We start from the raw sequence: 256250 nt of genomic DNA on the forward strand, positions 1-256250 counted from the left end.
AAGTCTAGTCCTGCCAAGAATGTAATAAGGGTTAACGGAGAGGCAGTTTCTGCAAACAACACCAGAATGTTTCCTTCCTGCCTTCCTTACAGGATTAGGTCAGTAATTTCTTCTAACAACCAGTTCTGGGAACTGCTTAGAATGTTAGCAACCTTAGAATGTTAGCAACCTTAGAATGTTAGCAACCTTAGAATGTTAGCAACCTTAGAATGTTAACAACCTTAGAATGTTAACAACCGGTTCTTGCAAATAGGTGCCAACCAGTAGAATCCCACCCCTGGATTTAGATTTATTAAAATGCTATAAGTAAACCAACATTAAACCAGGGGTGGGATCCTACCAGCATAACAACCAGTTCAGTGAGTGCACATGCACAGTACTTGTAAATCAACTTCTCCTGCAAGCAATCACTATCTCTTGTTGACACACAGCATTCAGCTGTGCCACGCAAAGCAACTAAAGTAAGAATAAAGGACAGCCTACAGCCCCGGTGGGGCCAACCAAAGCAAAGAAGATCTTCGGAGAGAACTGGTTTGATGTCAGCTGCTCTTCGGAGCTACTGGTTCTATAGAACCAGGCTGAACTGGTAGAATCCCACCCCTGCATTAAACTATGGTTGTATAAAGGTTACTGTACATATTTGGTTTACTAGTCAAGTTGTTTTAATTAATTTGCTATTATAACATATTAAATATTTGCTGACCTAAACTGGAGTTGCTTCCTTGTAAGGATAGATAGATGGGGGGGTGGGGGGGTGGGGGGGAAGGGCCATGAAGTCAGTGTCAACTCTTTGCAAACACTAATCTGGCCTTTGTGGACTTCCAATTTTGCACCATTGCCAGTATAATTCCCTCCACCCACATTGCTACTGGTTTTTCTTTTCCCTTTCCTTCCACCTTTACCAGCATTACAGACACCTCCAGAGAGCTAGATTTCTGCATAATATTCCAAAATAGGATAATTTAAGCTTGGTCATTTGTGAGTGAAAATTCTGTGTTGATTTGTTCAAAGATCCATATTTCTTTTCTTGGCTGTCTACAGTATTCTCAGGAGTTTTCTCCAACACCAAAGTTCAAAAGCATCAATGCTCTTTCTACCCTGCTTCTTCAAAGTCCAACTTTTGTTTCAATAGAGTATCAAAGGGAATATCCTGTCATGCACTATTCTGATCTTTGTAGACACATCATGGCATCCTAATATTATTTCCAAAGCTTTCGTATCTGCTCTACCAAATGTTAGTCTATGGAATATTTCTTGAGTGCTTGTTCTGTTACTGTTGAAGGTTGATTCTAAAAGGCACAAACTATATCTTTTCTGTCACTTCTAAGGCTATTTATTGTTATTAGTTTGTTCTTCTTTATATTTGATTTTAGTCCCATTTTTTTTTCACAGTGCTCCTTGAGTTTTGCATTTTTGGCTTTCAAGATGAGATGGACGGATGGATGAATGGATGGATGGATAGATAGATGAGAGAAAGGAGGGAGGGAGGGAGAGAGTGAATGAGAGAGAGATATATTTGCTTTTTCAAGCTTTCATTTGAGTTATGCTTTAGTAATTTTCTTGCTACACTTTCTTCTGGATGTTGTTTCTTTCCCGCCCCGCCCCCCCACTTTTAATTCCAAGTGCAATCTACATCTGTTGGATTTCCTGCTGCTTTCCTGTTCCAATAGTAAGGAGATCAGACCTTGCTCTTTTGGAAATCAGCCAAAATCAACTAGAATCTACCAGCCGTTGAAAGGAGGTTGAATGTTATTGGCAGAGGAAGTCTAATATCAAAGTATTGTAGCAACAAATGTATCCCCCATGACTGAATAACTGCATAAAAGGTATAGTTATTCACTGGAGATTTCATTTTTGGGAAAGATCAGACTGGATTCTAGGACAGCAAGAATTCTGGAGAAATTCCAGCTACTATTGCAAATACTCTATGCATTACATGCAAAATTCTTACAATGTGAAGCAATCAATAAAAAGTATGAATATATGAAATGATTGATTAATAATGATACTAAGGTATTTAATTTTTGATTGAAAATATGAGATTATATGCAATGTAATTGTAATTGAAGGCTACGAAATGGAAGCACAAAACAATTTGTAAACCAACCGGCACACTGTATGTACACCTATGGAAGATAGCTTGATGTTTTTATGTTTTGTTTGTTTATGTTTGTTTTTAAAAACCAATAAAATTTTTAAAAAAGTATGAATATATGAGAACTCTCCCTTTGCACACATTGATTAAATTATTGGGCATTCTTTGGAGGGAAGTAAAATTGCATTTTTTTCAAGATCAGTAAAAGAACCATACTATATCAACACCACATGTTATGCATAAAGGTAGGCTGATAAATACAGGATCAATATCATGTGTACCTTTTGCATTAGTGGTTGCCTAGTGGTGTAGTGAATGCAATGAAATCTTCAATGATGGTACCTTTAAAAAAAGTGTTACTAATGAGAAATATTAATCAAATCCAGGTTGAGTTCTGAGTAAAGCCTGCATAGAATTGCCTTGTAGAGCATGGCTTGAGACAGTAGCACTTCCTTCTAGCCCAGAAGTAGACTAGATAGAATTATATCATTCCATTCCCCAAAGCAAAGAGAAGAGGTAACCATTTTATGGGGGGCATCAGGAGCTGCAAGAGAGGAAACAATATTTCCACAATCTTTGTGATTAAGAAAGCAAGGAGCAAAATTGTGGCTCATCTCCATCTAAAAAGAGTTGACTAGTCCATCTTCCTCCCCAATGCCACATTTAAATATCATGAATATTCACTGCCTGGCACCAAGCTGGCAGCTGAGCTGTTTTGATTCAGAAACCTTCACACTCAAAAGAGTTTTTAATCAGCAGCAAGAAAAAGAAGAAAGTCAAAGAAAAAAATGGGAGGGGAAGGGAGAAAACCCAATCAATGAATTCAAGAGAAAAGATGGGAAAAATCCAATTAACCCTTCCAGGGTCTCCCAAAGTTGGTGTGCATCACACTTTTGCTGTTGTGCTGCCATTTTGCTGCATTGGATAAAGAGCTGAAGGGGTGGATCCTGCCATTATATTTGCACTGATGTAGCAAATCCCAGCTTTGCTGCCAGAGTTCAATTTTTTTGTGCAATTTTTTTCTCACTGGCTGCCTGAGTCACAAGGAAATACTGATAACTGCATCATTGCCTAGCAAAATCTGAGAGAAGGACTGGGTACTTTTTAGGATTCCCAGACCTGTGCAATAGGAGTGGTGCATCCTGGCACAGAATATTAATGCCTAAAATGTTCCACTTTAATTTTAAAAACTTGGCTCTTGTTGTTACCTGTACAGCAGCCTTCCCTATTTTAATGTTAAGATGTATTGAATGTAAATCATGAGAAGAATAATCCATCACATCTGGAAGGAATCTCATCTGGAAAGAACCAGGTTGAGAAAATCCTATCAAAATGAACATTCTGTTGGCAAGCTTGTTTCAAATTCTATCCAGTAAAGGGGATCCGTTGCTCCGCTGTGTGTTGTTCTTTCAAAGAGAGTGACAGGGATACAGAAATGGAAGATGAAGATTTATGCATCTCTGAGCAAAATTTTGTGTATGAAGCAGAGTGACTGCATAACAAAAGCTTTCTATCTCGACCTATCTCTGTTTCAATAATCCTGCTACAATCTCAGCTCATATAACCTATTTGCAAGCATTTGTCTGCCACCTTCTCACGCCACCCTAAATGGCTCAGGGTTATGAAAGCATAAAGCATCATTCCAAAAATTGATACATTTATTAAAATTCTATTATCACTGTTGCCTTTTAAGTTTCTCAAAAAACCCTGAAGAGTGCCCTCCTCTAGCTTTGCTTGAGGTCAATAAGATGGGGAGGACATTCTTATCTGGATATGCAGCATCAATGTAATTTACTATTTTACATATGCATCACACTATTCCCTTTCAGGATAAGCAGTATTAGCCAGAGCACAGAAAAAGAGTAAGAAATAGTAATGAAAGCAAACTACAAAGCAAAAGCATAACTATGTCTAGTTAACATCCTCCCTTGTACTCTTATATGTCATTTGGAAAGGAGAAGGGAGAAGGGGGGAGGAGAAAGGAGGAGGAGGAGGAGGAGGAGGAGGAAAGAAAGAAGAAAATAATTCTTATTTCCACTTTATCCACACATTGTCTCATGTGCAGCCTTTTGTTCCTTATGCCTTTATTCCCAGGGGTGGGCTGCTGGGGGTTCACAGGGATTTGGGAGAGCCCCTAGCTAAGATTCTGTGCAGTTCGAAGAATCCCCAAATCCCACTCCTGAGTGGCCTGGCCCTGCCCACTCCGCTCCTTGGTGTCCACCAAGTTGTGTTTGACTAGCAAGTAGGAACTGAGTGACTTTTCCTGCTCCCTCTGGTCTACACCTACCGTGTTTCTAACAAAATAAGGCCGGGCCTTATTTTTTTTTGACCCCTGAAAAAATGGCTAGGCCATCTTTTCGGGGGTGACTTAATTTTTTCCCCAACCTAGAGTAGCCCATAGGCACGTACCTCGCCGCGAGGCCGCTTCTATTGGCCAATGAAAGCTCCCGGAAGGCAGATGTTATGTCTTTGGGACTGGTTGGTGTTCCCAACCAGGTCCGTTCTTTAAGCGGGAGCACCAGCAGCTCCCATTGGTTGGCTCCGTTTGACAGTCGGCTATAAAAGCCGGCTGTCGGGCTGAGCCAGCCGTTGTTCGCTGGCAAGTCTGCCTGTTAGCTGGCAGACGCGACAACCATTTATTCTTTGAATAAAACCAGTTACGAGTATGCTCTGGTCTAGCCTCTCATTTCCCTCGATCTACAACACTGGCGACGAGGATGCGATTGGCAGGCTAGCCAGAAGCACTCATTCAAAGAGCTGAGAATCACGCTACCAGAATCACCGCGCTGAACCGCAGCCGTATCGCTCGCAGAGAGCTCGGGCTCAGATCGCTGCTGTCTGAGAGTGAAAGTCACGAGCGTTGTAGCCGCTCGAGTTAGAACGCTACAGTTAGTGAAAGTCGGGCGCTGAAGCTGCAGCCGCCCGCGCTCACAAAGGAGCGCGAAATTCAAACCGCTGCCGTTTGAATTCAACCACTTGAGTGAAGTTCGGCACTGTAGTCACAGTCGCCAACACTCTCTAGGGAGCGCGAAAATTCAAATTGCTGTCAGTTACGGCACTATAGCCATAGTCGCCAACGCTCTCCAGGGAGCGCGAAATTCGAATTGCTGTCAGTTACGGCGCTGTAGCCACAGCTGCCAAACGCTCGCAGAGAGCGCGAAAATACAAACTGCCTTCACGAAGGCTGGAGTCACTGAGCGAGTTTAGGGCGCTGTAGCCACAGCCGCCAACGCTCACGGTTAGCGTTAAACCAGGGCCACGAACACCCAGAGAGACAGACCAGTCTGCTAAGAGACTGAGGGATCCAGAATGAATGTCAATCCGGCATTCCCACCATTCAAGCCCGATGAGGAAAAATGGGATTCGTATAAGAATCGCTTCAACCATTTTATCGATGCCATCTGTTTGGCTGATGCTGCGGAGCATAGGAAGAAATCCTACTTCCTCAGCTACTGTGGGGCTGCAGTCTTCGATACCGCCACAGCACTTTTCGCACCACGAGAGATCAGGAACGTCCCGTGGACTGAGCTGCTGGAAACACTTTCCAACCATTACTCACCGAAACCGTCCCAGATCGCTAGACGTTTCGCGTTTAGAATGAGGAAGCAAGCCGAGGGGGAATCCATCAACCAATACATGGCCGCCCTGAGGACAGCAGCTCTACATTGTGAGTTTAAGAACTATTTGGACGATATGCTGCTCGACCAACTCGTCTGTGGGGTAAGAGATCTAAGGCTCCAAAGACGTTTGCTGGCCAGAAAAGATTTAAATCTCTCCCAGGCCGTTGAGGAAGCCTTAGCTGCTGAACTCTCAGCCCAATCAGCAGCCGAGATCCAGGGCACCGCACCCAAGCCCAGCACTTCCTCCATCCACTCTGAAGAAGTGGTGGGCGAAGATGACCCTGCAGAATACTCTGACATTCATCGTCTCAAGCCGATGAGACAGCCGCAGGTAGGAGCGAGGCAAAGAAACAACAGTGGCCCAAAACAAACCCTTTTGTGCCTAACCTGTGGAGGTTCCCATTCCCGGGCATCTTGCAGGTTCAGAAACGCCAGCTGCCACAACTGTCACAAGAAAGGTCACCTCGCAAGAGTCTGCCAGGCAGCACGCGTTTTTCCACAAAAATCTCCTTCTTCTCCTGGTTCCCAAAGGCAAGTAGAGAACTGCTATACTTGCTACCACGCTAACCACACATTTCATACCCCCAATAAAATTACACTTTCTGTCTTCTTAGAAGGTAAACCCTGCCGCATGGAGGTAGACACGGGGTCAGCGCTCTCAATCATCTCCTGGGACACGCTTAAGAAGATCCAGCCCAGACTGACAAGGAACCAGCTTCAAAAGTGCCATCTCACCTTGAGGGACTACCAAGGAAAGAACATCCCAGTCCTCGGGAAAGGCAAGTTCCTTGTTAAATTCCAAGCCTTCAAAGGCCATTTGCCTTTAGTGGTTGTTAATGGTGCCCTCCCTAGTCTTTTGGGATTGGATTGGTTTCCCTCTCTTGGCCTTAGTGTAACAGGGATCCATGCTGTCTCAACTTCGGATGTTGACTCCTTATTCTCAGACTATTCTGACGTTTTTAGTAGCGAGTTAGGCTGTTATAATGGCACTCCCATCTCCTTCTCAGTAGACCCCCAGGCAGTTCCCGTCCGCTTAAAACCACGTAGAGTACCTTTCGCCATCCGCCCCAAATTGGACGCGGAACTAGACAAGCTCCTCAAGCAAGGGGTGATAGAACCCACTGATTTCGCTAAGTGGGAGACCCCCATAGTCACCCCACTTAAAAAAGACGGTAATTTAAGAATTTGTGCTGATTACAAGACATCAATTAACCGTTATCTACAGGTTAGCGCATACCCTGTTCCAGTCATTCAGCACCTGTTACACACATTCGAACCTGGCACCATTTTTGCCAAACTGGACATGTCACAGGCATACCAACAGTTCCCTGTTGATAATCAAATGGCTGACTTACAGACCATAGTAACACACAGAGGGGCGTTCAGGTGTAAACGTCTCCAGTTTGGCGTAAGTGTAGCCCCAGGTATTTTCCAATCACTGATGGAACGAATTCTCCAAGGCCTCCCTGGCGTAGTTCCATATTTCGACGACATTTTGGTCTCAGCCAGGGACAGACCCCAACTCATCCAGAGAGTCAGGGCAGTATTAGAGAAGTTCAGGCAGCATGGCCTCAAACTAAAACGGGAGAAGTGTGCCATCGCCACTAGACAGGTGGACTTTCTAGGATACAGGCTAGACGCCTCAGGCATCCACCCAGTGGAATCTAAAGTCAAGGCCATCCACGAGGCACCCACGCCTACCAACAAAACCGAGTTACAAGCCTTCCTGGGGTTATTGAATTTCTACACTTCGTTCCTCCCACACAAAGCCTCAGTCGCTGAACCGCTGCACAGACTCTTAGATAAAAACTCACCATGGCACTGGGGACCCAAAGAAAACCATGCATTTAAGGCAGTCAAATCTCTACTCACCTCTGAGGCTGTCTTAATCCAATTTGACCAACGCCTTCCCTTGGTCCTAGCCGCAGACGCATCCCCTTTTGGGATAGGAGCTGTCTTAAGCCACAGACTCCCCAATGGCTCCGAGGCACCAATTGCCTTCTTTTCAAGAACTTTCTCAGTGACTGAACGTAATTACAGCCAAATAGATAAAGAGGCCCTGGCTGCAGTAGCAGCAGTCAAAAAATTCCACGAATTCCTATTCGGGCACCATTTCGAACTCATTACCGATCACAAGCCGCTTCTAGGACTGTTATCAGGGGACAAGCAAACTCCACAGGTATTGTCACCCAGGATGACTAGATGGACCTTGTTCCTGGCGGCTTACTCATACAAACTGGTCTATCGTCCCGGAAAGAATCTGAGCCACGCAGATGCCCTCAGCCGCTGTCCCTTGCCGGCCCCAGTCGAGGACCCAGCTCCTGTGCATGCTATTTTCGAGGTCAACGAACTCAAGCTGCCAGTGACTGCAGACGACATCGCGGCACATTCAAAAAAGGACAAAACAATCGTCCAGGTTCTGGACTGGGTAGGGAGGGGGTGGCCGGAAACTAACTATTCAGTTGATTTCACCCCATTTAAAACTCGCCAGCAGGAGCTTTCTAAGTTGCAAGGATGCCTGTTGTGGGGTACCAGAGTCGTCATCCCAACCACCCTTCGCATACCCATCCTGAAGGTACTGCACGAGGGCCATCCGGGCATCGTACGGATGAAGGCGTTGGCTCGCAGTTACGTCTGGTGGCCCGGGATGGACGATCAGATCGCCAAGTGGGTAAGCTCTTGTCGACCCTGTCAGGAATCTAGGGCAGCCCCGCCAGCCGCCACACCCACCAAGTGGGAAAGTGCCAATGCCCCATGGTCACGGCTTCACATCGACCTGGCCGGGCCAATGCATGGCAAGACTTTCTTGGTGGTCGTGGACTCGTATTCTAAGTGGATAGATGTGGCCTTACTTCCCACGACCACCACCCAGGCAGTTGCTAAAGCCCTGACTCGTTTTTTCGTGACTCACGGACTTCCTGACACACTGGTCTCCGACAATGGCCCCCAGTTCACTTCGAGTGAATTTAGCAGGTATGTCACCAATCTGGGCATCAGACACGTCCTCACGGCCCCCTTTCACCCTGCTAGCAACGGGTTGGCAGAGAGAGCAGTTAGATCGGCTAAGGAGGCACTGGCCAGGTTCGGCCAAGAAGACTGGCATTCTAAACTGTCTCGTTTCCTCCTAAGCCAGCATACTACACCTTGCACAACGACGAACAAGTCCCCAGCCGAACTGTTAATGGGGAGACGCCTGAGGACTACCTTAGACAGGCTACACCCCCACTACTGCCCAGACACCCCTTTGGGGTCTGACAGTCTGGTCAGAGATTTTGCATTACAGGACCTAGTCTTTGCTAGGAACTACGCGGGGGATCCTCTGTGGGTGCCGGGGAAGGTCGTGGCTGTCACAGGTCCGAGATCCTCTCGGGTCCAGCTGGAAGACGGTCGCGTGTGGCAGAGGCACCTGGACCAACTGAGGAGGCGACGGAGCGGTCTGACCAGCTCAGAGCCATTTCCACCGGACAGTTTTCAAGTTCCGCACCAGAGTCCAGTCGAGAGTTTCCAAAGGGACCAGCCATTCCCAACAGAGCAGAGGGAGCCGGCAGTAGACCGGGACTGCCAGCCTGAGACTCCACCACTACCACCCAGCGAGGTCACCGGCCATTCGGGCAGAGACTGTTCTCCAAGCCAGCCCGAAGGCAGGGACTTTCCCCGGGTCCAAGATCCAGCGCCGAGTCAAGCTCGCTTCCCAACGCCCTCTGACCAGGGCCCCACGGACTCATTGCCACCCAGTGGCTCTCCTGAGCTACGACGCTCCGGTCGCCAACACAGACCACCGGCGTATCTCAGGGACTATGCATGTTCCCATCTAGGGGGAAGGGGTGTTATGTCTTTGGGACTGGTTGGTGTTCCCAACCAGGTCTGTTCTTTAAGCGGGAGCACCAGCAGCTCCCATTGGTTGGCTCCGTTTGACAGTCGGCTATAAAAGCCGGCTGTCGGGCTGAGCCAGCCGTTGTTCGCTGGCAAGTCTGCCTGTTAGCTGGCAGACGCGACAACCATTTATTCTTTGAATAAAACCAGTTACGAGTATGCTCTGGTCTAGCCTCTCATTTCCCTCGATCTACAACAGCAGAGTCCCCAGCCGCTTCGGGGTGAGGCATGGCTGCCCGTGTCCCCTCGCCATTAGGCAGTCTCGGGTGATGGAAGCTCCCCAAATGCAGTCACCAGCCACTTTGATCGGCTGGTAGAAGCGGCCTCGGGGTGAGCGCACACACACACACACTCCCCTCACTGCAAGGCCGCTTTGATCAGCAGACGAAAGCTCCCTTGAAGGCAGAGTCACCAGCCCCTTCAGGGTGAGGCGTGGCTGCCCGTGTCCCCTCGCCTTTAGGCAGTCTCTTTCAGGTGATGGAAGCTCCCCAAATGCAGTCACCAGCCATTTCGGCTGGCCAGTAGAAGAGGCCTCGTGGTGAGGGGAGTGTGTGTGTGTGCGCTTGCCCTGAGGCTGCTTCTACCGGGCGATCGAAGTGGCTGGTGACTGCTCTTGGGGAGCTTCCATCACCCAAAAGAGACTGCTTAAAGGCGAGGGGACACGGGTAGCCCCGCCACGCCCTGAAGCGGCTGGGGACTCTGCCTTCCAGGGAGCTTTCATCTGCCGATAGAAGAGGCCTCGTGGTGAGGGGAGTGTGTGTGTGTGCGCTTGCCCCGAGGCCGCTTCTACCGGCCGATTGAAGTGGCTGGTGACTGCATTTGGGGAGCTTCCATCACCCGAAAGAGACTGCCCTAAAGGCGAGGGGACATGGGTAGCCACACCACGTCCTGAAGCGGCTGGGGACTCTGCCTTCAGAGAGCTTCTATTGGCTATCGGGGTATTCTAGCCTAGGCTACCTGCAGGGCACTCCTAAAGGCAAGTTTTCTTCCCATCCCCCCGCCCTTCCCCCCCATTTCTCTTCACCTCGTCTAGTTCTAATGAACGATGTGAGAAATGGCGGGGAAACGCATGGTTTAAATAGGCCTAAATTTTGGGGGCGAGGCTTAATTTCACCTCATGCCTAGAAATCATGCTGGGCCTTCCTATTGATGGAAGCCGTATTGTTGGAGAAACACGGTAAATGCATATTCCTTTGTCTTCCTTACAAGTTGCATGATATTGCTTTTCCTGCAATGTGATCAACAAGAATTTGTAATTGCACAGTAATGAATTCCAGCTTTGCTATCTTTGGAACATTATGCTTGCTATATCAATAATATCTACTTTGCTCTTTTGGATTACTTTGTTCTCCCTCTTTCTCCCTTCTTTGTGTATATTTTATCAGCTTGTCATCTGCTTGTGAGGCTCCAGCTTCACAAAAACTGTCTAGAATGCTTGGGCCATGTGGATAGTGGTGAATTAGCTTTGAAATCTGTTCTTAGCAATAGCCATAGTTGCGCTTTTCTCCACTGCCATAAATTAGTACTTAGATGGTTCAAGAGAATAATTACTTTGAACAGATATTCCCTGTGAAGCCTTCCTGGAACAGAATCAAACTCCACATGCCATGCTGTCAAAATGCATATTGGAGGAAGCTCACAGCTGGATTCCTCATCATGCCTCCATACTACAAAACTAAAAAGGTACACATCTCACCTCTTCCTTACTTTTGCTTAACTTTGTCTGTCATTCCACTACATTTTCCATGTCATTTTGGAAAGAATAATTTCTCCTAACTAGGTATCAAATCTCAGCTTCAGTATCAGTATCAGTATCTATTGGACTTACACAGACATCACTCCTCCTATGAGACTACTCTAAACACAGAAGACAGCCTTGGAGGGGATCTGTTAGAGGGAAGTCTGAAGGGAGTCTGTTTCATTAAGATGTCATGAGTTCATCTACTTCAAAGTGCATTATTCCCCCCCCAATACTTTTATTAAAGTTTACAAATACAACGAGAAAAAGCTAATGCAAATTAAGAAACATATAAAAAATAAAGGCCAAATAAATCAATCCAAATAATGCCCATTTTAATCTGAAAATCTTGTGTTGCTTTCTGAATTGAAGTTGCCACTGTTTTCACCAATGCTAGGCATTTGATCTTTTGTACATGTCAGCTTCTAACTTAAAAATAAATTTTGTAACAACCTTACTCATACTATTTGTACCTTACTCATACTGTTTGTGTCATGCACAAATGTTTTAACAAGAGAATGCAAAATATTAAGTGTGCTGTTCTACTTTGGTATCTACATTACTGATCCAATGAAGCATGAATTGACAGAAGAATGAAATGTGGAAAAAAAGATGAGAAGAATGTGTTGACTCCTATTCCAGCATCCAAATTAAGCATTTATAATTAGTATGAGATTATCAGATTGTCTTTGATCAAAAGATACTGATAATCTCTCTCTCTCTTCCTCTCCCTCTCCCTCTCTCTCACATACACACACAGAGAGAGAGAGAGAGAGAGAGAGAGAGAGATATCAGTTTGCCTGTTTATTTCCACATCAGCCTGCGCAGGATCTGCACTTGGCTCTTTCTCTTCATGATCAATATCAAAGGAAAGATCTCTCAGTATTCATCAGTAGGCACAAATAATACCTGGATCTTTTTGGGAAATTAATAGCTTTTTGGGGAATTGAAATCAGGAAGTTTTCATTTTTAGTCTCTTGCTATATTTTTCGGCCATCTAAAACTCACTCATAATTTTCTTCTGCATTATTTATGCCCTTGCAGGAACTTCTTTCATTAAAAAGGGAAATAGAGACACATACCATAATAAAAGACATTACTCAGATTTATCTGGTCTGCACTAAATATGCCTTTTCATCTTTGCTGATTTCCCATATAAGCACCTAGACCTAAGAACCCATCTGCAATGAGATCAACCAAGATTAATTTGTCTTAGACTCACATGCCTCTCATTTTCTTACCTGGAAGATGCCAGAAGACAAAACTAAAAGCAAATCAGGGCTTCACTCTCTGTAGAGGACAAAGTCAGATATATTGCTATTGGTGACTTTTTTATGAAGTAAATGAAACAAGTGCAAAATCTTCTGTTCTTTTTCTTTCTTTTTTACTGAGATTGGTTTTAAGTATCAGTAGGATCTACTTGACGCTATGATAACATTTAGTGGCAAAGATGTGCAGAATTTCAGCAAAACAGAAAGAGAGCAGAAACTTTCTGCCAAAATTGTGTGTGTGAAATCGGAAGGTTAGAAATGAGTGTCAATTACATTTCCTCTGGGGTTGCATTACAGGAATGGCATTGCTCCCAGGCCCTTTGTTGGGCTTATGTTGCCAACATCCAATTTCAGGCATCCACCCACCACCCACCCCTGCCAAGCAAGCACTCTCCATGAATAAGAGGAATAGAACCTTTAGAACTGAACTGAAGTTACTACTCTGCGGGGGGTGGGGGTGGGGGGTGGATGTGCCACATTAGCCTATCCCAAATGCAATATTTGGGGTGAACCCATAGGGCAAGAGACAGCGAGAAATAAGGTAGAGTCCTAGCTCATTTTCTTTCCTGAAGTACTTCCACCTATCTAATTACTCATAGAGAAAAAGGCAGGTTATTTGTCAGGTGTTCCTAATTCAGGAGTTTTTACATACAATATTCTTCCCATTATTTTTGTTTTTGTTTTCTTCCCTATTCAAAAGCTCAGCAGAGGGATGTACTGATAGAAGGACTTGATTCATGATGCAGTGTCAGACATCACATCCACTTTCTACCAGAGGCCTTTACTTCCAGCCCAATTATTATTCCCACGCCCAAATCAATCAACTACTTGGACATGTCTCTGTCACTCCCAGCACCAAACAAACAGAAAATTATTTCCACTAGCAAATATGCCACATACTTTCCTGAAGGGAGGGAGGGAACAAATCACTTTTTAGGCTGACAGCTGATCAAGGTTGCCCCTGCTGCTGTCAGCAGGAAGAAGTGTTTAAACACTGGGATGGGAATTTAAAAATTTCTCATTATCAGCGCATACTAAGCAAGCAAATAAATAAATAAGGCAAGCTGGCATGGAGAGCCACAGCCCACCCATTGTGAGAGTAATGAAATTGTGTCTCCTGAATCCAGGAAGAGGACCTTTATCTGGGTCCCTGGAAACATTATCAAAGTGACACCTCCACAAAATTCAAGCCAAGCCTTTTTATCTTGGGTTCCAATGTGCAGACCCAAATGGGATGGGGGGAGTGGATGTGTGAACTGAAAGAAACTTGTTCATCTCATAACACTCTAGTTAAAGCTGTCTCAACATTTGGATTCTTAATCCCCAGCCAGCTTGGTCTAATTTAATTTTAGCCAAATGTCTCTGGAGGGTACAAGGTTAGTGAGGTCAGAGATATGCTATTGAATTAACCATACAAAATTTGTCTACTTTTAGGACAGAAATGGGTAGCTTTGGGGGGCGGGGGGAGAGACTTGAGACTTTGCTTGATATATTATGGATTAAGCCAGGGTTCACTTTAGGAAGGAGTTTTAGGAATTTAAAAGGGTAAAATGAGGGTCTTAAGTATCTGCAAAGCCAAAAGCACCTAGTTTGTTCCTTCAGAACAAACTCTCAATCTCAAAACATGCAAAAAAATATGTATTTCTTCATATCTATTCTGGGGGCTGTTGAGGCACAAAAGAGGTCTGGAGAAGTTGAGGTAGCCTGGGGCTTGTTTTTTATATCCTGCCTTTGGACAGGAAGGGCATATGTATGTGGTGGTAGTTGACCAAATGACCCTTGTTGTTTATTACAATAATAATAATTACTGACTTCATTGTGAGTTCTTTATTTATTTCCCTTTTCTATAGTCTCATTATTTGAAGAGAAGAAGTCTGCTTTGACTGAATGAATGATGCAGGTTGAGCCAGGCAGTCTGAGTGGGATTTTTCCAGTTCACAGTAGATATATTCTTAAATTCTTAAAGAACTTTAAGAATGCGGTGTCTAGGATAGAACACAGATTCATGCACCAGTCCTCACCATAACCTAGAGATCACTGAAGAGCTGCTTATTTCTAAGAAAGCCCACTTCTGACACACTGCTGACTCACAGTGGAAATTTCTGCCACTCAAGAGCCTACCAGGTGGAAGAGGAAAAAGTCATCAGAATGTTGCTAAATCACCTATCTGCTTTCCACATTTCTAATGCTCCACTGGGGTGGAACCAGTGTACTGATAATCTTGTTAGTAATGGCAGAAGGTCCTTTTAAGAAAGTATAACAAATATTAAACAAATCCTTTTGTTGACTTTACCCAAGGAAACTATCTTCCCTGGGGCTTTGCTCAACTTTTGATTAATCCCCTCTGAGCCTTTTTGTTGGGAAAGATTGAAAACAAACCCTTGAAATGATGAGTCTGTCTAAACTGTGACTTGGTTATTTCAGTCTCAAAATTATGAGCCTTTCATCCCCATTCTATTTGTCCATCCATGTCCTGTTCCAAGAATCCCTCTACAAAGAAGAGTTTGGATTATCCTGAAGGTTCAGTAATCAGACTGTTAACTTCTGGATTATCAAGTCAATCTTTCTTACACTGCTTTCTAAACAGAAAAACAATACAATGCATTCTTTTTGTATCATTGCTGTGATGTGCTACTGAGGAAGAATAACATGTCTCTTCACCAGGTACTCTGTTGCTAGTTTCTCTGCTGAAATATATTTCATCAGTTCATTTAATCATTCTAACGTAGCCAGATTCGATTACGGTACTTTTGTAATAATCAAAAATATATTTCCTTTAGTTTTCTGAATTAATTTAAAGCTTGATACCTTCTGCTGTAGTTATTGCTGTGCAGGTAGGTAGTCCACAGCTTTTGCTGCAGCTTATATCAATAACTCCATTTGCTGTGTAAAAAAAAATCTACTGAACATTGTTAAATAATGTGAAGTCCAGCAAATTTTAGAATATATGGAAGGAAAGTGCCGGTTTACTTTTATTTCATTAGCAAAGTCTCAGCACCACCATTGTCAAAAATACTGTATATACAAGTAAACACAGAATGGCATGGCAAGTCACAAGAAGTACTTAAAGGCAATGACAGGAGTGACTTCTAAAACTAAGGTAAATTGTGAAGGGGAAATTTCAAACCTTCCTTGTAATGAGATGTGCAAGATTAATAGTGAGTGAGCCTAGAGTGAGAAGATGGCTAGACTAGATAATTTGTTGCCTGGAAAAATCAAAGGCAATTGAAAACAAAGGAACCAATAGGCAGCTTGACACTATCAGTGTTGACCCAAACAGGAGTTTACAAGAACTTAGTATCTAACAGAATATCCTGGAAAATGATGTCCATCAGGTCAGGAAGAATCGGAAGTGACTGACTCACTGAACAACAAGATGTGGTTGAATCATTATCCTTAACTCCTATAGCCAAATGTTTGTCAGACTGTGATGATGGATTTGTTTTTCTTAAGACTTCACCCTGTTCTAACTTCTTTTCAGGCTGTTTCTGATGGGACAGTAACAACAATTCTAGGTCTAAAAAGAACACTGAGCAGCCACCGCCTTGACTTGACACTCAACTCAGCTTATATTTCCATCTAATTGTCTCCACCTTAAACTGCTTTTAGCTCCTACCCAATCATTTTTTTCCCTGGATGATTGCCAGGAGATGAGTCTGACTGCAATTTGCCTTGATGCATGCCATTTTAACTAGCATATCTGGTTCCGAACTAGCCTTTTTATTGTTATAATTGGCTAGGCTAGAAAGTGGGGGAGGGGAATCTTAGAAAATGGATGCAACATAGTACTTCCACATAATAATAAATAATACTGCCAAGAAAATGCCAAGGATGCAGTGCCAAAGTAATCTAACAAAAAAAGGCCATAGCAAGCATATCAAATAAGTTGCCATAGAAGCAAATTGTGCCCCTAATGATAAGGGTGTGATTGGTTTTGTGGAGAGGGCAACAGCCCCATCCCAAACATATCCAACTTTGTTTTCCTTTTATCTGAACTGACCCTCAGTTGGTTGGCCTTTTTTTCCATTATCATAGCAGGCACACTAGTTCAGCAACTTTACTGCCTCTCCAAGGTAAAAAAAAAAAAAAAAAAAAGCAAACACAGAGCATACTGACAGCATTTAATTCTAAAACTTCAAATAAATTTGTTATTTATTTATATTTCATATTTCTTAACCACCTATATACTCAGAGAGGAATTCTGGGCAGTGTACAATATAGTCAATAAAATTAAACATTAAAATCAGAATAATTTAAGATTAAAAAATTTTAAATGATAAAACATTATAAAAATTTCAAAATATGAAGAATTCCAAGATGGGGGGTTAGCAGTTGTTAATAAAGATGTGGGTGTGGGTTCTTATGAGGCCAATCAGCCCAATAGTTGTGTGGGCCCCTGTGTCCCCCACGCAAGACTATACAGCCAAGTTTTGCCCTCTTGGCAGAAAACCAAGAGATTGGGGGAGTTCCTCACTTCTGAGGGCAAGATGTTCCATGATGCAGGGGCAGTAACGGAAAAGGCTATCTTAAACCAAATGAGTTCATTCAGTGATTACATCTAGATGTTGATCCACATTGTAGGTAAAACATAAACTTGTGGAATCTTTCAGGTGTCTTATGTTTGCACCTAGCTGGGACAAAGCCCCCTGAAGAATCCTGTAATTCGTGGTAAGATCACCTCTCCTGGTAAAATTCACTCAAGGCAGTTTATGTGCCAAAACAGATGCTGCAAATCTGTTTCAATTAATGGATGTGTTAGATCTGGGAGGACGGTTCAAGAACTGACACAAGACTCAGATAGCAACAACAGCTCTTTATTTGTGACTTCAGATCTGAGCAACTAACCCCAGCCGCAGCAGCCCCTTATATAGGGCTGGCTGCGGCTAGGCAGCCAATGAAGGCGATTTGAGTTTGCCGCTCTTGGCAGGGCCAATCGCGGCAGCCCGTTTACTGGCCAATCGCATCAGTCTATGGCGACCAATCACGATTGGCTTTCAGCGGGCCAATCAGATTTGCAGGCTATGGGCCTGCTAGTCCGGAACAGGATGCAGTTTGTAAATACTTGTGATGCAGCAGCATGATTTTCTGAATAAAAAAAACAATTGGAATCTTTTTACTCTGTGACAAAAATAGGGAAGAAGAGGACTGTTTTTTAAAAAACAACTGGATGACATATTTCAGCATGATTTTTGCTGCAAAGTGATTTCAAACTGGAGACTGCAGATTGCTGGTGTCAGGTTTCACTGGTCCCAGGTCACCCTCATATTCAGAGACAAAAGCGAAAGGTTAACCCCACCCCCAACATTCAGCTTTTAAAACATAAAGGCAATTAGGTACCATTCCATCTTTTAGGCATAAAGTCTAGAAATTTACTTTCAAATCTTGGTGCACCTCAAATCCAGATCAATTTTCAGCCTTGGAAGTTCAGGTTTGGTTCAGCTTCTGTCTCATTCCACTCTTCCTTACAGTAGTGAAAAATTGGAAAGAGACTGCTATGTTGTACATTGCCTTTAGCTCCTGGAGAAAAATGCAAGATAAGATTCAAGATTTTTATATATATTTGAGTTTTGTATGTGTGAGGTGATGGATTCTATATAGGGCTGGAGTTGTTTGGCGAGTTGTTTGGCAAGAAAACCTCCCCCATCAGTGAAGAGATCCAGCAAAGAATCATCCCCAGAGAAAAATAATCCAGATGCCCTAAACTCTATGGCCTCCCCAAGATGCACAAAGAAGGAACACCACTCAGACCCATAGTCAGCTCCATAGGCTCACCTCTACAGAATCTTGCCCTATTTCTCGCCAAACAACTCCAACCCTACACAGAATCCATCACCTCACATGTACAAAACTCTTTCCACTTCATAGAAACAATAAAGAAACAAAACCTACAACCTGGCGGCCTACTCGTGAGCTTGATGTCATATCCCTCTTCACCCAAGTACCTATTAAAGAAGCCTTGACAGCCATCCAAAACAAATACAACCCCATAAGCACATCCTAGATCTGACCAACCACTGCCTAACCAACACATACTTCATCCACAATGGATAAAGATACAAATAGATAGAAGGAGCACCTATGGAATCACCCCTCTCACCCGCAATCACTAACCTATACATGGAACACTTTGAAACCAATGCTCTAGACAAATCCGAACACAAACCCAAAATGTGGCTTAGATATGTAGATGATACTTTCGTAATTTGGCCACACGGGAAAGAAAAACTGGACAACTTCCTCACACACGTCAACAGCCTACACCCCAAAATACAATTCACCATGGAAACAGAAGCCAACAACCAACTTCCCTTCCTGGACGTCCTAATTTACAAAAAACCCAATGGCTCCCTAGGATACACCATCCACCAGGAGAAAACACATACCAACCGCTACTTAAACGCACAATCCCATCACCACCCTGCACAGATCAACTCCGTAGCCAAGACCCTCATCTCCAGAACCAAACGCCTAGCTGACAAAGACCACCTGAGAACAGAATTACACACCCTCACGTATTAATTTCCAATGGATTCCAAAGAAACACAATTACCAACCTAATCCTAAAGGAGACACCCCCCAGAAACCAAGACACAGAACAGGACAACGGTATCACCCTCCTCCCCTACATCAATGGCACCACAGATAAAATCAGTAAAATTCTCCACAAACACAATATCAGGACAGCCTTTGGCACTGACCAGAAAATAGCCAACATCCTAAGAAACCCCAAAGACAAGATCCAGCTAGAAAACCACGGAGTTTATGAAATACCATGCAACAATTGCCCAGCCACATACATTGGACAAACCAACAGGAGAATAAATGCACGCATCTCAGAACATAAGAACTCAGTCAGAAAAGAAGAAAATACTTCCTCCCTTTTCCAGCACCTTAAAACCACAGGACATGAAATTAATTTTGAGGGAACCAAATTAATCTCCAATACTGAACACTTCAACAAGAGAATAATCAGGGAAGCCATTGAAATAGAGAAACACACCCATAACATGAATAAACGGGACAATACCTCCCGCCTACCAGACATCTGGAAACTAGCCCTTATCAACAAATGAGTCCCAGCCACGAAAACCAACACCAGACCCAAAACAGCACATGATGCCACCACCAATCTCCCTCACCAGACTCAAACCCAAACCCACCCCATAGACAAAAGGCAACCACCATCCAGAAACCAGACCACAGCTGCATCACCAGCTGCCACACACCCGGACCCCCAAACCAAGCAAACTAACACACACCATGAACACATAGCCAGGCCTCAAACAGGAGCCAAACCAAAACCCAGAACATCACATCACAGCCACCCACTCAGGATATCACATCACGGAACTCAGGAGGTTACACCACAAAACCTCAGGATGTTACAACACAGCCAACAACCCAGGAGATTACAGCACAAGACCCAGGATGTCAAAACAATAGAACTCAGACGGTCATCACACAGCCCATTACCCAGGTCGTTACAACACGGGAGGCTGATAGCCACACAGCCAATACCTCAGCCACACATGTTCTTATGAAAAAGCCAAGCAATCTGCAAACATCAACTCCATCAACCAATCAAGAAATGACAACACAGCCAACCTCCCCACCAGTATTTATAGAGAGACGGCAGCTCCGATCACGATTTGCTCACACAAGCACAAAGCCGAAAGCACCAGCCTGAAGATGGAGAGTGGGACCTCGTTGAAATGTCACCAAGATACTCTCAATCTTACACGGGAAAAGACCCGAACATGCCAGGACCTGCATATATATATATATATATATGGTATTCAGCTTTGTTCAGGTATTTTCCCACGTCATTATAGTTGTGCTTTTAAAGTTGTTAGCAACGTTTTGGCAGAATCTCATCTGCCATCATCAGGCTTCTGTATGGTGTTCAAACACTATACAGACAAACACTATACAGAAGCCTGATGATGGCAGATGAGATTCTGCCGAAACGTTGCTACAACTTTAAAAGCACAACTATAATGACGCGGGAAAATACCTGAACAAAGCTGAATACCATACATATAAATACCTGCGAAAACTTAAGAAAACATATATAAATACACAAAAAAAGGTATGCCTCTCAGACCCATAATCAGCTCCAGAGGAGCACCACTACAGAACCTAGCTAAACAGTTAGCAAAGCAGCTACAGCCCCATGCTGAAGCAGCAGCTTCACATGTACAAAACTCATACCACCTCTTGGAAATGATCAAAGATCTACACGTGGAACAAGAAGATCTGCTTGTAAGTTTCGACGTGGTTTCACTATTCACTCAAGTCCCAATAAAAGAAACTCTTGAAATCATCAAAAATAAATACCAACCAGCTAAACACCTCATGGAACAAGCAGAACACTGCTTAACCAACACATATTTCATATACAAAGGACAAAGATACAAGCAAATTGAAGGAGCCCCTATGGGATGACCACTGTCACCCGTCATTGCAAACCTGTTCATGGAAGAATTCAAATCCAGAACCCTAGCTAATGCCACCCACAAACCCAAACTATGGTTAAGATACATCGATGACACATTTGTGATTTGGCCCCATGGAAAAGAAAACCTAAACAATTTCCTAATACACCTAAACAGCACACACCCCAAAATCAAATTCACCATGGAAACAGAAACAAACAAACAACTACCATTCCTAGATGTACTAATCTACAAAAAAACAGATGGCATACTAGGACACACCATATACCAGAAGAAAACACCCACCAATCGCTACCTCAACGCCCAATCCCACCACCACCCAGCACAGATAAACTCCGTGGTCAAAACGCTAATCTCCAGAACCAAACGCCTGGCAGACAAGACACACATAAAGACTGAACTATGCATCCTGACTAAAGTACTGACAGTTAATGGCTTCCACAAAAGCAAAATCACAGGCCTGATCCACAAAAATACACTGAGACATAATAGAGACCTAGAAGATGAACAGGCCGATGGAACAGCTCTCCTGCCCTACATAAGAGGTACAACAGACAAAATCAGTAAGATACTACACAGGCATCACATCAAGACTGCCTTCAAAACAGACAGAAAAATAGCAGCCATCCTAAGAAACCCCAAAGATAAAATTGACCTGGAAAACCAAGGCATATATGAAGTCCCCTGTGCATCATGTCCTGCCACATACATCGGACAGACCTATAGAAGAATAAGTACCTGCCTGGATGAACACAAAAATGCAGTAAAAAAGCTGGAACACACTTTCTCACTAGTCCAACACATGAAAGCCACAGGTCATAGCATCGACTTCAATGGCACCAAAACCCTAGCCACTATAGAAAACCCCAGCTACAGAATTATCAGAGAAGCCATAGAGATTGAAAAAAGACCTGAAAGCATGAATAGAAGAGATGATTCCACCAGACTGTCAATTATTTGGAAGCCTGCACTCACAAACAAAAAAATCTTCACACCACAAGCCAGGCAAACACCTGGGCACAAACAGATCCCCCCGATACCTCCAGCTCAAACACACCCCAAACAGGTACCCAGATGAAACCTAGCTTCCTAATAAATGATAGCCATCCATTTACTCGGAGCCAAGCTGCACAAAAAGCCTCCAATACAGGAAACACAATGTTGCCAGCCAATCAAGACAAAAAAAGCTACAAAACAGACAGAAGATATTAGAAACACCAATCAAGCAGAACACAGCAAACTCCAAGACCAATAAACACAGACCAAGACTCCCAACCAATCAGAATGAAGAAAAAACAATTCTGGCACAGCAGTAGGCTAGCCCCAAATTTAAAACAGAAAGGGCTGTGAAAGTCTGACTCACAGACGAACACAATACAGAAGCCTGATGATGGCAGATGAGATTCTGCCGAAATGTTGCTACAACTTTAAAAGCACAACTATAATGATGTGGGAAAATACCCGAACAAAGCTGAATATGTGTGTGTGTGTGTGTGTGTGTTTTCTTAAGTTTTGTCATCATCAGGCTTCTGTATTGTGTTCATTTGACGAACACAATACAGAAGCCTGATGATGGCAGATAAGATTCTGCCAAACGTTGCTACAATTTGAAAAGCACAACTATAATGATGTGGGAAAATACCCGAACAAAGCTGAATATCATACATACATGCATACATACATACATACATACTCACACACACACACATGTGTGTGTGTGTGTGTGTGTGTGTGTGTGTGGAACATGGCTATAAGGAGAAGGGAGGATTTTCTTTTTACTATTTTTTATTTTTTTGAAAATAAATTGTCCAGAGTTATTCTAGTGTTATGCCTCCAAATCTAATTATCTCAATATCAATACTATTTATATATAACATTCCAACATTATGTAATTAAAAGGTACTATTATTTTTCAAATATTCATGACATGAAAGTATTGGAAAATGTTTCCCATTTCCCTTTCCCATAAGTAGAAGATCATCATTTGGAAAGTCTAACCTAGCTTTTTTCTGTAGTCCTGATAGAATTCTTATCTGAAAATTCTGTCTAAAAACCAGGAGCTCTAGGAAAAGAAAGGAAAGGAAAAAAAATAAAAGCAAAAAACCCCACTTCCTGATATTGCAGTAGTGGGACTGCAGTCCTCTGATCAAAAGAATTCAAATCTTTCTATGCGTTGCCAAGGTTTTTTCTTCCCACTCATTGGAGGGGGGAGTGTTGCGGTGGGCTGTGGGAGAGAGAGAGAAAAAGAGAGAGAGAGAGATAAGACAGGCTGAAAGCACCAAGCTTCTCTCCTTCACAAAATGCAAACGTTTCCACTCCACTGACTCCTCATTAAGTTCCCAAATCTGACAATCTAATTATTGCAGTTGCTTTGCCCTTGGAATAAATAAATGCAAAAGAAATGGTTGTTTAAAGAAAATGAGAAGGGAAATGCTGTCATCCAGGCAGTCTACACAGATAGTGGGTTTTAAGTATCTGCAGCATCAGTTTAGACTGTTCGGGGGACAAGATAATAAGATGATTGTCTGCAGGCTGAGTTCCTCATTTTGTGGGGTTTTTACTCATCTCCATCTCCATCTTCACCTTTTAAACTTTTGCTCCTCAGGAAACCTCTTTATAAAGCTCATTTTACTCTTCCCATCTGATGCAGAGGACAAGAGGAGGGAGGGAGAGAGAAAGAGAAAGGAGTGATGATAAATTGAGAAAGAGAGAGAGAGTTAATGTTAAATCAATATAAACTTGACAGACACAGACACACACAGACAGACATATAATTGTTAGATGGATAGACTGATAGATAAACTGGTGGTAGAGAGACCTAGCAACAATAACATGGCTAAAGCCTAATTTGTAGGCACCCTGAGATGGAGCCCCATAATCTCAACACTTCAGTTACTGTTTTCAAGAAGTTCTTTTGGGGGAGGCGTTCCGGTTTGCAGCGCTTCGGGGCAGGCAGGAATCCGCGATCGTGTGCGGTTTCTGCCTGTGCTCGCTGCTGGAGTGCCCCGAGCCAGCCGGCTTCGGGGCTAAGCCACCCTATAGAGGTGGTGAAGATAGGGGAGACCTGGCAGGGTCAAGGGGAGACACCTCTCCTCCTCAGCCGGCTAAACTCCCTTTTCCGAAGGCGGTAAGAGCGGCAGTCAGAAATGGCCTCCTCAAAGAAGCACTCAGCCGGAAAAGAAAGTGCAGGAGGAAGTTAAGAAGTGAAAGTTTTTGGCTGACCGGGACAAAAAGCAACAACTAAGGACCCTGGAATTTAAATTTTGCAAAAGATACATTGCTCCCAAAGAAGACTCAGAAGCGGTGAATGAAAGTGAAAAGGGAAAGTTTTTTTTTTTCACTCTCCTTCCCAATGTTGACAGCGAACAGAAATGAATGAGAAATCAGAAAAACCCGCTTTGGCATCAATAGGTAATTAAACTGGATAATTAAATGTAAAGGGGATAATAAGGATTTCTGAACACTAAAAAAAAATTTTTTTTGCTGTAAGTGGGAAGGGAGAGGAAAAGAATAAGAGAAGGATTCGGAAGGAGGAGACTGCCTAGAACTTAAAAGAATCTGATTAAATACTAACAAGACTTCTAAAAGATACATTTTAACTGGAATTTTGTAACTAAACAGTAACCCCGGGAAGAGAAAGTGAAAAAAGAAGAAAGTGTCAAAAGAAACAGCTTGTGTGTATTTGGATTTTTGGTGGCTTTGGGACTTTTGGAAATTATATTTGAATGACTAAAAACACTTGGGTGGTTGTTTGAAAAAAATTTTTTTTACAATGGCATCACTTGTGGGTGAACTGAAAATGGAATTTAAAAAATACAAAGAAGAGGAACAAGAAGGGAAGGGCTCTCTTGGCTCTCTTTTTCAATTCTTAGAAATGGCGATCTGTACCTATGAGAAACTACAAGAAAGGACTGCGCAACAAGAGGATTGGGACAAAGAAGAAGCCATCTTTAACAAACAAGTAATTTTACTTGGGGAAGAAAGGAGAAAGGAGGAAAAGAAAATGGAGACTTTAAGATCTAAAAAAACAACCAAAAAAGGGAAAAATAAGGTGAAAAGTGGATATAATGTTAGAAAGCAACAAAAAGGGGGAATACAGAAGAGGGAAATGGAGGTGGAGAGACAAGGGGGTAAAAAGGGCAGAGAGAAGAAACGAGGGAGGAAGGAAGGGATGAGAAGCTTCAAAGGTGTGGAGCAAGATGTAAAGAAACAGGACTTATTTAGAGATAATGGGTAAAACTTAACTGAAAAAGTGATTCTGCAAAGGTACATAAGATTGTATTGTTATATTTGTATTAGAAATAATGTTAGAAAATTGGATACAACATGTGATTAAAAAGTGGGATAAAATACTCAGTGTAATTCAGTGAAACTTTTGTGAACAAAAGGAAGGAAAAGGAATAAGTGAGAGAATTGAATTAGGAAGGAATGGGAACATTTTAATGACACAATGTTTTAAAATATAAGTGAAGTGGGGGGGAAATAATTATGGAAAGTTTATAAGTGTTCCCATAGAAGTATGATACTTAATTGAAAAGTAATGTGTAAAATGTTTAAGATTTAAATGAATATTAATATTAATGATAGATTTGAATTGGTATGGATTGTTGTTTTAATTATATTATATATTTATAATTTTTTCTCTTTTTAAAATATAGTGTATAACTTTAGAATGTACTAAGCAGAATCCAAATGGAAGTTATGTACTATACTAAATGTTATAAATTTAGGGGAAAGAGATAAAGGTGTCATACTCCAATCAGTGATTACAGGAGAAATTTTGTTTAAAGAGAAAAGATAATAGACAGCTGGAAACAGGACAGACAAAGAATATAAGCATAATGATCTGAACTGAGATGAGATAAATAAAATAAAACTAAGAAAGTTAAAAGAGGGGAGAAGCTATATAGAAAATGGAGAATGGCAATAAGATATGGAATGGTATATAAACTGAGCATGAATTTGAATTTGTGTCTGTACGAAGAGATGTAACCCGGGATCAAGCTGCTTTCAAAAAATATGTTTTATGTTTTTATGTTTTGTTTGTTTGTGTTTGTTTTTGAAAATCAGTAAAATTTGTTTTTTTTTTAAAAGTTCTTTTTGGGGGGTGACTTACTCTTGTTCCAGGGCTGCCTTTGAAAGAAGATGGGCAAAGGGGTAAGGGGGTTCTAAACAGCCTCTCTTTCTGCTTGGCATCACCAGCACTGATTTTCCCCTTCAAACTGTGCCTACTTTAAGCAACTACCTTTTGAAAAATAGCCCTCCCATCTTTAACAAAGTGAAACTAAAACAAAGGCGCTCTCTCTTGACTTCTATGTGCTGTATAATATTGCATATTTTGTTTGTCAGGTAGACCTGAACTTATGATCACAATTGAGTCCAACATTTCTATTATTAAGTGAGACATTTGTTAAGTGAATTTTGCCCCATTTTATGACCTTTCTCGCCACAGTTGTTAAGTGAATCACTGCAGTTGATAAGTTGGTAACATGGTTGATAAGTGACTCTGGCTTCCCTGTTGATTTTGCTTGTCAGAAGTTTGGAAAAGGGGATTACATGATTTTGGGGCACAGCAATGGTCATAAGTATGAACCACTTGCCAAGTGTCTGGATTTTTATCACATCATCATGGGGATGCTACAAAGGTTGTAAGTGTGAAAAATGGTCATGCCCCTTTTTCTTGTAATTTTGAACGGTCACCAAATGAACTGTAGTAAGTCTAGGACTACTTGTACAGGGGTATTAACTGGGAGGAGGGAGAATGATTATGGCAGCTGCAGCCACACAGTCAGGACTCCATCACTTTTTACAGTTAGCAACAAAAGGCTTCAATGAATTTCTATAACCTATCTGTTATGAATTGAGTATATATAGTTAAGACCTGCTAAAATGAAACTAACCTTTAGATGACCTAACTGTTAACTCCAACTGTTTTAGAGGGAAACTTAGAACATTCATATTTAGGTGGGCTTTTTCAAGTATTATGATTGGTTAAGGCCCTGTGGGCCCATAATATAAATTACAGGGATTTGCCTGCTGTACATACCAGCCCCCCAGTGATCCACCAAGAGATCGCAGAAGACTCAAGGGAGGTCAGGGGGAGAGTGAAGAAATCGATTGCTTGCAGAGAAAGCCACCCAGACAGCTATGCTCCGTAGAGCAAGCAAATCCCTCACAGAGCTGTGCAAGCTGTGGGGGACATCATGAAAGAGCAGAGTGCAGATTCTGCACAGCAGTATGCCATGCCTGTAGAAAGCAAGGGCACATTGCCAGAGTTTGCAGAGGTCATCAGGGGAAAAGTCTCCCAGGACAGAACAGAGTTGAATACTGCTTAGGAAGGCATGGCATCCAACACACAGATGGAACCCAATGTTCCATCAAAGAAAAGATAAGACTCCAACTAAAGCTTCAAGGAGTCACATGCTCCATGGAGCTAGAGAATGGATTGGCTCTGTCCATTATCTCCTCCATGACTTTCGACCTCATTTGCAAACGTAGCTGATGGCGGGTCCTGCTCAAATCACCGAAGTAGTGCTAACGGACTTCCAGCATTGCTGTGTTCCCATGAGGGGTGAAGCTACCATTAGAGTACAATTCAAAGGGTTTGAGGGTATGCTCAGTGTAATGGTCGTAGAGGGGCCATGCACCAGCCTCATAGGACTGGACTGGTTTAAGTCTCTGGGCATCAGGGTAATGGGCATCCATCAAATCCAAATAGCTGATCTAGGAGCGGTATGCCAAGAATACACTGATGTATTCAGCACTGAGCTGGGACAATACAAAGGGGCACCCATTTCACTCAACCTTGATCCAGCAGTAACTCCAATCCGATTAAAATTGTGCAGGGTTCACTTTGCATTGAAGACTAAAATTGATGCAGAATTAGACACCTGATACAGTGCTCCAACCCATGGACTGTATCCATTGGGAGACTCCCATAGTGACCCCAGTTAAACCTAATTAAGACATTCGTATCTGTGCAGACTACAAGGGCACCATAAACAAGGCACTACAGCAGCATGCTTACCCTTTACCAGTGGTAAACCACATCCTCGCCTCACTCCAGAGAGGCCAAATTTTTCCTAAGCTAGACCTCACCCAAGCCTACCAGCAGCTACCAGTAGATGATGCAGAAGCACAAACAATAGTCACACACAGAGGTGCATTCTGAGTGCACCGCTTGCAATTTGGGGTAAGCGTAGCACCAGGGTTGTTCTAAAGTATTATGGAACGAACACTGAAGAACATTCCTGGCATATGCCCATACTTTGATTATGTCCTGATTGTGGGGGACTCAGCGGTAGTCCTGGCAGAATGTCTCTGTGCAGTGCTCCAATGTTTCCATGAGACAGGCATAAAACTTAAGAGGGAAAAATGCCAGATCGGTATGGAATCCACAGAATTCCTGGGTTTCTGCATTGACACTGCCAGAATCAACCCATTTGAAGCAAAAAGGCAATTCAGCAAGCCCCCACACCAAAATCCAAGGGGGAGCTTCAAACATTCCTGGGCTTGCTCTATTTTTATCGCCCCTTCTTACCACATAAGGCTGCCCTGGCAGAACTGCTACACCACCCATTGGACAAACAAGCACCCTGGGACTGGTTGAGCACTCAAGACAAAGCATTCAAGGCGGTAAAATCATTGCTATCTTCAGACTCCGTCTTAGCTCATTTCAACAAAACCCTACTAGTAATAACAGCCTGTGATGCTTCTCCATGTGGTATTGGGGCAGTACTAGGCCACAGGATGCCAGATGGTAGAGAGGCCCCCATCACATACTATTCTAAAACATTATCATCAGCTATGCCCAGATAGGCAAGGAAGCCCTCGTCATAGTGGCTGGCATTGAGAAGTTCCCATTACTTCTTATATTGACAAATCTTCACCATCTGTACAGACCAGAAACCTATGCTTGGTCTCTTCACATTTGACAAACAGACACCGCAGATCCTGTCACTGTGAATACTACGATGGTCCATTTTCATAGCTGCATACTCATACCAGCTAGTCCACAAGCCAGGCAAGGAAATGGACCACGCTGATGCTCTCAGCCGACTGCTTCTACCACAAATTGAACCAGATCCAGCCCAGCTTGTCATATTCTGGTGATCCAGGACCTGCCTGAAGCACCCTTACATGCAGGGGACGTTGCATCTGAAACCACCACAGACAGAATGCTTATCTGCATTCTTAACTAGGTATTAAGGGGATGGCCAGAGGCCCAGCCAAGTCCTGAGTTCCAACACTACACTTCTCAAAAAAATGAACTGTTGGCCCACAAGAGATGTGTGTTGTGGGGTAGCAGGGTCATCATTAGACCCAATCTTTGCTCCAAGGTGTTGGATTCCCTACACAAGGAGCACCCAGGAATTGTTCAGATGAAGCTCTACTTGTGGTGGCCAGGCCTGGTCAAAGACATTGAGAATCAAGTAAGGAGTTGCCAGGCCTGCCAAGAAACCTGATCGGAGATGCTACAAGCACCAGTGCACCGTTGGGAGACTACGCATGTCCCATGGTCTCGCATGCACATTTACTTTGTGGGCCCTTTCCAGGGGCAAGTGTTCCTGATAGTAGTGGACAGTTATTCCAAGTGGTTGGAAGTGGCACCGGTCTCATTGATGACAACAACCAAGGTCATCCAGGAGTTGCACCAGCTGTTTGCCACACATGGTCTGCTGGATGTAATCATGTCCAACAACAGGGCACAATTCACGGCAGAAGAGTTTTAGTTATTCCTCAATGCCAACAAGATTTGGTCCATTCCACCTCACAACCAACTGTCAGGCTGAACAAATGATCAAGACCACAAAGGAGCTGCTCAAGTAGATGATGAATGGGGACTGGAATCACTGCCTAGAGAACTTCCTCCTGAGTCAACATACAACTCCCAGTACAGCAACATGTCGCAACCCAGCAGAGCTGAGGTGGGGCTGCTGGCTCACAACGAAGCTCGACCAACTTCACCCAGACAGAGTAGTGGCGGATATAGCTCACACAACTCCCCCCCACAGGAACTTACAGCTGGGTGAATTGGTCTGGGCCAGAAACTATGGGAGTGGGGCACCTTGGGTGGCAGCTACAGAAACTAAGGTAACGGGCCCCTTGCCATATGAGGTTACTCTGGGGAATGATCGTACAATCTGATGCCACATTGATCAGTTATGCTGGCATTGGCAGGCTGGGCCAGTCTTTGATGGAGATCCCAAGGCTTTATTTGCCTACACCACCCATGGCCGCCTCCAGAGAAACAGAGGTACCAAGGGCCGTAGAGCTACCACCACTCACGAGTGACCAAAACGGCCATCAAGACTGTACAATTGGAGATGGACAATACTCCACTTGAACAGGACTTTACAGTAACATTGTGGCAGTCCACCAGGATCCATGTGCCCCCAGCCTATCTCAAAGACTATGAATGTTGAACAGACTTAGCGGTAACAACTATCCTAGAGGCGAGGGTGTTATGCATTGAATATATATAGTTTTATTAAGTTCTGCTAAAGTGAAACTAACCTTTAGATGACCCTAACTGATAACTCCAACTGTTTTGGAGAGAAACTTAGAACATTCATATTTGGGTGAGCTTTTTCAAGTATTATGATTGGTTAAGGTCCTGTGGGCCCAGAGTATAACTTATTGTGATTTGCCTGCTGTTCCTCAGTTCTAGTTTTAAATGAATGAATGCTGTTGTAGCTATGCTGGTCTGTTTCTTGCCTACTGAAGCCCACTACGCAATACTATCCACCTAACATATACAGGTAATCCTTGCTTAATAGCCACCGTTTAGACTGGGAATGTCATCACACAATAATCCAGTTGTTAAATAAGACATCACCTACCCATGACTTGCAATTTTACTGCCAGCTCCGTCATTGACTCTGCCAGATGTGAAGTGTGCAAAAGTCAATCAGGTGACCATGGGAATGCTGTGATGGTCATAAATGTCCAATGACTGCAAATCATCCAGATCTCTCAGTGACTATGGGGATGCTACAATGGTCATTATTGCAAGGACTGGTTATAAAGTTACTTTTTCAGCACCATTATAACTTTGAACGATTGCTAAACAGAGCAGTCCTTAAGCAAGATCTACCTGCATCTGTTGATATTGGAGGGGTGGGGGAATCATACTGCAGCCAAGATAAGTTACATGCTTTCACTTTAGGCACCTAAAATATGAAAGTGATTTAAGTTTTAAAGTTCAATAGTAGCACTTGATCCACTTGTGGCCCTTCTAAATGATTGTCCACCTTTGAGATAACCAGAAAATAGATACCACCAGTATACAAGAACGTTATTTTATTGATATAAGCTATGATAAAAGAGAGTTGCAAACCAGAAGGAGTTATTTTATACACAAGAGTCAGAGTGGGCTAATCTTGAAATTCTCCTCATCCCCTCTTGACTTTTAGGGTTAAGCTGACATTATTGTATAGGCTGCTATATATGTTCTTCAAACTAATTTCTGTATTCCTCTGAAGAACCTACATAGCAAGCAGAGATAAAATTGCACAGCCTTTGTGGGATCTTACACAGCATTGGGGAAGCCTCATGAATGTGTGCAGCCTCATTGAAGGGCCATCAGCTGCCTCAGCTGGAGGTGCCTCACCAGCAGCCGAAGGAAGAAGAGGGCGAAGGAATAGTGGGAACAGTAGGGATAGGCAGCGGGAGCAGAGTCAGAGTCATGGTCAGAGTTTCACAAGCAAGTTTCACTTCTACATCATTGACCAACGAAGTAAACATAGATCAGGGCTTCCTCTTAAATCAGGTTGAAGCCAGTTGCCTTTAATCAAGAGACTTGCCTGGCAAGAAGTCTCATTGAGTCTCTTTGCTCTGCTCTTTGCTCTACACTCCAAGTATGAGGACTTAAAGACTGTATATCCGTGATGGTGAGCCTATGGCACACCCCAGCCAAACTTACCTGCACTGAGCATGTATGCACGCCTCCCAGCTGATTTTTGCCCCATTTGAGGCCATTTTTGCCCTCCTGGAGTCTCAAGGGAAGCCTCTGCAGCCTAGGGAGGCCAAAAAACGGGCTTTCCGGAAATACTGGAAGTGCCAAAAGGGGCCCGTTTTTAGCCTCCTGAGGCTCCAGAGGCTTCCCTCGAACCTCTGGGAGGGCGAAAATGGCCTTAAACAGACCAAAAATCATCTGGGAGGCGTGTGCATGTGCAGTGCAGGTAAGGGAGTGGGGCGTTGCACGTGCATGCCCAGGAGGGGTGAAGCGCATTGCATTGTGGGTGCATGCATGCATGTTTTCAGCACACCACAGCAAAAAGGTTCGCCATCCTCTGACCACTTCAGCTATTCTGATGGTGCCTGTGTTTGCTCAATCTCAGGTAAGCTTGGAGTCTCATGAGACTCACATTCCACCAATTCACCTGGAGCAGCTTCTTCAGAGTCAGAATCTGAGTCCTGGGCCGTAGCAGTGGTGTTGTAGGAAGGGACTCTAAGGCATTCAGGTATACCAGAGATGTCAAACTCACAGCCTGCAGACCGGATGTGTCACGTGCTGGCTCTGCCCCCACCTGTTAAGTAGAAGGGGGAAAAGTTCCAATACGTCATGTGATGCTGTGATGACGCAAGCTTGACCCTCCTGATGTATACAAATGATGAGGGAACAATGCCTAAATAGTAAAGGTAGGCACTGATAGATCTGTCCAATGAGATTTTTCTTCCCTGCATAAATAGGAAGGACAAAATGTGTGGGACTGACCAATCAGGTCCCATTGCCAACCTACAGACCCAGACAGAAATTTCTATGGTTGCTTAAGAAACAGTCAGCTGCCTCAGCTGGAAACAAGCAGCTAAAAGGGCAGTATCCTCACTATGCTCTCTTCAGCTCTATAGTTATTTTCTTCCATGTTAAAATGGCTGTATTGTAACTTTTTTTATTAAAAAAAAAGTTGACTTTCTGCTTAGAAAGTTAACAAGGGGTTCTATAGAACAGGATAGAACCAGTAGAATCCCACCCCTGGTATTAGCTGCTGGAAGGGAAAAAACATCAACATACATTCTCTCTAAAGCAGGCTTGTCCAACCTTTCACCTTCCCTGGGCCACATTAGAAGATGAAAATTTGGTTTGGGCCGCACATAAAATAAAATAACAGTAACGATCCCTGATCATCCAAAAATCCTTTGTGTGAATCCAGCCTTAGTCTCCTGACTACCAGAAAGTGGCACAGGCCGCAAGATGGTGGAGCTAATATAAGATGGTGGAGCTAACATAATGGATGGGGTGCAGGGTTGCCAGATTGCAGTTTGGCTCTGCGGCCAAACTCAAGCCAAAATACGGCCAAATTCGGCCAAATTATTTTTTATCACGGCCAAATTTTCCGGCCAAATTTTTTTCATAAGATATCATAAAAAATAGTCAACCAGAGAGAAAGGAACATGGGGGAGGGGGTGGGAAGAAAGCTCACCCGCCTCGCACCTACCTCTCCTCCTGCAAATGGCCCGGCTGGATGGGGCAGGACTGGAAGGCGAGAACTGGGAAGCTCGGTGCAGCAGCAGCAGCAGCGGCGGCAGCAGGGGCAGAAGCCACTTCAACAGCTCCGGCGGCAGCAGTGGCAGCGGCAGCAGCAGGAGGTGGCGGAGCGGGACTCTTGGGCTGCGGCTGCCTTGGCACGAAGAGCGTTCTGACAGCGCCCATCTTTTCTGTTGCTGCTTGGCATGGTGCTCGCCTCGCCCCGCCTCGCACCTGCCTCTCCTCCTCCTCCTCACTGGCTCATCCTCTTGCACGAAGGTTGGGGTGGGCACTGGGCCGCATTACGAGCCGACCTGGGCCGCATGCGGCCCACGGGCCGCGGGTTGGACAAGCCTGCTCTAAAGTATGGTCCAAATGGCTATTTCTGAACACAAAGATCAACCATTCTTCTGGAAGTTCAAGTGACAGGGAAAACACAAAGCTGTTCAAAAATCCAACCTAGGTGACAGATTGGTATGACAGAGAGGAGGTGGGGAACAAAATTCTCTGACTTACAACCTACCAATTTGTCACCTGGGCTATTTTTAAACAGAGGTTTACCAGTCTTCCAAAGGTCTGGTGGATTCTAAACTTTTACTTTTCTGTCTGTCACCTGGGCTGGAAGGGCAGCATACTTGCCAATTGGACCCAGGTCCTAAATTTCCCCAAGTGCTGCAAGGGAATGCAGAGTGGTCAAAGAGTGGTTGTAATTCAGAGCTCTTTTCCCCAAAGGGAGGGTGCAAAACGGGTATAAAGTGTAATCCCTATAACACCGCCTACTTCCAAAGTCATAAACACAGCCATGCAAAGCGTATTATCAGCAGAAGCAGGATAAAGTCTTTCATGCACTCACTTGGAGTAGAACCAGCAACAGATCCCTTTATCATATTAACTGAGGTTTTTTTTTTCAAAGGCAACCGAATGCACATTGAATAGTATGTCTAATGGTCTTCCAGAAAACCAGCATCACCAGGGAGGGTATAATAGATGGACTGCCCACGTCATGTCTGAGTGGCCCTTTGCAAAGAGCACACCAGGCATTGCTTTGGCAGGTGACTCCATAGAACCCAGTCTATGGCTTGAATTGGGGGAGGAGAGCTACACAGAAATGCTTTTTAACATATTTTTTTCCACTTCACAATCCAATTATTCTCTTTAGATGAAGATAATAGGATAATTCTGTCACCCTGTCCCCTTTCCTCCTTCTAAAATGTTTTTTTTTTAATATGCAGAAGTTTATTGGCAGGACCCCATTAGATGTAGCAAAGGCTTTTTTGGTTTGAGTGTCAGTACTTTATATTTGCTCCAGGAATTCTGGAATGACTTTCATAACTTTAAAAATAATCTAGAAATGTTACTATTGTTGCTGTTGCTGCTGTTATTACTACTGCTCACTTACCAATTGTTAGAAGACACGATGGGCCTCAAAAAAGCTACTTACAATGCAGATCCGAAGCTCTGACATCTGCCTCTTCCCCTGCAGTCACGTGCCTTCATTTTAGGCACTTGGCAATGAACACATTTGCAGAATCTCACCGTCACGTGACTGTAATTTATGACCTTTTTACTGGAAACAGGCATTTACTTCTGGTTTCTCATCCTATAGTGAACAATGGCTTAGCTTAATGACTGTAGTATTCACTTAATGACTATGGCATTTTCTTCCTTCACTTTACGACTGTGACATTCACTTAATGACTGACTGCCACATTTGCTTAATAACTACTGTAAAAAGGTCATAAAATCACAAAATCATGACTTGCTTTATGACTAACTCAACATACAAGCCAAACTGTAGGCTCAATTACAGTCATAAGTCGAGGACCATCTGTACTGTTGCAACCCTGCTGAATCATCCATGAATGTAAGTTCATTGAATTGGAACAACGTTTCTGTCTCGGTGATTTTGATTTACTCCTCTGTAGATTGGTTGCCATCTTCCTATCCTAGGGGGCCCCACTGACAGCCACCGGAAAGGCCCGCTAACAGACTGACGTGGGCAGGACCGGGAATACTTTCCTCCTATGGAAATGATCAGCCTCATCCAGGAGAGCCAACGTGTGGTGGGCCATTCTGTCACCTCCGTCCCTTCCCCACCTTTCCGCTTCTGCCTTTCTGTCTCCCTACCTCTTTTTTTCCCCCACCTTCTCTGGTTCCTTCCTTTCCTGCCTTTTGGCAGGAGCACTTTCATCTCCTCCTTCGGGGATTTCAGATGTCACTGCAGGAAATGCTTGTCTGCCTCTCAGGCAGCAGCAGAGCCCTATGGCTTTGACAAACCTCATTTAATTGGGAGGAAGCCAGGAGGTTTGGAAAGAACTGAAACAGCCACAAAACTCCTTTTATCAGCCATAATTTGAACTCTGCATGGAAAAAAACCTGTATGTATAAAGAAAAGTCAACTTCCGCCCCCCCCTGCTGCAAGTCCTCCCCTCCACCTCCTCCTTAGCAGCCCCATCCGCTGGCAAAGGCAGCACCGGTAGATTCCCTTGCTTCCGTTTTCTGAAAGTGGGAAAGTACATTTGTATTCTATAAGAGGCAGGGTAGAAAAGAAGGCAAGTGTCTCTTCTCCTACATGCCTATATACTCCCCCCTATACCACACACACACACACACACACACACAATGTGTAAACCTGGAAGACTGCATCAGAAAGTGGGTACTAGCATATCCATGGGTTTAAAAACCCACAGTTATGTCCTCTGAGAGGGTCTTGGGAGTCTCTTAAATAGAAAATGGGACTTTGGGGAGAGAAAATGTGCTGAACCGTCTTCTGCTATTTCTGATGTGCCTCTTGCCCACTGCAGGGAAGCCCACTTCCCTGCAGTGGGCTAGGTGGATAGATGTACCTGGGCAACAAATGGTGAAGAACAGTAACTATATGTAATATAGCTATATGCAATATGCAATAGACGCAATCTACAAAGCCTTTGATTCAGTGGTAAACGACAAACTACTCCTAAAACTAAAATCTTACGGTATTTCTGGACACCTGCATAACTGGATAGAAGCATTCCTGTCAAAGAGACAACAAATGGTCAAAATTGGGAGTGTCCTATCAAATACTGTACCTGTCAACAGTGGTGTCCCCCAAGGCAGTGTTTTAGGACCAACTCTCTTCATACTCTACATAAATGACTTCTGTGATCATATTAAGAGCAACTGCATTCTCTTCGCTGATGATGTAAAGCTATTCAACACCACAGACAATACTGCTACCCTTCAATGTATCAGAATGGTCAAACAAATGGCAACTTCAAATCTCAACAAATAAATGCTCTGTCTTACATATTGGCAAAAAAAATCAGAAAATAAAATACAAGCTAAATAGTCAAGACCTTGTTGATGATCCAAACTCTGTCAAGGATCTTGGAGTCTCATCTCTAATGATCCAAGTGCTAGAACCCACTGTAGCTACATAGCCAAAAAGGCATTAAGAGTTGTTAGCCTAATCTTACGTAGCTTTTTCTCTGATAATATTACACTACTAACTAGAACATACAAAACATTTGCTAGACCAATACTCGAATACAGCTCATCAGTCTGGAACCCATGTATTGATATTAACACAGTTGAGAAAGTCCAGAAATATTTCACAAGAAGAGTTTTCCATTCCTCTACTCGTTGCAGAATATCTAATGCCACCAGACTTGAAATTCTAGATCTAGAAAACCTAGAACTATGCCGCCTTCGGTCCGATCTAAGTATATTATATAAAATCATACATTGCAATGTCCTACCTGTCAATGAATACTTCAGCTTCAACCATAACAATACAAGAGCAAACAATAGATACAAATTCAAGGTTAATTGCACCAAACTTGATTGCAGGAAATACAACTTCAGCAACAGAGTGGTCAATGTCTGGAATACTCTACCTGACTCTGTGGTTTCTTCCCCAAACCCCAAAAACTTTAACCTTAAGACTATCTACTATTGACCTCACCCCTTTCCTAAGAGTGCATAAGTGCACCAACGCGCCTACCGTCCCTGTTCTATTGTTTCTTTTATTTTTCTTATATGTATCCATGTATTGATAACTATGTTTTTACTTATACCTATTATCTTGTAAGCAATTGACAAACCAAATAAATAAATAAAATAAAATAAATGAAAATGTAGGGACTAGGGCATCACTTTGTCCCCATCTGCCTATCTGCCTGGACCATTTGCTTCCTTTTCATATGTTTGCTCTGCAGTTAATATACAGAGAAATCCAGCTATCATCTATAATTTGACAGGGAACTAATTTTTCCAGGTAAGAGGCATGGAACAGTTGCAAGGCTGTCTTTCCTCTTAACAGAGGTGTGGAGACATGCTCATGACCAGTCTCTTTTTCAGACTTCTTTTTTGCCTCCCCTTTTAACATATTCTTGAGGTTGTGCCTGATATGGGTTGTGATGTGGGACAGGAGGAGAGAAACAGGGAACCAAGGGAACATCTGTTTTGATATTTATAAATCTAATGCCTGCAGAAGACAAACAAACCAACAACTTTTCTCGACCCTATCAGTCAGGATTTGGACCTGGATTTGGAACAGAAACGGCATTGATCACACCTTTGGATGATCTCTGGCGGGGGTTGGATGGGGGTAGTGCATCCATCCTTGATCTACTTGACCTCTCAGCGACTTTTGATACCACTGACCATGGGATTCTCCTGGGGCGGCTTCGGGGGATGGGAGTGGGAGGCCTTGTGCTGTCCTGGTTCACTTCTTCCCACTCTCAATCAGTGTTGATAGGAGGGGAGAGATCAAGGCCTCGCCCACTGCTTTACGGTGTTCCACAGGGCTCGGTACTGTCTCCACTCCTGTTCAACATTTGTATGAAGCCGCTGGGTGAGATCATCCATCACCGTGGACTGAGGTATCACCAATATGCTGATGATACTCAGCTGTATGTCTTGGCATGTGGTGAGTTAAGTGACACCATGTCCTCCCTTTCGCAATGCCTGGAGGCTGTTAGGGCCTGAATGGGGAGCAACGGGTTGAAACTAAACCAGGCTTGTCCAACCCACGGCCCGTGGGCCGCATGCGGCCCAGGTCGGCTCGTAATGCAGCCCAGTGCCCACCCCAACCTTTGTGCAAGAGGACGAGCCAGTGAGGAGGAGGAGGAGAGGCAGGCGCAAGGCGGGGCGAGGCGAGCGCCACGCCAAGCAGCAACAGAAAAGGTGGGTGCTGTCAGAATGCTCCTCGTGCCAAGGCAGCCGCAGCCCAAGAGTCCCGCTCCGCCACCTCCTGCTGCTGCCGCTGCCACTGCTGCCGCCGGAGCTGTTGTAGTGGCTTCTGCCCCCGCCGCCGCCGCTGCTGCTGCCGGAGCTGTTGAAGTGGCTTCTGCCCCCGCTGCCGCCGCTGCTGCTGCTGCTGCACCAAGCTTCCCGGTTCTCGCCTTCCAGTCCTGCCGCATCCAGCCGGGCCATTTGCAGGAGGAGAGGTAGGTGCGAGGCGGGTGAGCTTTCTTCCCACCCCCTCCCCCATGTTCCTTTCTCTCTGGTTGACTATTTTTTATGATATCTTATGAAAAAAATTTGGCCGGAAAATTTGGCCGTGATAAAAAATAATTTGGCCGAATTTGGCCGTATTTTGGCTTGAGTTTGGCCGCAGAGCCAAACTGCAATCTGGCAACCCTTCACCCCATCCATTATGTTAGCTCCACCATCTTATATTAGCTCCACCATCTTGTGGCCTGTGCCACTTTCTGGTAGTCAGGAGACTAAGGCTGGGTTCACACAAAGGATTTTTGGATGATCAGGTATCGTTACTGTTATTTTATTTTATGTGCGGCCCAAACCAAATTTTCATCTTCTAATGTGGCCCAGGGAAGGTGAAAGGTTGGACAAGCCTGAACTAAACCTTTGCAAGACTGAGTGGCTCTGGGCTTGGGGTTCGTTGGCTCAGGGAGAATTCTCCGTGGTGGCTCCCTCTGTCTGGACTATTATTTCCCCAGAGATTAGAATAGCCCCCTCACTAATACTCTTCCAGAAGGCACTGAAGACTTGGTTCTGCCAGAGGGCCTGGGGAACCCAGAGTAGGATGGAGCCCATCAAATGGCTTGTGTGACCTGCTGTCATTGGGGTGGTGGGGTGAGAGTTGGCAGGTGATTTTTTTTTTAATTTATTTTTTTCCAGATTTTGTTCTATTGTACTTTATTAATTTATTTGCTAGTTTTATTGTTTTTTATTTTAAATATGTTTTTACATTCCGTAAGCCCCCTCGAGTCGCCATGGGCGAATAGGCAGCAATATAAATTCAATAAACAAACAAACAAACTTTTGCTGCTATTTTTGACCCTTAAATGGTCCCAGTCAATTAATTTGATGTTATTGTCCAGTAATTGAGCATACTGTCCTGTCCTCTGGCTTAAGTTGAAACATAGTTCCCTTCCATTCTTCACAAAAGAAAAAAGAATATGTAGACAATGTTTTCCCATGCTTCTCTGTTTGATATTGCTCCAAACATCTCATCTCTTTAACTCATCATGCTTATGAGTGAAGAACCCACTCCTGTTAAAGCACAAGTGCTTCTTTCACCGTAAGAGTTGTTTTTCTCCCAAACATCATCATTTACCATCTTGAAATTCCATATCCCATCCACCACTGCCACAGTGACACCAAAATTCCTTGCAGTGGCAAAGCCCCTGTTACAAAATATAGATTACATTTATTTTGCCTTACTACTGGAACTGGACTTTCACCTGGACAGCTAAAAAGACTGAAGACCTGATGGGCATAGTTTGTAAGTTAAAGGCAATATTGCATGAATTTGCCTCTTGGATAAAATTCTATGTGGCAGTCAGAGCAATTGCAATTGTTTGCTAGCATGCTTAATTAAAAAAAATCTCAATTAAGATTCACATGCCAGGTGGCAAGGAGATCTGGTAGAAAAAAACTTCCAAAGTTCCAAAAGAATCTGGTTTCCTATGTAAGAATATCATATCTTTGTTTGAAGTACTGGGCTTCAATTTATCTTAAAAATGTCTCATTTATTTTTTAGACCTGTATCTCACCTTTCATTCTGGAGTTCAGGGTAACACCTGCATTGTTCCTTCCATGTAATTTTCTTCAGAACAAAGTCATCCAATGAACTTCTATTGTTGAGAGGAGACTTGAACCTGATGTCCTTATCTTACGCTGAGTGGTTCTAATACTTATAATTGAGGATGGTTTTAAAATAGAGGGGTGTCTGATCTAGCCTTAGAAGCTTGTCACTGTTTTCCTTATAAATTTCTGTATAAAAAGATTTAAAATCTGGACACTTCCTAAACTAGCCCCTATCGATGTTATACCAGGTGATACAGTGTGTTCCTTCTTACCTATACATCTAAATGGGATCCTATTTTTATAATTATTCCAAAACCGTAATTGGAAAAACTTCATTATAACAAAAATGCTACAAGGGTTAAAGAAATGGATGGAAATTATCTGCATGTCAACATTTAATGGCTGAACTGTGCAACTTTTTGAAGCTTGTGTAGATGCTTCCTACCAAGAATTATTTTGCTAATATAGTTAGAAGCCTGTGTTATTGTGTCTTAATGACAAATAACTTGAAATGAATTCATTTGCTCATTCTGATATGCTTTAGGTGGATAATTGAAGAAAAGAGATGGTACAATTAGGAGAGTAATGGGGGAGAAAAAGATGAACATTTTCAAGTCTTTCAACTTTCTTCTCAAATTGTTCTAAAGTGAAATGTTGAAAGAAATGATGTTGTGACATTGCTTTGAGAAGGAACATAGCAATAGCTCCCCTAACTTATATCTCTTTGTCAAGATGACTGTTTGGACAACTGAAATTTCCCTTTAGTGAGGTCCTGAAAAACAAATCTTAAGAGTTATGAGGTTTGGGAACCCAGACAATGCATCAAAACAGAGCCCTGACCTGGGTCCTGACTTGCCAGATCAGGATAGTGTTTAATGAGATATGCACTCTTTGGGATGACTGAGCTGATGTTGTCTTAGTGGTTACAGATTTTGGCCCACATTCTTAGAAATCATTTTGGGCATCTCTCAGTATTCTACTGACATCATTCTACTACATATCAGAAGATATGTAGATATCACTACACTGTGGGAAAGCCTGGATTTTTCAGTTTCCTGTTAAAATAGCCAGCTAATGAAGAGCTTTAACAGAGATAAAGAGAATGCAATTTTTCTCAGGAGAACATCAACTTGGAACAAAAACCAAATCTCTCAGGCTAGGCTTGAATGAAATATTTTAGATATCAGTACTTAAATAGCAATCAGTAGAATACCAAAATTCATTTCTGCCGTAACAGCAGAAGGTACCAAGTCCGTTCCTTGGAGACATTTTGCTACAGTTTATAACTCTATCAAACTATTAAGCAATATTTAAATGATAATTATATCGCATACATGAGAACTCTTTTGTGGGAAGCACAGAGAAACAGTCTGTATTTCCAACAATCTACATTTCCACTAAGTGGAAAATTGTCCAATGATAAAACATTCAATAGTGGAACCCAGCAATCAAGGATGGTGGTAAACCTCCCCTATTGGATGTAGATGAATAGCCACCCATCATGAATTCTTTTAACTATAAGGTCCTCCCAAAGGAAAAGGGTCCAATTTGATGGACTAAATGACCATTCACCCTAATGGTTAAATATGGGAGAGTATGACATATGGCTGTGAACTTGAATGGCTAAGCAGGAAGCTGATATTATGGTTGATTAAAAAGGCCAATCAACAAAGTTTGAAAAAATAGAGGGTGACCAGTTTCCTTGATAATCTCCACAACTTCTGCTTATTGCCATCTAAATTGTAATATAGTGGATGTTATTTATTTTTAATGTGGCATGTCAGGACTTCTGCTATGAAACATATGTTTAAGTAAGCTAGACAAGCTTAGCAAACAAGCTGGATGATGAACCTTCATTATAAAAACAGCAAGCTGCGGGACATCTTGCCTAGTATTGATCACTTGTGAAATGATTAATCTGTAGTAATTCAAGCTACTGATACAAATTGTCCCAAGGCTAATGATAAACTTGTAAGTGCAAAATGCCTTTCTTAGAATCTGCTGCTTCCATTTTTGTGTTGATCCATTTAAAAACTGCTAGCGCTTCTGTTCTAATTCCACCATTGTGGAACTGTCTTACTGAGACTAAGTAAAAGAAACTTGAAAAATCTGTGCCTAAAAATAAACAAAGTTTTATGAGTATTTGATAATGATCTCATAAATAGTTTACCTGACACAAATCATTTGGAATTTCCAAAGTTGGATAGCAAAGGATCCCACCAGAAAATTCAACTGCAAACACCTCATCAAACATAAACCATGAAGTCATATCCTAAGCAACACATTTGGAATTTCCATTCCTTTGATTGGATCTGATAGACACATGTAAGACTGCTGTAAATATTAAGACTAGTCCATAATGATTTTGCAAAACCTTTTAGCCCTTTTCAGCATAACAGCAGCAATCAAAATTCAGCAGTGGGGGATATTTCCAGGAAATATGGCTTCTAGCATTATCAGTCAAAAGAGATTATGTGGAGATTTTATGCCAAAAGAATTTTTTTTGTGAAAAGAAGAAAAGGAAGAAATCAAAAAAGCAATCAGTTTGATGGTTAGAATTCCATGAACGAAGGAGATTAGTCACATAATAAACTAATCCCACCCCCATCTCCCACTCCCCAATTCTATATCTGAAGTAAATTACTCCATCTTTATGCTTTTGGGGCACATGTGTGTGCATGTGTGTGGGAGTGCAAAGCCATGTATGAGTATATCTCAGTTGATCACTAAAAAAGCAAATGTTGCAGCTTATAAAATAGTGCATAAAATATAATTATAAAATAGTCAGACAGGAAGACCTACTAGGAGTCATAAGACTAGCTTATTCCACACAGAGCCACAAATACACACGATCTACTGCCCTGGGTTTTCTCATAACATGGAAATCTATCCATTTTTTAGGATGTCTTCAAGAGCTGATGAAAGATGTACAACTTTTACCATTGGTCTGCATGGAGGACCTAAAACGTTTCTCAGCCTTTGGTCTTTCTCCCTTGCCAAAATCTGCATCCTCTTCTTCATCCTTCTTTTGGCATTTTAGCTATAAGCCTCTGATTCCATTATTCTAATGCTTGAGGGAGACCAGATGGCATCTGGTCTAAGGGCATGCCAGGGGGAAAATGAACTAGATTTACACACTTGAATGTTTCAACTTTGTAGATAGTAGTTGGAGGGCAGATTATGTGCTGCAGCTTAGGAACAGAGTTTGCTCTGGCTTCCAATACTTCCTACAAATATAAGCACCCACATAGAGTACATCCGTCCAAATTAGGTAATAATCTACTCAATGGTATAATTGGCCCAACATTTTTCCTACTCTGGCAAAGAGGCCTGCAGAATCCAATGCTTTGGTCAAATGCTAAAGCAGCAGCATCTTGTTGCATTGCAAGCCCCTTTGCCTCTTATGTCAATGTGGGCCAGAGCTTGCATTTATTATTGCACTTTTGTTATTTTCCCACTTCCTGTGGATGTCCCCAAACTTTAATTTTTCACTGGTAATTATATTCATAATGATTTTCAGCCTGTCAGTTTTTGTTTTTCATTGTAATTTCAGTTTACATCAAATTTTTGATATTGAATGTAAGTATCCATAATACAAACCTATGGAATGAAAAGTCTCCTTCAAGTCAAGCTTGAAGTGACTTCACAACCATATTGTCTTCTTGGCAACAGCATGGGAGCAGTTGCCAATGTTTCCTTCTGGGAATTATTCTCTCACAGACTAACCTGCCTTAGAGGTTTCCATCCAAATGCACCAGGCCCCACTCTGCTTCTGAGGCCAGATGAGGTTGGCTGGGGCTGACACACACGGATCTACTAGCAGAAACACATATGTTCCCATACAGGAGAAGATGAGGTAACAGCTGCTCCTCCTGCTGTTTTTATTCTAATGACTGCAACATTTCCTGGGAGATCTCTCCAGTAACTGGAGTCACTCTTTCCCAACTGCCAGAGTGCAAGACAATCTGGCTGCTGATTTGAGATAAGGCTAGAGAAAGGAGTGCCCAGACTGGGTGGATGAGCTGAATTAATTGTACACATTTTAAATTCTTTGTGTGTGAAAAGTACATTATACCTCTGGCATTTGTAAATAATAACTGAAGTAAGGTGGAGTCTGTAGTCTGTGTATGTGTGCATTTGCATGTGAGCGTGGGAGGGATAGAGAGAAAGGGTATATTGGGGCAGACCTACAGGCAGACATCTGTAGGATGCAGATCCAGTCATTATTATCCATGATCTGGGTTGGTTTCTATCTTTTATAAGCAATAAATAAACTTTAAAAGAGAGAGATAAGACAAGAGGAGTTTAAGCATTTCACTGCATTTTTAAATACACATTTTCCATCTATTAAAATGCTTTTAATTTGGATTTTAACAAGCTAATGGAGCCGTCCTGTTCTATTCTAAAAATAAATTGGTAAGGGAAAAAACCTGTTCATAGTATTAATAATCCCATTAGCATTGTGTCTGAGGTTAATCACATGTATACTCCAATATAGTGTCTTTAAATATCAGTGTATTTATAGATATCGTCAATGGTACCTTGCCAGTCTCGTTGGCTCATCTCTATTTTTGTTAGATTAGTTTAAAAATAATTACAATAATTGCAGAAGATGCTAGTACATTGCAAAGCAAAAGATTAGCTTCTAGAGCATCATCTTTATTTATAAGAATAAATATATATTGAGACTGCTATAGATCGAATGGAATCTTCAAAATAAAATTGATTAGAATTAGTAGCTCAGACTTTTGCTTAGAAAAGTGCTCACTTTCCTAGCAAGCAAAGATAACAGGACAGTATGGAACACCTTTAGTAGGTGGGGTTTTTTAATTATTGGCCCTATCCATCATAGAAGCTGTTTGGTGAATAAACAAGATTACTCTCCGTTGGCTGCCACTTTGTGAGAGCATCCACAACAGCCTTAAAAGGCATGCTGATTAACCCCCAACCCAAAGCTTGTGTGCTCTTTGCATAATTAGTACTACTAGAGCCTGGAGTCCAGCATGGTTGAACTCCTCAAGTTTCAAAGAATTGGGCAGCTGTCTCTATGCTATAGAGCAGCCCAGGTCCAAATGTTCATAGTAAGAAGTAACCAGGCCCAGAAGAAGACAGGTCCTTCCTGTAGTAACTTACAGTGGCTAAAAGGAGCTGGGATCACTGATCTCATCTTTTGCTAGATTGGATCCATGGGGGAAAATTGTGTACCCCTTTAAAACTGGAACAGCTAAAGACAGCTTTAATTCTTTTCCCGCTATAAGCTGGGGAGATGCTGTGAAGGCAATGTCAGGAAGGCACAAGACAAAAAAGCAACTAGTGGAGTATGCTTATGCTTATGCTAGGGTTACAAGGAATATGAAGAAAAGTTCAAGGACTCTCTTTAACTTGAAGCATCAACACTGGAAGGGATAACAAAACAGCAAAAATTTACTAAATTTCTTTAGTATATAATATAAACTCTTACTTATTGCTTCTTGCTTCCATCTGCTGGAAAAAAGTGAAACAAGGGATTCTTTAAAAAGAGGTTTAGTACTGACAGAAAGGAAGTTTATCAAAACTAGGGATGCAAAATAAAAAAATAACTTTCTTTGAGTTGAGGAAAAGTTTGGGGAATAAAAAAAAAACCTGTGTCAGAATGGTGCCACCTGCTGGCCAATATTCTCTGCTCAGAACTCTCCTAGGAAAATGTTCCATTTCTAGGGGGCATTTGAGGAGAGGGGAAGAAGCTTCTCCTAATCAGGCTATTATTTCCTTTTAGTAGAACATCTAGAAAAATTTTCCTGAGATATTTGTCTTTCTTGGCTTTGGGTTCTCTTCTTGGCAATTTCCACTATTTGTTCTGACATCCTTTTTGCCTTGTTTCTTTATTCTTAGAGTCTTGTTTCACATTCACCCTTAACAACTTATTTAAGTTCATTCCACAATTCCTCTGGTTCTCTATTGACTCTGAGCACTTCAGAGTGATTCCTGAGGTTCTCCTTAAAAATAATGGATATATGTTCAAGTTTGTTTTGTGGGGACTGATCGGTTGTCTTCTTTAGCTTGCACATGAACAGTTCATGAGCAGTTCCAGTCATCATTTACCTGGTCATATTTTGATGGTATAGCAGACCTTCCTTTTAACAACAACAACAACAACAACAACAATAATAATAATGTCACTTTGATTTTTGTATAGTCTATAGTCATATCCATGTATTGAGGTATCAATTTAGTTATTCAAAGACAGTGTTAGCAATGAAGAAACAATTGGATTGGCAGAAATGCATAAGCCATTTCAATTTCCTAAACTGTATAATCCAAATACATTTAGGTCAGAAGCTTCTTGGATAAGAAGTGAAATGTCTTCAAAGAAAATCTAGAAAGTCCAGTTGCCTCTTGAAAAAGCAGCTTTGGGACAACCATGACCTGGACGATGGAGAATCTCCAAAGACCAAACACATTTACTATCTTAATGTTTTCAGCTTTGGCATCCCAGTCTCCAGTCACAAGCAGCACATCTTGTTTGCACAATCTGTTGACTTCAAATTGAATTTGATTATAAAACCTCTTTTTCTATTGTTCATCAGTGGCTGGAGCATAACCATCATATTAAAGGGCTTATCCATGAAGTCTAATTGATACTATTCAGTCATTGCTTGAACTGTATCCCAAAACTGTTCTTGCTTTTCATTATTATTTGACACAAAAATGACAGTGTACACAGCAAACAAGATAACTATGCTGGATTTTGATTTTCATTATTATTGTTATTTTTACATTTATTTGCTGTCCATCTTGCTTCAAAGCGACTCTGGGAAGCTTACAGCACAAAATGTTAAAATCATCAGAAATAAATAAACCCAATAAAAGGACAATACAATCAAAATAAAATCACGGTCACAAGGAGGAAAAGGAGGGAGCAGAGAAAGAGGGAGGTGGGATTGTCTCTTAATTAGTCAACCACCTCCAGTGTGATATTTCCCCATTGGAGTCCTTTGGCCATTTGGCAGAACCAAGTTTTAACATTCTTGTGGAAAATCAGAAGGGTGGGAGTCGGTCTCACCTCAGGGGGTAAGATATTCCAAGGGGCAGGTGCTGTAATAGAGAAGGCTCATCTTCTGGATCCCACCAGCCAAAATTCCTTGATTGATGGGATCCCCAGTATGCCCCCTCTGCTAGTTTGGGTGGGGTGTGCTGGGCCAGTCCCATCAGGGTAAGACGATTCCTCTACTAATCTGGATCCATGCCTTGCAGAGTTTTAAAAGTAATAACCAATACCTTGAATTGCACCTGGAAGTAAATAGCTAGTGGAGCAATGGTATGGCTTTACCCTTCCTAAACTATAAAAATGCCATTCTTTCATTATTTTTCATGACCAGCAATAAACATTATGATGTTCTAATCTGAGTAATAAACACTGTGATTGTCCATTTCAATTTGCTGATGCCTAGCATATCATTTCATTTAATCTTTCACTAATAAAGATTAATAACAAAGATGTCAAATTTTAAAATTATTGGAGATAGGCACTGAGTGTTATTATAGGTATCTTTTCCTAAGCATAATAAAGCCAAAGTGATGACATGTGCACTATTTTCACCTTTTCACACTTCCATCACTGCACTGTGTACAAGTTCAAAAGAAACCAGATGTGTGCTGCAGTGTACGTTGTAATTTGCTGTTCACACACAACACTGAAACTCATAGATGCTATATTCTTGATTGCCATGTAATATGCCCAGTCTTACTTTCTTGGTTATTATTCCTTGTTTCTTGTTATGTGCTAGTGGCAGTGAGATGATGAAATTCCTCCAGAGCTGTATATAAAACGTATTTACTGCATTTTTAGACCATGAGTCCAGAAATAGTCACAGACTTAAATCTTCGGTTGCTTGCTGTCTGTGGGTAAATTGACTGAAAATAAATCACCTTTAAATATCTAGCCCATCTGTGTATTGGCACAAACAAGACATCCAGATTAGTCTTAATTTTTGAACACCAGAAGCTGACCAGATGAAACCCAGATAATAAAATGCTAATGCCTGAAAAGCCTCGCCTTTTGTAGTATGCTTATCCAGATATTTCAAGAGAATTAAGATAGAAAAGATTTATTGAAAGCAGAAAACCACATATAGAACTAAATATCATGATAAAAAACATCCCACAGTGGCTGTGGGACTCCATTTCCCATCTGTTGTTTTCTGTTTTGTTACCATGACATTTTATGAATGTGAAAGTTCTCCCTCATGGCCATTATGATGCCTAGAAATTCCAGATGTTGTCATGACCAAAAATGTCAGGATGCTTGTATAAAATACCAATAATTCTGACTGTCACAGGAAACAACAGTAAAATATATCTGCTGTATTATCCAAAAGTAAAATGGTATGTTTTCATGAAAGCTTTATCGGTAGATGAGCCTATACCTATTCATAGGATTTGAGACAAGAAATATACACAGATTAACACTAATAGATTGAATAAAGCAGAAATTGAATGTAAAGATCAAATATTGGCATATTCCAGGTCTGTCTGATATGGGCTGCAGAAACCTGGTTGACCACCAGTTGCTACATCAGAACAGGTTGGATGGGAAACAAATTATAGTCTGAAGAGGAAGCTGACACATTCTCACATTAATCACACCACTGTGATTAATGAGCCTGGGCTAATTTGAGCTTCCCCACCTTTACAAAACAAGCCTGAATTCCTGTTTAGCCATCACAACCAGCACATGAAAAGGAGGGATTTTTTTTTTCATGCAGGGGAGGGAAGCAGAGTTCCTTCGAGCGGCACCCTCCTCTTCAAAGAGACATTACTATGCTCTGCCAGGCCTGAAAATCTTGGGCTAAAAATGTTCCCTCACTTGACTTCCTATGAACAGACCTTGCTCCTTCTCCTAGTTTGACAAGATGCAGAGGAGGGGCTTGTGTCTTCACTTTTTTTTCATTTGCCCATGCATTGGTTTTGAGCATTGCTTCCCCACACCACAACACTTGGGTAATGCTGTTCTGAAAGACATCTGATGAGAAAACAAAATAAAAAGAAGGGAAAGGAAAGTTCATTTAAAAAAAAAACATATCCCACTGAGAGACAGGTGGCCCCTTGAAGTACAAGAACAAAGTTCTCACCAGAATGGATAGGAAGGAAAGGCCTGTCCCTCTCTACTCCCTTTCTTCCCACTGCTTCTGGGCAGAATTGTAGGAAGGGAATGGGGAGGCAAAAAGACTCCAAGACAGTTGTCAGAATGGCCAAAGTTCTCTTTCATAAATTAAGATTGCATCTCTACAAGAGAAGGCATTCAGATGCTACAGACTGTCAAGATGAGAGAGATCCCACTGCTCTGAGGTGAAAGGGAAAAGGCAGTAAGCAGATCTTCTGACAGGTGTTCAGAAACCTCATTTCACAACATTATTTGAGGCCTCATTGGAAGATGAGATACCCCAAACCAAACATTTGGACTGAATTCAGAAAGCAAACTATGTTCTCCCTTGTACTGGTGACTTTTAAAATTGCAGCTGGTATAGATTGGTGGGTTTTTTAAAGAAAATATTCACAAAGCTGAATAAATTAATTTAATTATGATGTATTCAAACATCTTATTTTGAGTCAGGCATGTTTTTAAACTGAAAACATATAAATAAGTACAGAGATTCTTCTGTTGAATTTATTATGTGTAACTCTTAGTAAATTGAGAAGCCCAGAGATCTGCCCAATTCAAATGGGTTCAAAAATCAAGATTCAAACCAGTTGTGAAATACTACTACTCAGTATAAGCAAATTCCAGTTGATAATCAGTATGGATCAAGTCCTTCTCTGAAATGATTACTGATTTCAGAAAACATACCGTTATATGCCCATTTACCGGCTTTTATCAATTTGCAGGTCATGTTACATAAAGGATATTGATATATCTTATTATGGGGGCCATGGGGGCTCACATGGTAAGATGCTGGGCCTGAGCACTGCTGCGGTCAACAGCTCAGTGGCTCAATTCCCGTGAGCAAATAAACCATGGAGGGACAAGAAAGGAGTCTCCCCAATTGCCTACTGGCATTCAGGTTTCCTGTGGATAAAGATAACACCTCCCCCGCCCCCAAAAAAAATCCTTTCACAGAGGCAGCCAGCCACTTTGGTGATCCATGGCTAAGAAGTGCTAAATGCTAAATAAATAAATATCTTATTATACATAATTTTCCAGTTTTTAGCTACAACAAATTCACAGCAGATGCCAATCTAGCAGAAGCTGATGGAATATCATATTTTTCAATATGAATAGACTGTAGTAAAATTGTTTTAGTTAAATTTTTAGTCCCTACAATCAAACAGCAGCAGAAAATGCTCAATTAAGATATGAATATATCAGGGTACCTTCTACCTGAATAATTTTTAAAGTGAAGCATACTATTTGTTTATCCCAGGCAGACATGTTTCTTAAACTACTTTCTAAAAGGAATCTCCCTTTGAATGTTTTATTGATGTTGGATGCAGCCTGATCATTTTCAATGCATTCATTTTGTCAAATAATTGTGTATTGATTATTGACATTGTGCTGCAAGCTGCTTTGGACAATCTTTGTCAGAACAGCAGTACCTGTATGAAGAGAACAATTGCAACAGGAAGGTCAAAATATGACAGAAGAGAATGGAGGAGAAAACATTTTTATCTTCATTGTATGCATTTTTTTCTTTTGATGATTCTTCCACCTCTACTTCTTCATTGGAACTCAGTCATTTCAGAACTACGAGGAGTTTGAATCCTGTGGATTCAAAACCTGCATAATCCTTTTTTCTGAGTATGTATACTTGGTATCTGTAATGACTCTGGACCTCTGACTTTGGAGGCCTGATATTAGCAGTATCACCTGGAGTTGGGAAAGGACCACAAATATCAGATTTTGTCAGCCTTCCTTTGCTTCTTTCTGGCTGCCATGAGTAAGGGGGGTGGGGGGTGGAAAGTGTTGAAAGTGTTAATAACTAATATTGATAAACTGGGGAGGGTTTCTCACTCCTGCTTAGCTTTCTCTTCTCTGCGCAACTGCAACCCTTTATCTGAGTAAGCCAAGGTCAACTGATCATCACCACCTGGAGATGTCCACATGATGTAGTTCACAATGTTTAATTGGAAGAGCCGTTTGAACTGTTGGGGGTGGGAACATTTCACTCCCTTGATATATGTGATGTGCGTGCCTAATTACCCAGATTCAGAATTTTCTCGTTGCTACCACTAACTTCCAGTAAAATACATCTTTTCTCTAATTACAAGAGTCTAAGTATTTCTTTCCTGGATGTAGAACGGAGCAGCAGCTGACCGATTTCATCCTTCATGTGTTTTTTCCCCATTTGCACCAAACCATGGCACAAGCACGTGCCTGGCCATTTCTATTATGTTCCATGATCTTGCCTTCTTCATCTTTTCACTGTTCCATAGTTGAGACAGTCTAAAATTGTCCTTAGTTGATATTAACTGAACTAGACAACAAGTAACCTGTTGGGTGAATGTTTCCTTACCTAAACAGAGAAAAGAATGGGCAAGAATGGGCAAAAAAGCAATGGAAGCAGGAACTATTTCTGATCTTCTGCCAACGTAACATGGCTGACTGCCCTCCAGCAACTAATAGTGGGACTAATCTATTTGGCCTCTGGAAGTCTAGGGCAGGATGAGTTTTAATTTTCTATCCACTTAGTAGTGGAGAGTAGAGCTCTCAATCTTTAGAATTCCATTCATTAGAATGAAAGAATGGATTTCTTTGTGCTCTTTTGATAGTTCACTGGACTGGAACTTAATTAAAAATAAAGAATTGAACAAGATAGTAAAGTGAAATCAAAGATTTTTTTTTAAAAAAAGAAAGTAACTTTTGTGGATTTCTTTCTACCTGTTATCAGCTTAATTGGCTTAAAAGTTTTGATGAAATAAGCCAAGCATCAAAGGGAATTCCTGATGATTTTACTTTAGTATTTGTGGGATAATTATCAGATATATATTAATGTGCAGAATATAATTTTAAATTCAATACACTGGAATTCAAAGTATTTCTTTTAAGCAGAAATGCTCTATTTTGCTACACTCAGGAGAAAGTGAGAGAAAGAGACATGCAAAGCTAATTGTTTTTTCTACATATTTTCTCAGATGAAGCTTTATATCCATCACCCAAAACTCAGTCATCCAAATGATTGTTTCAAAGGTGCTTTTTTCCAATGGCAACTGGACTATGTTTTTTCCTTGAGAAGCAAAATGGAAAATTTCCTCAAGGAAAATGCAGTCCAATTGCCTTTTGAAAAAGCATCTTTGATACTTTCAGAGAATGAGAGATTTTTACAAAATTCTGTTTACTTATAAACCTTAATACTCTTATGTAGCGTTACATGAAAGCATATACAGTACTGATACTGCTACAGTATTAAGTTGTTAATTCATAGTGTTCCTACGGTCAAAAAGAATATCTTAATCCAGCATCATGTATAAATTATAGCATGTCATCCTAGAATCTGACCACTTTAATAAGGAAATATTTAAAATTTCTGCTAAAAATAGGTATTGTATTCACATGGAACAACATTCACAGGGAATCCAAACTTTCTATAGAAGAATACTAGCACCATGTATATTTTATATGCCATGCTACTCTCTGGTTCCTCAGCATTGGAACAGATGATCTCCTCTCCATCCTCCTCCTCCCTCCCTCCCTCCCTCCCTCCCCATCAAGGAACTTTATGGCTGTATTTTCCAGCTTTGATTCAAAAGTGTTGTCTTGATCTTCAGCATCTCATTCCATCCTAGCAGATGCTTGCAGAGTAGTGCTTTTCATGCCCCTTTCCTTCCTGGCTGGTTGTTACCCAGGCATTTCATCTTGGGCCCGCTAGTTTGGTATGTATTCTATTGGTTAACAGTTATTTTTTAAAGTGTAATGTTGCAGTTTATCCAACAATGGCCCACTAACTCAATCCTAGAAACTCATACTCGGTTTAGCCCTTACATCTCCAGTGAGCAACTTTTCAAATTCTGCCCAGGCTGAATGAAGCATTCTTTTCCAATCTTTTCAAACTTCTCTTCTTTCATCATCATCATTTTGTTTTTATGAAGCTGAACCATTAGTTCTTCCTTGTTACAAGTTTCCATGAATCTACAAAGGAATGCAGGAATGAAAGAACAGCCTGTTTGCTGTTGCTTGAACTAAAGTAGTGTCAGAGCAACAATGATACTATAAGTAGAAAAAGAAATGGTCTGCTTTAGGGTCAAAGGAGATCTGTGGGAAAGTGGTGGGGGAGTGAAGGCATCTATGTATGCATACATCCAGGAAAGCAATAGAATGACATAGAGACTAATAAGAAGGGAACAATTCTCGAGTCAGTTAAACTCTTGGTGACTGCCTGGACAAGTGCCTACAGTTTTCTTGGCAAGGTTATTTGGAAGTGATCTTCTTCCAAGGGCAAAGACAGAGCAAGCCTGGCCCAAAGTCACCCAGCTGGCTTTATGCATAAGGTGGAACTAGAACTCATAGACTTCTAGTTTCTGGCCTGATGCCTTAACCACTGTGGCAAACTGGCTTTATTAAAAGATAAAACAACTTCAAACTGATAAGCATATCACTTATGATATAAACAGAACATCTCCCAAAACATTCGCCATGTTGCTTGAAAGCTTTCTTCATCCAGATTTGTACATTCATTCTTTTAGCAAAGCCCATGCTCCAAAAACCAGAAATGCTTGATAACATTCCAAATACTAGGATATTGCCAATAAGAAAAGTTATGCCTTTAACATGTTATGGATGACTCAGAAATCTTCTCATAGTCCTGCTACTGTTAGTCCCAAATTCCAGCATTTTAATACACTGGATGTCCACTGTATAAAACAGTACTTAATTATTCTATAATCTAAAGGCTAGCCCCAAAGCTCATCATTGGTGATGTTTCTATGATTACATTGCTTTTGGTCAAGTTTTTTATTTTATATTGCTTATACATATCAATGTGTGAACAGTGTGATACATGGGTATCATACATTTTAGTACAAATGAACATAATATTATTACTCATAGTTATTACATTTCACTTTCATTGTTTCATATTGTTTAAACATATCTCATACTACCACCATTCAATTTCTAAACCTCCCTCTTTTTATTACATATATCGTTATATTAAAATATGTATATTGTTGTTCCCCTCTTATTTCTATTCTAACTTTTATTCATGTCACCGTACTATTCAAAGACGTTTCTTTTCTGTCTTCCATCTTTCACCTGCTTTATTATTCATATTTCCCTTATTTAACTCTTCACATCTGTATATATTAAAGTTTCATCCTTCATTCTTTCATTGTTCAGTGTTTCAATTTACAGTTCTTATAACAATTACAATATCATTTAAACATAAGATAGATCTATCCATATTTCTTCCATTCATGCAATCCATTATATTATTTTGGTATGTTAATAATAACCATCATTCATTGTCTAATTTTCCAATTAATGCTTAGTTCTTATTCATAATTCCCATATTTCACTCTTCATATCTATTTGTATTAAAATATTATCCTAGTGCCTATCACAGTATATACAAAATAATTATGCAGTCTATATAATTCTATATAATATATAGGTCTATATAATATATAATGTTTTTGCTTAAGTATGTTCTTAAATAATCTCCCCCCTCCCTCTTTTTTCTATCCATCGTCTCTTGGCCTCATCTATACTTAAAATCTTATCCTTTTTTTAACTTGCCTTCCAAATTCTTCTTTTGGATCTTTAACTCTATCTACATCTGCATCCTGACTATTCAATCCAACCTTTTCTCCCCTCCCTACTCTTTTCCACTAATTTTAAAGCTATCTGTTCTAACCCGTCTCCTTTCCCAAAATATCTTCCTGTTTCTCCCACTCTCTTTTTAAGTCTTTTAAATTATTTTCCTCCTGTTTAAATTCCTTAATCATTATTAGTTTTTATATTTAATATTTCTGATGGTTCATAGTTCTCAATCTGCACAATAAAAATATAATATCAATGATGTGCCTCAAATGATTCAGATTTCCAAAGATATAACTCCCCTCCATCGCTGCATTGCATACAAAGGTTGGTGCTGTCAGCCTCAAGATATCTTCTACATCTTTTCTGCATCTTCTCTGCTGCTATGCTCACTGCTTTCTTTCGGCTGTCATTAGCAACGGTGGGAGGGGGGACTTGGAGGGGAAGAGAGCTGGAGGTGTTACATTCTTCTGCTGTGGGTAAGACGACGGGGTGTATAAATTATTGTCTTTAACTTTCTATTTCCTTGCTAGCTTTCTTTCCCTTTGCGCAGCTGCGAAGTTTTTTTTTTTTAAACAAATTTTATTGATTTTACAAAACAATACACAAACAAACAAAACATAAAATATAATGACATAAGAAATCTTTTTCTAAAAAAACCAATACAACATCTTATTTAAAGACAGAATTATTCCAAGTTATCACATTTCCAAACAAACACAATTTAATATATATTTACCTTATCTATTCATCTTCATATCTTATCCCGAACTTCTCTTTATTACTTCCTTTCCTTCTATTTATTCAAATTATATCTCTTTAACTTTAGATTGTATACATTTTTTATATCCATCTGTCTTATACATTTTCATTATTCTCTTCCAATACAAACAAGACATAAAACATAAAAACATAAAAACATAAAACATCTTTTCTGAAAGTTGCTTGATCCCGGGTTAAAACTCATCGTACAGACACCACTTCAAAAATCATGTTCCTTTTATATATCATTCCATATCTTATTACCGTTTTCCATTTTCTATATAGCTTCTTCCTTTTTTTAACTCTCTTAGTTTTATTCTACTTATCTCAGTTCAAGTCATAATACTTATCATTCTTTGTCTGTTCTCAACTATCCATTCATTTTTTCTCTTTAAACAAAACCTCTCCTGTACACTAATTGGAGTATGACGCCTTTAACTCTTTCCCCTAACCTAATAATACTTAATATCACACATAACTTGTATTGGGATTCTGTTTAGCACATCCTAAAGTCACACAATGTATTATATAGAGAGAAAAAGAAAAAAGAAAGAACAACAATAACAAAGAAACAAATTTATAAATATATAATATAGCTAGTACCCCTGTCAAAACCATTTTAATCATACCTATTAATACTCATTTATATCTTAAACATTTTATTCTAAAAATGCCTATAATAACACAATCTTATGTACCTTACAGAATCCCTTTTTCAATTAGATTTACCCATTGTCTCTAAATAAATTTTGTTTCTTTAAATCTTGCTTCCCATCGTTGAGACTTCTCACCCCTTCCTTTCTCCCTTGCTTATTCTTTTCCTTACCCTTTTTACCCTTTGTCTCTCCACCTCCCTTTTCTTCTTCTGCTTTCCCCTTCCTGTTGTTTTCTAACCTTATATCCACCTTTCAACTCATTTTTATCTTTTTGGTTGTTTTTTTAGGTTTTAAAATCCCTTTTCCTTTTCCTCTTTCTTCTTCTCCCCCAATAGGATCACATGTTCATCAAAAATAGTTTCTTCTTTGTCCCAATTATCCTGCTGCGCAATCAATTCTCCATAGGAACGCACCACCATTTCTAGAGATTGAAAAAGAATGTCCAAAGTATCTTTCCAGTCTTGTTCTTCCTTTTTATATTTTGGATATTCAGTTTTAGATTCATCCAAGGGTGATGCCATTATAAAGAGGAAAAAATTTTCCCAAAACAACCACCCGAGTGTTTTTAAACAAAGAAAAAAAAAATTCCCAAAAGATCCAAAGTCCAAACAATCCAGATAGACTATTTCTTTTAGCGCTTTTTCCCTTCTTCCATTTCTTTTTCTGGGATTGCTATTAAATCACAAAATTCCAATTAAAATATGTCTTTTTGAAGTCTTATTAATGTTCAAATGGCTCTTTAAAATTCTAGGCAGTCTGCTCCTTATTTTCAACTTCTTCAATTTTTTTCCTCTCCCTTCCCACTCACAGCAAAAGAAAAAATGTTCTTTAAATATTTAGAAATCCATATCCCTTTGGCATTAGCATAGTCTTTAGCATTTAGCATACCTTCAATGCGGGTTTTCCGATTTCTCTCAGAGCTGTTCCGTTTGGAAGGAGAGTGAAAAGAAAAAAAGTTTTTCCTTTAATATCCATTCGCTGCTTACTCAGTCTGGGAACAATGTGTCTTTAGTAGGTGTTAAATACCAGGATACTTTCACTGTTCCTTTGTCCCGGTCAGCAAAATCACTTTCACTTCTTCACAAGCTCCTCCAGCACTTTCTTTTTCCGGCTGAGCTCTTCTATGTGGCGGCCATTACAGACCGCCGCTCAGCTGCCATCGGAGAGGGAGATTTAGCCAGCTAGGGAAGAGAGATGCGATGTCTCTCGTACCTGCCAGAACCCCCCAGTCTTCACCACCTTCTACAAAGGTGGCTAAGGCCCGAAGCCAAATGGCTCGGGGCACTGAGGCAGTGAACACAGGCAGAGACCACGCACAGTCGGAAGTCCCGCAGCTGCGAAGTTTTATCAAAATATGTCAAGGTCAACGGACAGAGGCCTCATCACCACCTGAAGATGCCCACATGATCCTATTCAGAACTTTTAATTGGAAGAGTCATTTGGACTTTGGGGGGTGGGAACAATTCCATTCTTTTGTATGTGTGATTTGCGCGCCAAATCCTTTAGATTCAGAATTCAATCTTTGATTTCCAGTAAAAGGAGAACTTTGTTCTAATTCATGGAGTCTGAGTATTTCTTTCTTGGATCTTGAAGGGAGCACACACTGACAGGTGCCTTATAACATCCATTTCTGGATGAGAGATGTATATTGGAATACCAAGAGAGAGTCGGGAACAGGTTCCACACAATGAACAGTGGAGAACCAGATAGAAAGTGAGATATTGTACAACAAAGCTACAGTTCTAAGAAACCCATGTCGTTCATCTCATCTATCTTTCTGAATATCTGTTATCTTTGAATAGGTAAGGTTTCTTTTGGGCTTGAAATTCTGTCCCAAACAATTAAATCAACCCCAAATATGCTATTACTCTTCAACAAATGCCATCTTATGAAAGCGACAGAAATTTTTTGGAGGATTTTTGCCACATAGGAAAAGTCATTCAATTGTACGAATTAGCTATGGGTAGAACCAGAGTTTAAAATTAATACATCTGCAATAAAACATGGGCTGAGACAGAGACAAAAGTGGGAAAATATTAGGTATCAGAGGATTGTACATCTTTAACAGTATCCCATTCTATTTCTCTAGCATCCAAAGCACTATAAACAATACATTTTAAAGATTAACAGCAATTTATGACAGCTGATACTAAGTCCATGAAATAGAATGTGTAACTACAATTATGAGTAAAACCTTATCTTCTGTGCTTTTTCTCTTTAATTTATATAAAATATTAAATGTTGGCACAAAAATCCAGAAGGGACTACAACTCTTTATGTTCATTTCTTCTATTTGTGGGCTGTCAAAATATAAACATATGTTAAGGATGAATTGCAAGCTCCTGGGGAAAAGTTTCTGCAAATTAAAACTGTTGCAGATTTTAGAACAGGGTGGAAAATCTCTCGCCAGAAGATTTAGATGATGTTAATCTTCTTATTCTTGTATCAACAAATCTGTGGCCAAAAGAGGTAAATGCATCAACTAGTTTTATTTGAGCTAGGAAATGGTTGGGAAGAAAAGCCATGGAAGCTGATGCTATTGTCATAATCACTGTCATGGCTTTATCATCATAGAGACCACCAAAAAAAAGGAAATCAATACTGTAATATATAATTTTTTAAAGGCTGCCCCTCAGAAAGGAGGTTCATAAAACAAACAGAATGCCAAATTCAAATAAGTATTTTTTGAAAAATATTGCAACTGAAAAGAATGTTGACTACTTTCAAAGTGATGTTCCTTAAACATCTATGACCTCATGCCTTCCATTATGACAGCTATTCCAGCAACTGAACACTTCCAACACTTGTTTTAGAAAGAAAGAGGGAAACATGTAAGTAAATCTTCTCAGTGTTTTTAGCATTTATTTAACAATACTCACTTTTATCTCTCCCAAACTACTGCTTTCCATTAACAGAAATACTTCAGCAGGAATCTTTGGAACTCCTGATATAGCTTTGTAATAGCAAAGGAAGAATATATAATTATCTTTATATTCTCTGGTTCATTGTGAAATTTAATGTTCAGAAATTTTCCCAGTAATTGTTGCACTAAGTATTTTACATAAACAATATTGTAAAAAATATCTTCAGGTCTTCAACATATAGATTAAAAAACTGACAATTGTATTTTAATCTTAATCTTTTAATCACATATTTCTATAGGCTGTCAAACCTGCGGAAATTGTTGTTGAAAAGGCATTTCAAAGTGGGACCATGGGAAGAAAGAAGCAGCAAGGAAAATAAAGATTCTACATCTTATCCAAAGATTTGCCAGTTAGCAATCCTTGGCAAGAAGACTAACACCTTCCCAGGAGAAGAAAACAGCGCTCTGTGTCTTCCTATTTGCATTGGGAAGAATGCTATCTTAGTATTGGATGGGTCTGTCCCTCCAGAGAGCAAATATCGCAAATAATTGGGTAGGTGTTAGATTTTAGTTGAGAGAAATACATAGAGCTTCTGAAGGAATGACTTAGAGGTGGGAGAGAGATCTCTCTTCATACTAGTTTTTGAGAGAGAAATGCATTACCTCTGTAGCCAAACCTAGATGATAATTCAGTTGTGAGGTAAGCAACAGACTTAGAGACACCTGAAATTTTATTAATGCTAAGATCCTTCAGAGGACTATACTCTAAAACAGGAGTCCCAAATCATTACAGTGTTGAAGAACAATGGAAACCTGGATGGAGAACAAGAATGGAACAGAATAGCTGGACTTGTAAATGTCTTGGGTCAATGCATTGTGAAAGATCTATGTATCACCTTTGAATGCAAATTTTGGAGACGAATGTCTACATGTTTAAGCAAAAAAAGTCAGTATTAATTTCTGCTAATCTCAGAGACAGAGTGTACTTTTGGAAATGAAATAAGGTATCCCACAAATTAGGTAACTGTTTTCATTTGCTAGAAAATTCTTTACAAATGTACAACTTTCAAAATTAATGATTTTTTTTTAAAGATACAGGCCAGCTCAAACTGAGTAAGTTCTATATCCACAGATGGGAAGCAGTGTTGAATATTAGTTTCAGTTAGAAAATAAAGGGAATTAAAATTATTAAAGAGTAGGTATAGCCAGTTCCACTTGCATTTAATATTACTTAAATTTTGCATGTTCAGACCAAGTCACAACAAAACTCAAGTATTGTTTTTTTTAAAAAATATTCCATTTCTCCAATTAAATATGCACAAACATTTATAATAGAGAATGGTGTATACAATTGCTTATACTAATGAAAATAATATATAAAAATGTACACTTTGTGAAAAACATATTGAAAAAATGTATGCATGACAAAGTTGTAAACAATATGGTTATGGTTATATTAAAGAGAAATATGTATGATTTTTGAATGATTTTTTAAACTTATCAAATTAATATGAAAACGTGGTGAATTAAACTTAACACTGGACAAAGTGGAAACTGAAATGTTTGAACTCCTCAATTTGTGTCCGAAAGGATTAAATGTATTGCTGCAATAGGTGTGAATTAATATAATATCTTCTTTCTGGCCCACAAAAATGAAAAAAGTTTATGCCTCAGTTTTTTTAAAAAAAAAAAAACACCATGCACTTATGGAACATACCTAGTGAATCTAGGAGTCAAGAGATTTAGTTGCATGGCTTTCACAAACATCTCCTATGAAATTGGATAACATCACTTGAACTTTAAATATTACAATAATCTTCAGCCTTCAAATACTACTGAATCAAATTACCCCAGAAACTCCCTCTTTGCTTTCCAAGAATTGGTGAGCACAGTCTTGGAAATATAAAGTGTGAGAGTCATGTTTGGGTGCCTGGAAAAATATTTCCCTCTACAAAGATAAAACAGTTACTATTGAATCTTCTGCTATTGATGTTATGGGGTGGTAAGGTAGGAATTATTCATGAATGAGGCAATTTGGAAGCAGAGAATTCAGCCAAATGTTAAATCAGTTACCCACAATGCACATTTTAAAAGGTTCCATTAACGCAGAACCTGTAAACTAGAATAATTCCATTAACAATGGCAGAAGGTCAGCGTAGGATAGTAGTTCTGGACAATTTAGAGTCAAACTGATGAAAATAAAACATGCTGTAGTACACTGTGTTCCATTCCCCACATTTGGAAAGTTTGGTAATGTTAAGAGTTGCATTTCCTCCTAGAACTGCAGAAATAAAAGTTCTGGGTTTGTATTATATCCACATCTCTTCCACTGCCACCCATTGCTAATCCAATTACTGGGCATAAAACTTGAAATCCAGGATTCGTAAAATATGTATATAGTTTATCCCCCATTTGTCTTAGCTAGTGATAATAAACAATATGGTTTTATTTCTTTGCCTCTTTTCTCTCTTGAAAAAAAAAGTCCCTTCATTTCCTTCACCAAAACTGGCTTGAACTATTTTCCTGATGGCCCTTCTGAGAGGAAAGAAAGAGGTCACACATTTCTTGTTTGAGCATCACTCCAGGTACTGAGAAGATGGACTGTGCTAGGAAGAAAGAAAAACAAAAACAAAGGTAAAGTATACACTGCTGCCTTGGAAGACAAGTGTTCCTGTCCAATACTCTGCCTTTTGGTAAGGAAGAATTTCTTAGTGAGTGCCTTGCCCATTGTTTGAACAACCTCCAGTAAATGCCACTATCATTTTCTCAAGACTTATTGGATCAATAGTTTCTCAGGTAATATCACAAGAGGTGATTATGGTCTTACCCATTTGCCTTACAAGATAATAGGTAGAAGTAAAAACATAGTTATGAATATATGGATACATATAAGAAAAATAAAAAAATATAAAAGAAACAATAGGACAGGGATGGTAGGCATGTTGGTGCGCTTATGCACACCCCTAAGGCCTCTTAGGAGAGGGGTGAGGTCAATAGTAGACAGTCTTAAGGTTAAAGCTTTTGGGGTTTTGGGAAAAAAATAGAGTCAGGTAGAATATTCCAGACATTGACCAGTCTGTTGCTGAAGTCGTATTTCTTGCAATCAAGTTTGGTGTGATTAACCTTGAGTTTGTATCATTTGCTCTTGTGTTGTTTTGGTTGAAGCTGAAGTATTCATTGACAGGTAGGACATTGCAATGTATGAAGTGAATGCTTTATACCTGATTGCAAAATGGTCTAAACATTCCAGAACTACCCAGGCCCTCAAAATATTGTCTATTCTTGATTTAATGGCTGAATGTGGTTTTTATAGCCTTTCCTGGTTCCTTTCACTGGAGTTTTCTGGCGTATGTTCTTAGTAAACAAGGCATGCCCAAACTGTATGTCCTTGTTTGTGTTTTTGATGCTTTTTTTCTTTTTAAGATCTGTTTTATTTGCTGGCTACAGGCTGTAATAAAGTTAACCACATTTATGCATGACTGTGTTTTATGTTCCACCAAAAAGTATTGAAATAAATACAATCATTCTGATATCCTGAGAGTGGATAGGGAACAGGGATTGACATACCATCAGAAAGTTGGCTCAGTTGAGAGGACAGGGGATTGAAGAACTGATGAAAAAGTGCCTGTTGGGCAGAAATCCTACTTTGTGGATGTACTTTTAGCATTCTTCCTGCCAAGTCTTCAGCCTCAGGCACCTTGATCAGCCTAGAAGACAAAAACAGAGGAAAACCAAATTCTAGGAATTCAAACTCTGTTAGCTTTCAAAAATATTAATTTAATATATAAGCCAGTATCAGAAGAATCCAAAGAAAAAAATAAGACAGAAAAGAGAGAAAGAAAAAGAAAGTTTATCCTTACATTTAGTATTCAATTAAATATATACAGATAAATCAAATAATTTCTACATTGTTTTAAATTGAGAAGTAATTATATTTAAAGGTTGGAGACATATGTATATGTTCTTTCAGTGGAATTTATTTTCAATATCATCAGTCTGGAAAAGAAATCATTATTTGTAAAACAAGACCAAAAGCAAAGTAATATAATCCTTATTGTTGTTTCATTTAAAATTTGTATAGTTGAATGAAATTAGTTTGACATATCTGGTTTTTTTTAAATGAGTTAATAAAATGTTCAGTTTTATGCAAAGAAATGTATACAGGTGATTAAATAGCTTGGATAAAACTGAATTGATGCTTTGGGGATTTATTGATTTTAAAAGGTATGCTTATGAGACGTAGAAACCATGATATACTATTTTGGAGGGTGCATATTGTAATTACTATGTTTGTAACTGCTGCAAAGAAAATTGGAAATCTCTTCCTTAATTTTTTCCTCTTTCTCTTTTTCTCAACTTCCATTTTTTTGTTCATTTTCTTTAATATCTCCTTACTTCTACTTTTTATTTTATGTTTTTATTATATTTTCTGTAGTTTTTTTATTCTTATGTAAAATTTCATTTTAATAAAAATTGTATATAAGAATGGCACAGTTGGCCAATCCCTCAAATTCATCACAAAAGGTAAGACCAGAATCTTCATTGCATCATTAGAATAAAAAGTCAAGTTTTAAGTCACTATGCCAAACATTGTTAATTAATTATGAAGAATGTTCTCCAGAAGTTCACTCAACCAGTAATTACAATGTCTCATCTTGTAAGCAACCCTGCACAGAATCTCTTGTCCTTTAGTAGCCACAAGGAAAGGTTGTAGTTATTTATTGATTCAAACAGTTCCCAGATTCCTTTAAGATTCAAGGTTTTTAAGGATACAAATAGATAAACAAATAGGTATATGTATCTATCTGTGGCAAAGCCTACAAAGTAAACCAGAAGGAAGGGAGGAAGCAAGGAAACAAAACATTTGTATTTTATAATTTTTAATGAGTTTATTTCTTTCTTCAAAGAATCAAGTGGCTCATGGGAACTCAGCCAGAAGGATTTCTCCTCAACCCATCCCAGCAGGCATTTCACTTCGAAACAGCATCACCCCACCTGTACCGGCTCCCTCCTCTTCTTTCATTACCCTCCCAACAAAAACATACATATGGCCCTAACTGCATTTGAAGTCTGTGATTTTTTTTTCACAAGAGAGGAAATAATCAAAAGAGTAGCATATTCAAAACTGAGAGCAGAATTCAAACTGTAGCTCAGTTGCAATGGAAGAGTTAAGAATATACATGACACTCATATACTTTTAATATTACCTCAACCCAAAGGAAAGTGAGACAACTTCAGTGACTGAGAAATAAAACAGGACAGAATTGGGATAGGAATAGCACATCTCATGCCAGTATATTTTTCTGCTGACCAAGAATAAATGGAGAACTTGATGACTCTTTCTCCAGTCCAGACCTTGAGATAGTCATTTGTAGTGTCAGAATAATGGGGAAAATATTTACTCTTTTACTTGATAAAATCAGGGACAACTTAAACTGATATGCAAAAGGAAGGAAACACCATGTGATTACATTGGCAAGAAAGCTATTGCCAGGACATGCTTAATTATGTGGTTAGGTACAAGCTGGGACATAGCCTACACTTCAGCTATGAAAAAAAGGCCTCAAAACAATATGGAATATTTTGAATGACATGTATCTGGGATCTGTGCCTTATGTAGTTCCAAATCCACAATATTTATCTTTATTCATCGAGTGCTGAGTTTGTTTGTCAAGGTCAAAACCAATGGTGATCTGAATCCTAGAACCATATGTGGGGAATTTGTGTATGGGTATTTGTTTTAGTGGCAATGCTCTGATCTGACAGAAGGAAGTGTATAGTCAAAGCATTAAAGCACCAACAGTCTAACTAGCAGGTTTTTCATTTTTAGCTGCCTTCTGACTAGCAGAAGTCTCTTAGTGACTCTAAACAGACTTCTCAAAGGAAAGGTAGGCAGGTGGGATCTAGGAAGAGAAGTAGTTCTGTTTAGCTTAGGAAGTCTTGCCTAGAAGGTCCTAGAGGAAGCAAGGACTCAAAAGAGAAAGAAAGAAAGAGGGAGGGAGGGAGAATTCCCAAGAAGTTGTACAAAGCCTAAAAAGTCTTACAAGAACTAGAATCAGGAAGTAAATCTAGCAGGGAACATTTGTTTAGTGAGGAGGGGGTCATATTTGTTTTCAAGTGCCACATTTGATTGAATACACTCCTTGTTTGATCATTGTTTACATATTATTATGCTAGCTTTGGTCTGCAATTCTCACTCTCAGGTAACATGAAATTAGTCTCTCATATCCTCACTTTATTGCTTTGTTATTGATTACTATTATTATTTTGGATTTATCTTAGACTAAGCACAAAGAATAGACTGACTTTAAGGGCTCATTTGATGATTGTAGATAGCTTACCTGTCACAGATGATCTGGAGCCCCTGAGGCCGACTGCCAAGGAATCTGTCTGGAAAATTAATATGCAATCACAGGGTTAAACACAAACAATTCAAGTCATATATACTTGTTCCTATTCTTGTCCTTATATTTATCACAGCTGTACTATAGATCTGTTAACCTGCTTGGTAGAAAATGCTGGCACAAATGTTTGAATCTGATTTTAACAGATCAAACATAGTGCAATCAGATAGATGAGTGCCTCCAGACAGAAGGCTCCTAGCAAAGTTAATCACCAGACATTATGCAGTCTGTTTCTTTGTAACAAAAGTGTCTGCCTAAAGAAAAAGGAAGAAATGGTGGGAAAACATTGGAGGGTAACAAGTGAAGAATGAGGATGTTCGGAAACCAATCGCCTCTTCCCATAAATTTTCATGAAGGAGTCAGGGCAGTCGCCTAATAAACAAAGTCTAGTTTGAAAGACTTCCAAATTCTACAAGGCAAATAAAGTCTTTGCCCAAGGGTCCCCTCCCACCTTCCCAGGGTCTTCAGGGCAAGAATTTCCAAGATCAGCAATTCCAGATATTGGAACACTCCCCAAAGGGTGCAGGCAGCAGAGGCTGGGGGTCAGGGGGGGCATGTGAAAAGTGATGCTCCGTGATATACCTGCAACTAGCCTAGTAAATAGGACATTTTTAAAAATGCAAAAAATTATCCTCTGTACTCCTCCCAAGGATCTTTGAAAAGGCAGAAATAATACTACTCCGGTTCAATTTACCCTGATGGTCTGTGGCTAGCAGGAAGTTTGAGATTTGGGTGTACTGACCAACATTTGAGTCATTTGAGTAAATGAAAGTGAACCTACGGTTGCCCATGGTGACTCAAGGTGGCTTACAGAATATAAAACCACATTTAAAACAATAAAAAATAACAACAAGAATCAAATAAATCAATATAGTACAATATAAGAAAATCACCCCTCAACTCCCACCCCCTGCCCCAGCAACAGTAGATCACACAAGCCATTTAATGGGCTCCATCCCGTTCTGGGTCCCCAGGCCCACTGGCAGAACCAGGTCTTCAGTGCCTTCTGGAAGAGTACTAGAGAGTGGGACATTCTAATCTCTGGGAAAATGATGTTCCAAAGAGGGGGGTCACCACAGAGAAGGCCCTTTTTCTGGATCCCACCAGATGTATCTCCTTCAGGGATGGGACCTGCAACATCCCCCGCCTCCCCACTCTGATGGGTTGGGTAGATGTGACTGGCAAGGGATGTTCCCTCAGATAACCTGGTCCCAAGCCATGAAGGGCTTTAAAGGTGACAACCAGCACCTTGAATTGCACCTGGAAGCAAATCGGCAATGAATGCGGCTCCCGCAGGAGAGGTGATACATGTGCACACCGGGGTCTGCACAAAACCATGTGGGCTGCTGCATTTTGCACCAACTGGAGCTTCCAGATGCTCTTCAAGGGCAGCCCCATGTAGAGGGCATTGCAATAGTCAAGACAGGAAGTGACTAGGGCATGAGTGACTGAGTAGGGACTGTTGGTCCAGGAAAGGGCATAACTGGTGCACAACCTGCAGCTGTGCAAAGGCTCTCCTGGCCACAACCGCTACCTGCTCTTTGAGCAGGAGTCGTGAGTCCAGGAAAACCCCTAGTTATGCATAGAATCTGTTTGGGGTAGTGCCACCCCATCCAAGACCAAAGGTGGCAATTCTCCCTAAGCCAACGAACCCCAAACCCAGAGCCGCTCGGTCTTGCAAGGGTTTAGTTTCAACCCGTTGCTCCCCATCCAGTCCCTAACAGCCTCCAGGCACTGCAGGAGGGAGGACATGGCATCACTTAACTCATCATGGGCTAAGACATACAGTTGAGTATCATCACCATATTGGTGATACTTCAGTCCATGGTGATAGATGATCTCACCCAGTGGCTTCATATAAATGTTGAACAGGAGCAGAGAGAATACCGAGCCCTGCAGAGCCCCAGATAGTGGGTAAGGGATGGGTCTCTCCCCTCCTATCAACACTGACTGAGAGTGGCCCCAGAGGAAGGAAGTGAACCAGGACAGCACAAGGCCTCCCACTCCTATCCCCCAAAGCCTCCCCAGGAGAATACCTTGGTTGATGGTATCAAAAGCCGCCGAGATGTCAAGTACAACAAGGATGGATGCACTACCCTATCCCGCTCCTGCCAGAGATCATCTGACCAATGCAGTTTCTCTCCCAAATCCAGGCCTGAATCCTGACTGGTAGGGGTTGAGACAATCCGTTTCATCCAGAAACCTCTGCAGCTGCTGCACAACCACCTTCTCAACAACCTTCCCCAAAAAAGGGAAGATTGGAGACAGGTTGTAAATTATCCAACTGGGTGGAGTCCAGCAATGTCTTCTTAAGAAGAGGGCAGATCACAGCCTCCATTAAGTGCTGGGGCACTGCCCCTTCCTGTAGGGAAGCATTAATCACTGCCAAAGTCCACCTGCCTATCACCTCCTGGGAAGCTTTCACAAGCCAGGAGGGACATGGGTCTAAAACACAGGTGCTTGTGTGCATACTCCCTAGGATCCTGTCCTAGGGAGCAACAGGGTGAAACTGTTCCCAGATAACAGGGCAAGAACTTGCTTTCAGGGCTTCCATCTGATCAACAACTACCCAGCATCTAACTGGGAACGAAGTCAAGCAATTTTGTCTTCCAGAAAATCTGCATATTCCTCAGCGTGCCCCTTTATTTTTTATTTATTTATTTTGATTTGTCAATCACTTACAAGATAATAGGTATAAGTATATACATAGTTATGAATACATGAAATGGGTACATTTAAGAAAAATAAAAGAAACAACAGGACAGGGGCGGTAGGCACGTTGGTGCGCTTATGCATGCCCCCTACAGATCTCTTAGGAAAGGGGTGAAGTCAATAGTAGACAGTCTTAAGGTTAAAGTTTTGGGGGTTTGGGGAAGAAACCACAGAGACAGGTAGAGTATTCCAGACATTTATCACTCTGTTGCTGAAGTCGTATTTCTTGCAATCAAGTTTGGTGCGGTTAATCTTGAGTTTGTATCTATTGTGGGCTCTTGTGTTGTTATGGTTGAAGCTGCATTGACAGGTAAGTCATTGCAATGTATGATTTTATATACCATACTTAGATCAGACCAAAGATGGCATAATTCAAGGTTTTCTAGGTCTAGAATTTCAAGTCTGGTGGCAAAGTATTCTACAACGAGTAGAGGAGTGGAGAACTCTTCTTGTGAAATATTTCTGGACTTTCTCAACTGTGCCTTCAGGTGGACCTCATTCTCTTCCTTCCCCAGGAGGAGGAGGCTCTTAAAGAGGGTCACTGGACAATTATTACTATAATCCTGATTGTGGTGAATCCAAGCAAATGGATACTTACACCAATTTAGTATTTATTACATCAAATCCTCCTCCAATTGGAAGAGCTGCTAAAACCTTTGCATGTCCTAAAATGCAACAAGATTTCTTGAAAAAGTGTGATGAATTTTATATAGCTTGACCAACTCCTGGAATAAAGGAGGAAGTGCTATTTTAATAGCAATAAAGCTAAAAAAGATTTAACTTTGTTTCATTCAGGGACTGGGGATTTTATTTATTGATTTGATTTGTATGGCCACCAATCCAGTGGTGGGATTCAAATATTTAACAACCAGTTCTCTGTGCTAATGACTGGTTGGGTAGGTATGGCTGGGTGGGCATGTAACTGGGTGGGCATGGCTGGGATGGGTGTGGTCAGGGTGGCCGTGACACAGGACTCGTGTGGTGCTAAGGCAAGACTTCTCTGAGAACCTCACTCACTCTCATTATTTAGGTAATCTTCCAGTTATAAATGTAATAGAGCCTGCCAATTACATTTGTAACTTGGGGATTTGTTTAAATGAATGTGATCACTCCGTGCTTTCCTCAATGCATTTGTTAATCGAATGCACAGGTCATTCAGTGCACATGAGGTATTTCAGGCTGGGGAACAGCATGTGAGGCCTAGTGCTGGAGCAGGCCATCCAAAGCCTCCCCCAATCCACTGAGATATCTCATGCTCCCCAGGGATCTCCACAATTGCTTTCCCCCTATCCTGCCCCACTGGGTCTCCACAGACTGGGCCTGCTTTGCTGGCATCCCAGATTCCACTTCCTCCTCCCCACCCCATTTCCCATGGATTACTCATTTTTTGAAAATCTCCAGATGTCCAGAAAAGGCTGACCCATGGCAGAGAAGTGTTTTATTCAGCTGATGGAAAAGCTGTAAGTACATGAAATCTAAGGAAAACATTTTCACCAGCTTCTGAGTAAAAGGCTTTTTTGCTTAGGGCCATGTGGCCAGCAGGCCTAGTGCTTTAAGGCAGCTTCAGGGATTGAGGTAGCAACAGCAGCCAATCAATGAGGAGCTTGCTTGCTTTGTCTCATTGGGCTGAACTGCAAGCCCTTGTTGATTGGCTGCCACATCCCAATCCCTGAAGCTGCTCATTTGAAGTAGCCAGTCAGAAGCAAGCAGAAGGCTGCTCCATGACGGCCAACTGGACTCAAACTAAACCTGCAGGTCCTCATGGCAGAGAAGCTGGTCTTTTATTCAGATGGGGAAAGCAGTTTTCCTTACATCTCACATTCTTACAGTTTCACCGGCTTCTGAATAAAAGACTTTGGCTTATCTGCCATGTGGGTCAGCCTCTTCTGCAGCTCTTTGAAAACTAAGTACTGTAAAGCCATGGGAAACGGGGTGGGGAGGAATAAGTGGGTCCATGGAGGCTCCATTTCAGACTGTAACAGGCCAGGGGAGGCCTCCAGAGGCTCAAACGGGGTCTAGGAGGGCCAGATCGAGTCCACAGAGGCTCCATTTCGGCCTGTAACAGGTCGGGGGAGGCCTCCAGAGGCCCGAACAGGGTGAGGTTTCAGCCAGTTCGGCGAACTGAGCAAATAGTTAACTAGTTCTAGTGAACCAGTGAGAACCAGCTGAATCCCACCACTGCACCAATCTCACCCAAGTGACACTGGGCTGATGACAAAAACAACAATCCAATAAAACAAGTTAAAAACCAAGATATAAACACAGTAAAGCATCAATGACAACTTAAAAAAACCCCATCGCAAAACCAGTCTTGTGTCAAACAACACAATCATGTAGAGACAAGATAAAGATCAGGTCATGGGGTCATAGAGGACAATACAGAAATACATGCTTGTACCCCAATCAGATGCAAATGCCTTAGCCAAGTCTTCTCTTAGTTTGCTTTGTTACTTCAGAAGACTTAAAATAACTGTTCTGTTTTGTGAAAAGTGACATCTGAAGTTGTTTACCTATAGAGACTAAGTTCTGGGTCTCTGGAGGTTTTTCATAAGAGGCTGGAGGGTCATCATCTCACCAATATTTAATTGGTTTTCCTGTGTATTTCAGAGAGTTGATGATCCTTGGGTTCTCTTTTAATTCTACTATTCTATGATTGTTTCAGTGTTTTATTCCTCCAAAGATTACATGCTTAACATTACAATAGTTTAGTTTAGTTTACTTTATTGTCATTGCGCCTTGTACAACGAAATCAAACACCTTCTTCAGTGCACATCATGACCATGATCATGAAAATAAACACAAATACACATCCTTCTCCCTTCACACATTGAACTGGAAACCCCTGACACCACATCAATACTGCACTATACAGCAGAATTCAAAAGAGCTACTGCCCTGGGATAGCTGTTTTACAGCCTATTTGTCCTTGCTTTTATTATTCTGTACAGTCTGCCAGATGGTAATAGTTCAAAAAAAGGGTGCCCAGGATGAGATGGATCTTTGAGAATGTTTTCAACTTTGTTAATGCAGCAGGAGCTATAAAGCTTTTCCAAAGAGGGGAGTGGGCAACCAATGATCTTCTGGGCAATGACATTAACCCTCTGGAGTGCTTTCCTATCTGCCACTGTGCAATTGGCAAACCATACAGAGGTGCAGTATATTAAAATGCTCTCTATGGTGCAGCAGTAGAAGGTCACCAGCAAGTTTTTTATTCAGTTGTTGTTTTCTAGAAGTCTCAGGTAGTATAATCTCTGCTGAGATTAAAATAATCAATCAAGATATTAATATGCTGATATTTTAAAGAGGAATTTGTTATATTTGCTTGCAATATTTGTCATAAAGGTAGTTCTAATTAGGCAGTCTTTCTACAAAGCTCTGTTTATATACAGGTGAAACTTGAAAAAATAGAATATCCTTTATTTCAGTAATGCAACTTAAAAGGTGAACCTAATGTATGAGATAGACTCATTACATGCAAAGCAAGATAGTTCAAGCCTTGATGTGTCATAATTGAGATGATTATGGCCTACAGCTCATGAAAACCCCAAATCCACAATCTCATAAAATTAGAATATTGTGAAAAGGTTCTAGGCTCAAAGTGTCCCACTCTAATCAGCTAATGAAGCTATAATACCTGCAAAGGGTTCCTGAGCCTTTAAATGGACTCTCAGTCTGGTTCAGTAGGAATCACAATCATGGGAAAGACTGCTGACCTGACAGTTGTGCAGAAAACCATCATTGACATCCTCCATAAGGAGGGAAAGCCTCAAAAGGTAATTGCAAAAGAAGTTGGATGTTCAAAGCTCATTAATAGAAAGTATGTGGAAGGAAAAGGGTGGAAGAAAAAGGTGCACAAGCAGCAGGGATGACCGCAGCCTGGAGAGGATTGTCAGGAAAAGGCCATTCAAAAGTGTTGAGGACTTTCAGAAGGAGTGGACTGAGGCTGGAGTCAGTGCATCAAGAGCCACCACACACAAACGGATCCTGGGCATGGGCTTCAAATGTTGTATTCCTCTTGTCAAGCCGCTCCTGAACAACAAGCAACATCATAAGCGTCTTACCTGGGCTAAAGAAAAACAGAACTGGTCTGTTGCTCAGTGGTCCAAAGTCCTCTTTTCTGATGAGAGCAACTTTTGCATCTCATTTGGAAACCAAGGGCCCAGAGTCTGGAGGAAGAATGGAGAGGCACACACTGCAAGATGCTTGAAGTCCAGTGTGAAGTTTCCACAGTCTGTGTTGATTTGGGGAGCTATGTCATCTGCTGGTGTTGGTCCACTGTGCTTCATTAAGTCCAGGGTCAACACAGCCATCTACCACAAGATTTTGGAGCACTTCATGCTTCCTTTCGCAGATGAGCTTTATGGGGATGCTGACTTCATTTTCCAGCAGGACTTGGCACCTGCCCACACTGCCAAAAGCACCAAAACCTGGTTCAATGACCATGAGATTACTGTGCTTGATTGGCCAACAAACACGCCTGACCTGAACCCGATGGAGAATCTATGGGGCATTGCCAAGAGAAAGATGAGAGATATGAGACCGAACAATGCAGAAGAGCTGAAGGCCACTATTGAAGCATCCTGGTCTTCCATAACACCTCAGCAGTGCCACAGGCTGATAGCTCCCATGCCACGCCGCATTGAGGAAGTAATTGCTGCAAAAGGGGCCCAAACCAAGTACTGAGTACATATGCGTGCTTCTACTTTTCAGAGGTCCAATATTGTTCTATGTACAATCCTTGTTTTATTGATTGCATGTAATATTCTAATTTTCTAAGATTGTGGATTTGGGGTTTTCATGAGCTGTAAGCCATAATCATCGCAATTATGACACATCATGGCTTGAATTATCTTGCTTTGCATGTAATGAGTCTATCTCATATATTAGTTTCACCTTTTAAGTTGCATTACTGAAATAAATGAACTTTTGCATGATATTCTAATTTTTCGAGTTTCATCTGTACAGTACATATGTTAACATGAGATTTCTTGTTACAATTCATCTCATTGAAGTTAAAGCTGAATCTGCTGTCATATCCAATCAAATAAAAGAAATAATTCTTACAGTTGAGGAGGTCATGCAGCTATAATGCATTATTGGCTGTAGCATTAACGTATTGCAAATTTTAAAGCAAAGAAACTGAAAAATCTAATCATAGCAAGAATGTATTTTAATTTGTTTGGCGCAACAAAATAGGCTGTTATCCCTAATGTCTTCCTGTCTGTGACATCAGATATCTGGATTCCAACTTATCAAATGTTAACACGTCTAGTAAAAGATCAAGTCATTTCCTTCTTTGAGAATAAAGGAATTTGTCTGGAGATGAGCTGCTTTGCACATTGCAAAACTAAGATTGCCACAAATTAATGAAATAATGGAAATAGTTTTAATTAAAGATGCTTTAAAACAGAGGTCCACAATCAGTGGGCTGTGATCCACTAGTGGGTCATGAGGGGATTGCAACTGGGCCGCAGAAACAGCTGGCAAGTGCATGTGCATTCTCATAATTGCATGAGCAGTGGGTGAGAGCATGTGGGCACACTCCATTTGCATGTGTGGCAGGCACACATGCACACGCCTTGTGGAAATGGGGCTGCATGTATGCGCATGGCTTTGATGGCCGCTTACCTGAAACCATCCCCTTTCCCCCTCACCTGCTGTACACAAAGCCAGAAATATTGGGGAACTCTGCTTTAGAAGACAATTGTCTAAAAAAACTACAATAAGTAAATATCTTCCTGTGACTGCAGCAATTCCTAGCATGATAATCTATTATTTATTCCTTTGTTGTATATTTAATCTCTTTTTAAACAGGTTAGATACTAATCATCACCCTGAACTTCAGTTTCTTTTCTCCTCCTTCCCATGATTGACTGAATAATAAATTATAAACCCTTTATTTTTAGTAGATGCACACTGTGAATATGTAACAGGAGGCAGACACAGAAGATAAGCAAACTTTCAAAGGAGCAGCAACAAGACCAAAAGAGAAAAACAATGGCCTTGGCAATGCCAAGGGAAAAAATCACAAAGCAAGACAACATCCCTTGACAAAATACAATCCACGATTCATAATGCAAACAGTAAATGTTATGCTGGCATTGTTTTGTAGTGACTCAAGGATATGCAGACAGCACTTTAACTGAGTAATGGAGAAAAGACCTTGCTATCAGTATTTTCCTGTATCAATTTGACCATAATCATAAGACAGCAAGAGGACCTTCTAGAAATACAGAATGACAGAGTTGGAAGGGACCTTAGAGATTTTCTAGTCCAACCCTCTATTCGAGCATGAGATCCTATACAATTCTGAACAAATGGCTGTCCTATCTCTTCTTAAAAAACCTCCAGCACTGAAGCACCCACAACTTCTCAAGGCAAGCCATTCCACTGTTTATTTGTTTTTATTGTCAGGAAATTTCTCCTTAAGTCTAGGTTGGATTTTTTTGATGTTTCCATCCGTTACTTCTTGTACTGCTCTCAAGTGATCTGGAGAATAGGTTGTCCCTCTCTTCTTTGTGACAGTATTGGAAGACTGCTATCGTGTTACCCCTACTCCTTTTTGTTGGATTGAATATATCCAGCTGCTGCAACCATTCTTCCATGAGTTTCAGCATCCAGCCCCACAAAGCAGATTGTCTTTAAAAATGGATTGTCAATTTGTGCTATGTAAGATCCAGAGATTTTCCATCAGAATTATGTTATTGCCTTTCCATAATGATCCAAATCATATTTTTAATCTGGCATTATAATATTTTAAATTGATTTGTTTTATTGTTGCTTCAGTGCTAAGTTACAATTTAACAGTACAAATTTACTCCCAACACTGTGAAAAATACATTTCAAACTATGGGTATCTATTGACTAGCACAAGTGATTATAATCAATTCCAGATGAAGCACTTTCTCAGTCAGAATTCACAAAATGTTCTGTGGGCTTTGGGAGTCTAACCAATGTCTTTCATTGATAATGCTACTTTGATTTTCTTCATTGTTTAACTAGAAGCAACATTAAGAAGGAAAGGACAGAAGTTAATAAATGCCTTGAACTGATAGCTTTCAGAGTACCATTTAAAAATATCAAAAATTAACAAATTAGCAACTGAATTGCATTACAAAACTACAATATTTTGTTAAGTTATAAAAACAGTTGTTAATTAACTAGTATTTCCTCTACTTAAAAAAAAGCATAAGAGGAGACTTTTTATTAGCGTGTCACTGCTTCACTACTGACCTTCCCACAGCAAGGATTTCTCTGGGGTTGTGATATTTTTCCTTTCAAAAGCAGCAGGGAATTGAGTGGTTTGAGGCTTTGCCCTCCCCCTGCCCTTCTCCCACTCCCCAGGAAATCTCATTCAAAGCAGTCAACCTAATTCCCTAACCCCCAATTACTATGTTAGGGAAGGCAGGATGGGGCACAAACTCTAGTCTGCTGAGGAAGCCAGCACATTCCCATTTCATGCCACTATGATTAATGAATCTTGGCTAATGGTGTGAAAGTTTCCACCATTACAAAACCAGCCAGCATGTCAAAATGAGGGATGTTTAGTTTTCAAGCAGGGGAGGGAAACCAGGGCCTCTGAAGCTCATCTGAACAACATCCTCCTCTTTCAAGAGACATTACTATGCTTTGCTAGGCCTGAAAGACTGAAAGTGTTTCTCCCAGTTGCCCTCCTGGCTTTCACACAGACTCTGTCCTTTCTCCCTCAATGCATAGGAGAGAGTTCATGTTTCAGGGTTTTTATATTTCACTTTTCTTTGCATTGGTGTTGATCACTGCTGCTCTATATCACAACACTTGTGTTATGCTGTTCTGAAAGATGTCTTAAGAGAAAACATTAAATAGAAGGGAAAGGAAGGCTCCTTTTTTAAAAAAAATGCCCATATCCAACTAAGAGAAACTGGTCCATTGAAGTTCTGGAGATAAAGTTTCCCACATGATGGATGGGAAGGAAAGGTTTATCACTCTCTGATTCCTTTCTTTTCACTGATTCTGGGTAGAACTACAGGAAGGGAATGGGGAAGCAAGAAGACTCTCACAACTGAAGGCAAATATACGTATCCCAGGATAATGTTGCAGGACCCAATCTGGGTGGTTTATCCATTCTGGTGGAGAGAAGTTCCCTGAGGATGGGCTCCAAAATGAGCCCCAAAACTCGGGAGACTAAACTTCTGGTCCTGGTGACCGACCCAGATTAGATCTTGCAAGAAGAGAGTCTCCCCACTCTCCCCAGCAACTATTTTGCAGACTATTGCATTCCTCATGAAGACAGCCATTGTAAGCATGTTGATTGCACATGGAAATGGAGAAAGTGGTCAAATGATAATGAACTTTCACAGCAGCAGTACATCCATGCATCAGCAAATAGGCTGAAGATATATAACATTCTTATATACAGGTATGAAATCATACCTGGTTTATAGTAGCAAAGTTTGGAAACTTCTGGCCACGTTTCTTCAGTTGGGATCCCCAATACCTTTCAAATGAGAAACAAAACTGAATGTATTTTCTAAAAACTTATCTGTAGTCTTGATTCTGATTTTCAGTGTCTCTACAAGAGAAAGCATTCAGAAGCTGCAGATTATCAGGATGAGAAAGATCCCACTGCTTTGAGATAAAAGGGAAAAGGCAGTAAGCAGATCTTCTGACAGGTGTTCAAAACTTCATTTCACAGCATTGTTTGAGGACATTGTGGGCCTTAGAACCACAGAAACTTAATTTGAAAGCTCAAGTCCTAGGACTCATTCCTCAAGCAAATAAATCCATGCCAATTAAGATAAAATACCTCAAAGCAAGCATTTAGCTATGGATTGAATTAAGAACCCAAACTGAGTTCTCCTGCGTAATGGTGGGGTTTAAAATTTCAGTATGTCTGTTTTTTTACATGCTTGGAAAACTGAATACACTGAATTTATTTATTATGTATCAAGGCATCTCCTTTTAGCTTTTGTTTTTGAAGAACAAACACACAAAAACTGAAACTCCTTTTTTTCCTCCTTTGTTGAATCTCTTATATTCATTTTACAACAAATTCACAAGGCAAAGGGAGAGACAGAAAGATACTTCTGAGCTTCTAACAATGCTACACATTCATATCTGTATTGATAAGGTAACACTTTGAAGTGCTGATGATTTTACTATGAATTTCTCAGATATATTATTATACTCACGATCCAGATTTTCTCTAATTGGTCAAAGATATTGCTAACATCTGGAAACAGCGGTTGACCATGAAGCATCTCCACAAATATGCAGCCTGCACTCCTGGAGAAAAATAATATTAAGTCATTTATGTTAGAGTTTGCAGCAGAAATCCAAGTCCAGAAAACACACAGATGAACTGATTCAGCAGGATCATTAACTTCTTTATAAACATAATAATATGATTAAAGTTTACAATACCATTTGTAGATTCTTTCAAGGTAACATAAGCAAAAACACAAGCAGCAGCAGCTCAGAGCAGACATCAGCAAAGCACACAGAGCCAAACCATACCCAGGCTGTCAGCTCCCGTTGGCTGGTCTGTTACCATGCTTACTCACTTGCTGACTTTGTTAAACCTTGTGTCTACCAGTTATTGAATATACTCTGACAATTTAGCCATCCAGTGCTGTTTTTATACATGTTACAAATAAGTGTAATCTAAATCAAAATATAATATAAAGTATAATTTTCATCATGCTTTCTACAAGCAACATATTTTTAAAATACTTTAATTTTTCATGACAAAATTTAAATAAGGTAGTAGATACTTGAAATATTGATTCAAAAAAGAAAAATATTTGGGAATTTTTGTAAGAGACAATGTAAACTAGAATCAAACATTTTAAAGCATAAATTAAGGCAGTTGCATTAAAGCATATAATAGAGAAAACTAGATACAAAATTCTGCATATTAAAGTAAATTATATACAATTTAATATGGACTTTCCAGAGGTTCATCTTTCTCTACTAAAAGAAAGAAAGAATGCATGAGAAACTACCACTGTGAAACTGGTTTGGATTTACACTGAATCCAACATTACTAACTAAATGAGCAACATTTAATCTAAATATGTATGCTCATACACTTGAAAATGTATATGGCTAATCTAGCATGTTTGAGGCTATATATATGATAAATAGCTAATATCTAGATCAGGAATTAAATGGAGCAGTTTATCAGATTGTTTCCTTAATTCCTTCAATTATGTGGTGGCTCTTAAGCTCAGCTTGCAGCTTATCTCCTAGGCTCCATTCTTGATATAACACACAAAAGCTCTGGTAGCACAGTATTGTCACAACAGATTTCTTTACTACTACAATATGAGAAACACTAGATCTGAACTGCTTTTCATACTCTCTAAATATCAAAATCTCTGATAAAAGAAGAGAAACCAAGTTGAGGAGGAAGAAGGAAGTAAACCTTGCAGTTTTAGCTTTTATTAGGAATAGGCAAAATTATATCTTTCAAACAGGGGTGGGATTTTACCAATTCATACTGGTTCTATAGAACTGGTTGTTACGATTCTGTGCATTTTGGAGAACTGGTAAATCATGCTCCTCCTTATATTGTCCACATACCATCGCTGCCTGCAGTCTGCCTTCACCCGCCCACCAGCCATCACTGCCTGCCTTCCGCCACGGCCCTGCCTGATCTGATCTGTGATCCCTGGGTAAGCGAGGCTCTGCAAGCCCCAGTACCTACCTGCCACTGCTGCCACCAGCCCCAGTTGAATCCCAACTCCTGGGCCAGTCTAGGCTACCATTGCCATGCCACCACCACCACCCTCGCCCTCCCCACCACCGCTGCCACAAGCCCCGTTTGACTCATGAGTCACAGGCCGGCCTAGGCTGCCACCACCATGCCACCACTGCCACCCTCGTCCTTGCCACCGACACAAGACCCAGTTGAGTCTTGACTCCTGGGCCAGCCTAGGCCACCACTGCCATGCTACCGCCCTCAGTACTCGCAGCCTAGTTACCTGCCCCCCTCCATGGTTCCTGCCTGGCTTGCTTTGCCACCAGCACCATGGCTCCATCCCATGTGACATTTGTGCCCTAGCTAGCTCCCCAACCCCCAATGTCCCTGGCCTCCAGCTTGCCTGGCTTGTTAGCTGCAGAGAGGAAGGCAAGCCAGGGCTGACCCATTGCTGTTTGGGTTCCCACCAGCCTGCATCTCACTCCACCCCTGGATTCTCCACAGATGCTGGGTCTTGCCAGCTGGGGGCAGGGTGTGTAGGGGGGTGAACAGGGAGCACAACACTATGCTGCCTGCATTGCCCCTTTGCCTGCTGCCCCTTCCCTCTCCTGCCAGCCGGCCCACACTTTTTAACAGAGTGCGGGCTGCCACTGTGAGAATGGTGCAAGTCAAGCCTCGCCAAAGCAGATCTTCCTTCCCTGCTGTCAGTTTTAACTTCCAGCCCATGGAGGTCACACCATTCTCATGCTTCCTGGTTGCCTCCCGCACCCCCTGGCAGCCACAAGCCCCAGCAGCTGCTTAGAATTTGGGCAGGGAACGAGATGCGGGTTGGCAAGAATTTGGGCAGGGGACGAGATGCGGGTTGGCAGGGAGCCGAGTGGTGATATCTCTGCCCTGGCTGGCTTGCCTTTTCCTCTGCCATCAGATGTGAAAGGTAAGGTTGCAGGTAGTTGGAAAAGCCAAACCACTGCCTAGCCCAGATCTCCCAGTGGGGTGGGCGAGGCTGCTTGCTTGAAGTTCCCAGCCCTTTCCCCAAAAGAAGGAGGGGAGGAAGTCCCACCTGCGGCCCCTTTGTTGGACCCGAATGCCTTGCCTGCTGGCCTTTCCAGGTAACACAGGACCAGGAGCAATCGTCCATCTGTGCCCAGTCCCTGGGACTCTGGGAAACTGGCCGGGAAGAACCCTCGTCATGAATTACATTGCTGGGCGCTTGGATAGTACTTCATTGGAAGTGTGTGTAGGTGTGTATGTTTGTTTCAGGTGAGTCTCCTAGCTTTAGAAGGAGAGAGGGAAGGAGGAAGAGATAGAGAGAGAGAGAGAGAGAAAGACAGAGAGAAAGAGAGAGAAGGAAAGAGAGAGAGAGAGAAGGAAGAGACAAGAAAGAAAAGAAAGAAAAAGGAAAAAAGAAAAAGGGAGAGAGCAAGGAAGAGAAAGGAAGAAAGGGGATAGACAAAGAGAGAGGGATGGAAGGAAGGGACAGAAAGAGAGAGGGAGGAGAAAGTGAATGAGATATATGGATGGATGGATACACGGAGGAAGAAAAGGAGAGGAAGGAAATATACAAACCCTTGCTTCAGAGGACTCTTTGAAACAGCACAGCAATCTAGGGCTAAAAGAGATCTCAGAGGTCATCTTCTAGTCCAACTCCCTGCAGGGGATCCTTTCAGAATCATAGAATAGCAGGATTAGAAGAATGTGTGTGTGTGTGTGTGTGTGTGTGTGTGTGTGTGTGTGCATGGCTGTCAAAACTCAAAAAACAGGTCAAGTATCTCTGGGGAGATCAGTCGTAAATTAGAACATTTGCTAAGCAACCGGCCATTAAGCAAGGATCACTTGTATTTGGTTTGCCAGTGACGTGGCCACCTGGACACCCCCAGCCAGTCATGTGACCAAAAAGCCACACCCACAAATTAAGCCACGCCCACAGAACCAATTGTTAAAAAATTTGAATCCCATCGCTGAAGTGGTCCTGCGATTGCAAGGCGATCAAACCAGTCAGTCCTAGAGGAGATCAACCCTGACTGCTCTTTAGAAGGCCAGATCCCAAAGATGAAACTCAAATACTTTGACCACCTAGTGAGAAGGAAGGTCTCACTGGAGAAGAGCCTAATGCTAGGAAAGATTGAGGGCAATAAAAGAAGGGGACGACAAAGAATGAGGGGGCTGGATGGAGTCACTGAAGCAGTAGGCATGAGCTTAAATGGACTCCAGAAGATGATAGAGGACAGGAAGGCTTGGAGGAATCTTGTTCATGGAGTCGCGATGGATCGGACACAACTTCACAACTAACATGGAAAAGGTTGGGTGACTAGAATAAAATCTTTGGATTTAGTTTCATTTTTCTCCTAAAATGCTCTAGTTACCACTTTGCAAGCAGTCTATTATGGACTACTCAAATTAAAATATGTCATTTCATTTGGGGACACAATTGTTATTAAATATTTAAATCTTTAAGCAATTGAGGGTTCAGAGGAAAAAATAAAATAGATTTAACTTCCAACTCAAGCCCATGTATTTTTGATAATCAGACCATTATTTCATATTTTAAAATTCTCTTGTTGTGTCTTCCATCTTTCCCTAAGAAGGGAAAGGATGAATGTGTTGAGCTTCATTTCCTTCCTCTTAATGGTCCAAACCTCTTCTCACCAAATATCCACCTCTGATGAATAATCAGTGGCTCCAAGCAGAACATCAGGAGGGCGATAGCCAAGTGTCACCACCTCAGCAGAGTATGTTTGATTGGGGAGAGATTTAGCACGAGCAAGACCTGTCAAGACAGAGGGGGAAAAAGTCAGGATTTTTAAATCTGTCAGAATGATCATTTTGGTGGTGAATTTATAGGCCCAAGAAACTCATCTATTGAATAACTGTCTGATGGAGACCAGGTGATGATGACTCACCAAAATCAGCTAATTTAAGCTCTCCGTAGCAATTTAGGAGCAAATTCTGAGGTTTCAGATCTCGATGAAGGATATGGCACTTATGGATGTGAACCAACCCTCTCAGAAGCTGGAACATGAAAAGCTGGAAACAAAAGGCAAAAACAGAGCCATGGTAATGTAAGATAGTGTCTTAAACTTCCAGGGGAAAGGAGGGGAGTGAAAGAATGAATGAAATGACTCTTCCTTATAAGTTGGTTACGTGTTTAAAACCCACAACACACGTTTCTAGTAACTCTTCTGTTAGATAACTATTCTCTTGCTGATAGAAGTTGTGCTGGATGAATTGATTTATTTGCTTCTCGTTTTATTTTCCTCCATAGTCAAACAGAAGCCAGGATTCCCCAAGAGAAGAGTCATAAAAGCAACTTAGGGGTGGAGGGGAAGAACAGAATATTGAGAAAAAACAATCTGGAATAGGATGGGGAGCATGGATACATTTCAGAATGTTGGGATAAAGCTTTTTGAAAAATGTGAACAGTTAAAATGCAAAAAGAAATTGTAATATTAATTAGCTCAACCTTAGGGGGGGACTATTATGGACTGTTTTATTTCATTTATTAGATTTATATCCCATCTTTCACTTAAGAGCTAAACAAAGGTGATATAAGTTACAATAAATCAACCGAATAGCTTAACTTCCGGGTGTTTGGTGGAGTGATATTAGAAGTGGAAGCAGTTTGTCTAGCAGAGGTCTCTCATTTCTATTTTCACTCTTATACCCCAAAGGCCTCAACTGGGGAAAAACAATTCGGAGACATCTTTCTCAATGATGGCAAACATCAGTAGATGCCCCAGATGCTACATCGAATAACGTGAGGCTTGCTAAAATCATAGAAAGAATTTAGAAGGCTAGATAAGATAGCTGGGAACCATTTCATCAGTTTCCCTCCTGGTAAAGGGATTAGATTATGGTTGGTTATTTATGGCTGCTTTGGAAGTTGTTTCAAGATGTAGGACTCCTATATGAAAAATGGCAAAATGCACCCATTTGTAAGCATTCTTTTCATGGTTTAAAAATCCCACACTTTCAAAAGATTTGGCTCTATTCTTTTGTCTGTTTGGTAACTGAATGATGTATTCGTTTCTTCTATTTCTATATTCAACTTCAAGATAATTTGGGTTCCTAATTACTTGACTGCCATAGAATAAAACAAACACTACTCTCCTGATATTAATTCAAGCTACTGAAAGCAAAATTCTGCAGGACTTAAATATGTAGATTTTTGTAAAAAAAATAATAGGTGAGGGATAGAAGAGAAATGTAAAAAGGGGGATTCTAATGAATGTTAGATGCTAAAGCATTCGTGCCAGACTACAGGACATATTACATGAATAAAATATTTCACAAATATTGTAACTGTTATAAAATAGGAATTGTGAAGATCTGATAATGAGAAGAGAGTTAAAAAAACCTTTCTCTTTATGAATTGAATTTTCATCCCAATTAAATCTCATGTGGGTTCTGTTTAAGAACAATTAAAGAAGCATATTAAAAGTGATGTGAAGGGCTTATAACAGCGGTCACCAATCAGTGGGCTGCGTCCCACTGGTGGGCCGTGAGAAAATTTTGGTGGGCCGCAGCATGCTGAGGCAGGGAGGCAGGGCAATCCTGCAGTCTCCCGTGTTGTAGCTTCTGCCTCCTGCCTCAGCACATCGAGGAGGCCGAGCAGTAGCGGGAAGAGCATGGACCTCCTGAGCCGCAGGAAACAGCTGCCCTCAGGTTGCAAGGGGGAGGCTCAACCCCCTCTTCCTCCTCGCCAGAAGCGCTCACACGCTCAGTGGGAAGGAGGCAGCTTGTCGGGGGCCAGAGGGGCAGTGAGAGCTTTGGGCTTGAGTGCTTCTGTCGAGGAGGAAGAGAAGCTTCTGTGGGGGTCAAGCCTCCCCCTTGCAACATCTTCCCTTGAGGGCATTGCTGGCAGCTGCTCAACCTCCTCGATGTGCGGATCCTTTCCCCTCACCCCCCCGCTTTTGCTAATGCTGTGCAAATGCAAGTAGCATTTGTTTTCCAATCTCCAAGTTAGAGGAGCGACATTCAAACGTGGCTGGCAGCAGCCCCCTGCAGCTTCCTCACTGCCTTTGGAACCAATTTCGAAGGCTAGGAAAGGACTTCTCCAAGGCAAGAGGGGTCAGGGCACACTGGCCTCCAAATTGATTCGCAGCCAGCCTGGGTCAGCATTCAAATGAGGGGAGTGGGGAGGCTTATAATCAAAACTATGATGATAAGCCTTCCCCTCCTTCACTCCTCTCATTTGAAGCCTCTGAAGCAGTGGTGAAATTTGACTACCACGCACCAGGTGGTAGGGATGTTCAGTTTGTGGAACTGAACAATCACCCCTGGTTGGCCCCGCCCATGCCCACCCAGTCGCACCCGTGTTGGCAACAGAGGTGATACCAGCAGCAGGAGAGAGAACAAAGCAAAAATCTCTGCAACATTGACACCCCGACGTGCCAAAGGTCGCAGTCCAGGAGAGAAAAACCTCTTGTCACCCTTTTCCCTGGCAGCCCTTCTCTAACCTGGTGATCTTCAGGATTTGGGGAGGCGGGTGAGGGGTGCATGTGAAGGACTGCAATTTTTGACGAACTTTCCACTAAGAGTTTCTCCCTTCCGCAACTTTGTGGCACGAGTTGGCAGCTTCTGCAAGTGCGGCGGAATTAATGAAGGTTGTCCCACGGGGCCAGTTCCTTAGGAATTTCCCCCTCTCCTCTTCACTCCCCAGACAGCTGAGGCGCTCAAAACAACCTGGAGCTTTTCCCGCCTTATTTTGCTCTTTCGGCTTGCTTTCTGCAGCAAAATCAAGACGACCAACCATGTCAGATTCCCACCAACTCCACCCCCCGAAGGGACTGAGAAACAGAAAGAGGAGAGAGAAATGAGAGAGAACAAGGGCAAAGAAGTGATGTTGGCTTGGTCACGCCCACCTACCCATATGACACCAGGCCATTTACATATACATATATATATATATATATATGTGTGTGTGTGTGTGTGTGTGTGTGTGTGTATGTATGTATGTATGTGTGTGTATATATATATATATATATATATACACACACACACACCCGAAGAAAGCTGAATACCATGCATGTAAGTACCTGTGAAAACTTTATATATACATATACATACACACACACACACACACACACACACACACACACGTTTTCTTAAGTTTTCGCGGGTACTTACATGTATGGTATTCAGCTTTGGGTATTTTCCTACGTCATTATAGTTGTGCTTTTAAAGTTGTAGCAACGTTTCGGCAGAATCTCATCTGCCATCATCAGGCTTCTGTATTGTGTTCGTCTGACGAATTAAAGTGGAAAAAAAACACTACAGGCTGATCCAACTTTGATGTAATGTCCTTAAAACAAGTCAAAATGAGGCTCAGTAGTGTATGTGGCATCCACGTGCCTGTATGACCTCCCTACAACACCTGGGCATGCTTCCGATGAAGTGGCGGATGGTCTCCTAAGGGATCTCCTCCCACACCTGGACTAAAGCATCCCCCAACTCCTGGACAGTCTTTGGTGCAACGTGGCGTTGGTGGATGGAGCGAGACATGATGTATCAGATGTGCTCAATTGGATTCAGGTCTGGGGAATGGGCGGGCCAATCCATAGCATCAATGCCTTCATCTTGCAGGAACTGCTGACACACTCCAGCCACATGAGGTCTAGCATTGTCGTGCATTAGGAGGAACCCACGGCCAACTGCACCAGCATATGGTCTCACAAGGGGTCTGAGGATCTCATCTCGGTACCTAATGGTAGTCAGGCTACCTCTGGCGAGCACATGGAGGGCTGTGCGGCCCCCTAAAGAAATGCCACCCCACACCATTACTGACCCACTGCCAAACCGGTCATGCTGGAGGATATTGCAGGAAGCAGAACGTTCTCCACGGTGTCTCCAGACCCTGTCACGTGAGCTCAGCGTGAACCTGCTTTCATCTGTGAAGAGCACAGGGCGCCAGTGGCAAATTTGCCAATCTTGGTGTTCTCTGGCAAATGCCAAACATCCTGCACGGTGTTGGGCTGTAAGCACAACCCCCACCTGTGGACGTTGGGCCCTCATACCACCCTCATGGAGTCTGTTTCTGACCATTTGAGCAGCCACATGCACATTTGTGGCCCGCTGGAGGTCATTTTGCAGGGGCCTGGCAGTGTTCCTCCTGTCCCTGCTTGCACAAAGGCAGAGGTGGTGGTCCTGATCCTGGGTTGTTGCCCTCCTACAGCCTCCGCCACATCTCCTGATGTGCTGGCCTGTCTCCTGGTTGCACTTCCATGCTCTGGACACTACGCTGACAGACACAGCAAACCTTCTTGCCACAGCTCGCACTGATGTGCCATCCTGGAGTGAAAGCACCACCAGCATTCAAAAGTGACCAAACCATCAGCCAGAAAGCATAGGAACTGAGAAGTGGTCCTTGGTCACCACCTGCAGAACCATTCTTTTACTGGGGATGTCTTGCTAACTGCCTATGCTTTCCACCTGTTGTCTATTCCATTTGCACAACAGCATGTGAAATTGATTGTCAATCAGTGTTGCTACCTAAGGGGACAGTTTGATTTCACAGAAGTGTGATTGACTTGGAGTTACATTGTGTTGTTTAAGTGTTCCCTTTATTTTTTTGAGCAATATATATATATATATATATATATATATATATATATATATATATATATATATATAACATACACATTCACATACATACATACATACATACACACACACACAAACACACACACATATACATTTATATATTAAAATTAATTTATAACATTAAATTTATATTTAATATAAAATTAAAATGTTTATATTAAATATATTATCTTTTTTTGAAATTTATATTAGTGGTCCTCGGGATTTAAAATTATGAGTTTGGTGGTCCCTGAGGTCTAAAAGGTTGGTGACCCCTGCTCTAATATACAAAGTCAATGGGAAAGCCAGATTCACTCAAGAACCTTGTTAACTTAACAACTGCAGTGATTCACTTAACAACTGTGCCAAGAAAGGTCTTAAAAACTCATTTCAGAAATGTCTTGGTTAGCAACAGAAATTTTGGGCTCATCATGGTCATAAGTCGAGGATCTGTATCTTGGTGGAAATTTATTTTGTAGATTTCCATGGTGAAGGATCTTTATACTAAGAAGAATACACTTTTTTTCCTTGATTTTGGATTCTGGAATCATAAATGAATGGCCAGCAATATGTGTAACTTTGTTTGGTGAGGACTTAAGGAAGGTTAAAAGTGTAATATAGGAGCATGACACTTCACAAACATTTAATGCAATCATTTGACATCCTTGGGGGCAGGAAGGAGAGAATATAGTCTAGCTAGAGAATCAGTGGCTAAGGCTATAACATGGAGGGTGAAAGGCTGTATGCATATGACAGGTTATCCATCTTCCATATTATGAAGGCATTTTGGAGATTAATACAGTCTTTCCTGCTTGCATATAACTGCAGAAGCATGTTTTGGCAACAGGTTTGTTCTGCCATGTCCTCATCACATTTCCTTAATCTTGTCTGAAACCATAAAGAAAGCAGATTCCCACACCATCCAAAAGCAGCCTCAAGGTTTTTAAATCTGTGAGGCTTTGTCATCCATTCTTTGGAGTGAAATCAGATGATGCAGAATAGGGATCAACAATGGGGACAGTTGCAGTTTTCTGCTGACTGACTGAAGAAAGAGCACTTCAACTCAGCAACAGGAATATATAATAAATCTTGGTTTCTGTTTCATACTTGTTAATACAACAATCACACAGTTAGACCTAGATGCAAGAAAGATAAAATATATATTTAAAATAAATAGGTGAACCCCAATATGTTAAACCTATTAATAATGCTTGCTCATAATACATGCTTTTAATATACATATTTCCTCAAAAACATACCATAACATTATGAGGATGAAGGCCCCCAGGATGCTGAGACATGTACTGGGCCAAGTCTGTGTGCTAAATAGATGCAGAAGAAATAAGAGTTATTTATCAAGACCAGAGATTTTCTGCAGGTTCTTTATCAAAGTATAACTCAACTACATTTGAAAAAAAAAAACACTGAATAGAAAGTGACCTCTTCTTAATCAACCCCATGAAACCCTCTGCTGGGAAACCAGGTGAAGAAAACCTCAATCTGCTTCCTTTATTGTCCATTTCTGGATTAAATCTTTGTATAATATTCTCCCAAGAGACCATATGATTTACATGTAATGGGTAGGGACTGAGAAATATTTTTTAAAAAGTTTTTTTTTTTAAATTAAGATAGTGGTACATAAAAAGATATGGGTGAATGGTAAAATCCTGAGAAGAGAGGGAAAGGCAGTAAACTGAATTTAGGAAACAAATTGTTGAAAACAGCACCTTGCATATGCATTGATTGTAACTGCAAAAACAATCAGCTCCTACTGCTTCAGGTCACATAAAGCAGACCTTAAAAATTAAACGGGACCTGGCCAATCTCAAGGAGAAGAGTCAGAAGCATGCAGAAAGCAACACTCACTGTGATGGATCCATTCCATACTGCTGTAAAATCCTGTGAAGCACTGAAAAATGAGGGGGTTTGCTTTCTTCAATAAGCAAATGAATAAATCTGATGAAAAGCCACTCACCATGTACTCAAAGACTAAAGTCAGGCTCTCTTTGGTCTGGAAGATGTCATGAAGGAGCACAATATTGGCATGTTTCAGGCTCTTGAGGAGAGAAACTAGGACCACAGATACAACAATCAGACTGATGCAGGGACAAAGAAAACAGTTGAAAAACTTAGATGACACCAAGGCAGTTTTGAGTGGCTGGAACATTTCCTTTTTTCCCACTAGGTTTTAAAAAATTTACATCTTTAAAAAATGTGCATTCCAATAATTAAAATTGCTTAAACAAAAGATGGCACTTGATTGAAATGCATTTTATATGTCAACGGACCCTGGTACAGTTTTGTGTACTTATTCATCTTGTTATTAGACTATTCCCTCAAAGAATCTTCTTTGAAGGCTCACTTTCAGTTTGAGCTTCTTCGGCGACGGACTGAATCCATGATCATGCACGGTTTCGATCCGTGCTCACCGCCGGAGTGCCCCGAGCCAGATGGATTCAGAGCTAAGCCATCCCTTAGAGGTGGTGAAGAGGGGGGAGACCGCCAGCAGGGTTGAGGAGAGCTGCATCTCTCCTCCTCAGCTGGCCATTACTCCCTTTCCCGAAGGCGGTTGCAGTGGTGGTCAAAAATGGCCACCTCAAAGAAGAACTCGACTGGAAAAGAATGTGCAGGAGGAAGATAAGAAGAGAAAGTTTTGGTTGACCGGTTTGAACTGAAAAAGCAACAACATAAGATACCCTGGAATTTGAACTATAAAAAATAACATTGTTCCCAAAGAAGACTTTGAAGCAATGAAGGAGAGAGGGAAGGGAAAGGATTTGGCTTTTTTTTCTTTCCTTCCTTATACTGACAGCTAAGAGATTTAAGTAAGAAATTGACAAAAATCCACTTTGACATCAATAGGCATTTAAGCTGAAAATAAAATGTCAAAGGGATAATAAAGATTTTTGGATACTCAAAAACTTTTAAAAGCAGGAAAAGAGAGAAAAGTAAAGAATAAAAGGGCAGGATCTGGAAAAATAGAGGAGACTGCCCGGTACTAAAGGGAACTTATAGTGAAACCTTAACAAGATTCCTAAAAGATACATTCTAACTGAAACTTTGTAACAAAATAATAGAACCCCAGGAAGAGAAAGTGGAAAAAAGAAGCAAGAAGAAACAGTTTTAGATTATTGGATTACTTGGTGATTTTTGGATTTTTGGCTACCGGATTTAAATGACTAAAATCAATCAGGTGGTTGTTTAGAAGTGTTTAAAATGGCATCACTTTTAGAAGAACTGAAAATGGAACTTAAAAAACAGAAAGAAGATGCACAAGAAGGAAGAGGTTCTTTTGGCTTCGTATTTCAATTTTTAGAAATGGAGATCTGGAACTATGAGAAACAATAAGAAATGCTTGTAGAACAAGAAGGTTGGGACAAAGAAGCCATCTTTAATGATCAAGTAACTTTATGTGGGGGGAAAAAGGAAAAGGGGGAAAAGAGAGTGAAAAGTTTAAGATTTCAAAAAACAACAAAAAAAAGAATAGTTTGAAAAATAATTACAATATTAGGAAGCGACAGAAGAGAGGATTACAGAAGAGAGAATTAGAAGTAGAGAGACAAGGGGGCAAAAAGGGGAAGGAGAAGAAGAGAGGGAAGAAGGAAAGGAAAAGAAGTTATAAAAGACAGAAACAAGATCTACAGAAACAGGGAAAATGTATAAGGATTGAAAGTATAAGCCTATTTAGAGATAATGGGTGAAAATTTATTGAAAAAGGGATTCTGCAAAGGTACATAAGATAGTATTGTTATATTAGAAATAGAAATAATTCTAGAAAATATGAAACAATGTATGATTAAAGATGGATAAAATACTTATGGTAATGCAGTGGAATGTTTGTTAATAAATAAATGAAATAAAGAGAATGAGAGAAGGAAATTAGGAAAGGATGGGAACATTTTAATTATTATTAATGATTTATAAAAATATAAGTGAAGGGAAATATGAAAAAAAAAGAATTATGGAAACTTTATAAGTGTTCCCAAGGAAGGATGATATTCAATTGAAAAGAATTGTTAAAGACATTAAGATTCTAACTAATATTAATGGTAGAATTGACTTGGAATGGAATGAGTGTTTTATTGTATATATGTATGTATGTATGTTCGGGTATTTTCCCACGTCATTATAGTTGTGCTTTTAAAGTTGTAGCAACGTTTCAGGAGAATCTCATCTGCCATCATCAGGCTTCTTTCTTTCTCTCTCTCTCTCTCTCTCTCTCTCTCTCTCACACACACACACACACACACACACACAAACACACACACATTTAAGAACATAGTGTGTATTTTAAGAATGTACCAAGCAGAATTCAACTGGAAGTTATGTACTATATTGAATGTTATAATTTTAAAGGCATAAATTGAAGTTTAAATAAGAGTTGAATGGATAAAATTAAAAGATATAAAGGTGTCATACTCCAAGTAGTAACTACAGGGGAAAATTTGTTTAATGAGAAAAGATAATATGAAATTGAAACAGGACAGACAAAAGTATAAATTTAATGATTAGAAAGACATTGAAATTTAGAAAAAGATATATAATTGAATTTAGATATGAGATAATTAAAGTTGAGAAAACCAAGGGAGGGGAAAAATTATGGAGAAAATGTTAAAATAGTAATAAGATATGGAATAGAACACAAAGTTGAATATGAAATTGAGTTTGTGTCTGTATGGAGAAGTGATAACCTGGGATCATGCTATTCTCAAAAAAAGATGTTTTATTTGTATTATGTTTTTGTGAAAACCCAAATAAAATTTATATTAAAAAAAAGTATCTTCTTTGAAGAAACGTGCAAGCTTTTGTGCTACCAAACCAGAAGGTGGACAGGCAGATGGAAAGGAAAGTGCTTTTGTTCAGTGTTAATAGTTTGCTCTGGGTTTTTTGGGTGGGTGGGGGGGTATATGTGAAAGGGTCAGTACAATCATTTAAACTATCCAATTCTTTGCATTCTACAAAGTTAAAGCAGCTAAAAGAAGTAAAATAAGAAGACAATGCTTGGGGAATGTACAGTGCATAATTTAGAAGGGACCATTTCATTACAATTCATTTGCTTGCTTCGACTGCTTGCTTCTGAACACAGTGGGCTTTTCTCTTGCATTCCTATCTTCTTCAACTTGTCAAATTTCTCAATCTCACAATATCTGATTTGTCAGACATAGTTCTGATTGATCAGTGAGACTGTCCCAACCTTCCAGCAGTCACTCTGAACTGTATATCTGTGGGATGTTTCCACCCATAGAATTTGGAACAAGAGATTATCAAATTGGGTCATTCTAATTATAGAATGAATGCTCCAGAATCGTTTAAATGATCATTTCAACCCATAGCCTTGCTGGCTTTTCTCAGTGGTAGAATAAAGAGCAAGGTAGAGGTTTTTAACACATTATATCAATTTAGCCATCTGATAAAGTGAGCTATATCTTATGAAAGTTTAAGCCTTTTCATAAAGTTGGTTAGCTAGAAATGGTGCTACCAGACTCTCACAATTTTTTTGCCATGACAAACTAACATGGTTTTCTTCCTACAGCAAACACACTCTTGGAAAAGTGTTGCTATTCTATTGCTGAAATACATTCTTGTTAAATTAAAATTGCTTAAAATGGGGGGTGGGTGGGTGTTAAATGAAATTTAAGTTTCTTAAAACCTTATCTGGGTTAAATAAACTCTCAACAGGCAGTTATGCCACGACAGAGGTCATGATCAGTGGACTTTCAGAAGCTCCTTCCCTTTTGCACTGACAAAGGGTTTGTTGGATGTCTAAAGCTATGTTTCAGCAAAGGAAGAACACAAGTTTACTTATTTGAACTTGCTTCCCCTTTGCCTGTGGATGCTTACAGATGGTTAAAACCTCAACTGCCACCCCTTTGCAGATCTGTAGAGCCTTTTTTCGGTGGGGGAGGGAGGGATGCTTGTAAATTATTTGGATTGCTTAGGCTGCAGCACAGGAATAATCAGAAAGAATCATACTGGAATAATCACAATGAAATTACTATGTATGGTTGGCTTACTTCTCAGGTTTTCCTTCAGATCAGATGTCTCTAGCTTTTATCCTACACAATCCCTCACAACAGTAACAAACTTCTTCCCGTCTCAACCTCCTTCCCTGCTTTTGCCATTCAGAATTAAACAGTGGTTTCAGAACCTATTTGCTAAAGATTGTCTAGATAAACTTTTGATTAAGCATTGTGGTCTTTGTTTGAAACAGGAAGTACCAGAATTCATTGTAGAATGTCTCCTGCCACTTTTTAGCCATCAGCTAAGGTCTTCAGGACCAAGAAGCCAGAATTATGTTGTAGTTATCTCATCCTTCTGGCATTTGGAAACAGAGAAGGAAAGAAAGAGTGATTGCAAAATAGGGGTTATGTAGACACATACACTCCATAAGTAACTCTATTCATGTAAGATATGTACTGACTGGGCTATTCCATTGTTTGTTTCTTTGTTTGCTTTTAATTTCATTGCTTTTAATTTGCTTTTAAAATTTTAAAAAGGAAATATTTAAGCTGTGCCATCCCTGTGTAGGTGGGTGGGACACCGGCCAAGGTTTTGTTTATTCCTTAGCAGGAGTTTGCCTCAGTTTGTAATAATGACTGGCATTAGATCAAATGAGTTCAGCTACAGTTGGCACAAAGCTTGGCTGAATATATCATATAAACATGCCTTCAGAAGCCTTCCTTTCAACACAGCAAAAGTAAGTCTGTCTCTACCATTGAGTTACAGGGCTCTTTACCAATTCTTGAATCAGCCACAAACAAAACAAAAAAAACTAGAAGTAGCATTTTCATTAACTGCAATCATTTCACTGACTTCCTTCCAATGCTAGAGATTACAAAACCTAGCAGATTTTGCACATCGTGGGACTGTCCTTAGTGTCAAAATTAATTAGTGTGTGTATGACAGGGGCACAGGGAATATTTTGAACTTAACACAACTAAGGACAACACCAAGCTGTTTCCTTGATGGGCTGGAATGCGATGAAAGTAACATCATCAGAACATGCAAGAAAAAAAGAAGTTGCCTAGGCAGATTTGTTAGGTGCAAGTAGGGACATATAGCCTGGAGCATCTGCAGGTACTTTACAGCAGTAGCATAAACTTCTATCAGAAGAATAAAATATCATATAAATATTTCTCATTCAGGTATACACACAGCCCTATTAGCATTTGATTGTAAGTCTGGGATGGGAAGAGCTAAATATTCAGAAATGTAGACAACTGATTCTGTTTGAATCCCAATACAGCCTCCTATTGCTTCTAATAAATTCAGCCAAATACAAAAGAGACCCAGTTTGGTGTAGTGGTTAAGATAGCAGGTTAGAAACTAGGGGACCATGAGTACCTTGGACCAATCATTGTCTCATAGCCGCAGGAAAAAGGCAATGGCAAACCATTTCTGAAATCATGAGACCTGCAGGGATTCATCCAGGCTACCAGGAGTCACCACTGAGTCAAAGGCTCAAAACAACAATTCAATACTGTAATAATAATACCTAGTTCAACCTAACTGGTCACAATATTCAGGTCATGATTCATCACACAGACTGAATGCTATATTAATATTTCTTACCTTCTCTTATGGCTGTAAAAGGGATTCCCTCCTCAGTATTTAGGCTGATGACTTTCAAAGCTACCAGCTGATTGTATATTCTATTGGGACAGAATATAATATTTGTCTCTTCACTATACCTAATAATTGAATTCACAAACCAAATCTATAAATCTACCACAATTGAAGTAATTCAGTACATGTAAAAATGCACAAGCTAGAATGGCTTATTCATATATATAATAATAGCGTAGTTTATGCAGTCAATCTACCAAATATGTGAAAACAGGAGGCATGTCTCCAAATGGTGCCATCAAGGATAAAACATGCTAATATTTGCTTTCTTCAAATAACAAAAACAAAGTCTTCCTTCCCAGGGTGGGATTCAAAATTTTTAACAACGGGTTCTGTGGGCGTGGCTTAGGTGGTGGGCATAGCTTGGTGGTCATGTGACTGGGTAGACATGGCTTGGTGGTCATGTTATTGGCTGGATGTGGCCAACTCAATATTACATCGAGGCACACATCTCCTCACCTGGCCTCTCATGACTGTGGGGATGCTGCAACAGTCGTAAGTGTGAAAAATGGTCATAAGTCACTTTTTTCAGTGTCATTGTAACTTTAAATGGTCCCTCCACACAAGCAAAGTACCAGCAAAGGAAGGGAAAAAAACTCCAGAGAAGTTCCTGAGACAGGAAGTCTAGTCCTGCCCAAGAATGTAATAAGGGTTAACAGAGAGGCAGTTTCTGTAAGCAACACCAGAATGTTTCCTTCCTACCTTTCTTACAGGATTAGGCCAGTAATTTCTTCTAACAACCGATTCTCTGAGCTGCTTCGAATGTTAACCGGTTCTAGCGAATAGGTGCGAATTGGTAGAATCCCACCCGTTCCTTCCCTTTTCTGCGGTGAAACATGGCATGGCATATAATCTAGAAACCTACTTTGATTGAAGATTAAATTTTTATTTCTGCAATCATGTGGATACAGAGTCAAAACTTTTGAGAGGCATTTATAGTTGTTAGATACATTGTGCATCACCTGTGAAACTGTATTTTTTTCACATAGTAGTATAACAACTTTCCAGGTAATATTTTTGGATTTGCAATAAGTGCAAAGAATGCTATAATTTTAACAAAGTTACTTTTTATAGCTAGGATGATCATATTGTACCTTAGTAATTAGCTTTTCAAATGTTGTCATTCCAGAATGCTTCCTATAAAGCTTTTTTATTCGTTGTAGAACACTCACCTGCTGATTCCTTGGCACACCATGGAGTGAGGGCCTTCACTCAGTGTTTCAAGAGTCAAGTAGGATGAGGCGTACCCAAACGGGAGACTTTTTCTTGGCTTAAATATCAATGGGAGAGAGATAGAGAACACATGCATTCAGTTCTAAGATTTCTTAAATGTTTTTGACCCAACAGTTCACTATCTGTGAATCAATTAATGTAGGAATATTATACTTTATGATGATTGCAAGATCCCCTTTACATATTTTCCAAGTCTGAGTCCAAGCTCAAAACCAGGTCTCAGATGACATTTCCTGTCTCACTTGAACCAGTGATTGCAGGTTACAATTGCTCATTTATGAGATCTGTCATTGTCACTTCTGAAACATGTCTGCACTGATCATGCTTTTCTAATAGTGGAATAGTGGAATGTTCAATGTGCCAGAAGAAATATCCTCCCTGGTAGGCCCAGCAAGAGTATTCAGCAGAAAAAATAAAATTAATAGGTCTTAATAGGAGGTTAAAATAGGTTAAAATAGAATAGGTTAAGCTGCATATTCAAACACAGATTTGATGAACATCTTCTATACTTCCTTTCATGAAAAGCATGACATTCTTTCCCACCAGAATTCATCACTAAAATTTATGTTCTGGATGAAAAAGAATTGATAGGCTCTTCCAGATTTGGTTTCTGAAAAGTATGGAACGATGATGGATGCAACACGTTCCTTGACTATTAAATCCTTCTTAGCGTTCTTGGTGAATTAGTAACATTTCAATAACAGAAATGTGCTTATTGATCAGATCTTCACATGTTGTGTTTTTTTAGCTGATTCATGATAGAATTATATTACAGTATGAGAATACAGTAGTTTATACTTTGATGTGGTAAAAATCCAGATGAATTAATTTTGTTATAACCTTATTTTCTCTAATGTTTTTTATTTTGCGAAGCTAACATGCAGCCCAATCAAGAAATTTCCTTTACTTCATGAGATTTAGCCCATGCCTCTCCCTATCATAGGTAAGAAACTGCTTACTTTCAGTTCTCCTTTTGGTGGTATGTTGTCTTGCTGTGATGAATCTTTCTCTTCACAAAGGCAGCATAGGCACCTAGGGCTGGAAAAATTTCCACATAAAATGTCACCCATTTTCTTCAGCCCTCAAAATGCTTGATTTTCTATCTCTCATATCCTTTTTTGTTTACCAAAGATTGGAAATGTATGAATGTTCATATGACTTGCACGAGGTCTCTTGTGACTCATAAGAATTCTTTCTTCTACAGTTTTAGGCCAACATTTCAAATTTATTTTTTGTGTAACTTTTTTAGTTTACCAAATATTACTCCAGATAATGTGCATATTTCCAAATGAACAACTTAACCATCAACCTGAACACAAAATAAAACATCTAGACTCAAGTCTATATTATCTTAACTCCCAGCACAAATTATCAATAGGAAAAGTATGAAAATATAGGAGAATGTATGTTTTGCAGTTTGTGGGCTTCCTTTTCACAGCTGATACTTATGGAACAAACTAACTTTGCTGCTCCAGAACTTAGCCTGTATCCAGGCAGGGGCAACCCTTCTTTTGCATTATTCGAACCTTTAAATGAGAGCTGCACACACCATTTACCTAGTGACCAATGGGGACAAGGCAATAATGAAAAGTCAGGATATTGGGGACTGACTGTTTTGAGGGAGTTAGTTGGTGGGAAGTGTTTAAAATGTATGTTTGGGGGCTTATAGTAAAATAACAAGATCTGAAACGATGGCATAATTTTTTTGCCTATTGGTGTAGAGATTGAGATACCATTAGGTTGAGATACTGGGCTAAAACTGGGACACTGAGTTCTAGTTCTATTTAGGCATGAAGTAAACTTGGTCACCTTGGGTCAGTCACACTTTCTCAGTCTTGGGAAGCTTGCCAAATAAATTTCAGGGACTTAGTGAGGTAATCACAGGAATCAACACTGACTTGAAGGCACATATACACATATTACAGTATTATTTTCCCATGTTTTTTGTTCTTGCTTGAAGTGTTACAGCATGCAACTTCTGTGGTTTATTTTAAAAAAACCTGAGATATCCTATCCCATCCCTCCAGCTGGTAAATCTTGATTAAATGCAGACTGGTTTGTGCATGCTGGTCTCATTTTACTGCTTACTTCCCCTAACACAGCAAGTTATAATTATGTGTGCTTATGATTTACACATCTGGCAGCACAGCTTGAGGGAGTGTAGACAATTAAGGATTTATTCTGTATCCCCTCTTTGTCTATCACAGTTCCTGCTTTGTTTTATATTACAAGATGATTAATCCCAGGTCAGTTCCTTCTGCTTTTATTCCCAGCTTCACCTGCTTTGACTCTGATTCTCCTTCTGATAGATGTAGTTATCTAGGTGGTAAGCTCTGTTCATCCTATAATGTATTTCCTGTAACTACAGTAAATCTTTTTTCTGTTAGTTACTGTTTCTCCAGTAATTACTCATATCAAATTCCTGCTCACAGGAAGGCTCACAGAATCTACAAAATGCTTCCACTTCCAACATTATGAAAGCAAAGAAATCTAAAACTGTAAATTCACTGGGCTTCTGAATGTACTGGATTGAACTGGCATTCCTGAACAGTGCAAAGCTGAATTTACATTTTTTTTAAAAAAACAAGCCTTTTATATTTTAAGTAACATTGTCTGTGCTACACACAGCTTGTAACATATCCTCAGGTTTTAAGCACAAATTAGCACCCTGGCACCTTTCCAACTTCCTGCCAATTTGTTGCAATTATAATTTCAGCATTGATAACTGTACTAAAGCATGCACAATGGAGTGTATTCATTAACTCCTGCCCACACTGATGGTATTTTGAAAACACAAGCTTCGGGCTGATCTTAGTACATAAAATTATCTACTGCAATGTCCTGTCAATGAATACTTCAGCTTCAACCACAATAATACAAGAGCACACAATAGATACAAACTCAAGGTAAACCGCACCAAACTTGATTGCAGGAAATACGACTTTACAACAGAGTGGTCAATGTCTGGAATACTCTACCTGACTGGTTTCTTCCCCAAACCCCAAAAACTTTAACCGAGGTCTGTGTGCATAAGTGCACCAACGTGCCTACCGTTCCTGTCCTATTTCTTTTTCATTCGTATCCATTTCATATATTCATAACCACGCTTACACGTGTTATCTAATACTTGCTTGACAAATAAAATAAATAAAAAAGAGGCACCAACGCTGAGCAGAATCTACTAAAAAGCGACATTATGGCCAGAGGGCAGCAACGAAGTAGAATTGTCTGTATTCTCTTTGATGCCCACTAGTGGTCGCAGTTTCCCAAGCCAGGCTTGGTCGCTTTACTCGTGTATCTCTGAAATAGAAAGGGCAAAAAAGGAGTGTATGCTATTCTGAGATGCAGTCATTTCTTTAGATCATACGAAAATTGCTCTTTTGTTCGCTTCTTTTCTTTCCAACCTCTAGCGTCTAGCCACTTTCAGCCATATTAATACCCCTTTCTAGTCATGGTTTAGCTTACGCTTCTGCGTTAGTTTGTCCCATTCAAGATCCCGTCCCCATCTTCTGTTCCTGCAGCTTTCCCACCTAATTCTCCAGGTCAGCTCCGCCCCTTCGGCCCAGCAAAGCCCGCCTCTTTCTCTTTACGTGAATCAGCTGTTTCCAGCGTGCCTGGGAAGCCGCCGGTGATTTGGGCAATTAAAGCGCGGCCGCGAGACTTCAGGTGAGAGGCGGGGGTGGGGGTGTGTGCTGCTCGGTATAGGAGAAGGCGGGGGTGGAGCGCGCGGGTTGTTAGCGCGTGGGAATCCCTTCGCTCCCCCCTTCCTGAAACCTTCGGAACAGAGAGAGGCGGCGCGCTAGGTTTTCGTCCGGCTGGACTGTAAAAACTTCAGTCGCGTGTTAGGAAGCGGGAGGGAGGAGCATCCCGAGACCCTTCTCAGTTGTGAGGCCTCGCCTGCCTGTTGCTCACACGAAGCCCCGGCTTTCTACCCCTTTAGCTTGGCACCAGAGCCAGGTTCCTCGCTCCCGATAAAGGATATTTTTTGTAGTTCAGGGTTGACATGCTTGGTGCTCTCTGAGCTTGCTTGTTTTCTTGCAGACGTTTCATTACCCAAACTAGGTAATGTCGTCAATGCTATCTAGTTTGGGTAGTGAAACGTCTGCAAGAAAGCCACTAAGCTTAGAGCGCGCCAAATCTCTTGTTTCCTAACTGAACTTGTATTGGGAACAGCAGGAGGGTTTAATCTCCTAGCGTATGATTCAGCCCTTTCCCAATCCTAAGGAAAATATTCCCATGAGATTGTTTGGGAAAATACCATACCTATTTGATACTGCTCTCTATTCTCTCCCATACATGTTAAAAATCTATAAGCTGCTCTTGACCATTGTCTGGAAAATGTCAGGCCATAGGTTTAAGAGGGGGAAATGGATGGTAAATGCCACAGGTAAATTGGAGGAAGGTGTTGTAAATGTGATGCCATGAGCCCTTATAAAAAATAAAGGTGGGATGTAAAATCCTGCCTCCTGTCTTCTCAACAACCCACCTTGGGAAGTGGGTTGGGTTGAAGAGAGAGGGAGTGGCCCAAAATCACCCAGCTGGCTTATTTTCTCCTGAGTATGGCTTCTTACATAGCCATCAACCCACATGAGAGTTACTGCCTGAGTTGAGGAATTTCAGGATCTCTCTTTGGGGAGAAGAACCCTAAGAAGTCCTAAACTCTTTGAAATAGTCCAGATTTGGCTTTTGATTGAATACCTATGGAAAATTGGGCTAAGTTTTCCAAGGTGCTTGAATGAAGTATTTGGAACAAAGGGGCAGCTGTTTGGAACCACAAAGAAGAGTGATCTGCACTGCAGCACTTACGAAAAGCCAGCTACTTTAAGTTGTCTCATTAGCAGTTAAATGCTGACAAGATGGTGTGGCCATTAAGTTGGATAAGTAACTGGCTGAAGAGCCCTGTTTCAAGAGTGCTCATCAGTTATTCCTTATCAAGCTTGCGGGTAGCCTCACATGGGATGAGATAAGTTTCAGCCCTAGGCACTAAATATGGGTTTCTCAGCCCTGACAATTTTAAGATGTATGGATTTTAAGATGCAGAACTCTGGGACTAAATTAACTTTACTTTGAAAAGTGCATTTACTTAAAAAAAACAGAGTTTCAAGTAAATGAACAGGGTCTGAGAATAATAGTAAGAATAATTAAGAACTTAGAAATTAAGTCCTATGAAAAGAGATTGAAGGAATCAAGTTTTAGGATTCTTATAGGAAAATATGTGGCAGGCAAGCCAAAACCAGCATGTAACAATTCAGCCAGAATTCAGTTCTTTATTTGCTTACACTTGCCAGGTTAAATCCTTATTACTTTCACCTCAGTGTACTGGGAGATTCTAGGCAGTTGCTATCCTTTCTTTCTGTTTCCTATTCATCTCTGGCCTGGCCTGCCTCAACCCCCTTTCTGGAATGTTATCCCTCCTTCCTGGAAAACTGCTGCTTTACTGTAGTCCTTTCACACCATCTCCTCCTCCAAGGGCACCAGCTCTTACAAAAAGATAAAATTCTAAACTAGATATATAGTACTGACATTCTTATTTATATATGTGTAGGATATCTGTCATTTTAGAAATAGGTTGCTATGAAATGAAGTTAGGCTACTATTTATAATCCCTAATCTTTAAAGAAAGGGGCATTTCCTCTGGTATTTTCCATTAATGCTTCGGTTTCATGCAGAAAATATTTTTGGGTTTTTAGTAACTGGGAGACGCCACAGTTGTAATTTAAATGCTTTTTTAAAAAAATGTTAGTTATTTCTGTGGCAGTCTTGGCACAAGATGAGACTTATCTTGGTAAAGTGTAGAGAGTGCCTGCAGAGAGTCATTGCAATATGCTGTGATTTGAGATTCATGTTTTTACATTCAGTTATAGCTTTATTTGATTATATAATTGAATTGAATTATTTATTGTCATTGTATGTATATACACAGTATACATACAACGAAATTCACATAACACCCAGAGACCAGACTCAATGTACATATACACCTGACAATCCCCAAACACCTCCCCATCCGCCAAAATTCCCTGCCTCCTAAAAACACATAAGCATCCACACAACAGACCAAGTAATTCTATCCAACAGCTCACTGATGGTGATCCTTAAGTTCATTGTTAAGTGCAATTATAGCTCTGGGATAAAAACTATTCAGAAAACATTGGTCCAAGTTTTAATTGTTCTGTATTTTCTGCCAAAAGGCAACAGTTCATAAAGATTGTAAGCAAGATGGGAAGAGTCTCTGAGAATAGCGAGATGCGAAGATGTCATCCAGGGCTGGTAGTTGGAACCCAATGATATTCTGGGCAGTTTTAATGATCCTCTATAGAGCTTTTTTGTCCACTACAGAGCTTCTCCCATACCATACAAGAATGCCGTATGTCAGGACACTCTCAGTGGTACTGCGGTTGTAGGACAGAAGTAGATGCTGAGATAGATTTATCTTCCTGAGCATTCTCAGGAAGTACAGCCTCTTCTGTGCCTTCTTTACAAGCATGTTAGCATTCATAGTCCATGAGAGGTCCTCCAAGATATAAGTGCCCAGAAATGTAAAACTACCAACCCTCTCTATCTCCTCACCATTTATGTACAATGGTAAATGTACATCTCTCTGAGTTACCTGTGTAGATTTTGTAGAGATAAAATATAATCAGATATGATTAAAAGAATGAATGATCAGTGTGGAATGTGCATGAGTGTTGCAATAAATTATTTAGGATGTAATAATTGTGTATTAAATATTTTTATATTACAAATGCTAATTATTATGCAGGTAGTCCTCAACTTACAATCATTTGTTTAATAACAGTTTGGAGTTACAACAATGCTTTCAAAACTGGCTTGCAATCTGTCTTTAAAATTACAACATAACCAAGCAGTCACATGATCACAATCTGGCTGCTTGGCAACCAGCTCTCATTTATGGTGGTTGCAGATTCCTATAGCCATGTGATCATGATTCGAGAACTTCCCAGCCAGCTTCTGACAAGTAAAGTCAATGTGGGAAGCCAAATTTGTTTAATGGTTACTGTGATTCACTTAATGATCAAAGTAAAATGATCATAAAGTAAGGTTTGGTCACATATGACTCACTTAACTGTCACTTAACGACCAAAATTCTGGTCCCAATTGTGGTTATAAGTCAAAGACTACCTATACTACAAGCCTTTTAGCCACCTGCTGTTGGTTTTGTCATTGCTTTTATAATGTGATACTGGCTTTAGGGGAATGTAGCATAGGGTAATAGGATGTTTTGGGTTCTTATTTGGCATTCCTTGTTTTCCTAGCAGTCTGTTTTTACCAAAGCTCATATCAAGACTATATCATGCTAATAGCTAAGCTACTAAGAAATTGTCAGCCATCATCCCTCTCTTTCTTTAGAATAGAATAGAATAGAATAGAATAGAATAGAATAGAATAGAATAGAATTCTTTATTGGCCAAGTGTGATTGGACACACAAGGAATTTGTCTTTGGTGCATATGCTCTCAGTGTACATAAGAAAAAATAAAATAATCAAGACTCATAAGATACAACACTTAGTGATATGTTACTACTGGCATCAAATCATACTAGGAAACAAAACAGTATAAATTGTAAAGATACAAGCAACATGGTTATAGTCATAAGTGGGAAGAGATAGGTAATAGGAAGGATGAGATGAATAATAGTAATATAGTTTTACTAAGTAGTTTGACAGTGTTGTGGGAATTATTTCTTTAGCAGAGTGATGGCATTTGGGGAAAAACTCCTTGTCTCTAGTTGTTCTGGTGTACAGTGTCCTACAGTGTCGTTTTGGGTGTAGAAGTTGAAACAATTTATGTCCAGGATGTGAGGGGTCTGTAGATACTTTCACAGCCCTCTTTTTGACTCGTGCTGTATACAAGTCCTCAGTGGAAGGCAGGTTGGTAGCAATTGTTTTTTCTGCAGTTCTAATTATCCGTTGAAGTCTGTGTCTGTCTTGTTTGGTTGCAGAGCCAAACCAGATAGTTATAAAGGTGCAGATGACAGATTCAATAATTCCTCTGTAGAACTGAATCAGCAGCTCTTTGGGCAGTTTGAGCTTTCTGAATTGGCGCAGAAAAAATATTCTTTGTTGTGCTTCTTTGATGTCGTTTTTGATGTTACGTGTCCATTTTAGGTCATGTGATATAATAGAACCTAGAAATCTGAAGGTCTCTACTGTTGATACTGTGTTGTCTAGTATTGTAAAAAGTGGTAGTATAGGAGGGTTTCTCCTGAAATCAACCACCATTTCTATGGTTTTGAGTTCAAGATTGTTCTGGTTGCACCACAAGGCTAGTTGTTCAACCTCCCATCGGTATGTAGGTTCATCATTGTCTCGAATGAAACCAATCACTGTTGTATCATCTGCAAACTTCAGTACTTTAACAAAGGGATCTTTTGAGAAGCAGTCATTGTTATATAGTGAGAAGAGAAGTGCACATAGCCCTGGGGGGGCTATTGTTCTAATTTTAGAGGTATCTGATGTGATTTTGTCTAACTTCACATGCTGTTTCCTGCCTGTTAGGAAGCTTATGATCCATTTACAAGTGTGGTCAGGTACAGTTAGTGAGTTAGTTTAGTTAGAAGAATATCTGGAATGATGGTATTGAATGCTGAGCTAAAGTCTACAAAGAGGACTTGCATAGGTCTTTGGAGATTCAAGATGTTGTAGGATGTAGTGTAGAGTCATACTAACAGCATCCAACATCTGTCGATCTATTTGCTTGGTAGGCAAATTGCAAGGAGTCTAACAGCGGATTCGTGATGGTTCTCCCTCGAGCTGCTCGGATCATCCAGAGAGTGGGAGGTGCTCCAGTCTGCGTCTGTGTAGGCTGAGCTTAATTACCGAGGAACGCTCCGCCCTCTGTCATGTGGTCCCTTGTAGCGTTCCCCAGTTTATGCCCAGCCTTCACAGAGTTAGGCTGTGTGTTTTGATTGTGCTTCCCACTTTGGCTGATTCAAGCAGGATAATATTTCAGTTACAGGTTGGATTTAAGTTTATTATTTCCTTAGCCTCTGCGCATCTGTGGGTGTCTTGAGACTTAGGGATGTGTGTTTTCGCCCCCAGGGGGCTGAGCGGGCGGCTTAGCAGCGCTTAGCGCTAACACCCCCCCCCCCTGCCGTTTATTTCTTTCCATTCCTGCCTTGCTGTCCTTGTGCCTTTCTAAGGTCCGGAGCCTTTTTATTCTGGTTTTCCCCCCACTAACGCCAATCGCCCAGACAGAGGCGATTTCAGCATCCTCGCCCTCGTGGCTCGCAGGACGCACCCGCCCTGAGCCGTCCGCTTCGTTTTTTTGCTTTCGATTTCCAGGCGGCCGCCATTTTGGGCGCCGCCTTGTGGCCGGGCGACATTTTGCAGGCCTCCTATTGCTGCGACATTCTGCTGGCCCTAGGCTTAGGCTCCCAGGCCTAGTAGGGCTGATCTCTCTAACTCCCTCTCCCAGAAGGAAAAAAAGCTGTTCTTTACTCTATTATTTGTGGGAAAGGGAGAAACGATGGCACACCCTAGATGTGAGGCGGGCCCTCCGCATATACATTAACCGCACACAACCCTTTAGAAGGTCGGAGTCTTTATTTCTCTCCTTCCAGCCCAAGTCCTTAGGCCACAAGGTGTCCCCTTCCACCATCGGGCGATGAATCAGAGCCACCATCGTCAAGGCTTATTCGTCTCAGACCTTGCCAGTTCCCAGCGGGGTTACGGCGCATTCCACCAGAAGTGCGGCCACCTCTGCGGCCTGGGCCACCCAGGCTCCAATCTCAGACATTTGTCGGGCCGCCACCTGGGCTTCCCCCTCCCCTTTCATTAGGCATTATAAGATTGACATCTTTGCATCAGCAGAGGCCTCGTTTGGTAGACGAGTCCTCCAGCGGGTCATCGAGGACCCAGGGGAGCTTCCACCCCAGACGGATTCCCTCCCGTAGGACAGCTAAGCTTTGGTATGTCCCACTCTTTGGATGATCCGAGCAGCTCGAGGGAGAATGGGCGTTGGTCTTACCTGACACGCCATTTCTAGTCGAGCTGCGAGGATCATCCAGCCCCACCCTTTTTTATTTTTTCTGTCTGGGGGAACCTTGTTTCAGCCAATGATACTTTAAGTCTAGTTAGATGAGAGTTAGACGACTTTCCTCCTCTCTCGACTTCGCATAAACTGGGGAACGCTACAAGGGACCACGTGACAGAGGGCGGAGCGTTCCTCGGTAATTAAGCTCAGCCTACACAGACGCAGACTGGAGCACCTCCCACTCTGGATGATCCTCGCAGCTCGACTAGAAATGGCGTGTCAGGTAAGACCAACGCCCATTTTCAGGTGGCCCAAGGTCTTCATAAACTACAGATGTTAGAGCAACCGGTCTGAAGTCATTCAGTTCCTTGATGGAAGGTTTCTTTGGCACTTGGATAATAGCAGAACATTTGAAGCAAGAAGGAACATAGCACATCTCTAGTGATTTATTAAAGATGCAGGTGAAGATGGGGGCCAGTTGGTCAGCACAAACTTTTAAGCAAGAAGGAGTTATCTTGTCTGGGCTTGGTGCTTTTCCTGGCTTTTGTCTGTGAAAAAGACCTTGCACCTCATTCTCTGTAATCACCAGAGGTGGTGGGCCCAATGGGATGGGGTAGGTTGTAGGAGGCTTGGCTGTTGGTGTGTCTGAGATGGGGATTGTGGAGTTGGGTAGCAGTAATTTTCTCTCAAATCTACAGTAGAACACATTCAGGTCATCTTCCAGTTGTTGATTTCCTTCAGCATGGGAAGGAGGTTTGCTGTAACTAGTGATATTTTTTAGAGTTTTCCACATGTTTTCTGGTTCATTTGTTGAGAACTGATTCCTTAACTTTTCAGAGTAGCTTCTTTTTGCTGCTCTGATCTCTCTTGTTAATGTTTCTGGCCTGATTGTACAGCATTCTATCACCTTTTCTGTAGGCTTCCTCTTGGAGGGATGTAGCTCTCAAGTTTAGCTGTGAACTAAGGTTTATTGTTACTGTATATTGTCAGGTTTCTCGTCGGCATGCAAAGGTCTTCACAAAAAGTGACATACGATGTTACAGTATCCGTGAGTTCACCCAAGTCTGCAGAGGTATTTTTGAACACATTTCAATCAGTGCAGTCAAGGCAAGCCTGTAGTTTTAGCTCCTCAGTCCAAATCTTCACTGATTTAATTGTTGGTTTCATGGTGTTAAGTCTTTGTCTGTAAGCAGATACAAGGTGAATCATTCAATGATCAGAGTGTCCCACAGCTGCTCGTGGTAAAAACCAATAAGCATCTTTTAATGTTGTGTAGCGATGGTCTAAAGTATTCTTGCCTCTTTGCTTTATTAAAATCTCCTAAAATAATTTGAAATAAATCTGGGTATTAACTTCAGCCCACATAATCTGGTCAGCTAGAGTTTGTAATGCATTGTTTACACAAGCTTGTGGAGAAACATACACAGCAATTAGGAGGAATGAGAACTCTTGTGGAGAATAGAATGGTTTGCAATTGATAATTAATGTCTCTAAGTCCATATCACATCACAAAATTTCTTTTGTATAGTTATATCTCTGGACTAGCGGCAGTTAATAAAATACCACAATATCCTCCCTTCTTTTTACCAGATGTTTCTACAATTTTGTCTGCTCTCTGTATATGAAATCCTGGGATGTGCAGTCTACTATCATCAATTGACTCATTTAGCCACCTTTCAATGAAGCAGAGAGCTGCCGAGTTGTAAAAATCAGAATTGCATCTATTTAAGAGAAGTATTTAATCCATCTTATTAGCGAGTCAACGTAAATTAGTCAAAGAGTGAAGGGAGAGGGGTGTTTATCCCACTTTTCCTTAATCTATTCAAAAGTATTTGTTGTGTCAGGTAAATTGACATTATAGTTATTCAGTTTGAGTATTAAATCTCAGGACCTTAATACTATAACTAAATAATGAAATGGGGAAGATCTCTGCTTCAGCAATGGCAAACAGAGAAACAACATGCACTACAAAAGCCTTAGACTCCTAAAATGCTAGCAAGAAGGTTCATAGTAGTACATACATTCCTCGTGCCAACCTCCAATGTACCAAGGAATTGCTAAGTTGGATCTAGCTGTTTTTTTGCCAGCAGGAGAATCCCCTCAGTGACATTTAGCTCAGCACTGCAGCCTGTGGAAAGTGGAATGAATGCTAATGTGCATAGATCTTTACAGTTCTTAGTAGCACTTCCCCCAGTGTTCCTGGGCAGATTTAAAGGAGTGGGGGGAGGTTGTCTTGGAAACTAGAGGAGAAATGGACAAATATCATATTGTCTTTTGCTCCTGTGGAATTCTACATGGAATCAGAAGCTCTCAGCCTACTGAGTCTGATCCATCCTCTTGAGTGAACTCTCTGACTTGGATGGGGAGTGAGGCTGATGTTTAAATAGGCCTTGGAGAATTGAAAAAGCATAAACATGACATTATGGTAGGTATTTTATATGTATTAAAAGTGAGTCTGTACTTAATTGTTAAAATATACTATATGTTTTATGTGTCACTGATTGGTGATATGTTAGTAAATACTTAAAAGAATTGTATGCGTCTATCTACATTTTTTTACACCTAGCTATTATTACATCTTGCATAATATCTGGAAGCATTAAGCTTGTAATTAAGAAGACCTGCATCCTGAAGTGTAGGGAAGTCATGTTACTTCTGATACGCTAGCCAATTGGAGCTTCTATATATAAATACGGGTATATAGTGAGGAATATCGGTATACATATTAATTGAAATAAAATATGACAATTTCATACTTTCATAAATGCCGTGATGTAAATTTGATTCACTTCACCTGTTTTAAATTTTTAGTCCATGGAAATGTAAATAAGCTGTTGCTGCCATTGTATTTAGGGATTGATTCTTTCCCAGCAATGCACCGTTTTTTGAATGCTCACAAATTTACTGTTTAATCATCTGTTGTAGCAGGCCAAATATATATTTTTCACACCTCCTAGCAGTGCTAGCAGGTTTGGCTGAAGTTGTCAGCTGCCTTGAAGACAACAGGCTTTGAAGCATTTCTTCAAAGTAGATGGGATAACTCTTGGTATAATGAACATTTATTTGTAAATTGCTTTTTTAACAGAATATCATAGAATGGATATTTTTATCATTACACTTTTGTGTAGTTCTTTACTGACTGTATTAGACTTTGTGGTATGTAGCTCCATTCTGCCTGAATTTCACTTGAGCTTGTTTTGTTTTTAACAATTTGCCACACAGGCCCTTTATTATTTCAAAGGAGAATAACTTGGTGATGGAGCATTCTCAGTGACTGATGGACTCAAAAGAAGAAAGGTAATTTTACACTTCATATATAAAAGTCTCATAATTCATAACATGAGCCATGGTGGCACAGTGGTTAGAATGCAATACAGGCTACTCCTGCTGACTCCTGGCTGCCAGCAGTTCGAATCTCACCATCTCAAGGTTGACTCAGCCTTCTATCCTTTCGAGGTCAGTAAAATGACCCCGATTATTGGAGCCAATATGCTGACCCTGTAAACTGTTTAAAGAGTGCTGTAAAGTGGTATATAAGTCTAAATGCTATTGCTATTGCTATAACTACCATTGGAATTACATTCTGTAATGTATTAATTCTGCACCCAACTACCTGGGGTACTGAACTGAGATTTTTTTAAATTTCTTATCAGTTTGTATATGTATATGTTTGGCTGTATGAGTACTGAAATAGTATTTTGCTGAGTAATAAATTTAAAGTTTGTTGCATAATAAAACTAATATTAGTTATTATATGTACTTTTTAAAATTATAATGAATTTCAGATCAAAGGACAAGGAAGATTATTGTTAGAATTGGAGACATTATATAATAGAGAAATATAAGCTATAGAATTTAAATGAATGAATAAATAATACATTAAAACCAACCAGGAAGGAGAACAGTAGGATTGTCTAGTTCAGAGGATTTTTTTTAAAATAGAAAACTTTATTTATTTTTACTTGTGCTCTGTTTCATCAAATTTATTTTCAAAATAATCTTCTGTTAGCTTATTGATAAGTTATCTCTAGGCAAGATATACAACAAATCTTACAAATAAGTTGAGGATATAGAAAATGGCTTGCCTGGCATCATAGGGATCTTTAGGGTTGAGTAGGGATTTGAGCCTGAAATTCCTGGCCTATATCCCCAATATTAACCTGCCTTGTGGGACAGCTACCCCCACAAGTTTTCATATTCTATCTGTACAAGTGGCTGAGATCTTAGGAACAAGTATTCTAGATATCTTAAATTTTTCTAAGATTTTATAAATGTGTCCTTGGATTTTCTTAAACTTCTTTCCAATATCAGAACATTGAGAACCCAACTGCTTTTTGGGGTAGATTTGCATCTAAGTCATGGGTGTCAAACTCACTGCATCACATTGACGTCACCTGATGTATCACAACTTTTTTCCCCCTTCGCGGAGCTGGGGTGAGCGTGGCCTGTGCATGCTGCATCCGGCCTGCGGACTACCAATTTGACACCCCTGATCTAAGTAAATAAATTCAAAACACTTATGACACGTGCAATACATCACTTGTATCAGTTCTGATATGCCCGGATTTTAAATGTGTCACTGTTTCCTATTTATGCTAGCTTAGCAGCCCAAGAAGGAGCAAGAGAAAGAGGCCTGGTCTATGTGTGGCAAGCTGGTTCCTATTGTCCTACCCCTGAAAGACTTCCTGGTTGGACTGGAAAAAGAGTGTTGCAGGCAGCACTTGGAGAAAATCACGGTGTACTTTTGTCTGATGGTATGAATGTTGGATTTTAAAGAAACATTTGTTTTTAGAGGAAAATAGCCAGTTTTAAAATTCTACCAAGATAAATTTTCAACTAGATATATTTTTAAAAGTTTTAATTTGATATTCAAAATATTAGTTCATTTAGGCAAGGTTCTAATGTCTGTACCTGTATCTCTATTCTTAGTTGACAAGAGCAAGTCAGAAATATATTAATACCTTCTTTTTTTAAAAAAATAAAGTTTAATTTTTATACTGTAATGCTCTCATGGATTCCTTGTGGTGTAAAATGTATAATGTAAGTGTTGGAATGTGACAAAACACAGCTTCAGTTCTGTGTTTATTTTGTTTACTGATAGGACCTTGATTTGTGGGCAGTTTTGTTCCTATAAGTTTGTCTTCTCAAATAACTAACTCATCTAATTATGGAGCTGTTGCACCTTATGTTCAAGGTGTGTTACCACTTAATTCTTTTTTTCTCCGATTATATGTAATGAAACTTGAAGTTAACGTGAATAACTTTCTTTTCTTTCAGATGGCAAAGTCTATAGTTTTGGAAAACTATCTTGGAGACCTGGGCTAGAAGAGTCTCTTATTAATTGTCCCACACTGGAAAAAACTTTGAGTGGACAACATGTTGTTACAGTGGCAGCTGGCAGCTTTCACAGTGGAGCAGTAACTGAAGGAGGAGTGGTGTATATGTGGGGGGAGAATTGTGCCGGTCAGTGTGCTGTGGCCAATAAGACTACTGTGCCAGAACCCACCCCCATCAGCATTTCTGATGGCGAAGCTGGACCTTTCTTGCCAATTCGGATTTTGCAATTGTCATGTGGAGAGGAGCACACATTGGCACTTTCACAAAGCAGAGAGATATGGGCATGGGGAAGTGGCTGTCAACTAGGCCTTATAACCAATACTTTTCCAGTGACCAAGCCTCAAAAAGTTGAATACCTGGCAGGGCGTGTGGTGCTTCAGATTGCTTGTGGGACCCATCACAGCTTGGCCCTGGTACAGTGCCTCCCCATTCAAGACTTAAAACCTCTCCCAGAGAGATGCAATCACTGCAGCCAACTTCTCATTACCATGACTGATAAAGAAGACCACGTCATCATCTCTGATAGCCACTGCTGCCCGCTGGGTGTTGTACTGACTGAGTCTCAGTCAGAGAATCGCATGTCTTGTTCATCACTAGAAACTTTGGAAAGAAAGAGTTTAACAAGCAGCCAAGGTGAGGATTGTCAGAAAACCCTTTCAGAAGATCAGATGTTGCCTGGGGCAGAGTATGATGTAGCAAGTATATTTTTGAACAATGATGGACAGGAAGACAGTGGCATTTCTAGTCCAGGAAAGACTTTGATCACTGACAAAACAGCAGTAAAGCAACACTTGACGAACCTTTCAGATAATTCATTAAATGCAAGCAGCTCTCAACCTGAACAGGTATCCATATGCATTTATTTGGCCATACTTTTTTTCCTTTCTATGTTATGCTATGTGCATGCAAAAATCTTAAAACTTCTCATAAAAGCTCAAGGTCAAAATGGCTGTAAGAAAAGAATTTCACATAAGGGGTCCTTGGTACTCTCTGAGTTTGGTTGTTTTCTTGTAGAAATTTCATTACCCAATCTAGTAAAATCAGGGACAGGTTTCACATGGCCTTTAAAAACATAAATTTCAAGTGAGCTGTGTTGGATAGCACATTTATAATCACCATGCTTCCCCAGCTTTGGGTAAAACCTTATCAGAAAGTTCCTAGCCATATTTGAGTAGGTTATTGGAATAATATCAACACTTTCTTTATGATTCTTTTATTACAATCTAAGTATGTACAATTAACAAGAAAGTTTCATGGGTTTATATTACCATAGTTTACTATAGTTTTGTTGTAAAACATTAACTGGGCTTTTAAATAGCTTAGTTTAAACTTTCTGTTATAAGCAAAACCTAGTTTTAGTACTGTAGATGGAATCTTCCCTGTAATTTTTATGCTTCAGATTTTGAAAACTGCTAAACTCTAATCCAGGGGTGGGCAAACTACCGCCCGCGGGCCACATCCGGCCCGTTGGTCTGTCCAATCTGGCCCGCCCCTGAAAAAAAATTGCTGGGCGTGGCGTATTGCCCTGCGCCACGTGGCCCCCAAAGCTGCAAAACAGTGCGGAGCGCTCTCGGGGTAGGAAAGAAAAGAAGAACTTTGCAAAGGCCTCGACTGGGAGTTCGAAATCACCTTCGAGTGTGACCTCTCTGAAGGTGAGTCCCCGCCGATCCCCCTTTTTTTTCAGGGGCTTCCAGGCTTAAATTTTACAAAGGCAAAGTTTGCAGGCGGGAGCGTCTTCCCGCCGAGGAGCGGGAAGGGTTCCGCCTGGCGAGCGGGCAGGCTGCTTGGAGGAGGCGGCTTTTTTAAATGGCATTTTATAAAATTGGTTCGGTCCTCGATTGCAGATCTGATTTTCCATGTGGCTCCCGACAGAAATTAATTGCCCACCCCTGCTCTAATCAATGCCAAGCAATGCCTACAACTGAACTGTGATCTCAGCTTATCAGGAACTAACAATGTTGAATGTGTGCTTTTTGCTATTAGCCAAGTTCTCTTCAGATGGATGGTTTATCCAGAGACATGCTTGTTACAGATATTTCACTTTTCTCTTAAAATTACCAAAACCATATAGCAGTGCAGTAGAAGAATGAATAAAGGACTTCAGATTCTCTCCCCCACCCCACCCCACCCCCAGTTTCTGATCAACATTGTAATTCTCTGTTCCTTCATCGTTATGATAGAAGCGTTTAATGGCAATGGGATATGGAGAGGATTATATAAATGTAAAATGGTCCATATCATATGCTTGCTCATCTGAATTCATTGTCCTTTTTGTAAGGTTGGTACTGCTTGTTAACTGTCCTCAATTGTCAGGGTAAATCAGAATTATTTAGACATCGGAATGAACAGTGTGTTTGATGCATTTGTATCAACTATTCTTTCACATGGGAGCTTCTGAAGTTCAGGATGGTTTTCTTCATGACTTGTTTAGCTTCATGCAGGCAGGAAATTGGTTTCTTCCACATCCAACAAAACTTCTTATTGAACAAACATTAAGTAAAATAACTTATTTACTCACATCTGCTAGTAGAAGCCAGGTGTTGTGTATCAGTAGGCTACCCATTCACCGTAAAACCAAAATTCTGAAAGAACCAGATTTCTGAAAGAATTCTAACTGCAATGTATAGATGCAGCCACTAGAACAGTATTTTAATGTGGTTAGTACTTAATTTATATTTTATGATGAATTCAAAAATCAAAAACTTTGGTACTGTTTGAAAAAACTTATTGTTGCTAAATTTTACAATTAGGAACTAAGTTAATATTGGGGATGTTTTTTTCTGTGATTAACAGTCTAGCTTGACAGGATAGCATGGAGAGAACACTTGCCTATAAAATCGATGAGTCAGACATGACTAAATGATTAAAACAACAACAAAAGCATTCAATTACAGTGTACACCTATGTTAATAATATTCATCAACTAGACCATAAAATCGAAGTGATTCTTCCAATTATAATGTGTTCAGAACTGCACCATTTTATGAAAGATACCCTGTTTATTGCTTTATCTTTTAAAAACTTGATTTTTTTTCTAGCAGGAGCTGCGTGTGTACAATTAAACAATGTAGGGGAAAGTGGGCAGGAAAAACCATGATTTGAATTGGCTTAGGAAAACACTGAAATAAAAGGATGCAGATCTAAATTTTAAAATGGCAGTTGTATTTGCATATACTTTATCATAGATGTTGTATGGTTTATTGTTTGGGTAAAGAGAAAGGTGCAGTACTTTTGTTGGAATGCAGCATGTGCTGGTTACTTAATAAGTGACCACTTTATTACTGAAATAAACAGAAGTAGAAAGCAGTTAATTGGAAGGATTACCACTTTAGGCTATTTATCCAGACTTAGTACTTTGATCAAGTCTGACATGTAGACTTAGAGTTGCACTTATGGAAATATAACAAGCTTTTCATACAGAAGGCAACAAGTATTTCAATGCCCTTGGACAATTTTTTTGAATATGAATAAACAGTTTTCTGCTATCTCTTAAAAAAATTCTGGTTATAGGTCACTTTTCTTAAACAAAGCTAAGACAAACAACTCATCTTCAGTATCAGTTGTATATATTTGTAATAAAACAAGGTGTCTTGGACTATCTATAAAGTTGGCATTTGTGCTGTAATAGATTCTTGGATTTGCTTACTGTATTTTTAGCAGTCTCAAGAAGAGGATCATCTCGTTTGTCTCCCTGGCCCACCTCTCCCAGATACATCTGCCCTTAATAGCCTAGTGGTTTCTTGTGCATCTGCAGTTGGTGTAAGAGTAGCTGCTACTTATGAAGCCGGAGCCTCATCTCTGAAGAAGGTAATGAACTTCTATGGCCCAGTTCCAGGTTGCACAGCATCCCCACCTAGTGGAAGTTCTCCAGTCCTTGATGGAATGAAAGACAGCCGGGAAGAGCAAGTCAAGCTGGAATCAATGCAAGGCAAAAAAAGTTCCAGCTTGGTAGATATTAGAGAAGAGGAATCTGAAGGAATATGTCGAAGACTTTCCTTGCCTGGTTTGCTCTCCCAAGGTGAGATGCTCAGTCGATTTCCAGGATTTTCCTTCCTGGATGTTATCATCCAGTTTCACCAAAGTGTAAAGAATGTACAGGCTTCTAATGGCAGATTGTATTAAATGTCAGCCCTTCAGTATAACACCTTGTTTTAGAAGCAGATCCTAAGATTAGAAGATTTGGAAAACCCTAAAAGATGTTGTTACCTTTGTGTATGTGATTTTGAAGATAGGCTATTAGCACCGTTAATAAAAATAATTCTTTTTAGACCTTTTATTTTGTAAATGTTTTTGAAGCTCATATGTAGAAAAAAGGTTATTCTTCAGCGGAATAAATATTTTCAAGCTGTTTAAATTTATATTTTTAAAAATCAGTTTCTCAAATTACTTTCTCTATTGCTTATATGTATATGCTTACCTATCTGCAGGGACCCATCCCATTTAAAAATAAGATCTGTCTTAAATCTCTCTTTTTAATTCATCAGTTGTACAATCCATGTCTCCAAAAACACTGCTGTGTCCTTTTGAGTCAAAGAGAACATGAATGATTTTTATCATTCAACATGGTAGCCCTGCCACTTTATAGTTGCCTCTTATGTAATGCTAGAATCCTTGATTGTGACTTCTAGAAAAGTATTATTTGCCCCGGTGACTGATTTTTCTGGAAATTGGTGTACTGTAGTCTTAAGGCAGAGAGGCGAACAATCTCTTATTATGTTTGTACAGTGCCCAACTATGTTTTAACTAAAAATTGGTCAGGTCCAGATTCAATTAAGTAACACCTCTGAACATGAATATTCTGATACTCACACCAAGATATTTTTTGATAAAATTTGTTCATTGTGAGTTTACTACATTCCCTAATGTTTTCCATTATTCTCAAGTATATAGGCGGGAACCTTCTGTTACAATTTAGTAAGCATGAGCAGACATTTTAATAAATCATTCAACTAATAATTCTACCACTAGGCACAGGTTTCCTTTCTGTTCGCAAAAAGGAGCTTTCAAAAACAAGCCATCATTAGGCAAATTGTCCAGTAGATAACAGTGTGCATATAGGCATCATCTATCAGATGGTAACCATCTTGTATTCCATATTGTAAATAGATATAAATATTATTTTAATTAAAAGAATCATAGAAAATTGGCATGGCTGTATCCTAACCTCTGGCATCATTTTTATTTCAAAAATAGTTGGGCGCCCAAAAAAATTAAAATGGATTGCTATAGCTGCTTTTGTAGGATTGTGTACAGCTACCCTAAAAGAATAGATGTACTTTGAAGTGATAGAATTTAGAGGGCTAGAACAAATGTCAGGGAACTAACTCATCAGTTTGTCCTCTGGTAAATAGGTGTCTTGTGACTGGCCACTCCTACCAGTGAATGGGCAAACTCCTCCCAGTTATACTACACATTACAAAATACTGCCTGTATGGAAATAAAGCTGTTGATACAGTTTGTCTTTCAGCAGCTACCAGGTCTTAGTGCAAAGTTCTAGAGAGCAAGAAAGAATTTTCTGTATCTTTTTGCTGCCATCTAGTCATTTTTATGCAGCTCAAACCTCATAGCCCTAAACTTGTATATAGACATCTAATGAAAACATCCACCATTCCTTTTTTTGGTGGGTGGAGTTATTTTTGTTTTTAGACTAGCTAACTGGATTCCAGTTTAGGGTCAAATCGGTATAAGGTGCAGACTAATTATGAATGCTTTTTAAAAAGGAATATGATGTCTTCTTTGAGATAAGAATTTTGTTCCTCAAAAAAGCATTAGTAACTTTATAGAAAATAGCTACCTTATGTACTCTGAATGATGGCTAGCACTACAAATTTTAAGAATTTTTGATAATGGGCAGAATTAATTAACATCATGAAGGTACATCATTTCTCTTTTATTTCAAAGTCAATTGAAAAGATATATCGTGCTTATAACAAATTACCTAGGTGACATTCTCAGTTTAATACTTAGCATTTAGACCTGCTAAAAAGACTGTGTGAATCTGCCTTTTAAGGATCAGCAAATAATATATTTAGTTGAACAAAGATATAGATAATCATTATGCTCTAACAGCTTATTCTTGCTTCTCTTACTTAAAGTTTCTCCAAGGCTTTTGAGGAAGGTAGGACGAGCCAAAATGAGGACAGTTGCCCTGACACCTACATACAGTGGTGAAGCTGATGCACTTCTTCCGTCTCTGCGAACTGAGGTGTGGAGCTGGGGGAAAGGAAAAGATGGGCAACTGGGACATGGTGATATCTTGCCACGGTAAGAGTATATATACAGAGAAAGCTTTCCTTTGTTAGGAAGCAGTAATTCCCTCTTAAATAGTTCTCTTTGTTCATCTATCATGGAGTATGATGTGTGGGGCTTATTGGAGATGCCACAGGGAGAAAGCAGGAGAAATCTCTCTCTATCCATTGCTTAATGTTTGCTCACACAACGCTAACTATAACCTAATTGGAATTATCTCCATATGTTTTCACTCTGTAATGACTGGTTCAATATATATGTGCCATCTTGATCATAACAAAACAATTTGTCGTCTGTATTGGCATTGTGAAAATTGATCATTGCATTCCTATGAAAAATACTTTGTGCAGATTTCTTCTGTAAGTTGAGGATCTTGATTTCATTTTGTGGGTTTGCAGGCTCCAACCATTGTGTGTAAAAAGTCTTGATGGTAAGGAAGTAATTCATTTGTCTGCTGGTGGCCATCATTCCTTGGCACTCACAGCTAAATCACAGGTAGGAAAATAAATGCTGCTTGCTTATCTCACATCTGGAGCTTCACTCATTAGGTCAAACTCTGTGTTTTCTGTGCCTCACTCCATATTCAGATTTCCTTTCAACATTATGTTTTTAGTATTGATACCTTTTGTATAGATACATTTATAAATGTTTATGTGAACTGAGACTGAAAGCACGTCCATTGATGCCCAGAATCTGAGTGAACAGGTGCTTCTCATTCTAGTTTGTCTTTTCCAACTGTATGAGAAGTACTTGTTCATACAGATTCTGGCCTGGGCCAGTTAGGGTTTAATTCTTCTTGTCTGAATGATTAAGCATTGATGGGGACTATAAGAGTGAAATTATGTATTTATTTCTGTATTTATATCCTTCCTTTTATTCAGGAGCATAACGTAGCATACGAAAGACCCTCCTTTTATTTTTTGCCACAGTAATATGAGAGAGCTTGGGCTGAGAGAGGGACTTTATTTGCAAAGTTTTGAACAATACTTAAAAACCGATTAATCTGCCTCTTAATTCCCCAAAGGGACAGGTCATCCTGAACAGAGTCATGGCAGCATTGCAAGGGCACAAGACTGATAGAAAGATAGTAATGGTTAATTGGCCTTATAATGCTATAGGTTGGACATGAATAAGTAAAATTATTATTTATAATGAATTATAAATTATTCATTTCCCCCTTTTTTGGCCATTGTTCTGGGCAGTTCTTCTGCCATTTTCTGTCCCAGAATAAATCAAAGAGCATTTCTGGATTAGTTAGTAGGAAGTGACAATTCTGGGATAATCATATCTAGCAATTTTGTTACTCAGGATTTCGATATTCAACCAAATCTATCTGATTGTTTGGTAATTCCTCAAACATATCGGATTTATCAGGAGTCTGGGCCTACTACCTTGAGGAAATTAGAGGTGCTCATGCCTCAGTGACCAAAAAATGATCATATTTTGACAAAGGACTTCTAGAAATGTTCTCCATCTTCAGATAAGGACCAACCTGGTTAAGGCACCAAGCTAGAAAGCAGGAGAACTTGAGTTCAAGTCCTGCCTTAGCCATGAAAGCCAGCTGGGTGACTTTGGGCCAGTTATTCTGTCTCAGTCCCATTCACCTCACAGGGTTGTGGTTGTTGTTTTGGGAAAAATAGGAGGAATATATTGGATGTGTTCTCCGCCTTGAGTTATTTGTAAAAAAAATAATTAAGGTGGGATATAAATAAATAATAAATTATGGGAGTAATGTAGATCCAATTTATGGCCACCATTTTGTGAGTTACACTGCCAGTAGTTATGGCATGGGAAAAGTCTATGCTAATCTTGAATTGCTGGGCTACTGCCAGCCACACAAAGGACATGGAGGTTGAAATCCCCCCCAGAGCAGAAACTACAAGGAATCAACCAAAATCCCAGATATGAGATTGAGAAACCCAGAGAGGGATTGTAATACAACACATCTGGAAGTTACCCCTGTGGAAGGATATTTTAGATGGACTTTTTCTTACCTTACTACACTCTTATTTTATTTTACCCTGGCATAGGTTACTTTAAACTGGCTTTTATCTCTACTTTTCTGCAGGTATATGCATGGGGCAGTAATATTTATGGACAGCTAAGTCATTTGAATTCTCCAACTACAATCCCTCGTCTGGCAAAGGTAATTTTGATTGTCATGAACTTCTTTTCAGAATAATTATTTGTATTTTACAACTTACATCACCACATTTGCTTTTTTTAAAAAATTGCCAATACCTTGATTCAAAAGAAGACAATTGTAAAGACATTTCAGCTGGGCTTTTCATAGTTTCAAAGATCCTGCTGCTTCCCCAAATATAGAAATCTTGACTTAAGAGAATCTTTCTGGTATCTTGATAGTGTGTCTCCCAGTCTGGAAGTCCAAAGCTATCCCTTTCTCTTTTGTCCTGCAACAATTTCATTTTAATTCTAGACTTTTCCCTGGCCCAAACAAATTTAGCTATTATTTTATTTAATTCCCCCCAAAATGTTTTGTCTAATTTCACTGGTACAGTTTGGAATAGATATAGTGTTTTTGGTAGTACAGTCATTTTAACTGTTGCAATTCTTCCCATTAATGAAATTTGGAGTTTCTTCCATGTTTCCAATTTCTTTTGTATCTGTGTCATTAATCTATTATAATTATTTTCTTTAATTGAGGAACATCTTGATGTTAGCCAAATACCAAGATATTTTGCTTTTTTGACCACCTGCATTCCTAAATTTTTCTCTAATTCCTTTTTTTGTTTATCCATCATATTTTTGGTTAATATCTTCATTTTTTTTTAAAGTCCCGCTACTTCACCAAATTCTTTTTTTTTTAATAAAGTTTTATTTGGATTTTCACGCATACAAAATACAAGTAAAACATCTTTTTTGAAAATAGCATGGTCCTGGGTTGAACTTCTTTATACAGACACAAAACTCAATTTCGTGCTCCTTTTTGTATTCTATTCCATATCTTATACTATTCGACATTTTCTATGTAGTTTTTCCCCTCTTTTAATTTTCTCAATTTTATTTTGATTATCGCATCTCAATTCAAATCATTATATTTATACTTTTGTCTGTTCTGTTTCAATTTCATATTATCTTTTCTCATTAAACAAATTTTCTCCTGTAGTTACTAATTGGAGAATGACACCTTTATATCTTTTAATTACATCCATTCAGCTCTTATTTAAACTTCAATATATACCTTAAGGTTATGACCTTCAATATAATACATAATACATAACTTCCAATCGAATTCTGCTGGTACATTCTTATAATACACACTATATTCTTTAAAAAAATTATAAATATATGTAATTATAAACCCTCATTCCATTCCAATTCAGTTCTATCATTAATAATCATTAAAATCTTAACATTTTTAACACTTCTTTTCAATTAAATATCATACTTCCTTAAAGACACATATAATCCCCATAATTATTTTTTCCCTTATTTCTCTTCACATATGTTTTGTAAATCATTAAATATTCATTTTGTTACATTTATTTATTGACAAGCATTCCACTGAATTACGATAGCTATTTTATCAAACATTTTAGTCATACATTGTTTCATATTTTCTAAAATTATTTTTCTAATATAACAATACTATCTTATGTATCTTTGCAGAATCCCTTTTTCCATTAAATTTTCAACCATTATCTCTAAATAGGCCCTGTTTCTCTATATTTTGTTTCTGTCCTTTATAACTTCTTTTCCTTTCTTTCTTCCCTCTCATCTTCTCCCTCCCCTTTTTACCTCCTTGTCTCTCTACTTCTAATTCTCTCTTCTGCATTTCCCTCTTCAGTTGCTTTCTGATTTTATACTTATTTTTCACTCTTTTTTTGGGGGAGTTGTTTTTTCCAGTCTTAAATTTTCCATTCTCTTTCCCCCCTTTCCTTTTTCCCCCCATCTAAGATTACTTGTTCATTAAAGATGGCTTCTTCTTTGTCGCAATGTTCTTGTTCTGCAGGCATTTCTTGTTTTTTCTCATCATTCCAAATCTCCATTTCTAAAAACTGAAATACGAAGCCAAAAGAACCTCTCCCTTCTTGTGCAACTTCTTTGTACTTTTTAAGTTCCATTTTCAGTCCTTCTAAAAGTGGAGCCATTTTAAACAGTTTTAAACAACCATCGAATTGATTTAAGTCATTCAAATACAATAACCAAAAATCCAGAAATCATCAAGTAATCCAAATAGTCTCAAATTATTTCTTCTTATTTCTTTTTCCACTTTCTCTTCCTGGGGTTTTAGTTGCAATATTTCAGTTAAAATGTATCTTTTGGAAGTCTTGTTGAGATTTTGCTGTAAGTTCTTTTTAATTCCAGGCAGTCTCCTCCCTTCCAGATCCTGCCCTTTTATTCTTTTTCTCTCCTTTCCTGTTTTCAAAAGCTTTTGATTATCCAGAAATCTTTATTATCCCTTTGACTTTTTATTTTCATCATTAAATGCCTGTTAATGTCAAAGTGGATTTTTTTCCAATTTCTTGCTTAAGTCTCTTAGCTGTCAGTATAGGAAAAGGAGAAAAAAAAAACCAAATCTTTTCCCTTTTCTCTTTCCTTCGCAGCTTAAAAATCTTCTTAGGGAACAATGTTATTGGTTTTTTTTAATAGTTTCAATTCCAGGGTACCTTATTTGTTGCTTTTGCTGTTTGACCCGGTCAACCAAAACTTTCTCTTCTTATCTTCCTCCTGCACATTCTTTTCCGGTCGAGTTCTTCTTTGTGGTGGCCATTTCTGACCACTGCTACAACCGCCTTTGGGAAAGGGAGTAATGGCCAGCTGGGGAGGAGAGATGTGGCTCTCCTCAACCCTGCAGGCAGTCTCCCCTATCTTCACCACCTCTATGGGGTGGCTTAGCCCCGAAACCAGCCGGCTGGGGGCGCTCCAGCGGCGAGCACAGATCAAAGCCTCGGAGAAACGAGGTTTCGGTCTGTTGCCAAAGGAGCTCAAACTGGAAGTTCCTCTTCCCCGCTACTTCACCAAATTCTTCAATTTCTCTTATTAAAGCAGTCCCGGTTTCATCTGGTTTCTCTAGAAAAAATACTATATCATTGGTAAATGCTTGTGTTTTACTCGTTTTTTCTGATTGTAACCCCTTTAATTTCTTTATTTCTTCTAATGTTTGTTAATAACATTTCTAAAGAGAGGATAAAGAGTAGGGGTGACAATGGACATCCTTGTCTCACTCCTTTGTTTATATTGAATATTTCTGTTCGATCCCCATTAAGTAGCACACTAGCTGTCTGAGTTGAGTAGATTGCTGATATCATCCTAATAAAATTGTCCCCGAAATCCATGACTTTTAGTTGATTTATAAAAAACTGCCAATTTACATTATCAAACGCTTTTTGTGCGTCCAAGAATACCAGTGCTGCTTGTTTTCCAAAGTGAGTCTCATAATATTCTAGGCAATCTATTACTGTTCTGGTATTGTTTTTAATTTGTCTGTTTGGTAGAAATCCATTTTGATCAGTATGTATAATTTTGTTCAATATTCTCTTGAGTCTTTCTGCAATTATGGTCATAAGTATTTTGTAATCAGCATTCAGCAATGATATGGGCCTATAATTTTGAAATCGCGGACTGTCTGTATTTTCTTTTGGGATTAATGTAATGTAAGTTTCCTCCCATGATTTTGGTAGTTTTGCTATAGCTAGGGCTTCGTTGTATACTTCTAACATTTGTGTTTATAATATTTCTTGTAATGTTTTATATAACTCCCCCTGGAGCCCGTCTGGTCCTGGCATCTTGTTATTTTTGTGTTTCTGGATTGCCTCCTTTAGTGTTATTCCTTGTTCATCATTTCTTTGTTTTCTTCTGAAATTGTAGCTAATCCTTTCCTTTTAAAATATTGTTGGATGTTTTCTTCTATTATATCTTCCCGCCTATATAACTCCTCAAAAAAGTTTTAACAATATTTTTTTTCTTTTCCATCTGGTGTTGTAATATGCCATTAACATCTTTCAATTGCTGTATTGATCTCTCTTTCTCTTTCTATTACTTGTATGATAACCATCTTCCCGGCTTGTTTACATGCTCAAAATAATTTTGTTTCACCCTTTCATATTTTGTGCGCATTCTTCCTGTATCAGCATGTTCAATTTATGTCTGACCATAGCTCTTTCTTAATTTATTGTCTTATTTTGTAGTTCTTTTTGTAATGCTACCGTGTTTCTCCAACAATACAGCCTCCACCAATAGGAAGGCCCAGCATGTTTTATCAGCATAAAATCAAATTAAGCCTCTCCCCCCAAATTAAGGCTTATATTAAACATGCGAAATGGGGGGGGAATGGCGGGGGGGGGGGGCTTGCCATTAGGAAGTAGTTTTGTTGCATACCCGGATATGGTGCTGTCTGCGTTGACTTTGGCATTGGTGGGGCACTTTGAATCAGGAGACCTTCTTCCACCGTTGCTTTCCCTTCTCCCTTGCTGCTGCGGCATATAGAGCAACGCCGCGGTGTTTGGCACAGCCACACGCAGCCAGCCAGGGCTCCTCCCTGAAACCAGAGCCCGGCGGAGACACTCGGCTTCAGGCGCTCCTGTCGCCGCCTTCCCTTCGCCTTCAAAGGCAAAGCCAATTCTTTTAAAAATGACGCCCTACTACCAGTATGACAAAGCCTCCCCTGCCCAAGAGGGCAGCCCAACCCCACATGGGGAGGCGAATCTCCCAGGGCCGCAGCGCAGAATCGGCCCACCCCGTTAGAAGCACCCAGCCGCCATCCCTGCCTGGCGCCGGCCACAGTGCAAAGAGCTTCACCTGGGGCGCCCAGCACAGCTGACAGGCGGGCCCTCCTGCCCGGCAGCGGAGCTCTCACCAAGGCAGCGAGCGCCTCCCCGCTGGACTCTCTGCTCATCCTGTCAGGGTGCGCCAGAGCCGTGCGGGCTGGGCAGAGCCAGGAAAGCGAGCTGCGGGTGCGCACCCACCTGCCAAGTGAAAGAGATGGGCCGACCCAAGCTTGGCTTCCTTCCCAAGTCCCTCCAGCCTGAACCTGAAGGGGCCACCGGGAGAGGCCAGCCAAGGCAGTGATAGCGCTCAACCTTCTGTGGACAGGGAGGCAAGGCGACGGCCTGCGCCGCGTCCTCCGAGCTGAGCCCCGCTGAGTCAGCACCTCTGCCTGATGCCTATTCCGCTGCAGCATTTGGAGCTGCTGGCGCATTTGGAGATTCGTGGGGACGGGGATGGGCTGGGTGAGGGGTGGAAAGGACGGGCGGTTTCAGGCTCTCTCCGCCGGCCAGGGAAGCAGCACTGCCATCACCTTGCCTTCCTGTCTGCGGACGGGTGGGCGCTATCACTGCTTCGGGCAGCCTCTCCCGGTGGCCCCTTTGGGTTCGCACTGGAGGGACTTGGGAAGGAAGCCAAGCTCAGGTCGGCCTGGCTCTTTTGCTTGGCAAGGGGGCACGCACCCGCGGCTCGCTTTCCTGGCTCTGCCCAGCCCGCACGGCTCTGGTGTGGCCCTGGCAGGATGAGTGGAGGGTCCGGTGGGGAGGCGCTCGCTGCCTTGATGAGAGCTCTGCTGCCGGGAAGGAGGGCCCACCTGTCAGCTACGCTGGGCACCGCAGGCGAAGCTCTTCGCACTCTGCCCGGCGCCAGGCAGAGGTGGTGGCTGGGCACTTCTCCTGAGGTGGGGCGATCTTGCGCTGCGGCCCCGGGAGATTCGCCTCCCCACATGGGGTTGAGCTGCCCTCTCGGGCAGGGGAGGCTTTATTGTAGTAGGGTGTCGTTTTTAAAATAATTTGCTTTACCTTCGAATGCAAAGGGAAGGCGGCGACAGGAGCTCCTGAAGCCAAGTGTCTCCGCAGGGCTCCGGTTGCAGGGAGGAGCCCTGGCTGGCTGCACGTGGCTGCACCAAACGCCACGGCGTTGCTCTAAACACCATGGCAGCAAGGGAGAAGGGAAAGCAACAGTGGCAGAAGGTCAACACGACTGAGGTCAACATCCAAGCTGTCGCTACCCGCCCACCCGAGGATGCAAAGGGGGGGAATTAAGTCACCCCCGAAAAGACGGCCTAGCCGTTTTTTCGGGGGTCAAAAGAAAATAAGGCCTGGCCTTATTTTGTGAGAAACACAGTATTTCCAGTTTTGTTTCTTTGTGCTGTATATGATATTGTTAAGCCTCTTACATATGCCTTTGTAGTGTCCCATAGATTCTGAACTGATGTAATTCCTTTTTCATCATTTAGGCATATTCTTTTTCTTTCAGGATTCCTTGGTTTACCATCCATCTCTTTGTACTTTTTTTTCCCTTTCCAACTTATTTTAATAGGGTTATGATTTGCCCATGTGTTTATCTCAATTTCTGCTTCCTTTATGTTTTATTCTAATTCCACCTTCATCCAGATCATATCTATTCTTGACCATGACTTTTGTGGTGCCAAGTAAAATGTAAATTGCTTTTTATCTGGGTTCATTTCCCTCCAGAGATATCTCAATCCTAATTCATCTGTCATTTCATAAAATACCTTCAGTAATGTTTTCCTTTTTTTCTTGTCTACACTATTACTAACATAATTTTGGGGGGGTTCACTACTCCGCTGAAATCACCTACCAGAGATATATTTCTATACGCCATTTCTATCAATTTCCTATACAGTTTACAATAAAATCCCTTCTGTTTTTCATTTGGTTCGTCTATAACTGTAAGTAGCACTTTTTTATAATGTATTATTATTTTAAGCATAACAATTCTGCCATCATCTGCAAAGACTTGTTTGGACTGTAACTGTTTTCTAACATATACCGCTATCCCTCTCTTTTTGTTGGGCCAAAGATAAATATAAATTTCCCAATTTTGCTGATTCCAAAATTTTGCCATACTGTTTTTGTATATGTGTTTCCTGAAGGCATATGGTAGCTATATTTTGTTTCTGTAATTTAGTTAGTATTTTTATCCTTTTTGCTGGTGAATATAATCTATTGACATTTATGGAAATTAGTTTAATTTCTTCTTCCATACTATTTTTGGTATGTTACCTATTGGCATCTGTTTCCCTTACTTCTCACTGATGTCTTGTTTTACGCCTTCTCTTTTGTGCCATTCAATTTCCTCTTGTTCTCTTTCGTCTTGTTCTCTTTCTCTCTCTCCAGACTGTTGTTGTTCTTGACTTCTAGTCTCAATTTCTTCCTTGCTCCCTTGATCTTCCTCTGATGTTATATAAAGGTCGAAGAATTCCCGTGCTTTCCGTATACTGTCTATTTTAAATTTCTTGTCCTGCCACAATATCAATATCCCTTCTGGGATGAGCCATCTAAAGAGGACGTTATGTTTATTCAATTGTGGCATCAAGAAACGATAGTTCTTTCTTTGCTCTCTTATTCTCCTTGGGATTTGCTTCAGTATTACAATTTCTTTCCCCTCAAAGACCAATGGCTCATCTCTTGTTATTTTGTATATTTCATCCCTTATTGTTTTCTTCGAGAATCTTATGTGGACCTCTTGTGGCAACTTATAGCGTCTCACATAATTGGTGTGTATTCTGTACACCTCATTTATTTCTCTCTGAATCTCTTGTCCATTTCTTTACTATCAAGCAGCAGCTGCGGTATGGATTAGAGATTGGATCAACCTAGAGAATAAAAGGATACTACTAATAGAAGGTCACTACCTGCAAAGAGGGTGGCATAATTTTCTGCGGGAAGAGAAAAATAAACAACACACCTATTTTCAAAGGCATCAGATCAGGGATGCACTTATTCAAGTATGGGATAAAATCAAGAAAGACCACTATACCAAAATACCAAGTTAGCTGTCAACGATGGAGGCATTAATCTACCAGAATGCAATGGATCTGGCTAAAATGAGGAAATATAAAGATTTGCTTGATAAACACGGAAGATTAAAAATATTACAGGAATTAAAACAGCAAAATATAGACATTGACTAGTGGCCCTATATGCAGATACAGGCAAGGTACAAAAAAGATAGGAAGAATACAAATTTTACATAGACCAACAACAATTAGATAAAATTATTCAAGGAACAGAGAAAAAGATGATATCTAAATTATATAATTTTCTCTTGAGCTTCAAAATGGAAGAAGAGGTAGTCAAAGAAACAATGATAGCCTGGACAAAAAATGTGGGACACAATATAGAATTGGAATATTGGGAAAAAATGTGGAGGAAGAATTATAGATTAACATTATCTGCAACATATAAAGAAAATATGTATAAAATGTTTTATAGGTGACATTTACCCCCCGCCAGATTGGCAAAGATGTTTGCAACCCAAAACCCAGAATGTTGGAAATGTAAGAGCAAACAGGGTACATACTTTCATATGTGGTGGACCTGCTCAGAAGCAAAAAATATTGGAGTAAGATCCGAAAATAGTTAGAGGAAATAACAAAGCAAAAAATTGAATTTCAACCAGAACTGTTCCTATTAGGTATAATTAAGGGAAAATATAGCAAGACAGACAGGTATATTATTTTACATATAACAACTGCTGCTAGGATTACATACGCACAACATTGGAAACAGGGATACAAACCACAAGAGGAAGCAGCGATAAGGAAAATCCTAGATTGCGCAGAAATGGACAGGCTGACTCTAGAGTTAAAGGATAGAGAGGAATCAATGTACTATTTAGTCTGGGACGCCTGGTATAAATGGTTTGATAATAGAAAGAAAAGTAATACTGGAGTTCCGGTTTGACAGGTTTCGGCGGCGGCAGGAATTCGCATTCCTGCGCAATCCCTGCCGCGCTCGCTGCTGGAGTGCCTCCGATCCAATTGGATCTGGAGGCTATAGTTGTCCTGTAGGGATAACTGAAGACGGGGGAGATCCGGACAGGGGTCTGGGAACATTGCAATCCCCTTCCTCAGCCGGCTAAAGTCCCTTTTCCAAAGGCGGTGGAAAATGGCCGCCACAAAGAACCTTTCAGCTGGACAAGTTTTGTGCAGGAGGAAGTGGAGAAAGTGAAAGTCTTTGGCTGAACCGGGACAATAAGTAACATCTGAAAACCCTGGAAATTTAGCTCTTTAAAGGATACATTGTTCCCAAGAAGATTTAAAAGGCTGCGGATGAAAGTGAAAAAGGAAAGATTTTTTCTGCTTCACTCTCCTTCCCTACGGAAATAGCAATGGAAATCGGAAACACCGGCTTTGGCAACAGAAGGTAATTAATTTTGAAAATTAAAGCCAAGGGGACATCAAAGATTTCTGAATATTGATATTTTAAAATCAGTTTTTTTATTTGCTATAAGTGGGAAGGGAGAGGCAAATGATTTATATTAAAATTCTGCTGGAGGAGACTGCTTGTTGTTTATAAGATCAGAGATTTAACTGTAATAAGACTTCTAAGAAATTATTTTGAAATTGTGTAATTGAACTCTACCCCAGGAAGAGAAAGTATTAAAAGAAGAAAGTGCTAAATGAAACAGTTTGGGTTGGTTTGGATTGCTTGATGACTTTGGAACTTTTGTAAACTGTTTTTTGAAAGTCTAAAAACACTTGGATTGTTTAACAAAATAAAAATAAAACAATGGTATTATCTGTGGAAGAATTGAAAATGGAATTTAACAAGCTAAAAGAAGAGGAATGAAAAGGCAAGGGCTCTTTTGGATCTGTTTTCCACTTCTTAGAAATGGCGATTTCTACTTATCAGGAAATACAGCAATTAGAAAGCTGGGATGAAGAAGGAGAAGACATCTTTAATGGACAAACTATTTTAGTTGATGAAGAAAAGGAAAAAGGCGGAAAGAAAATGGAGAATTCAAGATCTAAAAAACAACCAAGAAAGGGAAAAATAAGGTTAAAAATCGATATAATGTCAGAAAGCAACAGAAAAGAGAAATACAACTGAGAGGGGAGACTAAAAGGGTGGAGATTGAGAGATGTGGGGGTAAAAAGGCTAGATTCGACAAGAAAGGAAGGGGAAAAGGAAAAAGAAGTTACAAAGGCTTAAAACAAGATGCTAAAAAATAGGGTTTTTTTAGAGATAAAGGGTAAAATACGATTTAAAGAGATTCTGCAAAAGTACATAAGATTGTATTGTAGTATTTGTATTTGAAATAGAGTTAGAAAACTGGAATGTTATATGTGTTAATAGAATATTGTAGGGAATGTGCAAAATATTTAAGATTTAATAATAATATCTATGTATAAAATATCTAAGATTTAATAATAGAGTTTAATTAATTAACTTGTTATGGAACATTGCTTTTACTATATTATAAGCTTATTATGTCTTTTTTGTCTGTTATTTAGAATGTACTAAGCAGAATCAGAATGGAAATTATGTAGTATTTTAAGTGTTAAATTGGGGAAAAGATAGAAAGGCGTCATACTTCAACCACTGATTACAGGAAAAATTTTGTATTAAAGAGAAAAGATAAATAGACAATTGAAAAAGAACGGACAAAAGATACAAGTATAATCATTTAAATTGAGATGAAGTAAATAAAATAGAATTAAGAGAGTGAAAAGAGGGGAGAAGACATATAGAAAATATAGAATGTTAAATAAGATTGAAATAGTATATAAGGTGAGCATGAATTTGATTTATGTCTGTACAAAAAGATGTAACCCGGGGTTAAGCCGCTTTCTAAAAAGAAGTTTTATGTTTTTTATGTTATGTGTTTTGTTTATGTTTGCTTATTGAGAATTAAGATTGTTGGATGAGAACATATGAAATTGTAAATAAGATAGATGAAAGTATAAGCTTAATGAATAAAATTGAATAGAAGTAAAGGGAAAAAATAGTGAGAAATTGGAAAAAGAGTAATAAGATATGAAGTTGAATATATGATGCCTATTTTGTATGGATATGGGATAATTTGGAACTATGTTGTACTTAAGATGTTTTATTTGCTTTCTTAAAAGATGTTCTATGTTCTTACATTTTATGTTTTGTTGGTTTGTGTATTGTTTTTGAAAATTAATAAAATTTGTTCAAAAAAAAGAAAAAAAAGTAATACTGTAACTAATTAAAGAATATGAAGCTATATGTACTGAATGTAGAATTAACAGAAAATGTATTATGCAACAAGTGGTAGAAGTAAGAAGTAAGGAATAGAGAATTAATAAGAAAATTAATATGTAATAACCATAATATAATAGAAATTAAGTATAGGAATATGATTAGGAAATGTTAATGATGTCTTCAATATTGTAGTAATTGTTTTTTATATGTTTTTAAACTGTTGGAAAAACTGAATAAAGTTTATTATAAAAAGAGAGAGAGAGAATCTTCCTGGTATCTTAGGTTTCTCTTAACATGGCACAAGGTGAAAACAGTCTAAAGCTATACTTCCCATCTGCAGCTGAGGAATGGTGATGTTTGATTTACCTTGTAATTTTTTTCTTATAGTCCGTATGATCCAGAGTGATCATACAGAACCAGAGGGATCAGGAGCACAAACATGTTGTAGGAGAAAAAGACAAAATGATTGCAACTCTGGCTTAAAAAATGATTGAAGGGCTATGATTGAAGTATGCAAAATCTAAAATGGGAATCATCCAGTGAAACAGATTGGAAGGAGAAATAGATGAAAGGAGGCACTTGTTCATTCTAAGCATAATTCTACTTTGTGTTCATTACCTTAGTATGTGGCAATGGCAATTAATTTGAATGGGTTTAAAGAAAAAAATGGATATTAGGTTGAGAGTGGCATTTTTCCACGTGCCAGTTGTAGGAATGAAGCTAGCAGTTAAATAGTTTAATGCAAGAGACCTCTGTCTGAATCTTGTAGATTAAAAGTGGTCTTGCCCTGATTTAGCAAAGCTGTTCTTAAGTTCCTAAGTTTTGTTTTTATATCTTGCTAGATATGTGATGACAGCAGAATTTGGAATATAGCAGCAGGTCCAGATTATTCCCTATTCCTAGCAGATGGAGAAGATTTTCAGCCTTCATTATATTATAGTGGCCGAGAAGAAAAAGAAGAGGATGATGTTTCATCTGAAAACAACTGCCTAAAGAGTCCAGCATTGCTTCTAAACTGTAGTAAGGTATATATTACCTTCTGGTTGATTTCCTAAAAAGCTTTAGAACGTGTATGTGATATGTAGTCTCAGGAATATGATGTGTAATCTCTCATTCCATTGACCATGGAAAATTATTTCCAGTGGAACCCAGCCCCCAGCAAAAATCAGACTTCTACTGTAATTACAAAATAATCCTCTGTGCCACAGCTGCATCCTCATACTTCATGTTCAGGTTTTGTCAGCTAGAAGAAACTTCGCATTTTCTATTATTGTTTTCAACTGAAATGCTATAGTGATGAGAAATACTGTCAGTAGCATATAACGTTAACAGTGAAGTCACTGTTACTATGAACTGTTTTCTGGGGCCCTTCATTTTCTCATCCTAATTTTAAAAAATGAAATATATTCTAACAAAAATCCAATATACATTCATGTTTTGTAAGGCATTCTGTTTCCATTTACTGGTATACTACATAAAGAACAAGCAAGTAAATTAAATTTGTAGTTTCAAGTCATTACTACAGATAGTCCTCCGATTATGTCCATTCATTTAGTGACTGTTCAGAGTTGTGGCAGTGCTAAAAAATAGGTGTATAACCGGCCCCCACTGCCATCTAATTCAACCCCCTCCCGCCCAAGCAGGAGACCCTACACCATTTCTGACAGATGGCAGTCCAGTCTCTTCTTGAAAGCTTCCAGTGATGAAGCTCCCACAACTTCTGAATGCAAGATGTTCCATTGGTTGATTGTTCTTGCTGTCAGAAAATTTCTCCTTATTGCCAGGTTGAATATCTCCCTGATCAGTTTCCATCCATTATTGTCTGGCTTTCAGGTGTTTTGGAAAAAAGAGCCCCTCAAATATTGGAACACTGCTATCATGTCTCCCCTGGTCCTTCTCTTCACTAGTCTAGCCACGCCTAGTTCCTGCAACCAGTCCCCTAATCATCTTTGTTGCTCTTCTCTGCACTCTTTCTAGAGTCTCAACATCTTTTTTATAGTGTGGTGACCAAAACGGAATGTAGTATTGTAGGTGTGGTCTTACTAAGGCTTTATAGAGTCTTATTAATACCTCATGTGATCTTGATTTAATCCCTCTGTTAATGCAATTTAGGATTGCATTGGCTTTTTTTGGCTGTCGCTGCATACACTTGGTTCATATTTAATTGGTTGTCCACTAAGATTTCAAGATCCCTTTCACAGTTACTGGTATTAAGCCTGGTTTCACCAAGTCTGTATGTGTACTTTTCATTTTTTTGCCTAAGTATAAGTCTTTACTTTTCTCTACATTGAATTTCATTTTGTTAGTTAAGGCCCAGTGTTCAAGTCTGTCAGGATCCACCAGGATCTTGAGCCTATCATCTAGGATATTGGCTATTCCTGCCAATATTCATACTCATATTCATGAACATCACTGGAATCTGATTTCACAAGCCACACTATCTATGCCAAACCTGGGTATTTAAGAATATGATCAAAGAAAAAGAATGCAGATACAGTTTATTGGATCTAAGACTATTATTGCTGAATCTGATCAAGTAAATGCCTCAATATTAATATTGCATATGATACACATACCATGATTTAGAAACAAGGCTACATATAGTGTCATGTTAATGTGATGTATGCACTTTGAAGATTGGTTTCACTAAATAGAAGAGTAAAATATCTACCAAAATATCAAGTAGGGCTAACCTTGAGTCTTGTCTTCAGAAATTTTATCAAAATAATGTATTTCCTTCCAGCTAGGGTATATTAGCCAGATGACAACAGGTGGAAATAAGTGTTTGGCTGTAGTGGACAAGAACATTATGGGATACATTGCAAGTCTTCATGAGTTGGCTTCGACAGAGAGACAATTCTATTCTAAACTGAGTTCTATAAAATCTCAAATTCTCCGACCACTCTTGGGATTTGGTAAGAGGTGTTTTTATTCCACTGGCTTCAGTTTCTGGCTTCTAAAAATCACTAGATGTAATTTTTTGTTTTTGTTTCTTTAATTGGGCAGGAGTGCCATTGTGTTTCTGTCTTCTGTTTTGCTCTGTATTTAGACCACACACCTCAGTCGTATATTGTGCTACATGAAAGACTGTCTGCCTCTGAGCAAGAAACAAACAGTGCAAAGAATACAGGAATGCTACATTATTGTTGCAGGGTATAAATAACTGAAACTTGAAAGCTTGCCTGAGTTTCCCCTTACACCAAGCAGAAGTGAGACAGGGATTTTTTTTTATTTTTCTTCTCACATTTTTCTCTTTCCCAGCTGCTGGAAAATTTGGAGGGTTCATGATAGAGTCCCATGTACAGCATTTTTGAATGCTAAAGTCCCATAATTCCTCACAGTCTCTCCTTCCTCATTTTCCATCACACAACCTGACCAATGTTTCTATTTTCCAAATTAATATAATAAACTATGGAAAGTATATATGTCTTACGCTGATGGTCAAGGATGCATTCCCTCAGGGTCTCATCTTGCATCTGTGGGACTAAAGAGTGGCATATCCACCACTGATACACACAAATATGCAAGGCAGCTATCTCCCTTAGCGGCATTCTTGACCTCATCTTCTCAAGGACTGTGTGATGGTATCTCCAGAGGTATCTCTCAACCACCCAGATTCACAGTCAAGTCTTGCTACTGGGGTCTTCTGGAATAGCATCCAAAAAACCCACAAGAAAAGGGTAACAATCTTGTCAGTTAGACAAGCTCCTCAGTGTGAGGTATTTGGTCTTTGCTGCAAAAGCCCAAATCTAGTTTCTTTATATATGGAGTATCTTGGTTCTTTTGCCAATTTGTAGCAGTATTTTATGCCGATATTTCCTTTGTTGGTACAAGAGATTAAAACATTACACTGAATGTATACATTGGTTTATTCACAGTACAAAAGACAATATGTATTAAATTTATTTGGCATCCAGTTCTCAGTGATCCAACAAGATAAGTCTAAAGAGGGGTGGGGTTACAGTTTAGACAAATTAAAATATGATTTGATTGGATGTAGCAGCCAGAAATGTTATTGATTATAGCATATTATGTGCCTAGTGAATTCAGTAAAACTATTAGGATGTCTATGACAATGAGGCAGGACTGCAAAGATAGTGAGGTTTTGAAATAACCAAAGGTGTAGTGTCTATTAACATAATTCCTTCTGGAGAATTCCTTCTTGTTTTCTTTCCCAGAGCCCTGTTTACCTTTCAGAATCTTTTCTCAGCTTATTATAATGGATTAGGCTTTCTAAATGTCCTTGTGGCTGAGCTGACTTTTTAGATAACTTGAAAAAGTGTTTTTGTAGTATGGACAGGTGCTCATTTTGGCATGAAACAACTGAACCAATGCTTCCTTTTCCATAGGAAAATGTATTGGGTTAGGGGCTTTTTAGTCTTCATATGTCAAAATTGTCATTTCTCTTCCCTTAACAGCTCCTGCCTACCTTCATCAAAGTTACCCCTACATTCATCTCCATAGAAAAGGAAAACAGTCTGAATTTCCCATTGCAGTAAATAAGTCCTACTCTATGAATTATTTAAAATGTTCAGTTCTTTCAGATGAGCTTTGTTGTTCGGCTGACATTCTTATTTTTCACCTCACTCCATAGCTAGCTTCAATACTCAGATTCTTGCGTCCCCATTCATGGCCAATCTTGCAAAATACTCCTTCCAAATTTTGCCTCCTAACCTCATACCCAACAAATTATTTGGGTCCTGACATATATATATAAGGAGCTAAATTCCCGTGGTGTTGTAAAAGGCCCTTGATGATTAAGAGCTCATAACTGTAATTAAATAAAGATGGATTTACATTGACTAGTTCATGAGAATCTTTGAAAACAGTTTTAAATGTATAGTTTTGAGAGCTTAGATTAATTCTTCTTTCTGATATATTGAATTGGCAAAGTTTCCACCATGCATTTCAACTATATCAACTATATGCACTTGTTGGTTACAGATAATTTAGGTACGGCATCTACCATCCAATTGCTGCAGGAAATGGCAAGCACATTCAGCAAACTGTGTTACCTGATTGGTCAGCATGGAGCCTCTTTGACCAGCTTTCTTCAAGGATTAAAAGAAGCAAAGAATCTGGTGATCTTGAAGCATTCAAATCTGTTTTTGGAAAGTTATACTGAGTAAGGATTTTTTTAAAAATTTTAGTTTTAATTTGTGTGTCTTTATTACACTGGGTAAAACTGCATTTGAATGAATTCTAAAGAAAAACTGACATACAGAAAAGTTTTCAAACATTATGCTTACTGTTTTCTGAACTGCTGACTTGCAGTGTAAGATTAAGTTGAAGAATGATTGGAAAAATCACCAGCTATTCCTTTAGATTGGCCGGCAAGAAGCAGAATACTTGAAACTGTCCTTAATTGACTACTTTCATGACCATATTAACACTGAAATACCAGTATTGGGGCATTTCAATGATCAATGTAAGGTATACCGTTATATGTTAATCAATAACCTTTACGAATACAGTTCATAGATTCATGCTATCACATGAAAGATAAGTTTCATTTTAATGTGACATAAAAAAGGCTACTATGCTATCCTATTGGCATATGCCTCAGACAGAATAACTACAAGGAAAAATACATCCTTATTACCTAACCCGTTACTTTGGGTATTTTCATATAAATGTTGTATGGCAGGAATCAATGCTGCTTTGCTTCCTAATCTGCACAGTGCTTGTGATGTGGGATAGTCCAGGCCAGATGGGAGAGTTTGAATTAGAATAGTAATGTTGTACTGCTGTATGGGGGGGGGCGGGGGAGAATGACATGTAGTGGTATCACAATTTGGACATGGAGTTCCTTGTTAAAGCAAAATGAGAGGAAACTCTACTACCAGAGTCTAGTGATATAAATGTATTGAAATGCTAAAAGTTGGGCGGTTGGGTATTAGGCAGAAAGAGTTTCACTTCTTACATTTTCTATTAGACAGATTCATGGTGATATTTTAAATCCACAAGAACGTTCACTTTTCTTCCAATGTTCTATTTTAGGTACTGTGCTTCCTTGACAAACTTTTTAGTAATGGGAGGATTTTCAGTCCTCTCCAAGCCAGCAGTGTAAGTGTACATTTTCATGTGCAGAGTCGTTTGATTTATTGTTGCACTAATGAATGTTTAAAAGCATAGTAAAGGTCAAGCTTGTATCCTGTAGGGTATTTTTTTGATTACTCAGATGATGCCATACTTATGTGTATTTTGTGTTAATAGGAAACTGGTTAAATAAAATACACGTCTTTTACCTTTCTGCTTAAAATATTCCTAAACAACTTAGAAATAAAAATACCATTTTAAAAAGTTAAGAAAACTAATAAGCAAATATTTAACCTTCACTTGTCAGTATAGATAAAATCAATATATACTTCAGGAAGCTTAGTGGCTGCAATTAGGTGAACATTATCCTAATTCAGAAAATCAGGAAATGTCAAGGGAGATACTCAGGATTGCCTCACCTTGACTTTCTTGAGTATAAAAGGGAAGGAGAGAGAGAAAATCTGTCAGACTTTCAAGATTCTATAATATTCTATAAAAATAGAGAGACAGTCATTCTTGTGATGTCTTTCCTATATTTTTGTTGAATACTATATCAACACATATCTCATTCCTTTGAATTAATTCATTTTAAAAATGTCACTCAAAATTTAATAGCTTTTTTCCATTTATGGGGAATGGGGAGGCTTGATCATATGGATTACACTCTTGAAAAAATATCTCTTAAAATAGTAGAATATATGTATCTTTATATTAATTGACAATGTAATTTGAAATTAAAAAGCAGTTAAGCTCTGCATTTCATTTCTAATATAATTGAGCTAACTAAATTTGGTCTGAAGTGTATGGAAATCATTTCTTTATTGATAAATGCAAGCTTTTCTTTATCTTTTAAAAAAATATTTCAGTGAAATGTTACATGGACATTAAACTTGTATGTATTTTTTTTTTAATGGTATTTCTAAACATTTTTTTAAAAAATATTTCCCTATATAATCAATTTCATTTCTTTTCTTTAAATATTGAGTACTGCTGAGACATAATACATATTTACCTTTACCTGTAGGGATTTCTTAGGCAAAAACCAAGCATTACTTCAAGATCTGTCAGAGACAAACGAGATTTATCCATTAATGGAGATGCTAAATAGTCTGTTTTTCTTGCCAATCAGACGACTTCATAATTATGCGAGAGTTTTACTAAAGCTTGCTACCTGTTTTGAAGTGGTAAGTTGTTCAGTGTAAAAAATTTTTTTAAATAGGTTATAATTTACTATTTGTTTTTAATTCTATAATCTGCCTCACGATAGCTAAAGCATGCATGTAAATACATCCTTTATAATTAAATTGTTTATCTTTTACTGTGTGTTGGTGAATGTGCATAGTATCAAATGTTCAAATAAACCAATAGTAAAACTGCATTCTTTTTTAAAGCAATGCTTTAGCTTTTATAGTATTCTATCAGACAGTAAGAAAAGTTTTCTGATGTTAGAACACTTAAAACATATTATTGTGATTAGGTACTTGTTTGCATGGTTCTGCATTCTTTAGTTTAGCCATGATAAATAGGACAGTTAATCTTCATTAAATCTGTTCCTAGCTGTGGAATTGCCTATACACTCAAAAAAGGCCTATTATTGAAACATTCTGGGAATTTCTTTATGTTGTGTAAGAGTTCAGTATGAGATCATGGAATATTGTCCAATATTCCACGAAATAATCCCCTTTACAGAGTGGAAGCTTGCATTCCAACAATTGATTTGCATGCTTATTACAGGATGGAAGCTATTAATAATATTGGCAGCTGCATGGCAGCTGTTGTCATATATATATCAAAGTTTTTCCTTCAGAAAAATGAGGACTCTTAGCAAAAGTATAAGAGCAATGTTTAAGAGCAGAGCAACCACGGCAACTTTAAGATGCATGGACTTCAACTTCCAAAATTCTTTAGCTGGCATTCTGACTGGGAATTTCTGGTAATTGAAGTATTAAATATGTATTACACTTAGGGTTAGGATCAAATCCAGTAAAAGTTAAGTTTAGCAGACCACGGTTAGTGGACATTGTTAGTAGACAAATTCTTGTGTGGATAAATTCTGAATGAATTTACCTATTATTTGGGAAAGGGATCCAAACAGCATTTGCTATTTCCTCTAAAAAGTAGATAAGTTTCTTCACATGTGTTGAATTCATGTTTGAGTTTCTCATAATAGGAAGAGATAGGAAAACAAGGCACAGGGAAGATGAAAGGAAGATATTGCAAAGACTGATCAGAGTAATGGAATATGCATTGGTGCTATAAGCCACATTTCCTTTCCCCTACTGGTTCCTAACCCTCAACAAATCTTTTTGGTCAAATTGTCCTTTGACTGAACAATTCAGCATCCTAATACCTAATACTAATAGTGGTAATAGAATCCCTGAGAGATCTGCCTTCCTCAGTGCATTTGATTCCCAAAAGAAATGTTTCTCTTTGTGGTGGATTTCCTGGAGGAGAGGAAACTTTTGGAATTTTAGCAGAACTGCAGGCTTCATTGGCTCTCTACAGGTTGCATATGGATTTGCTACCTGGAACTTGAAACAAGGGTTGCAATGTTTAGGTTACCCGTAAGCCACTTTAGAAAATAGAGTTGATCTTCTTAGGTGGCAGTTTAAAAATTACTTTGGTGTGAATCATGCTGACACCAGCAGACTTTATGAACCCCAAGGCTGTTTCTAGAATATTATAAATGGTAATTATAAAATTTTTGTAAAGCTGAGGTCAACCCCTAGTGATTTCACAGACATATTATGTGGTTTTCTTGGCAGCAGTTAAAAAAAAAGACTTTTCATTGCCTACCCTCCCCCCCCTCCCCCCAAATTGTAGACTTGTTTACATCCCTAGGATTCCTGGAAATCTCCCTTCCAAATGCTAATTGGCTGCTCTGCTGTTTTATTCTGATTCCAGACAAGACTGCTGGATGCTGCCACCTGCTAGGGCAAAAATTGTGTAGTGTATAAATTTTTAAAATATAAATACTGCTAACATTCTGGCTTTAGTACAGGGGTCGCCAACCTTTTAGACCTCAGGGACCACCAAACTCATAATTTTAAATCCCGAGGACCACTAATATATAAAAAAAGATAATATATTTAAGACAAAATTTTTATTTTTTATATTAAATATAAATTTAATATTAAAAATTAATTTTAATGTATAATTTTTAATATAAAAATGGTCTGGTGGTCATATAGGTGGGTGGGCGTGGCCAAGCCGACATCACTTCTTGGCCCTTGTTGTTCTCTCTCTCTCTCATTTCTCTCTCTTCTCTTTCTCTCTCTCTCAGTCCCCGGGAGTGTGGCGGGGGGGGAAGGTGGTGGGAATCTGACATGGTTAGTTGTCTTGACTTTGCTGCGAAAGAGCAAAATAAGGCAGGAGAAGCTCCAGGTTGTTTTGAGCGCCTCTCAACCTTTTGGGGAGTGAAAAGGAGAGGGGGAAATTCCTAAGGAACTGGCCCCATGGGACAAGCTTCATTGATTCCGCCGGCACTTGCAGAAATGGCCGAATTGTACCACAAAGTTGCGGAAGGGAAAAACTCTTGGAGGAAAGATTGCCAAGATTGAAGGGCTGTCAGGGAAAAGGGTGACAAGAGGCTTTTCTCTCCTGGATTGCGACCTTTGGCACGTCGGGGTGTCAACTTTGCAGGGATTTTTGCTTTGTTCTCTCTCTCTCTCTCTCTCCTTCCTGCTGCCGGTATCACCCCTGTTGCTGACATGGGTGTGACCGGGTGGGTGTGGGCAGAACCAACCAGGGTGATTTTTCAGTTCGGCAAACTGAACCGTCCCTACCACCTGGTGCGAGGTAGTTGAATTTCACCACTGCTTCAGAGGCTTCAAATGAGGGGAGTGAAGCAGGGGGGGGGCTTATAATCATGATTTTGATTATAAGCCTCCCCACTCCCTTCATCTGAATGCTGTCCCAGGCCAGCTGGGAACCAATTTGGAGGCCAGTGAGCCACATCCCTCCTCTCACTTAGAGATTAGAGAACAAATGCTACTCGCATTTACACGGCATTAGCGAAGGGGTGGGGATGAGGGGAAAGTATCCACACATCGAGGAGGTTGAGCAGCTGCCAGTGATGCCCTCAAGGGAAGATGTTGCAAGGGGGAGACTCGAACCCCCCCCCCCAGAAGCTTCTCTTCCTCCTCGACAGAAGCACTCAAGCGCAAAGCACTCACTGCCCCCTGACAAGCTGCCTCCTTCCTGCTGAGCATGTGAGCGCTTCTGGTGAGGAGGAAGAGAAGCTCTTGAGGGCTAGGGCGTGGGAGATCGCAGCATCAGAGCTCTTCCCAGTATTTCCTGGCCTGAGAGGGGAAGGCACGATCTACTGTGCCCCCCCGGAGCTTCTTTTCCTCCTCGCCAGAAGTGCTCACACGCAAAGCACTCACTGCCCCTCTGGCCCCCAACAAGCAGCCTCCTTCCCTCTGAGTGTGTGAGCGCTTCTGGCGAGGAGGAAGAGGGGGTCGAGCCTCCCCCTTGCAACATCTTCACCTGAGGGCAGCTGCTTCCTGCGGCTCAGGAGGTCCGTGCTCTTTCCGCTGCTGCTCGGCCTCCTCGATGCGCTGAGGCAGGAGGCAGAAGCCACGACATGGGAGACTGCAGGATTGCCCTGCCTCCCCGCCTCAGCATGCTGCGGCCCACCAAAATTTTCTTACGAGCCACCAGTAGGCCGCGACCCACCAGTTGGCGACTGCTGCTGTAGTAGATTGAAAGCCTTTCATTAATTTATCTAATATGTAACTATTGCTCCAGTACTATGGAAGGTAAATTTACTTATCCAGCTATTCTAATTTCATTGATATATTAAATACAATGATTTATATCAAAATATTGGGATGGTCTTGTGGAACATTAGTCGGTCTCCATTCTTTCTCTTTCTCTGTAGACATCTCCAGAATATCAAAGCCTTCAGGATTCCAGCTCTTCTTATGAATCTCTGGCTGTCCATCTCAGTAGGAAAAGAAAAGACGCTGAATATACACTGGGTTTCTGGAAAACATTTCCTGGGAAAATGACAGTACGTGTGTCTGTGTGTGTGTGTTTGTGTGTGTGTTAGGATCTGATATTATTTACTATCACAAATTGTAATACTTTCTATTTCTACTTTAATGAAAATAATTCTTCTAGTTTTAGAAAATGGTATCTTGTTAATTATGATTTATCATTCTATTCTATTTGGTTCCATTACATTATATCACATTACATTACATTACATTATATTAATGTTTAAATGCAAATAAATTCAAACTTCACCAACACTGCATTGCAAATTCCTAGCATGAATTGCTTTACCTGTTGTTAAATTGCCTTGTATTTCTTTTCAATGATAGGATTCCTTGAGGAAACCTGAGCGACGACTAATCTGTGAAAGCAGCAATCGAGGATTGTCATTGCAACATGCTGGCAGATTTTCGGTGAATTGGTTTATCCTCTTCAATGATGCCTTAGTCCATGCTCAGGTCTGTACTTGAAGGATGGGGTAGTCATCTCTTCCTAGGTCAAGGAAGCCTTAAGATTAAAAGCATGCTTATTTATATGCTTATTTCATCTATACTTATAGATACTCATCTTGCTTATCTGACTCTGGGCAATGCACATGGTTATAATAATAAAAACTCAACAATCAAAATTAAAATAAAACTATTAAAATACAGTTAAGACTACAATAAAACAAAAAACACAGAAGATTGCATTTCAAACCTTTCACATCCTCTGGCCTGATGTCACAACCAGGTTTTAAGGGCTTCCAGAAGGTCAGGAAGGTCAGGGCCAATTTCACCTTGTTCCATGGGAACATAGCAGGAAAGATTCTCTTAGCTGCAAGATGAAACTTCTTAGGAGATGGAACCCACAACATGCTCCTCCTGGCAAACTAAATGTATCTGTATCCCCAATAGAGAAATATTGTTGAAGAATATACAGGAAAGTAATTGGGCAGTCAGTCTTCTGTGTTATCATCACTAAAATTATTCTGCCTGACATGTAAGATTTTTCTATTTTCTGAAATAATATAAAATGAATATAGGCTAATTCAATAGTTTGTAGATTTCCAAGCGCAGTTCAAAAATAGATTTTGTTTTCCTTCCCCCCTCTCTTCCCTTTGAATTCTTTTTTATTATCATCCAGTCCAGTCATTCGGATCTTCTAAATTGTGAGTAATTTATCACAAATGAGAAACCAAATGCTACTACTGCTTCTTTTTTCAGTCTTTATCAATTGCTGCTAATCAGGCATGTTAAGAATAGAGGACACCACTGAATTATGGATCAGAGTTTTTCTTTGTACAGATATGGTAACGCATAGGTTGCAGTGTAACTTGAATGTCACAGTCAGACTAGAGTTTTTTTGTTTAATATGGCTGTCTCTCTCACCTGAGGAATTCTGGGCAACAAACAGAATTTAAAATTAAACCAACAATTAAAAATATTTCAGAAAAAATCCCCCAAATAATTTTAAAACAGGAAAAGACAGCTGAGAATAAAACCTCAAAGCAGTTACTGCCTGAGCAATGAACCAGCCTTCCAAAAGGCCAGTAGTGAGGGGATGGTCTAATCTTAGGGAGGAAGGTGCCACTTTTTGGATCCAATAAGATGGCATTTTTTAATCAAAGGGACCCAGAGCATACTCTCCCATGCATGTAGGAGGGCTGGTAGAGAGAAGAAGGTCTTCAGACATCCTGATCCCATACCACAAAGGATTTTATAGGTAGTAACAACCAGTGCCTTGAATTGTTGAAATTTTTGAAAGCTAGGGCCAAGCAAAGACCATGAACTGAACCTTACGTTATAGACATAATCATAATATGAATATTGACCTTTTCCTTTTTTTTCTCTTATAGTTCTCAACTCACCATATTTATTCCTTGTCTACCCTGTGGGTAGAACCTGTTTCAGAAGAGTTTGGTAATATGTAAGTATTTTTCAGCTGCCTTATTTTAAATTTCTACTAGTTAACAAATTATTGGTTCTTTTACAACTTATTTTGCAGCCCATCCCTGTTTGCCATTGAACCTGTTTTCATACTCATAATACAATTTAAATTCTTTTGGTTATGGATCTGGCCCTTTTTAGGCTTGTATCAACTGACACACAACTGTTAATATGGGCTTTTAAGTGTAAACATGCTAAATCTATGAAATAGTCTAATTTACACTTCAGATGATTTATATAGTCTACAGATAGTCCTCGACTTACAACCGTTCATTTAGTGACCGTTCAAAATTACAATGGCACTGAAAAAATGATTTATGACCATTTTTCACACTTACGGCCATTGCAGCATTCCCATGGTTACATGATCAAAATTCAGGTGCTTAGCAACTCACATTTATGATGGTTGCAGTGTCCTGGAGTCATGTGATCTCCTTTTGTGACTTTCTGACAAGCAAAGTCAATGGGAAAGATAGATTAATTTAACTCCTATGTTCCTAACTTAACAATACAGTGATTCACTTAACTGTGGTAAAAGATCATAAAAGGGAGCAAAACTCATTTAAAAACTGTCTTGCTTAGAAATGGAAACGTTTGGCTTTATTGGGTCGTAAGTCAAGGGCTACCTGTATTTGCAGACTCTATACTTCATTGCTCATGTAATTGTTTAAGAAAAAATATTTATTTACTGCATCTTGTTTTTCAGGATGCAAATCCTGTCAATCAAAATAAACAATCATGTAGACAGTACATTTTTAATGACCATAGTAGAAGTCACACATCATGTTGATAGCCCCATGGAGCAGGTGTGGGATGGAGAGGAAAGAGTCTAGCTGTAGCAGCTTTGCCTTCCTTCCTCTAGGACAGGGTTGTCAAACTGCCAGCCCTCGGGCTGGATGTGTCACATGCTGCCCATGCCCATGCCCAGTTTAGCGGGGGGGGGGGAATCCCAGTATATCATGTGACCCTGCCGTGATGACATGAATTTGACACCCCTGCTCTAGGTATTCTGAAATGGAATGGAATAGGGTTGTCATCTTGTGCCCTCCTGGAATAAAAATTCCATAGTAAAACCAGAAGTCTGGATTGCTATATTTAGTCAATACTGGAGGGAAGATGACAAAGTTTGTTCCATAGATAATTTAATATGCATTTATTATTATGGAGAAGAAAGGGAAAACAAATGAGTCTTGGGTTTTTTTTACAGTTATGCTCATAAGTTTACATACCCTGGCAGAATTTATGATTTCTTGGCCATTTTTCAGAGAATATGAATGATAACACAAAAACTTTTCTTTCACTCATGGTTAGTGGTTGGCTGAAGCCATTTATTATCAGTCAACTGTGTTTACTCTTTTTAAATCATAATGACAACAGAAACTACCCAAATGACCCTGATCAAAAGTTTACATACCCCAGTTCTTAATACAGTGTATTGCCCCCCTTTAACATCAATGACAGCTTGAAATCTTTTGTGGTATGTGTGGATGAGGCTGTTTATCTTCTCAGATGGTAAAGCTGCTCATTCTTCCTGGCAAAAAGCCTCCAGTTCCTATAAATTCTTGGGCTGTCTTACACATTTGAGATCTCCTCAGAATGGTTCAATGATATTGAGGTCAGGAGATTGAGATGGCCACTCCAGAACCTTCACTTTATTCTGCTGTTGACTTGGCCTTGTGTTTAGGACCATTGTCATGTTGGAATGTCCAAGTACATCCCATGTGCAGCTTCCAGGCTGATGAATGCAAATTTTCCTCCAGTATCTTTTGATAACATACTGCATTCAACTTGTCATCAATTCTGACCAAATTTCCCGTGCCTTTGTAGCTCACACCATCCCCAAAACATCAGCAATCCACCTCCATTTCACAGTAGGAATGGTGTACTTTTCATCATAGGCCTTGTTGATTCCTCTCCAAATGTAGCGTTTATGGTTGTGGCCAAAAAGCTCAATTTTGGTCTCATAACTCCAAATGTCTCTGTGCTGTTTGGCGTATTGTAAGCAGGATACTTTGTGGCATTTGCGTAGTAATAGCTTTCTTCTGGCAACTCAACCATTCAGCCCATCTTTCTTCCAGTGTTTCCTTATTGTGCATCTTGAAACAACCACACCACATGTTTTCAGAGAGTCCTGTATTTCACCTGAAGTTTTTTGTGGGTTTTCTTTGCATCCCGGACAATTTTCCTGGTGGTTGTGGCTGAAATTTTAGTTGGTCTACTGACCATGGTTTGGTTTCAACAGAACCCCTCATTTTCCACTTCTTGATTAGTGTTTGAACACTGCTGATTGGCATTCTCAATTCCTTGGATATCTTTTTATATCCCTTTCCTGTTTTATACAGTTCAATTACTTTTTCCTGCAGATCCTTTGACAATTCTTTTGCTTTCCCCATGACTCAGAAGCCAGAAATGTCAGTGCAGCACTGGATGAAAGATGCAAGGGTCTGTCAGGAGTCCAGGAACTCACTGACCTTTTATACACACACACTAATTACAAGCAAATAGGTCACAGGTGAGGATGGTTACTTTAATAGCCATTCAAACCCCTTTGTGCCAATCTGTGTGCATGTTATCAGGCCAAAAGCACCAGGGCATGTAAACTTTTTTTTTTGAAAACAATTTTATTGATTTTTTAAAAACAAACAAAACAAACAAAACATAAAACATCAGCTCTCTTCCATACATATATACAAACAGTGTGTCGGTTGGTTCATCGGTTTTGTGCATTCATTTCGTAGTCTCAATTACAGTTACATTACATAATAACTCATATTATCAATCCAAACTTATATATCCTAGAATCGCTATTAGAAAATCATTTGACTATAATTTTATTCATTCATACTTTATGAGATAACTATAATTTAGGTAGTTTATTCTATAACAAATCATATAATCATACCAAATCTATCCTAAAAACACTTTATAGATATGATGTCAAATAACAAAAGAAAAAGAAAAAATATTCCTTGTTATCTAACATTCTAAATATTCTATTATTATATTTTATCAGGGCATGTAAACTTTTGATCAGGGTCATTTGGGTAGTTTCTGTTGTCATTATGATTTAAAAAGAGTAAACACAGTTGATTGATAATAAATGGCTTCAGCCAACCACTAACCATGAGTGAGCACAAATGTATATGAAAACAATGTAACATAGTCATTTCTCTGGATTAACATTTACAGCACTCTTTATTTTTTTTGCTCTAGGAATGGTTTGAGAATCACAACACCTGAAGAACAATTTATTCTCATTTCATCAAATCCACAAGAAAAGGTAGGACTTTTTTGCCCCTTCCCTCTATTCAGTTTATCAGATGCATGAATGACTTTTCCATTTTCTAGAGTGGCTTGCTTTCTAGAATCAATCTAATATTTTTTCTGTTCCCTTCTTTGAAATTGGTATGAAGCTCATATTTATGATCTATGCATATTTCAGATCAACCTACAGTAACAAAAATCATTATATTGTATAGATTTCCTCTAGAATCAATGTACAGTCTAAATGGCCAGCATTCCATTTTTGGTAAATAGTAGATAAGCTCAGGAGAGGTAACTGCTTAGCATACAGGGATCTCACCTTTTTCAACATTTTTTTGAGGTGGGATTTGATAGAGATGAAATTACATCTTCAGAGGGTCCTCATAACTTATTTTTAGTGGTGGTTAAAGACTAAACAACTGTGTTAAGCCTGTTGCATATTAAACTTGTCCATTTTACCCTTTAATTTTTAAAGCAAGGAGACAGAAAGTATATTGTTGAACATTGACAAGTTTAGAAGTGTGAATCTATATACTTTCAGAACTGCTAACATTAAATAATATGTTGCCTATCTTTCAGCATTTATTTTAAAATGATAATCCACAGCTCATAGCTGGACTGAGCTCTGTACCATATAGGCCAGGAACAAATTACATTACAGTTTGTTAATAGTTATACTTTAGCTAATTTATTTAGGAAGAAATGTCTGTGATACCAATGTATATTAGACCTATAACTGGTAATGTTAAATTTCAATTCTGATTTTTAAAAGGAGTCAAAGTACTGGAATGTTTATACAGTATTCTACAATCCACCATTGTTATTATGTATGAATTCCATGACATCACTAGATGTGTCATATCAGTTCCAAGGAATTCCTGCAAGAGATGTAGAATGAGAGAAGGAAGAGGAGTGGTAGGCAGCAGAAAGCCTTTGACTGTTTTTCACTCTGTTTCAGACTAAGTGGCTGAAATCTATAAGCCAAGCTATAGACCAGGCCTTAAAAGGGACATCTGATTTGCCTCCCTATGGTGGTACTGGAAGCCTTCAGAGGCAGGAGCCCCCTATTTCAAGGAACGCAAGATATACCTTTTATAAAGACCCTCGGCTTAAGGATGCTATTTACAATGGTCGATGGCTTTCTGGAAAGCCACATGGCAGGTGAAACTGAATTTTTTCCCGATTAAATCAGAAGCCATTTACCTAAATGTTTATAGTAGATCACAAGTGAAGAGGTTGATGTAAAAAGCTGTATTTACACTGAAATAGATGTAGTACTATATATTGAAAGCCCCTTAGCCTACATTGTCATAACTCTTGAGAATTAAAACTTAATCTGGCATAGCCCAGTTGCTTTTGGAAGTTATAAAAATTCTGCATAAACTGTATTGTGATAATTTAAATATAGAACCGATATAACTAAAGTATTCCATATATTTCAGAGGAGTCTTGAAGTGGGCAGATGGAAAGATGTATTCTGGCATGTTCAGAAATGGCATGGAGGATGGGTAGGTATAATACTAAGACTAAGACTACTCAGACTAAGCTGAGGGAGAGGGGAAACCTGCTGTTCACAAATAATCTTTTTTAAAAAGTACTGCTAAATTAGGATTACTAGGGCTGGGCAGGCTTAAACATTATTTGGAAGCAGGGGGTTGGGCTCTCTAAGCACAGCAATTCTTCTCTACTTGGTAGAGAAGCTCAACTTTTTAGACTTTCAGGACTTCCAGCTGACATTGTGGAGAGATCAGACACATGGAGTGAGTCTCCGTGTTACTGTGCCGAGTTCTCCCCATTGGTGGGCTCCAACAGGAGCCAAAGCCCCTGTGAAGCAAAGAGGGGCACCCAGTGAGAGCCACATCTCTCCTGCCTGACCCGGGGCTTTCTTTCCCTCTCAGCCATGACAAAGAGAAGAGGCAACCCAAAGATGGCTGTCATGAAGTCGGGACAGCTGAAGACCATCTAAAATTTGTGCTGGAGCGGATTTCGGTGAACAGTGTGGAACTGGGTGGGAGGATTCTTCATTATTAAAACTCAATCCCAAGAGAAAGTTTAGGGGAACTATTTACTCAGAATTATCTGTTAAAGCGGCGAGTAAGCACCTTGATTATCAAACCGGAAGGAAAAGAATTAAAGAGAGAGAAAAAAAACTTCTTTCTTTTTCAAAAATACAAGAAATTGGACTCGCAAAGTAGAAGACGTAGTATTGAGAAAGCATTTTAAAATGCTAGAATTTCAAATTTAAAAAATTAACACTGCTTTTATACTTGAACTACAGTTCAAAATAATTAAAATCAGATATACCGCAACAATATTGTTACGCAGAGAGCAACATCTGCTAATGAGAGGAAAACATACACGCCTGGGAACATTTATTTGAAGGACTGTGAAAATACTTACTGGGTTATATTCACCTACCCTAAAATCACTGGAGATTTAAATATGAGAACAAGGAAGATTCTTAATTAAAACGACCCCTGAATGTTATGTTATATGATTGAACTTATAAAAGTGACTTGAGGCTTGGATAACTCCCTGGACTATTTAAATGGAACTGACTGATTATGTGTGGGACATAAAAGAACTGTGACTGGTGTGCATTCTGAAGAGTAACCTCAGCTTTGAATAAAGGGTTCTTGGGCTATTGGCCAAAAGTGAGGTTTACTATGCAATATAAGGAAGAAGGGAGCGGAAATTTAAACAAGATGGAGCTGATGTTTCAAAGCATAAAAGACATGATACAGAAAGAACACAACAACTATGGAATTAATAGATGATAGACCAATAACTGGAAAATATTGTACAAGGGATATTGAGTAAAGACCAAGATGCTCAGGAAAAGAAGGAGCCAGCAGAAGAAATGGAGGGAAAAACAGAACCGGAAAATCAGCGATAAGAAGACAACAAGGAGGAGGTACCAATAACATTAACAATGATGAATCTAACCAGGAGGAAAACACTTCAAGAGATCCAAAAACAGAATTGGAGAAGCTGGAAGATGCTTTGGGAATGGACATAGGGATCAGAGGACATAGTAACAAAATTAGACAGTGGAAGAGGGTAGGGATGGGAGAAATATTTAGATTGAATGGTCAGGATATAGATGTAGATGTAGATAGAGACAAAGGTCCAAGAGAAGAATATGGGAGGCAAATAAAAAAAAGAATAAGAGCCCCTTCCGGTTTGCCAGGCTTTGGCGGCGGCGGGGATTCGCGACTGTGCACGATCCCCGTTGCGCTAGCCGTCTTGGTGCCTCCGATCCTGATGGGTCTGGAGGATAAGGCTGCCCTGTAGAGGCAGCCAAAGATAGGGAGGATCTGGGAAGGGGTTTGGGGGTGTCGCAGACCCCCTCCTCACCCAGCTTAACCTCCTTTTCTCAAGGCAGTGGAGCGGCGGTCAGCAATGGCCGCCACAAAGAAGCTGGCAGCTGGAAAAGATTGTGCTGGAGGAAGAAGGAGAAAGAAGAATCAGAAGTGAAAGTGTTGGCTGAGCCGGGAAAATAACAACCTTTAAAACCCTGGAACGGAATTGCTTGAATTGCCTGAAAGATACATTGTATCCCTAAGGAGAGAAAAGCGGCGGAGAAAGCTGTCAAGGGAAAACTTTTTTTTATTTACTCTCCCACCGCAGCAGGATGACTGGAATAAAGAAGAAGAAGAAGCCATCTTGGATGAACAATGGGTTTTTTTGGGGGAAGAGGAGGAAGAGGAAAAGAAAAAGGGGATTTTAAGGTTTGAGCAAACAATCCAAAAAGAGAAAAATGAGATGAAAGGCGGATACAAGGTTAGAAAACAACAGAAAGGGGGTAAGCAGAAGAAGAAAAGGGGGGAGGAGAGACAATGGGGTAAAAAGCCTTAATGGTGGGAAGCAAGACTTAAAGAAACAAAATCTATTTAGAGACAATGGGTAAATTTAATTGAAAAAGGGATTCTGGAAGGTACACAAGAGTGTGTTTTGGTATGCGTATTTAGAGTAAAATGTGTATTAATATATATGATTAGCTTTTTAATGCTATCTATGGTGGGTTATATGCTTTTATTCTGTAATTGTAGTGTACTTGCTTTTCTTATAAAATTTATTGTGTAATTTTAGAATGTACTAATCAGAATCCCAATATAATTTAAGTGTTATATTAAGCATTATTAAGTTAGGGGAAAGAGCCAAAGGCGTTACTCCAATCAGTGTACAGGAGAAGTATATTTAAAGAGAAAAGATGGATGGATAACTGGAAAAGAACAGACAAAGAATGATAAGTATTATGAATTGTATTGAGATAAGATAAATAAAATAAAACTAAGAAAGATAAAAGAGGGAAGAAGCTATATAGAAAATTGAAAATGGTAATAAGATATGGAATGATATATAAAGTAAATATGATTTTTGAATTTGTGTCTGTGTGAAGAGTTTTAACCCGGGATTAAGCAGCTTTCAGAAATGATGTTTTTTAAGTTTTATGTTTTGTATGTTTGTGTATTGTTTTTTGAAAGGCAAAAAATTTTAATTAGTAAGAAATATAAGCTGGATAATAGAATGAGAAGGAGAAATTGGGATAAGATATGAAGTGGAGCAGATAACGTAAATATACATATTACAATATGGAAATATTTTGTATGTCCTACTGGTTTTTCCAGAAAGATTTTTTATGTTATTATGCCTTGATTGTGTGTTCTGTAAAGTTAATAAAATTTGTTTTTTTTTTTAAAAAAGAATAAGACTTAAAATATTGATGTGGACAAGAGATAATGGATAGGAAGAGAGAGAGAGAGATCCTTCTTTAAGAACATATTTTAACACAAACATGTATTAATATTAGAATTATATAGACTGGATGAAAACAAAGAATATGAATAGAATTATTTTGTATGTATTGTGATAGGTTTACTAGAATAGTATATTTATAGATTTATAGAATAACAGAGTTGAAAGAGACCTTAGACTCATCTAGTCCACCCCCCTGCTATTGGAATATTGAACAATGAAATAATGATGAAATAATGAAGGACAATACAGATAGATGTGAAGAGTGGAATATGGGACATATAGAATAGAATAGAATAGAATAGAATAGAATAGAATAGAATAGAATAGAATAGAATAGAATAGAATTCTTTATCAGCCAAGTGTGATTGGACAAACAAGGAATTTGTCTTTGGTGCACATGCTCTCAGTGTACATAAAAAGAAAGGATACATTCGTCAAGAATCATAAAGTACAACACTTAATTATAGTCATAGGCTACAAGTAAGCAATCAAATTATACTAGGAAACAATATAAATCATAAGGACACAAACAACAAAATTACAGTCATACAGTCATAAATAGGAGGAGATGGGTGATAGGAATGATGAGAAGATTAATAGTAATACAGACTTAGTAAATAGTTTGATAGTGTTGAGAGAATTACTTGTTTAGCAGATTGATGGCGTTCGGGGAAAACTGTTGTGTCTAGTTGTTCTGGTGTGTAGTGCTCTGTAGAGTTGTTTTGAGGGTAGGAGTTGAATGAATATGAATTAAAGTATTAAAGTGGGTGAGAGATGAAAGATAGAAAGGAAACATCTTTTATAATGGTGACATGAGTAAAAGTTAGAATAGAGACAGAAATAAAGAAAAGGGGAATAACAGTATACACATTTTTGTATCACAAGATGAATGTAATAACAAGAGGGAGGATTAGAAATTGAATGGCGGTAGCATCAGGTATGTTCAAACAATATGAAATAATGAAAGATTATAATCTACTATAAATAAGTATTATATTAGAAATATATAAGCTGGATAAATATAATAATCATACGTAATAATATTGTTTTTATTTGTACCAAAATGTAGGCACCCAGGTGTCACACTGTTCACGCATTGATATGTATATGTAATATAAAATAAAAAAACTTGACCAAAAAAAAAATCCTTTTCAGACTTTCACAAAAGCAGAAATATTTTAGGAAAACACCTTAAAGCAGTGGGATCTTGTTTAAGCTCATGAGAAACTTCAATTGCCTGTTGAATAGAAGAAAAATTCTATGCTTACATAAAATCCAAAGTTTGTCTTCCAAACCATTCTTTGAAGCATGCATGGTTTTGCAAATTAATGTTTAAATATATTGTAAATTGGTGTGGGTTTTTTTATATATATTGGTAGATATGATGAATATAAAGATGTATTGTAAATTGGTGTGGTTTTTTTTATATTGGCAGATATGGTGAATATAAAGTACCAAATAAAACAATGAAGAAGAGTGACCATTATATTGGATTTTGGAAGGAAAGCAAAATGTGTGGACACGGTATCTACAGGTAATAGATATAGATATATGTCTGTCTGTCTGTCTGCGGTGGCTTAGAGGTGGAGCTCTCACCTCACAATCAGGAGGCTGTGACTTTGATCCTAGGCACAGGCTAATATTTGGAATAGATTCTCCTGCTCGAGCAAGGGGTTGGACATAGATGTTATTCTATGATTCTATATGTAATCCAGGCTTTAAACCAGCTCTTTATAATCTACCTGCCACTCCCACATTGTTTTAGATAGGTGAGCAGGGAGTACCCAGACTTTCACACTGTTTTGATATAGAAAGTAACAAAAACAGACCAGATTTCTCGTAAGTGCCACCCTGGTGGGAACATTCATTGCCAGAAATATTTTCCTTAATCCCGTAATCTGTTTCCACATCCCTATCAAAATGGTATTGCCCACATAATAATCATTCATCTCTCTTGATTAGGGAGAAAAAAAACACATTATGATGGTAAAATATATTGGAGAAAAATCCTCAGCTTCTTCGTAGTAAGGCTGACTTCTTTTTCCTTCTAGGTATGCAACTGGGGAGGTTTATGAAGGAAGCTTCCAGGATAATATGCGTCATGGCCATGGCCTTCTACGCAGTGGGAAACTGACTTCTTCTTCACCTAGCATGTTCATTGGCCAATGGGTGATGGATAAAAAGGCTGGGTATGGAGTATTTGATGATATTACAAGGTAAATAGATCTGAACATTTTAATAATTATATTAATAATATAGTACTACTACATTGTAACGGGAAAAAGAATTGCTAAGAAATGTTTATTCTTAAGCAGAGAACCTAAATAATCCTCAAAATGAGATATAATACTAGTTCTAATTCATTGAAATAAAATTTCAGTGGCATGATGACATTTAGTGACCATTTAGACACCTAATAACCAGTCTTGTATTTAAGAATGAGAAATTCATAAAAGTCTGTGCCTCCTAGTACAAGTTTTTAAATCTAAAAGGAAGGTAATAGATATTTGATGTGATCTTAGTTGTTGAAACAATTGTTCAACTATAATAAGCTATTACTTAAATTAGACTGTACCTAATCCAATTGATCTCATTTCTAATTTTTCAGATTTTAGAGGCAGTAATGTGTTTGTGTATCTTTAGGGGAGAAAAATACATGGGGATGTGGCAAGATGATTGTTGCCAAGGCAATGGTGTTGTGGTCACACAGTTTGGATTGTATTATGAAGGAGCCTTTAACAACAATAAAATGATGGTGAGTTTCATATAAATAAGTGTTGTATAATGGGGAAACACTTTTACCTATGGCCAATTTTGCTTTTCCCTTTAAAAGACAATATATGTATATTTGCTAATATTATTGCACTTATTTTTTAAAGGTAGTTTGGAGTCATATTTCCAATCAGCGTGTTCTGTTCCCAAATAGTTATACTTTAGAGTAAGAAATTGTTTCCATATGCTTCAGTGAAACTTTTGTCTTTCAAATGACCCAGGTTATGTATAGGTGGAAGATTTTATGTGTTTATTTGAATTTACAAGATCTACCAGATGAAAAGAAAAATAGAGGAAATTTTATTCTTTCCCCATCCCAGTTATTTTTCTGGAGTTTTCAGTGCTATTAAGTGGCTCTTTTCTCTGCAGAAAGTTAATTGAATACATTGATTTATTTTTGGAACTTTATAAAATGCCATCTGTAATAATAATAGCCATTTTTTTTCATTCAGAGAATTTGAAGTGAAGTGTATTAAGATGTGACTAAAACTGTTCATATTAAATAGAATCTAGTGATAATAAATAACGTACCTAACATACCATTTAACGTTTTTTTTAAAAATGCTTTTATCTAAAATATCTGAAAAAATAAGATGTAAATTTTAAATAATGGACAATGATAATATGAGAATCATTCTAAACATGTTCTGCAGTGATTGCAATACTATATTCTCCACAGGGGACTGGTGTATTGCTTTCTGAAGATGACACAGTATACGAAGGAGAATTTTCAGATAATTGGACTCTTAATGGAAAGGTAATTTAAAACACCTGCTTTCCATAAGCAGAACAGTTCATTGAAAATAAGTTCATTATATATTTTTTCCTCTACCCCCTTCTTCTTCTAAGGGAACACTGACTTTGCCAAATGGAGACACTATTGAAGGCACTTTCAGTGGTGAATGGGGATCTGGAATAAAGATTACAGGAACCTACTTCAAACCCACGTTATATGATCATGAGAAGGATCGGCCTAAAACACTGTAAGTGGATGGGCTTCTCATCAGATGATTCTATCATTGTAGGTAATTAACTATTGTAATTGAATACTGGCATTAACTGGGATGCCAAGTGCTTTTCCAATCAATCTAGTTGACTTAATTAACTAAGATGATTGGACCAGAGAATGGGGTGGACAATTTGGGAGAAGTATCTGTATCTAATATGACTTTTAAAATCAGATCATGAATAGGACTGAAGGAGACTTTTATTAGCTCTATATGACCTGTTACTTCAATATCCTGTGCTTAAAATTTCCAAGATTGTTTCCAGCAAGGTCCTTCACTGAAATGTCTCCTTAAAGACATTTCAAACTTTTAAATTCCAATAAAAAAAATCTCCTGTAATGGTAATATCATGTAGGGCACATTGCTGGAGAAATTGCACTGATTAGCATCTGATATAGTATTTGGTGGTTATTGCAATTTAGCAGTAGCATAAAGACATAAGCAACCTGGGATCTTTATTTTAGAGAACCCCTTTGTGGATGTAAGGCTGCCCATCTATTCCATGATTCTGAGGAAGCTTCTACTCCTACAGCCTCAGTTTGGTTGCAGCACCAGCAGAATCAAGGCTACTGTCTTGTCTTTGTGCAGGATTTAGGGAAAATGTATTTGCAGGAATGTTAATTCAATTAAAATTTTAAAAATGCAGCTATCTGTAATACTCTTGAATCAGATGATTATTTGAAATATTTAGGAAGCCCATTTACAGCTGTGTGAAAAAGTCCTGCACGCTTTCAATTTTAAGCTGTATTTACATGTTTAATCAACTTTTCACTCAGAAACCACACAAAATTAGTACTTTGATGAAAATTTCTGTAGTCGGATTGAGATGCATAATTTTTATTAATATAACCAAAGACTTTTTAAGGTTTTGAGAGAGTTTATGCGCAAACACAACTTGCATTTTCAAGAATGTTAGGATCTAAAGTAGCCAATCAGCAAGGAGCTTTGGCTGACCAATCAAAATGCACAGAGGCTAAATTTATGAGCCAATCAATGTTGTCATACTCTCTGACTATAAATAGGCATGAAAAGCATCGAGAAATTTAATTTAGCTCTGGCTGCAGGCAAGGATGAAGCCCTTTGCTTTCACCAGTACTGAGCAGCGGCATCGCATCATTGTGCTTCATGAAGAGGGTTACTCCTGTACAGAAATAGCCAAGAGAGTGAAATGCCGTTACACCACAGTGAACAGAGTGGTTGAAAAATACCAAATAACTGGTTCAGTTGATGACAGGCTCTGTTTTGGAAGACCAAGAAAGTCGACAAAATGGCAAGATCGGGCTCTGCAATGCATTTCAATGGCTGACAGGAAGTTCATCTCTGTATTACAAGAAGTTGGGGTGAAACATGTGATGTAAAATTGTGCACAAGCACAGTGCGTCACAGACTGCTTGCCAGAGGGCTCAAAGGCTGCAGGACTCAAAGTAAACCTTTGCTCACAGACGTTCATCGCTCTCGTCGATGTGCATGGGCCAAGAAGTATGCCAAGTAGACCAACGCACAGTGGGCCAAGGTCATCTTCAGAGATGAGAGCAATTTCTACTTGACTGGGAATCAGTGCAATAAGTACGTCAGAAGATTTCCAGCTGAAGAATTTAGGCCGTACTGCCTGAATCTATCTGTAAAGCATCCATTGCACGTGATGATCAGGGGCTGTATCTCTGCTTCTGCTATTGGTTGGATACAAATCGTGCAGGGAATCATGAATTCCAAGCAGTATGTTGAAGTCCTGGAAAAGACAATGCTTCCTTCAGCTCAGCAACTTGTAGGGAAGGACTTTTACTTCCAAGATGACAACACTCCTTGTCATTGAGCCAAGTCCGTCCAGCAGTGGATGAAGAAACATGGTGTTCAACTCCTGGATTGGCCAACTCAGAGCCTGGATTTGGACCCAATTGAGAACTTGTGGGCCAAAATAAGCAAGAAGCATCCGAAGACCAAGCAGGAGCTGATTGAATCCATTATTACAGCCTGGCACCATATTGTCACCAAAGATCATGTACAAAGGCTTATACAGTCTATGCCGAAGCGATGCCGCAATAAGGGCTGACCAATTTCATATTAGTAACCAAACGGTCCTTTTCAGGGTCACAAACAATAAAAATCTTAACAAAACACTAGCATTGGCCCTAGTAATTGCAACACGTATGTCACTGGGTATGCATCAGTTAATCTGTTTTCATAGTCATTGTAAGCATGCAAGAAAATTCACAATCCCATCCAAACAGCACCAGGTTGCAAAAAGCTTATGCTTTTCACTTAAAAACCACCAGTATTTATTTAAATATAACAATATTTGCATAGCAGTTAGCATAAAATATCATAAAATCAGTGGTTTATCCCAAAAACGTCATAAACGGTAAAGCGTGCAGGACTTTTTCCCACAGTTGTACATTATGATTGACAGGTTTTCAGTAATAATAGATACTACTGAAATGGATCCACAAAAACTTACATAACAATATGGTTTTTTTGCTACTCTTCTGCTATTCTTCTGACTATTCTTCTTGAAATGGTGAATTAAATTGTTATGGTTCTTAATACAAACTGCATATAGAAAGAGCTTAAATATTTTCATTAGTACCACAGAACTAGTCAAGCCTCAAAAGCTGGGATGGGGGAAGAAGGGATTGGAGTGAGGAAAACTGTCTTGCCGGGTGCAAAATAAGATATGCTGATTCATCGTGTTTAAAGGTTTTTAGGATTGAGAGTTACTTTCATTCATGATATCAAAAAGTCTGCTTTGGGGAGGAACTTTTCAGAAGTGGAATTTCATTTTGTTTGGTTTGGTTAAATCTGTAGTTACTGTTGTTTAATGTTGTCAAATGTAGGCGGAAGTTAGGAAACCTTTCTGTCCCAGCGGATGAGAAGTGGAGAGCAGTGTTCAAGGACTGCTGGCACCAGCTCGGCTGTGAACAGCCAGGCCAAGGGGATAGGTGGAAAGCTTGGGATAACATTGCTGTTGCCCTGACAACCAATCGAAGGCAACAGAAAGACAGGTTAGTAGGTGGGGTAGATGTATTTTATTCAATACAACAGTTCTAATGCAAAGATCAGTTGCCATTTGTTTTCTTGTAAAGATGAAAACACTCTAAAGTGCTAAAAGAAAAGTTAATCTGTAAATACCCTGGAATATAAGCAATTTGTATTTATGGATAAGTGATATGAAAAGTGTTTCTTAATCTCTTTTTTAATCCTTACTACAACATTCTTCAGTCTGGCATGTTCTAAATTCTTTTGGTATTGACAGAGTAAATACATTATGCACTGTAAAGTCTATGAGCTGTTGCTATTAGTGAGAGGCTCTATAGTGCAACTATTTTTCAGATATTTGTTGTTTTCTATTTATAATTACTTACCTATTAAAGAGTTTTGGGTAAAAAAAACCCTTGCAAATGATACAGGAAAGAAATATAACTTGTGCACCTAAAATCAGTAATAATGGGATTTAAAAAATAATCATCCATTTGAGGATGTGAAACTGGGTTGAAACGTGACAAATCTCATTCATGTTGTGAAATTACAAGACAGTAGAACCAAAATGTTTAACATTAATAGGTATGATTATGCTGAAGTGTTTCTGGTTTTCCACTACATTTTTAGCTTCATAGTTAATTTGCAGAGAAAAATATTTTTGGCTGTGAAAGAAAAACAGTTTTTAATAGCTACCAGATTTTACCAAATGAAAAATCATTGTGTTTTTTAGCTCTCAACCCTTTTCTGTATAGGTTCTAACTATAGCCATCTATTCTTGCAGTCCAGAACTCTTGAGCAGATCACATGCACAAACCCTGGAAAGCTTGGAGTTCATTCCACAACATGTCGGTGCCTTCTCATTGGAAAAATACGACAACATTAAGAAATATCTCATAAAGGTATATGCAAGCCAATATCTATATAATATGCATTTACAGCTTGCTGATGTTCACGAATCTCTTAAGCAGAGTAAAATAAGGACTGCTATCTTTAATGATATCTGTAATATACTTTTCTAATTAACAAATATATAGAAAAAGTTCCCATGATTATTTGGGTTTCCTTGGAAAAGAAGTTTGGTTGCATAGGAACAACAACATATGGGGGGTGGCAGTTGGGAGGATGACAATGTAGAGTGGATGAGATTTGGAATTTTCTTGGGATTTTAGAGTTTTGTGTTTGTACATCATCATCAACATCCAAGTTAAGGCCACCATTTTATCAGCAATTCCAGCCAGAAGAATTCTAGTGACTACAGAAAAAGATATGAAGGTCCCATCTCTAAGACAGGATACATACAAAATAGTAACTTTGAGAATCATAGCTTACTAAAAACACGAATTTCAGTTAAGTAAAGGTTTTCTAAGAAAACTTTTTCCTCCCTAACTCTGTCTACAAGTATTTCACATGAATTTTGGGTAATATGCACAAATATTAATCTTAAATTTAGGACCTATTTGTGTGAGATACACAGGTCATACATTTTTAGATTTTAATTTATTTATACTTGTATTGTTTAAAAAGACCTTGCATTCCAGCTCTTTAGTTCTGCTGTTTTTTGTACCTTTCTGGTTTTCTCATCTCCATCTTTTTAAGGCATGTGATACTCCTTTGCACCCTTTGGGAAAACTTGTTGAAACCCTGGTAGCTGTATACCGCATGACGTATGTGGGAGTGGGAGCCAATCGACGACTTTTGAAGGAGGCAGTAAAAGAAATTAAATCCTATTTGAAACGCATCTTCCAGTTGATCAGGTAAGAAGCTGCTACTAGGCAACTTTGGAATTGTTGATTTGTTTTGCAGAAAGAGTAGATGAAGAAAATTTTGTTTCAAAATGCATGGGTACTTTTCAATTAGACTACACATTTTGATAGTAATGCCTTTATATTGCTTTTAAGATTCCTGTTCCCTGATCTTCCTGAAGAGGGCAGTGTAATTCCCTCGCCGATGACTGAGATGAAAGGAACCAGATCTTTCTGTACTGGAAAAAGGGACTCCGAACCTGACTCTCCAGAACCAGGGTAATTTGATCACAAGGAAGCACTGTTTTTGGAAATAAATCTAGGAAACAAGAGCTAGCATTAAATCTGATTTTAAAAAGCTTCAGGCTTCCTTTTCTTTTCCTTTTGATTGGAATATAGGTGATGTCATTTAGCATACTATACCTTTTTTTTAAAAAATCCTACATGTATTCCAAATGAAAAGCTAACTACAAATGCATAATGCTAAAACATTGTTATAGATTTAATTCTGTGAATTTCAGCTATTTAATGTTTATGTTTGAGTGGGTTCTATATGGAGAAGTTCTGATTCAATAGATTTCTCCAATATTTAGCCTTTTCGATGACATGCCCAGGTTACCTAACTAATGAATAGACTGAGATTGATTTGTCTCTGTTACTCTTTCTTACATTGCTTCAAGGAATATTAACCACAGAAGTATCATCTTTTTCATTCTGCCAGAGGAGCCCTTTTGTTGTACCATTGGTTAGCAATAGCAATAGCACTTAAACTTACATATCGCTTTATAGTGCTTTACAGCCCTCTCTAAGCGGTTTACAGAGTCAGCATATTGACCTCAACAATTTGGGTCCTCGTTTTACCCACCTTGGAAGGATGGAAGGCTGAGTCAACCTTGAGCCTGATGGGATTCGATTTGCCAAATTGCAGGCAGCCGGCTGTCAGCAGAAGTAGTCTGCAGTATTACACTGTAAACACTGTGCCACGGAGGCTCTTAATAGTGTACATCATATCCTCTATACATAGAAATCTTCATACTTCTTGTTCTGTGCTGGAATGTCTTGCAATGTGTGCAAATATTGCAACTTTTCAGGAATAGCTGAGAAAAAGGACTTAAGGAATATTTTTCTTGGTTGAAAGATAATTGAAGTAGGTAAGAGGAAGTGAAATTCAGCTCTTCCATTCCCTTTTGCTTCTTAAACATGTTTTATTGATTAAGAATAGTTGGTCTGGATCAAATGAATTCCGCTAATGTTCATAGAATACCAATTCCTCAAAATAATACCCCAAATGTTTTGTTTTCCTGTTTCTTATGTGTTTAAGCTATGTGGTTACAAGCTCTGGCTTATTACTTCCTGTGCTGCTCCCACGACTTTACCCTCCTCTATTTATGCTGTATGCCTTGGACAATGAACGAGAGGAAGATGTTTACTGGGAATGTGTTCTGCGTTTGAACAAACAACCAGACAAAGCACTGTTGAGCTTTTTGGGAGTGCAAATGTAAGCATGCTTCCACATGTTGAAAAAAATGTTAAAAGCTAATTTTTCTTGTGAGATAGATATTTTAATTATTGCTTTAAGCAGGAGATTTAATTCCTTTTTTGTCCCTTCCATACAGATAAAGTTTTATTTGACTAAGCACCTTCAATCCTCAAAGGATTCCTAGTAGGAAACAAATAATTATGATCTTAAGAAGTTCCTGTGTTGTGATTGGAAGGTCCAATCCTGTTAGGAACTTTGAATCTGATGACTGTTAGATCGTGGATTGACGTCAGAACCAGGAAACGTTACTCCCTTTAGTTTGATTTGATTGTGAAATGACTGTTTGAATTTCAAAAGGGAGTCCTAACAGTTTTGCTTGCAGTTTTGAATGAGAATGTTACAAGGGAGGACACATTTGATTTGCAGGATCGGCCTGAACCTTCAACCTCCTCTGCTTCTCAATCAGGTTATCAGCCGGGAACGGCTGACAATGAGGAACTTATAGAGACGTCAGGTGAAAATAATAATTTAGATGATTGCTGGGTGGATGTCAGAAGCAGGCGTCTCCTTACGAGAAGAAACCAACGGGAGCACAGGAGGAGGGCAGATCAGTAATTAGACTAATTATTAGCTGCTGCTCTATAAAGGGAGAGAGATGACTTTGCATTTTGTCTGGAACAAAGTGTTTGATTGCAAGGAGAACCGAAGATTTTGGCTTGGAGGATTTAGACCTGAAATATCTTGTTGGGACTTGGATTTATTTCGTTGGAACTATTAACTTGGACTATCTTGTGGAGGCTATCTACAGCTGTTATCTGTGAAGATTCCTGTTTGCTGCCTTTATTTGCGAGGACTGCTGCTTTCAGCCTTATCTGTTTATTTTGGAAGGTGGGACATAACATTCCTGTATGTCATATTAATTATTTGAATTTCTTGGCATTCAAATAGGCTTACTTTGAGTACCAAAAGAAATTTTGAAAGACTACCTCATATCTAGATAATATAAGTAGTCTAACCTAGAAATTTTATAGGTAAGGTAAATCCAGTATTTATTCTCTTTCATTGGTTACACTTTATATTGAGAAGAACATTTATGTACCCAGAAATTGGACCTCGGTGATAATCAGGGCTTTATTGATCTGGGAGATCTTTGTATCTGTAAATAATACAGATGCCTCTGCTGCCTCTAAAATTCTAGGCCTGCATCTTTTACACTAGAGGTTTGGACTCATTTTCTAAATGACTTATTCTATATTTAAGAATCTTTCTTCTGCGGCATATTTATTTTATGCTACTACTTACAGGAAATTTTGGCCAACAACAGCATCTGATCTTGGTGAAAATAAAAAGGTATGTTTTATTTACAGGAATTTTAATTGTACAATTTGTGTTTGTTGTTCCTCTGAATTTTTATCCTGGTTGAAAGAGAATTGGAGAATATGCTGTCAGTATCTTTCAGTTAATATTTATAAGTATCAAATCATATATCTTTTTTACACTTAATGGTTCGTCTACAACCTTTAAGTCTTCCAGGAACAATTCATATTTCCTGCTGCAACAACATTGTAATATTTTCAGGAAACATTTCTCACATATTTTCTATCATTATTAAACAATTTCTAGATTTTTGGTTTCTTAGAATATTTAATTATTTTGGCAGAGAGCTTACTATTCCCAAGATGTTCAGATTCTCTATTGGTTGAAGGATGTTTTCTTTTAGAAACTGCATTTTGTGATTTTTATAAAGTTCAAATATCCTATGAATGATGTGACAGTGAGATGTCACTTTCACATCATAAAGCCTTGTAACAGTTATGTTAAACCAGCAGCTAAATAATATTTAGATCAGTCATATGCTTTTTATGAAAGAAATATATTAAAAGTATAGGTCCTTGGTGCTTTCTGAGCTTGGTTGTTTTATTGTAGACATTTCATTACCCAAATTAGGTAACATTGTCAGTGCTAGTAAGGAGTGGGGCTTGCTCTCAATTTATATTTTAGTGGCTTGCCCTGTCAGTATTGGTGAGGGGTAGTCTTAGAGGTTCTTTAGTTGGGCTGCTTACTGTTGGCTTCTTTGGCAGTTCTTTGATTGGTATATTGTTTCCTTGTTTGTTGATCTGATGCAGTACCTCTATTGAAATAATTGTGTTGCTTTGTTTCTACTTGGAAACCACCATATTTTTTTGCTTGAAACTGAAAGAAATGAAATTTTCACTTGAGTTGATGCTTAGACTTATTTATAATTATAGAAGTACTATTTGCTGGGTTTATTCTAATTCAAAGGGTCATTAATTTTAGGCTTTTATCTGTACCAAAAAAAGTTGAAAGTTACTTTTTTCTATTGGTTTTTTCCATTTTGGTTTGCATTTCCTAGTTTTACTTTTTTCTACACCGATCCCTCCCTTTTTAAACTTTTTTTCTTTGTTTTTTTGCATTTCATATTTTTCTGATATTTAATAAAGTTTTTTGGGGAAAATCAATATGCAAAATCATTTATTCCAATCCAGTTTAATTCTTAAGACTAAAGCTAGCCATAATTATAATTTTTATTCTTATGCCTAGGTATTACCAAATACAAAAGATGTCTGTTTTGCTTCTGCTGTAGAATGCCTACAACAGATCAGGTAATTTCAAAATTAGCATACTTACCTTCCCACCTTTCAATGGGAGATAAGTTGACTTGTGATTAGTGATTTTGCGTCATATACTCAAGCTGCCTCATTCACAGTTTTAATAAATTTATCTCACACTTTCATCACTTACACATTTTAGTTTTGATATCTGTTATCAATTCTAAATAAGGATTTGAGAGGAGTTGAGTTAATTGTTTAATATAGAAAAAAGAAAATAGAGGCTAAACAGAGATTGCCACATTCTCTTTTAAAAAAAATAATTTTATGATAGATGATAGATAGATAGATAGATAGATAGATAGATAGATAGATAGATAGATAGATAGATAGATAGACAGACAGATAGATCGATTCAGCCTTCATCACAATAAGAATAAATAATTTTAGTAACTTTTCACCTCTTAATTTACAACAAATGATCTCTTCATCCCATGTCTCATCTCTTGTCTATAAATCAATCCATAAAACATCACGCTGCTAAGAGAGTCCAGGAATGGGATATGACTCCTCCTACTGACATCATAGAGCTGGGTCTGCCACTATAAAAACCATCAGCCTTGTCTGCTCGCCATCTTTTTGGCTCAGCTCTTGACTTAGAGCTTTGTCTCTGGAAGATTGTCTGAGCTTAAAATGAGTTGGAAAGAGTTTTAAAAGTACTTGCAGAAGCGTTTCCTTGGCTTTTGTGGCTTGCTGCTGCTCCTGGGGATCCAGTTAGAGCACAGCTTCAGGAGGGCAGGGACCTGCCCTCTAGTAGCATTGAGGCTTCTGCGTTGCCTTGTTGAGGGGTTGCCGCTACAGGGAGCGTTCCATTGACCCTCCTAGGCAGCCTGAAAGCTGATCTTCCCTGCTTCACAACTGAGGCTGGGGATCGTTATCACCGCTTTGCAGCTGTTTCGGCAAGAACAAGGTAGCTTGGAGCCTGCAAGGACTTATTGAGCTGGGAAGGCTCCGAGGCTGTTTCTAGGCTGCCACACGTGGCGGGCAGCCATTTTGGAAGACCAGACGGCCATTTTGTCTCACAGGAGGGGAGTGTTGATCAGGCCTCACAGCTCTAAGGCTCATTTGGCCCTTACTACAGGCTACACTTAACCTGAGGAAGCTCACCGCGCCTCTTGTGCCTGCCCTGTTGGCGTGATGGAAAAGGAAGCAGTACAGACAGGCTCTAAGGGGCCAGAAGAACCTCAAGCCCCTGCTAAGAAAAAGAGTAAGAAAAAGGGGCATTCGACCAACAGAGAAATGGCTGCCAAGCTTAAAGCCAAAGCCCTAGGTCCAAAAAGATTTCCAAATCAGAGCTAAGGGCTGAGAAGAAAAGGCATGCTGCTTTAGAAAAGCAGCTTGAGAAGACATTGGCACAGATGAGAGATCAAATGCAACAGGCCTCCAAACCTGGGGAACTGCAGGTTGGCTCTGATATGTCTGCAAGAGGGGGGGAATAGCTTCCACCTGCTAATCACCGTTTAGCTTGGTCCCCTGAGAGGGTGGAGGAGGAGCTTATGCCACAGGATTTGAGTAGGACAGGCTCTTCCTCCAGACAGGCAGCCTGGGGGCCAGGTCCATCTTTCCCCATAGGTCGCTTGGCCCATGGGGATCACAGGCCTAGGCCTGAAGTTCATATACTTCATATACGCTTTGCCCACCCCTCAGGGCACAGGCCTGATGACATCAAGGATATGGTGGCTGTTGCCATCAGACAGGGCATAGATGAGGGGTTTCATCAACTCTTGCAACCCCAAGGGGGGCAGTCCTTGCTTTCTTCCTTATCCCAGGGGGTTTCTTCATCTTATAGAAGCTACCCTAGTCAGCGGCCAGCTTACTCAGATTGGGAGGAAGAGGAAGAAAGAGATTATGCTAACCCTTCTGATCACAACCGTTCCTCTCACTCTGAGGAGGAGGGGGGGAGGAATAGTGAATCACAATATGTCTGAGGAGGAAGAGTTTAGAGCTGATCAACTTTCCTCTTCTGGGCTTTGCAAACCTCTCTTCAAACCTCTCTTGCACAAAGCCTTGGTTATGGCACAGTTGATACCTGAGGGAGTGGCCCCAGAACCTCAGGTGGCCCCTACAGGACATAGTGATTCTCTATTCACCAAACCAGTAGTTCATACTGAGATTCTCCTTTCCCCCACTATATTCCTTGATTTAGTTAAGGAACAGGGAGCCTCCCCTGGGTCTGGCCCTCAGCCTTCTTTGCATGATAGGAGTTTTTACAATGTGGGCCCAGCCTTAGCCAATGCCCTGATTGTCCCTTCAGTAGATGCCCCAGTGGTTGCCTCCTTCTCCTCATCAAGCACACCCACTGAACCTGACGATGTGCTGAAGGCAGAAGATAGAAAGTCTGAGCAAACCCTCAGGCGCACCCACCAGGCTGTGGCTTGGGCTATCGGGGCATCTACAGCAGCCTCATTTTTCACAAGAACCTCACTCCACTGGCTCCGGCAGTGACAAGAGAGGCTCCTGGCCACTGATTTCAGGGCGCATCAGGATCTTAAAAAGATAATTGCTGCTGCGGAATTTACAGCAGATGCAACCTTGAATTCTGCCAAGTTCACCTCCATGGCCATGGCTTCCTCTCTAGCGCCAGACGGTTCCTTTGGTTGCAGAATTGGTAATTGGATGTGCATCATAAATGGAAGTTGGCGTCAGCCCCTTGCCCTGGAGAAAAGCTGTTTGGCAACGCTCTGGAGCTTTACTTGGTCGAAACCAAGGACAAACGCAAGATTCTATCTACAACAGGGAAAAGATTGGATTATCGTCCCAGTCCATACTACCAGGTCTGAATCTGTATTGCAATTCTCCAGAGGCCAAAGATCTTTCCTGCATCACCAAGAACAATGTCCTGAGGCTTCAGGCAGGCAGCAACAGGTCTCTGGTAAATGGCCCTTTCGAGGGGAAGGAGGTTGTTCGTTCCGACTCTCAAAGTAAAGACCCGGTTGGACCCCCCCATTGGAGGCTGTTTGGCTTTTTTTGCCTCTAGATGGGAGGAGTCGACATCAGACGCCTGGGTACTTAAAACAGTGATATTTGGCTTGCAGCTTGAGTTTGTGTCTCCACCCCCGCAATTTTTTGTTCGATGTCCCACATCAAGGGACAGCTCTAAACGGGCCCTTGTGGAATTGGCCATTCAACATCTGGTTGATATTCAGGCCATTGAGCCGGTTCTGATGGAGCAACGAGAACTGGGTTTCTACTATCATCTCTTCATGATCTCGAAGGCCTCGGGGGTGGAGGGCCATACTTGACCTGAAACTCCTAAACAAATTTATTCTGTATAGGCGTTTTAAAATGCAAACTCTGCATTCCATTTTAGAGAGCGTTCGAGAGAGCGACCTCCTTTCCTCCATTGATCTCACGGAGGCTTACCTCCATATTCCTATCTGGCCTCATCACCATCAGTTTCTCCGTTTCTGTAACCAGAACGTCTATTTCCAGTACTGGGCTGTTCCCTTTGGTCTTTCATCGGCACCCAGGGTCTTTACAAAGATGCTGGCAGCTCTGGCGGCTTCGCTGAGGTCTATTCCAGTAAGGGTCCAGTGTTATCTGGACGACATCCTAATCCAGTCACAGTCGGTCTGTTCTGCTCATCGGGACCTTCACATCACACTACAGTGCCTGCAAGACCACAGCTTCTCGGTCAACCTAAAGAAAAGCCACTTCTCCCCTACGACCAGGCTGTTGCATCTCAGGGCAATCATCGATACTTCCTGCTGCCAGGTTTTTCTCTCTCCAGACAGTGGGGAGAGCCTCATTGCCCTTGTCATCCAGATCCGACGCCAGCATACCATTCCCCTGTCTCTCCTGTCTCAGCTCCTGGGGAAGATGATCTCCTGCATTGGCATTGTCCCATGGTCCCGTCTTCATGCCCATGCGCTCCAGTGGTTCCTGTTGCTATTCCAATGGGCAGGCACCAGCCACTCATCCATCAATGTGCAGGTTCCATCGCAGGTCCTTCATTTCTTCAGATGGTGGCCATTTCAGGCAGTATGGTGGGGCCTCCCCTTCAAGGAGCCAGACAGGGTCCTGCTCACTACAGATGCCAGTCTTCAAGGCTGGGAAGCCCATCTAGAGGGCCAGATTGCTCAAGGATGCTGGTCTCAGGGAGACAGAGCTTGCCCTATAAATTGGCTCGAACTCAGGGCCATTTTGTTGGCCCTGAAACATTTCCAGCACAGGTTGTCACGTTCTAGTCATGACGGACAATGGGGCCGCAAAGGCCTATGTCAACAGATGGGGGGACCAGGTCCAGGGCCCTTGTGAGGGAGACAGATGCCTGGGGATATGGGCAGAGGGGTATCTTCTGTCAATCAAGGCGGATCACATATCGGAGGTCGACAATGTCCAGGCCGACTGGTTGAGTTGGTCCCAGGTCGATCATGCAGAATGGAGTCTCCATCCCTCATTATTTCTGGATTTGTCCCACAGGTTTGGTACCACGGCAGTGGATCTCTTTACCACTCCCCTCAACGCTCAGGTAAGCAGATTCTTCACCAGTTTTCCAACCCAGGGAGCAGAGGGGACCAACACGCTTCGGAGTTGCTGGCCTCCAGGTCTCCTTTACTCCTTTCCCCCTCTTCCGATAATTCTGGCTGTAGTCCGGAAGTTGTTGGAGGAGAAGGCAGAGCTGATTCTCCTGGCCCCCCATTGGCCCAGGAGACCCTGGTTTGAAGATCTGGTGAATCTGTCTGTAGACCAGCCATGGAGGATCCCAGACGACAGGATTTCCCTGCAGCAAGGGGCCTTGTTTCACTCGGACCCTCAGTGATTCCGGTTAGCTGCTTGGCACTTGAGCGGCAATCTATGAGGGAGGCCAATTTTTCTGATAGGGTGATAGACACCATTCAGGCCTCCCACAAGCTGTCCACCTCACACATCTACCATACTACCTGGAAGTTCTTCTGTTCATGGGCTGTTAAGTTGGAAATTGTACCTTCCTCAGCTTCTGTGGCAAAGGTGTTAATGTTCCTCCAGGACGGGCTTGATAAAGGCCTCGCCCCTAATACTCTTCGCCGCCAAGTTGCGGCTCTTTTGTCTGTTTTGTTGGAGGGTTTCGATTATCTCATCATCCCTCTGTACGCAGTTTTCTATGGGGGGCTGCTAACCTTCGCCCTCCCATGGTTCACAGATTTCCTACGTGGGATCTCCCTAAAATTCTATGGGCTCTCACGGGTCCTCTCTTTGAACCTCTTAGATCAGTGTCTCTACAACACATGACCTTTAAGGTGACATTTTTGGTGGCCATCACTTCGGCCAGGAGGTTGTCGGAGTTGGCGACCCTCTCCATTAGACAGGACCATTGTGCGTTCCATGAGGATAGGGTGGTTTTGAGGTTAGATCCCTCATTTGTTCCTAAGATAAACTGGTTTCACCAGGCACAAGAATTGTTTTGCCAAATTTCTGCCCAGGACCACAACATGAGTTAAAGCACAGATGGCATAAGTTGGACATAAGGCGGGCCCTCAAGATCTACATCAAGAGGACTGCTAAATTTAGGAGATTGGAGATTGTGTCATTTCATCCCACCTCCTTGGGGACCAAGGTGGCTCCTTCTATGATTGGGAGGTAGATTCAGACTTGCATCTCCAAGGCCTACCAAGCTTTGTGCCTGCTAGTTCCTATGAACATCACAGCTCACTCCGCTAGGAGTGCAGCTACTTTGGCTGCCTGGCCTTCTCAGGCTTCGCTGGAGGAGATTTGCAGGGCTGGTACCTGGGCATCTCCGTTGCCATTTATACGACATTTTAGGTTGGACTCCTTTCCTTTGGCAGACGCCTCGTTCGGAAAGGGGGTGCTTCAACAGGTGGTACTACAGTCAGAGTGACCTACCCAGACGTTGACCCTCCCATGGGCATGCAAGCTTTGGTATGTCCCATTCCTGGACTCTCTTAGGAACGTGTATGAGAAAGGGCATTGGTAGAATTACCTGAAAACGCCCTTTCTATATATGCTGCAAGAGAGTCCAGCCCCACCCTAGTTCATCTGGGAGGGGGTGTTTTGTTATGTTTACTTGTTTACCTTCCAGAGAGACGTTATGTCTGTCAAGGATCTTCACCTAAAAGATGGTGAGCAGCCAAGGCTGATGGTTTTTATAGTGGCAGACCCAGCTCTATGACATCAGTAGGAGGAGTCATATCCCATTCCTGGACTCTCTTGCAGTGTATATAGAAAGGGCGTCTCAGGTAATTCTACCAATTCCAATTTCAATCCTGGTCTCAGCAAAAGTCCATTAAGGATGCCAGAAATAACATTTATTTTAATCTTCATTAAATAAATAAGTTTATATGCCTTCTTTTTACTTATAACAATATTGACTTTTAATCCATTCAAACAATGTCATAGAACTTTAATTTCTTTTCATCTCTTTTTTGCTCTTTCTCATAAGATTCATCCAAGTGTCAGGATTCTGGCAGTTACTCCAATTAAATCATGAGCCTCGAGCCACACTCCCAAAACTAAAAAGGACTTATTAGAAGTTAACATTCCGCCATTTGCCTGGGCGTAGCCAATTCTGAGATACGTAATTCACTGTCATCCTTGATCCTGCTTCCCGCCCCCCCCCCACCTCTCTGGGTGCATCATCCAACGAAACACATCCATAGCCAAAAGTCATCAATCATGCTCTCCAATTAGATTTTTTGCTTCAGTCATCTAATCAGTCTGAAGAAAATATGAATAGAATGTACTTTCGATTCCACACTGCTGCCTGCTCTTTGAAAGTTCCCCCCTTTCTTTCTGTTGACAACTATAAAACGTGTATACAAAATGTTTTATGAGTTGACACCAAGCTTTGACAAACCTGTCTTGTCAATCCAGTATAAAAAAATTATCCGGGCCAATCTCTTGGTTTATTATTTGTAATTCCCTTTTGATTTTTAAAGCATTAACCAATTACTTTGGTATGTCCAATGAGTCATCTTCTTTCTATGTCATTGCTATAAGCTGTCATTTATAAATCTACTTTTAATGTCAACTGTGCCTCTGTCAGTTAAAACTTATTCCTCTTCTGCCGTTTTTTCCAAAACAAATTTGTGGCATTCTCTATCCAAGGAACAATTTTTTTAAAAAAAAATTACTTTTTATTAAAGTTTACAATTAACAAAGATAAAAAACTAATCCAAACTAAGAAAAAAATATATAAATTAAAGCAGATGCAAAGAAAAAGAAAAAACAATAATTAAAAGAGATATATAAACACATTATTTATCCCTTCATCAAGACACGTACCAATAATTTTAACAATTTATTTTCCTTTCTGGTATTAACAACAAAAAACCCCTTCATTCTGTATCTTATTCCTTATCTATAAATAAGTGTTAACATCTTTTCATTCCTAACTAGCAGGTCCATTAAGAATTGCCAGAAACAGCAACATATATATATTTAACCTTGATAAATAAGCTAACTTTATATTCCTTCCTTTTGCTTTTAAGAATCTTGATCTTTAATCTTTTTAGTGTCCCAAAAGTTATTTCTTTTCATTTTCTCTTTATTTATTCTCAGAAACTACTTCATAAATATAATGTGTTTCTTTTATAAATATGAAATAAAAAAGTTATCCAATCCACTCCTCTGATTTGTTATTTGTATGCCCTTTTAATTATTAAGATAACAGCCATTTCATTTGAAAATCCAATGTTACATCTTTTTCCATATTGTTCTTGTAATTTGTCATTTTTAATTCTACATTCACAGCAGCCTCAATATCTATGATGTCCTCTTCTGTCACCTCTTATAAATCCATTTTTATGATAGCAGTGTCTGAAAAATAATTTCTGTATGCATTGTTCCCAAATATCCTAAAATTTTCCAGTTAGAATATTTTTATGATAGCAGACCATCTTAAGTCTAATTCCATCCTAAATATCCTTGAATTCTTCCAAAGTTAGATTATTCTGTATTTGTAGGTCTCTTCTTCTTTAATTACTATCATTAACTGTCTATAGAGTTTCTCAGTCATCCAGGTCATAGTTGTCCCAAAGGTGCTTTTACAAGAGGCAACTGGACTTCCTTGTTTTTCTTTGAAGACATTTTGCTTCTCATCCAAGAAACTTCTTCAGTTCTGACTGGATGGTGGGGAATGGAAGGACTCCTTGCAGACAGTGATCATTTGCACTCTTTTGTATTACTATAGTTATTTCTGCTTCCCTGTAGTGTCCAACTTTCTTTTTTTCTTTTTTTTATTGAACAAACACAAAAAGGAAAAAAAAGAACATTAAAAACAATGGACATGATGCAATCATCCTAACCCACATAGTTGTCTTATATCGCTAAGTCATATAAAAATAGTACATACTTACATTCTATATACATAATATATACATATAATCATTTCTTATTTTCCTGATCCTTCCTTTTTTCTAACCAACAATAAAACTTATCCCATACTTTGTAATAATCCGATTCATCCTTATTTCCTGTAGTGTCCAACTTTCAATGTTCCCTGTCATGTTTCTTTTTCTAACATTTTCCCATAAAAAGATTTCTGACATTTAGTTTTAAAATAAAAAAGATACATTGTCTTTTTATAAATTTTTAAAAAACCTTAGACTGATTTTTACTTCAAATCCATCCAGCCACTTAGTCCATTTATAACTTTCCAAAACCCAGTATTCTAACCAGTCTTTTGCTATTTATTCCAAAATAAGAATGTTTAAGTCCTAAAATTTCTTTCAAGAAGAAGGAAACTCACCCAGTACAAATGAAGACTTCTATGTCTAGAACTTTGGATCTGTTCTTGAGTTTCATTTGATATTGTAGTCCCTCATGTCTGAGGGACATGAAATAATCAGAGGAGAGGTTCAATTTAATATTGAAAGATTGAACAAAATTCTCATTTTTTTGCTCAATATCAAAAAATAATCTTCCCAACAGCACAACATTTACACCTACTGACAAGTTGAAGGTGATCCAGCAGACATTTGAGGAGATCTCGCAGAGCGTTCTTGAGTCTCTTCATGAAGATTTCCTTTGGTCCATGGATGATTTGTTTCCTGTTTTTCTGTATGTAGTGCTACGAGCCCGGTAGGTAAAATTCTGAACTAAATCTTTTAATTATAGCTATAATTATTCCATCACTAACTGAGGCAAGTCATGGGACCCAATTGTGTTTTATTAATTAACTCTGGTGCTGTTGGAATTCTAGCATAACATACTTTTATTGATCATACTTATTTATAATTCATTTTTTTTGAGGGGGGGCACATTCATAGTAATGCATCTGCTGATTGATAAATGTCGATTAATGTGATTATTTTTCCTTTTTGTGGCAGGATAAGAAATTTGGGGTCTGAAGTGCACTTGATTGAGGACCTCATGGATCCCTATCTTCAACACGGGGAGCAAGGCATTATGTTCACTACTCTAAAGGCATGTCTTAGTTTTGTTGATTATTCAGAGTCATCTTGTAATGGCTTCTGTGTCATTTTCTTTTGGTACTATAAGAATTGTAGACTTGATTTAATTGGTACTAAATTCACCTAATCTGACCTGGATCAAATATAGAGAAAATAATATTTTTTACATGTCCAATTATTCCTTGCCTCTCTTGGCTCATTGCTACTAACAAGGAAAGAATAGCTGATTATAATCATTATTATTGTTATTTTAAAGAGAGGCCCCTTTGAAACAGCAGTAATTAGGTTAATCCTAACTGAATGTAACCTGAACAATTACCTTGATTAAGAAATGTTACTAGAGCTAGTAATATTTACTTCCTGATAAAGATGGATCTGAAAGTATTTCCTGACAAACTCTTGTATGCATCTGGATAAAGTTTACTCTCTAAATCTACTTCGATATGGCTTTATTTTTATTTTTATTTAAGAAATGGCCATGGCAATAAGCTTTGCCTAGAAGACAGCAGAAAATGCAAGCATTTGGCAGTCTCACAGTGCACTGGCTAAATTGTAGATTATGCCTTATGCAGACCCTTTATCAGTGGATTTCTTTGGGGGGGAATATTATTTTATCCTCTTTTATTAACATCTATCTGCCTGAAACCACTTCAAAGGTGAGGGCTGAGCTGCTCTCACTCCTCTTCCCTCCTCTTTTTCATTTAGCTCATTTGAAGGAAGTACATATCCTGAATAAGTATTTGAGCATTATAATGAATTAGATAAAGGCCAAGAAAGAATTTAGTTCAGATTAGGCATCTGCTGGTTCATGGGAAGGTCATCTATGATGTGTACAATCTCTTTTGGAGAGGGTTAGTTTGCTAAAGAGCAGGCTCATAATTGAATGGTGCTCCTGAACTCATTATTGTTACTGGAAGTCATCAGTGATCTTACTGATACCTTTTTACCAGTTTGGTTGGTATTTCACCTGAAATCCAGTGTACAGGAATAGTTCTGCAGATAAACACACACATACATATACGCAAATATACACATGCTGCTTTGGTGATAATTAGATTACTGCAGTGTATTGGATATGAGGTTGTCTTTGAAGACTACTGCAAAATGTCAGTCAGTCCAAAATAGAATATATTAATTAGAAGTTAAGTTATTAATTAGGACAATTTATAATGCTACTGTTTTATCAACTATGGTAGGTTCCACATACTATTTTTTAAGTCCTGGACAGCAAAAGGCTTGAATATTTGCATTTTAGGAAGCTTGTTTGTTTGTTTGTTTGTTTGAACAAATGTATTCTGCTAAAGGACCTTTTCTAAATATTTCGCATGGTCTTTAGAGGGTAAATAAAAAGTAGAGCCCCCCCCCCCCCATTTTAATTGTTGGACTCCTCTGAGTCGTTTCTTATTGGCATGCGTGACTGCTACTCTGTATTCATTTTAATAGTAATTTTATATCCTCTTACTATTGACAAATTAAGTATGTTTAATGAATCATATGTATTTGCTTATTATTTTTCAAAAATTTATTTTTAGGCATGCTATTACCAGATTCAGCATGAAAAGCTTACCTAACACATTTGCCTTATGTGGAAGATTCATCTGAATTTTTACTCGTCCTCCCTGAAATACTTAAAATGAAAACAGCGACTTTAATCTGGATGTAATTTCTAAAGCTTTAAGGTCAGAAAAAAAGCAAAGATGTGAGATCAAAGAAAAAGATAAGCTTCAGAAAGCAATTATTTTAAAATGTTAGAATCACATGGATCTCAAGAAAGAAAAAGATCATCCTCCACGTGATGCCTTTGACACAGAAGAAGTTGGAAATTTGTGATGTTGTGATTTTGAATGACTGAAATGCACTAGGGAACTACTGTATTATTTTTAAATGAAGCTGCCTAGGTTTGTGTGTCATGGGGGGGTGGGGGGAATCCTCTCTAAAGTTATAAATAGAAGTACAAGTGCTTGCAAAAAATCAAGATCTGTTGGATTTATTAATTCCAAAATGTTAAGTATGTGGGAGGTGTTAAAGGGAATTTAGTATTTAACATCAAGGAACATTGATCATTGTAAACGTCAGCAGTGAGTTTAAAATTAAAAATGTTTACAGAACTCTTATTTCTTCTAAGCCTTGATGAACAAACTTTATATGCTATAGTTGGAATGGTTTACTTGACAATGGTGGACCATGTTACAGAATGATAAAACGGCAATCTTATTAAAGATGTGCTCCCAGGATTGAAATATTATCATTATCTGATGTTGAACTGCTATATCTGCAATGTCATTTGACAGAAGGATATCTTGTTACCAGCAACTCTATGTCATTGTTCTTGTTACTTTTTCTTTGCCTTTTATGGGTAGCTCTCATTCTGGATAAAACAGGTGCTGTTCTTTACTATATCAGAAATACTTCCCTGGTTAAATTCAGTTAATAATATTCAATACAAATAACCTCTGGACATCAGAATCATGCTTGTGTGTTAACTTCTTTTATTAAAAATACATTTTCATCAAACTGTAATTATAAATGAAGCAATTTTCATAATAAAAATACTAATTCTGTCATTCTTTTATAATATATAAATTGCTTTTTGGAATTCTTTTATAATAATTTCAATGTGAGTTTTCTGCATTATCCAATCACTAAAGTAAATAAAATTGATCCTAAACTATTGTTTTCCGTTTTGAGGCTCTTTGTGGGATACCCACAAAGGAACACAACCCATGTTGGTTCATCCCCATCATAGGATCTCCTAAAGCCTCAAAAAGTGTCTACCAGCTGCCTGTTACATTATCGCACTACCAGATATACTATGAACTTTAAGAATCAATATATGTAGCCACTGACCATTAAATTTTTGAGCCATTTAAGGGCATGGACTCACAAAAATTTAGAAAGCTGCAAAAAAGAATCATATGCAATTAACCTAGCTATTATTTGTAACATGTTTTGATTATGAGCAAGCACATTGTCAAGAGTTCTGGCCTAAGTGCTAATATTTGTACTTCAGTATTTTTTAAAAATCTATTTATTTATATGTCACCTTTATTCTTCTAAATCTCAAGTTTGTGAATATACCTAATACTCCTCCCTCCTTATTTTCCCCGCAACAACAACCCCATAAAGCAAGGGTCCCCAAACTTGGCAACTTTAAGATTTGTGGACTTCAACTCCCAGAATTCTCCAGCCAGCTAAGTTTGGAGACCTGCCATAAAGTGAGTTGGATGAAGAGGGACTGGCCCAGGGGTGGGATGCTACCAGTTCTGCCTGGCTCTATAGAACCGGTAGCTCTGAAGAGCAGCAGACACTGAACTGGTTCTGTGTTTGCTGCTGTTGGCCCACCCACCTGCCCGGGCTCTTACCTGTCCTTTATTTCCTGCTTTTTCAACCTCAGCTGCTTTACGCGGCACAGCTGAAATTGGAAAAGCAGGAAAAAAGTGGCTTTTCAAATGCTGCGCACCTGCGCACAGCGCTTTTCAGCTGTCTGGGCGGCACAGCTTAATGCTTTGCACATGCGCACAGCGTGCGTCTGGTGTGTGTGCGCAAGAAGCGTGCATGCGCATGCAAAACATCACCAAATCGGTAGTAACACCAGTTGAATCCCATCCCTGGACTGGCCCAAAGTCACCCGGCTTGCTTTTCATGTCTAAAATGGGACTAGGTATGCGGGGTCGGGGGGGAAGTATTGAGTTTTGGGGCTTTAATCCAGTGAATTTTATTAAAAGCTGTAAATATGTGAATTCTGTCAGAAAATCTATTTTGGGAACTGCAGAATCCTTTAGTTGTATAAAATAATACTATGTGTTATGTTAGCTGTTACATACATACGAATCCGTCTCTCCAATGCAGATTTTCAGCGTGAATACATGAAAATTTAGTGAGCAGGGAAATGTTTGAATGTTAAGTGTTTGTATATAGAACAGGGATGGGTAATCTGAGAGGCTTGTTTAGATTGAACAACATGTACACTGTATACATAGTTGACTACATTGTACGGTACATAATACTTTTAAACTGAATTCCATTACCAGCCAATTTTGCTGATATAATCTTAAAGTGCAAATAGAAATCCTCCAGACTTCATGTTTCTAGGGACTGATGGGAGTTTGTCTAATATCAGAAGTGACACCTTTCCTACTGAAGTTTGTACTGTACAGTTAGACTGTATCTAACTGATACATCTAAAAATCTATGCCTTTCTCACTTGTTGAGAAAAATATCTTTTTACTTGAAAAACTCCTCTCCTTGTATTCTTTAAGGAAGCAAGGAGCTGAGTGCTAATAATCTGAGTTACATAATTTCTACAAGTGAAACTCGAAAAATTAGAATATCGTGCAAAAGTTCATTTATTTCAGTAATGCAACTTAAAAGGGGAAACTAATATATCAGATAGACTCATTACATGCAAAGCAAGATAGTTCAAGCCGTGATTTGTCATAATTGAGATGATTATGGCTTACAGCTCATGGAAACCCCAAATCCACAATCTCAGAAAATTAGAATATTACATGCAATCAATAAAACAAGGATTGTACATAGAACAATATTGGACCTCTGAAAAGTATCAGCATGCATATGTACTCAGTACTTGGTTTGGGTCCCTTTTGCAGCAATTACTTCCTCAATGCGGCGTGGCATGGAAGCTATCAGCCTGTGGCACTGCTGAGGTGTTATGGAAGTCCAGGATGCTTCAATAGTGGCCTTCAGCTCTTCTGCATTGTTCGGTCTCATGTCTCTCATCTTTCTCTTGGCAATGCCCCATAGATTCTCTATGGGGTTCAGGTCAGGCAAGTTTGCTGGCCAATCAAGCACAGTAATCCCACAGTCATTGAACCAGGTTTTGGTGTTTTTGGCAGTGTGGGCAGGTGCCAAGTCCTGGAAAATGAAGTCAGCATCCCCATAAAGCTCGTCTGCAGAAGGAAGCATGAAGTGCTCCAAAATCTCCTGGTAGATGGCTGCATTGACCCTGAACTTAATGAAGCACAGTGGACCAATACCAGCAGATGACATGGCTCCCCAAATCAACACAGACCGTAGAAACTTCACACTGGACTTCAAGCATCTTGCAGTGTGTGCCTCTCCATTCTTCCTCCAGACTCTGGGTCCTTGGTTTCCAAATGAGATGCAAAAGTTGCTCTCATCAGAAAAGAGGACTTTGGACCACTGAGCAACAGACCAGTTCTGTTTTTCTTTAGCCCAGGTAAGACGATTCTGAAGTTGCTTGTTGTTCAGGAGCAGCTTGACAAGAGGAATATGACATTTGAAGCCCATATCCAGAATCCGTCTGTGTGTGGTGGCTCTTGATGCACTGACTCCAGCCTCAGTCCACTCCTTGTGAAAGTCCCCAACACTTTTGAATGGCCTTTTCCTGACAATCCTCTCCAGGCTGCGGTCATCCCTGCTGCTTGTGCACTTTTTTCTTCCACACTTTTCCTTTCCACATAACTTTCTATTAATGTGCTTTGATAGAGCACTTTGGGAACATCCAACTTCTTTTGCAATTACCTTTTGAGGCTTTCCCTCCTTATGGAGGGTGTCAGTGATGGTTTTCTGCACAACTGTCAGGTCAGCAGTCTTTCCCATGATTGTGATTCCTACTGAACCTGATTGACAGACCACTTAAAGGCTCAGGAACCCTTTGCAGGTATTATAGCTTCATTAGCTGATTAGAGTGGGACACTTTGAGCCTAGAACCTTTTCACAATATTCTAATTTTCTGAGATTGTGGATTTGGGGTTTTCATGAGCTGTAAGCCATAATCATCTCAATTATGATAAATCACGGCTTGAACTACCTTGCTTTGCATGTAATGAGTCTATCTCATATATTAGGTTCACCTTTTAAGTTGCATTACTGAAATAAATGAACTTTTGCATGATATTCTAATTTTTCGAGTTTCACCTGTATACTTAAATCCTTGCGCTTCCTTTCAGCTTCAAGCATTCAAATTGCTAGTCTGTCTCTGTCAGATGGTCCCCTTCACTGATCTTCTTTCGGTAGTGATTTGTCATCTTATGGTATTAGCTCTTAGATACTGAACAGCTAGTCTTAATCAGGCACTCTTAGTGCATTTCCTCCACTCTATTTTTCTCAGCTACCTTTTCTGTGGTAGCATCCAATTCAACAAGGAAAAAAAGGAAGAATGTTCTAAAAGTTTCAAAAAGGGACAGTAAAAATGATCATACTTCCTTTCTTGTAAGAAGATTAATATATATCCTGCTCTACTCTTAAAGTTTTCCATCAACAGAACAGTCCAGGGAAAAGGGCTGCTACCTTGAATTGAAAAAACTGAAGACATGGGACAGCGTATTTTATTCCAGGTTGGCATTATTTTTGCTGATTGGGTACTATTTTCTGGGGTTTTCTAGCACAGTTGAATATCTTTCCTACTGTTGGCTGATTAATTAGAATGGTATCTTGTTTACATCACAATTAATTTATGCAGCAACAGTTTTTTGTTTTGTTGGATGAAAGGATTTTAGACCAGAGGCTTATTTAATTGCTAGCAGATTCTATCTAGAAACAAACCCATTTTAGCAAACTGAGCACCAAGAAATCAGCTAAACTTTTCTCCAGAGACTATAATTCCTACACACACACAAAAATTAGTTTTGGTACTATTATTTGATGAATGAAGAATCCCATCAGAGTTTTTTATTTTGTTCTGTATGAGTTTTGATTTGTAGGATTTACAAACTGAATCTCAAATGTTTTTTACAACCTTCCATATTTAATATTTAAATAGGGAGATTTTACATATATAGCACAGAGATATTCAAAAGAAATATCTGGAATTTAAAGAAAAAGAAAAGAAAATAGAAAAAATATGTGGCTGAGATTTTCTATGTGCAATAAAACATTGCGTCATACCTTTTGAAGTAATATTGATGTAGCCTTTTGTTTGCTGCTCTTTATTTTCAAATAATACACAAACATGGACTCATATATACACATCTGATTCAGAAATGTTGAGGTGCAGAATTTTTTTTCTAAATATCTAGAAAATGTAAGCTTTATGTGACTAAAACAGGAAATCCTATTTTCTTTTTTAATGTAATTGCTCAGCTGTTGGTTTCTATGCTTGCAGAAAATTCCAGAAGGCAGAGATTGTGTTTAAGTCATGAAAACATCAGCTTTTTTCCTTTTGAAAATGCAAAGCTTTCTTTTGATATTACCTGTCATAATTTTTGATTTGTAATTTTGTGGTAATTTTGCTTTGAAAATTATGCTTCTATAGCATAATATATGAAACTTCACTATTGTAAATTGACACAATTGTCCATTTGATTGATACATCTGCCACTTTCTGGCATAATTAAAAAGAGAAAGCTTTCTTCTTATGGCAAAGGCATGCAAGATTAAGGTTAATACAAGTATAACACAAGAGAAATCAGATTTCAGGTGAACTCACTTTAAGATTTTTAAGAACTCTTATTAAATGCAAAATTGTCTAACGTAGAAAGGCATAACAACCATTTTTAATCAGGTTATTAAATATAAAGAGATCTCTATGAAAAGTTGCATATGCATAGCTATATACTGAACTTCAGTTAAAATATTAAATTAAATTATTAAATACTTAAATATAAAAGATTAAGAATTATTTTAGGTTCTTTTCTTTAGTTCTCTTCAAATTACAGTTTGAGAACATTAAATTAAATGTTTACTAATTATAATCAGAAGAGAACTAAAGGCTATCTAATAATCTAAAATATTTTCCCTTTTATATCATACATACAGTATTATAGAAAAGAGCCTTCATCTTGCCAAGAAAAAAATACATCTACTTTTATCTTTGAGCTAAGCAGACCAAAAGGCTGCTCTGATTTTGAGCTCTAGGAAATACTGCTGATATGCTTAGTTCCCCTTGTGTATGCAACTAAATTGTTCAGCCAGGGAAGTCAACAGAGAAGCCAAAAAAGGCAAGATGACAGCTGTGTGGTCAAACCTCCTTGCCTTTTTGTATATGCTTAGGTATGTGTAAAAAGACTTTGGATCACAAAGTCATGGTAGTCATTTTGACTTTTGGGGATCCCTCATGGATACTTCTAACTGTGCGATCTTTTCTTTCTAATTAGGCTTCTAATAATTATATAGCAGATGATCCATCCAGAGAAACCAGCAGAATTTCCAAGAATGAATGAGATGCACAGAGTTGCAGCCTTGCACAGCAAGGAAAAAGGTACATTCCACTCATTTATTTGATTTTTTTAACATAAATGCCTCTTTTTAAAAACAAAGAGAGAAATCATTATAACAGCAGCTATTTTTTCCCCTATTCAGATGTATGTAGCTGGACAGCTATCAAATTCATATAGCTATCTTTTTCAAGAATGTGACTCTGGGTGGTATATAGTAAAAACAAAAGAATAAAACACATAAAAAACCATGCATGTAACAAGACCACAGAAGAGTGTTTAAAAGGCATTTTGCAACCTCCCTGTCTCTAAAGAATGCCAGGTCTGCTGGAAAAACCATGTTTTAAGGCTTTTCAGAAGGCTGGTAGGGATGGGATTAATCTCTCCTCAGGGAGTGGGGATGATAGACCAGAGGGCAGGAGTCACAGCAAAAAGTGATGGAATCAGATGGAACCCTTAAGAATCATGACCCATAACCTACTTCACTCCTGCCAGATTTGTTGGGATGGGTAGAGGTAATTGGGAAGAGGCAGTTCCACAAATCACCTGGTCCCAGGCTATGTAGTACTATAAAGGACAAAATCTGCACCTCAGATTGGACCCAGAAGCAAACTGGCAGCCAATGCAGGTTACAAATTAGAGCTGTGTTACTCTATGGGCATGCATAACTGTATTCACTGCAGCATTTAGCACCAGTTGAAACCTTTGAATACTCTTCAGGGGCAGCCCCATAAAGACCACATTACAGCAGTCCATTCAGGAGGTGACCAAGTTGGAATGCCTGAGAGCAGAGCCTTCCAATTCAGCAATGGGTGCAACTGGAGCACAACTGCCACCTGCACCATGTAGGATAGTAGAATAAAGTGGCAATTTACATAGCTGGGAAGCCAGCTGCTTATCACACCGTTATGTCTGTTTTAATTGTGGCTAGGCTTGTAAAGAAATATAAAACTAAGGCGGGGGAAAGGGATTTACAAGATATTGTAGTCTCCCAATTCTGGTTTTGACCTGAAAAAATGGCAGGCTTCACATACGCATATAGGATACATATATCTTCGAATCAAATCATAAATTATACAAACAAATAATAATAAATGAGATAATAAATTATTATAAATAAATTTTATGGGAATGAGGAATTTTCTGTCATGCTATAATTTTTAATTTATCTTTTGTCTAAAAAATAAAAGATATTTGTATAAATACCTGTATTTGGAGGAATGCAACAGTGGGGCTAGGTTTATGACACATTCTGTCTTTGATCCAGCACAAAATGAGCTTTTTTGACAAGAAGGATATTGATGGTGTATTATATGAACTGCTCAGATCTCCATGGCTGCAGGCTCTCCTAAAGGTAAAATATCTTCCAATAAGCAGCAACTGCAAATTTTGTGCCTTCCCTTGGTTATGCACAAAAACAGGCTTCTTTGCATTTAAGAAATTTTAACTTTATTTAATTATTGAATGGGCTGAGACAAATGATAGAAGGCTTATTCTATTCTTCGGAAACTAATAATTGTTACAATTCCATACTATAAACCCATTTTAATTTTTCCCTAACTCAAATTTTAGAACTAAAATACGTATGGATAGTTTAGTAATAAACCAGGCAGGAACGATTTTTTTTTTGCATTTCTTAAATCCATGTGTTTCCATAGTTTTACACGGAACAGTATTAAAATAAGACCACCTAATTCTCAGATTTTCACTTCCTTTCCAACCTTTTGCATTTATAAGGTTTGGTACCATAAATGTTTCTTAGTGCATTGTTCCTATCATAATTTTTAAAAACTTTCTACTTTGCTTTACAAGTGATGCATGAAGCATACTATGGCAACAGTTTAGGACAGAGAACAGAATTCATTGAAGTCACTTCAGTGCTCAATGCCAGTATATGTCAAAGAAGCACATTGTCAACTTTATGAGGTAGTCCAGATAAGAGGAACATCCAGAATTATTAACTCTGACTTTATTATAAGGTTACATTAACAGAAAATTGCAACTCTGAAAGTACATTTTTCCCTCCCCCGCAACTTTAAAAGTCCAATAATAGCAATTAGAAGTAGCACTTAGACTTATATACCGCTTCACAGCGCAGCCCTCTCCAGGTGGTTTACAGAGTCAGCATATTGCCCCCAACAGTCAGGGTCCTCATTTTACTGACCTTGGAAGGATGGAGGGATAGGTCAACTTTGAGCCTAATGAGATGTTATCTGCCAAATTACAGGTAGCAAAAGTAGCCTGCAATATTGCATTCTAACCACTTGCGCCATGGAAGCTCTTAAATTAGGAAAGTTTCCTTCTTAGACCTTTGCTATATCCCATTACTTCTGCAGACTAAACTTTTCTTATCTGACCATTATCTAGTCTGTGTTTCTTTCTCCAAAAGGTCAATCTCATATATCCTTACACATATAAATCTTGTAGAATTTGTACTGAAGAAAATTGGGCTTGATTCCTGGACCACTCACATTGCTTTGTATGAAGAGAGAGCCAGGCTTTTGCATTATGTACCAAGTTTGCAATATTGTGACATTGCATAGTGGCAGCAACATCTTTAACTTCATCTGTTTCTAGGTATATGAATGCCTTCATCAGTATATAAAGAGAAGGCCAGTTTCATTCATATCCCAGGCACAAGAATTGATGCATGAGGTAAGATTGCTGGAGTTGAGGTTAAATGCAATTTCCCTAGTTTTTGCTTTCAATATTACAAGTTCCACTGAAATAAAATTGCTTTGGACTACTCCTTGAAGTTTTCTTGGCAAAATTCTTTTTTAGAAACGGATTTCCCTTTCCTACTTTTTAGGACTAAAAAAAGTTTACTAACCTGAGGTCTCCCAGCTGGTTTTGTGCCTAAGGCGGAACTAGAACTCATGGTCTTCTGGTTTCTACCTGATGCCTTAACCACTGCACCAAATTGTCCTTTATGTTTTACATAATTGTATTTTATAAACATCAATGTGCTATTTAAACAATAGGTTAAGTTATATATTATCAAAATGAAGTGTGCTTCTCTTGTTCATAGGTAGTGGAGTTGCTGCATAGAGGTCAACAATCTCCAGAAATTAAAGAACTAAGACAACTTCTACAAGGTCCTCACTTCAAGGTGTGTATTGGCCCCTGAAATTCTTCAGCAAGGAAGAGAAAGATCTCCAATAGAAGATCCTTTATTATTAAGATGCATTGTTGAACTCTTAAGTATTAGCACAGACCAATAATTTTATCACTTTGAGATACATTAGGGATGCTGGGCACCATGTTTCTCTCCATTCCTGAAAAACATTTTAGCAAAGTAGAATCCAAACTGGCTAGTTTTATTGGTCAGGGAAGAAACAGTTGCAGGAAGGCATATTTGTCCTTCCTTTGCAAAAGGAACCCTGGATTATTACTGACTTTTCCCATGGTCCTGAGGAGCTGAATTGCAACACACTCTGCTCTAGTCTTCTATGGAAACACTAGCCCCATCCATCAACCAAAAGAAGCAGAGCCATACATCGAGAGACTGATAAAATCCAAAAGCCATTTTTCAAAACAATCAACAGGTGAAATCTGCCCTTCCCTCAGAAAAGAAACAAGTTTTCTCTCTTTTATATAGAAAGCATGCAAGAAAGAGAAGCAAAATCTTATGTCCCTAATTTGTGTAGCTGTAGGTTTTGTATCTGGAAGTTACAGTAGCTGCCAGAACTCTTGTACTATTGCTTTAGAATAGCATATCAGTGCTAGGTTATTGCTCAGCAGCTTCGTCTGGTTTTGACAAAAAAATCTCTGTTCTCCCCCAACACTTGTGTGTCTTTATTTTAACTTACAAATTCTGTCTCCCTTTTCAACTAAAAATAAAGTTAAATCATAGATTAGAATAATTTCAGGTACAAGTAGGGAAAACATCCAGAATTTTAAATAGTATATATTATCCTTCACCTGCATTTAAGTGTATCCTGCATATTCAAAGATACAAAGATCATCCACAAAGCTTTTGAAAGAAAAAAGTTCAGCTTTCCTTCTTCTTGCCAATCTACATTTTTCTATGTAAGAAGATTTCAGAAAGGAGAATCCATATTTTTTCCATCTGCCCTTTAAAATTATACAGTTCTATGCTTTCTAGTATTTAAAAAAAAGCTTTTTCAAGCTGTGTATGTTGCAGAAGTTGATTTAGAAGTGGCTATGAAGATCTATCATTCCCTGTTATAAAATGTGAGGGTCTCTTTTGAGGCTACCAAAATCTTTTAGTACAAGGGATATTTTTTTCTAACACAAATCCATCATATTGACATTTGAAAAAGGAAATAATACAATAAAGCTGGGAGATCTGGCTTCATATTCCAATTCAAGTGGTCTAATAGTTTGTGATGATTGTATGCTAGACCAAAAAAAAAAATCTAATTTTTTGAGGGTTAAATGGACATACACACAGAAATAAAAATCAAAACTAATTGTTAGGCTGAATTTATCTTGTAACTTACACCCAAGCATCCTCATTAAAAATGACCTAGCATTTATTTACCCCGTATCTGTGTTTAATCTTTCTTATAGGCATTGTTATTAGCTCATGATACTGTGGCCCAGAAGGATTTTGAACCTATGCTTCCACCTCTGACAGAAAACCTCCCTGAAAATGAAGAGGCCATGAGGATTGTCTGTCTGGTGAAAAACAATCAACCTCTTGTAATGTTCAATTTCACTTTAATTTTAATTATATTCATTCAATTTGTTATCTGTGTTTCCCTTTGTATCATATCTTCCTACTCCTTCAGGTCAACTGGCTATCTTAGATAGAGTAGGGCAAGTTTACCACTCCACAGAGCTCACAGGGCATTCCTCTCATCTTAGAATTTTTATTTTACTCATTTAAGTTTGTTTTAAAATATGAAAAACTATAGGACACAAACAGGATGCATTATTGAATTCACAAGAAGAAAACATTTAAAAAGCAGTTTGCCCTGTTTGATGTTTAGTGTAATTCTTTTTTTGAGGAAAAGATAATTAGGGCTAGCATTTTGTTATCTGAGACTAAGGCCATACATCCAAACACACCTAAGCAGACTTGCATAATAAACTAATTAGTCAGATTATATCATTTGCTATGTCTTTGCTTTGCTTAATGACCTGTCTCTTACTGACTGTTCAAAATTACAACAGACCCTTCAAAAGCTACTGATGATCCAGTTCTAGAGTTCCAACAGCTGCATACAATTGGGTAGCCACATGACTGCATTTCAGGCACTTGGCCACTGGCTCACCTTTATGGCCAGTTTGAATGTTCCATGGTTATGCAACCATAATTTATAACATTTTTTTCCCAGCTTCTGACCTTTTGGATGGTTTCTGGCAAAAATACACATAGAATCTGTGGATTCATTCAACAAACACGGAGTTTGCTTAAGGGCTATCACATTTACATAACCATGGTGATTGCTTAACAATTGTCACAAAAAAGGGTGTAAAATCAGATCTAGTCATGTGGGTGCTTCAACTTACAATCTACAAGGATAATGTACAAGAAGTTATCACAAAAATTCTGGGCTCAGTTACAGTTTTAAGTCAAGAACTACATGTACTGAAATTGATATTGATGGTCTACTAAGTTCCCAGAGTCAAGTTTAACTTTATTGGGCATGAATGCAGGGAGATACATGAAGTGGAAGGTATAATTTTAATATCTCTAGCAGGTTGTAGACTTCCTGCAAACCACTACTCACCAAGTGTGCACCTTCTTCCCTTTTTATTCATTTGTTCAGTAGGAAGCAACTCTTCCTTTTCTTCCTCTTTTTCAGGGTGCCACAATTAAACGCCATGAGCTGACAGGTGATATTACAGTAGCAAGAGTAATCCATGGAGGTCTGGCAGATAAAAGTGGTAAGGTGAATTTAATGCATCTAAAAGTTAAGAAATCACTGGGGAAGGGCAGGGAATAATTTTCAATACATGCTTTGGAAAGTTCTGTACAGGTTCTTGAATGGTTCTGAACATGTTTCTTAGTAAATCTTAGTGAAGGTATTCTAAATTGTTTTATTATGATCAACTTCCTTCTGCTTATCCCATATTTGCTTTTAGGAGGCAGGGGTTGGGAGATAGTATAAAAGGCTTGGAAGCACTTCTATTGGAGATCTTGTTCCACAGACAGGCAGATGCATTGATTAGGCCAACTGTAACAATCAGTTTGTTATGCTCATCACATTCAGGAGAAACCCAAAATATCACATGGTCTCCTGTCAGCTGCACCTATGAGGCCAAAATGCAGAGGGGAAGCTATTGAGCTAAAATCTGCTCTTCCTCCTTAAGATAACTTTAGCTGAAATGAGATTAGGATAATCAGATGCACAACTGGCTATAATGAATTGCTTTAAATTTGGGAGGGGGAATAAACTCTAGGTGTTCTTTAGAAAACCAGACTAGTTTTCTTCTCCAGTTCTCTGATTAATTACATTTTTTTGGTAGGGTTGTTATATGCTGGAGACAAACTTGTAGAAGTGAATGGAATCCCAGTGGAGGGCCTGGAACCAGAGCAAGTCATACACATTCTGGTAATCACAATCAGCCTTCTACTCTTTAAATGCCACTTAATGATATTTTACATGTGATCAATGTAAAAGTGCATGCTTGGAACATAAAGTCATCCTCCAAAGTTATGATATGAATGGCCTGAAGGAAAAAGCTTATAAAGAGGGGCTGAGCATTTTCTACCATTTTTCATAGACCCTCTCACTACGTGCAATGTAGTGCCCACAAGTTTGTCAGTCCTATTTTCCTTCCTGCAGATGTTTGTTTCAACTGTACCAAAGAGCCAGGAGGCAAATATTCATATTTCTATTTTTGTAGGAAATGCTTTGTTTTAGTTTCAATGTGTGTGTGAATATTGTTCCCATCACGATCACTTTCCCCATCTTCTGCTTCTGTCTGTTGCTTGCATGTTAACTTAGGGAAAAAGAAAACCCTTGTGGCAGTTCCAAAGCAATCAGAAGTAGGGGCTGTGCAATCTAATTCCTTCCCCAGTTGCGACTAACAGCTGCTGCTTTGTTTTTTACTTTTGCACAATTCTTTTCCTTACTTTTGCACAATTTGATAGCTAAAATTTACAGATGGGCCGGCATATTCATATACTATACAGGTAGCCCTTGACTTACAACTGTTCATTTAATTACTGCTTTAGGTTACAATGGCACTTTTCAAGTGACTTATTTACGTTTTCCACACTTACAACCACTGCAACATTCCCATGGTCCCACGATCATAATTAAAACATTTGGCAACTGATCCATATTTATGACTGTTGCAGTGTCCTAGGGACAGGTGATCACCTTGTGTGACCTTCTGACAAGCAAAGTCAATGGAGAAGCCAGATTCACTTAACAACCATGTTACTAACTTAACAATTGCAGTGATTCTCTCAACAAATGTGGCAAGAAAGATCATAAAATCTAAGCTCACTTAACAACTGTTTTATTTAGCAACAGAAATTTTAGGCTCAATTGTGGTAATATCAAGAACTATCTGTATACCAAAAACAATATCATTGTGAATTTTATCTTTCCTGTCAAAAGATATCTACTCATAGAATTATAAATGTATTGATGATCAAATTAAGTTTGCAACAAAAGTAGGCAAAGTGCCTTAGATACTGTTTTTCTGAATTCTTGCAGGCTCTATCACAAAGTACCATCATGTTCAAGCTGATTCCAGGTTCTGATCGAATCATCAGCAATCAAACAACAGTAAGATGCAATGCATGGATACATTTCCTTTGCTTCAAAAGGCTAATACAAGAATCCCTCAGAGTTAGTGTTTAGTTAGCATTAAGTTTCTTCATAAGGAAAGAGTTTTTTGACTTTAATCATTCTCTTATATCAGTTGGATCAAATCAAAGATCCACTTTATTTCCATAGTGATCAGTAAGATGATACAAGCAAGATGTTAGGGCCCCTATTTCACAATAGCTAGTAATAATTGACAAGTAAGGATCAATAAGATTCTAATAAAGGAAAATATTTGTAGCTCAGGGTTGAAGTGAGGGGTCCTTGGTGCTCTCTGAGCTTGGCTGTTTTTTTTTCTTGCAGATGTTCCATTACCCAACTAGGTAACATCATCAGTGCTAGTGCTAGGATCAATTTGGACCACTCCACTAAATTGTTGAGCTATATCTATCAAGTCCCTAATTTTCTGGCTGAATATAGAGACAGGCAGTTCAACACTACAAAGGCTTCTATACAAAGTTACTTTATTGGATTATATCAGGCATCCTCAATGTATAACTCACAGTTATGCTGAGATTCATCTAATGTCCAATCTTTGCATTGTCATCTTCATAGTGTGAAAAGATAGTTATCTTCACCCCTTAACGATACAGCAAGGGAAGACTCCAGCACAATGCTGGGTCCAGGTAAGAATGACCAAAACTCCCCCAGCCCAACCAGAGGTCAATTCAGTGACCAATTAGGATTATAGATCATGACATGAACTACATCTCCCATGAGGCATTAACTACATATCCCATGAGGCATTTCCTTAAGGGGACAGCTCCCATTCCCAAAGTAACTATGCTGTCTAACCAGCACAGTATCAGACAGGAATAAGAAGAGAAAAAAATAGTCTTCTATCACTGCCTAGCTAGCCAAAACTCTCCTCAGAAATAATTGTTTTCCCCTGCAGATTTATAATTTCTTTTTGCTGTGCAGCTTCTTGCTTACCTAGCCCACTGTTCTTTAATATCATTTTATGCTCTTATTACTGTTTATGAATTGCCATTACCTATTGCCATGTTTTGACTGCAGTTGTATCTTCGCTTTTTAAAGCTGACTTTTTATTGTTTGCAATTATTAAACTTTTACAAATGCATTTCCTTGTCTTTGGAGTGTAACTTCTGTGATTAAAAATCAATTTTCAATGTCCTTCCAGCTCTATGTGCGTGCAATGTGGGATTACTGCCCTCGTCAGGACCCACTCATTCCATGTGCTGATGCAGGACTGCCATTTAAAAAAGGAGAGATTCTTCAGATTGTAGACCAAAAGGACATTCTGTGGTGGCAGGCAAGGAAAGTCTCCAACCTCAAAGTTTGTGCTGGACTCATCCCTTCCAATCATCTTATGAAGAGGTATGGAAAATGGGGATGTGGTGGTGGTGGTGGTGGTGATGGTGATGTAAAAAGGGAGACGTATAACCAGTCAAATTTTAGAAGAGACCGTCTTTTTTTCTCCAGGAAAGAATTTCTCTTCTAAGGTTTGTGCCCTAGTTAAGAATATACATGTAATGGAAATTTGGTTTTGAATTCCTCTCCAGTCATGAAATTCATCATAAGACCATAGGAATTCCAAATTCTGTTGAAATCTTTTTCTAATTCTGTAATTTTAGAAAATGTTCCCTTCCTCTGTCTAGGAAACAGCGAGAATTCTGGTGGACTCATCCCTTCCATCCCCTTTCTTGCCTCAAATCAACCATCTGTGAGTATAACACATTCCTGATGATGAGGTGTGCATGAAACTATTTCTCTAATTAATATTATGTTTTTACTCAGTTATTTCTATAGAATGCAAATTAGACTGCATAGATTTTGGAACAAAAATTCTTGTAGTTTGAATTTCAAACCTACTAGCAATCCTGTCAATCTAGAAACAGGATTACTTAAAACAATTTAGTAACACAAGGGAGAACTGTTGGGAAATCCTTTACTATGCTTTAGTGTACAAAGGTGTAAAGGTTATCAGAATAATCTCTGTTTCATTTACTTAGAATTGTTCATTCATGTCCCTGATTATATGTATATATTCTTTTTTTTAAACGAATTTCCCATGATAGTGAATATTGCGGAAGAAGGTCAGTAATGCTAATTGGATTCCATGTGTGTGTGTGTGTGTGTGTGTGTGTGTGTGTATCACATTAGCCAAGGTCTCCAAACTAGTCCTATCTAAGATTGTTAATCTCTCTCTGAGATATACTACTCAGAATCCCATAAGAACGTTGGGAAAGAATTTATCTCATAATTGAATGGTCTCTGTTTAGGTACAGGTAGTTTTCAACTTATGTCCACAATTAAGCCCAAAATTTCTGTTGCTAAGCAAGACAGTTGTTATGTGAGTTTTGCCAAATTTTAGGACCTTTCTTGCCATATTAGCAAGACAGTCCTTAAGTGAATCTGGCTTTCTCACTGAGCTTGCAAGTCAACAAAAGGACAAAAGCATGACCCCAGGACATAGCAACCATCATAAAAACATGATGGTTGCCAATCATTGAATTTTGATTAACTGACCACAGGGATGCTGCAAGGGTCATAAGTGTGAAAAATGTCATAAGTTTTTAGTGCTGTTGTAACTTTGAACAGTCACTAAATGAACTGTTATAAGTCGAGGGCTACCTGTATACTACTTGGAGGAATATTCTATATATTCTTTGCTGTCTAAATGGTAAACATACAGTGGCAACCATATGATTTCAAAAGAATGAAGCACAATTAAGAAAGAAAAGAATTGTTCTTTTTGCATCATTTCCATGACTTCTATGACAGATATTTTTTAAAACTATATTCTTAAAAAACTTTTGACAGCCGGTATGGAGAGATTTCAGACTAACAGATTCCACTTTGACTTTGAATAGAGACTTAGAGTACATTAACTTAGAAGGTGATGCTTATGCCTTTTAATAAAATGTGTTAGTCAGAAAAGATGCTGCCACTCTTCTGATTTTTTTGTAACCTACACTAACACAGCTTTCTTCCTGCAGTGTCCTGGGTTTACCAGTTGATCCCAATCTATTTTCTGCTAAACCCCTGTGTGCTATATGCTAATCATCTTCTCCCTGTCTATAATCCATTTTAATGTATGGGATCTATGTGTCTGTGTGTCTGCGTATGAACTACTGAATGTTTATTTTATTAATATATGCACAAAATAAGTAACCTTGCTCTCTGTACATTACCTGTTCTATAGTGTCTTAACGTCTCTGAAACTGAGCAGAATGCAAATTCAAACCCAAAAGGTTGATTTCAATAATAAGTTTACAGACACATGACATAATTTCATAACAGTTCGCAAACACATATCCACCATTAAATTAAATGCTTCATCAAGCAGTTTTAGAAATACTAAGTACAAAAAATGCATGAATGCATTATCTTCACTAGCTTTTTCAAGAGCAAATGGATCTGTCCTCCATATGCAGGTAGTCGTTGCTTAATGACTACTCTGTTTAGTAACTATTCAAAGTTATGCCAGTGCTGAAAAACTAACTTTATAACTGGTTCATGCACCTATGACTAATCATAGCATCCTGTGGTTTGAGGTCACCGTTTGCACACCTCATCAAGCAGATTCAATGAAGAAGCCAATGGTAAAATTGCATGGTACAGTCATGTAAAACATCATATAACTGTGAATAAATCACTTAACCATAGTGGAGGTGAGATTGTATGGTCACAGGATATCTCACTGAACAATTCTGTTGCTTAACAGTGGAGTTGCTGGTCCCAATTGTGGTTGTTAAACCAGGACTACCTTTTTCCCACAAAAAAGCACTCTTGGACAATATTGTCTGTGAAATGAAACAACCAAGCAGGCCAAGCCATCCTTATGGTTTTTTCCTGAGTAGCTTATTTATTCACCCATAAGATTGCATTAAGCAAGTCTTCTTTGATAACAAGATTCCCTCTTGCTGTCTTCCACCTGCACCATTCTGTCCACCCATCTGCTCTGACGCTTCCACTGAAAGAGATCGTGAATAGAGGGCAAGATAAATCCCTTTTTTAGAAAAGGTGAAACTGAGAGTGGCTTATAATTGTAGAGATTGAAAGAGGTTTTATAATCACCTCAGGGAAGACTCTATTGCGGCACCACAGACTCCATTGCAGCACTGCAAGGAGGTATCAATCTTCTTTAATTATGAGGTTACTATAATCACATCCAAACTCGTAATCAGTAAACTGTTCTGGTTCTTCTTTCAACATCTTGGTGAAAGTGCAAAAAATGCAAGGAGGGCAGAGTAGTTAATATGTTTTGCTCCTTTCAGTGTTGGAGTTTTCAAATGGGCATTCCAATAATCTTCATTCTGTTGTTGATCTTTTCTATGAAAGAGTTCTTCCACTTATATTCCAGCTGACTACAGTATAAAGTAATCTTTGCTTTAATAAAAAGAAAATCATCATAGAATGTTGTACATCATGGTACTCTATGAAACAGTAGATAAAATATGATTTTAAAAGTCATGGGGTAGATAAGTTAATGTTTCTAGCTATGAGTTCTCTGGAAATTATGAGAGGCTGACATATATTTCCTTTTCCTTGTCTACAACATACTAGAAGATGACATGCAGATTGATGAGAAGTGTGTAGAAACAGGTAATCACTTCTAGTTTGGATGCATGGAAATTATGTATTTCATTACTGCAGTTTAAATTGCTCAAAATCCCAATATGTGTAACCCATTCGTAAGAAACATTGAACAAAATGACTTCTAGTAACAATGAAAAAATGTTAAAAGTATGTGTATGTTGAGAGAGCTATAATCAGAGCCATAAGTCCAGTCCTATCAACTGTTGGTTCAGCTAGAGAGAATCATCAGTGTAGAAATCTGTATTTGTGTAGCCTAGTTATGCAATTCCTTTTTTAGACACATTTGATGCTGAATTTAGAGAGCTCACTATTTGTCATATTTTGACCTAATTCATGAGGCCATGTCTTGCAGCTTTTCTTCTGGTTTTTTTGATCATGATTTATGGTTTTTACTTTTGTAATTTTGAACTATTTTATTGCTTGGCGTTAGGATTTTATAATGGAAAGGCTACAATAAGATATAAATAAAAACATTTAAAATATAGTATTGTGATGTTGTGATACTTTTGTTGCACAAAGTATGCTCTTGAGCTAATAATAAAGCCACGTTTGTAAATACAATCCTATTTTTCATGTTGCAATAAAAATCTGAAATAAGAAATGTGGAGGAAGTGAATTACGTCTCTCCTTGTATCAGATGCCTCTCCCATCATCCACTTTGGAACTTATTCCATAGCACAAATGTTTTTAAATAAATACCAAAACCAATCATGGATTTTCCCCAAGGATGTGTAATTTGATTTCACAAAAGATTATAAGAGGATCTCACTGTACCTTCCTATTGTTGTCACGATGGGAAATTGTTTCTGGTGTGTTGGGTTGTGATTATGTTTTACAAAGGTAGCACTAAAATAAAATTCATTTGCTATTTATGCTGCCTGGATGATCTTAAAAGATGAGGAGACTTTTGAGTCTGGTAAGTTCCTGCAATGTCATCTGCTAATGATAAGAATATCAGAATTATGTAACATAGGGATTAAATAAATGATCCATTTTTCTGTCTATATGATAGGTGTGTGTTTATGATAGATATTTTCTCAGCCTGTGAAACAAATTGGCTTCTTTTTCCCAAATAATCATTCAAATTTGAATTACAATAAAAATTGTAGTGCTATGCAAGAGATAGAGAAGACATCTGGCAGCTAATGAGATTACATTGCATAAGCATAATTGAGCAGCTAATCTACTTTATTATTCTTGATGATGAAATGCACGTTGATGCTTCCTTACCAAGGTATTTTTGTAGGTTAAAATCCGAAATAGTACAGACCAGAAGCATATCTGTCTGCACACTGAGAAATTAGCCTTAAAATGGTTTGAAATATCAGCAATAATTACCTTTTCTAAGACATTCTTTAAAAAGTCTTTCTGTTGTGAAGCATCTCTTGAAGGTTTTTTCCCCCTTCACATTATGCAGGTAGATTGAAGTGATGTATTTCAGTCATTCTTGTGGGTTTCCAGAGTTTGTGTACAAAAACCTCCAAAGGGCTAGCACGAAGGAAAATCTAAATTTCATACCAGCTTTGAAATGCCAGAAGATTAAAATTGCTCTAGCTGGCCTGGGAAATGATTAACCTGTTCCAATTTTACAGGACTTGTGGGGAAAGTTAAGATAAAAAGTCTGACTCTTGGTAATGAAATTATTTTTTAAATGAGCAGACCATGGGCAAAGAATGAAGTGAAATCTGGAACAAAAGGAATGTAAGTTGAGAAGGTCTGTTTGGGCTTATGCTGAAGCTAAGATGAAGTCATAGGGAAACCAAAGACGGACGCATGCACTAGTTTTGCAGGCACTTATGTGCTGAAGGCTCTACTGAAAATATTGCAAGCTTTTGAGTTTCAGAAACCCTTCATCAAATTGATTAGAAAAAGAAATAGGTGTCAGATCCGTGTATCTGTCATTTCTTTGGTGGAAGAAGAAAAGCGGGGGGGAGACTGATAAAGAAATCCTTTCTTGATTTAACCTGAATATATTTAACCTTATATCGAATTTGTATAATCTACACATGATACAATGGAGGGTGGAAACCCAGATGGCCTGAACCTATCACCTCTGAGAGGCACAGCCAGGAGATGAGAAGACCATAAAAATTCCACAGTGAGATGTGTCCTGGGAACCTCTGGAAAAGTTCATTCTGAAAGGGGGCGGGGGGCGGGGGGGAATTAGGTATGCCCTGGGAAACTGTGAAAAAGATAATTCCTTACAAAAGGGATGGGGGGGAATTAACATACTGGCTTTTGTTTCACTAAATATACATCAAGATAAGGGGAGGGGTTCTAAACTCCCTTATCTATCCCTGTATGCCTGAGATACTTTAGACGCTGCTTTGAACTCCTACATGAATTGTCTCATCTCAATAAAGGATTCCTTTTGATACATTTGGATTTCAGAAGTTCATTCTTGTTAATTGAATGGGAAAAAATTCTGTAGCCTGACATAAAGCAGCGTCTGCAATAGAGGTCAGCCCAGAGACGAAATTAAAGAAAAAAACAAAACCCTTCCCTCTACTGAGGGGACCCTGCAAGAAAGGAAAATGTCTGAGTACAGAAAGGACCAAGGGGAAGCCGAATGCTGGGGAGAAACGTCAACACTTACCTAGCCAGATACTGACTCGGTGCACCCCATCGAAGACAGGGAGGCTGCCTGCGAAAACTCCACCAAGCCCCAGTGGTCTATAGGTGTAGGAAAAAGAGACAGCTGGGACAGAAGAACCAGAGGAGTAACCCTCACCCGGGATAATCGTAAATCCAGGTGGAAATTGGAGCTGGAGGCCCTATCGACTCAGGAAGAATGGGGCGAGGAGCCACCGGCCAATGACCGAATGAAATGGTACATAAATATTGCCTCATGAAGGAAGCCCTGGAGAACCTCCAGGTAAGGGATGCACCAGGATGACAACGCAGGAGAGTGAAGGAACCAGAAAATGAGAGAACCCAAGCCGCCACCCCGGATCCAGTGGAGATTGATCGGGCAGAGGGACAAGCTGAAGAACCAGCAGCCATACCAGGTACCCGACCCTTAAACACCCCAGATCAGGGGATTAACCCTGGCCAACCCAGAGGCATACAACTGCAGAGGAAGATCCCGCCCTTGGGGGTAAAATTTGATGGAGACCCCCAGAAACTGGGATTTTTCCTGGTGCAAGTGCTCACCTACATGAAAGAATAAGGGCGGAATTTCCCAACCCAGGGGTCCCGAGTACGAGTCATCACCCTTGCCCTTGAAGGGGCAGCAGCCAGATGGATGGTGACGCTCCACAATGTCAATGCCCCAGAATTAAGGAACCTCGATCGCTTCATGATGGCCTTACGCCACCGCTTCGAGGACCCCCTCACCGATAGAAAAGCCCGCAACCGCATTAGAGTCGTAAAACAAGGCCGTCGCCCGTTAGCGGAATACACTGAGGAATTTCGTGACCTGGCCGGCCAGCTAGACTGAACAGAGGATATCCTAGTCTGTTGGTTCAAAGATGATCTAAATGATGACCTATACGCTGCCTGCCTGGCCCATGGAGCCCCAAACCTCCTGCATGAATGGTACATGATGGCAGAGGAGGCGGACATAGACATGACTCGAAACCAGTACAACACTGGCAAGTTTTGGAAAAGATCCCCACCCCAGGGGAAATGGGAAGTCTTCAAACCCAATCCACCATGTCTCCAAGAACATCTGATTGCTTTAAGTGTGGAAAGAAGGGATACCGTGCAGCAGAATGCCATTCGAAAACCCCTGCCAGAAAGCTAGACCACCCATCAGGGGGGAAACCTGGAACCTCCAGCCCTCGAGGAAAGGAGACTGGCCTGAGGGGCCAAGTAGCTGTGGGATTCTGATTCCCCCCCCACCCCCGCAACTTTGAGGAAGAATCCCAAATGCTCTGAGGGGACCTGAGCCAGTCTGAAAGTGATCTGGAAGACTCACTGGCAAGCAATCCAATTGAACCAATCACCATACCCCTGAGACTGTTTATTCCCAGCCGAGGGAAGGGGGAAGAAGTTGCAGCGTTGCTGGATTCGGGATGCACCCGATGCCTAATAAAACCTTTTTCCAGGTAGACCTATCTGTTTTTTAAGGAGGGCAGGATGTCAGATCCATGTATCTGTCATTTCTTCAGTGGAAGAAGAAATGGGGGGGGGGGGGAGACTGATAAAGAAATCCTTTCTTGATGTAACCTGAATATATTTAATCTTATATTGAATTTGTATAACCCACACATGATTCAATGGAGGGAGGAAACCCAGATGGCCTGAACCTATCACCTCTGAGAGGCACAGCCAGGAGATGAGAAGACCATAAAAATTCAACAACTCCTGGGAACCTCTGAAAAAGTTCGTTCTGAAAGGGAGTGGGGGGGAAATTAGGTATGCCCTGGGAAACTGTGAAAAAGATCATTCCTTACAAAAGGGGTTGGGAGGGGAATTAACATATTGGCTTTTGTTTCACTAAATACACATCGAGATAAGGGGAAGGGTTCTAAACTCCCTTATCTATCCCTGTATGCCTGAGGGACCTCTGACGCTGCTTTGAACTCCTACATGAATTGTCTCATCTTAATAAAGGATTCCTTTTGATATGTTTGGTTTTCAGAAGTTCATTCTTGTTAATTGAATGGAAAAAAGTTCTGTAGCCTGACAATAGGGAAGTTTTTTGAGTGATTGATTGTAGAGCCATGTCTGCAATAGACTGATGTGACAGAGACCTTCAAACCTGTAAATGGGGACCTTGGCAAGGATTGCATGTGTGAAAATATTCTATTCTTAGAAGTAACACGTAAACTGTACAGTATAGTAGACATGGCTGCTGCATAATTAGAGATTTCCCCTCTTGGGCTCTCTTTTCCTCTGCTACTCAAAACCTGACACTGATTTTGTGCAATTCCCCCAATAAGGGTTTTATCTATATAGATTTTATGTTATCATGCTTCTTGCTGCTGCTAGTGATTTGTGTGTGCTTTTTGTACAAATTGCCAATGTTATGCTGGTCTGATCATACTGAATAATTTGCATGCTTTTCTGCTTTATATCATGAGTGGACTGAACTCTTTTAATTTGATGTTTCCTATTGTTCCATTTTACGCAACATAACAGAGGAACTTAAAGAAGGTAGTTTAACTTTTTATTTTATAGACTTTATATTAGAGGCAACTGATCACTTCATGAAAAAGTGATATCCTTAATTATCACATCCTGCTAAAAATATTCAGGGCTTGTGTACATTGATTAATTAATATGCTCCTCCAAGCAAAGACAGATGAATATATCCAAATAACTTACATTATAGTGTGGACATTAAGGCACGTTTGGAAATGAAACCCTATTTGATCATTTATAAAGAACTCTATTCTAGTTTATTTATAAACTGAATGTAATATTCTTCATATGTGCTGAGATGCTGCGCTTCTTTTAATATATCAGAAAGATTTCTTGCTTTGTCCATTAATTATAGAGTGAGGACTGCTCTTATTTCAGCTTTTGTTTTACACACCTGCAAAGATAATCAATACAATATTGATTACCTTTGAAGGTCTGTAAAACAAAGGAAAACTGAAGTAAGATCATAAGCAGAGTAGCAGTTCCAATCATGGTCATTAAGCAGGAACTATATGTAATAGATTAAATCTCTCCACTGCCCAGAAAAGATATAATCATATGATTAATCGACTTTCTTGACATGCCTGCTTTCCTCCAGGTCATTTCTGGCTTTCATTCAGGCCAAGCTATGGATTTTGAGTCCCTATAGGGAAAATATTAATAAACAAAGCTCTATATAATAACAAATTACACAGGATGAAAATTAGTGAACCACCAGGCAATGTTAACCCTTATGGAACTGGCACGTTTATGGCTTTGGAAATCAGTCTCATTCAAGAAGCTTCTTCAGTTCAATTCTTGGATGAGAAGCTAAATATTTTCTGGGGAAAAAATCCCAATAAAGTCCAGTTGCCTTTTGGAAAAGCACCTTTAGGACAACCATGACCTGATGATTGAGGATGTCTATAGACATGCTTACTGCAAATGGATCCTATATATTGTGTTTCATATATGTTGATGCAATGTATACTTTAGAAAACTATTGTTCACTATGAATAACAAACCTAAAGAAAAATCAAAAGAGGGTGTTATCTTTATTTGATATCATTGAATAATTTGACAATATTTTAAAAATCAAATGCTTAAGTTTTATAATTGAAGGACTTCTGTTGCTTTCACCTTTTTTTAAAGGCCTGTTTTGAACACAGAGTTCATAAATTAGTCTTTTCCTTTTGCTGGTAATATTACAAATTAAAATTATATTTCTTGTATATGAAAGTCTTAAGGATATTGCTCTATTTCTTATTTTTTTTATTTTGTATCTCTATCTCTCATTTCAGAAGAAGAATTCATTGGATCTGGTCAGCCAGTGTTCATTAGTACGTAGCCAGTTCTGCAATTGGAGAATTGTGTTCAGGGACACCGTGCTACTAAATAGTTTATATCTAATGCATTGTATTGGTGCTTTCTTCTTTACTACTATATTCCTTTACTTACTTCTGCTTTGTTATTGTTATGTAGGCTTCAAAAAAGCCAAATGTAATACTCTTTTGAAGTCCTACATATCCACTAAAACATTTGTGACTAACAGCTTAGTTAGAAAGACATGAGTTCAAGGGAAGCCACTGATAAATCAAGAGAATTTTATTACTGGTTGGTTTCTAAAATAAAAACAATGGACATGTGAAAACTGTCAAGTTAGAGCTGTTGCAAAATACATTAGCTGAATTGCTAGATCTTAGTTAGATAAATTTAATAGAGGCCAGGGACTCTGAAAAACCGTAAGAATCAGACAAATACATTCTGTATCTCATTTTACAACTTCAGTCTTTTAGTTAGTATCAAATGGTCTAAAAATAAGTCATTCCTTATGAAGTGAAGTGGTTGGTAATAGCCATGGACAGATGTAACAAAATCCCTTGCTTGTGTTGTATATTTCTGTTGTTCCAAAGCAAAAGGAAGAAAGGACAGCTTTAGCAGCGAAAAAAAATTGGGCAATAGACAGAATGTTCAAATGAATGATTGAGGATGAGGGATAGATTTACTAAATGTAGTGGTTTAGACAGACTTACAGACAATTGTTTGAACTATGGCCTGGGCCTGACTGAAATGGTAATCTTTTGTTGCCCTTTCCCCATAGAGGATTTCCTAAACTGAGTCACTTGGTGCTAACACAGAACTAAAATTAGGCTTCTGCACATGAGTTTTTTTATCTGGATCAACTGTGCTTACTAAAACCCAATTTATTAATGATATGTAATTTTTATGATGTTGGGATTCTGTATTTTCATAGCAGTATAATTCCATTACACTTGTTGAAGTAAGCAATAAAATCCAAAAACATTCACTCACAACAAAGCAAGTGGAAACTTCCATGATTGAATGATCGTGCATAAACCTTCCCCCACAGAAAGGTTTATTAGTTCAGAAAAACCCAATCAATTGCAAAATACAACTCACAAGTATATCTGGCTTCTTTCCAACAATAAAAATATTTAACATATAACATTTTGCAACCCATTCATGGAACCAAAAAGCTGCTGCCTTAACCTGCCACCAACCCCCCAGGACCATCCAAACCAAATCTTCTCCTCTTCCTCCCATTATTCTCTTCCTGCCCTAATTTTTCCCAATATAACTCTGTCTAGTTGATTAACTGATCTTACTAAATGATTAATTTTTACAATTATTTATCATTAGTGAGTAATATATTATTATAGATTATCATAGACTAGTGGTTATTGATTAGTTTGGTTAACTATTTTGAATATTACCGGTAGTATGATTAGTATGTTTAGTGCAAATTAATGATTAGGACAATTAATTGACTAGTGTGTTTATTGATTAGTGTAATTAATTATTAGGGTGATTATTGATTACTTAAATTAATTGACTAGTGTGATTAGTATAATAGACTGTTCGGCACGATATTACTTTACTGATTACCATAATACTTTGTTCGATTGAATAACCTAATCAACAAACCATCTCAACAAACCCACCATGCCAGGAAAATAATCCAATGTCAAATCTCAACCTAAAAAGAAAGAAACCCCTACTAAAGAACCACAAGACTCTTGCTCTTGCCTTATTTGTAAGGAATCTTTAAAGGAGTATGAAGATTACATCAAATGTTCTCTTTGTAACAATTACGCTCACCATAATTGCTTAGGATTACCCAAGCAAATGGCTCTATTCCTAAAAACATCTGCCAATGCTTTTCCATATTTCTGTTTGCCATGCAGACCCAAACTAGAAAAATACATTACCCTGTTTGAAAGAGTCGATACCATTGAAACACATATAACATCCCTTAACACCATTGTAGCATCCCTGGACACTATACAAAGTAAATTTGCAAACTTTGAAAAAAAAGAGACAGCACTAAAAAATGAACATCAAACATCTACAGACCATATCTCTACTCAGCAACCGCAACCAAAACCCAATCCACAAAAAAAAAACCCAAATCCTACAAATATTGATATCCCCATCCTCATCAAAAAGCCGTTGAGCATGAATGGAAGCGACCAAATGCCATCTTATTCTAGAGGTCTAGAGGTCAATGACAATGCTGACATCTCTAATGTTCAAAACATCATCAGAGAAAATCAAGCATCAACCATCTCCCCTGAAGAAATACTTGATATTACCCGTGTTGGTCCTGAGCTTAAAAACAAAGACAGCTTGATGATCCCATGCCTCTGCAGGGTTGTTTGCAAAAATGAAACAAGCAAACGCAAATTCATTTTCTCAATAAATTCACTCGCAAAGAACAACCACCTTCGTTCTTGCCCTGATCTAACCTTACAGCAACGTGTACGATCCCAGGAGCTACGTTCTGAGCTCAAAAGATTACATGAATTAGGTAATACAAATCTATACATTGATTACCGTGCTGACTGTATCAAAAGCAAGACCCTCAACCCACGTCACAATATCCATCACCCAAACATCCATTAGGGATGCACGCCCCTTACTTCTTCCAGACCCACTACTTCATATCTTAAATGCAAACTACTTAAAGCAAGAAGCCTCGCAAATAAAATGCATGAATTCCTCATCCTTCTAAGCTCAACTACATTTGACATTATATTTGTCTGTGAGACATGGTTAAATGCATCTTTCCCAGACTCCATTACCACTACAAGAGAATATCAAGTTTTTCAGTCAGATCGTGAAATCCGTAGAGGTGGTGGAGTTGCTATATTCTGTAAAAAGTCTCTAACTCTAAAAGAGATCCAAATTATACAAGAGCTTATTCTTCCCAAGACCATCATCCGTGAACTGTCCTTAAACATCTCAATCCGCTTCTTACTTTCCTATCGTGCCCCTGACTATGATATAATTCATGCAAACAAGCTAACTTCACTACTGACATGGGCTGCCTCCTGCCCACACCCTCTCATTTTTCTTGGTGACCTCAACTTACCTCGTATAAATTGGACACTAAATGAATGTACATCTTGAGCCCATTCATACAACCCTGTACAATGCCGTTACCACACTAGGACTGGAACAACTAGTAACCAACAACACTAGACTTGACAACTGCCTCGATCTCATCTTCTGTAACAGTTTGAATTCAATTTATGGAATACAAATTAATGAACCCTTTTCCAACAGTGACCAGAGCATGACTGACTTTAGTCTCAACATATGTCCTCAAAAAAATCACCATAACGACAGGATCCCCAATTATAACTTCAAAAAAGGCAACTATGATCTTATAGACAACGATTTCTCATCTCTTGATTGGCAAATTCTATTCACTGGATGCAATACTGTTGAAGACCACTACAACATATTTTTACTTGAAGTCAAAAGAGTCATCAAACTATATGTACCAATAGCAACTCCCAAAACCAGAAAAAACAAATTACCCATAACAATAAGGAAGCCCCAATCCAAAAAGAAATCCCTTTGGCGGAAAAACAAACCTGGTCACGTTGTCAACTTTAAAAGCCAATTTATGCTACCAGATAAAAGACTGAATGTACCAATTATCACACTAAACAAGAGGAAAACCTTCTATGCACCAATTCCACCCACACTTTCTACAATTTTGTAATCAAAAAACTAAAAGACTCAAGGTCCATCCCACCCCTAAAAGAACCAAATGGTAAAGACTGCAACGATGACACCATTAAAGCCAATCTCTTTAACACATTCTTTGGCTCAGTATTTGTAAACAGCAATGGATCATGCCCAATATTTCGAACCACAGCCAACTACAATGATCTAATACGTATCGATTTTACAGGAGACAATGTTGAAAAAGCACTATGCAATCTAAAACCATCTTTATCTATTGGACCAGACGGAGTTTGTGCCTACATCTTTAAAAAGCTATCCACTGCCATAGCTGAACCTCTAAGCATAATCTTTGAAAAATCTTTCAGGACCAGCTCCTTGCCAAATCTATGGTCACTAGCCACAGTCATTCCCATCTTTAAAAAGGGAGACCCCAGCCTAGTTGAAAATTACAGACCAATCTCTTTATGCTGCGTCACCTGTAAAGTTATGGAACCAATTATTAACCAATCCATTATCCTCCACTTAGAGACAAACAACCTACTCTCTAACAAACAGTCTGGTTTCAGAAGGAAACTGTCCTGTAACCTGCAACTCTTGCACTGCAAAACATATGAACTATACAACTCGATCAGGGCAAAGCAATAGACGCAATTTACATAGACTTCTATAAAGCCTTTGATTCAGTGGTACACGACAAACTACTCCTAAAACTAAGGTCTTATGGCATCTCTGGATACCTGCATAACTGGATAGAAGCATTCCTGTCAAACAGACAACAAATGGTCAAAATTGGGAGCATCCTATCAAATCTTGTACCTGTCAACAGTGGTATCCCCCAAGGCAGTGTTCTAGGACCAACTCTCTTCATACTCTATATTAATGACCTCTGTGATTATATTAAGAGCAACTGCTTTTTGCTGACAATGTAAAGCTATTCAACACCACTGACAATGCTGCTACTCTTCAAAAAGACCTCGACTATGTGTCAGAATGGTCAAACAAATGGCAACTTCAAATCTCAACAAATAAATGCTCTATCTTACATATTGGCAAAAAAAAATCAAAAAATAAAATACAAGCTGAATAGTCAAGACCTTGTTGATGACAAAAACTTTGTCAAGGACCTTGGAGTACTCATATCTAATGATCTAAGTGCTAGAGCCCACTGTAACTACATAGCCAAAAAGGCATTAAGAGTTGTTAACCCTGCGTAGCTTTTTTTCCGGTAATATCACTCTACTAACTAGAGCATATAAAACATTTGCTAGACCAATACTTGAATACAGCTCATCAGTCTTGAACCCGCATTACATATTTGATATTAATACAATTGAGAAAGCCCAGAAATATTTTACGAGAAGAATCCTCCACTCCTGTAGTTATAGCAGAATACCTTATGTCACCAGACTTGAAATTTTAGACCTAGACAACCTAGAACTACGCCACCTTCGGTTCGATCTAAGTATAGTATATAAAATTATACATTGCAATGTCCTACCTATCAATGAATACTTCAGCTTCAACCAAAACAATACAAGAGCACAAAATAGATACAAACTAAAAATAAACCACACCAAACTTGATTGCAGGAAATACGACTTCAACAACAGAGAAGTCAATGTCTGGAATACTCTACCTGATTTTTTGGTTTCTTCCCCAAACCCCAAAATCTTCAACATTAGACTGTCTACTATTGACCTCACCCCTTTCCTAAGAGGTCTGTAGGGGGCATGCATAAGCGCACCAAAACATGCCTACTGTCCGTCCTATTGTTTCTTTTATTTCTTATTTGTATCCATTTCATGTATTTATAACCATGTTTATACTTATACCTGTTATCTAATAGTTTAACAAAATAAATAAATAAATAAATACAAATAAACTTATTCTACTTAATACGCCCAAGTAGCAAACATGGTACTTGTGTTCCTTATCTCCTCCAGAGAATCTGTTTGTTTGTTTTTTGCTGTTAACCAAGTGGACAGAATAAGGGAATTTTGGGGTTTTAGGGAGGATTAGAAATCCAAAAATTTGGAATGAACTCTGAAAGGGAACATCTGAAATGCCCCAAACATTGCAGGCTAGCCATATAGTTCAGTGATCAGTTTCTAAAGATCTGTATTTGTTTCTATTTTTCAGCTGGGTTCCGAAGAAGTATGCGTCTGTGCCGTAGGAAATGCAACTACAGACACCTGGCATGTCACACACATTGTCTCAACAGTTGCTACTGTGCTGCGGCAGTACCTTATGAAGAGGTGGTGAGATATCAAAGGCAACCAGGTGATCGAAACAGATTAATTGTACTAATAGGTAAGTAGCAACAATTAAACTGTTCCTTGTTTAAAAAGTGATTACTGTGGCCAAAAAAAGAATGCATAAAAGAGAGAAAACTTGCATTAGTTCAAGGAAAAATAATCTCAGCATAGTACAGTTATTTTTTTAAAATGCAAGTGTATCACATCTTTGCAGAACTGGGTCATAATTCAGTGACTTTGATTTGTAATCTTTCTCTAAATTTCTTCTATGGAAAATGTCATTATTCTATTGTATGTAATTGTGATATAGAATTTTTATTCAGTGCATTTTTATTCAATCATTTCTTTCATACTTAGGTCCTTCAGGTGTTGGAGTGAATGAACTACGGAGACAACTTATTGGTATAAATCCTCACTTGTTTCGAAATGCAGTGCCACGTATGTGATACTTTAAATCTAAAAGCATACATGGAAGGAAATGGAATTTCACTAATTGTGGTCTTTGTATTAGCCTTTCATTATTTATAGTTACCAGACTTTTTCACACATTAAGAGAGGATTGAGAAGGGTGTATCTCTCACTTTAAGACAGATTTGGAAATCTAAGGACACTCTCACATACCATCGTTCTCAGTACCCCAACCAGTTTAAATAAGATTTTTGCGTAAAAGAAGTTTCTTAATACACCCTAAAGTCAAAATCTTTCTCATTACGAGATTAGATAGTTATGATTGCTACCTAAATAAAAAGGAAACTAATGGTCTTGCAATTTTCCCTACCAGTACTATTAATTCTACAATAGCATGATGTAATTACTTATTACACTTTCAAAATTGGAAGCTAATACAATCAGTACATTTTTAAGAATTGCTCGGGTGGAATCAGTTACAAGCACAACAACATGTTCACTGTCTTACACTTAAAACAGGACAAATGTGAACACTGATCTGTCATAAAGTTATAATTTAATAAATAAATTAGCTTAAAAGGAGTCTTCATCATTTTTTTCCTTGGTGGTCGTATGTAGTGTAACTTCTGGAGATTCTGATTCTGGGGGACAGCTTTCTCAGGTATGCACATCAGGATTCATGGATTTGGATTTTACAAAGAGAGGACCCTCTGGAAAGGAATGTTTTTTATCTATGCATATACCAAATAAACAGCCCAATATAACGTTAAGTACTTAGCTTTACACTAAAAGTATGTTCCAGTAACTATTTAAAAGTATTGCAATAACCATAATGTATCCTTTTTAAAAACAGATACAACCCGTGCTCAAAAGAGCTATGAAGAGAATGGTCGAGAATATCATTATGTACCAAAGGAAACATTTGAAAATATGGTGTATAATTACAGGTAATTTGTATTTAGATTCACATTTTTTTCTTTCATCAAATTTCAAAATTCTGTGCCCAGATAGCAGGATAGCCAGTCAGCAGAATTCAAAATTTATTTCTGCCACTGTTCTCTTATTTTACAAATAAAAATGTCCTTTTATACATGAAATATTATTTATTTATTTAATGTTGTACTAGCATTCACTGTGGTAAATATGTAATGAGAAAGACAAAGTTGAGCCGTGAACATGCTAGGAATTTGAAAACATAGAATATCAAATAATAGAGTTGGAAGGTTCCTCGGAGGTCTTCTAATCCAACCCTCTTGAGCAGAAGACCCTGTGCCATTTTAGACAAATGGTTGTCCAGTCTCTTTTTGAAAGCTTGGATGGAGCACCCACAACTTCTGAAGGCAAGCTATTCCACTGGTTGATTGCTCTCACTGTTAGGAAATTTCTCCTTGGTTCTAGGTTGCTTCTCTCCTTGGCTAGTTTCCACCCATTGTTTCTTGTCTTGCCCTATGGTGCTTTGGAAAATAGTTTGACCCCAACATCTTTGTAGGAGCCCCTCAAATATTGAAACAATGCTAACATAATCTTCCAGCTTGGAGTTGAAAATCTCATTATTGCTAGAATTTAAGTAAATTGAGGATTGTCTGTTTCTTCCCTAAACAAATAAATCACCTCCCCTTATATATATATTCAGTGTTTCACAATAGAAACCCAAGAAGTTGCTACAAGGTTCATTGGATAGGAGTTTACTCTTTATCTCACCTTGTTGAAAACACAGCAATTTGCATCTCTTTCAGTCATTAAATAAACCTCCAATCTGCATTAAAAAGCAAGCAAAAATAGTGTATGTTTGCAGTAGACAGAGCTGTTATCTTACATCTATCCCACATACATATATGCAGACGTTGCTGCAATAAGAGGTAGAAAAAAAGTGACAGCACTGATTCCAAGTATGAGTATGGCAGGACTTTTCTTGTCTCCCTAAATACTTAAACAAGACTGCTGCCCCTTCGTATTCTGCTTGAATTGAGGTGCATAGTTTCTCCTGGCATTATTAGAAAGATATTCATTGTGCAATCTCTTTTAGAAGTCCTTGCTTTGAAATATGCTCATCTCCCTCTCTACTTACCACATTTGCAGAATGTTGGAGTATGGAGAGTACAAGGGACACCTCTATGGGACAAGTATTGATGCAGTACATGCGGTGCTTGATGAAGGGAAGATCTGCATAATGGATTTAGAGCCTTACGTGAGTCACAGAAAACCCCTAACGTTGAAGGTTTCAGCGATCAATCTTGAGTCTATCCTAAAAAACAGTTTTTTTTCTTTGTTCTTTTTTTCTGGCAATTGTTTGTTTGCTTGATAGTTTTTCTAAGTACATTTATTTACATGGTTGGGTAAATGTATACTGTCAATATGTCAGGAATAGAAATAATAATTTATTTAAATATTTCAATGTATACAATATTTTTAACATAATTAGAATAGTTTCCCAACAAAATATGAACTAAAAATTATTAGTGATACCATTTTATCCCAGATATTCTGGAATTATTATAAATTCTAAAACTAGCCCTACTAAGTTGATACACTAAGCTATTTCTGAATTACAGATGTTACCTTTTAATCATTTTTTTATTTTTGATGCAAAAACAGGGCAGAATAATTTGTATAATTGTTTTTATTTTTTATTTTATCTTGCAGAGTATTCAGTTTGTTCGTACTCATGACCTGAAACCCTACATGATATTTATTAAACCACCAAGTGTGAGCTGCATGAAGCAGACTCGGAAAAATGCTAGGATAATCACTGACTATTATGTGAACATGAAATTTAAGGTAAGATTTGAGAGGAGGAAATTAGCAGTGAGATTTACATGACTTTAGGTTAGCTATACTCACTACTTTGAGTTCTTCATCATATTTCTGGGAGTAAATACTGTCATTTCACTGTTATGAAGGGAAATTGCAACATTGAATTATTACTTTAATAAGTAAGCGTGGATTCAGAATAATGCACTAATTTTAAGAGCTAATTTTGACTTGATTTAGTTGTATAACATATCAAAATCAGCCTATGAGCCCTTCTCTTTTGAATCTAACTGCAGCATAACTATTACCTGTAACTATTTTCTCTGCTACGTCCTCCTGATATTCCAAAGTGCATTCATGTTTTCCCTTAGTGACAATTTTGTATCAATCTGACATGCTTCACCAACCATTGGTCCAGTAAGATGACTCTTAGGAAATGAGATTACCACTGCTTTCAGGTACTCCTTTCTTTACATTGGTATTTAAGACCAGCAATTCCTTTGCTAAGTAATGGGGTCATAAAGGGTGACATATGACTGGACCAATTTACAGTGGTAGCTGAAGCAATACCAGTTGCCACTGTTAGGTGAATCCTGGAGTCATAGAGGTTCATCATTGTGACCACTGCCAGCTTCCCCATAGACTTCACTTGTTGGAAGCCAACAGTGAAGGTCACAAATGGTAATCATGTAAACAAGGATGCTGTGACTGTTTTAATAGCAAGCCAATTGCCAAGTACTTGAATTGTGATCCATGATAATAATCGGGACATTACAGTGGCTGAACAATGAGTATCTGTCAAAGGTCTCCTTCATTCAGCTGTTTTAACTTCGGATAGTTGCTGAATGGTTGTAATGAATGAAACCTATCTTTATTGGCTACTTTAGGTGGTGCAGCCATACAACCTCACCTCCAGTCTCTGAGAACCAGGGCTATTTAGCTTCAAGCAGCAAAATAGTCTACTTTTACTATTTCTTGCACGTGCCACATCTCTGGATCAATCTACAGCTTGAAATCTGGACTAGCCTGAGCAGCATCCAACTACAGCTTATAGGATGGGAGCTACATGGAGCTATCTCCTACCTGACTGCTTCACTGCTTAACTTTCTTCATACCCATCAGTTGTCAAGGCTGTTTTGCAACACAAGTTTAGCACTCCCCCACAATAGCATAAAATCCAGGTCCCAAAGAAACTCAATCAGTTGATAATTAGGCTCTTTTCGAACATATTGACATTTCTGCAAAACCAGAGTAATTTTAACAGCCTGCCAGTAAAAGCATTTGTCAATGCTTGTCTCCTGCCCCAAACACCAGCCCCCATTTAGGGGAATGATTGGTAAATGTTTTTTTTACTAGCTGGTAACAATAGAATGGGAGGGGGGAAAATATAGGATCCAGCAATCCCTACCCTTAACATGACCTGTTTCCTATATATGCATTCCAAATAAATAAATGACAGCATTATTTACCAGTATTGTGTCTGTAAAAGGATTGGTATTATCAATGAGATTTTTCTGTTCCCTCATGAGCTTGCAGTAGTCTTTTAACCAACCATGAGGAAGAAGCCTATATCTCTTTGAGAATGAATTGAGAATTCATCTCTAAAGTCAAAGAACAACAGATCTTTGTTATTAAGTATAAATACGGTAATCCTTTTCTTCATCCACTTAAGAGTATTTTGATTCCAATTCCATTGATGCTTTTCAAGTCTTTCGTTCTCTTTTATGGGAGTCAAAATCAGGAATTAGCAGTTTTCTAGGTAGTGCTCAACAATAAATTAATTATGACTTCTTTAATAGCTGCAGAGCATGGCTTATCAAAAAAAAAAAAAAAGCAGCAGCAAACTGGAGTTCTTTCATGATGTGTAAACAAACTGGCTCAAATTGTCTTCTTTCATGCCTGCTAGCAAGAAAATACAAGATGGAGAAATGAAGCAGTAGGTACAATTATGCCAGTTCATTATTTATTGTGATCTCCCTCCAGGAAGAAGATCTGCAGGAAATGGAAGAGTCAGCTAAAAAAATGGAAACTCAGTTTGGACAATTCTTTGATCAATTGATTGTGAATGACAATTTACAGGAAGCTTGTCTGCAGCTAGTCTCTGCGGTGCACCAAGCCCAGAATGAGCCACAGTGGGTTCCAGCCACATGGATATGCTCAGGCTCCCAGGACTAGCCTGTTCCATGGGATGACAGCAGGGTAATTGTGTGCAAAATCCAGCATTCTGGAGAAGATCCTGCTTTTCTTCCAGAGGGATCAATCCAGCCATCCTAGGGGTGGCAATAATCTTTTGGAACTGGCAATAATCTTTTGGAACTTTCATTGGGTTTTAAGGCTGGGGTTGATGAAGATATCAATAGAAGATTAACAAAAGTATTACAAGGTGCAAGTATATTAGTTGCATTTGCCTGTCACTTAAACTAGGGCATAGGCTATATTATTATTTTAAAGAATAATTTTATGGGGGTACCCAATTCTGGGAGTAAGCCAGATATTAAAATGGTAAGATCATTTCTTTCCCCTTTTTCCATCTAGGACAGACACTCCAGGGAACATTACAACATCCCTAACATAAACTTGCCTGCAGAAAACTTTAAAAAGCTAAGAATAGGTCTCTCCTGAATTAAGCTATGAACAGTTGTTTAATAAATCCCAGAGCACATAATTTATTTTAATTCCTTCCTAATTCATGTGAGCAAATAAAGCAAATAAACCAGGATTATGATTCGTTATGATCCCAAAGAGCTAGGATTTATGGACCAGCATCAATTCTTGGTTAATATTAATTTGTTAAATCAAAATACATGATTTACTGTATCATAAATGCAGCCACACTTGTGATATTTTTCACTCTTATTTATTAAGTAATTCTAGATCAAAAATATCATTCTGATGGTATAATCCGAAATGAAATTTTGGATATTTTTTCCTTCTTAAGCGCAGGTGGTGTTGAGGGAATTGTGGCAGTTTTTGACCTACTTTTTGATTTATAGCACATTCCTCCAACAAGAATGAAATCTGGAGAAAAGAATTGTTTTTATCTTCCACTGAACTTTCCAATTAGCAAACAGCACACTTCCAGCAGCAATCATATCATAATTACTGTGATATTATTTAAAAATTCCTCCAGCACTCTCTATCTTTGATAGCAAAAGGCACCATTCAAAAAAGATTTGAAAGTGCACCTTGTCCTTTAAATGTCAGGAAAGGTGTTCTTGTTCAAAATGACTAAGACAGAACTGTTTAAAATTAATATAATTAATTATAATTAATATAATTAACTTTATATTATGAAGGATGAAGATTTTGGGAATATATCACTTCTCAAATTTAGTCTATAATTAGGGCTTCAAACTTGATTTATTATACCATTAAGTGTTTAAGATATATAGAGGTTGTCAGTAAACCAATGACCCTTAGTGACAAAACATTAAACTATTAGCTATATTTAATTTCTTATAATTTAATGGATTGTTAATATTGTTTTGGTAATTTGTTTCATTTTGTTATTAGTTTTAAATAAACCCCCAAAGCTAAAAACTGTATAAATAAAACTTGAACAAAAAATATCGATCAGGAAGTTTAAATCATCTTGAAAACTGTTAAAATATGACTTTTCAACAAGTCTTGGGGATTAATATTCACTTTGCCTGCCATCTTAGATTTTATAGTTTATAATGAGAGTTATGATGTTTTTACTGATTTTTGTAGGTTTGTGAACTAGAAATGTCAACCCTGGTAATATACTAGTAATGGAAGATAAATAAAAAGTAAGCAAGTATTTGTCTGCTTCAGTGCCCAGCCTATAAGCTTTTTAGAATTTTCTTTTCAGAAAAAAAATTATTGTATTGTAATTACATTGATTTGAATTAAACTGTTTACTAGCCACCTTGGAAAGACTCCATTTGGAAGTCAGGTTATCTATTATTTTCATAAACATATATGATTGTGTCAAATAGTCCACATTTAAATACCCTGTCATTCTCTTAAATTGGGATAATTGCTGTACAGACTCAGAATTTATAGTACAATTCTATCTCTATCTAGAAGTTTCACTACATTCAGTGAGTCGGCTTCTCAGCTGTACAAATTGTAGTCTCCATACTTAGAGGTGTCCTGAACTCACGTGGAAATAGATTTGCATTAATCACCGAAGTTTATTTTAGAAATTACTGCTTATAAGCTTGCGCATAAACTGCCCTTAGGTCAAGATGAGAAGGGCACATAAACAATAAAATTTACAAAAGAGAAACATCCATATAAAACTGATTTAACATTCAATTTTTGTACCGATGTGTAAAGGACATAAAGAAATATGTAACTTCAAATTTCTTTGTCCAGTGCACATTCTGCCAGGAAGAGTGCCTCCCATCCAGTTCGCAAATATTTCACCTAACAAAATATTTGTATTCTTCTTAATGAAGCCTACTCACAATGGTCTTCGAGTGGCTGACATTCTAAATATAAGACATCAGCAAATCCAAAGTTCTGTAAGATTAGTTAAAACCAATACTTTTTAAAAAAAAATAAGCTTATTGCGTGTAAACCTATTGAATTTCGATATAATTATATTATCGCACATATAGACACAGCTAGTCAGGTTCACTGTGTGGCCTACAACAGCTTCATTTTGTCAGAGTTTGCACAAAAGTTTGCACAAAAGTTTGCACAAAATCAGGTAATCTCACAAGATGCAAGGTAAGGACTGGGATCATCAGTTCGATACAGTATATAAATCCTAGTGAAAGGAAAACAATTAATTTTCCTCGCAGCCTACTATACAGCTCATCAACCACCGCAATGCTCTGAATAGTATCAGAAAGCCGGGAACACGAAGAGGTCAGCAGCGGGAACGAGGAGACAAACGCAGCCTCTCCACCCGGAAATGGCGCCACCGGCTCCCCTCCTCTTCCCTGGGCGTCTGCAGCAGGAGCCTCTGGGAGAAGGGCGCGCTTTCAGTTGCTGTGAGGAGGTTGCCCCGGACGCCTAGGCTACGGGAGAGGATGGAAGGGGTCCGCCCGGTGAGGGAGGGAAGGGAGACTTGTTTGCCGTCGGATTCCCGAGCGCTATGGCGATCGTGCTGTTCGCGATGTAGTTCCTGATTCCTGTTAAAATCGGGCTTGGCAGAAAGTGTGATTTTAGCATCGCTCAGATTTGTGGTTTTCTTAAACTGGCAGTTTCATGGCAAACCCCCCCCCCCTTTTAAGTTGTTGCTGATGCTCACAATAGTCCCTGTTTAGGTCCTCTTCGAAATAAATGCACGGCAGCGTTTCCATCGTAAAGTTTTTGGTATTATTTGGAAACGTCGCGTGCTTTGTTTGCCAAGCTGGCCGCCCGTTGTTGTTCTCGACTGGGAATTATTTTTTGCAACGTAGGATTCGTTTTGAAACGTTCGTTGTTCGATGAAGAAATCCACCCTGGATAATCCGCACATGGCTGTTAAAGGTTCATACTTGTAATCCCCCAATAGCCCATTTTACGGTGTTTTTAAAATAATTCGGATTTGTTACAAGGGATCCTGGAGGGAAAAATTGTGCACACCTTATTAAATCATCCTTTGTTCTCCTTCAGTTTCTTTAGTTACCCTATCTTGAGTTTCTCCTTTGGGCCTCCAGCAATCCAATTCTGTGCCTATTTAATCCGAAGATACACCCTGAATTCACGGTGCACCTCACATCGGGGTCATATCACTGTTGGAAGGGGAAAACTTCCATCACTCTCCAGAAGCTAGAAGTATTTATTACTGGGGTGTGATACATTATCTCATCAAGAAATTTGGACTCCTGAGTTTTTAGGATTCTTCTAAATCTTACTAAAGTAGGAAGGCAGCTTGCTTCAGAAGGCATCCTTAAAATTGCTGTTCTAAAGGAGTGGTCACCAACCGAGAAAATTTTGGTGGTCCTCAGAAATGTCACCACCAAAGCAATTAATCCAGGAACACAAGGCTTGCGTCGTTTGCATTGCGAACAAAACGAGGTAGTGAGGGGAGGGTGGAAAGGGCGGATGGGGGGAACTCACCCCACGCATTGGGCCTGGCCACCGGGCCTGGCCACCGGGCTGCTTCTTTCCACTTGTTTCTTCTGCTTTTGACTGCATGCAAGGAAAGCAGCAAAAGTCTTTCTTTCTCTCCCCCAAACTCTGCAAGAAATGAGTCTTTGGGGCTCTGCAAGGCATCCTGCTCCAAGAGGCTGCGTTGGCAAAGACTCATTTCTGGCGGAATTTGGAGGAGAGAAAGACAGACTTTTGCTGCTTCTGCTGCTTCCTTTGCATGAAGCCAAAAGTCTCTCTCCCTGCTCCCTGAGAACGGAGCTGGAGACAGTATCCTGCAATCCCAAATAAAGAATGATCAATTGGTAGAAAAATGGGATGGGGAATTTTTCTGCAGACTTTTTGGGGGATTTTCCCAGGGTCTCTGGTCTGTGGGATTTAAATTATGAATTTGGTGGTCTCTGATGATGAGTTGCGGGTCCCAGTGCCGGGATGAATCAGCTGACGACCTGCACCCAGACAGACTGTCTGGGTGGGCTCCTCTTGATGGCAAAGATGACAGACACAAAGGTTTCTTTTGGTGAGAGGAAAAGAGCCCAGAGCAAACTTTGCCCCTCTCTTTTATTGTGCAGCAAGCAGGGGGGTGGGTTTAGGTTACATGAGGTTAGACAGGAACAGGAAACACTGCCATATATGGTTAATCCTTATGCTATAGCTGACTCAGGATTTTGTACAGGAACAGGAAACATTACCATATATGGTTAATCCTAAGTGACTCAGGTTTTACACGTAGCTGTTCCTATAGTGTCACCCTATATATGTATTGTATGTGTATTGGGTTGTCTGTGTACGTGACTTCCTACTGATGTGTCATATCGCAACATCCTGAGGTCCAAAAGGTTGGCGGGCAGATCTTATTCTTGTGCTTTCTCCTTTCTTTACCTTGAAGAAGGTTGCCCCATAGGAGTTTTAGTACTCATCCGCTTTAGGCTTTAATTTCTCTCGCTGTCTTTTAGGAATTACTACTTAAGGGGAATTGCTAATTACCTTTGGCTATCAGATAATTCAACAGAGCATGTATAAATCTGATAGCAAGTTCAGTGTAGTGTACAGAATTCCATGTTAGTACAAACTAACCCCCATGAAACTTCATTTCAGAATTAATACTTTTTTTTACCAAAAGACATCTGAAGAGATATGTTAAAACTCAATTTTTACATACTTACTCCCTATCTTTCACTAAGAGTAGAATAACAGATCCTTTACTTTTCAGAGAATGATAGGTTTGTGTAGCAGGTGCCATTAATTTTAAACAACTTCTGTAGGGCAATCTATAATAAAATAATGTTTTTTAATGAGTGCACCCTCCAGCTTTAAACTAGGTGGGGCAAAAGTTCATTTCTAGTTAATCCTGGGTACTGCAATTTATTTTTAGCACAGTACAGAATTAACAGGAGTCATTATAGGTATATGTACTGGTTGCCTTAGTTCATATGTAACCTCACTAAGGGATATGGGGAAGAAGCAAGTGGTGAGTCCTGTTTTGAATGGTCATACATTTGTTTTTGTTTTTAAAAGAAATTAAGATAAAAACTATGCCTGAGTCTCTAGCTTCATTTTTGGTTCATTCATCTTTTGATTTCGTTTACACCATGAAAGATCAGATTTCAGAATTGTCTCATTGTTTTCATGAGTAGAGAACACAGTTCATTTAACAATAGGAAAAGGAATGAATTTTTTACTTCTTTTTAAAATCTTGTGAGATATCTACGGTAGTTACACATTGATTCAATTGTATTGCTTATTTCAGTGGAGCAAAGAAAATTATTGTGATTAGGTAGGCTTTTCTAAAAGACTACCTTAGTTATGAATAGTGCTACTGCTCTAAAATTGATGTTTGTAGGTTTTTTTTAATTACTTTGCTGGGTTTGGTTACTATGCATTATCTTATATACTTCGCTAGATTAGTTGCAGAAAGTTAAAAGTAATCATTTTGGTATTCTTCCAGTAATATAATGAAATCTATACATCAGTTTAAATAAATGTTTAGTGACTCACTTTAAACAAGGTTTTACAGTCTTATATACATCTGCCAATATTTGAAAATTATATATATATAATTTATAATATTTGAATATATATATATATATATATATATATATATATATATATATATATATATATATATATTTGCATATTTTTATATATTGCAGCGTCCACCACGGATTCTTCCTCCAGTACCAAGGTAAAATTACAATTTTCTGCAAAAATACAATGGGCAGATTAAGAAATTTCAAAGAAGCTTTTAGTTAACTTTTTTTGTAGCTGTTACTATTATGTGAGTGGATTTTATTATGTTTTCCAAATTTAGTATTATGTATTGGATTATATATTTCAATATTAATATCAATTATTTTATTTTATATTTCTAATTTCACGTAACCTTGATTTGGAAAATATTAATCCAAAGTGGAGAACAAGGTGAGTACTATTTATTTTCCCCATTTTTTTAATGTATTCATTGATTAGTTTGCTGTTATAATTTGTGAGTGTTCCAGAGTGACATGAGATGGGCAACTATAAGAATTTAATAAAATTAAGTCATCCAGTATAGTTGGTTTTCAGTGACTAAAAGTAGTATAGTTTTCAAACAAAAATGGTTGTCTTTATTATTACAACTTGATCGTACTTTTAAAATAGACTTTTAGATGTATGGACAGAATTTATACTTACTTATACTTGTAGAGTATTTGTTTGTAGAGTCTTTAGTACTTTATTTGCAGATATTTCATTAACTATGTAAAATATCATCAGTGCTAGTGAGTGTGGGGTGTGCCCCTTGATTATATACAGTAACTTGCCCTGCCAATGTTGGTGGGAGAATGGTTTTCTCCTTAATAGTGCTTTGATTAAGGTATTATTTTCTGCTTGATTGTTTATCTGTTGTTAATCCCTGCTTATCAGGACATTGGCTGCTGAAGAGGATATGCTCTCGTCTTTTTGTTTACTTTCTGTCAGAACCAAACTACCAAGAACAACAGAAGGAGTTGTTTATCAGTACAGGTAGTGTTCAACTTACAACAGTTTAGTAACTGTTCGAAGTTACAACAAAGCTGAAGAAAGTGAATTATGACAGTTTTTCACACTTAAGACCATTGCAGCATCCCCACGATCACATGATTAGAATTCAGATACTTGGCAACTGACTCATATTTATGGCAGTTACAGTATCCTGGGGTCATGTGATCCCCTTTTGTGACCTTCTGACAGTTACTAATTTAACAACTGCATTATTCACTTAACAACTGTGAAAAGAAAGATCATAAAATGGGGCAAAACTCACTTAACAACTGTCTCATTTAGCAACAAAAATTTGGGGCTCAATTGTGGTCATGTCAAGAATTTTGTTTTCCCTCATTGTTACTTGCCTACAAACAGAATCTTGCCAGACTCAAGCAATTATATGTAATAACTATAAATATACTGCATGAATTGCTAGGGAGGCTCCAATCTGCCCAGACATTCCAAGTTCCACTGTTTCATTAGCTTCTATGAAGAAGAGCCTCCCGCACACCTTCTTAGTTTTTTTATTGTAGGATATACTGTCTGAATGTCAAGCTTCCAGGAATACTCTAGTGTTTTTATCAAAGAGTGTCTTGACCACTCAACCCACTATAGCAATCAAGACAAGCTATGAAAAGGATAACACTGTAATACACTAAAACCATCTCAGGAACAAGCAACAGACTGTGACAACCACATGGCATCACTCTAGCACACAAACAAATAAAAGCCTCTAAAACATCTTAAGAAAACATAGTCCCAGTAGCCCAAGTAGAAAGTGTGAGAACTGTAAGTTACTATGTAGGATCAGTAAGCAGAAGACTAGCACAGTGCATCCATGAATACCAATTGTAAACAATTTACTCTCAGAAAAATTGAGAGACTCATTCAACCATAGTTTCAACTAGGAAACTATTAGCATCCTAGGCAAAGCTGAATTCAGAAACACTAAGGAATTCCTGGAAGCTTGGCATTGAGAAAACCATACCTTACCAACCTTGGCAGGGAAAGCTACTATATATAAACAGGGAACAAACCTCACCCTCACTAGCTGTACAGGTAAGTCCTAGATTTACAACCATTCATTTAATAACCATTCAAAGTTACAACAGTGCTGAAAAAAGTGATAACCAGCCATCACATACTTCAAAAACTAGGCAATTAACAGGTATGATAGTTGCACCATCCTGGGGTCATGGGATCATCATTTATGACCCAGCCAAAGTCAAAATATTTGCTTAATGACCATATGATTCAATTAATGACCACAACAAAACAGTAATAAAATTGGATGTCACTCACTTAACAACTGCTTTGCTTAGAAATGGATGTCCTGGTCCCAATTGTGAGGGCTACCTATAATGGTGTTACCTAGTCAGCTAATGAAGCATCTGCAAGCACAGATAGCTCCAAGGACTCTACAGTTCAACCCTAAATCTGGAAGCTGCCTAGGAATAAAGGTAAGGTAACAGAATAAGAGTAATATAACTAGTGACATTCCACAAGGGACTGCATTGGGACTTAATGCTTTTAACTTATTCATAAATAACTTAGAGTTTAAGATAGTGAGTTAGCCAAGATTATAAAATATTTGGGTGGTTGAAATGAAAAGAGGCAGCATGGAATTCTCAAATCATACCTCCAGACTGGGAGTGAGCATTAAGGTGATTGGACTGTTGTAAATACTCAACTAGATAATGCACATGAAATAGTTTGAATAATGTACTTAAAGCATTTATACATATAATAAAAACGTATGCTTACTATTATGGGACCAACTAATTCTTTGCTTTTGCTTTTACAGATGAAATTCCTCTTAGTCGGCCCAAGAAGAAAAAAATCAAGAAAAATTCACTAGGTAAGAAAGTTCCAATAAAAGTTACCAACCATGCAGGCAAGTTTAGCTGAAGAGATCATAGAGAATGTAAAGGTGCAATTTGTGAATGACATTATACCTGTTGGCTTCGTAATTCTGGACTATAGTTTTTACTTGAGCTCAAGGTACTCTATGAAAGATGCTTCACATCTTCAAATATTGTTTCATAAATAGTAGTAATTTTATGTTTACTGAGACAGTTTATATTACAGCAATAGTACTTAGAAATATACTGCCCTCTTTATAGCACTCTCTGGGCACTTTACAATGTACAAGCATTGTTTGCATATTGCCCCCAACAATCTGGGTACTTGTTTTACTAACCTTGGAAGGATAGAAAGCTAAGTCAATTTTGCGGCCTGTCAGGATCCATCTATAGGCAGTTAGCATACAATCAGCTAAAGGTAGTACAAAAGTAAATTCTAATGATTACTGGATCACATGCTTGTGATTTCTGACATTCCCTGCAAGCTTCCAACAAATAAAATCAATGGATAGATTGGCAAGAGGTCCCAAGTTGTGGTTGCTTAACAACCTGCATGTTCCTTGCTTAATGACTTAGCAAAGTAGTTATGTCATACTTTACAACCATGTCACTTAGCAATAGCAGTTGCAGTCCCAATTACCATCATAACCGTAGAACTAACCTACAATTGACAACAGCCTATCTTTAAATACAGTTTGTACTTGCTGGCAAATACTTTGTGAAATATAAAATGTTCCAATAAAAGCAAGAGCTAACTAGGATCAAAGATTTTTCGTGCAGGTCTTCAAAGGCTTGGAAGCATCTTGTGATGCACTGAAAGTACCTTCCAGCAGTGCTTCTTAGATAAGTTCTGTCTGTCTTTATGGTTACTACCAGTCGACACTGACTTGATGGCATATAATCCATTTTAGATGGCATGGGTCAAGTTGCTGTGTCTGAAAGCAATGAGCCTCTGACTTCTGAAGTACAGGATGTTCCACCTCAGAAGAAGCGTAGGAAAAAGAAGGTGCCTCTAGGTAAGTAAAGAATTTTGAACAATAATCTCAGCAGAGAATACAAGCCAATGCATATTTGTTATTAATTAGGCTGCATATGCTGCTAGTTAAAAATGTTTTTAAATGGTTTATAATAAAAATGAAATTTCAGTCTTAAGAATATTAAAACGTGGTCTTTTCAAAGAGATGCTTTTAGATTTAGAAAGCTAAAAATCATAGAAGGCTTGAAAGATAATAACCAACACTTTGTAACACATCTGGAAATGAAATAGCAGCCAATATAAAACTTTCCACATAGATACAATATGATCTAAATTTTATGTCCTTGACTTCTATATTAACTGAAGTGTCAGCTTGTCCATAGTAAAGACTGAACAATATCAATGTCTGCAATACCTTCTTACGTAAATTTTCCCTAAGTAAAATTAAAATTGAAGATCAGCCAAAGTTGATAAAATACACTCCAGATTCAGAAGCACTCTGACAAAAGATCATCTTCTAGAAATGTGAAGCACATCTAAAAGCATAAACTGTGACTCATTTATACTGAGGAATTCTGGTTATCTTGTTTCAGTTTGTTATCCTTTACAGCAGAGGTGTCAAACTTGCGTTGTCATGGTGTTGTCACATCATGTGACATATTGGGACTTTCTTCCCCTTCACTAAACCGGGCGGAGCCAACACTTGACACATCCGGCCAGTGGGCTGTGAGTTTGATACCCCTGCCTTATAGCCTATTATTGACTGTAGGCAATCATTCAGGTGTGTTCCACCCTTAGCTGAAGATGTTGCAATGAAATAAATTGGATATACTGATCTAAAATGCCTAATGAACTTTCATTGTGTAGACACTGAAAGCACTGGAGATAATATGAAACCCAAGGAACTTCATGAATTCTAGTTTTCATGGTGCAACTACGTCCAAAGCAACATTGTTTTAAGCGCATGTTAGATAGGAATGAAATCATAGAAAATTATTTGAATAAATAATAGCTTTAAAGTAATTTTGAAGGAAGTCATGGTTGATGGTAGTGAAAGTTGATGAGAAGTCAAGGATAGTAAATTTGGGGCTCTCTTCCCCAACCAAAGATCGTTTTGTTTACCAAGGCAGACTTAAACCTGCAGCTTCCCCTGAAACCAGTCAAAATAATCTGCTTAAACTAGGGAGGGCTCCTTGCAGCAGTTGAGAAATTGAGAAGCTGCTGTTCTGCTGATCATCTTTCAGACTCATATGAGATACAAACCAGCCTGTAATAGACATTGGTCATGTCCATTAGAGTGCAGTGATTAGAAGAACAGATTTAATATAACAGTCACTTCTCTGCTCAGGCGTAATATAATTTGGTACAAGTCAGTGTCTCAGGCTCTCTTGGCTTAAAGAATTATAAAGCTGAATGTTCTGACTACTAGAAGAGAAGCACATGATGGTGATTGCAGCTCATTGCTGATGAGATGCCCATGCTTACATAACCAGTGTTATTAGTTTTCATTGAATGTTAAAAATAAAAGGAAAGGCAACCAGCTAAACAAGTACAACTATATGGCTCCCTTGCCAATTTTTGCATGACCTGGTTCTGGAAGTACTCACAATACTTTATGGTTTCTCATAGTTTCTTACAATACTCATAGTAAAAAATAATAAAATAATAAAATCAGCAATAATAAATTTTTAATTGCTGGGCACTCTTGAAGTGCCTGATCTTAGGACAATGAAAATAAAGATCCTGGTTTATAGCAACATTGTTTTATGATTTTTATTATGAAATTCACTACAGCTGTAGTATTTTGGAAATAATTTTTAATACAGCAAGACTGCCATTGTGTTTTCCCAGTTGGGTTATGACTAGGAAGATACCTCTCCAATCCAAATTCACTCATAAAACATACTGTTTTGTAAATATGACTTTGTTTATCATTACCTCTTAGCACAATCTACCTTACAGAGTTATTTATATTATACCTCACATTTCATTTGGAACTCAAGGTGATACATGTGGGGTTCCTGCTGGATTTATTCATGACAAAATTTCTTTAGGAAGAGATGCATGTACTGCTCCTTAATAGAAAAGTAGGAAATAAATATACCAAATACTTTTTATGTGGTTTCTAGAATTCCAGACACATGTTTAGTATATTTATTTCCTGCCTTTGATTTAAGGATTCTACATGTATATCTTCTTTACATGGTTATTCTTTTGAAGAAGAAAAGGCGCTCCATTTACATAAAACCTTATTGGCAAAGGAAGTGCTTACTCTCTTAGCCATCTCTTCTGTAACTAAGGGTATAAATAATATTTTTATTCAGTACAAATTTCCTGGTTTTCCATTTGAAATTTTCAGAATCTGAAACATCATTTACTGAACAGAATGGAAATGACATGGATCCTTCACCAGTGGAAGAAACAGTAACTCGTAAACAATGGAAAAGAGTAAAGTGAGACATTCCATTTTGACTTCTATATTACTTCTGAAGTAACAAGCAATTTATGTTGTTTGACAGTAAGCTGGTGATCTTTTATCTCAGTTACCTACATTTGCTTTTGGGGGAACCTGACAGATTTAATCAAAGCATGCCAACTCTGCAAGATGAAATTGGCCAGGCAGATGCTAAGACAGGCAGTTACTCAAGTAGCCAAGCCCTGTCCCTATTGTTAACCATAATTTTTCATTCTTTCTTTTACAGTGCCAGGGTGAAATGCAATATGCCATACTTAACAATGTAAACAATGCTTACACTGATTCCTATAAGTTTCTGATCTGGGAGCATATACTTTGGATCAACTTCTAGTTCACTGTAGTTGCCAGGCCCAAAACCAAGAATGTCACATGATTCTTCCAAGCTTTCTTTATTGTTTCTTGCCAGATTAAGCACTATTACTTGCATCTAAAAAGTGAACCTTCTTCCTCTCACGCCAATCTCGTCTAAGTTGCTTTTTACTTCTCTGGAATGCACCCTCTTCCACTCTATGAATCCACCTTCTTACTCTATTCCATTACAGTAGAAGAGCACAGATTATTCTTTGAGAAATATAATAGCTCTGTGGATTTGAAGGGGGAAAGATTTGAAGGATTCAACAGTTCCTTAAAACTACTGCATCTTTTTTTGAATCAGCAGTTTGCAAATTTAGGAAAAGATGTACTTGATTTAAGTGGGTGCCAGAAGATGTAATGTATTCACCTCCTCTTTGAATGCAGATTGTGCAACAATCCTAGCAAATATATCGCACAGATACACCCTGAGACACTAACATTAAAAAAGAAAATGACTGTCCTTTTTCTTTGCTACTATAATGCTAGAAAAGCCCGGCCTGCAGAAAGTTCTGGTGAATTGTGTGTGGAGGATGAAGATATAATTGAGGATGAGCAAGTAAAAGGCACAGAACAACGTTCTGTATTTTCTGTTCCAACTGGGGTTAGCCAACCTATTAGCAAAGTGTTCATTGAAAAAAATCGTAAGTAATTTGTTTTACAGCAAAATGTTTGTATATTTGAACAAATAAATGATGACGACTCCCATCTAACCTTGTAGGAATTACTTACTTTATCCAGATTATACGTGTTTATTTATTTTATCAATTTCAAGGCCACTTAGTAACTCTGGCATCTATAATTTTAAAAAAATATATAAAAGAGAGCATGGCCGACCAGAAGAATAAAACTAAGCAATGCTTAGTGATTTTTAGTAATTTCTAGAACATCATATGGGGATTACATGAATTACATCCTTTAAGTTGAATTTATAGTACTTCAAAATGTGCAAGCACATCATACTAAGAATCACTGATTTGAAACTCATGTCACTTCACTGTGTTTTATTTCATTTTATTGTATTTTATTGTGGCTGATGCTCATGCTTTGATATGGTCAATTGGCTAAACAAAAAACATATCGTATTTAAACTCATAGAAAGTTTACATGAGGTATCTGTGCCATCAGACAACCCTCAGCATCACTTGATTTTAAAATGGAGGAACTCATCCTAAAAGTCATTGTGGAAAGAAAGTTTAAAAATCTGATTTCAATAATGTGCTTTTGTGCCATTTCATTTTCTTTTGAAGAAATTTGAAGAATTCTTGAGGCATATCCTTTTCCACCTAATGCATTATAATGTTGCTGCTCTTACAAATAGTGTAGTCTGACATGAAGCTCTAAGAAAAATTGAAGAATACATTGTTTTTTGTTTTTTTAACTTTTTTTAACTTTTTAAAAAAAACAAACATAAACAAACAAAGCATAAAAACATCAAGCTATCTTCCATTGGTGTACATACAGTGTGCCGGTTGGTTTACAAATTGTTTTGTGCTTCCATTTTGTAGTCTTCAATTACAATTACATTACATATAATCTCATATTGTCAATCAAAAATTAAATACCTTAGTATCATTATTAATCAATCATTTGACTATACTTTTATTCATTCATGTTTTACAAGATAACCATAATTTACTTAGTTTATTTTATAACAGTTCATATTATCATCCCAAATCTATCCTAAAATCATTTTGTAGATATAATAAGAAGTACATCTTTATATATTTATTATTTTCTAAAAGTTTACGTATTTCATTGCTGTACTTTATTGTCTAACCATGGATAGAAAAGATCCCAAATTTTATAAAATTGTTTATCTTCTTGTTCTCTAATTTCAAATGTCAATCTACTCATTTCAGCACATTCCAAAATTTTCTTAATGATTTCCTCCTGTGATGGTATTTTCTCATTTTTCCAGTTTTTAGCAAATACAATCCTAGCTGCTGTTAATACATTTACAATCAGGTATTTCAAATCTTTACTATATATTTCAGGTAAAATTCCCAATAAAAATATCTCTGGTTTCAAGTCTATATGTTTTTTTGTCATTTTTTCCAACCACGTGTGGATTTTAGTCCAGTATTCTTTAGCATCCGCACAAGTCCACCACATATGGTAATATGAGCCAGGTGTCTGATGACATTTCCAACATTTTTCGGATTTATTCTTGAACATTTTTGCTATTCTTGTCAGGGGAAAATGCCACCTGTAAAACATCTTATACAAATTTTCTTTATATGCTGTTGACATTGTCATTTTATAATTTTGAGACCACAATTTTTGCCATTTCTCTAAATCAATCCCATATCCAAAATTCTTTCCCCAAGCAATCATTGTTTCTTTAACTTCTTGTTCTTCTAGTTTAATTTCTAATAAATATCCATACTATTTTTTATCACCTTTTCATCAGTACCTGTCAAAATCTTATCTAAGTCAGTCTTTATCATAGAAACCTTCTGTTTTAGAATCTTTATCTTACCTTGAATGTATTTGCGCATATGAAAACCAATTCATCTTTATACCTTGTTCCTCTAGTTTTTGCATAGATTTAAGTTCACCCTTTTCATTCAATATTTCACCATATCTAACTGTTTGTTCCTTTTTGTATATTATAGGATACGAAAATGCTTCAATAGTCGATAACCAGACTGGAATTTTCAAATAACATTGTCTTTTAATCTTCTCCCAGTTTAACCACAGAGACTCCCGTATATAATGTCTTCTAAAATACCCCTGTGTTTTAGTTCCTTTGTACCATAAAAAAGCATGCCACCCCAACAACATGATCATGTCCTTCTAATGTCAACAGTCTAGTATTTTCTTAGTGTTATCCATTCCTTAACCCATATCAAATTTGTAGCTTGGTAGTACAACTCCCAATTAGGCAAACCAAATCCTCCTCTAATTCTAGCATCTTGCAAAAGTTTTAACTTTATTCTCGCTTTCTTACCTTGCCATATATATTTCAACACAATTTTATTTAAATCTTCAAAGTAGTCTTTTCCAAGCCTAATTGGAATTGTTTGAAACAAATATAAAATTCTGGGTAATATATTCATCTTAATTGTTGAAATTCTTCCTATTAGTGACAGTTGTAAGTTTTCCCATTTCGCCAAATCTAGTGCTATCTGCTGTTTAAGTCTAATATAATTATTCTCTTTTAATGTACTACATCTTGCTGTCAAATATATCCCCAAGTACTTGATCTTATTCGTGACCTGAATTTTCAATAGATCTGCCAGTTCTTCCTTTTGTCTTAATAGCATATTCTTTGTCAAAATCTTTGTCTTATCTTTATTTTTAAACCAGCCACCTTCCCATATGTCTCTATCTTTTCTATCAATTTTGATGCTGTTTCTAAAGGGTCTTCTAAGATGAAAACCAGATCATCCGCAAATGCTTGCAGCTTAAATTCTTCCTTTTTGATTTTCATTCCTTTTATATTCTTTTCATCTCTAATATTTCTGTTTACACTTCCAAAGTTAACACAAACAACAAAGGTGATAGTGGGCACCCTTGTTTTGTTCCTTTTCTTATATTAATAGAGTCTGTCAGTTCTCCCTCTATCATTACCTTTGCTGTTTGCTTATAGTATATAGCTTCTATTGCTTGAATAAATTTTCTAGCAAAACCCATCTGTTCCAACAGTAATAACATAAATCACCACTTCACATTATCAAATGCCTTCTGTGCATCTAAAAATATCAGAGCCATTTGTTTTTCAGGATGTGCCTCATAGTATTCCGAAGTATCCAAGATTACTCTCATATTGTCTTTAATTTGTCTCTTTGGCAGAAATCCATTTTGATCAGGATGGATAAAATTATTTAAATATTTTTTAAGTCTTTCTGCCAATATTGAAGCAAAGATTTTATAATCTGCATTTAGTAGAGAAATGGGTCTATAGTTCTTAATTTGTAATGGGTTGGCCTCCTCTTTTGGAATAAATGTAATATAGGCTTCTGACCATGATTTAGGTATCTTCTTTAACATAACTTTATTCATAACTTCTAGCAATGGAAGATTCAACGATTCTTGTAATGTTTTATAGAATTCTGCCGGAAGTCCATCTGGGCCTGGTGCCTTTTCATTATTTTGTTTCTTGAGTGCTTCAGTTAACTCCATCATCGTTATATTGCTTTCTAACATTTTTTCAGTCTCTTTAGGTATCTGAGGTAAATTAGCATTCTGTAACTCTTACTGCTTAACTCTTTCCTTATCAATATTCTCTTGCATATATAATTTCCCATAGAAGTCTCGAATGATTTCCTTCTTCTCTTTGCTACCATGGCAAACTTGGCCTTGGTCATCTATTAATTGCAGTATTTTCCTTGATTCTTTCTCCTTTCTCAATTTGTATGCTACCCATCTACTTGGTTTGTTTGCGTCTTCAAAGTAGTTCAGTTTAGCACCTCTAATTTTCTGTGCTAATTCTTCTTTTTCTATTTGACCCATTTTGTGTTTAATTATATCCATTTTTAGCTTGATGTCCTTTTTCTGTGGCATTTTCTGTAGCTCTTTTTCAAGTCCTTTATACTCATCCTCTAATGCCTTAGAGGCTAGCCTTTTCATAGTATTCCTTTTCCTTGTATAGTCTATTATCAAGCCTCTAACATATGCCTTCATTGTATCCCATACATTCTGAATTGATGTATCTTCTTTTTTGTTTTCTCTAAAGAAAAGAGCCAATTCTTTCTCCATCCACTGTGTGAAGTCTTTTTCCTTTAAAATAGTATTATTTAACGTCCATCTAGATCTTTTTTTTGTCCTTTCCATTTAATTGTCATTGGATTGTGATCTGCCCAAATACTTGTTTCAATATTTATTTCTTGAATATTAGATATTAATTCTGTTGACATCCGTATCATATCTGTTCTGGACCATGATAAGTGTCTATTTCAATAGAAGGTGTATTGTTTAGTTTTAGCATTTCTTTCTCTCCATGTATCTTTTAAGTTTATTTCATCTACCAATTTAAAAAAAGATTTAGGGAGAGTCTTTCTGTTTTGCTTTATTGTTTTCTGTGCTGTATAGTCCAATTTATTGTCTACAATTCCATTAAAACCTCCCATCATAACTATATTAGCATAGTCCAGTTCAATTATTTTCATATGTAATTTTTTGTAGAATTCTTCTTGTTTGTCATTCGGAGCATAAATTGCAATCAGGAGTGTTTTCATATTATTGTCCATTATTTCCACCATTAGTATTCTTCCATCATCATTGGTATAGATCAATTTTGCTGGGGTGGTCTCTTTAATATATAAAACCACTCCTCTTTTCTTACATTGGGTCAAGGAAGTAAATATTTTCCCTAATTTTGGCTGTACCAACAATTGTTCATATTGTTTTTTAGTAGGAACTTCTTGTAGACAAATTATATCAAATTTTAATTTCTCTAATTTATGAAAGGTTTTCCTTCTTTTAACAGCTGAGTTAAGTCCATTTATATTAATTGTAATCAATTTTTTCTCTTCCATGGTTATATTTTATAGTTAAGTTTAGCAGCTCTCGTAGATCTTAGTTCACGTTGTTCTTTGGCTTCCACCTTTCCACCTACCGCGCCTTCTTCTTTTTCAGTCGCCATTTGGCAGTCCTCTTGGAATTCAGTTAGTGAGATCTCTTTTTCTGCCTCTTCCTCTTTCCTTCCAAAAAATTCTGTATAAAATAATTCCGCTTTCTCAATTGAGTCAATTCTATGTCTCTGTTCTTGCCATGTGAACATTAAACCTTCTGGAATCAGCCATCTATAATTCACCTCTTTTTTCAGTAACATTTTAGTCAGGAATCGGTATTCTCTTCTCATCTCTCTCACTCCTCTGGGCATTTGTTTCAAGACTACAATCTCCTTGTCTTTGTATTTCAATGTTTTCTCTTTTGCCACTTGCAATATTTGCGTTTTAATGGCTTTCTTTGTAAATCTAATGTGAACTTCTCTTGGTAAGCTATTTCTCATCACATATCTTGTGAAAACTCGATAAACCTCATCTATTCCATCCATCATCTTCTCTTGAGTTATTTCCAAAGCTTCAGCCAGTATTTCTATCATTATCTCAGCTAGGTTTTGTCCTTTTTCTTCCTCTACGTTTTGGAATCTAAGATAGAATTCTGATCTATCCATCTCAACATACCACTATTATCTTGTTCAACCACCATTAATCTATTATCAATATCTCCAATCTTCTTATCTCTTTGTTTATCTTCTTCTTCAATTTTTTGGAATCTCTCATCATACTTCCAACATCATTTGTTGGATGTTCTCCACTTTTTCATCGGTTTTCCCTGTTCTTTGTTCAATGTTCTCTGTTCATTGTTCAATGTTCCCTGTTCTTTGTTCAATGTTCTCTGTTCATTGTTCAATGTTCCCTGTTCTTTGTTCAATGTTCTTTATTCTCTTTTCAATATTCTCTGATCTTGCTTGAATATTTTGAATTCCTTGCATAATCATGTGCAGAGTCACTTTTTCTTGTTCTTTTTCTTGCTTTAACATTGTCTGTATTGAACGTTATCCTCCAGATGGTGGAGAGGAAGAAGTAGAAGTTGAAGAACCAGGAGCTATAAATTTCCTACTCATTTTAAGCAATTCAAAATCTTCAGGTTCTTCTAAACTTTAATCCAATTGTGAAGTAACCAATTATAGTTCAAAATAAAAATAGTAGAAAAAAGAAGCCCAATAATAATAATTTAAAAAAAGAAAAAAAAGGAGGACAAAATTTCTTCAGGTTCTTGTATACCTTAATCCAATCAATAGTTAGATAAAGAAAAAGACTTAAGGAAAAAAAAGGAAAAGGAAAAATTCTTCAGGTTCTTCAACACCTTAATCCAATTGAAAGGTCTCAAATAGAAAAAAGTGCATAAAAATAAACCAGAAAGGTAGATGAAAAAACAAAAATACCAGGAAAGGGGGAAAAAAGGCTTTTAAGGCTTTCCCTTTAAAATAAAAAGCAAATGTAGAGATTGGGCTTCCAAAAAAGAAAAACAAAAGAAAAACAAAGACAAGCTCCAACAAAGCCAAAAACCCAAATAGTTATTACAAAAAAAGATTAAAAAAATACAATAAAGCTGGTGAGGAGGGATAGCACAACTTAGAAAAAGTAAAAAGGGCACACTGCACTTTGTTTGATTATCCAAGGCTCTTATTATAACTCTCTTCTCCAAAAACGTATCACCTTTTTCCCCCCTACGTTTGAACACCAGACTCCAGCTGTTGATAGAAACCCAGAAGAGCACCTGCAATAATACTCTCCCATGCTCTTCCCTCCGTCTTATCAAATAGCAATGTCTCAGTTCTTTCTTTCTCAGCTTTGTCTGGTCACAGGGAAATAGAATATTTTCAAGCCTCTAGTGGGCAGTGTTACGAAGTTTCTTTGCTCTCACTTTCTCCCTCCTTTTCCGAGCAGGATATAATAAGAATAAAAAAAAGAAAAAATATTTAAAAAAAAAATAACTAAAGGGAGCCTCTGGCCTAAAATATTACAAAATCAAAAAGGAGAAGAAAAAAATAGATATAAACGAAAAAACCAGTCCAGTTTCAAAATACAAGATCATATATAGAAAATCCAGCAATGAGAAAAAAAAACCCAAAACATTACTTTGACATTCCTGTTTAAAATCGCCGCTTAATCATTTTTGTCAAAACTTTTACAGATTCTTTCTTTTCCTTAGGGTGTCCTTTCAGATCTTAAAAAAAAAAAAGTTCTCACCAAACCGGCACACTCTCTCTTTCTGCTCACTTCCGTTTTGGAGCTGTCCCAACTTCAGCAGCTTTAATGGCTGCCTCTTTGCCGCTGGCAAGAAGAGCTTCTCCTGGATGTACCAGGGACTTTGCAGTATCCCTGGGATCGACAGGATGCGATCTTCACTTTCACCATCTCTTCGGGACGGTTTAGATCCAATAGGACCATCCAGGAACAAAGATATTGGCAGTGATCTCAGACCTCCAAGATCGCATGCCGTATCGTCGCGACGCCAGTGGTTTTTGTAAACCACTCAGAGCTGCTTATTTTTATTTGGATAGAGAAATAATATCTCATATTTAGGATTCTTCCATAAATGAGATAGATGGTGTAGAAATGTAATATAATAAGTAAAAATAATCATGTAGAGTTGCTAATTAAAAGCTTTCTAACATTTCTTGATATTCTTTGTGCCTTAACCAAAGAACCCTAATTTTCTCAAATGGGGGAAAGGTGTTTGAACTTCCATTTGTCTCAGAAGTTGATACAGTAATTTTCACACTCCATTCAGATCTATTTGGCTGAGATTAGAAGAATCAAAGTGTTAAAAATTTGGCTATTAGGCTGAAAAGGGGGCTTCTGGTGACTGTAGCAAATTAAATACTCTACCATTAAATAGTCATCTTGTAAATAGTCTTGTTTCACTGAAATCAATGGGATTTGCTTTCAGATGACATTCCTGATATACAGTAAGAGCAGCAATGAGTTTGTAATAAAAAAATATGCATATGTAATATTATGTATGCAGTCTCAACTTACACTCTCACTAAAAATTATCATGATTTTTTATGAACAAGTATAGTAATTGGAAGCTGAAAAAATATTTTTCTTACAAGCGCTTACATTTGTGGTTTTTTTTTCCTAAGGGCGTTTTCAGGCTGCAGACCGCAAGGATTTGATTAAAACTACTGAACATGTTCAAGTGTTTATGGATGTAAAGGCTTCCTGGACTACTAAGGATGTGGCACTTTCAGTCCATCGTGGTTTTAGGTATGAAATTATTTCCACTAATGACATTAAAAATGAACAAGTGATTAAAATGAATAAAATGTCCATTTCTGCCTACTCCTGACTTTAGAATCAGATTCTCTTCCTTTCCACTATCTCACTCTCTGTCTTGGTCTCATGCATACGTGAAATGTTGGTTCACTAAGATGCAATTGTTTACCAAACTCCCTAAGATTTCACTCCATAATGCAGGTGAGCATCTGCTTAGCAATCAATTAACCTTGCTTTAGAGCTGTGTGGAGAAAATAGAGTTCCCCCTCTATCATTATAGCCCAAGGTAAGATGCTGCAGACAGTTTTTAGTTTAAGTTTATTGCTTTGACTTGGTAATAAAAGCTCTGTTCTAAGGTTTAAAACATAGAGATATACGTGAAGTTTGCAACTCAGCACTTCACCACAAAGCTTTTTTTATTCATATACCGTAGAATACAATGTTTCAAACTACTATGGTGAATGTGCCTAATGACTCTTGGCCAATATAGCCTTTAGTGAGCCGAAGTATCTGATAAGTTTAAGATTATTTATAAGAAGTTCTGTTTCAGGATATATTAATAGAATCCCTCCATAAGAAGCACACTTCCATTGCATCTTAATTATTCCCATTTGTCCATCTTGGGATATTTGTCTGAAAGTTTTAATGTGTGATGCTTGCATAATCAGTGTAATATTCTGCACAGTGAGTTCAGTCACATCAAATAAATGGTTTTCCTCAACAGTTAACTTCCTGGTAATTCTTTCAGAGAATGACAGTAATTGTTATGATTGGCCTCCACTTTTAATTAGAAATATAACATTCTTATAAATGTTATTTGCCACCCACAAAAAATATTTGAATAAAGATTATTAACTAAAATCTTTTGATTTTGAGCATTCCCCTCTATTGCTTGAATAACTTGAATACAGATTAATAACTAGGAACCTGAATTCAAAAGTCCCTATTGCATAGATAACTACTTGGCAAATTCAGAGGCTAGAATTTGAATTTAATTCACTAAATTCCGAATTTAGGGAATTCTGACTTTCTGATTAAGTAGAAACTGAATTTAAGATGGTGGACATAAAAGTTCCTGTAAATCTGGCATTCTGAAAATTTAACTGTAAGATTTGTACAAGTTTAATTTTTTATGAATATGCTTTCTTTTATTAGGGTAATTGGATTTTTTACTCATGGCTTTCTCGCTGGCTATGCTGTGTGGAACATCATAGTGATTTATGTTCTGGCAGGAAATCAGTTTTCAACCCTTTCAAACTTACTACAACAGTACAAGACTTTGGCATATCCTGCTCAATGCCTCCTTTATTTTCTACTTACACTTAGTACCATTTCAGCTTTTGACAGGTATAAGTATTTATGCATTCCACTGCCTTGGTGACAGTGCTATGATTCATTGTGAAGTTATTCTACTAATTGGAAAAAAATGATTAATAGCTTAAAGTCTTGATATTTATAATTGTAGTAGTGCAGTTTAAGTTGGCCCATCAGATGTTTTTCTGATGAATTTTAAGATGGTAAGTATGAAAACTACTCTCAAGCCAGAAAGATTTGCATTGTGTTCTGTTACTTATACCTCTTACTTTTGAAATTCTTTATTCTTTTATTATAAACTTTTATTATCAATATTTCTGAACTGGAGACATTAGCTTAACCAATGATACCAATGCAGGTTAATTAATCTGATGAAATAATTGGCCCACTAGATCAAGGTTTTAGAGGACATCTTATTCCTTTACATCCTTGCATAATTTCTTACTAGATATAGCAGAGCAAAGTCAACCATTTATTGGCTACTTTTAATTAAATCCATTTCATACTCATTGTTCAGAATCGATTTGGCTAAAGGAGCAGCAGCAGTACGCAGTTTTCTTACATTGGACCCAGCAGCAATTGCCTCTTTCAGTGAGTAAGCAGCATTAGCTGACCAATAAGCATTAGCTAATTACTCAAGTTTATGTCTTAATTATATTTTCATTCATGATCTTACGGCCTTGTTCTTTGGTTTTCATATAACTGTTCTTATTGTGTAATGTAAAAAGGCAACTGTTTCCATTAAAGACTACCACAATAAATAAAAGAAATGCTAGGATGTTCTAAGCTGGTTATATAAGTAATTTATCAATAATTTGATAAATGATAAACTAATTCTGCAGATTTGTATCTCACACTTCTCTTCTGTGTCTGTGCTCTGAAGAGACTAAATAGCAGCAAGCTTATTTTCTGACATATACAGAAAAAAACAGACTGAATGCTATCAAAATGTTTTGCTTTTTGGGAATTTCTGAAAGGGAAAATCTAGGCAGTGAATTTGGGAGATTGTGACAATAATCACAATTAGTCAATAATCACAGTATTAAAGTTTTGAAAAACTTGGTTCCTTCAGCAATGCTTACTTGTGTGGATTTACTGCTTCTTCTGCCTGAATATTTAAAGAAAGTTGGCTGGGATATTTTCTGTGCTGGAAAAGTAATGAATTTGAAGCAATATTAATGTAAATTAATGATATGTAATTAGCTATTACTATAGGTAGACAGTTCATTTAATGACTGTTAAAAATTACAATGGCACTGAAAAAAGTGACATGACCATTTTTCACATTTATAACCTTTGTAGCATCCCAATGATCATGTGATCAAAATTCAGATGCTTGGCACTCATACATATGACCATTGCTGTGTCCCAAGGTTTATCTTTTGCAACTTTTGACAAGCAAAGTCAGTGGGAAGCCAGATCACTTAACAACTTACCAACTGCAGTGATTCACTTAAACAATTATGACAAGAAAGGAAAATGGGGCAAAACTCATTCAACAAATGTCTCACTTAACAACATAAATGAGCTCAGTTGTGGTTGTAAGTTGAGGACTACCTGTTCTCTGAAGAATAAAATTCATGGAAGAAACATAAGGATCAGACAGGTTAATGTGTTGTTAATTCTATTCCTAAAATCTGGAGTATCTCAGTAATAAACATTATTGTTTTCTTCCAGTGTATTTTGCTGCTCTTATCTTGTCTCTGAGCCAACAAATGACAAGTGACAGGATCAACCTGTACATATCACCTTTAGAAAATGGTAGCCTTTGGTAAGAATTATGGACTTTTTTCTTTTTAAAAGAATATTTAAGATTTAATCATATCTTTATATGTTTATAACTAACAAATACATATGATTCTCCTCTCTCCCACTACCCATCTCCACCCAGGGTTTCAGATGAAGAAAAACAGATTCTTCAGCCTTGGATTGTGGTTAATCTTGTGATAGCTGTTCTTGTTGGGATCTCCTGGTTCTTTTTGTCATACTGGCCACAATTGGATCATAATGAAGGTATAGACCGAAGTAGATTGATTGTATTCCATTAGAATACGGGCATCTCCTTAATAGATTATGTAAATGGCAAATTACTGATTCTTTCATAAACAATTTTAGATCAAGGAAGTTAGTAAGGAAAGGGAGATAGTATGGCTGTAATTTTAATAATTAGTCACACAGAAAGGAACAACAGATAACAGTGTTTAGAGAAGAATAAGGGAATATATTTAAAGAGACAGCAATATTGCAAAATGACTAGAGAAATTAAGGGATTGTCCAGCAATAAATAGAATTCAATATCTCAGCATGACTGTTCCGATAAATGTATTTAACAAGTATATACTTTAATCTTGTATTTTATATTTTAAATTTTATGTTGTATAGTAAACATATTTTAATTGTGATGCTTCTGACACTTAAAACATTTAACGTGTCATTCCCTTGTTAATAGTACTGGCAGATATATTGAGAGTACAACGTTAATAATTTTAAGGAACCTTAGAATGCTGAATGATATCTTTATCAGCTTGCAGAAGAAAATTTTATATGTCAATAATCTGAAGGAGTTACAAATAGGGAATCCTGATGTTAAGGGTTTTTTTCCTGCTTCCCACAAGCTTGCAACCTATTCCCCAGCTGTAGATTAGTGGTTCCCAAAGTGGGCAGTACTGCCCCCTGGGGGGCAGTGGGATGCCTTAGGGGGTGCTAAGAGGCGGCAGGGGGGCGTTCAAGGCACTGGCCCTGCAGATTCACTCTGACTGTAGCACCGCTCCGGAGCCAGCACCTCCAATGCAGAAGCGCTGCCCCCTGCCGCCTCTTAGCGCCCCCCTGCCGGCCCCCTTGGGGATGCTAAGAGGCGGCAGGGAAGCGTTTGAGGTGCCGGCCAGCCCTACAGGTTCACCCATTGACTAGCACCGCTCTAGAGCCGGCCCCTCCAATACAGAAGTGGTGGCACATTACAACGCAATGCCCCTGCCGCCTCTTAGCGCCCCTCTGCTGGCCCCTTTGGAGACGCTAAGAGTCGGCAGGGGGCATTTGAGGCGCCAGCCCTGCAGGTTCACCCATTGACTGTAGTAATACTCCTGAGCCGGAGCCTCCAATTAAACATCCACATTGAAACCTCTTTGGCTTCTGTTAAAGGTTTTGTGGACAAAACACGGTCAAGACTATCAGGAAACTCTCACATTTTGTTGAGGCTTTAAACAGGATCCATTGGACCATATCTCCACCCTAAAATTACTTTTCCCCAATGTATTACAGTGCCAATTCTGAAGAAGGCAAAACCAAAATGTACTGGTAAATTACAAGGAGAACACACACACACACTCCCTTCTAACCCTGCTGGAGCAGGTGGTTGGACTAGAATAGATATCTCATTTTCTTTCTCCTCCCTCCCTCCCTCCTTTATTTCTTTTTCTTTCTGTCCCTTCCTTCCATCCCCCCTTCCTTGTCTGTCCGTTTTTCTTTCCCTTTTCTCTTTATTTTCTTCCTCTCTTTCCCTCTCTCAGGCTCATCCCTTTAGATCAGGGGTCGCCAAACTTTTGGACCTCAGGGACCACCAAACTCATAATTTTAAATCCCGGAGACCACTAATATGAATTTTGACTGACAGTGGCTTTCTGGTGTTGGTGGGAGAGAGAGAGGTTGGATCAAATCTCTCTCACACACACAGGCAGGGATGGGATTTAGACCCCTGATCTAAAGCTGTCAAAATTCCAAAAACAGGTCAAGTAGCTCTGGGGAGGCCAGTCATAAATTAGAACACTTGCTAAACAACCAGCCATTAAGTGAGGACCACTTGTATTTGGTTTGCCAGTCACGTGGCCACGTCCACCCAGTCACATGACCAGCAAGCCACACCCTCAAATTAGGCTACTCCCACAGAAATTTGAATCCCACCCCTGGGTGGGGGGCACCAAGGATGAGTTTGTAGCACCAAGGGGGTGGTAGACTTAAAAAGTTTGGGAACCACTGATGTAGATAGTCCTCCACTTACGACAATAGAGCCCAAAATTTCTGATGCTAAGTGAATTTATGATTTTTTTGTCACAGTTAAGTAAATCATTGCAGTTATTAAGTTAGTAACATGGTTATTAAGTGAATCTGCCCTCCCCATTGACTTTGCTTGTCAGAAAATTGCAAAAGGTGATCACGTGACCCTAGGACACTGCTACCATCATAAATATGAGTCAGTTCCAAAGCATCTGAATTTTGATCATGTGACCTTAGGGATGCTGCAATGGTTATAAGTTTGAAAAAGTGACTTTAAGTCACGTTTTTCGATGGTGTAACTTTGAACTGTCACAAAATGAACAGTTGTAAGTCAAGGACTCCCTGTGTCCGGGTGGAAGGAAGAAATGGAGGAATTATTTTTATGGACTTTATTGTAAATATATTTTCATATTTTAATATCCTATGATACTTTGCTGTTTTCTTGTAGAGCTGATGTTTAATGGTGAAGTGGAAGAATATCCCCTCCCGGACAAAGAAGCTAAAGTGTCATCTTAGTATAGGCAACTTCTTCAATTTCATAAATCATTTATACTTGCATGTAATATTTTTTACACTTTTTAAACATTTAATTTGAATGAATTTTGTAATTGTGCTATTTATATGTTACAATAATACAATATAAAATCATTTTTCTAAATCATCAAGTTATTTTCTATGAATTTTATGCAACTTTCAGTGAAGAAGATAAAAAGAAAAAAACATTGTATTTGTTCATTCCTGATTGTCTATATTTTGATATTCAAAAGTAATTGAATGCCTTGGATACTTGTCAGAGGCTAATTTCTCTTTGAATAATTAAATTCAGGTTTTTTTTAAAAAAATAAACTGCTAAAAGTTTTTGTAGAAACACCTAATTGAACTTTGTAAAATTTAGTTCGATAAATTTATCGATTTTTGCTGTTTCATTGTGTCATATTAAGGTTTCATGTATTCACAAATTCATATAGTTTTTAAACTCATGTAGTATGCATGTAATGGTGCACTTACATCCACTGTTACAAAAGTGGATTTGTCCAGCAAGAATTTATCCTTTTATTCGTCTAGTATCATTTTCTTCCCTGTCTTTGCAGAAATATCCTTGAATCCTTTGTAATCTTGTTCTTTTGCTAGGACAACAGTCTGGTGTACCATGTAATACGTAGTAAAAGGCTAGTATTCTGTATGAGGATGCTTGTTATGTAGGTTTTTTGCAATATAATGTGTCTGTAAAACTTTTATTGGAAACTAGACAACCTATGACCCATTGGCTCATCCTTTCAGAAATATTTCTTCACCAGATTCCTCAGTAACTTCAACAGTGAATAATTGTTAATGTACTGCCTTCACTGGAAAAGTTGGAATATATTCAGAAATGTATCTTCCTTGATGAACATAGTACAAACATCAACACAGGAAATGTTTTATGACATTTTGTCCTATGTCATAAACTGTTTTATGTTAATTTTTATTTCATAAAATATTTTATAACATTTGCCAAATTTCAATTCTACAGGAGTCATGGATTAGAGATTTTGATTACTTTCCCTAAGGTAGTTGATTTGAGATATCTGATTCAAAAATTGTACTCTGTGATGCACATTTCACCCAGTTAAAGGTTACAGGAACAAGAGTTTTAGTAGTACAGACTAGATTACATCAGAGGCATAAAAACATTATGGACATTTTATAAGAAATCTTATGCTTTCAATATTGTGCAGGTTAGACTATGAAATTATTTTAAAAATTCAAATTCATTTAAAAGTATGAATTTTAAAAATTTTCTGGATTTTTAAAAAGCAGTTTTCCTTAATATCCCCATTTTTTAAAGGATATGTGTGAACTGCATATATATAGTATTTTAGGATTTGGATTGCTTTTCTTCAATTATGGACAGACAATATTAACTTTAAATATTAAACCAACTTTTCAGAAAGCATGCTAAAATATAGTTCATTTTACCTCCTAAAATAGGAGTAAACAATCTAGTGTTAAAAAAGGAGTTAATATGGGACATAATGCAAAACAGCCTGGATTGTGCTATGTACCTAGCTTAGGCTAGGATTTTATATTTTTGCTCAGACTATAGATTTTTGTAAAACTTTTGAAGCATTTTGCAGAATTATTATATTACTGTTTCCATTGAATTTCAACTTTGGAATAGTAGGAAACTGCTTTTGGTTTTTGGCAGGTAAATTAGGTTCAAGTGCCACAAAAAGAAAATTCAGAAACTACAGGTTGAAGATTTAATAAATAATTTTTGCACATTTCACTAATTTAAGGACAGTCCATTCATTACACATGATCCCCATATAGAAACTTCTGAAAAATACTTCCACGGATGTTCTAAATTATGAAAGTTTGTGAACCTATCCGCCCAAAATGGAATGACTTCTAAAGAGTAATTTTCTGCTAGGATTTGTTCTGATGTGAACCTATCAGATTTGGATAATTTATGTGCATACATGAAAGTGCTCTGTAAATTATACAGATTGTTAAAAACTTCAAATTAAAAATGCTGGGTTTTTTATGTTTTATATATTTAAGAATTAAAAGCAAAACAAGGTTCATATCTTTGTCTAATAATTTAAATACTGTGTTAAATCAGCTTTTGCTATATTTAAGGAAGAATGCAGTGTTTGGGTTTGTTTTTTACAGGAAACTGTACACAAATGTCTTAATATACTTTGATGATATACTTTTATAAACTAAATAACATACTAGTATTTGGCATTCAATGTGGTATAAAATTCATGAATTAATTTGAAGTAAATAATATGAACACTCACAAGACATCTTGCATTGGAACAATTTTTTTATTATTGAAGGAGGTACATGAATAACCAAATGAATCTGAGGTAATAGGCTTAGCTAAGTGACAAAGTAAAATAGAAAAATATTTTTAATATACTAAATTGTGTAAACAATTGGAATAGACATGTTGGTAGATTGGCTTGCATTGGAACCTATTTTTTTTATTATGGAAGGTACTTGAATACAGGGTAACTAAATGAATCCAAAGTAACAAATATAAAAATATTTTTAATATACTGAAGTGTACATTATCCATAGGATCATAGTGCAATTCTTACAATATAGGACAATATACTTGACAAGTAAGGAAATGCTTCATGACACCATGCTTCACTATGTTAAGTGGGTCTTAACTCTTTCTGCTTGAGTCTTAATGTGGTTAGTTTGATTCTGGTTTAGTATACTATGTGAATGAGGCCAGCCCTGTAGATTGAGGTGAACTCAAAAATTTTTTAAAGGCGTTTGATAGAACGATGGATCTATCAGTAAATAGCTTATTAGCCATGAACGTCAAATGAGCATCGAGTCTACTCCAACTTGCAAAAGGGCAACTTAAGGAAGGTTCCGATTTAAGTGTCTTGGTTATTTGGTTAGCCACTATGATTTTCTGAGTGGAACACATTTGGTTTCAGTAAAATCCTCTTACCAAGTTGCGTCTATGTCACTTTCGAACACCGTCGGGCGTCGGTCTGCAGAGGAGACGACAGACGCGAAATATCCGCGTCTCCAGGCTGAGCAGAGACGCGGGTTTTAATAATAACTTCGGGTAGCCGCTGCCCACCGCCATCAGGGATCCAAATTGTGACGATGCCTGAGCGGGAAAGGGGAGGGCAAGAAAGCCGAGAGGGAGGAGCAGGCGGCTCGCCAGAAATTCTCCGCTTCTCGTAGGAAGGCTCCCAGTGAGGCGGGAGATGTGAAAAGTACGCGCTCGGAAGCCTCCCGAACAGCCGACGTCTGACCCTGAGCCCCCGCAGTCGCAGCCGCAATTCCAGCCGCCCTCGCCATGGCCATGCCTGGGCGCCGCAAGATGAGTACCCCCGTGGAGCTGCCGCCACTGCGGCCCAACGCCCAGTTGCCGCAGCTGCTGGACTCGACGGACGAGGGTGCCATTTCCACCACTTCCTCACACGCCCCCAGCGTCAGCTCCACCAGCACGACCACCCGTGGCTCGATGGAAGGAGACTCGGGCATCTCGCAATTCTCGGTGTCGACTATCCTCGGTCTGCGGGGCATCAGCTCCTCCTCCACTCTCAACGTCCCTGCCGCCACGACGAACAAACTCAAAGGGGAAAAGGCTCGCTCCCTCCTCAAGGTGCAGTACTCGATGCGAGGCTTCCCGGATCGGGGCTGAAGCCGGAGACTTGTCTTTTTTTGGCACCGGGTTTTACCTTCGCTCACCCTCTGAACCCAAGAATTCACCTTTTCAAAATAATTTTACTGAAAGTTTTAAAAAGGGAATTTAAAAATCAATGCAAACTACTATAAAGTAAGAAAGAATCAGAAAAAAAAACTGAAAGCGCAACAAAGGAAAAAAGAGGAAAGAGGAAAAAAGGTTTCCAACCTCTTCATTATAAGTTATAACTACAATTATAAATTAATCTTTTTCTCTAAAGTTGATACTTCATTCTACAGGTAATCCTCAATTTACAACCACAGCTGAGCCCAAGGTTTTTTTGCTAAATCAGGGCTGTCTTAATGCATGGGCCTGATGGGCACTTGCCCATGATAGGCCCCACAAGCATAAGGGCCGCATGCTAATGTATGTTAACCCTTCAGTGCATCTTGTATCATATAAATACAGCAACTATATGGCTCAGTTGTCTTGGGGGCCCCAGTATACTGCTTTGCCCAGGGCCCATAATGTTGTTAGATGGCCCTGTGCTAAGTGAAACATTTGTTAAATTAATTTTGCCCCTTTTAGAACTGCTTGCCACAGTTGTTAAGTGAATCACTGTAGTTAAGTTAGAAACATAATAGTCAAGTGAATCTGGCTTCTCCATTGACTTTGCTTGTAAGAAGGTTACAAAACGTGATCACATGACCCCAGGACACTGCAACTGTCATAAATATGAGTCAGTTGCCAAAAGCGTCTGAATTTTGATCATGTGACCATGGGGATGCTGCAACGGTTGTAAGTGGTGAAAAACAGTCAAAAATCACTTTTTAGTGCCTTTGTAACTGAATGGTCACTAAATGAACTGTTGTAAATCGAGGACTACCTGTATAATCTACTCTGTCTAATCATCAAATCCATAAAGTTCATTTTTTTCTGTTTTCCACAAAATGTCCATTAGACATTTCCAGACAACAATAAACATAGATATTGTCTTTTCTCTCATCAGAAAAATCAAAGTTCCAATACTATTTTTCAGCTGTTTATCCATCAGTCCCAAAAGAAAGATCACTGGTCCTAATTTTATACTAATCTTTAAAATCTTATACATCACGGGTGTCATGTTGCTGTTACGTGACGTTTCGTGATGTTTTTTTCCCTTTGTGGAGATGGGGTGGATGTGGTGTACACTTGACACATCTGGCTCACGGGCCACCAGTTTGACTCCCCTGCTGTACATCAATAAATGTATGTATTTGTCCAAAATTTTCTAGCTTTTTCACATGTCCACCAAGCATGATAAAATGCCCCTTCTTTGTTCACATTTACAGCAGGAACTGGAAGTGCATGTATACATTCTAGACAATTTCTCTAGAACACATCCAAGGCTTCGATAGCCAGGTTTGCCTTGGGAACTGGGCACATCCAAATAAGAGATCATGATACATTAAATGCCAACAAGCATTAGGGCACTACATACCTGTCAATCTTCTGAAAGACACACACATCAGGGAATATAGGTAGTCCTTGACATACAACTACAATTGATCCCAAAATTTCCATTGCTAAGCAAGACAGTTCTTAAGTGAGTTTTGCCCCATTTTAAGACCTTTTGTGTTAACAGTTAAGTTAGTAACATGGTTGTTAATAAATCTGGCTACCATTGACTTTGCTTGTCAAAAGGTTGCAAAAGGTGATCGATCATATGACCCCAAGATACTACAAACTTTATAAATACATGCCAGTTGCCAAGCATCCAAATTTTGATCACATGAACATGATGGGGATGCTGCAACAGTTTTAAGTATGAAAAACAGTCATAAGTAATTTTTTTCAATGCTATTGTGATTTTGAATAGTCACTAAATGAATGGTTCTAAGTCAAGGACTACCTGTAGTTGAATCTTCCCCCACTGGAGAGCTGATGAATGCGTGAGAATACAACTCCCAGAATTCCAGGTCAGAGAACACTAGAATTCTGGGAGCTGTAGTCTTGTCAAACTGCAGGGCACTATAGTGAAGAAGCCTGAGTTAATGAAAGGACAATTCTATGTGGTTTCTTAATCAAAATAAAGTAAGCATTGTTTCATAGTTTTTTTGTTAGGTGCTTGGCTATGCATTGTTCCCTCGTGCCTTTTTAGAGTAAATACAGTCTAGTACCAATTCAATAAGTAGATGACAAAATGAATTTCTAATTATGATCTTCCCAAAATTTCACATTTCATTCAAAGCCATCTCCAGTAATTCTGTTCTGGATTAATTTTTCTAGTACCTGAAATGTAGACTCTACAAGCATAGGTGAATACTCTTGGATAGCAAAGAGAATCCCCTTTCTCAGATCCTAATACAATTTAAATGTACATCAACATGCTTTTGCCTTTGATAGGTAAGTTTGATGAATTCTGGGTTACTTGCTCACATATCCTTTATAAGATAAAATAAATAAAAAATGAGCAAGTATGAACCTATTCTAATTGCTTCATCAAGATGTATATATCAATAAACTGTCCTATTCAAGGGGAGGGGAGGGCTGCCAGTGTACAGCATTCCCATTGTACAGTTGTTATTTCCCACACTCCAATTAAGGACTAACTGAAGGACACAAACCTGCTCCCTTCTTGCATTCAGCCAACATGCTTAAGAAGGTGAGATTAGGGCTGTGTTAAATGGAAGCAGAATTTCCACAGTCCAGCATTCCATACTTGCTGAGACTTGGTTTTCCCTCAGCTAGAATGCTGGCTTCTATTATGAGGTAACCTTTCCTCTCCAGGATTTGACTGGTAGGCGCAAAATATCTAATTCCCAGCTTTTCCAATTATAACTGTACCTTGGATTACAAATGTGCCAAGTTCCAAGTTAGGGGATGACCTAAAAGTACCTTTTTTATTCATCCATCTATTCAATTAGTATCCTTCCAGAAGCTCAAGGCAACATATGTAGTACCCATTACTCCAGTTATTATACTCGCTGTTCTACGAGGTAGATTAAATTAAGAGATAGTATCTACCCCAATTTCATCCTGTGAGTTTCCATGACTACAGGTAGAGATGAATCTGGATTTCCTAGTACTGCACCATGATGACTATACTTCATCATGTCCCTATTTCTGGGAAAAGATTAATAAATCTAATTTCCATTACATTTTAAATCCAGTTGAGCACCAGTTTATGGTAATGAACTGTTGTTATCTAACTCTACATACTTTGTAAGTACAGGCAAATTGTTTTTCTGAGGTTACATTTAATATTCTGCTGTTCTCAGTACAAATGCCAAAACTGATTCTGTGCTACTGAATGAACAATTGCGTATTCATGGTCAGATTATCTTCGGCTTTTTTTTTTTATTTGTAAGTGATTTTGTTGTGTGAATCTGTTGCTTTAGATGTATTCATCCCTAGAATTAGGAGTTCCAATTTGATTTATATTAAAGTCACTCATATCTGTAGATTTAGCCTAAAGGTTAAGAGCATTTATGAGAATTTATTCTTTTTATGTGTTATTATGATAGATTTAGTGGGGAGGAAAGTGTCCTTTATTTGGTTCATTTAAATTAATCTTTATTCCTTCTCAGAGTACTTCCTGAGGCCATTTAATTCATCTGATTGACCAATGTAATTTATTTCTTTAAAACCATTATTAAATAGCTTTTATAATATATTGCAAGTGCAAATTGCCAATAAAATCTGGCTTAGCATACAGGTTGAACATTTTAATAACATGCAAATTGCTCAGCATAACATATTACCAATCATATCTTTGCTTCTCTCATGTAGTAGTTTTATCCATTAATAATATCCTATACTTAAAGTACAAACATGTCAGACCGTAAAGCTGCAGTTTTATTTAAAATGCACTTTAGTTTGGATCTTGGAGAAATTATGATGAAAATAGTAAAATCAACTTCTGCATTTGGGCAATTTACAAGCTGGAAATAAGCCATGTTCCTTATGGCTCTCATTTAAAACTCAGCTAATTGAAAATTATGGCAAGCATTGATTCTAGTTTTTCACCATTGCAGAAAGCATTAAAATTGGAATAGATATTGAAAATCTCTCCCTCCCTTCCTCCGTGTGTGTGTGTGTGTGTGTGTGTGTGTGTGTGTGTGTGTGTTAGAAGATGAGCCATCTAAGGCAGGGCTGTCAAACTCCTGGCCCACGGGCCAGATGCATCACACACTGGCCACACCCACGCCTGGTTTAGCGAAGGGGGGAAAAGTCTTGATACATCACATGACTGCCATGATGCCGCAAGTTTGACACCCCTGATCTAAGGGAAGCTAGATTATACAGAGAATGCATATTCACTGGATATTCATTTATTCTAATAGGTATGCTTCTATTATTTACTGGGTTTAGCAAGGCATATATTCAGCTCTGCCCTTTGAGATATCATTATATTCCTTTCCTTTTTATGGTCTCATGCCTGAATCATATAGTCAACTATATTCCAATTTAAGCATGTAATTATATGGTCCAGCCTAATCTACTTAATTTGTTCATTCCTAAAACATTCAATTTAATGTACTTTTCCTATTTTCCTAATGCACTTTGACAAGTTGAAGTTTTCCTTAGTTCATACTTCTTACATTCCATGTTCTGATTGCACATCTTTTTAAAATTCTTTTTAAAGTGCAATAATTAAAAAGTTTCCAGTATTAGAACTGTGATTATTCCATATATTTTGTAGAGAATTGTGGATTAGTAGTTTTTGAGGAGGGCTACTTCCTTGTGGTCCCAAACATGAAATTGATCTTTCTTTTTTCCTGCAGTAAAATTGGCTGATATTTTTACTGAATTATCTACCAGGCCTATGTAAGATGACTTCAATTCACCTCAAACAAGAGATATGCACCATGGATCTCATCTGATTCATTTTGTGGAAGCAAATAGGAAATGTGATTGGCCTCTACGAAGCAAATTATTCCCAGCAGAACAAAATCCAGAGATGTTATTCAAAGCACTTCTGGATTTTGTTCTGCTGAGAAGGCAATAAAGAATCTGTATACTTTGATGGAATTATTAAGGAATCTCTTAATAGTTAATAATGTACTATTCCTGCAACAGCACTGTACTATAGCTTTCACAGTTTGGGGGAAGGAAGGACAAAGACACTGCACATTTATAAAACGTTTCATCAAAGCAAATTGCATTGTCTTTTTCTTTCGAGAATCACATTCAGCATGAAAATTCAGATGCATAATGATAGACAAGCTGCAAAGAGTTTCCTTACAAGTCATGGCTTTTCAGCCTGATTTTTAGAACTTTTCTTTTTTATGTTTTGTTTTCAGGTTCTAGTAGCTATGATTTGTCCAGCTTACAGAGCCTAATTTACCCTTTTTTATAGATGTTAATGAGAAATCAGAAGGTAAATGAAGATTCAACACTTCACATGTCTGCTGACATCCATAATTTAATTCCTTGTGGTGATGTGGTATGTAATTAAATATTTATTCTTTGTTATGCATTGCATTTTATTGCTAATCAGATGCTTTAAGATTGCAAATATCTGTTGTATGAACCTATTCTTATCTTAAAATTTTAAAACTTATTTTGTGCTAGAATTGATTACAAACATGGGTGGCCTGTGCATCGGATCTCAGCAACTAGCAGCACTCAGCTAATGTTATTTGGGTTCCAAAAAGCCAGTTTGGTTAAAGCACCAGGCTAGAAGCCAGGAGACTATGAGTTCTATAAAAAATTCTGCACAGTCAGGTTTCCTAAATATGGGAATATCACAGTTGGACGCCAGAGTGTGAAGTCTAAAACAGATCCCTGAAGGTGGCAGTGGCCAACCACTTCTGCAAAGTTGCCAAGGAAACTACATGATATGTTCAGAATCCCCAGGTATTAAGCCAACCCAAACAAAGTTGTATTGTTCCATATACTAGCTTAGCATATTTGCCTATGCTGTAGATATTACTGTATGTACTGCAGTCTTAGTATTCCATTATGATCTGTGCTTTCCGGTACAGCAAGTCTGGAAATAAGGAGGGGTTTCTGGCTATAAGAACTATTAAGGAATAAATAGCTAAAGCTGCAAGGTTTTCGAGAAAACATTGGGATGTTGGGATGTTATGAGATGTTATGAGGATTCTTGCCCCACAGAGGGTTAGACAAGGAGATGTCCAACCCTATGATTCTAAGTCAAAATATTCTAATCTATGCTAAATAGGTTCAAAACCTATGCTGATATTTTATTAGTACAGTACTAACTACAGTAGCAATTTCCTAACTCAAAGTGTTGACCGCTAAATACACTTTTCAGATTTGTATGTGATTTTATAATGAAATGAATATATTTCCTATTTCAACAGGCAGGCTTGCTGGCAATTAATGTGAAACAGTGCAAAGATTTTACCTCCAAATGTATCTTTTTACCCCTGGTGGTTGTATAGTAGTTGATTAACAAACTACACTTTCTTAGAATAGAATAAGATATGATGTAAGAAGTTCATGAATTTGATATCAATGTTGCTGTAGTTCTAGACAAATATGGTGCAATAGAAGCAGCAGGATACTTGAAAGGCAGTCAAGATTAGACTATAAGTTATACATATCATTGTTGACAAGCTCACAGCATTGTGGTGAATGTAGAGTATCCATGAGGCATTTTTAAAAGCAGCTTTGATAAACACACATGCACATACTGTATTTTCCTGCACAATTCAAACTTTTTCCTGTCTTCTTAAGATACTACATAGCCTTATTATTTAATGTACAATTTAATGACAAATTTTATATAAAATATATTTTATACTTTACACAGTTTCCATCTTCCCTTGAAACATGACAAAATTCACAATGGATTAAGAATCAGTGTTTCCAATAGATAATTGATAGTCTGAAACTAAATTAAGTAAATAGGGGGAAATCTTTTACTCAGACTTCCTCAAATCCCAAAATAAGTTATGCAGACCTAATCCACATATCAAAAGATAAGGTCTAAAAACAGGAATAGAGTTAATTAAATTAGGACTCTCAGGGAATTGCATTTTCACAAGAATAAGCATCATAGATAACACATACCTACACACCATGCACCATAAGGGTCACCCTAGAATCAGCACATAGATACTTCCACACCCAGGACAAGCTTCCCTGTTTAACTATGTCGCTATACCCCATTTCTCTGCAGCTGCCCCAAAGGCAATTTTTTTGCTTTTTAGGAATAAATATTTATTTTTTCTTCACAACTATCTGGATCTGTTTTATTTATTCTTGAGCAACTCCGGCTTGAGTTGGAACCCCTAATTATTCTTCTGACAGTATTTAAAAATATCAGTATTTTCAGACATCAGTAATTTAATTGCTGAAAATACATTAATAAGTAACCATGGTTTAGTTTTGATGTTTGTTGCTCATTAATCACAATGGTGGCTGATTCTGATTATGGTTTCTGTGGTTTCCTGGATTATTTAGCATGTTGTCAAAACTTCTTGTTAATCCAAAATGTGCAATGCAACAAAACGAGGAATTTACTTCATTCAGCTTTCTTATGTGAGAATACTGACAATAGTTTAAGGCAGCAGACAATCAATGCAGACAACCATTAGATGGCAGCAAAGTACTAAAGTTTCCTATTTCTCTTTTCTGCCAAGATAGATTTTATCTGGATTTTTACAACCCAGATACATGACAGTCCTAGGTTTCCCACTTGTTCAGTAAATCATGGCTTAGTATGATCAGTGAATACAGCTATTGTTTCAACCAAATTTGGGATTACTCCTTACATGCTGCGCCACATAACACTACAAATCTCTTTATTTGTTTTCTTTTTAGACTGTATTTTACATTCCTGTAATCTAATTATGTTTTATAGCATGCTCTGAAATCTTCGAAGACTCTTATTCAGTCAACTTCCTTTATTGTAATTTTCTGACCAGAAAGATCTAGGCTTCCTTAACATAGAACTCTCACAGTCAATGTTAAACGTGACACCTACTTATTGATTCGTATTAGTATTGATAAAATCATGAAATGCACAAATCCCCAATTGTACAGAGCACACTTCAGGACCAGAAAGATGAATACAATCTATTTCGGAGATGTAAGATATTTTTCTGTAAAGGTATGTTTGTTTGTTCTTTTCTTTTATATTTGTATGTTTATTCTTTTCTTATACAATTATCTTTTATGGCCATAAAATACTTTATATGAAAATCTTCTACATTTACTTTGATAGCAATCTGGTGATGTGCATTTTTTTCATAGCAGATGTAATCGTTTGAATTAACCCATTAAGTATTATTTGAACAGATATTTTTCAATTGCTCCACTACAAATTTATGTTCCTGTAAGTGAAGTTATTGTTCCTGTTTTCTTTCTTTTTAATGCTAACAGGAACAGTCACCCTCATGCCCTGCATATGGACTTTACTAATTGCAATAATAATAATAATAATAATAATAATAATAATAATAATAATAATAATAATAATAATAATAATATAATGAAATTGCAGCATGATGACAAGATACCAAATTGACTTTCTTATTTGCAGTCCAGTGTCATACACAAGCTTATCAGTCATAGATATTACTTTGTGGCATCATAACATCTATTTGTCACTTATTATCTTCTCCCCCTTATATTCACTGGATTTTAATTTGGACTAGTTTTGGCCAGTTTGGGTAATGGTAAGAGATTGGGGACTATCGCAGAAATATCTAGTGGATATGAGACTATAGTGAAATTTCATTATAGAAATAAAGGAGAAGAGTTGGTGAGCAACTGTGAATCTGTTCACACTTGGTCTAGATAATCTGTTCATCTAATTCTTCTTCTATGAATCCATACTTATCATGAATCAATGAAATGCCCTCAACTGCAGAAAAGAAATAATTAATGTTGCTAGGCAGTTTACTAAGTTGGATTTCTATTGAATAATTACAGGAGGATCTTGTTGGCTACTACAATGCTCTATTAAATGCCTATATGAAAAAAATAAATTTGCCTTTCGCTAATAGTAAAGAAGTAATATCTGAGCTATAGTAATATAATGTGCTAGAAAAATATATGAGTGGCATATAATTTGCAGTAATATTGCCATTTTGACTGTATTTATTACTATTTAAGTCTCCCACAACTGAATCCCCCATTTTTTTTCTTTTGTTTGGAGCCCACCTGCCTTTTGCAAGAATAATGATTTGCAGATTTTCATTCATTCTTTTCTTTGGAGACAAACCTAAAATTTTGGGGTTCAGAAGCACAGCCTTACCTTATTCTTTAGCTCCTGTCTAGACAAAGTTGAACTGATTCCTTGAGAACAATCAGCAATAGTTTCTCTACACCTGATAAATCAGGACTTACTAGAGTTGTGGACAACAGAAATTCTCCAAAATGCTGCACACTCTTACTTCTACCCCTTTTTAGGGAGAATGGGTTAGGGAAAAAACAGTTCCCTGAAGTGTCACAGCACATTGCTTTCCTGATCCAGAACCAGCTACCAGGAGAAATAACACCAGGGGTTAATATATTAATATATTTTAAGCAGAGCCCAAAGAGAACTCTAAGAACAGGTGGTTGTCAATCAGATTAATGAACTGATATCTGTTGCAATCAACTGCTGCCAGTTGGCAATATTGATTGATGTTTGCTACATATTTTGATTTTCAGGTTCCAAAACAGAAAAGTGATCCTAGGAACAGGATCGTTTTAGAGTTGGTGGGCTTTGAAGGTCCAAAAGACTTTCCAAGGCTGTTTGGGAATGTAACTATGCACCTTTATGAAGTTATTCAGGTAGGTTTAATATAAAAGCTGTTCTATATAATTATGCTGCAAGACAAAGAGTTGTAAAACATATATTATAATAAGTGGCTTTGGAGAAATTAACTTGCAATTGATGATGATAAGTTGCTGTAGTGGTAAGTTGGGTCACCATGTGACCAGACCCAGTTTTATGACTATTTGTATGATTGTCATGAGTTACTGCAGTTGTTACACAAATCATATTCATTAAACAAACCACATGGTTGTTAAGTAAATCCATCTTCTTCAATGGACAATTTTTACCAGAAGCTGACAAAAAAACATAGCAAAACACAATCACGTGACTGCATGGCACTCCATCCAATCAATGTGAGCCAGTTACTAAGCACCCAAATTGTGATTATATGACTAGAGCGATGGTGCAATGGTTTGTGACAGTTGAGAACTATCTATAAAACGAACACACATAGAGCAGAATCAAGAGACAGGTTAGAGGTCTAATAGTAAAGAGTTCCAAGGAACATGGCTGTTTCTTCCAGTCCACAAACATTACATTGTTTCATTTCCCACACAGAAAAATCCACATTCAAGACAATTATTTTCCCAATAATTTATCATGCAAGGGAGCTTGAAAATGGGAGTTGGCCTTACCTAAAACTTTCTGAACATTTTTATGGACTGTTAAAGCCAGAAAGCATCTGCCAAAGTTCAGCTTTATTAGTGAAGCATAAAGATCAATCATCTAGTATCAGGTTGAATATATTATTTTTCTAATTTCACTTCAATTCTGTCTTTCTGTAAACTGAGTAATGTGCCCACAGAAAGTTTCCATAAAATTATCTCCAGCTATTTATTGTAACCTTTCTAACAGTTCTCCTAATTATACCTTTACAGTACTTATATTGTGGAACTAACCAGTATTTGCTTAAGTGCACCATTATATGCCCATAAATTCAGCTGTCTTTCATGATTCCAAAGTTCCGTTTTTGCTTTTTATAGGCTTAAGGTAAATTGCCAATAGTAACTCTATTACCACAAGTGTTCAGAAAATTATTGTGTCAGTCTGTTCACCTTGAAAGTCTCAAACAATTGAGACCTCACTTTGCCTTTTTAAAGTTTGCCAGCTTCATAAGTAAGTAGATGTATCATTTCTCACGTTGGGATTTTTGGAAAAAAATTTACATGAATGTTTATGCTATTAAGGAAAACAAGAAAATTCTTTGTTAAATTTTTTAGTAATTTCTCATTACTATCTTATACTGTAACTCATACCCCCTTGTAGGATGATAATATAGTAAACTAATTTCCTACATATCAATGAAGGTGATTTAATCCATCTGTAAATAAAGGAAGATAAGTTATTAAATATTAAAGACCTGGCCAGGTTTTTGGAAGGTTTGTGAGCACAGGTGGGATTCAGTCGTATCTCACTGGTCCACCCGAACCATTAGTTAATTGCTTATGCAGTTCGGAGAACCAGTTAAAAATAAAGTGCAAGAGAGGTTTTTTTCCCTCTCTCGCGCTTCAGTTAATCAGTTAATAACTCCAGACAGATAGCCAAGAACCACTTAATAGTTGCAGCTGGGATGCAGCTGATACACACTGAATCAAGTCAATAAACAACAGAAACTGACAGGATTAGGGCAGGGAAACCACCCATCTAAGGATGGGATTAACCTCTTCCCTTCAGGAAGAAGGACAAGATTACAAACATTTTCATTATAAAGAGTATTAAGTAACACCTCTGTGATCAACTAATACTTCCTGGAGTTCCCCAAGACCTTTTATAGCTGCTGCAGTGTTGGCTACTTTTTGCTTTTTCCTGGGGGGAAAAGATACAGGAGGGGACAATGATGCAGCTTGATCATACAGGTCGTGAATTTAATGCATGCGTGGTCCAGCCAGCTGTATTGCTTCTGCGGTGAAGCACTCCATTTTGAACATAGAGAACATAGAACAATAAAGTTGGAAGGGTTAATGACTTTTGGCAGCATGCCCAGGCTTTCAATTAGCCTGAGCAGCTGCTCTTAGTTTCCCTCTCAGCTGCTGCATTTGCTTTGGGGTTGACTTTTTTTTAAAAAAGGGAATGGCTATTTAAATTTTCTGCATTGTTTTAGTGGTTCCTTGCACTGTCCTTTTGGGTTGTACTTCCCTCACTCTTTTTGAAAGCCTCTAGTGATGGAGCAACCACAACTTCTGAAGGCAAGCTATTCCATTGGTTGATTGGTCTCACCCTTAGGAAATTTCTCCTTAGTCCTAAGTTGCTTCTCTCTTTGGTTAGTTTCCACCCATTGTTTCTTGTTGTGCCTTTTGGTGCTTTGGAAAATAGGTTGACTCCCTCATTTTGTAGGAGCCCCTCAAATTTCCTGACAGAACAATTAATCAGTGGAACAACTTGCCTCCAGAAGGTGTAAATGTTCCAACACTGGACGTTTTTAATAAGAGATTAGATAATCATTTGTCTCAAGTGGTGTAGGGTTTCCTGCCTAAGCAGGAGGTTGGACTAGAAAACCTCCAAGGTCCGTTCCAACTCTGTTATTCTATTATAAATATTGGAACAGTGCTATTTTATTGTGAGTTGGATTAAGGAGAAATTTCCTAAGGGTGAGACCAATCAAGTTGGCCATGCCCACTCAATCGCATGACCCATTTCCCACAGAAAACACCGGGAGCCACAAAACCTGGAGAGGTGTGGCTGGGGGGGTGTATCATGTGACTGGATAGGAGTGACATTGAGTTGACCATGCCCACCCATTCACATGACCACCAAGCCACGCCCACAGAACCGGTAGTAAAATAATTTGAATCCCACCACTGCTTGTGAGGCTGTAAAGCTCTGCTACTTCTTATTTAGCTTTAGTAGCTTCAGTTTTATTGTTCACTCCAGCAAACTGTTTTAATTTCAACTCCTCCATGCATGATTGGCTATCTTCCTCCACTATTTACTGATGTCTGGCTGAGCTTTTGTAGTATGGATAGTGGAAGTCCCTTTCAAGGCCAATCATTAATTGCTAAAGAAGTTAGGATTAGGGTTGATAAGAAAAAAAAAATCTTAGTCCTGGTATAATAACAAACCAAATTAACTACAGGAAGGATCCATTCCATCCTCAAGGCTTCAAAGCCTTTCTGTAACTCATACTAATTCATAATCAACAAAAGCTAAGGATCAAAATCAAATCTGGTGTTTACTTATATCAGATGGGTTAAAAATTCCCATTTAGCTTCAAGAGGCTTTGATTTTTATTTAATGTGGTGGATGAATCAAATTTATTGTTGTAATTTCATGCATTTTCTAAACTCTTTGAAATCTTTGTGTTAGACTGAAGCTTTTATTGCTTTTATGAAGTAAACAGAAAAGCTTTTATTGCTTTTATGAAGCAAACACAGAAAAGCAACTTAAATTTTTGTTTTGGCCCCCATATTTAGAAGCAGTCCTTCATTGAAACATGTCCTATGAGGATTAGAAACATGGTAAGACTTTAAAAAATTTTTTTTTTAAATAATATTAAATTTATATGTAAACAGTACTTTTTATTGTCATTGCATACATCTAAATTTTGTAAGCTCCATTTGTGTTGTTGGCATAACAAAGGATAGTTTATGAACTATAGTTTATAAATACAATAAATTCCAATACATTCAGGAATATATCAACAGAAGATAAAAATGATCATATTCTTGTCAAGAAAGTTTATTTCAATCCTAAGGAAATATTCACTTTTCTTTCTTTTTTCTGCAAATGAAATTGGTATAAAATAACAGAGTTAGTAATGAATTCTTTCTTTGGTAGAGATGTGTAGATAGTAACAAAGACCCAGTGGAAGCGATTTTTCAATAAATAAAGACTGATATCACACCCATATATATTTAGAAAGTTTTTTCTTGTAAATTGTTCAATCCTATGGTGATTTCCTCTACCAAATGACCACCTCACAAACTTTTTGATTCTAGTGTAAAACATTTCTAAGATTGATCGATCTGATTTATTTATTTATTTAAACAACCCTCGACAGCTTACAATAAAACAATCAATAGCAATAATAGAAAAAAATAGAAAAACCTGTTCCGTAGCCATATTGCTTAATGCACCCACATTCTCACCCAACTCTGACCTTACATTATCTCAATGTTGGGGGAAGACTCAAGATTTAAGTGCTGCCCAGAAGGATAGACAGATAGGGACCTATTGAATACCAAGGGCCACTATTGCTGAGCACCAATCACCCTCCCAACAATCTTTCCTAAGAAAGGCAGATTGGAGTCTGGACAAAAGTTGTCAAGAATTGTTGGGTCCAGTGACCTCTTGAGAAGGGGGTACACCACTGCCTCCTTCAAGGCATATGGTATACTCCTTCCTTCAAAAAGGCATTAACCACAGCTTGAACTGTCATCTTCTAAAACTGTTACCTCCTTGAAATACCACCTCCAAGGAATCCTTAACCAAGAGGGGCATGAG

The 256250-nt window shown here is 38.5% G+C and overlaps 5 protein-coding genes across 24 annotated transcripts in view; 4 read left to right on the forward strand and 1 right to left on the reverse strand.

Moving 5' to 3' along the window:
• Positions 1 to 59701: 59701 nt before the first annotated feature.
• On the reverse strand, positions 59702 to 99358 carry CDK15 (cyclin dependent kinase 15). 6 transcript variants are annotated; one of them, XM_087919682.1, is made up of 13 exons: positions 99266 to 99358; positions 96760 to 96838; positions 95740 to 95837; positions 94514 to 94593; positions 88917 to 89011; positions 88201 to 88263; positions 82264 to 82387; positions 82010 to 82130; positions 77853 to 77946; positions 77095 to 77158; positions 65908 to 65956; positions 63134 to 63273; positions 59702 to 62172 (listed from the first exon to the last, which is right to left on the reverse strand). In XM_087919682.1, the coding sequence occupies exons 1-13, from the start codon at positions 99286 to 99288 to the stop codon at positions 62063 to 62065; spliced, it is 1140 nt and encodes a 379-aa protein (XP_087775808.1). In that variant the 5' UTR covers positions 99289 to 99358; the 3' UTR covers positions 59702 to 62062. The 6 variants fall into 6 exon arrangements, with proteins under 6 accessions (XP_087775808.1, XP_087775810.1, XP_087775806.1 ...); XM_087919684.1 differs by lacking the exon at positions 99266 to 99358 and adding an exon at positions 98914 to 99030; XM_087919680.1 differs by lacking the exon at positions 99266 to 99358 and adding an exon at positions 98852 to 98995.
• Positions 99347 to 175806, forward strand: ALS2 (alsin Rho guanine nucleotide exchange factor ALS2). 4 transcript variants are annotated; one of them, XM_026696758.2, is made up of 34 exons: positions 99347 to 99466; positions 109020 to 109094; positions 110397 to 110551; positions 111075 to 111979; positions 114792 to 115152; positions 117230 to 117398; positions 117782 to 117878; positions 119452 to 119529; positions 131152 to 131334; positions 133053 to 133224; positions 135254 to 135434; positions 136310 to 136375; positions 137373 to 137532; positions 141231 to 141362; positions 141676 to 141804; positions 143184 to 143254; positions 146488 to 146554; positions 147497 to 147699; positions 147981 to 148046; positions 152735 to 152833; positions 153351 to 153515; positions 153943 to 154054; positions 154751 to 154828; positions 154921 to 155054; positions 157910 to 158077; positions 158836 to 158953; positions 159651 to 159808; positions 159953 to 160075; positions 161118 to 161294; positions 162581 to 162626; positions 163839 to 163900; positions 172775 to 172924; positions 173173 to 173269; positions 174789 to 175806. In XM_026696758.2, exons 2-34 carry the CDS (start codon positions 109075 to 109077, stop codon positions 174825 to 174827), a joined length of 4941 nt encoding a protein of 1646 aa, XP_026552543.1. In that variant the 5' UTR covers positions 99347 to 99466; positions 109020 to 109074; the 3' UTR covers positions 174828 to 175806. The 4 variants fall into 4 exon arrangements, with proteins under 4 accessions (XP_026552543.1, XP_087775803.1, XP_087775805.1 ...); XM_087919679.1 differs by having other exon boundaries at positions 99393 to 99466; positions 110402 to 110551; XM_087919677.1 differs by lacking the exons at positions 172775 to 172924; positions 173173 to 173269; positions 174789 to 175806 and adding an exon at positions 168329 to 168754.
• Positions 175807 to 179186: 3380 nt separating this feature from the next.
• On the forward strand, positions 179187 to 213091 carry MPP4 (MAGUK p55 scaffold protein 4). 7 transcript variants are annotated; one of them, XR_015740697.1, is made up of 23 exons: positions 179204 to 179576; positions 181335 to 181438; positions 182662 to 182748; positions 183972 to 184049; positions 184423 to 184503; positions 185928 to 186059; positions 187169 to 187250; positions 187833 to 187918; positions 189035 to 189106; positions 190287 to 190483; positions 190765 to 190829; positions 191185 to 191202; positions 193676 to 193714; positions 194604 to 194624; positions 198794 to 198808; positions 200077 to 200115; positions 205913 to 206083; positions 206386 to 206466; positions 207290 to 207383; positions 208516 to 208624; positions 209080 to 209214; positions 209559 to 209645; positions 211171 to 211263. XR_015740697.1 is itself a non-coding variant. In XM_087919689.1 (22 exons), the coding sequence occupies exons 2-22, from the start codon at positions 181397 to 181399 to the stop codon at positions 211360 to 211362; spliced, it is 1833 nt and encodes a 610-aa protein (XP_087775815.1). In that variant the 5' UTR covers positions 179210 to 179576; positions 181335 to 181396; the 3' UTR covers positions 211363 to 213091. The 7 variants fall into 7 exon arrangements, 6 of the variants coding, with proteins under 6 accessions (XP_087775819.1, XP_087775815.1, XP_087775814.1 ...); XM_087919689.1 differs by lacking the exon at positions 209559 to 209645 and having other exon boundaries at positions 179210 to 179576; positions 193679 to 193714; positions 211171 to 213091; XM_087919688.1 differs by lacking the exon at positions 209559 to 209645 and having other exon boundaries at positions 179211 to 179576; positions 211171 to 213091.
• Positions 213092 to 214106: 1015 nt separating this feature from the next.
• TMEM237 (transmembrane protein 237) lies at positions 214107 to 238595 on the forward strand. Of its 6 annotated transcripts, none has more exons than XM_087919697.1 (13): positions 214107 to 214208; positions 217389 to 217420; positions 217646 to 217656; positions 220043 to 220096; positions 221012 to 221116; positions 223436 to 223529; positions 224393 to 224547; positions 232509 to 232632; positions 233797 to 233988; positions 234404 to 234546; positions 235633 to 235726; positions 235847 to 235968; positions 238394 to 238595. In XM_087919697.1, the coding sequence occupies exons 1-13, from the start codon at positions 214191 to 214193 to the stop codon at positions 238459 to 238461; spliced, it is 1212 nt and encodes a 403-aa protein (XP_087775823.1). In that variant the 5' UTR covers positions 214107 to 214190; the 3' UTR covers positions 238462 to 238595. The 6 variants fall into 6 exon arrangements, with proteins under 6 accessions (XP_087775823.1, XP_026552562.1, XP_087775827.1 ...); XM_026696777.2 differs by having other exon boundaries at positions 234473 to 234546; XM_087919698.1 differs by lacking the exon at positions 214107 to 214208 and adding an exon at positions 216570 to 216706.
• Positions 238596 to 255214: 16619 nt separating this feature from the next.
• Positions 255215 to 256250, forward strand: part of CATSPERT (catsper channel auxiliary subunit tau) — a 41063-nt gene continuing 40027 nt past the window's right edge. Inside the window, exon 1 of the mRNA XM_087919686.1 lies at positions 255215 to 255265. The gene's annotated coding sequence lies outside the window, so the exon portion shown is untranslated. The remainder of the gene's footprint in view (positions 255266 to 256250) is intronic.

The sequence above is a fragment of the Pseudonaja textilis genome, chromosome 1 (assembly GCF_049901715.1).
Source record: "Pseudonaja textilis isolate UNSWEBS1 chromosome 1, rPseTex1.2, whole genome shotgun sequence".
NCBI classification, from domain to species: domain Eukaryota; kingdom Metazoa; phylum Chordata; class Lepidosauria; order Squamata; family Elapidae; genus Pseudonaja; species Pseudonaja textilis.

Excerpts from the sequence above, each read along its gene's own strand:
- CDK15 (XM_087919680.1), bottom strand. The coding sequence starts at position 98,886 with ATGGATACGAATGAAAAAGAAATAGGACAGGAACG. Across the intron at positions 96,839-98,851 it reads AAAGAAATAGGACAGGAACG|CCCTAGGTGCCTATGCTGCC; the intron begins GTAGGCACGTTG and ends AAATTTTTCCAG. Across the intron at positions 82,388-88,200 it reads TTCATCCTCATAATGTTATG|CTTTTCATGTTCCAGCTTCT; the intron begins GTATGTTTTTGA and ends TTTTGTTTCCAG.
- ALS2 (XM_087919677.1), top strand. The coding sequence starts at position 109,075 with ATGGACTCAAAAGAAGAAAG. Across the intron at positions 109,095-110,396 it reads ATGGACTCAAAAGAAGAAAG|CTTAGCAGCCCAAGAAGGAG; the intron begins GTAATTTTACAC and ends TATTTATGCTAG. Across the intron at positions 155,055-157,909 it reads AAGGATCGGCCTAAAACACT|GCGGAAGTTAGGAAACCTTT; the intron begins GTAAGTGGATGG and ends TGTCAAATGTAG.
- MPP4 (XM_087919688.1), top strand. The coding sequence starts at position 181,397 with ATGAGATGCACAGAGTTGCAGCCTTGCACAGCAAGGAAAAAG. Across the intron at positions 181,439-182,661 it reads CTTGCACAGCAAGGAAAAAG|CACAAAATGAGCTTTTTTGA; the intron begins GTACATTCCACT and ends TCTTTGATCCAG. Across the intron at positions 193,715-194,603 it reads TGAGAAGTGTGTAGAAACAG|ATGAGGAGACTTTTGAGTCT; the intron begins GTAATCACTTCT and ends TGATCTTAAAAG.
- TMEM237 (XM_087919697.1), top strand. Across the intron at positions 220,097-221,011 it reads AATCAAGAAAAATTCACTAG|ATGGCATGGGTCAAGTTGCT; the intron begins GTAAGAAAGTTC and ends AATCCATTTTAG. Across the intron at positions 234,547-235,632 it reads AGCAGCAATTGCCTCTTTCA|TGTATTTTGCTGCTCTTATC; the intron begins GTGAGTAAGCAG and ends GTTTTCTTCCAG.